A 268283-nucleotide genomic window follows, 5' to 3' on the forward strand; every position below is an offset into this window, starting at 1 on the left:
CACCCACCCCTGAAGTATTGATCAGCATTGATGAGATCCCCCTCAGGCTGCTCTTCTCCAGACTAAAAAGCACTTATTTTCTTTCCCATCACAGAGATGTTCCAGTCCCTCCAGCATCTTCCTAGCTCTTTTCTGCACCCTTTCCAGCAAGTCCTTCTTGAACTGGGGAGCCCACAACTGGACACAAGACTCCAGATGTGGCCTCACCAGGGCAGAGTAGAGGGGCAGAAGAGCCTCCCTCTGAGAGCACCAGGCTTCACAAAGAGCTGGTGCCCAGGGAGCAGGGCACCAAAGGAAATGAAAGCTGGGGAATTGTTCCAGGTGCTTCTGGCAGGGGGGGTTGGACTAGATGATCTCTTGAGGTCCCTTCCAGCCCCTAGCATTCTGTGATTCCCCTAACATGGCCTTCTGGCAAGCTTGTTCTGCTAAACCATGGAGCAGAGAACTGCCACTGGCTTTGGGCTGGGCTTCTCTTGGGTTAGTTGGTTGGAGCTCAGCACTGAGTTGTGGCTACGGAGAGGGAAAGCTGGGAAGTTGCTAGGGATGAGGCTTGTCAGCTTAGATGGCTGAGACAAAGCGTGTGGAGGTCCTGAGGATGGGGCTGGACTCTCTTCAGTGGTGCCCAGTGTCAGGTCAAGGGGCACTGGACACGAACAGGAGGTTTCATGCAGACAGCAGGACAAACTTCTTTGCTCTGAGGGTGGCAGAGCACTGAACCAGGCTGCCCAGAGGTGGTGTGAATCTCCTTCTCTGGAGGCAATCAAAACCTGCCTTGATGTGTTCCTGGGTGATTTACCTTGGGTGACCCTGCTCTACAGGGAGGTTGGACTGGATGATCTCCAGAGGGCCCTTCCCTAATACAGAATCAACCAGGTTGGAAAAGACCTTCGAGATCATCCAGTCCAACCTCTCACCCAGCACCATCTGATCAACTAACCCATGGCACCAAGTGCCTCAGCCAGGCAATCTTTAAATACTTCCTAATACCCCTTCCAGCCCTTCCCATCCTGTGAGACCAAAGGAGAAGGGGTCTGACTTGCTCTCCTTGACCCCTGTGGTACTGTTGCCACTGGGTGCTTTTCACAGAGCTTTTTTCTGCCCTGCCAGGTCTCCATCCTGGGTCTGCAGCATGCAGGGGTTTCATCTTCCCCATTCCCATCCTCAGAGGCAGAAGGAAGGTTCCTCCTTTTGTGAACACTCAGGTGATGTGGTGGTGGTGGGGAAGCATCTTCCCAGGTGCCTCCCTTAGAGCCATAGAGCGCCCTGGGCTGGGAGGGACCCTCAAAGGTCATCTTGTCCAAGCCCCCTGCAGTCAGCAGGGACATCTCCAACCACAGCAGGTTGCTCAGGGTCCCATCAAGTCTGACCTTGCTTGTCAGGGTGTGTTTTGGACATGACACCCAAGATAACATCTGAGGGAAGCTCAAAGCAGGTTTCTAAGGCTCTGTGCTTCTTGGGTTCACTTTCCTCTATCTCCCCAAGCTTTTCTCCTCTGCCCTTTCATCTGCCTCCCCACTTCCACCTGGCAGGTGAGAGCTTGCCTCCAGCTTTGAGCTCCTTTCTTTCACCCCCCCCAGACCTGAAGCAATGTTGGGTTGCCTTAGATGCCAGACAGCTCCTTTCAGTATCAATTCTCTTTGCTGCCCTTTGCAGAAGTTGGGCTTCAGGTTCTCCTTCTCTGCTGAGAGCATCTCCGGGGAGCTGCCTTGGCTCAGCAGCACTCACAAGGCTCTGATGGCCAAAGTGCTGAGTCAGGGGAGCTGGGTCCAAGTGCAGCAGTTGAGAAGGGGCTTTCCAGGCCTTGGGGGTCTGCTCATGCCCTCAGCAGAGACTGGTGCTGCAGCAATGTGGTTCCTTCTTGGTGGAGATCTGGGGTTCCTCTCCACACCCAGTGCACTTCTACTCACTGGTAGAGAACAGCTGCTCTTGTCTTGCTTTTTCCTTCCAATGCAACTCCTCTGGTGGCTTGGGGGTGAGGAAAGCATCTTCCCTAAGGACAAGAGGTGGGGAGCCAGCTGGCAGAAAGAGGGTAAAGGAAAGCCTTGAAGCATTAAGTGGACATTAATTCCTGGTGTGTCAGGGGATGAAGTACAACTGCCTCAGAGGAGGTTGCAGTGAGCTGGGGGTTGGCCTCTTCTCACATGCAGCAAGGGACAGGACAAGAGGAAACAGCCTCAGGCTGTGCCAGGGGAGCTTCAGGTTGGACATCCAGAACAATTTCTTCCCAGCAAGGGTTGCCAGGCACTGGAAGAGGCTGCCCAGGGAGGTGGTGGAGTCACCATGCCTGGAGGGGTTGAAAAGGGGTCTGGGTGGGGTGCTGTGGCTTGGTGGCAGTGTCTTAGCAGCAGTGGAGGGATTGTCAGTGCTAGAAGCAAGAGGTCTTCCTCCCAGGCAGCGGAGAACATCAGCCTGAAGTCCCACCAAGTACCCCCCAGGAGCAGCAAGGCCATGCCAGCAGGCAGGGCTTGCTTATAACACACCAGCTTGCAACTCCTTGGTTCCCAACTTCATTTTGACTCCTCATGGCCCTCCACCCACCCTGATGGGCCAAGCAGTCACCATTCAGGTCCCTATGCAAATGGCTAACGGTGCTCAGTGGCCCAGCAGCAGCTGCAGGTCTAGACTGGTTCCCTCATGCAAATGGGCTCCACAGCCAAGCCACCACCATCAGCACCCTCTCTGGGGGAGCCTTTGGGTTCTGTTCTTGCTTCACAGCCTCTGTGCCAAGCAGCATGGGTCTGGCTGCTGTTCCAGGAGGAGCAAAGCTGCTCCTCTGGCTCCACGCTGGGCTCATCTCGAAGCAACTCAGCTTTGAGGCAAGTGGAGACCTCCAGGGGAGGCAGAGTGAGGGCAGCAGGGTTTTTTCTCCAGCACCCTCCTCTGGCAGCAAGTGCAAATCACCAAAGCAGCCTGGGGCTTTTTCTCTTGGTGTCATTTGCATCTCTGGGGTGGATGGGATGGCTCAGAAACTGTCCCTGCTCTGGGGTCAAGCGGTGTGCCCTGATGTGCTGCCCAGTGTCTGCTGCTGCTCTCCCTTGACCTTGCTGAACTAGCCTGAGGCTTTCTGTAGCTTGATGCCACTGAATTCCATGGGTTTAGGAGGTTTGGTGGCTGCAGAAGCACCTCAAAGCACAGCTTTTGGGTTGCTCTCATGGCACTTGGGAGATATTTGGACCATGGTTTTGTAAGGCTTCTGGTTTAGGAACCATGGGAGGGACACCTGGAGGTGTTCAAGGCCAGGCTGGATGGAGCTTTGAGCTGCTTGATCTAGTGGAAGGTGTCTCTGCTGGTGGCTGTGGAGTTGACTAGATGACCTTTAAGGTCAGCAGCTGTCAGGATCTTTCTAACATGTTTCAATTGGCTTGGATGAGTCTGAAGCTCAATAGGTGAGGGACACTCTTCTGAATCAGTGGCACCCAGGAGGTGGTTAGCTGCAGTCTGAAGGCAGGCTGAGAGCCTCACCCTCCTTCTCTATTCCTAGAATCACCACTCAGCTTGCACAAATCTTAGCTGCCCACAAAGGCTCAAGCTCTTCCTTCCTGAGAAGACAGCAAAAGGCTCATCAGTGTCCACATCAGTCCCACGTCAAAACCACCCCCAGCAAGATGACTCAGGAGCCCTGGGATTACAGCAGCTCTCTCAGCTTCTCCTTCCTCACCCCATTTATGTTTATTTCACTTTTCCTACCCCAAAAAAAGCCACCTGGAGCACCTAAGTAACCTCATGTCTCCTGGGTTGAGGTGCTGGGGATTCACCAAACTGCCCCAGCAGCCTGGGGAAACCCAAGCTCCTTGCTTCAGAGATGGAGCCAGAGCTGGGCTTCTCTGTGAAATTCTGCCTCTAGAGATGAATCAGGGGGACACATCTGAAAGGGGACTTCTTCACTTTGAGGCTGGCAGAGCACTGAAGCCTGCTGCCCAGAGGTGGTGTGAGCCTCCATCTCTGGAGTCATTCCAAACCTGCCCGGATGTGTTCCTGTGTGACCTGCTCTAGGTGACACTGCTCTAGCAAGGAGCCTGGATGATCTCCAGTGGTCCCTTCCAACTCCTACCATTCTGTGAGATTAAAGGAGGAGGGGTTTGACTTGCCCTCCCAGCAAGCTGCTGCCTTCACCAGCACTTTGCAGGTGTTTCTTTTGACAAGACCCTGCTACAACCCAGCAGAACCAGTCCCAGGCTGCTCCTCTGCTGGTAACTCTCTGCAAGGAAATGGAAAACTTGGGAAGCAGTGAGCAAAGTGAGTGAGAGTGGGGAGATACTGGAACAGGTTGTCCAGGGAGGTTTGGGATATGCCCTCTCCAGAGGCTGGATGAGGCTGGGCTAGTGGGAGGTGTCCCTGCCCATGGCAGGGGGTTGGAACTGGATGAGCTTCAAGGTCCCTTCCAACCCAACCCATTTAAAACCCAGTTTTAAAGCTGCCTCCTTTCCCACTGCCATAGCAGCAAGACCCACAGCACTCTGGGAGCAGCCCTTGGAGATTGCCCCTGGCCTCTCTGTGCCCCTGATGTGCAGGGATTTGAACTCCTCACTCCTTGGTTTGTGTCCTTTTGGACTCCAGGAGAACATTTTCCCCCAGGAGAACCACTGGACACTGGAGCCATCTCCCAGAGCAAGCAGTGGATTGCCTTGCATTGGCCACTTGGAAGCCTCAGCTTGCCAGGCTGCTGGGCCAGCTCATTTCAACTACACCATCACCTAGAAAGGTTGGCTCAGATGGCCCTTGGGGTCCCTTCCAGGCTGGCACTCTGGGGTTCTGTGACCTTGATCTCTTGAACATTGTATTCACTTCTGGACTCATCTGAGAGGAAAACTAATATATACCTAAGTATTTCAGAGAAAGATGAGTAGCTGAGAGCTCAGTGGAAGGCTTTGGGGTTTTCTTTTCCAGTTTGCACTTTGTTGCTCTATAAAATGCTGATGTGATGTGATGCTCCTGCTCTCGTCCTCCCTCCTCATCTTGCTTTTTGTGGCTGCTTGTCCTCTTCCCCTTATGCTTCCCAGCTGGTGACTTTGCCTTATTCAGGGCAGCCCCTCTTTCACCCAGACCCAAAGAGCACTGAGTGCTGCTCCCATCCTTGCATATCTCATAGAATCATAGAGTTGTTTGGCTTGGAAAAGCCCTGTAAGATCATTGAGTCTAACCATTCTCTACCTCTGCCAAGTCTGGGGTTGAAACATGGCCCTCAGCACCACAGCTCTGCCTCTTGGGAGCACCTCCAGGGATGGGCATTCAACCACCTCTCTGGGCAGCCTGGGTCCAGTCTTTGAGAGCCCTTTCAGTGAATAAGTTTCTTCTAAAGTTCAACCAAAACCTCCCCTGGTGCAGCTTAATGCCATTTCCTCTCAGTCTGTCACTTCTTACTAGGGAGAAGAGACCAACCCCCACCTGGCTCCAGCCTCCTTTCAGGGAGCTGTAGAGATCAGTGAGGTCTCCCCTCAGCCTCCTCTTCTCCATGCTGAGCACCCCCAGTTCCCTCAGCTGCTCCTCACCAGCCCTCTTCCCCACAGCCTTCCCCAGCTTGGTTGCCCTTCTCATTCTTCAGCACCTCCTTCTTAGAGTGAGTGGCTCCAAACTGCCAGGTGTGGCCTCACCAGTGCCCAGCACAGGGAGACAATCACCCTTCAGTGAAGAAGTTTCTTCTAACCTCCAACCTAAACCTCCCCTGGCACAACTTCAGACCATTTCTGTTACTGAGGAGAAGCAACCAACCCCTACCCCACTGCAACCTCCTTTCAGGGAGCTATGAGGTGTCCCCTCAGCCTCCTTTTCTTGATTCTTGTCAAGCTCTGGATGTCTCAGTCTGCTTCCTCACCAAGGTAGCAAGGAAGTCACTGCTGGTAAGCGTGCAGAGGTGCAGGAATGGTTTTCTTTCTGCTGCTGCTGCCACAGGAGTCATCTCCTCTGTTTCCTGGGTCTTTAACAGCCAAGTGCTAGATCTGAAGGGTCTGAGTGGAAACCTCTAGCAGAGATCTTGGTTGTTTGGTCATGGTGTGGTGCTAGGCATGTTTGCAGATGCAAGAGACAGCAAAAATAGCCTGGGGGAATCAGAGCCCCAAGAAAGCAGTATGTAAATATCTGAGGGCATCAAACCGCCCCTGCTCGCCCAGGGGCTGGGCTCTGGGTTTATTCTGGGCTCTTGCTGTGGTTGAGAGCTAAATGCTAAAGGGACCACAAGGTGATGATTGTCCAGACCCAGCTGATCAGAAGCAAAGTGGTCAGGGGTTGGAGCAGGCTGCCCAGGGAGGTGGTGGTGGAGTCCCCATCCCTGGAGGTGTGCACGAAACCTGGGGCCACGGCGCTTGGGGCCATGGTTTAGTGGCCATGGCAGTGTTGGTCTGATGGTTGGACTGGATGACTTTAGAAGCCTTTGCAACTGAAACAATGCTCTGATGGTGTGGGGAACTCCACTGTGCCCCTGGCTTTTCATCCATAGTGTAAATTCAGGCCCTGGCCCAGCTGCGGCGAGCAGCCGAGAAATGACCTCACCCCCAGGCACGGTCTGCTGGTCAGCTGTGACAGCTGAAGTGCCAGTCTGGCTGCTTCTCTGACCCTCCTGAATAAATAAGGCTGCTCCTTCAGCCTGCTGCTCAGAGCTTCTCTGGAGCTGAGCCTGCTGAGAGGATGAGAGCGCTGGCAGGGATGGGCACAGGAGCCCTGCTGCTCCCTTGCCTGCTGCTGCTGCTGGTGATGGCCCACTCAGCCCACACAGGTGAGCTTCTGCTGTCTCTGGAGAGATAGCCCCAGCTGGCAGCTCCCAGCCCTTGTGGTGGGTGGGCATCACCTGCACCAAAAGGGACTGGAGCAGCTGGGGACTCCTCTGGGCTTGTTTAGCCCAGGGCTTTTCTCATGGGGTGACTCTTCATTGAGGAAATGGCCTCAAGTTGCACCAAGGGAGGTTCGGGTTGGATCTCAGGAAGAATTTCTTTGCTGAAAGAATTCCCAGGCCCTGGAACAGGCTGCTCAGGGAAATGGAGGAGTCCCCAGTCCCTGGAGGGATTTAAGAGTCATGTAGATGTGGTGCTGAGGGATGTGGTTTGGTCAAGCACTTGCCAGCGCTGGGCTCACGCTTGGACTCCATGAGCTTAGAGGGCTTTTCTCTGGTCCTCCTTTGCTAGGACCTGGTCCAGCTTTCAGGAGCTATGTGAGAGAAGGGTGCTGAGGTGAGGCACAGGTACCAGTTTCTCACCAAGGTCCCTAGAGTGCTGTCAGCAAAAGCAGGGAAGGGGGCACCTGTGGCTCGAAGAGGTTTGGAGCTGCTGTGTCTCTAAGTAACTCTGCCAGGTGCTGCCTTCTCTCTTTCTCAGCCATCCTGGAGGTGAATGGAAACCTGAACTGTAGGTGTGTGAAGACAACCTCAGACTACATCAGCCCAAAGAGATATGAAAGCATTGAGATAAGACCCGTGGGAAGCACCTGCAGGCGTACAGAGATCATGTAAGTGCCGTGGGTGGCTCGTGGGACAGAAAGCTGCTTTCTGCTCCAGCTCCTGCAGAGCAGCGGGGCCGGCACTGCCCCTTCCCCTCGGCTGCGGGGCCGGCACTGCCCCTTCCCCTCGGCTGCGGGGCCGGCACTGCCCCTTCCCCTCGGCTGCGGGGCCGGCACTGCCCCTTCCCCTCGGCTGCGGGGCCGGCACTGCCCCTTCCCCTCGGCTGCGGGGCCGGCACTGCCCCTTCCCCTCGGCTGCGGGGCCGGCACTGCCCCTTCCCCTCGGCTGCGGGGCCGGCACTGCCCCTTCCCCTCGGCTGCGGGGCCGGCACTGCCCCTTCCCCTCGGCTGCGGGGCCGGCACTGCCCCTTCCCCTCGGCTGCGGGGCCGGCACTGCCCCTTCCCCTCGGCTGCGGGGCCGGCACTGCCCCTTCCCCTCGGCTGCGGGGCCGGCACTGCCCCTTCCCCTCTGCAGCCCTCCCTCTGCTCTGCTCTCTGCCTGAGATGCAAAAAGCCTGGCAAGCTCTCTTGTGCTCTGGGGATGAGGAACACCAGGTCACCTCTGATGGGAGCAACACACCTGAGCTGGCCTTCCAGAAGTCCCAGAATAGAATCACAGTGTAGTTTTGGCTGGAAAAGCTCTAGAGTCCTCCAGTCCAACCATTCTCTGACTTTACAAAGTCTGGTGCTAAACTTCTCACCTCATCTCTGTCTTCTGAGCACCACCAGGGACAGGGGTTCCTCCCTGGGCACTCCTTTCCAGTCTCTGAGAATGCTTTCAGTCGAGAAGTTTAGGTTGGAGAGGAGAAGAAACCTGCCCAGGGAAATGGTGGTGGAGTCCCCATCCCTGGAGGGGTTCAAGGAATGTGTGGCCATGGCACCTGGGGCCATGGTGGTGCTGGGTTGATGGTTTGACTCAATTACCTTGGAAGACTTCTCCAGCCCAGACAATTCCAAGGTTCTTCTGCTTTCCCCTGGCTGTCCCTTGGCTTCCCTCTGTCATGAGCAGCTTTCGGCGGTCTGCTGGTGCTGTGGATGAAAGCTGAGCCTGGCAGGTCAGCCCTGCCTGCTCCAGTCCCTGCCGTTGGAGGGGAAGGTCCTGCTCAGGCTCTCCTTGTGTTCCAGAATTAAGCTGAAATCCCCAGGGAAGCTCTGTGTGAATCCCGAGGCCCCCTGGGTGAAGAAGCTGCTGAAGCGCATCGCCGGCGCGTGAGTCCCTCGGGCCGGAAAGCCTCTGGCTCGGGCGGCCCCCGGCACCCCCGGCCGTGGAGCCGGCTGCTGGGGGGGTGGTGGAGTCCCCAGCTCGGGGGGGGTTGAAAAGAGGCCTGGATGTGGTGCTGAGGGAGCTGCTTGGGTGGCAGTGGCTTAGCAGCGGTGCTGGGACCGCGAGCTCTGGGCGAGCAGTGGGGCTTGAGGACCTCCAAGGTCTCTTCCAACCTCAGCAGCTCTGTGCTCCCGAGGAGGCCTGGGGGCTGCGGAGGGGACTCGTTCCCAGGGTGATGGTGTAAAGCAGCAGCTGGCCCTTCCATGTGCCATGCTGCAGGTTCTGCTGGCTCGTGGCTGGGGCTGTGCCTCAGAACCCTTCTGATCAAAACAACCAAAGAGAATACTTTGGGGCTGGGGAGTGACAGGAGCAGGGGTTGCTCCTGGCAGCAGGGGTTGCTCCTGGCAGCAGGGGTTGCTCCTGGCAGCAGGGGTTGCTCCTGGCAGCAGGGGTTGCTCCTGGCAGCAGGGGTTGCTCCTGGCAGCAGGGGTTGCTCTTGCCAAGTGCAGGCAGGTGTCGATGCCTGGCTGGGAAAGCTGCTGTCCTTTGCTGGGTCTGGCCGGGTGGCACAATGTAAGAGCTGTTAGGAGCTGTCCCCACCAGCGATGCCTCTTCCTCCACTTGGGGCAGGTGCTTCCTCCCCCAGACCCTTCAGACGTTTCTCCTCCTTCTGCTTTTTGCAGGAAGAAAAAATAAGTTTCCTGCTAAGGAAGTGGATGCTCAGAGCCCTGAGATGGGCTGGCAGATGCTGCACAGCTGTGGAAACCTGGCTGCCCCTCGCTTGGCCATCGCTTCCCCCCTCCCAAAAGCCTCATGTCTGGCCCCAGTGGTGGCCCCAGCTTGGAGGGTGGTCTCAGCCCCCACAGCAGGTTCGTGGGAGTGTTTCACCCCCCCTGCATCACTGTGTCTGTGAACCTTCACTTCTTTCCTTGCCTGTAGACCATGAAGCCTTCCTCTGTCGGGGGTTGGTGCTGTAGGAACTTGGTGACTCCCTCTCTGTGAAGTGCTCACCAGTGGAGAGCCTGCCTGGGGGTTTATTGCACAGTGTGCTGTGTCCTGTCCTGAGAGCTCAAGCCAAATAAAATCCATGGTGGTTTGGTTTTTCTCTCCCCTTCTGTGATCATTTCCCAGCTTTGAAGGAGCTCAGCAGAGCTGTGGCAAGCCCCACCACCGTGGCCTTCCTGGAGGTGGGTCTGACACCCTTGGTTTCTGGTGCTCTTGTCCTGCTGCTCTTGCACAGGGATGCTGCAGCCATGCACAGCTGCACATCGCTGTCTGTGCCATGGAGCTGGGTGGATGGCACAGGGAATGCATGGCTGCTGGTGGGGGTTGGTCTCTTCTCCCAACTATCAGGTGACAGAGGGAGGGGAACTGGCCTGAAATCGTCCCAGGGGAGGGTTAGGTTGGAGAGGAGGAAAAATTTCTTTGCTGCCAGAGTGGTCAGGGGTTGGAAGAGGCTGCCCAGGGAGGTGGTGGAGTCCCCAGCCCTGGAGGTGTTCCAGAAACCCCTGGCACTTGGGGACATGGTTTGATGGCCATGGTGGGTTTGGGTTGAAGGTTGGACTCAGTGCTCTTAGAGACCTTTTCCAACCCAAACAATTCTATGATTCTTTTATTTCAAGTGAGCCTTGGCAGATGGGGATTATCCTTTGCTCCTCTTGTTGCAGCCACAGTAGCTTGCCCAGGATCATGATGTCCAGGGGTGGCTGGAATCTCTCTGGGGAAAGAGAGTCCACAGCCTCTCTGGGCAGCCTGCTCCAGGGCTTCAGCACCCTCACAGCACAGAATTGTCTCCTTGTGTTTAGGTGGACTCTCCTGTGCTCCACTTTGTGCCCACTGCCCCTTGTCCTGTCACTGGCACCACAGACATGAGTCTGGCTCCCTCCCCTTTCTCCCCTCCACCCTTTAGCTCTTGCTGAGCACTGAGAAGCTCCCTTCTCAGGCTGCTCTGCTCCAGGCTGAACAACCCCAGGTCTCTCCTCATAAGAGAGATTCTCCAGTCCCCTGGAGCACCAAAACTCTATCTGGGATGCCCCTTGCAGGGGGTAGGATCTGTTTGTAGGAGAATTGAGTGATGTTTGATAGAGAGAGGGGAGAGGAGAGAAGAGGTGAGGCTTGAGCAGCTGCCTGGGCTAAGAATAAGTGCTGGGGAAACAGCCAAGGTCTTGCCAAGACCCAGCTTTGCAGGAAGGGGAAAGCAGAGCTGGTTTCAGGAAGCCCAGGCCCCCCCTCAAGCCCCTGGCAGTGTCGTGAGCTCAGCCAGCACCGTCAGCAGGGAAGGAGATGGCTGAAAACCACCCCAGCCCCTGCCCCACCTCACTTCTGCTATTTTCCACCTCAAATAGGGGCTGCAGCTGGGGCTGCAGCTGGGGCTGGCATGGCTGCAAGGGTGACCCTGCTGCTGGGGGTGCTGCTGGTGACACTCCACCCTAGGGATGCAGGTGAGGGTCCTCATGTCCCCATGTGTGGTGCTGGGGGTGGGGAGTGAGAGGATTTTGGAGGTGGCAACTTGTTGCCATCTCCAGGGCTTCAGTAGCACCCCATGAGTGGAGCTGAAGGGTGCTAGGGGTAGGGGGGATGGGGGGTGAGGGTTTTGGAGGTGGCATCTTGCTGCCACCTCCAGGGCTTCAGCAGCACCAGGATGCTTTTGCAAGTGGGCACAGCAATCGTGATGGGGTGAGAGAGGTGGCAGGGGGGTTTGGGGTGATGTGTGAGCCGTGGCTGTGTGCCCCTCCAGCTCTCCTGGAAGCCAATGGCAACCTGAGCTGCCGCTGTGCCAAGACCACCAGGGCCTTCATCCCCCCACGCAAGTACAGCGGCATCGAGGTGTGGCCTGTGGGCAGCAGCTGCCGGCGCCTCGAGGTGGTGTAAGTGACTCTGGGGCAGGGGGGACAAACCCTCTGACCCCCCTCAGCCTCCCTGGGCTGTTTCAGCTTCTTGCTCTTTATGAGAAGCTCAAAGGGTCTGAGCTGCTCAAGCACCCTCCAGGGGAGCAGAGTGATGGTGCTGGACAACACACACACACTCCCCCAGGCTGTTTTGATGACCTCAGAGGTATTCTCTAACTGAAGCCATTCTGTGGTTCTAGGATTAAGCTAAAAAGCCAGGACAAGGTCTGCTTGGATCCTGACAGCCCCTGGGTGAAGAAGCTCCTGCAGGACCTCCCTAAGCTGTAAGCCCTCCTCCACCCCAAGCAAAAGGGGGTGCCGGCAGGAGCAGCCTCCCCACGGCTCTCCTCGCTTCTGCTTTTGGCAGGAGGAAGAAACAGGCTCCCCGCTGAGGAAGCTGCCCCCAGCAGGATGGCCAAATGTGCCTGGACCTCCCCCAGCCCCACTCTCACCATGCCCCAGTGCAGAGGGACCCAGGCTGCCCAGAGAGCTTTGGGAGTCCCCTTCTCTGGAGACTTTCAAGTCCCATCTGGATGTGTTCCTGTGTGATCTGCCCTGGGTGACCCTGCTCTGGCAGGGGGCTTGGACTGGGTGATCTGCAGAGGTCCCTTCCAACCCCTAACATTCTGTGGTTCTGTGCTGCTGAGTCCTGCCCTGAGCCCCTTCTTCTCTTTGCGTTTTATGCCTTGAAGCCTCCAGTCCCTGCTTCCCCACCCCATGGCCATGCACTGGGTGGCCTCACAGGTCCAATAAAGGTTGTAGCCCTCGGTCACCATCACTTGTGTCCCTTTCTGTGGCACACCAGGGTGTGTTCTGTCCCCATGGGGTGGGGGGTAGCATGGGGGCCACCAATGGTTTCTCTTTTCACAGTCGTTTCCCTTTTGTCCAAGCCCTGGGCAGACTGAGAGCAGGGCAAAGGGGAACCTAATGAGGTCCAACAAGAGTAAGTGTAGGCTCCTGCTCCTGGGGAGGAACAACCCCATGCACCTGTACAGGTGAGGGGTGACCTCCTGCAAAGCAGCTCCATGGACAGGGACCCAGGAGTAGGCAGTAGGTTACCCGAGGGACAGCAATGTGGTCAAGAAGGCCAATGGTCTTCTGGGGTAAGTGAAGAACAGTGGGGCCAGCAGGTCAAGGGAGGTCCTCCTGCCCCTCTACTCTGCCCTGGTGAGACCACCAGTCCAGTCCTGGGCTGCCCAGTTCAGGAGGGACAGGGAAATACTGCAGAGAGTTCAAAGGAGGCTATGAGGATGCTGAAGGGACTGGAACCTCTGTGTGATGAGGGGAGGCTGAGAGCCCTGGGGCTGGTTAGGCTGGAGAGCAGGAAACTGAGAGGGGATCTCAGCAGTGCTCATAAACCTCTGAGGGGTGGGTGTCAACAAGAAGGGCCCAGGCTCTTTTCTGTGATGTTCTGTGACAGGACAAGGGGCAACAGACACAAAGTGGAACACAGGAAGGTCCACCTCAGCTTGAGGAGAAACTTCTTTGGTGTGAAGGTGCTGGAGCCCTGGAGCAGGCTGCCCAGAGAGGTTGTGGAGTCTCCTTCTCTGGAGTCTTTCAAGACCTGTCTGGATGTGTTCCTGTGTGACCTGCCCTGGGTGACCCTGCTTTGGCAGGGGGGTTGGACTGGATCTCTGGAGGTCCCTCCCAACCCCCAGCACTCTGATTCTCCACCAAGAAACATGAGGTAAGCAGGTTTCAGGAGCTGGCCAGGGTGGCTTCTCCCTTTCTCAGCGGGGAGGTGGCCTGGGCCACGTGCGGCGGGGGGAAGCATCTGCTGGGAAGTCGAAGCGTGGGGCGCGTGGGGCACTTGGCTTCCCAGCCTGCAAAATCCCCCTGGGGGGTGGTTATAAAGAGCTCCCACCGCAGTCTGGGGTGGGCAAGGAGGATGCAGCTGTTGCCAGCGCTGGTGGTGGCCCTGGCCCTGCTCCTGAGCAACGTGGTGCCAGGGTATGGTGAGTGACCCTGGGGGTGTCCGTCCATCTCCCCCTCCAAGCCCCAGATGGGGCTGAGTGTGCGCTCCCCTAAGCTTCCAGATTTGACTTTTGCCTTTCTTTGAGCTTGAGCTGACCTTTCAAACCTGCTGGTTAAGCTGGAGGGGGGAATGCCTGGGACCAGGGAGGGTTTGCCTGCTGGGTTTAAGCTTCTTGCCTTCAAACCTCCCATGAAACTTGAGCTCCTGGTGGGTTTAGTTCCTAAAGCCTTGGTTGTTTTCAAACTCTGGAGGTGTGAGAAGAAAGCTTTGAGACTCTGCTGGGACAGTCATGGTTGGTCTTAGGCTGAAGGTTGGACTTGGATGATCTTAGAGGACTTTTCCAGCCAAAGCAATTCTATGATCAGGTTGGAAAGGACCCTTGAGGGTCATCTTGTCCAACCCCCCCTGCAGTGAGCAGGGCCATCATGCATCAGCCTTGTGCCAGCCTGGCTGCTCTCCACCGCAGACCCTACTAACACAAGCCCCCACCCCTGCAAATGGCCCTGTGGGTGCTGGGGAGGGGCTGGGATGGTGGCATGAGGATGGTGAGGGGCCAAGACCCGGGTGTGGGCTGCTGTTGGGTGCAGGTCTGTCCCTGGAGAGCCTGCTGATCAACATGAGGTGCAAGTGCATCAAATCGACCGCCCAGGCGATCAACCTGGGGCTGATCCTGGCCATCGACGTGACGCCGCCGGGGATCCACTGCAGGAGGCAGGAGATCATGTAAGTGGGAGAGGCTGCAAAGCAGAAGCTGCAAACCACTGGCTTGTGTGCCAGGGCAAAAACCCCTTCACCCCTCCAGCCCCCCTGTGACTCTTGCAAGGCACAGCGGGGCTGCTGACAGCTTGGATTGGGGATTAGCTCTGGTGTGGTCATGGAGCTGAGGTGGAAGCCCAAACAGTCCCCATCTGTCCCCTGGTGAGGGCTGCAGGGGTGTGCTGTGGAAAAAGAGGGGTTTCCTCTGCAGACAGTTAGAGATTGTTTGGGGCTGAGGGGCTCTTGTTGCCTTTTGCAGCCTCACCCTGAAGAAAAACAAGAAGGTGTGCGTGGCCCCCGAGGCACGCTGGATCCAGCTGCTCGTCCGCAAGCTGACACAGAGGTGGGCAGCACCCCCGAAGCAAGCAGCATCTCAAATGGGGCTGGCAGGAGGAGCCACTCCTCCTGACTGCTGGCATTGAGGTGCTGGGGCAGGTCCAGAGAAGGGCAACCAAGCTGGAGAAGGGTCTGGAGAACAGGGCTGGGGAGGAGCAGCTGAGGGAGCTGGGGGTGTTTGGCCTAGAGAAAAGGAAGCTGAGGGGAGACCTCATTGCTCTCTACAGCTCCCTGAGAGGAGGTTGTAGTGAGGTGGGGTTAAATCTGTCTAACCAAGTAATAAGTGATAGAACAAGAGGAAATGGCCTCAAGTTGTACCAAGGGAGGTTCAGGTTGGATATTAGGAAGAATCTCTTCACTGCAATGGTTCTCAGGGATTGGAACAGGCTGCCCAGGGAGGCGGTGGAGTCACTATCCCTGCGGGTGTTCAAGGAGTGTCTGGCTGTGGCACTTTGGGATGTGGTTTAGTGGCCATGGTGGGGGAGGGTTGGTGATTGGACTGGATGATCTTAAATTCCCAACCCTAATGATTCCCTGATTTCCATTTCTTGCCTCCCTCAAACCCTGCAGGAGTGTCACCAAAAGAGAAGCGGCCCCGCGGCGGCGGCGGCAAGCCGAGCAGTGGCCTGGGGGCGCACAGCAGTGGTGCTGGCCGGCTTGCAGACCTCTTACCCTGCTTCTCCCTCTCTCTGGGTACAGTAGCAAATAGCCAGCTGTGGTTATTTACTCCTCTGGGGGAGACATCTCCTCTGCAGGGATTCACCTTCCTCTGCTCTCCTCACAGAAAGGTTTTCCCTTTGGGGGCACCTTTTGGGTCCTGCACTCAAGAGCAGCCCGTCCTGAGTGCCATCAATAAAAGGATGAATGTGCTTCTTGCCCCTCAGCTGTGGCAGCTCTTTCTGCACAGATTTGTGTCCAAATTGGGATTTCTGGGGTGGGGGACTTGGACCAGATGATGGCACCACAGAGCCTTCAGCTGCTTTGCTGCTGGGTGCTTCCCCATGCGTTGCTTCTTCCTCTGTCCCAGCTCTTTGTGCCTTTTTCTGACACCTGGGGGCACTGGCAGCAGTAGGATGGGGCCTGACCTCTGGCTCGCAGGAGAAATGGGAGATACTGGGACACATTTTCCCAGTGACAGGCTGAGGTTCTCTCCATAGAGCCTCATTTTCCTGGTGGCACAGGGACATCCCAGGAGGTGGTGATACCTATGTTCATGCTATGGGGCACTGGCAGCAGTAGGACGGGGTCTGACCTCTGGCTCACAGAGAAATGGGAGATACTGAGATACAATTTCCCAGGGATGGGCTGAGGTTCTCTCTGTGGAGCCTCACTTCCCTGGGATGAATGCACACATCCCAGGTGTGGCACAGGGACATCCCAGCAGGTGGTGGAGACCCCATCCCCAGAGGTGTTCCGAGAATCTCATGGCCGTGGTGCTTGGGGAGATGGTCTGATGGCCACAGTGGTGCTGGGCTGAGGGTCGGACTCGATGATCTTGGAGGTCTTTTCCACCCCAAACAATTCCATGATTCTAAAGAGAGGACAAAAGGCTTAAAGAGGATCCTGGGGGGAGGAGAAGGAGCTGCTCCCAGGCCCCACTGCGCCCTGACTCGTGTGCACCACACCAATGGCCACGCTCCTGGGATGGAAAGAAGGAAACAACAACCCAGCTGCATTGTACAAAAGTCTCTTCTTTTTTTTATCATTTATATATCTATATACACACACAAAACCCTGGAGCTAACAGAGTCACCAGACTGAGGTTTAAAAAGTTGCTGGTAGAAGGGTGTTGGATTTTGTTTTCTCTGCGTGCTTTAGGCAGTGCTGCTGCTTCCAAGGTAGACACCAGGCACCATCTTTCGGAGAGCTAACCCAGGCAGTGAGGAGCAGTAAAGAGCTTTTGGGGGAGCTTTGTTTTTTTTGTCCAGGTGATGGCTGTGAGGGCACTGAGGTGTGCTAGGAATCCAGGGGCAGTGGCTCGAAGCTGGAAGAGGGGAGATTTAGACTGAGTAGTGGGAGGAGATTCTTTACAGTGAGATGTTGCAACAGGTTGCCCAAGGAGGTTGGGGATGCCCCCTCCCTGAAGGTGTTCAAGGCCAGGTTGGATAAGGCCTTGGGCAAGCTGCTCCAGTGGCAGAGGGTGCTGGAACTTGATGATCTTTAAGGTCCCTTCCAACCCAACCCAACCCATCCTGTGAATCTGTGAACCAAGGGGAGGTGAACGCTCAAGAGAGAACTGGGCAAGAGGTTGCCCAGAAATGTGGTTGAGGCCCCATCCCTAGAGACATTCAACATCAGACTTGATGTGGCTCTGGGCAGCCTGATCCAGCTGGACATCTCCCTGCTGACTGCAGTGGGGTTGGACAAGATGACCTTTGAGGGTCCCCTTCCAACCCAATGCAATCTGTGAACCGATGACTTCCCATCCACCTCTGCCTGGGGTTAGGGATAATCTGCTTCGTGTTACTCCCACTCCTCTAGAAAACAGCCCAGTGTCACCTTCCTTCTGGGTCAGGAGAAGATGAGGGTTGCCATCTGGACACTGCAGATGCTTTCCAGAAGGGATCTCAGCCCACCAAGGAGGCTGCTGCTGCCTGCTCCCTGCTCCCCCTCTTCCTGGGGCAGAGAATCACCGCACACAGCAGCACAGTGAAAAACAAAAACAAAGCTCCATCCCCTTTACTGCTCCTGCTGGGGAAGAAAAGCTCAATCCTGTTGCTGCTCCTGCTGGGAAGGGGATCAAACCAGAAGGTAAAGAGAGAGGGAGCCAGTGAAAGGCTGTGAAAGGAAGGTGAGTAAGCACATCCCCAGCTGTGTGCATTGACTGAAACACCACCAAGCCTCGCTGTGAGGTTTGGTGCAGCGTCAGTTCAACATCACTGTGGTGGTGGTTTGGTTGGGGGTGGTTGGGTGCTGGGTTTTTTTGGGGGGGTTCAAAATTGCCCAGCAGAAGGGACACTCGTGGAAGTGCATTTGGCAGCAGAGAAAATCCAATGGAACACCTTCCTGCAACGGCTTGGAAACCAAAGGAGAAGTCCAACTCGAGCAGGTTACAACATCTGCAGGGTTCGGTTTGTCTGTTGGGCTTTCCAGCATCCCCACCCCCAGTATCACAAAACATTGCTGTTGGGTTTTGCTTGCTTGACTTTTTTTGTGTGTGTCTTTGTGGGGTTTTTTGTTGTTTTTATTAACAAACTGGCTCCTCTGCAGTTCATACACAATCAGCAGTGAACTGGAAACTCCATTTTTGTACAAACAGCTCCAAAAAAATAGCGGGAGTGAAGTATGGTAGGGGGGGGAAACAAACAACAAACCACTGCTCACCCTGCCCAGTGACCATGCATGGTGGGATGAGAGGGGAGGGGGGGGGGGGAGAAAAGGAGGAGAAGGCTTTGTCAGTGCATACCTCCAGAGCACAGCACCCCACCTTTTTCCTCTTCCCCTCCCCTCCCCAACAAGAGAGACAGGAAGGTAATGTCCACACAGTTCAGTTTTTCATGCTATTCTACTTCCCAGTACTATGCTCTCCAATCCCTTTCGTGTGGCTAGGTGGTGACCACTGAGGTATATTTAAAAACCAGAACACCTGCACCTAGAAGGGAAAAAATAATCCATCTTCAGAAAGGGGCTTGGCCTTTGGTTTTGGTGCTTGCACAGGGATCCCACCCCAGCCACCCTCCTGGCTGCCCGTTTAGAGGTGGCAAGAGGTGACGCCTCCTTCATTTTCTTTTAGGCACTTCTTTTAACAGGGACTTGTCCTTTTCTGCACCCACTTTGGAGGTTCTGGTCCACACCACCTCTTCCCCAGCCCCCCAGCAAGACTCAGGGGATAGTTTAGGTCCAATTATGGTGTATTTTTTTCCCCTCCCCTCCTCCCCCCAAGGGATAACTTCCTACATAGAAAACAACCCAGAGTGTGTTTCATTAGGGGGAGAAGAGGTGGACTCGGCAGCTCTGCAGCACAGAAAATGGCTCTTTGCTTAGGATGTGACACTCCCTTCACCCTTTGAGATTTGTTTGCAGCAGCAGAGGAATGAAACTGGCTCCTTTTTGTTTTACTGTTTAAAACTAATCTCACCCATTTAAACTTTGTTTGCAGGAGCAGAGGAATGAAAATGGATTTTTTTTTGTTTCAGCGTTTAAAACTCCTTTCACTGCTTAAAATTTGTACTTTGCTTAAAGCATTTACAACTCCTTTCTCCACTTAAAATCCCTTTTTCAGCAGTAGAGGAATGAAATTGGCTTTTTAAAACTATTTTAAACTAATCTCACCACTTCAAACTTGCTTGCAGCAGCAGAGGAGTGAAAAAATGGCTCGCTATTTCCTCCCAAAACTCATTTGACCATCTTAAAACCTCTTTTCTTTTAGTATTTAACACTCATTTCCCCACTCAAACTTTGTTTGCAGCAGAGGAATAAAACTGGCTCTTGTTTCAGTCTTTAAAACTCATTTCACCATTTAAAATTTGGACTTGTATTTTTGAGTCTTTAAAACTCCTTTCACCATTGGGAGTTCGTTTGCAGCAGGAGAGGAATGAAACTGGCTCTGTTTGTACTCTTTAAACCAGATTCCACCATTTAAAATCCCTTTTCAGCAGGAGAGGAATGAAACTGGCTCTGCTTTTAGTATTCAACACTAATTTCACCACTTAAAATCTGTGTTTTCTTGAGTATTTAAAACTCATCTCACCATTTACAATTTGTTTGCAGCAGGAGGGGAATAAAATTGGCTCTGTTTTTTTACTAGTTAAAACGGATTCCACCATTTAAAATCCCTTTTCAGCAGTAGAGGAATGAAAATGGCTCTGGTTTTAGTATTCAAAACTAATCTCACCACTTAAAATTTGTATTTTCTTTGAGCCTTCAAAACTCCTTTCACCATTTGGAATTTGTTTGCAGCAGTAGAGGAATGAAATTGCTCCTTTTTTAACTAGTTAAAACTAATTTCACCACTTAAAACTGGTTTGCAGCAGGAGAGGAATGAAATTGCTCTTCTTTTAACTAGTTAAAACTCATTTCACCACTTAAAACCTGTTTGCAGCAGGAGAGGAATGAAATGGCTCCTTTTTTAACTAGTTAAAACTCATTTCACCACTTAAAACTTGTTTGCAGCAGTAGAGGAGTGAAACTGCTCCTTTTTTAACTAGTTAAAACTAATTTCACCACTTAAACCCTGTTTGCAGCAGTAGAGGAGTGAAACTGCTCCTTTTTTAACTAGTTAAAACTAATTTCACCACTTAAAACCTGTTTGCAGCAGGAGAGGAATGAAACTGCTCCTTTTTTAACTAGTTAAAACTAATTTCACCACTTAAAACTTGTTTGCAGCAGGAGAGGAGTGAAAATGGCTCTTTTTTTTTCCACCCCAGTGTTTAAAACTAATGGGACCACTGAAAATTTCTGTGGGTTTTTCAGTATTTAAAACTCATTTCACCACTTAAAACTTGTTTTCAGCAGAGGAATAAAATTGGCTCTTGTTTTAGCCTTTAAAACTCCTTTCACCATTTAGAATTTGTTTGCAGCAGCAGGGGAATGAAATTTGACTCTTTTTTTACTACTTAAAACTAATCTTACCATTTAAAATTCCCTTTTCAGCAGTGGAGGAATGAAAATGGCTCTGCTTTTAGTATTCAACACTAATTTCACCACTTGAAATTTGGATTTTCCTGAGTATTTAAAACTCATCTCACCATTTACAATTCCTTTTCAGCAGCAGAGGAAGGAAATTGGCTCTTTTTTTACTAGTTAAAACTAATCTTACCATTTACAATTCCTTTTCAGCAGCAGGGGAATGAAATTGGCTCTTTTTTTACTAGTTAAAACTGATTTCACCATTTAAAATCCCCTTTCAGCAGAGGAGGAATGAAAATGGCTCTGCTTTTAGTATTCAACACTAACTTCACCACTTAAAATTTGGATTTTCCTGAGTATTTAAAACTCATCTCACCATTTACAATTCCTTTTCAGCAGCAGAGGAAGGAAATTGGCTCTTTTTTTACTAGTTAAAACTAATCTTACCATTTACAATTCCTTTTCAGCAGCAGAGGAATGAAATTGGCTCTTTTTTTTTGACTAGTTAAAACTGATTTCACCATTTAAAATCCCTTTTCAGCAGAGGAGGAATGAAACTGGCTCTGGGTTTAGTATTCAACACTAATTTCACCACTTAAAATTTGGATTTTCCTGAGTATTTAAAACTCATCTCACCATTTACAATTCATTTTCAGCAGCAGAGGAAGGAAATTGGCTCTTTTTTTACTAGTTAAAACTAATCTTACCATTTACAATTCCTTTTCAGCAGCAGGGGAATGAAATTGGCTCTTTTTTTACTAGTTAAAACTGATTTCACCATTTAAAATCCCTTTTCAGCAGAGGAAGAATGAAACTGGCTCTGGGTTTAGTATTCAACACTAATTTAACCACTTAAAATTTGGATTTTCCTGAGTATTTAAAACTCATCTCACCATTTACAATTCCTTTTCAGCAGCAGAGGAAGGAAATTGGCTCTTTTTTTACTAGTTAAAACTGATTTCACCATTTAAAATCCCTTTTCAGCAGAGGAGGAATGAAAATGGCTCTGGTTTTAATATTCCACACTAATTTTACCACTTAAAATTTGGATTTTCCTGAGTATTTAAAACTCATCTCACCATTTACAATTCCTTTTCAGCAGCAGAGGAAGGAACTTGGCTCTTTTTTTACTAGTTAAAACTAATCTTACCATTTACAATTCCTTTTCAGCAGCAGGGGAATGAAATTGGCTCTTTTTTTACTAGTTAAAACTGATTTCACCATTTAAAATCCCTTTTCAGCAGAGGAGGAATGAAACTGGCTCTGGGTTTAGTATTCAACACTAATTTCACCACTTAAAATTTGGATTTTCCTGAGTATTTAAAACTCATCTCACCATTTACAATTCCTTTTCAGCAGCAGAGGAAGGAAATTGGCTCTTTTTTTACTAGTTAAAACTAATCTTACCATTTACAATTCCTTTTCAGCAGCAGGGGAATGAAATTGGCTCTTTTTTTACTAGTTAAAACTAATCTTACCATTTACAATTCCTTTTCAGCAGCAGAGGAATGAAATTGGCTCTTTTTTTTTTGACTAGTTAAAACTGATTTCACCATTTAAAATCCCTTTTCAGCAGAGAAGGAATGAAACTGGCTCTGGGTTTAGTATTCAACACTAATTTCACCACTTAAAATTTGGATTTTCCTGAGTATTTAAAACTCATCTCACCATTTACAATTCCTTTTCAGCAGCAGAGGAAGGAAATTGGCTCTTTTTTTACTAGTTAAAACTAATCTTACCATTTACAATTCGTTTTCAGCAGCAGAGGAATGAAATTGGCTCTTTTTTTTTTGACTAGTTAAAACTGATTTCACCATTTAAAATCCCTTTTCAGCAGAGGAGGAATGAAACTGGCTCTGCTTTTAGTATTCAACACTAATTTCACCACTTAAAATTTGGATTTTCTTGAGTATTTAACACTCATCTCACCATTTAGAACTGGTTTTCAGCAGCAGAGGAATGAAAATGGCTCTTCTTTTTTACTATTTAACATGAATCTCACCGTTTAGAACTGGTTTTCAGCAGTAGAATGAATGGAACTGGCTTTTTTTTTCCTCAGCATTTCAAATTCACATCCCCAATGAAAATTTCTCTTTTCTTTGGGGTTGGGTTTTGTTTTTTTTTTGAGTATTTAAAACTAATTTGCCCATTTCAACTCTTTTCAGCAGTAGAGCAATGAGACATCAAGCCAGGCTGGCAAGCTGGTTAAAAATTGCACCCAGGTAATGGAAAACTGTTGTCATTTATTAAAAATATCACTTTTTTTTTTCCTTTTTTTTCTTTTCTTTGTTATGAGACTAGAAACAGTAAAGTGCATGAAAAGTTTAAAATATAAATTCGAAGGGGGGGGAGGGAAATAGCAGCAAAAAAGCACAATAAAGGAAAACTTAAACCCACAGACACAACCTTTTCCTATCACTCTGCCTTTTGGGTGTTCTAAGCAGCCAACCAATTCTCTTTTTCTTCCCCTCCTCCCCTCAGAAAGTTGCATTATGCTTAATGCCTCCTGAGGCACAAAGTTGGGAAGTGGCCACCTGGAGCATAAAAAGAAAGGTGGTGGTGGGGGGGGGGGAGGAATAAAAAGGGGTTTCCAACACATCCAGAGAGTATTAACAGTTGGGAAGGAACCAGCAGCTTTTAAATCCAACCCTGACTGACAACAGAAAGATTGCTGAAGAAGAGCAATGGCTATTTGGCAACCAGGGGCAGGAAAAGTAATCCAAGGAATGACTACGTGGAACAGAAGCCTGTTGAGAGCTCTTCCACATGGCCTTTGGAGACAGAGGTAAGGTCATTTCCAGCAGCTTTTTCCTGTCCCCTATTTAAGCAGCTAATCCCAAAGTTTCCTTTTGGAAAAGGGAAACCTAGGATGGATTTGCAACCTCTTTACTCCCTCAAGCAGCTTGCTTCAAGTCCCATATCCTTGCTACTTCTCCCCCCTGCTCCCAAACTGGGTTGCTGAGCAGTGTGTGGCCCTGGCTGGCTGGAGCAGAGAGGCAGCTCTGTTTCCCAGAGCTCCTTCAGATCCCTGCATAGCTCCAAGTTATCCAAAGCCCTAGGAAAAAAGTCTCTGTGGAGTCTGAAGAGTGAGCATCAAACACTCACCTGCAGAGTCTCCAGGCAGAGCTTTGCTGGAAAAATTGTTGCAAAAATGGAATTACAGCAGAATTTAGACTTCAAATCTGATTGCAGCTCTTAAGATATCTTTGGTTTACTACTAGTAGTTAGAGAAGGGCAGGACCACACTGCTCATTGGTTATACTCAGGCATTAAGTGCTTCTCTAATGTGCAAAAGGAATTTTGGCTGCAGAGTTCAGGTTTTTGGGTTCCAACAAAGAGTGTTTCTACTATTTCTTCCTACAAAAGAAGCATCTCTGGGTTGGTTTGAATTTCTCCTGGAGGGGTCGGGGGGGGGGAAAAAAAGCTTGGCTCAGCATTTTGCCAAAGGATTCTCTCAGAAAGGTGTCAGGAAGTTGAAGTCTTGGATCTCATCTGCCCATTTCTAAGTGCAGCTCCCTACTTGCAAAGACAAAGCTTGCCAGTTAAACAAACAAACAAACAAACAAACCCCCAAACAAAGCAACAAACCACAATTAAATTAAACACCTGGGAAGGGATTGAGAATGCTTTGGTTCCAGCCCTAGTGCCAAATGATACCAATGTGCACCCAAAAGTGTGCAAAAAATCTCCTATCAAACACATAAGGAAAAGGAGCTTGAAGAAGCAGCTGAAGGTTGGCCATACTTCACTCCTAGAGACTTTGATTTACAACTGTACAGGTCCATAACAACAGGTCCGTGCCCTCCAAGGGGCAGGGCTCCACTACCTCCGGTTAGGCAAGTGCACGCCGTTGACGAGAGGCAGCAGAGGAGGATGGAGTTCTAGTTGTGTTAACAGTGAGAAGTGGTCTGAAGGGATGTGAGGGTGTGGACACCCAGTGATGTTGTTGTCAACCAGCCACTGAGGGTCCAAAGGCCCCAGGACACCAAGCACGTTCATGTGAGTGTTGGAATAGAAAATGTAGTCAATCACACCCTGGGGAGAAAGAGAAACAGGACAGTGAGAACAGAGCCGGCTCCTGCCACCCTGAGCTCCAGCAGCTCCCAGCAAGGGGCACAGTGCTGCAACAGGCTGCCCAGGGAGCTCATGGGTGTCTCCTCCCTGGAGGTGTTCAAGGCCAGGTTGGGTGAACTCTTCAGCAACCTGGACTAGTGGGGGGTGTCCTTGCCCGTGACAGGGGGTTGGAACTTGATGATGTTTAAGGTCACTTCCAACCCAAACCATTCTATGAATCTGAAGCCAGGCTGAAGGTGTTGGGGCTGCTCAGCCTGGAAGAGGCTCCAGGGAGACCTTAGAGCTGCATTTCAATATTTGAAAGGGAGCTACAGGAAGGCTGGGCAATCTCTCTTTCTGGGAAGAACTTCTTTCTAAGGTCAAGCCTAAACTTTCCCCTGCACAGCTTGAGACTGTATCCTCTTGTTCTGGTGCTGCTTGCCTGGGAGAACAGACTGACCCTCACCTGGCTACAACCTCCCTTCAGGTATCTGCAGACAGTAATAAGGTCTCCCCTGAGCCTCCTCCAGGCTAAACACCCCTAGCTCCCTCAGCCTCTCCTCACAGGGCTGTGTTCCTGACCCCTCCCCAGCTTTGTTGCCCTTCCCTGGCCACATTCCAGCATCTCAACATCTTAAACTGAGGGGCCCAGAACTGGACACAGGACTCCAGCTGTGGCCTGACCAGTGCTGAGCACAGGGCAGAATGACTTCCCTGCTCCTGCTGGCCACACTATTGCTGATCCAGACCAAGATGCTATTTGCCTTCTTGGCCACCTGGGCACACTGCTGGCTGATGTTCAGCCCGCTGTCAACCAGCGCCCCCAGGTCCCTTTCCGCCTGGCCGCTCTCGGGCGGCTCTGCCCCCAGCCTGCAGCGCTGCACGGGGGGTGCTGTGGCCAGTGTGCAGAGCCTGGCCCTGAGCTGCTTACTTTGAAATCAAAAGTGTAATTGGTGTAAGGCATCAGGTTGTTCTCGTAGGCGCTCTTCAGCCGGAAGCCGTGGGTGATCCGGCCCTCCGAGGCTCCGTTCTTGCCGCTGCCGCTGAAGTTCATCAGACACTCGTTGTACCGCAGCTCCTTGAAGTCCTTGTGGTTGTCAGCCACGATGCCGTTGCTTAAGTATTCCACCACCCCTGGGGGCAAAGGGAAAGGGGGTCAGGGAGGGGCTTGACAACACAACATCCTGCTCCTCTCTCCTCAGAGCCAGCCTGGAGAGCTATGGAGCCGCCCCCACCACAGCACAAGGACACGGCGCCGTTACAGCAGGTCCAGAGGCCACGGAGGTGATCTGAGGGCTGAAGCAGCTCTCCTGTGAGGACAGCATGGGAGAGTTGGGGTTGCTCAGCATGGAGAAGGCTCCAGAGAGACTTTAGTAGAAGGGTTTAGAATAGACATTAGGAAGAAATTCTCCACCCTGAGGGTGGAACAGGTTTCCCAGATGATGTTGCGGAGTCTCCATGCCTGTGTTCAAAGCCAGGCTGGATGGGGCCTTGAGTAACCTGCTGTCCCTGCCCATCTCAGGGGGTTGGAGCTTTAAGGATCTTTAAGGTCCCTTCCAACCCAAACCATCCTAGGATTCAGGGAACATTGGCTTGGAGTTCAAAACCAAGGCACCAGGAGATCAGAAAAGCACTTCTAAGTGCTTTTACATCTAAGAGGGAATCTACACAGCAGCTTCCTTGTCCATGCTTGAGGCTCTGCAGAGGTTCTGACACCATTTCTGGGGGGTCGCAATAAACCCATAGCACACAGACTACAGGAGGCACACAGCAGGGTGCTAGAGAGGCAGCTTTCATACATCTGCCTGACACTGGAGTATCAAATGTCAGGGTTACTACAGCAAACCCATCTCCTCAGAAACCTTTCATGCTCCATCACCAGCTCACATCTGCCCTGCTTCCTGCTCAAGCAGTGAGCATTTATTTAACCTTTTACTTAAGATCAACTTGTGCTTTTCTACATCTCTGTAGGAGCAATCAGCTCAACTGATCCAGGCGAGTTGAGAGGCGTCCCTGACCATGGCAAGGGAGTTGGAGGAGATGATCTCTCAGGTCCTTTCCAACCTGAGCCATTCTAGGATTCTATGATCCCAAAAAGCAGTTGACTGAGGTACAGGACTTGGATGCTCTTCAGCCAGACTTTGAAAGACAGTTGCTGAGAAGCTTTCATCCACACCAGCCCAGGGAAGTGCAAACCATCCAACACCCTTGGAGGAAAAAAGGACTCTCCAAAGGTTGAGTTAACAATGAAGCCCAAACCAGTCTCACCTGAATCAGGCAATGAGTTGAGATCTGCACACAGCACCAGAGGGATAGAATTAGGATCTGCTGTTGGGCTGCTGGGCCTGATGGAGGCTTTCTCAAGGATGTTCTTCAGCTCTGAGACAAACATCATGGTCTGGATGAGTTTGACATCTGAGTACTCAGGGTCCCAGTGCATGTGGGCGTTGGCCACGATGAGCAGCTGCTTGTCCACGTGAAGCGATTTCATACCTGGAGAAACAAACACACACATTTTAACAGGGAACAGCTGATGCTGGCAATGTGGCAGATCCTCCCTCTTTACATCCAGGCTCCTACTCACTTGCTCCAAATAATTCCTTGTGCACCTCCAACACCACGGCGACTCCGATGTTGTCCTTCGTCATCACTCTGTTCAGCATGGCCTCGGAACCTTCCGAGTTAGCCATGGCCACCTGGTTGAACTCCACAGTGTGCTTCTGCACCAGTGTGAACCTGATTCGACACAGAGAACAGCGTGAGGAGACCTGCTTTCCATCTCCACTCCACACACGTCCAAGGAGAGGGCCTGCAGGACAGGGTGAGGCAACTTTCTTTTGTCCTTGCAGTTTATAGAAGTAAATACAGGTCTGAGAACCACTCCCCCAGCCAGGAGAGAGCTCTGGGTCTGGCAAGCAAGATACTCCCAGGGCATACTTGGGGGTTTAGGAACCGTTGATTTGTCTCAGCGTGCACTTCTGAGGGGACTAGTCAAAGGTTATGACACTTCCTCAGAAGTGAGAGACAAAATCCTAGAATGATTTGGGTTGGAAGGGACCTCCAAAGCTCATCCAGTCCAACCCCCCTGAAGTCCACTGGAGCAGGTTGCTCAGAGCCTTCCCCAGCCTGACCCTGAAGATTTCCAGGAATGGAGCCTCAAGTACCTCCCTGGGCAAGGTGTTCCAGTCCAAGGGGGTTGGAATCTCTCCAGAGAAGGAGACTCCACAACCTCTCTGGGCAGCCTGCTCCAGGGCTCCAGCACACTCACAGCACAGAAGTTCCTCCTCAGGCTGAGGTGGAACCTCCCGGGTTCCAGCTTGTAGTTGTTCCTTGTTCTGTCCCCGGAGAGGCAGAGCCTGGGCCCTTCATCTTGACACCCACCCCTCAGGTATTTACAGACATTAAGAGAGGGAAGCTTTCAGCCCTAAACCACGCTGGGTTTCAGGGATTTTGACACAGCTGCTCCTGGCCCTTACTTCTCAGTTTTGAAGAATATTGCACAGCCATCCACGTGCTTCTTCTCCTGCTCAGACATGATTTTGGCACGAGACTTGGGAGAGAAGAACCCATCGTAGCCTCGCTCCTTCAGGGCTGGCAGAAAAAGGGTGAAGTATTGCTCTGTTTCCACTTCCTGCAAGGGAACACAAAGGCCTTAGGCTACCAAAGTCAAGCCAAACCAGCCTGGGCCTGCCTTGGCCTGCAGTCAGCAGCTCTCAGCAAAGCAAAAAAGCTTCTGTTTGCACAAATCCTCTCACTTCCTAGGTCAATGGGCTGCTGGCAGAGGGTCTGCATTCCTGGCTGTGCTGGAATGCCCCCACAAGGGAGGTGACAGCAATGGCTTACACCTGATGCATTTGACACCTGAACGTGGACACTGCCCTAGGCTAAAACTTCGGATATCCAGCAGCAATTAGTAGTTCCTCTAGAGAGCTCTTTCACACAAAGGTCTCTCAGTGCTCTCTAACAACACAGTTCCTTTGCAGTGACATTTGGACTCCAGGAGGATTTCAGAGGTTGATCTGTGGAGGTTTGCAGACCAAGGTAACTCCTCTCTTCCTATGGAAGACTTTTGCTTACCAAAAACTTGCTTAAACATGGAAAGCTCCCTTTAAAGGCAGGAGTGTTCTAAGCATCAGCAATGAACTTCTAATAGCACAGAAGGATACAGGTACCAATGACAAATGATGTTGAACTCTGAACAGTCCTTGTTTGCCAAAGAGAGTATTTTTGAGACTCTGACTGCTGTACCAAGCAGGAATGGAATAGGATCAGTGGCAGTTTGGTGACAGAGCATTTTATATTCTCCCCATACACCCAGAGGGGGACTATTTAGGATGCTTATCTGAGGGGGAAGAGACACAGATTCAGAGATTCAGAGATTCATAGAATGGTTTGGGTTAGAAGGGACCTTAAAGATCATCTAGTTCCAACCTCCTGCAGGTTGCTCAAGGCCTCATCCAGCCTGGCCTTGAACACCTCCAGGGAGGGGGCATCCACAGCCTCCCTGGGCAACCTGTCCAATGTTTCTCCACCCTCACTGGCAAGAATTTCTTCCTAAGCTCCAGTCTAAATCTCCCCTCCTCAAGCTTCAATCCTGATCTCCCAAGAGAGATTACCAACTGACTGAGCCAATTTTACCTCATTTAATTTGTCTCATTTCATGAAACACATGCCAAGATGTAAAGAAGGAGCTGGGCACACAGCTCGAGTTGGCAAACCCCAGGCTTTGTTAGCCAGCAGGTGGATGTGGTGCTCTCAGGGTTCCACTCCAGAGGAAGAACTTAACATTTTCTCTTTCTTATGAAGAAGAATGGGTTTCCAGTTACCTGAAGACTAATGATATCTGCATCACAGTTGACAATTTCTTCCATGATCCCCTTTTTCCTGTACTCCCAGTTGAGGGCCCAGGACGGGCAGTAGCCGTAGAGCTGCCGGGTGGCGTATTTGTCACACAGGACATTGTAACACATAACTGTGAATGAAGCTGGAAGGGCAGAAAGAAACAGAGGGAAAGGTGATCAGCCTCACAAAGTGACAAAAAATGACCTTGTTCAAGGTATGTTCTGAACCTGGTGTCCCTCAGGGGTCGCTGCTGGGACCAGTGCTGTTTAAGCTCTTTGTCAGCAGCATGGGCAGTGGGATTGAGGCACCCTCAGCAAGTTTGCAGGTGACACCAAGCTGCATGGTGCTGCTGACACACTAGAGGGAAGGATCTATCCAGAGGGGCTGCAGAGGTAGACCCAAGTCAACCTCTTGAAATTCAACAAGACCAAGTGCAAGGTTCTGCACCTGGGCCGGGGCAATCCCAAGCACACATCCAGGCTGGATGAGGAGCAGCTTCAGAGCAGCCCTCAGGAGAAGAGCTTGGGGGTGTCAGAAAGTGACAATCTCCCTGTGAGCCAGCAATGGTCACTGGCAGCCCAGCAGGCAGCTGCATGCTGAGCTGCATCCACAGCAGGGAGAGCAGCAGCACAGGGAGGGGATTCTGCTCCTCTGCTCTCCTGAGACCCCACCTGCAGCACTGCCTCCAGTTCTGGGGCCACCAGCATGAGAGGGACATGGAGCTGCTGGAGCAGGGCTGGAGAACCTCCCCTGTGGGGACAGGCTGAGGGAGCTGGGGTTGTTCAGCCTGGAGAAGAGAAGCCTTCAGGGAGACCTTAGAGCAACTTTCCAGTACCTGAAGGGGACTACAGGAGAGTCAAGGAGGGACTTTTTACAAGGGCTTGGAGTGATAGGACGAGGGACAATGGATTGAAGCTTGAGGAGGGCAGATTTAGGCTGGAGATTAGGAATAAATAACAACAGGAGCATTTTAGTTCTTTAGAGAAGCTTTTTGAGGGCTACAACCAGGCTGTGCAGAGGAGGAAGAGCCCCTAGATATGGAGAACTTGGAGAAACCCCTTGCACAACAAAGGGCATTAAGCTGACTTCAGAACCAGGCCCCTCCACCAGTTTAGTTGCAGAGGAAGACTTCTCCAAGTCTCACTTTGATCAGCCTGTGTGTGCAGACACAGCATTTGCCTACAGTTCTTTTACAGCTGTTGTTATTTCTGAGCAATGGACTGTTTAAAACAAGCTCTTCTGCTTGGGCATCAGGGGATGGAGCAGTTAGGAAAAAGCCTAAGAAGGCAAATTCAAAGGACAAAAGCTGAAGTGACAGCACAGCCAGGTGTTCATTGGTTTGCTACCTCTGGACACAAATTGCTGTTCTCAATCTGATCCACCTAAGGCTTCAGAAAATGAAGCCAAAGAGCAGTTTTTCAGTGCAGCATTGTGTGAAGAAAGGGGAAAAAGAATCAGAGATATTTGGGGTTTGTTACCTGAGGGCAGAATTTGGTCTCGTTCTTTTAAAGTGATCCATGGCCTTGGAGGCAGCTGCTCTGGATGAACTACAGAAAATGGAGAGCAGTGATTAACTCAAGGTCTGCTTTTGGGAGTTGCAGTTTCTAGGTCAAAATGATGAGGGAACAGTAATGTTTCATCCTGTGCTTTGCAACCACTGCTCCCCCAGGTCTGAGACTAAGAGAACTGGGGCTTTTTAGGCTGAGGAACAGCAGCCTGAGGAGGGATCTCATCAACACTGATCAATACTTCAAGGGTGGGTGGCAGGAGGATGGCACCAGCGATGCCCAGGGACAGGACAAGGGGCAATGGGCACAGACTTGAACATCAGAACTTCCATCTGAACATTAGGAGGAACTGCTTTAATTTAAGGGTGCTGGAGCCCTGGAGCAGGATGCCCAGAGAGGTGGTGGAGTTGTCTCTATCTCTGGAGGCATTCCAAACCCACTTGGAGGTGTTCCTATGTGACCTTCTCTATTGCAGCTTGGTTACAGAACTACAAAGCAGGATTTATGTCAAGTACTGGATGTTATTAATCACTTTGGTACTTCTAGATCTAAATTGGGCATTCTGTGTGAATTTGGAATATAATTTCCAGTGGAAAGTATCAAAATGGCTTCAGCAAGGAAGACTTTGCCCTTTGTTACTAGCAGCAGCCTTTCAGTACCTGAAGGGGGTACAAGAAGGCTGCAGAGGGACTGATCCCAAAGGCCTGCAGTGACAGGATGAGGGGCAATGGTTTGAAATGACAGAAGAGCAGACTGAGATTGGATGTGAGGAACAAGTTCTGCACCATGAGGCTGCTGGAACACTGCAACAGGTTGCCCAGGGAGGTGGTTGAGGTCCCATCCCTGGAGATATTGAAGGTCAGGCTTGAGAAGGCTCTGAGCAACCTGTTCTAGTGGAGAATGTCCCTGCTGACTGCAGTGGGGGTGTACTGGATGACCTTTGGCAGTCCCTTCCAACCCAAACCATTCTAGGATTCAAACAGCAGTGGGACCAAGTGGCTGCAAGGTGGGCAAAGCTTAGCCAGTGTGCCAGCCTCTTCCCACTGGGTGCCTGTGCGTGTGACTGGAACCACCTGACAGAAATGCAAAAGCAGTCAGAAACTACTCTCCCTTCAGGGGTTCAGCCTTTTGTTTGGGCAGGAAATGCTGTCAGAAATGGGCCAGTCAGGAGGGGAGGGGAGGGCTTTCACCTGCTAGATTGTCAAGCATGTAGTTCAGTAGCTTGCGAGTTCCGTCCGGATCCTGGTAGAGGCTGAGAATATCTTGTGATAAAGGATTGCCTGCCAACAGCAGAGAACAACAGAGGGGTGAAGAGCTGCTTGGCTTTCCTCAGGCTTTCCAAGCAAGGAAAATCTCTCTGAGAACAGACAGACTGACTCAGAAGGTATTCTGACTGGAAACTGGAGAACGCCACAGAACAGAGGCCTCCTTCCTTCAGCTCACCTCAGCCACTGACAGTAGGTTAAAGGCTGCAGGTTTGCAACTCGGAATTTAAGCCTCAGAAGGAGGTTTAGGAGCAGTAGAACCTGCAGCATTGTCTGCCCAGCTCAGTTTTACTACAAGTTTACTCTCTGGCATAAACTGTGAGGAAAGGCACACAGCTTCTGAGCCCAGCCCCCCCTGGCAAGTCAGGATTACTCCAAGGAAAAGTTACCTGTGAAGAACTACTCCAAGGAATAGTTAACCAGAAAGAACTACTCCAAGGAAGAGCTGACTGTAAGGAACTACTCTAAGGAGAAGTTAACTGCAAATAACTACTCCAAGGATTAGTTGCCTGTATATAACTACCCCAAGAAATAACTGACTGTAAGTAATAACTCCAAGGAAATGTTAACTAGAAAGAACTACTCCAAGTAAGAGTTGACTGTAAATAACTACTCCATGGAAATATGAACTGTGAATAACTACTCCAAGGAATAATTGACTATAAATAATTATTCCAAGGAAAAAATTGACTATAACTAACTACTCCAAGGAAAAGTTAGCTGGAAATAACTACTCCAAGGAAAAATTAACTGTATAGAGCTACTACAAGAAAAAGTTAACTGTAAATAACTCCTCCAAGGAATACCAGACTGTAACTAATTGGATTAACTGACTGTATATAACTGCTCCAAGAAATAATTGACTATAAATAGCTACTCCAAGGAACACTTAGCTGCAAATAACTACTCCAAGGGAAAAATAACTGTATAGAACTACTACAAGAAAAAAAGTTAACTGTAAATAACTACTCCAAGAAATAATTGACTACAAATAACTACTCCAAGGCAAAATTCATTGTGAATAGCTACTCCAAGGAAAAATTAACTACTCCAAGGAAAAATTAACTACTCCAAGGAATAGTTGACTGTGAATTAACTACCCCAAGGAGCAGTTGACTGTAAATAACTACCCCAAGGCAAAGTGAAGTGTAGAGAACTCACCTTTCAGACCTAGGGTTTGGAGCTGGAAGAGCCGTCCCAGTTCGTAAGGCAGAACCCGTAGCAGATTGTTATTTAAAAGCAATTCCCTGCAGCAAATGCAAAACCACTTTTGGTGAGGATCACTTCAGAAGCAAACTCCACAAGTGGTTCTCACCTTCCCCGCTCACACTTCTCACCCTGAGCTGCTGCTTGTTGTTGGTGTGTGCCAATCTCCCCCTTTCAAAGAACAGCAACAACACAAAAAGGCCTCAAAACCCCCAAACCATGAAAGTCAGTCAAGGAGAATTCAAAGAGCAGGCAATCACCAAGTCTCAAAAGAGTGTTTCAGAGCAGAAGAATCCATAGCTTACAGACCTGTGGAGGTGAGGAAAGGAGGGTAATGACCCCAAAAGACTACAACTGAGGCTTTGAATCGATCTGGAATTTCTCAGGATGGTTTTAGCCAGAAGAACTGAAACCGACAACCACAGCCTCCAGCCTAACCCCAGAGTGTAGAGTGCTGAGAGGTGAAGCAGATACCTTCTCTCACCTGAGAGACACCATGTTTCCTAGTTCTGCTGGTAAACTTCTGAGTTTGTTGGATGAGAGGTCCAGGTAAAGCAGGTTCTGGAGCTTGGCAATGTCAGGTGGAATGCGTGTGAGGTTGTTGTCGTTGAGGTGCAGGGCGGTCAGGTGCGTCAGCGACCACAGCGACGTGCTCAAGCTCCGCACCCTGCCTGAGAGAGAACAGCAAGGAAGCAGAGAGTCACAGAATGCCTCAGCTTGGAAGGGGCCTCACACATCATCTCGAGCACAAGCCCTACAAGGAGAGGCTGAGGGAGCTGGGGTTGCTTAGCCTGGAGGAGGCTCAGAGACCGTATTGCTGTCTACAACTCCCTGAAGGGAGGTTGTAGCCAGGAGGGGGCTGGTCTCTTCTCCCAGCAACCAGCAGCAGAACAAGAGGACACAGTCTCAAGCTGTGCCAGGGGAAGTTTAGGCTGGAGGTGAGGAGAAAGTTCTTCCCAGAGTTGTTAGCCACTGGAATGTGCTGCCCAGGGAGGTGGTGGAGTCACTGTCCCTGGAGGTGCTCAAGAGGGGATTGGACGTGGCACTTGGTGCCATGGTTTAGTAGTCATGAGGTGTTGGGTGACAGGTTGGACTTGATGATCTTTGAGGTCTTTTCCAACCTTATGGATTCTATGATCATCTACTCCAACCTCCCCACTGTGTGCCCTTTCAACTAGACTAGACTGCTCAAGGCCTTATCCAACCTGGCCTTTGAACATCTCCACAGCCCCCCTGAGCAACCTGTTCCACTGTCTCCCCACCCTCACTGGAAAGAATTTCTTCCTGATTCCCAGTCTAAGTCTGCCCCCCCAATCTCCCAGTTGAAAGGATAGAGACAGTTCTTGGGAAGCAGATGTGCTACCAAAAACTTCACCTCCAATCTGAGCTGGGCTTTTAAATCCACTGGGCTGCATGTGAGCCAGCCAAGCCTGAAGGCAATCAGGCAGAGTCACAGATAGGTTGCCAAGACAAGTTGTGGAGGCCCCCTCCATGAAGGTGGTTCAAGACCAGGCTGGATAAGACCTTGAGCAACCAAGCCTAGTTGAGAGGCATCCCTGCCTATGGCAGGGAGGTTGGAGTAGATGATCCCTAAGGCCCCTTTCACCCTGAGCCATTCTGTGATTCAACAAATGCCTCAGGTTGGAAGGGACCTTTAAAGGTCATCTTGTCCAACCACCTTGCAGCAAGCAGGGACATCTCCAACTAGATCAAGCTGCTCAGGGTCTGAGCTGTCCCTAAGCTCAGTCAACTGACTCCTCCTCCCCCAGCTTGGAAAAATCTGGTTTCACCAGAGGATCCTCAGCCTGAAAGTGTCTGGTGTGATGCTGGGGCACCAACTCTGCTAAGCCCAGACTCAAGCCCAGAACAACTCACCTGAGATCTCCAATTCAGCCCAGTGTGACTTCTTCCCGTTGGCTACCTCTTCTGCTGACATGATGGTGTAAAGTCTGCGAGGATCTGGAGGATCATATTTTTCCTTTGGCATCCCTGTTAGTCTGAAAGAGCAGAACAACCATCACTGTCTGCCACCCCACACCATTTCATCCTTTCCAGCCAGCCAGGAGATCTCCTTCCCCAGAGACACCACAACACCACACTTGTGGTCCAGAATATCATGCTGACAGCAGCCCAACTGCTGCCAGTGCCAGCAGGTGCTCAGACCTTTGCAGAACATGGGTTTGGAATGGAAAAGGACCTTTTTCCCTTCTGAAGTGGGGTTCCTGCAGTCAGCTGCTGTGCTACCCTGACCCAGACTTTCACAGAATCACAGCAAGTATCACTTTGGAAGGGACCCTCGAAGGTCATCTGGTCCAACCCCCTGCAGTCAGCAGAAACACTCCCAAGTAGATGAGGCTGCCCAGGGCTAATCTTGAATGTCTCCAAGGATGGGGTCTCAACCACATCCTTGGGCAACCTGTTCCAGTGTCTCACCACCCTCATTGTGCAGAACTTCCTCCTGATGTCCAACCTCAGTCTCCTCTGCTCCAGTTTCAAACCATTGCCCCTTGTCCTATCCCCACAGGCCCTTCTGAACAGTCCCTTCCCTGCCTTCCTGATGCATTCAGGCATTGCACAGGAGGGGCTGTCAGGGCTGCCCTGCCAAGGGTCTCAGTTACAGGTCTTGGGGCTTCTTTCCCTGCTGACCACCCCAGGAAATTCTATTCATGCTGAATTAAGGCTCCCTGTTGGAAGCACGGAGCAGATGTGAGCCCCAGGTCTAATTATAGCCAACTTCTATTTCCAGGTGCAGTCATACGGTGAGGAAAGCTACAGGGTAAGAGGATTCTGTGCCCATGCTGCTCAGCTGCAGCCACTCCCTTCAGGGTGCTGAACAAAAGAGAGGATTTAAGGACACAGGATTACACCTGCAATTCTTGCCTCAGAAACCCCCAATCAGGAAGGAGACTTCCCAACCCCATTGGAGTTCCAGGCTCTGCTTGGGGAGCGCTCAGCCTCCAGCACTTGGGCTTTGCTGGACTCATCCTCACTGCTACATGCTGCAGGTGCAGACCACAGAATGGTAGGAGGTGGAAGGGACCTCTGGAGATCATTGAGTCCAAACCCCCTGCCAAGGCAGGGTCACACAGGAACACATCCAGATGGGGCTTGAAAGTCTCCAGAGAAGGAGACTGCACAACCTCTGTGGGCAGCCTGCTCCAGGGCCCCAGCACCCTCACAGTCAAGTTGTCCCTTCTGTTTAGGTGGCACCTCCTGGGCACCCTTTCAAGCTGAGGCTTACAACTATCCAATGTAGGGCAATCCACTGCTTCCCTTGGGAGATGATGCCAATGTCTGATTGCTCTCATGGGGAAAAATGTTCTTCAGGAGTCCAGCTGGAATCTCCCCAGCAGTGACTTGTCCCCATCCCCTCTTGTCTTCTCCATGGGATTCCTTGTGAAAAGGGAGTCTCCATCCTCCTGGTAGCCACTCTTTATGTACTGGAATGTGGTGATAAGGTCTCCCCTAAGCCTTCTCTACTCCAGGCTGCACAAACCCAGCTCTCTCAGCCTTTCCAAGGAGTTTGGGTGCTGCAGCAAAAACTGTACTGTAGTGCTATGTGGTAGTAAGGTCTCCCCTGAGCTTCCTCATGTACTCCAAGGCCTGGTGATGAAGTCTTCCAAAGCATCCTGTTTAGACCATCTGAGTCACCCCACACTCATCCATACCTGCCCACAGGCCAAGTAGATGACCACTGTGTGGGTGACACCACCAAAAAGCTTTGGGATTCCAGCTTCCTCCTTGGCAAGGGGAACCCAATTAACTGATGTTGAAACCTGGCTAGTTAGGAGTAGTGCCCTGGCAACTGACAGCAATTTGAGGCAGTCAGAGGCTGTGCAGTGGGACAAGCCCTGAGCTGCCAGTCAGAGGCAGGCAAGTTTCTCAGATGTTAGTCACTTGGATGTTGTTCTGAAATGGTGGTGAGTCAAAGGAGCAGCAGAGTCAGTCCCAGAGTTACAGAAAAAGGAAAACAAACCTAAATCAAATATAGTTTGTTGGGGTTTTTTTTCCTTCTGCTGCATTAACAGCAACCTTGAGCAAGACTTAAAAGCCACCACATGTCCTTAAAAGCCACCACATGTCCTTATGCAAAAAAAAAAAGGGATTTCTTCCTGGGTTCCCAACTCCTATCATTCCCATCTCCCACCCACCCTCTGCTTGTCCTGGAACTAAACTAAGCCAAACCTCTCTTTGTTTGGTTTTCAGGGAGCTACACTGAGGGCCCTGCACCAGCTAACCCCCAAAGCAGAGATGCATTTGTGCTGTCACAAGGAACAAAGCAGGAAGACCAAGCCAGGGGTGTGGGAATTGAAGCAGCACCAATTTAGGTCAGCTTGAGCTGTTGTGAAGTTGCTGCCCTGGGGGATGGTTCAAGCAAGGCCTCTGCTAAATTCCAGCTAACAGAGGTGTGACACAAGCAGAGTCTTCTTTTCAGCTGGGACCACAAACCAGTACTTGCCAGCTTTTCTTCTAAGGAATTCCCCTGGGAATCTTTGGGAGCTACTAAAATTTGCTCTCCACTCCAAATCTAACCATGGAAACTTCAGTAGTGTGGCCCTGACACTGTGTAAATAAAAGACAACCTGGGTATGAGAAGAGCAGACCACTGAAGCTCTGAACAAGCTTTGCAGTGTGGGGGTTTCTGTCATGCTTACTGGCTACAAGTCCATCCTCAAGAGCCTAGAGATCACTCAGCTGAAACCCCAGCTATGGTCTCAGGTGAAGCTGAGCAGCTCCAGCTCAGCTGCATATAAAAAGGGCTCAGGGGAGAGTTTGCTTTGGAAGCTTTGTGAGCAGCAGGTCTGTGCCTGCCTTTGTTTTGTGCTTTTGTGTTCTTGTGCTGCTTTGTTTGCTGGCTTTTGTGTGCCAATTAAGGCCACAAAAAACCCCCAGGAGCACTGGAACAGTGCTGATGGTGTGAAGATTGTTAGGGAAGAAAGTTTTGAGCAGGCTTTGACTCTGAAGACACTTTTGTTGGACAACAGAGGATCTTCTGCACGCTTGGAGCTCCTAAACAGAAGGTAATCACAGAAAAGGGCACTGCTCTTCTGTACTTCACTATCTAAGGCCCTCTGAAGTTGTACAGAGGTGGAGAACCCGAGATAGGGAGGGCACAGGTAGCAGCAGAGCACTTGTGAAGACCAAGTCTTGTGGGAAATGGCTGAGGGAACTGGGGGTGTTGAATCTGCAGGAGAGGAGGCTGAGGGGAGACCTCATTGCCCTGAAAGGAGGTTGGAGTGAGGTGGGGCTTGGTCTCTTCATCCAGGGAACAAGACATAGGACAAGAGGAAGCAGCCTCAAGTTGCATCAGGGGAGTTTTAGGCTCCCCAGAAGGGCTATGGAGGCCTGGAACAGGCTGCCCAGGGTAGTGGTGCAGTCCCTATCCCTGCAGGGGTCTCCAAAGCAGTGCAGATGTGCTGAGGCACATGGCTTAGAGCTGACCTGGCAGTGCTGGCCTTGATGATCTCTTGCAATCAAACCAATGCTAGGATGCAGTATGAGCTACAAGCTCTGGCTCTTCTGAGGGAGAAGCTGAAGGCAGCCCTACAAATTGCATCAACACAAGAGAAAAAAGGGACTGAGGGATTGCTTCACTCAGTGTGTTATTATTTTGGGATGGGTGGGGGAAATCAACAGCAGCTGCAAAGAGATCTCCTCCATTACACAGCACATCCAAACTCACCAGAGAGACTAGCTCAGGGCTGCTATGAGACAGCAACTGCACCACCATGGTTTGTAATAAAGTCAGCCTGCCTTTTCCAAAGGCAAGCAGAGGGATTCACCTCTGTGCACTGGAAAGAGAAAGGCTGCTCCAAGCTGTCCAGATTATTTGGCATCTAGGTTGCAGGAGGACTTGGAAGTCAGATAGGTCAAAAATCCCTTAGAGCTCTGTGTTGCTGCAAAATTATGACCCCAGAGAGGTGAGAAGATGCATTTCTTACATGACAGTGACTCTAAGGTGGTAGTGTGTCCAAGTCCTTTCATCCCTCAGTGCATAAATGAAGGAGGCAGATGGCAAAGAGCTGCAGCACCTTGCCCTTGCTCCAGCCCTGTGCTCACAGAGGTGCTGGCACAGCTCAAACCCCTGGCCTCCAGCAGAGTCACATTCTTTGGGATTTGCTTTGATTTTCAGGCTCTGTATACAGCTGAGTCAAACTGCCAAAGCACTCTGAAAACTAGCCAGCAGCCAGCCCTCCATCACTCCTCTTTCCTCTGAGCAGCAGCAGCAGCTTGCTGTCCATCCACTTCCCAGATGGTGATTCCTCCCAGGAATGCAAACTCCTGCTGGCTGAGGAGGCCAGAGGGTGTGTGCACAGGGAAGCTGCAGCACCAGCTGCAAAAGAGCCATTGGTATCTGTGGGGTTTGTAAGTGGGATGAAATGGTGGCAAAGGGAGGAGAGGAAGGCTGCTGGTGTGCAAGAAGGGTGCCCTGGGTGTGCCAGCAAGGCTGCTGGTGTGCAAGAAGGGTGCTCTGTGTGTGCCAGCAAGGTGGGATCACAGAGGGCTTCATGTCATTGCTTCAACAAATCCCAGAGAAGCAGAGAAAAGTCTTAGGAAAAATATCCTGGAAGGGAAAAAAAACCAAAAAACAAACACCAAAAGGCAGCAAAAGCCAAGGGGAGGAGTGGGAAGGGAGGGAAAGAGCTGAGCTGTGTTTGATTAATTCTAGAGCCAACTGGCACCCATTTGATGGAAATGCTAATTGTCCTACTGCCATACACCCAGTAGTTATTTCCCCCTGTTCCCTCAGCTCCTCTAAATGAAGTCTAGAGGCTTGTCTTAAATCACAGGTGACACAAGAATCTCCCAGGTTGCCACCCTTCCTCTTCCTCCCTGTCACACCCCCACTTACAAGAAGGGCTGAACAATTCACTGCACGGCCAAGGCTGTGGAGCATTAAGGGGGTTATTTTTAACCTCTGTGCTTGGTTAACTCCTCAGTCCTTACTCCAAAGGAACAGTTTCTGCTCTGTTTGAGACAGTCTGGTTGTCTGTCTGCCAAGTCTTGAGTACCTGCCCCAAGTCAGAGTAACACCAGGCTTAGATTTACTGCTTCCAAAGGAGCTCTTAGGGGTGGTTTACTCACAGGGCAGGCAGCTCCTCAAAAGCTAAGCTCTGCTATGCAGAAATGCATACAAGGGGGCTGTTGTAGGGCAAGGAGCTTCACCAGCCAGCCTGTAAACAAATCCAGCCCCCAAAGGGATGGTTTCAATAGCACATTTAGTTATTTACATGAGTTGTTCCCCCCCTTGCTCAAAGAAATGACCCATTTGCAATGCTGCCCCAGCCCCTGGAGAGTGCTGGGCTTTTAATGAGATACAGGACAAAGTGGTTTAAAGGATTAAGACCTGAAGTCACTGGGAGTCTGGGGAAGGAGGCAGCCAGTGCTGGATCAGTAGTGAGCTTCAAGCCAAAATGCTGTCCTGAGCTGTGGGTACAGAAGAGAAGCAGCTGTACATGGCTGTAGTGCAAAGCAGGAGGTTCTCTCCTAGCACCAGTAAGACAGAAAACACCAAGGACTGAGCAAGCTTCAAGTGTGGTGCTGTCTGAGCATCCCTCCAGGGAGAGATGTTTTATTGACCAGCCTAATCCCACACCTCAGCTCATTCATGAGAGAGGCTCTGTTCAGCTTGTCCCTGAGCCAACCCCTGGTCTGATTCAGCTCCTCAGGATCAATAATTGGAGAGCAGTCACCTATTGGCCTGGTTTTGGAGCCAAAACTCCCCTAACATGATTCATTCATGCACACAGCCCCTGCAGCAGCCTGGAAGGGATCTCAGTGAGCATTTCTTCCTTTCTTTAAAACACAGCTCAAATCATCAATAACTTTCCATCGCTCAAAGGGGAGGTTTGTGCTTGGAGAGAAGAAGGAATGAGGTTTATTTCTGTGGCTATGATGGTTTCTTGCCCTTTAAGGGGGAGGCTGCCAGCACTTGGTCAAAATAAGCAAAGGCCAGCAGCACCCCAGCTCCACTCCCTGTGAGACAGAAAGCTAAGGGGCAGCTTATCACTCACAATCTGCTCTTTGCAGCAATGATTAACAACAGAGAGGAATTTGCCACCTTGCTCGAACAAAACTGACTTCAAACAGCTTCAAAGTTACAAGGCCTGCCCTGTTCAGCTACAGGTAGAGCCTGGATGAGTCAAAGCTCAAGACTTTAAAAGCAGAGGGGAGGGCAGAGAAAGGCAGGGGAAGAAAAGTCCAGGCTAATAGTGGAAATTGTTTTGAGTTGCTGGCACAGAAAATTAGCCTTTTGATAGCACAGCCCACAGGATACTGCACCAGCTCAAAGGACCTAGGCTGGAGGGGAAAGGAAAGGGAGCTCTTGACAATAAAGCAGTTTATAGGCAATAAATCTCTCTCTTGGTAGGATATATTTAATCAAAGCAGTAAACCAGCTCGCCTCATGGCCTGACAAAAGCATATCACTTGGGTATGGAAAGCCAGTTAGCTCTGCTGCCTCTCTATCTGCTTATCCAAATCCTTCCCCTGTGCATTTACACCAGACTTAAACTTCCAAATACCAGACTCAGCATGGAAAAAAAATCAATGTTGCTGAGTGACACAAACTCTCCTAGCTGCATTCCAGCAAGGTGGGAAATGAGAAATTACAGCAACAGCAGCCCAGGACAATCTCTGCAGGGAGCAGGAAATTAATATGCAGGCAGCTGAGACGTGAACTGAGCAGCTCCCTACAGCTGGTGCTTGCACAGGCTTCCTTGAGGTCTCCCCTCCCTGCCACACCAAGTTTTGGTCGTGGTCCTTCAGTGCAGAGTTAACTGGTGCAGAAGCCATCAGGCACTGGCAGCACTAAAGCTTTCAAGGCACCGAGGTGCTAGGAAGCCCAAGTGCTCACCACACCAAGTGCTGCACAAAAGATAATGATCTCTGATAGGAAGTTACAAAGGGAAACAGACTCCAACAGCCTGCTCCTAGCAAGCTGGGCTGCAAGCAAAGTGCTGCTTTACTGAAAGAGCCTAAAGCAAAAGCAGAGCCACTGGGGGCATGAGGAAGAGGTAGGTGTGGCTTCAGGAATGCTGCAGCCCTGTTGACAGCTCAAGGGTTTCAACCACATCGTTTTCCAGGTAGAAAATACTTCTGAGTTGTACTCATCTCCCTGCAAAGATGGCCAGGGTTGTTTTGTCCATGCCAGGCAAGAAATGGCCATCAATTTCAACCTGAGCACAAGGAGCTTGGATTGGCAGCACCCAGGGGTGATTACAGCTGGCAGAGAAACAGCTTGCTGCTCATCACAGCACTAGGGCAGCCTTCATCCACAACCTCCCTGGGCAACCTGTTCCAGTGTCTCCTCATACGGTTTGTATGTTTTCAGCTCTGTGGCCTGCAGCCCCTCCTGCTCCTGGTGCTTAACACTAAGATTTGATGGCCTAAAAAGGTGTTTGAGACCTGCTGATGGAATGGTCTCATTCAAACCCTCCAGATGCTTTTGTCTCTTTCGTGTTAAGCTGGGGAGGGGAATGGTGTGAAGTCACTCAGCGTCCTGGTGGCACAAGGGGATGCATCTCCCTTTACACATCAGGCATGGGGACAGGACACAAGAGGCAATGTCCTGAAATTGTGCCAGGGGAAGGTAAGGCTGGAGATGAAAAATTCCTTTGCTGCCAGAGTGGTCAGGGATTAGAACAGGCTGCCCAGGGAGGTGGTGGAGTCCCCATCTCTGGAGGTGCTCAAGAAGCCTGTGGCCATGGCACTTGGGGACATGGTTTAGTGGCCATGGTGGTCTTAGGTTGATGGTTGGACTTGGTGCTCTTGGAGGTCTCTTCCAACTGAAACAATTCCATGATTCTATGATTAAAGAAATGTCTTTTACCTCGAGTGAGCTTTGACACATGGAGAATATCCTTTGCTGCTCTTGTTGCTTCAGGCTGAGAGCTGGAGCAGAATTAACACAGAGCAAAGCAGAGAGTTGTCACCCAGACATCCCTGGGGAGAAACACAGACAGGAACCATGGGTAGCACATTGAAGCTGCCAGTGCTTGCTGGCCTTTCAGAAAGGGTTGATTCACTGCTTTGTGCCGGAGCATGTATCTGTGTGAGCTGCTCAAGCCCTTCACACACGACACAGGCTGCTTCCTGCAGATACAGGTAGGAAGCTTCAAACTGATCTGCAAGGGCTGTAAAAGCAGCACAGCTTTGGCTGTCTGTTTGCTGTCACAAACTGTGCTGCAGGTGAAAGGAAACTCTCTTTGCAGCGACTCATGGAACTTGTCAGCTCTGGGCAGGAAAAGGCCAGCTGGAGTAGCGCTGAATATGGCTCCAGAAAACTGGGCACTGCTTCCTCTGTGCCTTAAAACTCAAGTGATACTCATTCTGGTGGCTGAGCTGTCAGCTGGGCCTGGAAGTGGGGGTGAGCTAGCACAGGCTGAGCTCTGCAGCCAGCAGAAGTTTCCACTTGTGAACGCCTTTCCTCTAAGCCCTTCTTGTTTTGGAAAGTTCAGAAAGCAAAAGGAAAATGGGGCCAGGCAACTGCTCACACAGTCACAAGTGCCAGGCAGAGCTGGCTTCACACTGGGATTTTTGCCTCCAGCCAAATTAGATCTTGCTGTTGGGAGTAGCTCTGTCTCCAGGAACATTCTGGTACCTGTGCAATCGTTTTGCTCCTTCTCCTCCCTAATCTCAGTGAAAGATTGTGAAGGAGTGAGATGGCAAACAGGTTACTTTTATACACCAGATCTGTGGTGCAGGGCCCTGGAATGATCTGTAAGGTGATCAGGGGGCTGGAGCACCTCTCCTTTGAGGACAGGCTGAAAGAATTGGGGTTGTTCAGCCCGGAGAAGAGAAGGCTCTTAGGGAGACCTTAAAGCTGCATTTCAATATCTGAAGGAGATCTACATGAAGGCTGGGGAGGGACTGTTCAGAAGGGCCTGTGTGGACAGGATGAGGGGCAATGGTTTGAAACTGGAGCAGGGGAGATTTAGGTTGGACATCAGGAAGAAGTTCTGCACAATGAGAGTGGGGAGATACTGGAACAGGTTGCCCAGGGATGTGGTTGAAGCTCCATTCCTGGAGACATCCAAGATCAGACTCGATGTGGCCCTGAGCAGCCTGCTCTAGTTGGAGATGTCCCTGCAGCCTGCAGGGGGGTTGGACAAGATGACCTCTGAGGGTCCCTTCCAAGCCAATGCAAGCTGTGAGTGGAGTTCAGCAGTTGAATTAGGAACATTTTGAGTGGGTGAGAGAAGCACTTACATAGAGTATTTATGACCTGTGGATAGATGGAGAGGGTTGGGGTTTTATACAGCACTAAGATCTCTCTGGATGCCAAGATTACATCACATAGCAAAGCCTGAGCAAGGCTCTGACCCCAGGATTCCTGTTCACTCTTTGGTCAGGTTTTTGGTCTATGGTTTGACTTGAATGGGTTGAAGCTTGAGAAGGGCAGATTGAGACTGGAGGTTAGGGAGAAATTCTTGATAGTGAGGGTGGTGAGACACTGGAAGGCTGATCCTAAATTCTCCTCAGAACCTTCTCTTCTCCAGGCTGAACAGCCCCAACTCTCCCAGCCTGTCCCCACAGGGGAGGTCCTCCATGACAGGTGCAGGGCTAAGCAGAAAGCAATTCCCCTTGCTCCTCCCTTGCCTGTCCCAAATGGGGACAACAAAAACCCTCTCTGAAGCAACACAGAGTTAAACATTCCTCTCCTCTGCAAGCTGCAGAGCCACCCCAGCCCACCATTTGGGGGTTTTCCCTTTAAAAATCATTTGAGATCCTTTAATTGAATATTTAGTTTCAGGTCATTTTGAAGCAGGAGACTGGGGAGCTGCTGACTTGCAGTGGTTGCTGTGGAAGGAGTGGTGGCCAGGAGCTGTGTTTGTGGAGCTCTGGTTTGCTGTTCCCCTTTCCAACACAGACCCCAGGTGGGAGTCTAACTTGAGAGGGGCAAAGAATCTTTGGCTGCTTTGCCTGCAGTAGTTTCCCAGATGTAAAAATTCCTGCTGCTCCTAGCTGAGGGCACAATAGGTTCCCCTTTCTGTTTGGTTTAGGGTGAGGAATAATCCTGCCTCACATCAGCAGGGATGATGACTCTGAAGGATTAGCTGCCTCACGACTGTAAACAAGGATTTACCAATCCCCAAGCTGCCGATGGAGGAGGGGGAAGCCAAACCTAAAACCCCTTCTGAAGATCTACCACCCCACAGACTCAGAAAGTCCTTCCAGGGGATTTTGTCTTATTCTCAAGCTTTTCCTTCAAGTGAACCTCCATGAACTGGAGCCAGGCAGCAGTGCTGCTGTCTTCATCCCTTGCTTTCAGCAGCAAGGCACTGAACAAAACCCCCTCCTCTTCCTCTCTCCTCCAGCCCTACCCTCACTCTTGTGCTCAAAGTGGAAGTTTCCCTTTCCCCAACCTGTTTAGTTTTAACAAAAGGAGAGTGAAAATTTCTCTGCTGCTCTCCTAGGAAGGTGGAGTCCTGCAGCCCTTTTAATCTCACATTCGTGGATTCATACATTCATGGAATGGTTTAGGTTGGAACAGACCTTAAAGATCATCCAGCTGCAACCTCCCTGCCATGGGAGGTTCCTCAAGACCAGGTTGCTCAAGGCCTCTGTTGTCAGGTTCTCACCCTCCTGTAACTCTACTCCCAAACAAGAGGATCCCTACATGTGAGGGGCTCCTTTCTAACCCATCTCCTACCTCATTCCAACTGAACTAAGGAAAAGCTCTGGAGCAAGAATGCAGTGTCCCAACAATGTCCTTGCCCAGAAAGCCTAAGAGAAGCTGTGAAAAGGGAAATGCTTAAAAAAACCAAACCCAAGCAAATAAAAAAAGCCAAAACAAACCAACCAACCCCAAACCAAACCAAACCCCAAACAGAAACCCAAAAGCCCTACTCAAATAAACCAAAGTTCTGAATCAACATCCCTTTTTGACGCAACCTTTCCAGGGACCTCTTACTTGGGTTCCTTTCTTCTCTGAAGCACCTCTGCAAGTTGCACACCTTTCTCAAAGATAGTACAAAGCTCCCTCACAGGCAGACAACAAACCAAAGCACAACCAGCTAGGATGCCTTGCAATCACACAAAGCCATTAATCATTTGCATCAGGAAATGCCAAAGCAGAGGGTGAGCACACACAGCCTTATCTGCTCCTTGTGCACACACACAGAGGTTACAGGCTTTAGTAAAAGCACTCCCATGCATGGCAGAATCCTAGTCTTAGAATGGTTTGGGATGGAAGGGACCTCCTAAGGTCATCCAGTCCAACCCCCCTGCAGTCAGCAGGGACATCCTCCACTGGAGCAGGCTGCTCAGAGCCTTCTCCAGCCTCACTTTGACTTATATTCAGGGATGGAGCCTTAGCTACCTCCCTGGGCAACCTGTTGCAGTAGCCTCCTGGTGCAGAGCTTGTTCTTAACATCCAATCTCTATCTGCTCTTCTCTCATTTCAAAACACTGTCCCTTGTCCTGTCCCTACAGGCCTTTGCAAACAGTCTCTCTGCTGCCTTCTTGTAGCTGCCTTCAGGTAGTGGAAGGCTGCTCTAAGGTCTCCCTGAAGCCTTTTCTTCTCCAGGTTGAACAGCCCCAGCTCCCTCAGGCTTGTCCTCCTCAGCAGTAACTTGTGCCCATCACCCCTTGTCTTTTCCATGGGAATCCTTGTCAAAGGGGAGCCTCCATCCTCCTGGCATCCACTCTTTATGTACTGAAACATGGCAATAAGGTCTCCTCTGAGCCTTCTCTTCTCAAGGGTGAACAAATCCAGTTCTCTCACCCTCAGGATGGGGAGGGGAGAAAGTGAATTCCAGAAACATTGTCACCAGCTCAAGATACTGATGAAGAAATGTCATAAGACAGTTTCTTTATCATTGCAAGTGAGATAGAGAAGCTGTACAGACAAATCCCTGAAACCCAAAGAATTCATCAAAAGGTGAAGTTAAAACAGTGCTGGCACTGCCAATCACAGCATGGGAAGAAAGCTCAAAAGATCACCCAGTCCAAACCCCCTCTGCCAGAGCAGGGTCACCCAGGGCAGGTCACACAAGAACACATCCAGGTGGGGTTTGGAACCTCTCCAGAGAAGGAGACTCCACAACCTCTCTTGACAGCCTGCTCCAGGGCTCCAGCACCCTCAACAGTGAAAAACTTTTTCCTCATGTTCCTGTGAAACCTCTGAACACCCTGCAGCCTCCATCCACCTCCTGGTTTCTTTCTGTTTCCCATCAGGTTAGTGAGCAGAAGTGGCTCAGCGCAGGGACCGATGCGTGCCAGGGCTGGGAGCAAAGCGGCACCAGCGAAGTTCCAGCGGCTCTGCTGGCATGGCTGCAGCAGCACAGCAGCCTGCTGCATGTTTTGACACGTATGTTAACTGATAACCTCGTGGGATTTAGGCAGCATTCCTGCCCAGCTTTCCAGAGCTGACAGCTGGCAATGCTGAGCAAGGTAAGTGCAGCATTACATCCAGGCAGCTTGGTCCCCAAGCCTGAGCAGGAGCGGTGCAGAGGATGTGGAGAGCTGCAGAGGAGAGTTACAGCACCAACACATCTGCTCAAGAGGGGAGAAACACTTTGTCAGACTGAAGAAAATGAGTAACAAGCACCCAGGCCTTGATTACAGGCAATCATTAGGAGAACCACAGAATTTGGGGGGGGGTAGGGTGTAAAAAAAACTATTACAAGAGGCTTAGCAGTTAATGCTTTAAAGCAGTAAATCCACAGCAAATCCTCCTGAATCTAAATATGCCTAAGACATATTTTAACTTCTTTTTTTCTCAACTGCCATCTTCTGCTCCCAAACACCTCACCTCCACTGCTCCATTTGCTCTCCCAGTACTCTGCAAATCAGGTTACAGCCCTTGAGTGCACTTTCTGGCACCCCAGAGAAGCTCTCCTTCCAATAAATAGTAAGCAATGTGTTTATAGTTCTCTCCCTTTTTCAACTCCAGCAACCCTAAAAGTGTCCAAGAGGTTATAGGTGATCTAAGCAGTGGGGTGGGTTGGTTGGTTTGGGGGTTTTTTGGGCTGTTAAAGAAAGTTTGCTCTAAAATTAGGCACATTAGTGCTGCACCATTTTACCACTTGAAACCAGAGTGCCCTCTTTTAATAAGAAAAAATGAAATACACCTCCCTGTTTGTGCCCTTTGGACAAGGAATGACAGAGGCTCTGAACAACAAAAAAACCAAGACAGAGGCTGCAGCAATCTACCTAAAGCTAAGTTTTTCTTCTCAGTGTTTTAGATTTCAATTAAGTGTGCAAATTAATTTCATTTTTCTCCAGTGCTGCCTTTTAATTTCCCCACCAGAGCCCACACCCACCTTGGGATCACTTTCTGGCTTATTTCTTGTTAAGAATGGTGTGAAAACCAAGTATCATTGGTGCTTGGTCAAAAGCCTGCCCAAGCTTGTTAATGAAAACCAACCAAGAGCCCACATGGGGGGGAAAAAAAACAAGAAGAAAAGACCTGAAATCCCAGCTTATCCCAGGCAATGGGAAGTTTTCTAAACACCTTTGAATGGAAAGAAAACAAACACAGCCACAACATCACTTACTTCCACCAGAGAATTCCCACTGCACAGGTGAGCAAGCTCCTCCAGACCGTGGACGGTAAGAGGAGAGCCACGCAAAAGTAAAGCCACCCCGAGCTGTCCCCTTGCAAGCCCAGCAGCAGCTAAATGTGTGATCACACCAGGCCCCAGGACAGGGGGAAAACACCCTTTAAAAACGAAAACAAGCTCTATCAGTGAAAGTGCACTTCTGCAGATAACTGCTTCTGCAGCTGGGACTTCTGCTGGCACAGCGATGTCAGTCACGGGTCACGCTCCGTCACCGAGCTCGCAGACAGAGCTGTGCCAGCAGAAGTTGGTCGTGTGGACCTGGTGGGAAATTCAGCAGCCCCTGAAATGAATCGGTGGGTGGGTGGGTGGGTGGTTTGTTTGTCCCTCCCTGCTGCTGCCAAATGAAGTTTTTTCTGATGCTGGGTAAGCTTCCCCCCTGTGCTGCTGACACGTTAGGATCTCGGCTTCCGAGGACAGAGAAACCCTAAACTTAGCTTAAGGAGGTGGCAGTGCCTACTGGCCATTTACATTGCACTTGAGCCTTCAATTAAACACACTAACTAAATTAGCAGGAGGCCCTGTAGGAAGAAAAGATAAAACAGAATAAGTAAGTTCTGCTGTACTCCCAGCAGCCTGCCCTCCCTTTTCGAACAGCAGGAAAAGGAAACTGAAAGTGCTTAACGGGAGTCGTTCAGCAGGCAGCAAAGCTCTGCAATATTCCCACTCTTCAGTTAAACCACACAGGCAAAGTCTAACAGGGCTCCTGGCACCTTCCCTCAGCTCGGGAGGTGATTTAAGACCCAAGCTGGGGCTCGAAGGCTCAGTTCTGCGTGGATGAAGCGACACGATGCTGCCTGCCGTGCGTACGGCGATGCGCAGCAGCGTTCCCGAGCAGCCAGGTGTCAGAAGCGTGCTCTGCTCGTCTGCTCTGCAGCAGAATTACAACCTCCAGCTGTAAATATGCTCCCACCGCCCAGAAGGAAAGCTACAGGCAAGTGCTTCGGTGCCCCTGAACCTGCTGGTGCTCAGTAATGAATAAAGCTGTCCACTGTGCGGGGCTGTGGAAGGGAGAGGGGGGCAGGAAGAAGGAAAGGAGAGGGGCTGGAGGTGCAGGAAGAAGGAAAGGAGAAGGGCTGGAGGTGCAGGAAGAAGGAAAGGAGAGGGGCTGGAGGTGCAGGAAGAAAGAAGGGCTGGAGGTGCAGGAAGAAAGAAGGACTTGAGGTGTGGGAAGAAGGAAAGGAGAGGGGCTGGAGGTGTGGGAAGAAAGAAAGGAGAAGGGCTGGAGGAAGTCAGGTCAAGCTACAGCAGCACAAAGTAAACCTCAAATGTGAAGCCTGCCTGGATGTTTAGTGAGGGATCCCCAGCCCGTGGCTGGACCCAAAAGCAGGCTCTGCTTCAGAGATTGGGCAGCATCAATTTCTCATTTTGACAAGGAGGACACAGAACTAAAATCCCTGGCCAGGCTGTGCTTGCCCTCCACCTTCCTCGGAGCTTTCTGGCCCTCCAAATCGGGATCCAGCTTCTAGGGACTCCTCGGGCTGCATCACAGGGCAAAGCTTTGTCGTTAGAAATAACGTACTTTTGTTTGGGGGGTGGAAAAAACCAACACCCAAACGTCTCAGAGGAACTGTAGAGGCCAAAGCCAGACACCTTATCAGCACTTTCATTATCAGCCATATCTACACAGACAAGAAGTGTAAGCATGAGTGACTTCAGGATGAGGCATTGTCCCCTCCAGCGCAGATTTAGGTTGGTGGGGCAGCACTTTGTGAGCAGCAGAGCGTCGCAGAGAGGGGAGGGACAGACAGCACAGGTACGAATTTGGCTTTGACAGCTTCCCCCCTCAGCTCAAACAAGGCCATCTGCAATTCTTATCAGCACTAGAAGTCTGAACTCCCCAAAGCAAAGCCTATATTCAAAGTTTCAAAACCAGCCTGATAAAGGCTAACCAACGAAAGACTTCAGAGGCTCAGATAAGACTCGGTGTGGCAGAAGGCGACCAAGCCCTTTGCCTTCGCCGTATTCACCAGGAGGACCCAAGTTTAAAAAGCCAGCCCCAGACTGCTACCAAAACTCAGTGTCTGACGTGCATTCTTGTGTTTGCAAGCAGCAGTTTTCCTTGCAGGTGACGTTCCTGCCCTCTGCCTCACACAGGACCGCTGGGGACCACCGGGGGGAAAGTGGTGAGACCTGCAGCTCCCTAGAAACAGCCTGGGGTCAGCCCCAGCGCCAGGGGAAGGTCCCACCGCGGGACGCTGGCCAGCACTAAGGGCAGGATCGAGGCCAAGCGCTCACCCCACGGCCAGGGTCAGCCCGCAGCTGGGCTTTACCCCAGTTCACCCCACTGCTGGGGGCTGCAGGGCGAGCCTGCCAGCCTCGAAAGCAGCCCGGGCGAGCGGCTGCCGACGCGGCCCAGCTTCCAGGGACGATCCCCGGCCGCTGGCCCCAGGGCCAGGACCCCGGCGCCCTCCTCACTCCCCGGCCCCTCGCTGGGTGCCCTGACTCCCCTCCGGGGCCTCCCCTCGCCCGGGATATGCCCACAGCCGCCCTCCCGTGCACACGGCTGCGTGTGCCGGCGGCGGATGCGAGGCGGCCCAGGCCGCGGCGGCCGCTCCGGCTGCTGGCCCCGGTGCTGGCGGGGCGGCGGCGGCGGGGCCCGACCCGACATGGCGGCGCGGGGCCGTTCCCCCCCAGCCCCGGCCCCGCCAGGCCCCGTCGGGCCGCGGCGCTCACCTGCATCCGGCGCGGCGGGGCGGCGGGGCCGGCGGCGGCAGGGCGGCGGGGCGGCGGCGGCGGGCAGCAACGACATGCAGGCGGCGGCCCGCCGGGGAGCGGGGCCGGGCCGGGGACGGAGCCGCGGGGCCGGGGCGGCGGCGGCGGCGGCGGCGGGGAGGAGCGGGCCGGGGCTCGGGCGGCGCGGAGGGCGGAGGAGACGGAGGCGGGCGCGGGGAGGCGGGAGGCGGGCGGCGGGCGGCGGGCGGTGACGGAGCCGTCGTAGGGCGGAGGAGGCGGGGGGGCACCTCGGGCACACGGCGGGGCCGTGCCGCCGCTCACGCCGCGCCCTGTCACCCACCCCGCAGCTCCTGTCAGCGCCTGGCCGGGCGGGAACGGCGCACGGCGGCCGCGGGGGCACACCGGCGGGGCCCCCGAAGCCCGCGGAGGGGACGAGAGCCCACTTTTACCTCACGGTTTTGATGGCGGCCGCCGGGAGCCCTCTGCCGAGCGGGAGCCGAGGAGGAGGTTGCCATCAGGAGGGCCGGCGGCACCCTGGGGGACGTGGCGTGGTTTTGGGGGTGACTTCTGAGGGGCTGCTTGCCTCCAAATTATGGAGGGGGAGAGAGAAATGGCTGCCGGGGTGGGCAGGGCGCGGTGGGGTCTGAGGGTGCAGACGGCCACTTCATCATCGGTTGCTTTGGTTTCTCCTCAGGCAGCAGTTCCTCTCCTGGGAAAACTTTTTCAGCCCCCAACTTTCAGCTGTATGGACCTGAGTGAGGCTGGGAATGCCCTTCTGGGAAGCTGAAGCAAGGAAGCACAGGTAAATATCATCCAGCATTACAGCCTGTCTTCTCAGACACCCCAAAGTCCTTTTATTGCCAGTTACCATCATCTCAGACACCCCCAAATCATTTTATTCCCAGCTTCTGTCTTCTCAGGTGCCCCCAGATCCTTTTATTGCCAGTTTCCATCTTCTCAGACATCCCAAAATCCTTTTATTGCCAGTGTCTGTCTTCTCAGACACCCCCAAATCCTTTTATCCCCAGTTTCTGTCTTCTCAGATGCCCCAAAATCCTTTTATTGACAGTATCTGTCTTCTCAGACACCCCCAAATCCTTTTATTGCCACTTTCCATCTTCTCAGACACCCCCAAATCCTTTTATTGCCCCTTTCCACATTTGATGAGCTTACTGTGAGGGAAAGATGGGGTGAAAATTATAAGTAGAAGCCAGGGGGCAGGGAGGGATGTAGGTCTTTGCATGCCGACCTGTGGCACAGCTCAGGTAGGAAGGTGGTGATAGGGATAAAAACAAAGCTTTGGAGAGGTGCAGGGAGGTGTCTGAAGGAGCAGCAGATGGTTTGAGGGCTGTGGAGTGGGACAAGAGATCATGAGTTTGTATTCAAACTTACTTTCTACTGCAGCTGCCTGGACTCATTTATAGTCAGAGAGTGGGAAGGGCAGAAGGAGCCTCTACAACAGATCAAAGGCTTTTGAAAGGAAATATTTCTTAAGTAGTGCAAGGGTGAGTATCAAGAGGAGGGGAGCAGGCTTTTGTCAGTGGTGCCCAGCATCAGGACAAGAGGTAATAGGCACAAACTTGAATGTAGGAAGTCCCATCTAAACATGAGGGAGAAGTTCTTTATGTTGAGGGTGGTGAAGCACTGGAACAGGCTGTCCAGAGAGGTGATGGAGGCTCCATCTCTGGAGTCATTCCAAACCTGCATGGGCATCCTGCTCTGGGTGACCCTGCTCTGGCAGGGGGGGTGGACTGGATGATCTTCAGAGGTCCCTTCCAACTCCTGCCATTCTGTGATTCAGAGAAATGGGCTTCAGAGTGAGTAATTGGGAATGGGTGCACGTTGACTCTGACCCCTATTTCCCTCCCAGGGCCAAGCCCCATGACCCACAGCAGCAACATCATTTCTAACAAGTGGGAGGCTCACAGGGGAACTGAGGAGTCATGGAGGAAGACTGCAAAGGATGCAGGTTGTTACCTGATCACAAGTGCGTATTACACACATGGTGAGTCTTGTATTACATCTGCCACCACCACTGTAGGAGACATACATGCCTAAAGCCCATCCAAAAAGAATCCTTTCCTCCAAACCTCTGCTGCTTCTGTGTTTTAAATTCATGGTTTTTTTCACTCTCCACTGAAACTTTTTAACCAAGGAGGGTTTGGGTTTTTTCCCTCCTGTCAGTCTCACACCTGCCTGCCTCATCTTCTCTGGAGACACTGAGCATATAGTTAAACTGGAAGAACACAGAGTGGTTTGGTTGTGACTTGTTTTCCATATGCACATAGACCTGATTTTAAACCCAACCATTCCAGCTGAGGAATGCCAGGTGAGATGTAAACAGCCTGTGCTGTGCCCGTGCTCCCTTCAGAGACAAATGCTGCTGGAAAGTTTGAATCATCTCTGCACCACAAGAGAACACAGGGTGTCATTGCCTAGTCAGGTGTCCCTCAAAGATTTCCCAACAAACCAATAGACAAGGTGAGCCTGAGCTCCCAGCTGGGAGCAGAAAGGGCTTGACTGAATTTAGAGAATGTGCTTGGATGTGGATTTATCAGGGAGTGGAATGAAAGTGTGGGAATCAAGATGCTGCTTCTCAAAAGCACATCTTAGAATCCTAGAATGGTTTTGGTTGGAAGGGACCTCCAAAGGTCATCCAGTCCAACCTCCCCTGCAGGGACATCCTCCACTAGAGCAGGTTTCTCGGAGCCTTCTCCAGCCTCACCTTGAAGATCTCCAGGGATGGGGCCCCAGCCACCTCCCTGGGCAACCTCTTCCAGTCTTCCACCACCTTGATGGTATAGAACATGTTCCTAACCTCCAGTCTATATCGCCTCAAATTGCAAACCATTGCTGCTCGTCCTGTCCCTGCAGGCCTTTGCAAACAGTCCCTCTGCAGCCTTCTTGTAGCCCCTTTCAGGTACTGGAAGGCTGCTCTAAGGTCTCCCTGGAGCCTTCTCCTTTCCAGGCTGAAGAACCTCAGCTCCCAGTGTGGAATAAACAGGCTCCCATTAACATGCATATAGCAAGAGACAAGACTATAGTTATTTATATCTGAGCAGCTTAGGACCTGGTTAAACAAACTTCTATGTAGATGCTCCTCCATGGGTTGCTTTGTCAACCAAGAGGATCTTTTCCCAGCATGTTTGCAACTGAGCCAGTGGCAGCAGCGTGGAAATTCCCTTCTTACTTGGGACCTACAGCAAAAAATGTTGAGTGAAACGCCCAACGTTAACACAAAAATATGGGGGGGGTTGGGTTTTTTGAGGCAGAGTAATGCTTGTTCCTGAGGGAAGCAACTCCAGCTGCCTTCAACCCACCGGGGACACAGCCCTCGTGGGTCACACTGTCACAGGCTCTGCCTACGCGGTGCCCCCCGGCAGGGGTGGGGGTGGTGGTGTCAGCTTTGTTCTCAGTGGTGCAGGAACCAACCGCACGTTTTGTGCCGGTTAAGAACCGAAAGGCCCCGGTGATGCCCGTCTCACCGCCCGCCGGCGGGGATAGGGGGCCCTCGGAACGGCAGCGGCGGGTGAGGGGACCGGGGGAGAGCGACACCGCGGGGGGACGACACCGCGCGGCACTTCCGGGCAGCGCCGGAACAGGCCGGGGGAGGCTGTGGGCTCCGCCCCGCCGCGGTCTGCAAGATGGCGGCGCCCGCGGGTCGCTGCTGGTGGAGAGGTGAAGGGCTTTGGCTGTCTCGCCGTTGGGAAGGGGCAGGCGCCGGCCGCCGGCTCTCCTCTGTCTGCTGCTTGTGGTTTCTGCCTTGGCGGTGGGGCAGGGGACGGCCCCGAAAAGCGGCGGGGCCTGACCGGGCTGGGGTGGCCGCCGAGAAGGTGAGCGAGGCCGGGGCTCTTGCCTGAGCCGGTGTTTGTTTTTCTCTCCAGTGCTGGCTCCGAGTCGCGGATGGGTCTTCCACGGGCTGGACCAGCGCCTCGCCGCCGCCCCTGCCTTGGTGAGCGCCGCGCTGCCCGCCCGGTTCTACGCTGCGGCAGCGAAGTGAGTGCAGCCTCCCCTGGCGTGGGGGAGATAGAGGGGGGAAGTTTGCTGTGTTTTCGGTGTCCGCGGTGTTACCCTAACAGCCGAGCTGGCCTCGATGGCTTCCCGTAAGCTGTTGGCTCCTCAGTATTTCTTTCTTCGTTTTAGACCTTCAAAAGAAGGTTCACAAAGGACCAAGAAGGAACAAACAAAAAAGAAACCGGTAACTAGGAGGAGGCCGCTGATGAGCAAACCTGTGGATGATGTCTACTTGACGTGGCTTTACAAGAGGCCATCCTATGATTTGGAGGAGGCTGTGGGAATGCTAAAGAAGTTTCAGGAACTGGACTTCACTAACCCCAAACAATATGTCTATATTAATGTGTTCCTAGATATGGCACTAAAGAAGGTAGGTTGGAAGTGTGTGTACATTTTTGATACAAGTGTTGTGCTTGAAGTGCAGAGCAGGTGCTGCTGTTAGCCTTCTTGGCTGCCTCTTGCAGCTTCTCTGATGGTCAGAGGCTTTGTGCTTTTACACATCTGTTATTCAACATCCCTCACACTGCTGAGGTGAGGATAGCACCATGGAGGGTTTTGAAAACAGGCTGTTATGGGACTGAAATTCAGGACTGGTAAGAACTGGTCAAGCTCAGCTTTACAGTTGCTTAGGCTTTCTGCTGAAGCTGGAGAACAGGGCTGGTGAGGAGCAGCTGAGGCAACTGGGGGTGTTTAGTCTGGAGAAGAGGAGGCTGAGGGGAGAGCTCATTGCTCTCTGCAACTCCCTGAAAGGAGGTTGGAGTGAGGTGGGGGTTGATCTCTTCTCCCTAGTATCAGGGAATAGAAGGAGAGGCAATGGCCTGAAATTGTGCCAGGGGAGGTTCAGGTTGGAGATGAGGAAAAATTTCTTTGCTGCAAGAGTGGTCAGGGATTGGAAGAGGCTGCCCAGGGAGGTGGTGGAGTCCCCATCCCTGGAAGTGTTCAAGAAGCCTGTGGCCATGGCCCTTTGGGACATGATTTGATGGCCTTGGTTGCACTTGATGCTCTTCTCCAGCCCAATCAATTGTCTGATTCCATGAAATTAATGTGTGTATTTTGTTCTGGGGCAAAGTGTAAAGGCAAGCTTCTTCCACCCCTCTGCCCTTCTTGGTTTGTTTTATTTTTACATAATGTTCATTGAAAGTATGCTACCCTCTTGTTTGTCTCTGACCTTCTGAGTTAAAGATGTCCAGCCCAGTCTGTTCCTAAAACTCCTTCAGCTTCTCCCATTTGGAGAAAAGGCCACTTGAGAGTTGGTTTCTTTACACCTGTAACTAAATAGCCTTTGAAGGGTCCCTTAGAGCTAGAAAATCAATGGTTGAAGAAACACAGAGCTCCTGCTCCTCCTTCTGGAGGCTGTGTGGTGTTCTTAAGGCATGGAGAGAGACACACTCCTTGCTGGTTGCCCTTGCATCAGAAGCATCCTTTAGCTAAGCTGCATCTACAGCACCTCACTGGTTGTTGCTGGCTGGGCCCTGAGCCTGGCAGCAGTTCCACTCGAGTCACTCATCTCAGCCCCTTTCTCTTGGGCCAGCTGCAGCATAGTTAATTCAGGTTTCTTTCATTTAGACTTGAGCATATACTGGGCATAAAGCTGTCAGAACTTACACACCCTGCTCATTTATGACCTCTGGGCAAAGAAACTGAGGCTGAGGTTGGTGTTCAGGGGAGCAGCTCCACATGACTCTCTTGCCTTGCCTTTTAAGTCAGAGCGTCTGTTCTTTGTTGTTTGACTGTTTTCCTTCCTCACTAGAAAAAAGTGGAGCCATTTTCCAGCACTGTTCTCCTCCCACATCGCTTCACAGATGAAATCAACAAGGTCCTGGTTTTCACAGAGGTAGGTAAGCCTGAACCACTTGCTCCAGATGTTTTTACCTGGCCTGCTCTTAACCATACAGCTGCTTCACGTGCCACTGCTTTTGTTAAAAGCCAGACAAAGCTGGCAGGGGACAGGTTGGGTTTGTTTGAAGATGCATTTTGAAGCCAAAGAAGTTCAGCAGCCTTCTTTTACACTGGGCTTTGGTAGCAGGTTCTGTGCCTTTCTCTGAGGATGGTGGCTCCATCCAGTGGATGTTTCCTTACAGTTTCCAGGGGATGGAGATGAGAGGCAAAGGGCTTTTGATAGAGCTCTTCAGGAAATGGGATGGGCTTTTCTCCCTCTTCTCCTGTAGAATCAACTAAAGGTGAGGAGAGAGCTCTTCATAGAGAGAGTTGTTAGCCTTTGGAACGGGCTGCCCAGGGAGGTGGTGGAGTCCCCATCCCTGGAGGTGTTCAAGAGGGGATTGGATGTGCACTTGGAGCCATGGCTTAGTACTCATGAGGTGTTGGGTGACAGCTTGGACTTGATGATCTTGGAGGTCTTTTCCATCCTTATTGATTCTGTGAAAGACTTGGTTGTCACTTCTTAACTAGGCTCTGAAGTGGAGTTGCTGTGGTTTAATGGCCCTGGTGGTGTTAAGTCAGTGGTTGGACTCCATCATCCTGGAGATCTTTTTCCAACCAAAACAATTCTATATTAAATCATATTATCAGTCAGGGTTGGAAGGGGTATTTTTGGTCTTTGCCTTAAACCATTCTTAATCTGTCAATAGCTTGGGTTTCTACCCAGTTGTCCAGAATAAAGCACAAGGTATAGATGTTAATAATTGCTTGTCTTTGTTTCCCCTCTCTCAACAGAATGAGCAAGAAGCTGAAATAGCTCGAGAGCATGGAGCTGCTGTTGTGGGAGGAGTTGAATTAATTAAATGGGTATTTATTATCTATTTCCAAGAGTTCTGTAAATATCCTACATTAAACAGGGACTGAGGAAAGGGGAGAACCAAGAAAACCTCTGTCCAGGAAACTCTAGCCTGCGGTTGGCAGCCGAGAGTGAGAGATGGGTTTCTGTGCTCTGATGTGCTTGGAGGTCAGCTTGGGGGCTGAGGTGATTTAGTGCACTCCCAAATGCATCTGACTGATTTCTGTTGCAGATTTTGGAAGGTGAAATCCAAGTGGACTCCTATGTAGCTGTTCCTGAAATCATGCCTAAGCTGATACCACTGAGGGGCAAACTGAAACGAAAATACCCAAACACAAGGAAAAGTAAGAAGCAATTCTCTCCTCTCAGTCTCAAACTGACCAAGATCCCATCCCAGAGGTGACTGAAACTTTGATGAGGCTATATGATTAAATCACATTATATATAGGATTGGCTCACTGCTTCTGTCTTTGGTAAGAGTAGTTTTGGGTATCTAGAACAGAGTAAGAAGCAATTCTCTCTTCTCAGTCTCAAACTGAACAAGACCCCATCCCAGAGGTGGCTGAGCCAGCAGTGCCCTCATGCAGCCCTGCTGGGCTGCAGGCAGAGGAGTGTGAGCAGCAGGGTAAGAGAGGGGATTTTGCCCTTTGACTCTGCTCTGATGCTCTACTGCCTCCAGTTCTGGTGTCTCCAACAGAAGAAGGACACAGAGCTGTTGGAGTGAGTCCAGAGGTTCTGCAGAGAGCACTCCAGGGGGTCCTTAGAGCTGCCTTGCAATAGCTGAAGGGATCCTACAGGAAGGCTGCAGAGGGACTTCTCCTGAGGGTGTCTAGAGACAGGACAAGGGGGAGTGATTTGAAGCTGAGGCAGAGCAGGGTTGTTAGACTGGAGCTGAGGAAGAAGCTCTTCAGTATGAGGGTGGTGAGACTCTGGAGTAGGCTGCCCAGGGAGGCTGTGGCTGCCTTCTCCCTGGGGGTGTTCAAGGCCAGGTTGGATGAGGCCTTGAGCAGCTGAGTCTAGCTGAGAGGTGTCCCTGCCTCTCCCTGTCTTTCTGGCTTTCAGTTGCATGAGGGATTAAAACTTCTTATTAAAAAAATAAGACATGAACAGGTTCTTTGTTTGAAGAGAAGTCTTTGTTCCATTTCCTGCTCTGGAGGGAAGGGAGGAGGGAAGATGGGTACTATTGATGGAGTATGAGGACACCATTGGCTTGTCCATGAAGCACGTTTGATGGGAGTTTTAACTGCCTGAAGTGCAAGATTGAATTCTCTCTTTCTAACACATTTTGCTGTGCCAATAAGCACCACTCAGACCACTTCTGTGCCTTTTGTTCTTGGTGGTTTTCCAGATTCCCTTGGCCATGATATTCCCCAAATGCTGAAACTCTACAGAGAAGGCCTTCAGTACTCAGTACAAGATGAGGATGTCATCAAGACAAGGATAGCAAGAGTAAGTTCATAGAATTGGAGGGGAGCTCAGAGATCATCTCCAACTCCCCTGCCATGATCAGGGACACCTCTCAGCTAGACTCAGCTGCTGAAGGCCTCATCCAGCCTTGAACAGCCCCAGAGAAGAGGCATCCACAGCCTCCCTGGGCAGCCTGTTCCAGGAGGAGTTGCAGTCATAAGCAAAATAGGATGAGAAAGCTGCTACTGCTGGTAATCTCGTGACCTCACATCTTAACATGGGTTTCCCATTCCTCCTAGCTTCTTCTGAGAGTAAAGGGTAGATTCTCATGGATGAAGTCTTGATCTTGGGTCAGAAAGAGCCAGGTGAGGGCTCCCTAGGAGTTCACATGTGCTGAGTTGATGTCAGCTCTGTGGCAGAGGTGACTGCAGCACTGCACACACACAGAGTGGCACGCTCTGAGTTGTGTGCAGAGGGATGACTCAGTGGTTGTGGCTTGTGTAAGATGGCTCCACCCTCTCTACTACCCTGTGTACCTGACCTAGTTTCCCTCCTGTTTGTGCAGCAGAGCTGGGAGTAGTGCAGGCAAAGCTCTGGGAGGCTGAGAGCGCCTTGAGTGCATCTCTGCTCGGCACTGAGTCGCAGAGCTTTGTACACTGCAATCTCGTCCATGAGAAAGGAGTCCTTGCTGAATTGCACAGAAGCAGGAGGATCTGTTGCTGTGTTCCAAGCTGGAGTGTGGATGTTTCTGGGAGCCTGCCAAGCTGCCTTTCTCTAAGAGCTCTTTTCTCTTCAGTGCTGCTGTCTCATGTTGCCTCTCAGTTCAGTTCTGGCCAGTGGCCTGATGTAATGCTGTGCTCCCACACAAGTCAGCAGGCTCAGTGCTGCTTTCTTAGTAGTAATTGAGATGTCTTTGAAAAGCCCAGAAGTTGGCAGCAGTCAGGTTTGATTGGTAGATCTGAAGTTGGGAAGCTGGAAGGGTCAAATGTTCTTTTAAGACATGCAGCTTAAGGCGGAAGGGAGAGAAATGAGGACACTTGGGGTGTCTCTTTCAAAATCAAGTGATACGTGGAGGAGAGCTTCAAGTCATTTTCTTGAGGGTTCAGAGATTGCATTGGGTTGAAAGGGACCCTCAAAGGTCATCGTGTCCAACCCCTCTGCAGTCAGCTGGGACACCTCCAACTACATCAAGCTCTGATCTTGGATGACTCCAAGGATGGGGCCTCAACCTGTTCCAGTATTTCCCCACCCTCATTGTGCAGAACTTTCTCCTGATGTCCAACCTAAATCTCCCCTGCTCCAGTTTCAAACCATTGCCCCTCATCCTATCCCCACAGGCCTTTCTGAACAGTCCCTCCCCAGAGTTCCTGTAAGTCCCTTTCAGATATTGAAATGTAGCTCTAAGGTCTCCCTGGAGCCTTCTCTTCTCCAGGCTGAACAGCCCCAGATTTTTCAGCCTATCCTTGTAGCAGAGGCTCCAGCCCCCTGATTATCACTTGCTCTGTCAGGTCCATGTCTCTCTTGTGTTGGGAGCCCCATAGCTGGACACAGCACTCCAGGTGAGGCAGAATCACCTGCTGGCCACACTGCTTTTGGTGCAACCCAAGCTGAGAGCTGCTTGTTGGGAGGACAAAGTGCTATGAAGAGAAACCCAGGTGAACAAAAAGGGTAGATGCAGACCTAGTGCATGTTTAGAGCTCATTGCTCCCATGTGCTTCATGTAGAAGGCAGAAATTCCCTGGAATGTGTTAAAATGGGAAAGCAAAGAGGAAGAAACTGATTTTTAAAGTGGTTCATTTGGTTCTGTCCAAGCTCTTAATGGCTCCCATTTGAGGTGCTTTGGGGTTTTGAACTGGTTTGTGGTCTTTCAAAGCTTCTTTGCTCAGATACTGTAGTGTAATTTTTGAGGGAAAACACCTGTTTAGAGTGTGGTTTTTAAGGCTTTTTACCTTGTGTTGTTTCAGAGCTGTGGAAATGTAATCTCCTGGGTAGAAATAGGGAGGGTGATAATGAACACAGAAGTGTAACAAATCCTTTTTTACTCCCAGTCCGTTGGGTAAGGCTGCTAATGGGATTTGTAGCTCCTCAGCAGGGAGCACAGAGGAACAATCTATCCAAATGCAGCCTAAATATCTGCCCAGGGCTTGCAGATTGATTAGTCTGGGCTTTACATATCTCCATGGCTAACTTGGTTTTATCTTTCTGCAGCTGCATATGCCTGCTGAGCAGATCATTGCCAATCTGAAAACAGTCATCAATGATATCTGCACATTCAAGCCATCAACTTACGGTAAGCAGCTGCTCTTCTAATGTGGGAGCTGAAGGTACAGCAAACAAAATGAAGAGATGAGTGTGGGGTTGGCATTCAGTCACCTTTGTCTGCCTTGGGGCAGGGGGAGGAAGCTGTTTGGCAGCTCAGTAAATCAAGGTCTAAGAAGTGGCTGGCCTGGAAGGGCATAGTGCCTGCTCCTATTGATGTGAGTGCTGAATGCACTCTGGCACAACCACAGAGTCACAGAATGGTTTGGGTTGGAAGGGACCTTAAAGATCATCTAGTTCCAACACCCCTGCCACGGGCAGGGACACCTTCCACAGAACCACAGAAGATACCAAGTTTGAAGGAGCCCTCAAAGGTCTTGTCCAACCCCCCTGCTGTGAGCAAGGACATTTCCAGTCAGATAAGGTTGCTCAGGCCCCACCTCCAATCCTGCCTCCAGTTCTGGTGCCCCCAGCAGAAGGAGGACACACAGCTGCTAGAGTGAGTCCAGAGGAGGCCACAAAGATGATCCAAGGGCTGGAGCAGCTCTGCTGTGAGGACAGGCTGAGGGAGCTGAGGTTTAGAAGACTCCAGGGGGACCTGCCTTCCAGTACCTGAAGGGATCCTACAGGAAGGCTGCAGAGGGACTTTTCCTGAGGGTGTCTAGAGACAGGACAAGGGGGAATGATTTGAAGCTGAGGGAGTGCAGGGTCAGACTGGCTCTTAGGAAGAAGTTCTTCAGTACAAGGATGGTGGGACTCTGGAACAGGCTGCTCAGGGAAGTGGTGGCTACCTCCTCCCTGGGGGTGTTCAAGGCCAGGTTGGATGAGGCCTTCAGTAGCTGAGTCTAGTTGAGAAGTGACCCTGCCCATGGTGGGGAGGTTGGAGTAGATGATCTCTGAGGTCCCTTCCAACCTGAGCCATTCTGTGATCAACAAGAGACTGACAGCAGACATGCCCACAGGTATAATTCTGATTCTGGCTATGTGCTTCCACAGGATGGGTTGGGACCAAGATAAATCAGCCTGGAGACACAAGAAGTGACCAAAATCTTTGGTGGTTTTTGTTTTCTAGACCCTATTGTGCGGAAGTTGGTCATCAGATCTGCAACCAGTGAAGGTTTGATGTTGAAGCTTAATGGAATTCTACCTCAGGTGGAGAAAGGAGAAGGAGAAGTGGAGAAAGGAGAAGGAGAAGTGGAGAAAGAAGGAGAAATGGAAGAAGAAGAAGAAGAAGAAGAAGGAGTTGCAGAAGATGATGAAGAAAAACGTGCCCAGTAATCTGTTAGTACCTGGTGTGTTTCCTTGTAAATCTGAAGACCAACTTGGGAAGCAAATGGTGTCACTGAAATCTTTCTGGGAAGGGAAAGTAAATCTGAGTGGGGATTTATTTCTCCCCCCATGTAAATTCTGTGTAACAAGAAACATTGCCCCAGACAGGAGTCTGCTGTCAAAACTGAAGAGGCTTTAAGATTCCCTTTGTGGCTAGCTGACAGCTCCTGCTCTGTGTGGTTTGGCTTTTGGTGTTTTATGGGTTGGTTTTGTTTCTTTTTCTTTCTTTGCACATATTTCTTACTTTAATAAAAGTATTTCTGTAACTTCTGAGCTGTTGCCATCCAATTGCCACAGCTGAAGTTTAAAGACCAGCATATGGATGAGGCCTTGAGCAACCTGCTGTAGTGAAGGATGTCCCTGCCTGTGGCAGAGGGGATGAATTAGATCATCTTTAAGGTCCCTTCCAACTCATTCTGTGTTGTATCCCTAGTGCTGGGCTTTTGACTGTTGAAATTGCAGGATGCTCAGTGCTTTTGTTGTCTTGGCTGTCCCCACTGGGGAACAATACTTCATCTGTCTTTGTTCTCCTTCCTTCCTTTTTCCCTCCTCCTTTCCCCTTTCTCTTTTTTTTGTCCTCCTCCTTTTCCCCTCTCTTTCCCCCCTTTTTGTCCTCCTCCTTTTCCCCTCTCTTTCCCCCCTTTTTGTCCTCCTCCTTTTCCCCTCTCTTTCCCCCCTTTTTGTCCTCCTCCTTCCCCTGCCCTGCAGAAGTTGAAGTTGTAGAGTGAAGCTTTTTCAGCTCCCTAGCACCAATCTCTGTTAATTTCTGCCAAAAAAGGTAGATTTTGCCTCTGGAAGATGTCTGCCTTTTAAAAAAGGTGATGTTTAAGTGCAATATGAACTTAAACCAGAAGCTCTGACTGCTAGTTGTGCCTTCAAGGAAGCAAAGCGTGGAATAAGAAAGATTCCTGCAGAAAACTACCTGGGAAATGGTCAAGAGTGGGAATACTGCAAATCTGCACCTCCAGCAGTCAGGTGAGCAAAGGGAAGGAGAAGGAACTGATGGATTGAGCAGATTTTCAGCTGCATTTGTTCAGCTGTAATCCTACAGCTCTGAGGGCTTGTTTGGAGTGCCACTAATTGATCAAGGAGCCATTTGTAAACCCAGCATTACACAAACTCTGCTTTTCATCCTGGGATGCTCAGCTGGCACAGAGCAGAGATGAAAGGCAGGAAGACAACATGAGATTATTTCCCTTTTTAATAAGCTTAGTCCCCAGCCTTGCAGAGTGGCAGTTGTTGGATGTGTGCTGCTTGTGCCAACAGTTTAATTGGTAACGGAAAAGTGTAGCTAAAATGGCATTGCTGCCTGCTACAAATTAATCCTGCTGTACTAATTACACCCCCATGCTTTGTAATGCTTTACTGGTTTCTGGTTAGTCAGGGCAGAATATAAATAGGTTTTCTGTCCTGATTATTATGTCCTGCATGGTAAGAGGCACCCTTTGCACTGGAGTTTGCTGTTAATGACTGCTTGATACTCCTTTGGTAGGTAAATAGAGCACAGATCTTCTGTCAGAAGCAAAATGTCAGGAACCCAGGACCTGCTTCCCCAAATATGTGATGAGTTAAGAAAGGATGGGCATTAGCCAGTCCATGCCAATCCAGCCAGTCCATGCCAGCTGCTTTGGTGAGATTGTACCTGCAGGAAGTGGAAACAATCTGAAGGAGGTTTCTCCACAGTGAAAGGTACTGCAGGCAGACTCTGCACACACTTGGGGCATCAGAGCACACACTCTTGGTTACTGTAGAGCAGCTGACTAAAAGTTACCTCCTGTTAAACCTTTCTGTGCACTCTTACTCCTCAGCAAGAGGAGGGAGATGTTTGAGGGGTAGTGGACACCAACTGGAACCCAGGAAGTTCTGCCTCAACACGAGGAGAAAATTCTGTTCTGTGAGGGTGCTGGAGCCCTGGAGCAGGCTGCCCAGAGAGGTTGTGGAGTTTCCTTCCCTGGAGACTTCTGAGAATTATCTGGATGTGTTCCTGTGTGGCCTGCCCTGGGTGACCCTGCTTTGGCAGGGGGCTTGGACTCAAGCATCTCCAGAGGTCCCTTTCAACCTCCACTACTCCGTGGTTCTGTGTGATCTGTTGGGGGGTGGTTGGAAGGACAAGACCATCTTCTTTTAGACTGAATCAAAAGCAGTGTGGTCAAGGGCAAGGATTCTGCAGCTGTGCTCTGCTGAGACCTCACCTGGAGGACTGTGGCCAGCTCTGGCACCCTCAGCACAAGAAGGACATGGACCTGTTGGAGTGGGGCCAGAGGAGGCCACAGCAATGACAGGAAAGCTGGAACAGGCTGAGAGAGTTGGGGCTGTTCAGCCTGGAGACAACTCAGGGACAACTTCTGGTGACCTTTGAGTGTTTAAGAGGGCCAGAGAGAAGCTGGGAACAGACTTTTGAGCAGGGCCTGTTGTGACAGGACAAGGGCTATTGGTTTGAAGTTGCAAGAGGGAGATAAGAGAACTTATGCTGAAGGTGGTGAGAGCTTGGCCCAGAGTGGTGGGAGATGCTCCATCCCTGGAACCATTTCAGATCAGGTTGTTTGGGACTCTGAGCAGCCTGCTCTAGTTGCAGATGCCCCTGCTGAGTGCAGGGAGGTTGGACTGGATGAGCTTTGAAGACCTTTTCCAACCTAAAGTGTTCCCTGATTCCCACAGAGCACAGGGTGAGGCAGGCTGGTCAGTGTGCCCTAGTTCTCTGCCAAAGGGCTTTGTGTTTTTCAGTGCACTTTTACCCTTCATCCTCTCCTGGCTCATTTTTTAGCAGCACAGCCCCAGCCAGGGTGGATTTGGTTGACAGCTTCATTTCAACCCAAAATATTTCTGAGGGGAAGTATCAGGTTACAACATTCGAGGTCACAGCCTCTCTGCCTCTGAAAGCTGATGGTGAGAAAGCAGCAGCTGATGTCTGGGGCTTGGAATCCTTCACTGTTTATGAGTATTGGAGAAGTTCACTGATGGTTCTGGTGGGGCAAAGGGAGTGCTGCAATACATTTAGCAGCACAGATGATGTATGACTGCTCTGAACCTTGTCTTACATGAACCTGCTGTTAGTTTAACTAAGGAGAAGCAGGCAATGAACTTGGGATTCCCAGTCAGTGCAGGCAGAAATATTTGCCCAAACAAGGAAGAAATCACCAGGCCTTTGTGGGGAATGAAGGCTTTAAGCTGACACTCAGCCTAAACCTGGGCTTGCAGTCCAGGAAACCTTGACTCTCTGCAGGTCAAACTGAGTTCATGAGGCTTTTGCTGTAAATTCCAGCATGGAGGTAAAGATAGAAGAGCAGGACAGGGGTGTTCCAAAGGGATGCAAGAAAGGCTGAGCTCTCCCTGCCCACTGGGCTCTTTGATGGTGCAAGGAGTTAGAATTAGCACTGGTCCCACAGCCACGGCTCTGCTGTAGCTGAGCGTGGTCTTGGCAATGTCAAATCAAATCAGCCTTGGACATCTCTGGAAGTTAACTTGCTGGGCAGAGGCAACAATTTTCATGTTCCTGGGGACAGAGCTGCCAAGTTCTGCTGTGTCTCTGCAGTACCTCTGGTATTGTTAGCCTCCAACCTTTGAGTGAAACTGATACTGTAGCCTCAATTCTGTCCATGTGGGAACACTGGCATTGACTTAAATAGGATGGAGGGCAGGGCAAGGCTGTTAAGGCTGACTAAAAATATTGCTAGGAATAAACCTTGAGATTTCACAAGCAGACATTTCTGGCAGTACCTCAGCCTGCAGCTGACTGGAGGCACAAAGATGATCAGAGAGATGGAGAACCTTCCATATAGAGACAGGCTAAGAGATTTGGGGCTGTTCAGCCTGGAGAAGAGAAGGCTTCAGGGAGACCTTAGAGCAGCCTCCCCGTACCTAAAGGGGCTACAGGAGAGCTGGGAAGGGACTTTTGACAAGGGCTTGGAGTGATAGGACAAGAAGGAATGGATTGAAGCTTGAGGAGAGTTGATTGAAACTGGAGAGTAGGAAGAAATTCTGTACAGTGAGGGTGGGGAGACACTGGAACAGGTTGTCCAGGGAGGTTGTGGATGCCCCCTCCCTGGAGCTGTTCAAGGCCAGGTTGGCCTTGAACAACCTGGGCTGGTGGGAGGTGTCCCTGGCCATGGCAGGGGGTTGGAACTGGATGCTCTTTAAGGTCCCTTCCAACCCAAACCGGTTTTATGATTCTATGAGGAAAAAACCAACAACAAACCACTTTGTTCCCTGCTGACAGCTTCATCTCGCCAGCAGGAGGAGTGCTGCGACTTGCTTTGCTAGCAGCATGGACTCTCAGCCCCAAAGAGAAGAAGGGACTGGGGTAGGAATGAGGAGAGAAGTAAAGCAAAACTTGTTTTTTCCCCTGAAGATGTCTCCTGTAGTCAGGGAAGCTTCATTTCCCACCACTCAGCTGCCAGGGTTTGTTGGGGATGAGGAGTGGATTTTGGGGGCTGGGACAGTGATCTACAAGATCATCCTAGTTGTAGCAAAGAATAGTTGTGGAAAGAGTGAGGCTCCTGGAGCTGAAGCACGGAATAAAGAGAGCTGAAGTCATTCTGTACTGGGCACAAACCCCCAATGTTTGTGGAAGGGTCACTTTTCTGCTTCTCTAAGGCTTTCCCACAGGTTTGTGAGTGGATGGGTTGGCAGTGAAAGTTGAGTTGCCCCATCTTTCAAGAAAACTGGTTTTGATATCCTTATTATAAGGGCTTTCAAAATCCTTATGACCAACATAAATTCAAAGGGACCTTAAAAAATCATCCAGTTCCCTGGCATGGGCAGGGACACCTCCCACTAGACCAACTTGCTTGAGGCCTTGTCCAGCCTGGCCTTGAGCCAGGGAGGGGCATCCACAACTTCCCTGGGCAACCTGTTCCAGTGTCTCGCCACCCTCACTGTCAAGAATTTCTTCCTCATCTCCAGTCTCAAATCTCCCCTCTTCCAGCTCAAAGCCATTCCCTCTCATCCTGTCACTACAAACCCTTGTAAACAGTCCCTCCCCAACTCTCCTGTAGCCCCCTCAGGTACTGGAAGGCCATTGGGAAAAGACTGAACTTCCTTTATTCCAGCAGTGATTTGTGGTCTGGGATGTTCTCTGAAGGGATGAAATACCTTCTAGATGTAGAGCTTCCAGACTCCTCTTAAAGCATGTCAGAGTGGCCTTCAAGTCATCATTTCCTCTCCTAAGCCTTTGTAAGAAAGAAAAAGGTGGTGTAAGGGCTACCTGGCAAGCTGAAAACTTGAAACTAAACTCAAGGGCAGGTTTTGTGTGTACTGAGCTATAAGCACTTCAGTAGTTTAAAAGCAGTTTTTAATGTTGGTGAGGGACCAAGTGGGGAAAAGGTGAAATTAATAATCTTGGGAGGGTAACTTCAAGACATGCTTAACATAAAAACTGCTCATGCAGCCCAGCAGGCAGCTGTGTGCTGGGGTGCAGCCAGAGTGTGAGCAGCAGGGCAAGAGAGGGGATTCTGCCCCTTGACTCTGCTCTGCTGAGACTCCACCTCCAATCCTGCCTCCAGTTCTGGTGTCTCCAGCAGAAGGAGCACACAGAGCTTGTTGGAGTGAATCCAGAGGAGGCCACAAAGATGATCCAAGGGATGGAGCACCTCTGCTATGAGGATAGGCTGAGGGAGCTGGGGTTGTGCAGCATGGAGACGAGAAGACTCCATGGGGACCTTGAGGGATCCTAGAGGAGGGTTGCAGAGGGACTTTTCCTGAGGGTGTCTAGAGACAGGACAAGGGGGAATGGTTTGAAGCTGAGGGAGAGCAGGGTTAGACTGGAGCTGAGGAAGAATTCTTCAGTAGGAGGGTGCTGAGACTCTGGAGTAGGTTCCCCAGGAAAGCTGTGGCTGCCTCCTCCCTGGGGGTGTTCAAGGCCAGGCTGGATGAGGCCTTGAGCAGCTGAGTCTTGTTGAGAGGTGTCTCTGCCAGGGGGTTGGAGTAGATGATCTCTGAAGTTCCTTCCAACCTGAGCCATTCTGTGCTTCTATGACATCTAAAACACCTCTGTCCTCTCCAGTCACCTGTATTGGAAAATAAAGCATCTTTGCTCACAGAAGCCTGACTCAAATGCAACCAGAGGCAGTCGGAGTTGGTGTGAGAGAGAACTCCAGCTGCCAGCCTTATCGCAGCATCAGAATATTGCGGAAGGAAGCTGTTTTCTCTTTGCTCAGATAAGACCCATTCAGTGCTCAGTCTCACACTTAGATTAGAACAGAATCCTTTCTCCTTTTTAGAGAACTGAATCCTTCATCCTTCCAGGTAACAAAACCCTCTGTAAACAACCAGGGACCCATTAAAGTCAAGCCAAGCTTCCTGTCCATGACGGTGCCTTGACACGTTAGGGAATGAGTGTGATATCCTCTCCCCCAAAAAAGCCTTGTGCCATTTTATCCAGCATTTGTTGGCTTCTCCTAGGGGAGCTGGGAATGACTTAGGGCACAGTTATAGCCTCTGGCACATTACTGTTCCGTGCCAAGCAAAATAATCCAGCAGTAGAGATTCTTCATTCAGCTGTGACAGGGTTTGGCTGCTTGGAATTCAGCAAAGCAGGAATGGTTTTAGCTATTTAATATTGATTAGCAGCCTTGCCTCTGGTGTGTACTTTCTAACTCCAGGGAAGGGAAGAAGGCACAGAATCATTTTGTTCAGGGATTGTTTGTACCTGTAGCTATTTGCTTCCTTTGCTCTCAGGAAAGCTGTCTACTGCTTTGTCTTCCCAGACATGCAAGCACTGTGACTGCTACTCATTCAAGAAGATCACTTTGTTACACCACTCTCTAGATTTCAACAGGTCAGCTTCTGCTTAGAGAAGACAGAGCAGAAGCATAGAATCAGAGAATTTCGGGGCTGGAAAAGACCAAGATCATTGAGTCCAACCCAACATCACCATGGCCATATCAAACCATGGCCCCAAGAGCCGTGTCCACACATTTCTTGAACCCCTCCAGGGATGGGGACTCCACCACCGCCCGGGGCAGCCTGTTCCAATCCCTGACCACTCTTGCAGCAAAGACATTTTTCCTGATACCAATCTGACCTTCCCCTGGCACAATTTCAGGCCATTGCCTCTCCTGTCACCTACTAGAATTAGACCAAGAGGCCAGTAAAAATTAATCTCTGGTAAAATTCTTCTCCCAGGACAGGCTGAAAATGTTTAAAGAGCTGTGCAGAGGGTCGGTTCCCGCCGCACACAGACGGCAGGACACCCGACCGCCGCTGCGGTTCTCTCTGCAGCCCGGACAGGCTGAGGGATTCCCCCTGGGCTGCTGCTTCACCAGGTAGCAGCCGAGGAGGAAGAGGAGAGGCTCAGCTCCCCCCGCACCCAGCCCAGGGGCACGGCCCCGTGGAAGGAGGAGAAGGGGGAAAGCGCTGCCCGAGGCGGAGCCGGGCGGGGCGGAGGGCGGGCGAGCTCCGGCGCATTTCTTGCGGGGCCGCCGCGGCCGCCGCTGCTTTGTCTGAGGGGAAAGTTTGGCGGTGGGGCGGGGGTCGAGGCGCTGCCCCGGCACCTGCCGAGGGGGCGGCGGGACCATTCCTTCTTCCCCTGCCTCTCCTCCTCGCCCAGCGCCGCGGCCGTGCCTGGCTTCGCCCGCAGCCGCCGGAGGGGCAGCGCGGCGGGGCCATGGGCGCCTGGGCGACGCTGTGGCTGTGGCTGCTCCTCAGCGCGGCGCTGGCCGCCGCCGCCTCAGGTGAGTCCCGTCAGGTCCCGTCCCGTCCCGCGGGCGGCCGGTGCCGTGTGGGGAAGCTGAGCTCCCCGCGCCGAGGGGAAGTCCCCCGCTCCCCGGGGGTGCCCGGGGCACCTGGCTTCTCCCCGGCGCCGGGCGGGGGTCGGCCTCCTGCCCCCCGCCATTTTGGCTGCCTCTCCACAGGCAGGGCGAGGGGCACCGAGGCGAAGCCGTGCCCGGCCCTCCCCGCTTCTGCCCCTCAGCTTTTCCCGCTCGGGAGCGTTCGCGGGCTGGCGGGGGTGAGGAGCGTGTCCCGCTGCGGGCACGCAGGGCGGCAGGGGTCCCGGGGGTGCCGCCGGGCGGGCTGGGGCTGCGGCGCCATGCCCCTCACGCTCCGCACCTCACGGCGAGGAGGCAGCCCCGGGACAGCGCTGACCCCCTGCCAGCTGAGGAGGAGGGTACCCGAAACGGCTTTTCTGGCTTTTAGTTGCCCAGACCCCCACCCCGAGCACCCTCGAGCTGTCCCGGCACACTCTCCACGGGTGCCCGCGGCGCTGGCGAGGGCTGTGGTGGGGTGCGAGGGGCTGCCAGCCTGGGCAGAGGGGATGGGAGCTGTGGAATGGGTAGCAGGCATCCAGCTTGCCTTGTTTTAGCGGGAGAGGGCTGAGTTCGGCTTGGAGTGTGTGGATGTTGTAGTGAGGGTGCTCTCATAGCGCCTTAGCGTGGGGCTTGGGGTTCTGCCGGCCTTAAAGTGCTCTGCAACGACGTGAAGAAGTTCAAGGTTATGGTCTTGCAGTGCTGCGAGGCGGTGAAGTGTGGGAGCTCAGCCTCATGGCTGCGTTTGTGTTCTTGGGTTCTTTTCCGGCAGTGCAACTGTATCGCAGAACTGTTTCAGTTGGGAAAGACCTCTGAGATCAAGCCCAACCCAACCAACTTAGAGTTGGTTGAGGTGCTGGGGCATGTCCTGAGAAGGGAAGCCCAGCTGGGGAAGGGTCTGGAGAACTGGCTGGTGAGCAGCAGCTGTGAGGGACCTGGGGGTATTTAGTGTGGAGAAGAGGAGGCTGAGGGGAGAGCTTATTGCTTTATACAGCTCCCTGAAAGGAGGTTGCAATGAGGTGGGGGTTGGTCGCTTCTCTCTAGTATCAGAAGACAGAAGGCAAGGAAATGGCCTGAAACTGTAGCAGGGGAGATTCAGGTTGGAGATGAGGAACAATTTCTTTGCTGCAAGAGTGATCAGGCTTTGGAACAGGCTGCCCAGGGAGGAGGTGGAGTCCCCGTCCCTGGAGGTGTTCAAGAGAGATGTGAACATGGCGCTCTGGGACCTGTTTGGATGGCCATGGTGGTGTTGGGTTGATGGCTGCTCTTGATGATCTCCCTAAAATGTGTCACAGTGCCACTGAGGATTTAAAAACCTTACAGACAGGGAAAAATGTCACCAACAAAATAGCACCAACATTTCCTACTTCTGCTTCAGAAGCTGTAATTACATCTGGTACCCTTCGTGCCAGGCACTATAAACACATCGCGCAAGAGCAGTCGTGTGCCGAAGAGATCTTCAGGGGCCAGAGCACAGGGAGCAGCAAGGCAGCAGGCTGAGAGCTGCTGCCTCAAATAGTCCAGGCAGGCAACAGCAGGAATGAGGCAGACCCTCAGAAATGTCTCTCAGCTCTGCAGACTGCTCCTTGCACTGCACTCTGCAGAGACAGGCTCACTCCAGCCCATGTGGGGCTAGAAAGCAAACTCAGAGGCTGCTTTGATGGAGGGGCAGAGCCAAAGTCGAGATTGATCCCTTGCTGATTACCAAAGGGGGATGCTAGGAGATCATGGAATTGTTTGGGCTGGAAAAGACCTTTAAGATCATTGAGTTCAACCATCAGCCTAAGCCCACCATGGCCCCAAGTGCCATGGCCACACATTTCTTGAACACCTGCAGGGATAGGGACTCCACCACCTCCCTGGGCAGCCTCTTCCAATCCCTGTCCACGCTTGCAGCAAAGACCTTGTTCCTAATCTCCAATTTCTTTAGTGCCAGGTATGAGTTTGGGGGAAACATGGCTGGGCTCTTGTGGCTCAAGCTCTCAGCAGGGCACCTGCTGCACCCTCTTGTAGCTGAGCTGGAGACCAGATTTGAAGGAGGAGGTTTTGGCTGGAGGCAGTGTAGCTCCAAGCTTTGCTGGACAAATTTGTCTCACCTGCATTTTCTGGGAAGTACCACTCCTGAGTGAGGAAATCCTTGGTTCTCTGGAGGGGGGTGGGGGGTGTCATGAGGCAGCTTTTCCTATGTTCTCTTTTCATCTTGGAGTTTCTTGGGTTGGTTTTGATTTCCCAATCTTGTTAGGTTTTTCAGTGGACACTTGTTGGAAAGGCACTGTTTGTTTCCTAGAAAATCAATGGGGGGAAAAAAACCCAAACCACCCTCTCCAGAAACTTCTTCATGGGTTCACTTCCTACCCCCTTGGTTTGATTTCTTGAAGTGGAACAGGCACTCCAGCATCTCTCTGTACTTCAAACCAGAATGGGAGCTTCAGCTTTTCTCAGGTGGCATCACTGCCTGTACTGGGCACCGGTGAGGCCACACCCTGAGTACTGGGTTCAGTTTTGGGGCCTCTCACTACAAGATGGCCATTGAGGTGCTGAAGCTGCATCTCTGATTTGTCTGTGTCCTTGACTTTCATCTGGCAAAAAATGGGCACCAATGCTATGATGCTTCATCAGTGGTCAGCTGAGGTGCTCCAGAGATGTCCTAACTCCATTTGAAGACCATCTACATTATTGTGGCAGGTCTCTCTTTCTGTCTCTGCCTTGTTTGGGCTACACTCTGAGTTCTTGAGTCTGCCTTGGCCAGAGACCCTGACACTGCAGTCTGAAGCTTGCCCAGGGCTTGCTTTGCTGCACCAAAACTGCCTTTGTGCTGTGGCTGTCAAGTGCATGGCCAGAGGTGGTGGTGGTGTGAGGTTCACTGGAGATGCTGCTAATGGTGTTGCTCACTTCTAATCTATTTCATTTTCTCTTTTGTCCCATAGGTGCCTGTGTCTACCAAGGGTTGTTGTTTGAGGTAGGTGAGCTCCAATGTGTTATTCTGTGGGAAATGTTTGGGAAGCTGCTGTTGAACTCTAGCTCCTGGTTGCTGTGACCCCTGCCAGTGGGCTGGCTGATCCTTGCAGCAGGTGACAGAGCTGTGAGCCCTCAGCCTGCTGGCAAACAGCAGCTAAAGAGCTCTTGCCCTTGGAGAGGTCAGAACTTGGTAGCAATAGCTCTGTCCTCCTGATGTAAGGAGGTGCCATTGGTGGGATCCACAGCAGGGACAGCTGCTGTCTGCCCTCCTTTTCCACTTCCACTCTGCCTTTCATTGCTAAACCATTTTTCCCCATGGGAACAGCCAGAGACTGGAATCCTGTCCCAGGGGAAGCAGTGGAGTCTCCTGCACTGGTCAGATTCTGGGATCTTTTGGAAGATCTGCTTTTGTTTCTCTTTTGTCTGTCCTGCTTTGGTGTTGTGCAAGGTAGGGTTTCTCTTACGTATTTTAGCAACAGCCTGGCCCCATAAGGTTGCAGGCTCCTTTGCAGTGAGGTTCAGAAGGATCTTTTGACTGTGGAAGGGTGGTGAGACCTCTACATCCCCTCACACTGTGGAGGGGAGCGTGCTGGATTTACCACAGACACTTTCATCTCCTCTGACCTGCCCTTCTTGCAGTGCATAAATATCTTTTTGTGGGGGAAGATCTAAGCTCACAAGATGTGAGAGTGTCAATTCTCCTTCATGCTTCAGGCAGATAAATCTCTGTGAGATCAGAGGCAAGCCTCTTGAAATCCCCCAGGAGAAGGCATGATGTTCTGCATCCTAGGAGTGGGCTGTGCAGTGCATTCTGCTTGGTGCTGAGGTTCAGAGCATGCAAGGTGCAGGCAGCTCTGCTTTAGGAAGTGGACTCAGCCTGTCTGTTCTTTAGGTTTGTGCCACTTTAGCAGCTTAATAACTCTGATAGGTGAAGTGGGGTTTAGTTGACCATCCTCTGCCTCTGAAGTCTGGCACAGTGGACCACAGCACCCTCTTAATCCATGATCATTTCCCCTCCTTTTCAGTCTTGCATGGCAATAGACATTTTGTTCTGCAGGTACCAGCGAGGGGGCTGAGCTGATCTTCAAGGTCATATCTTTTCCTCAGCATCCTGTTTGCTCAGATCCCTGCCTTAGCCTCTGCAAGCAGCTGATAAATCCCCATATTCAGGCTGAGGAGATGATAATTTCTCCTCTGACAGCTTCAATAAGGAGCCTCCTTGTTAAAATCAGCAAGCAGTGCTAGGTGAGGGCTTCAATGAAGTCTCTACACTTCATATTTTCAGTGCCTTGTGGATGGTGCCAGCATGTTTTTAACCTGACTGAAGCCACTTCATGCCTCTCTAATTCATTGGCTTTTTTGGGTGTATTTATAGAAGGTCTTTTTTTCAAGCACTGCAGCAGGAGTGATGAGAGCATCTGGTTAAATCCATCACATCTTGCACAGCAGCCTCTGAGCAGTTATTCTCAGATGAAATAGGTTAAAAAATAACCTGGGTCATTGAGCCTTTCCCCCTCTGGATGGTTACAGCAATATTTTAAAGGCTTTAGCTATTTAATGCCATTAGAATGCCCCAAGTGTCACCACTGAGCTTTGCTGAGATGGAAAGCACCTAAGTTAGCTGTGAGAGCTGGGAAAAAAAGAGGCACCTTGCAGCTTGGTTCCAGGGAGCTCTGCCTGCAGCCTCTTGTTTTACTGCAACATCATAAAGAATGCATCTGGAGGCTTGAAGGTTCTAGAGGGAGTTTACTTTCTGTCCTGGGGTCACCTGCTTTCTGTGGTGTTCCACAGCAGTCTGTGCAAGCAAATCCACAAGTGGACTGAGTTCAGCAGCTCAGTGTGGCAGGATGATGGGAAAGGATCCTGGATTTGTATAGAATCCTAGAAAGGTCTGGGCTGGAAGGGACCTCCAAAGCTCGACCAGTCCAACCCCCTTGCAGTCAGCAGGGACATCCTCTACTAGAGCAGGTTGCTCAGAGCCTTCTCAAGCCTCCCTTTGCATAGCTCCAGGGGTTGGGCCTCAACCCCCTCCCTGGGCAACCTGTTGCAGTGCCTAGTTGAGAGGTGTCCCTGCTCATGGCATGGAGGTTGGAGTAGATGATCCCTGAGGTCCCTTCCAACCTGAGCCATTCTCTGAAGACCTTAACTTTCAGCTCTTGTTGGTCAGTATCAAATTTCAGTTAAAATGTCCCAGTTTTGGGTGTGCATCAAGTTCAGTTGGAGTCCCCATACACCAGGCAGGAAGCAGGTTAGGACACTTGTGAAGTTTGTTTGGTTTTGAGTAGTGAAACATCTGGCATAAAGTTGTTCAGATTAACACAGGAAGAAGTCACAGAATGAGGGGAGTTGGAAGTGACCTCTGGAGACCATTGAGCCAAACCCCTCTGCCCAAGCAGGGTCACCCAGGGCAGGTCACACAGGAACACATCCAGGTGGGTTTTGAAAGTCTCTGGAGAAGGAGACTCCACCACCTCTCTGGGCAGCCTGCTCCAGTGCTCTCCAGAGGTCCCTTCCATTCTGTGGCTCTGTGAACAGCAGTGACCCTTCCACTGCAAGCCTGCTGTGCCCGTTCCCTCTAGGAGCTATTTAATATGCACAGCAGAAATGCAGCCACCCCAGCACCATAAACTTCAGAGCATCCCAGCAGCATGTGGCTCTCCACAGCTGCTTTCAAGGCTGACAGACACTGAGCAGTGATATAAAATCAATGCACCCAGCTGGAGGAGCTTCAAGTTGAGGAGTTTTGTCCCAGCTATTCTTTGTCTTCCTGAAAGCACTGAGGAATATCTTGGGCTCTGTGTGAAATTCAGCAGCAGCTGGAGAGCTGATGTCTGCTGAGGAGGCTCAGAGGATGATTGATCTTGGACAGCTTGGAATCAATTAATTTTAACAAGCCTGTGCCACCACTGTGACAGTGAGGGGAGGAGCAGGCTGGCATTTCTGATGGGGACATGAGTCATTCAAGGGATAAAGGGAAAAAGGAGGTGGTCAGGGATTGGAATGGTTTCCCTGGGAGGTGGTGGAGTCTCCATCCCTGGAAGTAGTCAAGACATATGTGGCCATGGCACTTGGGGACGTGGTTTTGTGGCCATGGTGGTGTTGGTTTGATGATTAGACTTGATAATCTTAGAGGGTTTGTCCAACCAAAACAGTTCTGTGGTTCTATGAAACTTAAGCTGCAGGAGAAATTCCACAAGAGACTACTGTCATAGAACCACAGAACAGCAGGGGCTGGAAGGGACCTCTGGGGATCATCCAGTCCAGGCCCTCTGTCAAAGCAGGATCACCCAGGGCAGGTAACACAGGAACACAGCCAGGTGGGTTTGGGAGCTCTCCAGAGAAGGAGACTCCACAACCTCTCTGGGCAGCTTCCTCCAGCACCACAATTTTCTGCTGTCTTTTCCAACACAGAACAGGAACCACAAAGTCTCCTGACTGGGTTTTTTTTTTTGCTCCAGGCTTCTGTCCTGATTTTCTCTCTCCCAAAGCTCCTGCTGCACACACCATGGAAATACCACTTCTGTAAAGAGCTGTCTGGGGATCATTAAAGCCATATTGACTTTCTTGATCAGTTCAAAGACCTTTATGAGTCACCTGATGACCATGAAGGTTATGTTCCTGGGGTGTGATTACAGGTATTTGAGGAGCCCATAAAAGCAGTAAGATGCCCAGAACTGTGCCCCACTGGGTGATTTCTGCAGCTCTCAATTCCTCTGCTGAAGAGAGGGGAAAATCAGTTTTCAGCTGAGCTGTCATTTATGGCCTGCACAAGACAGACAAGCACAGGCTGATTGTTCAAATGTGAAAGTCAGGTCTGACACAGAAAGATGTAATGAAGTCCCTTCTGGAGAAAAACAGTCTGTGACTTCCAGTCCAAACATCATCTTGATGAGCTTCATACACACTCCACTGCTCCACAAACAGCAGTGTTGGCTTCTGCTTCCATCAACAGCAGTGGAAGAGAAAGAGTCCAGGTTTGATGAGGGCCATTCTCCACTTTTGCTTTTGTCTGATAACCCACTGCAGGCACAGCTCTTTGATTTCCTCATAGAGACATTAAGGTTGGAAAAGACCTCCAAGATCATCAACCTTCTTCTATCCAACACCTCTGGACCATGTCCCCAAGTGCCATGGCCACACCTTTCTTGAACACCTCCAGGGATGGGGACTCCACCACCTGCCTGGGCAGCCTCTTCCAATCCCTGACCACTCTTGCAGCAAAGAAACTTTTCCTCATACCCAGCCTAAACCTCCCCTGGTGCAGCTTGAGGCCATTGCCACTTGTCCTGTTGTTAGTTACTTGGGGGAAGAAGCCAGCACCAGCCTCACTCCAACCTCTTTCAGGGAGCTGCAGACAGCAACGAGCTCTCCCCTCAGCCTCCTCTTCCCCACACTAAACATCTCCACTTCCCTCAGCTGCTCCTCCCCAGCCCTGCTCTCCAGACCCTTTACCAGCTTGGTTGCCTTTCTCAGGACATGCTCCAGCACCTCAAGGTCTTATTACTTGTTTTTTGTCAGCTGTGGGACACTGCTTCCAGCTCCTAGGCTGCTACCTCTACTCCCAGCCCCAGAGCAGGGAAGTTTTCAGTGCAAGGCCCAGCTGAGGCACCCACCCCAGCATGACAGTGATTTGTTGGCCAGTTTCAGCCCAGGGGAGGTAAGTACCTTAGAGGCAGGTCCCCAGATGGTGTAAGCTGTCACCTTCCTCTAGCTGCACTACCTTTTGCTGCCCACAGGTCTCCTCATTTAAGCATTTTTAAAGCATTTGAGTTGTTTTTCTTTCTTCTGGCCAGACCTGATTCCTATAACTAAGCATCACAAGCCCTGCTCTAAAGAGAGCATGCAAATGGCAAACCTGATGGAGGCTGTGGCAGGCTCGAGGGGAGGGAGGGAATGAGGAAGTGACCTAGCAGAGGAAAAAGGATTTTGTTGTTACTTTTTTTCAGGCTGAGAACTTAAAAAGGGAGCAGTCAGTGACAGCCTACAAGATGCTGTTTCCTAAACAAGGTTGCTTCAGCTGCAGGCACAGGGCTGGGAGGCAGAATGACTTGTGAAGTGAGGAAGCCCTGGGTAATTGTTGTGGGGAATGAATCCATGAGAAACCCAACATCTCCTGCCAAGGCTCTGGCCAGGAGCTCCTCTAACTGGGTTAATCATCTACCTCAGTCAGAGTTTGTGGCTGAGCAGCTACCAGCCAGGAGGAGCAGTGGAATGGAAAATGTGGAACAGGGCAGCTCTTGTAAAGACCCTGATCTCCAAATAAAGCTGGTGCCAGGTGCCCTCCCACAGCACAGGGAGGAGGGGAAAGCCTGAGCCTTTCACCAGACAGGACACAGGATGGAGGGGAGAGACCTGTGGTGATAGGACAAGGGACAATGGTTTGAAAGTGGAGCAGAGTAGATTTAGGTTGGATGTGAGTCCCATGGAGGGCTCCCAGGATGCTGAAGGGACTGCAGCACTGCCCTATGAGGAAAGGCTGAAAGCCCTGGGGCTGGTTAGTCTGGGGAGGGGAAGACTGAGAGGGGATCTGATCAGTGTCTATCAATAGCTGAGGGCTGGGGGTCATGAGGGAAGGGCCAGGGCCAGGCTCTGCTCACTTGTGCCCTGGGATAGGACAAGGGGCAATAGATGGAAACTACAGCTCAGGAGGTTCTACCTCAACATGGGGAAGAACTTCTCTGCTGTGAGGGTCACAGAGCCCTGGAGCAGGCTGCCCAGAAAGGTTGTGGAGTCTCCTTCTCTGGAGTCTTTCCAGCCCCGTCTGGATGTGTTCCTGTGTGACCTGTGCTGGATTCTGTGGTCCTGCTCATGCAGTGGGGTTGGACTGGATGATCTCCAGAGAGCCCTTCCAACCCCTAACATCCTGTGAGCCTGTGATCAGGAGGAAGTTCTGCACCATGAGGGTTGCCCAGGGAGGTAGTTGAGGTCCCATCCCTGGAGATCTTCAAGGACAGGCTGGAGAAGGCTCTGAGCAACCTGCTCTAGTGGAGGATGTCCCTGCTGACTGCAGAGGGGGTTGGACTGGATGACCTTTGGAGGTCCTTTCCAACCCAAACCATTCTATGATTCTGTGCTGCTGTAAGCTAGAGTTGTATGGATGTTATAAATGCAGAGCTTTGTTCCCTGCCAGAGCTGAGGATGTACCCCCAGGCTAAGGAGCAACATTTAAATCACATTATTTAGCAAAGCAAAAACATTTGGAGCATTTGAGAGTCTGCAAGCAAAGCCTTCAACTGAAATCTTTAGTTCTGATCTCATCTTTTCTGCCTGTGGAGTTTTGCTCCCCTTCAGAAGCTGAAGTGGAGCTCATTTTCCATTGCTAATTTGAAGCATTCCCCAACCTGAAGCACTCTGCACCTGCTAACATTTATTTCTAGTAGTCACTCAATTTATTCAGAATAGAAGCTATCCAGAGTGGGAGACTTAAAATTCAGGGGAGGGAGGGGGGAAACCCAACAACAATCCAACAAGCTTTCCTATTTGTTATATTCCCTCTTCCATTTCTGACTCAGCACAAACTCCAAATGCAAAGAGAAAGCTGATTTTTAAAAGCACCAAATCAGGCTTGCTTTCAACTGCTGGCAAGGAAATGTAGGCATGGCACTGCAGGATGCTGTCAGGTTGATCAGGAGATGCTAAAGGCTGCTGGTTGCTTGGACAAAGAGCTGTTGTAGTCACAGCAGAGCATAGACTCACACTCAACCTGTGACAGGACAAGGGGGAATGGTTTGGAGCTGAGGGAGAGCAGGGTCAGACTGGATCTTAGGTGGAAGTTCTTCAGCATGAATCACAGAATCACCAAGGTTGGAAGAGACCTCAGAGATCATCAAGTCCAACCTGTCACCACAGACCTCATGACTAAACCATGGCACCAAGTGCCACATCCAGTCCTCTCTTGAACACTCCACCACCTCCCTGGGCAGCACATTCCAACGGCTAACCAACTCTCTCTGGGAAGAACTTTCTCCTCACCTCCAGCCTGAACCTCCCCTGGCACAGCTTGAGACTGTGTCCTCTTGTTCTGGTGCTGCTTGCCTGGGAGAAGAGACCAACCCCCTCCTGGCTACAACCTCCCTTCAGGGAGTTGTAGAGAGCAAGAAGGTCTCCCCTGAGCCTCCTCTTCTCCAGGCTCATCAACCCCAGCTCCCTCAGCCTCTCCTCACAGGGCTGTGCTCAAGGCCTCTCCCCAGCCTCGTTGCCCTTCTCTGGACACCTTCAAGAGTCTCAATGTCCTTCTTAAACTGAGGGGCCCAGAACTGGACACAGTACTCAAGGTGTGGAGGGTGGTGAGACTCTGGAACAGGCTGCCCAGGGAGGTTGTGGCTGCCTCCTCCCTGGGGGTGTTCAAGGCCGGGTTGGATGAGGCCTTGAGGGATCATTCCTGGTTGAGCATTGGCCATGGTGGGGAGGTTGGAGTAGATGATCTCTGAGGTCCCTTCCAACCTGAGCCATTCTGTGATTCTATGACTAAAACCATTTCCCCTCAAGAAAAGCTGCTTGGCTTGTTTGATGCTTTTTAGCCTTTAAAAAACAATCAGGGAACTTCCAAAGGGAGCTGCCAGTGCAGAAATTCATCCCTGCAGACACCACCAGCAGCTGTTGCTACAGCCAGCATCCGTGGTTTAGCAGAGCCAAAAGCAAACTGTCCTGGAGGCTGCCCAGCTGGGCTTGCCCTGCCTTAGTGCAGTGCCTCCCAGCCATGAAGTGTCATTTGTCAAGTCACACTTTCAGCCCAGCCAGCTCCCCCCTCAATTCACAGCTCCCAGAGCTGAAAACCCTGCTTGGCACAAAGCAGCTGGCAGGAAGATGCAGGCATGGACTTGATCAATACCTCCCACGTGCGTTTACATTCCCTGTGGTATGAATGCCTCCTCATCCCCACCTCCACTCCCCTCCAGCTAAGGGGAGGGGGGAAGGCATAGTAATTGGGTATTTTCTCTTTGTGAGGGAAAGGAGTGGCTGCACTGCTGGTGTGGATCTGAAACCTCCCTCAAAGGTGAGGACAGAGGGAGGAACACAAACCTGCTCAGCACAGTTGGCAGTCAGAGAAGGGTTTGTCCTCACAGGAGGCACTTGAGCAGAAGCTGACCCTGTGCTAAGTCAGGCAAGCAAGGTGCAGAACTTTTGTGGTGTTAGCAATTGGAGCAGCCCTGCAGTGCTTTGCATTCTCCATGCTTCAAGCTTCCCTTTCTGCACCAAGGGGTTTTCAGTTGACTTCAGAGTATGGATGTGCAGCAGGAGTGGGACAGCCACAGGTCACAGAGCAAGACTTGCAGCAAGCAGCATTCCTGTAACAACCCAGCAGCAGCTCACCTACAACCACTGGGGCAGGAAACACTGAGAAAAGCCCAGACTCACCCCCCAGAACCACAGCATGGTTGGAAAGGACTTCTAGAGATCATCCAGTCCAACCCCAGAGCAGGGTCACCTAGAGAGGGTCCCACAGGAACACAGCCAGGTGGGGCTGGAATGTCTCCAGAGATAGAGACCTCCCTCTATCTTCATGGTCTCCTCTGGACCCATTCTAACAGTTTGATGTCCTCCTCCTGTTGGTGGCACCATACCTGGCCCCAGTGCTGCAGGTGGGGTGTCATGAGTGAGCAGTAGAGGGGCAGCAGCACCTCTCTGTGGTGCTGGCCACGCTGCTTTGCTTGCAGCCCAGGACATGGTTGCCTTCTAGGCTGCAACCACAAGCAAGTCCAGGGGATGCTTTCTGGTGTTCACTCTCCCAGCAGTATGGATGTGAACTATTTTTGCTACAGGCTTGCCCTGACCCTTGGCTGCAAGATGATGAGAAAGCAAGACAGCTATGATTTGTTGCCATCCATGCCTGGAAACCTCCCTGAGACTGTGCTGACAGCAGCCTCTGTCTGGAGTGACAGAGCAGGCTTGTGTGAGGATTGCTGGGCAGGTTAGGAAGCCAATACCCACCCTGGGCTGACATGGAGAGCAGCAAAGCTGGGGAGGGGTCTGGAGCACAGCCCTGGGAGGAGAGGCTGAGGGAGCTGGGGTTGATGAGCCTGGAGGAGAGGAGGCTCAGGGGAGACCTCATTGCTCTCTGCAACTCCCTGAAGGGAGGCTGGAGCCAGGTGGGGGTTGGTCTCTTCTCCCAGGCAAGCAGCACCAGAACAAGAGGACACAGTCTCAAGCTGTGCAGGGGGAAGTTTAGGCTTGACCTTAGGAGAAAGTTCTTCCCAGCAAGAGAGATTGGCCATTGGGATGTGCTGCCCAGGGAGGTGGTGGAGTCACCATCCCTGGAGGTGCTTAAGAAGAGCCTGGCTGAGGCACTTGGTGCCATGGTCTGGTTGATTAGATAGGGTTGGGTGATTGGTTGCACTTGATGACCTTGGAGGGCTTTTCCAACCTGGCTGATTCTGTGATTCTGATCTCCTGCTTCATCTGCCCATCTCTGGAAGGGGATGCTGGAGTGTCTGTAGCCTTGCCAGTTTGCAGAGAGCCTGGAGGTGAGGCCAGAGTGGCTTAGAGAAACGTGGTCAGCACATTGCTATTTGGGGAGCCCACATTCCTCCTCTCCAGCTCTGGAGGGCTGGCTTCTCAGCTACTGTAAAGGGTTTCAGCTGCTTGGATGTCAGTGGAGCTGGGCGTTTTCCCAGCTGAGCACTTGACCCTGAGGCTGGCAGTCAGCCCTTGAGCCACTGAGCTGATTTAATACATGAAGCAAAGCTGCAAAGTGGCAACTGGCACCCAGTTGGTGTTGTCCTAAAGGGGGCATGGCTTTGGTTTTCCCTTCTGTCAGAGGTTTGCAGCAAGCCCAATCACTGCTTTGCCTCTGGTTCTTATCAGTACTCAGGGTGTCCTCAAGGTTGAGGTTAAGCCAGATGCTTAACCTCTGGCTCTGATGTGGCTCTGAGCAACCTGATCTAGTGTGAGGTGTCCCTGCCCATGGCAGGGGGGTTTGGAACTAGATGATCCTTGAACTCTCTTCCAACCCTGACAATTCTTTGATCCTATGCAGCAACATCAGCCCTGGTGTTAGGTGAAGGGTGTTGGGGACTGTGTGTAGATGGAGAGTTGTGAGCTGCATTCCCTCAAGAGGTGCTTCTGGTGTCACCTCACTGCTTTTTTTAGTATCATCAGTGAGCTACTGGTGTCTGCTGGGCCCTGAGTTACTCCATACTCTGCACACTCTGGGGAGGAAAAGGCTGAAGGAGGCTACAAGAAAGCTGGGGAGGGACTTCTGACAAGGGCTTGGAGTGACAGGATCAGGGGCAATGGATTGGAGCTGGAAGAGGGGAGATTGAGACTGAAGATTCAGGAGAAATTCTTGCCAGTGAGGGTGGGGAGACACTGGCACAGGTTGCCCAGGGAGGCTGTGGATGTCCCCTCCCTGGAGGTGTTCAAGGCCAGGCTGGATGAGGCCTTGAGAGACCTGGGCTGGTGGGAGGTGTCCCTGCCCATGGCAGGGGGGTGGACCTGGAGGATCTTGAAGGTCCTTTCCAATCCAGCCCATTCCCTGATGTACTCTGGAGGTGCTGGTGTGTCCTGGGCAGTGTGCTCTGGCATCCAGGCTGCAGTTGAGGCCCCCAGGGAGGAATGGTGTTGGGTGGTTTGTTGGACCCTCTCTTCACCCACTCTGGTGCCCTGATGCTGGGTGCAGCCCATGTGCTGCTGGGGGCTGTGTGGCTGTGGCAGCAAGGGCTGTGTCTGGAGCTCTGCTCATGTTTCTGCAGCACTGTCTGTGGGGTTACTGCAATGAAAGCTCCTTGCCAGGCCCTCTGAGGGCTGGAAATCCATCCCTGCTTTACCTCTGGCTTCCCTGGGAGCAGCTCCTGGCTCTGCTTTGTGCTCCTCTCTCTGTTTCCTGGCACAGCAGTTGCTGTGACTGCTGAGAAGTCAACTGAGGTCTTTCTGCTGTGGTTTCTTTTTCTCTTGGCACAGTTTGGTGGCTGGGAGGTGACCATCCCCTCCTGTCTGAAGGAATTAGATGCTGCTGGTTTAGCATCCAAAGGAGCTGCATCTGGCTCCTCTCCCCTTCATTTCCCCTTTCTCTTAATCACCATTTGATACAGACTTCCAGAGGGTTTCCTGAGGAGCTCTTGGCCTCCTTGTGTTCCAGTTGCTGGTTTATTGACTACCTGCTCCATATGGTGACCTTGAGATGAAGGCAGTGCAGCTTAACTGGTGTGCTGGAGTCTTTTGCTCTCCTTAAAACACAGGAGACACTAAAAATGTATCAGTGACAAGGCTTTGGTGTAGGGAAGTCCCTGGGATCTTTCCCTTCTCCCATTCTCTTTCTCCTGGTGTTGTCCTGGGCTTTTTATTACCTGCATGTTTATGCATCAATAGAAGTTCCTGTGGGCTCCCTGCCTTTCTGCACAGCACCTTTGCAGAGCTGTGTTTGCATGAGCCTGGCTGCAAATCGTGGCAGCTCTCAGAGTCCCAGCATGGTGGGGCTTGGAAGGGACCTCTGCAGATCATCCAGTCCAACTTCCTCACCAGAGCAGGGTCACCCAGAGCAGGTTGCACAGGGTCACAGTGCCCAGGTGGGCTTTGAATCACTCTAGAGAAGGAGACTCCACCACCTCTCTGGGCAGCCTGCTGCAGGGCTCCAGCACCCATAAAGAAGCTCCTCCTCATGTTTAGATGGAACTTCTGATGGTCAAGTTTGTGACCATTGCCCCTTGTCCCATTATTGGACACCACTGAACAAAGCCTGGTGCCATCCTCCTGCCACCCACCCTTGCAGTATTGATCAGCACTGATGAGCTCTCCCCTCAGGCTGCCCTTCTCTCTGGAGTCCCTCAGCCTTTCTTCATAAGAGATGTTTCAGCCCCTTCAGCATCTTCAGAGCCCTTTGCTGTGCCCTCTCAAGCAGCTCCCTGCCCTTCTTGAGCTGGACACAGTTGTTGTATCAGATGCTGGAGATGGAGGAAAATGTCTTTGCTGCAAGAGTGGTCAGGGGTTGGAAGAGGCTGCCCAGGGAGGTGGTGGAGTCCCCAGCCCTGGAGGGGTTCAGGAGATGTGTGGCCATGGCACTTGGGGACGTGGTGTGATGGCCATGGTGGGGTTGGGTTGCTGGTTGGAGTGGATGACCTTAGAGGTCTTTTCCAACCCAAACAGTTCTATGAGTCTATGAAATTGTGGTGAAGATGAATCCTGGAATGGTCTGGGGTTGCAAGGGACCTCCAAAGATGATCTAGTGCCACCCCCTCTGCTGTCAGGAGAGACCTGCTCAGCTGGATCAGGTGAACCTCAGCCCTGTGTGTCACACAGGTCCTGAGCCCTGCCCTGCAGATGTGAAGGAGACTCCAAGGTTTCTCATCCTCCAGGCTCCCAGCGTGGCTCCCAGCTGGGTGGCTCTGCTGTGAGCTCCACCCAGGGCACAGGGGTACCCACAGCAGCTGCCCTGTAGGGGTAAAGCTCATACCCTGAAGCTTTCAACTCTCAGAAGCAGCTATGGACATCACCTGCCAGGTCTGTGGAGGAGAAACAGCCCCCCAGCCCCCAGCCTGGGAGCAGATGAAGAGGGAAGGCAGCTGATTGGATCTTGGTTGTGTGCCCTGGGCTTTACTGGAGATTTGTTTGCTGCCAGCTGTTTTGCTGAGCTGATTTTGTCCCTGCAGTTTTGTGTGCCCTGAGGTCTCCTGGAGATTTGGTTGCTGCCAGCTGTTCCTCTGCTGTGCTGAGCTGATTTTTGTGTGCTCCAGAGGGACCCTTGGTAAACGCAGGGCTTTGAGGTTACAAGAGCCCCAAACCCAAACCTGGGCAGAGTTGAGCAGCCCAAACAAAAGGGCTGCTGCAGAAAAGCTTGTGTCTGGTTTCTGAAATGCTTTTGCTTTGTAAGTCTTTGGTTCAGGATGTAGCCCAGCTCTGCTGAATTCAGGGGAGACCTCATTGCTCTCTACAACTACCTGGAGGGAGGTGGTAGCCAGGTGGGGGTTGGTCTCTTCTCCCAGGCAACCAGCAGCAGAACAAGAGGACACAGTCTCAAGCTGTGCCAGGGGAGGTTCAGGCTGGATGGTAGGAAGAAGTTCTTCCCAGCAAGAGAGATTGGCCATGGGGATGTGCTGCCCAGGGAGGTGGTGGAGTCACCATCCCTGGAGGTGTTTAGGAAGAGACTGGATGAGGCACTTGGTGCCATGTCTGGTTGATTAGATGGGGTTGGGTGAGAGGTTGGACTTGATGATCTCAAAGGTCTTTTCCAACCTGGCCTGGTCTGGTCTATTCCATTCTTGGATGAGGCACTTGGTGCCATGGTCTGGTTGATTAGATGGGGTTGGGTGATTGGTTGCACTAGATGATCTTGGAGGTCTCTTCCAACCTGGTTGATTCATGATTCTATGGTAATGTGTCCCCTTGGCTGGGGCTGGAGGTGAAGGTGCTCCAGAGAGAAGCAAACACTTCTGCTGTCACCTTGGCCCTGTCACTGACACCCTCAGCTAAGTCCCTGCTCCTCTGCCAGCTTTTGTTTCCCTCTCAGCTTGAGGTTATCTCTGCAGTCCTCCTATCAGCTGGCACTTGCTGTTTGTGCAGAGCACTTGGGCTGGGGGGACCCTGAGCTTGTCAGGGCCTCCCAAACTCTGTAACACACACACACACACACACACACACACACACACACACACACACACACACACACAGGAGTTAGCAGTGAAAGTTGGCCAGCATCACAGTGAGCAGAGGTGCTTCAGTTTGTTAGTCTCACTTGGAATGTTTTGTCAGACCTGAGGGCTTCTTGCACCTCTCTTTTTACCCCTGTCTTCATTTTGTCTTCTTCCTCAGTCTCTTCCTGTATCCCCTTTGAATCTTTTGCTTTTGCTCCTGTCCCTCTGTGACAGACATGACCAAAGTACTGCTCTGGCAAAGCCCCAGAGATCTCTGTCAGTGTTTCAGGGTCCTGCTGTGGCCTCAGAGAACAGAAGGCTACAGCCAGACCTAACAGCAGCCTTCCAGTCCCTGAAGGGGGCTACAAGAAGGCTGCAGAGGGACTAGTTGCAAAGGCCTGCAGGGATAGGACCAGGGACAATGGTTTGACATTAGAGAAGAGCAGATTTAGATTGGATGTGAGGAACAAGTTCTGCACCATGAGGCTGCTGGAACAGTGGAAGAGGTTGCCCAGGGAGGTGGCTGGGGCTCCATCCCTGGAGATCTTCAAGGTGAGGCTGGAGAAGGCTCTGAGCAACCTGCTCCAGTGGAGGATGTCCCTGCTGACTGCAGAGGGGTTGGACTGGCTGAGCTTTGGAGGTCCCAAACCATTGTGTGATTTATTAAGGAGTCCAAGTATGCTGCTGCAGAAGGGTGTCTGTGAAGGTGGCTTGGAGAAGGCTGTCCATGAACCCCAGGAGAAGGCAGGTTTGTAGTTAGTTCAGCTGGTGAGCTGTGAGTGCCTTGCTGCTGCCTTGGCAGAGGGCTGCCTGATGGGTATTTGAGGAGGCACAGCAGGGTGGCTGCAGGCAGGCTGGAAGGTGTGCAGGGCATGGCCAGAGGCAAGGTAATGCATTTAGGAAGAGCCAGCAGGGACCCTGCTGATCTGCTGGGGATTTGATTTTGTAAATCAAACTCTTCTGTCCCTGAGCAAATGGCTCCAGCAGCAAAGGAAAGGCAGCTACATTCAGCTGAGGAATTAAAGAGCCTTTCCTTGTCAAGAGGGAGAATCATTGAACAATTTCCTGAGGGGTGCTAGGAATTATTCTGGATCACTGGCAATCTTTAAATCAGTCTTGGCTTCTTTTTTTCCCCCCCCTTAAAGTTATGCTGTGCCTAAATTGCAGCTTTTGGACCAGAGTCAGGAATTCATTTCTTCACAGAATTCAGCTGGCACAGGGGCTGCTGGTGTTGAAAGCCAAGCAAGCTCCATGTCAGGATGGAAGCCTCTCAAAGCACAGCAGCACACAGACAGTGGCAGGGAGGGGCAGTATTCAGCTCACCTACTTTTTAATGTCACACTGAAGAGGAGGCTGCAGTGCCAGAGTTTGGTGTCTTCACTGATACTCCTGTGTGTGTTAGCAGAAGATAAATCCCAGATCTGTTCCAACATCCAGCTCTGGAGCCCTCAGCAGAGGAAGCACAGGGAGCTGGTGGAGCAGGTCCAGAGAAGGCCACAAGAATGATCCAAGGGCTGGAGCACCTCTGCTGTGACCCCAGGCTGGGAGAGTTGGGGCTGTTCAGCTTGGAGAAGAGCATGCTCCAGGGAGACCTTCTGGGGGCCTGTCAGTGTCTAAAGGGGCTGGTCAGAAAGCTGGGGACAGACCTTGGAGCAGGGCCTGTTGTGACAGGGCAAGGGGTGATGGTTGGAACTCAAAGAGGGAGATTCAGACTGGAGAGAAGGAAGAGATTTTTTTTACACTGAGGGTGTTGAGAGCCTGGCCCAGGGTGCCCAGAGAGGTGGTGGATGCCCCATCCTTGAAGCCATTGCAGGTCAGGTTGTGTGGGACTGTGAGCAGCCTGCTGTAGTTGCAGATCTCCCTGCTGACTGCAGGAGAGTTGGACAAGGTGACCTTTAAAGGCCTCTTCCAACCCAACCCATTCCATGATTCTATGATGCTATGATTGAAGGCTGTGTCTTGACTGCAGCTAAGTCTTGCTGAGGAAGCCCTGTGCAAAATGCTCTAGTTGGAAGGGTCCCTTCTGAGTGCAGGGGGATGGACAAAATGCCCTTTGAAGGCCCCTTCCAACCCAGGGCAATCTGTGAAACTACACAGAAAAGATCTGCAGCCATGGATGGTTGAATCATTTGTGTGCCTCAGTCCTTGCTCTGGGGAAGGGGAAAGGAAAGAGGGGAAAGGGGAAAGGAAAGAGGGGAAAGGGGAAAGGAAAGAGGGGAAAGGGGAAAGGGGAAAGGAAAGAGGGGAAAGGGGAAAGGAGAGAGGGGAAAGGAAAGAGGGGAAAGGGGAAAGGAGAGAGGGGAAAGGAAAGAGGGGAAAGGGGAAAGGAGAGAGGGGAAAGGAAAGAGGGGAAAGGGGAAAGGAGAGAGGGGAAAGGAAAGAGGGGAAAGGGGAAAGGAGAAAGGGGAAAGGAGAGAGGGGAAAGGAAAGAGGGGAAAGGGGAAAGGAGAGAGGGGAAAGGAAAGAGGGGAAAGGGGAAAGGAGAGAGGGGAAAGGAAAGAGGGGAAAGGGGAAAGGAGAGAGGGGAAAGGAAAGAGGGGAAAGGGGAAAGGAGAGAGGGGAAAGGAAAGAGGGGAAAGGGGAAAGGAGAAAGGGGAAAGGAGAGAGGGGAAAGGAAAGAGGGGAAAGGGGAAAGGAGAGAGGGGAAAGGAAAGAGGGGAAAGGGGAAAGGAGAGAGGGGAAAGGAAAGAGGGGAAAGGGGAAAGGAGAAAGGGGAAAGGAAAGAGGGGAAAGGGGAAAGGAAAGAGGGGAAAGGGGAAAGGAAAGAGGGGAAAGGAAAGAGGGGAAAGGGGAAAGGAAAGAGGGGAAAGGGGAAAGGAAAGAGGGGAAAGGGGAAAGGAAAGAAGGAGAGGACTCATTCCTGCCTGCCTTAACTGACAACATCCAGCTTATTTACAGCCTCTCCCTGTGGGTCATGTTCTCCACTGGCTGCTGGGACTGGCCAGCTGAATGCAGAGGAATGATGATGGCATAAACCTGCCTGGAGCTGGGAATTATGGAGGGTGGAAGCTTGTAGTGCATTAGAAACACAGCTTGCAGTAACAAGCTGTGCAGTGTTCCAGCTCCTGGGAGGATTAATTACAGATGGTAGCTGTGACAGCTAAATCAAGGACCTCTCATCTTATGTAAACTTCATTAACCAAATCTGGGAGAGCTGGGCTGGGCTGGTGAGGGGAGGAAAGGAAAAGACTCTGTAGGAAGTTAATAAAACAACCCCACAGCCTTTCAGTGTCTACAGCCACTGGGAAAAACCTTTCTTGAATGGGAGAATTTTAAACCACACATTTTTGACCATAAGCCCTGGTGGCCTGAGTGAAGGACAACCTGCTGCTGGTGTCTGCTGAGCTCCTCACAGCCAGCAAGTCCTCTTTTATGGGATGTGCTAAATCCTTCCTGATGTCCTGCAGCCACCTCTGTTTGATCAGCTCCTGCTTGGTGGTGGAGATTCACAGATTGCATCAGGTTGGAAGGGAGCCTCAAAGGTCATCTTGTCCAGGTGCCCTGCAGGGAGCAAGGACACCTCCAGCTAGAGCAGGCCACATCAAGTCTGATCTTGAATGTCTCCAGGGATGATCTGAGATGAGATCTGAGAGGAAAAAGCACAGTGTGTCCTGAGAAAGGCAAGAGAGCTGGGCAAGGCTCTGGAGAGCAGGGCTGGGGAGGAGCAGCTGAGGGAGCTGGGGGTGTTTAGTGTGGAGAAGAGGAGGCTGAGGCCAGACCTCATTCTCTCTACAGCTCCCTGAAAGGAGGCTGCAGTAAGGTGGGGGTTAGTCTCTTCCCCATAGTATCAGGTGATAGAAGGAGAGGCAATGGCCTGGAATTGTGCTAGGGGAGGGTTAAGTTGGAGATGAGGAAAAGTTTCTTTGCTGCAAGAGTGGTCAGGGGTTGGAAGAGGCTGCCCAGGGAGGTGGTGGAGTCCCCAGCCCTGGAGGGGCTCCAGAAATGTGTGGCCATGGTTTGATGGCCATGGTGGTGCTGGTTGAAGGTTGCACTCAATGACCCTGGAGATCTTTTCCAACCCAAACAGTTCTGTGAGTCTAGGATCAGTTTCATTGTTGGTGTTAAGGTTGATTATGGTTCAGGGTTTCTGGGAGGCTTTGATTCTAACTTTGGCTGCATGCTCATGTTTAAAAGTGAAGCCTTTCTGTATGCTGATAGCAGAAGAGGTATTTTCTGGCTCCAAGAAGAATCCAGCAGATGCAGGCTTGCCATCTGAGGCTGTCATTCAACACTGCACTGAGTCACAGGCAGCTGGCTGCTGCTGCTGAAGGGGGTGGGCACCTTCCCCCTGCCTCCTGCAGAGGCAGAAGCCTGAATCAGGGGGAAGTGGAGAAAACCTCTTTGCTGAGTTAGCAAAGTGGATCTGCCCAGCACAGGGTCCTGTGAATGGCAGTGCTGGAGCTGGGAAGCAGAGGAGCAGGAGAGGTCAGGGGAGAGAGTTCACAGGAGAGGCCACAGGGGGATTAGTTGATCTGTAACTCCTCATTTCACCCTTAACTTGCTCATTGCAGGAGTGAAGCACTGAAAAGCCAATTGAATTAACTGAGCTTTTACTTCCCAGGCAGGAAGAATTAACCCAGCAGGAAAAGCTAAGCTGCTGCTTTGGAGCAGTTCTGCTTTCAGTGTGCTGTGTCTTGATGGCCAGAGCCAAATGTTTGTGTTCTAGTTTAATTCAGTTGTTCCTTTGGAGCTGGGGTTGTTCAGCCTGGAGAAGAGAAGGCTCCAGCAAGGCCTGATAGTGACCTTCCAGTATCTGAAGGGGGCTACAAGAAGGCTGCAGAGGGACTGTTTGCAAAGGCCTGCAGGGACAGGAGAGGGGGCAGTGGTTTGAAATGAGAGCAGAGCAGACTGAGATTGGATGTGAGGAACAAGCTCTGCACCAGGAGGCTGCTGCAGCACTGCAACAGGTTGCCCAGGGAGGTAGCTGAGGCCCCAACCCTGGAGATACTCAAGGTGAGGCTGGAGAAGTCTCTGAGCAACCTGCTCCAGTGGAGGATGTCCCTGCTGAGTGCAGGGGGTTGGACTGGATGAGCTTTGGAGGTCTCTTGCAACCTCAAAGCATTCTATGAACTGACTGTTTCCCATCACCTCTCCATCCTCTCCCCAGCCCCTCTCCATGGGCAGTGCTTTACTAGTGAGTTGTGGAGCTCTTGCAGGATCACAGAGTGGTAGGGCTTGGAAGGGACCTCCAGAGATCATCCAGTCCAACCCCCCCTGTCAGAGCAGGATCACACAGGGATGGATCCAGGTGGGTTGTGAGAGTCTCCAGAGAAGGAGGGGGGAGGCTAAAGCCAGGCTGTGAATTTAGCAATTCTGGTTGTGTTTTGCTTCTTTTCTCTGCTCTTTTAGCTGTAGAGGGACTCCCCTTGACTGGCAAAAGGTCAGCTGGATACAGGGTTCTGGGAGAATGGGACTGAACATTTTAATGCATAAATTGAGGCCTTGGAGCTTGACTTTCCTGCCCTGGTCTGGAAAATGTTGACTTTAGAAAATTCCATCTTTCACTTGTAATTTAGGAGGGCTTAGGAGAGAAACCACTCCTGCCTAGAGGTTCTTTTTTGAGGTAGGAAGCTCATACCTGCTGTACTCTTGAAACACAGCAAAATGTCAAGCAATGACATCATTTCAGCTGTTGTATTGCCATTCAGTCTGGGATATCAAGGGCAGTTTTGTCCTTGAAGTGTTCTTTAAGGAAGCCAGGACTAGAAGGAGGACCCTGCCCTAGCCTGTAGCTAGGTGCTCCTAGGAATTGCTGCTGGTTCCCCATGGTTTAGATGCAGCTGAAGGCCTTTGGGCCTCATCAGATAACATGATCTAGGCTCTGTGTGGCAGGAAGAGTAGGAACCTTTATAACTGGTCATAAATTGCTGCAGAATTCCTTTTTCTTCTCCTGTCAAAGCTACTCCCCTAAAGGGAATCCTCAGTCCTGCTCTAGAAATGTTTTGTGGCTGCTCCTTGCAAGTAAGGAAATACAACACAACAGCTACAGAATCATAAAGGTTGGAAAGGACCTCTAGGGTGATGGAAGCCTAGAATGGTTTGGGATGGCAGGCACCTCCAAAGCTCATCCAGTCCAACCCCCCTGCAGTCAGCAGGGACATCCTCCACCACAGCAGGCTGCTCTGAGCCTTGATCATCAGGTCCAACCTTCTACCCAACATGTCCATGACCAAGCAATGCCTGTCCCTTCTCTCCCTCACTCTCCTCAAATCCAAATCTGTCCCAGCTGCAAATGACTTGGAATGGTCCTGAGCTGTAGCCAGAGTGAAGATGGATTCCTGTAGTGACAGGAGGAGAGGCAATGACTTTGAGCTGGGAGAGGGCAGACTGAGACTGGAGATGAGGAAGAAATTCTGTACAGTGAGGGTGGAGAGACACTGGCACAGGCTGCCCAGGGAGGCTGTGGATGTCCTGAGGTTCAAGGCCAGGCTGGATGAGGCCTTGAGCAAGCTGGGCTGGTGGGAGGTGTCCCTGCCCATGGCAGGGGGCTGGACCTGGCTGATCTTGAAGGTCCCTTCCAACCCAACCCATTCTATTATTCATTTTTTCAGCTTTTGTCACTTTTTTCCCCCCATGGCCTATTGCTGGGACACCTCTTGCTGTCTACAGACCCTGGCTGGGGAAAGGTTTTCACAGGATCATGGAATGGTCTGGGTTGGAAAGGACCTCCAAAGCTGACCTAGTGCAACCCTGCTGCAGTCAGAGTTGGCAGCAAGCCTTTTCTGTTGGACTGGACAGGCAGACAGACCAGGCATCCTGGGGGACCAGAGCCTAGTGCCATATTTGCCCTTCTTAGAGAACCAGGCAGCCCTGTGATCTGGATCCACTTTGCCATCATGGGAGGAAGGCAGCACTCATCCTGCTTCCAGATGTCACTGGGAGACTCTAAACCTGTTGCCCCCCCATGGGCACTAAACCAATGCCACTTCTGGAGTCTGTGACAGAGCTGAAAATCTCTCTTCTAACTCCAGGTCCCCTCTGCAGCCTTCACCCTGACTCCCTCCAACTTTGCCACTCAGCCTTTTGCTGGCTGTGTGGCTGCTGTGCATGCAGGAAATGAGGAGGAACTGGTTTGTGGCTCTTTCCCCAAGGGGCTGAGGGGGAAAAGCCTTCTCTCTGCTTTTTTTTTCCAGCAGTGGTGTTCTGCAGCCTGAGTGGTGTGGTCTCAAAGCACATCCAGAGGATAGAGTGCTCTTAACCAAGGCTCTTGCCTGGTGGGGATTGTCCCTGTGCAATCATCACTTCTTCTAAAGCTGGCACAAGCTAATAGTGTCTGAGGTTACCAAACAATAAAATCCTTGTTTGCAAGTGCAGGAGATGCTAATGGTTTGAACTGCTGTCTCTTCCCTGTGAGCACCAGGCAGTGCTTGACTTCAATAAGCATCAAGGGCAGAGGCTGTTTCATGTGAGAAAATACAATTTGAAGCCCCAAATTACAGGAGCTTGCAAGCTTTCAGGGCAAGACTCCTGCTGAAGCAAATACTTCTTAACCTGTGGATATCTGAGCAGGGACATCCTCCACTGGAGCAGGTTGCTCAGAGCCTTCTCCAGCCTCACCTTGAAGATCTCCAGGGATGGAGCCTCAGTCACCTCCCTGGGCAGCCTGTTGCAGTGTTCCAGCAGCCTCATGGTGCAGAGCTTGTTCCTAACATCCAATCTAGATCTCAAACCATTGCCCCTCATCCTGTCACTCTAAGCCCTTCCTAACAGTCCCTCTGCAGCCTTCTTGCAGCCCCCTTCAGGTACTGGCAGGCTGCTCTAAGGTCTCCCTGGAGCCTCCTCTTCTCCAGGATGAAGAAGCCCAGCTCCCTCAGCCTGTCCCATAGCCCCCTGATCATTTTCTTGGCCCTCCTCTGGACCCCCTCCATCAGGTCCATGTCCTTCCTGTGCTGAGGGCTCCAGAGCTGTTCACCTCCAGGTGAGGTCTCAGCAGAGCAGGCTGCTGGAATCCCCTCTCTTTACCTGCTGTCCACTCTGCTTCTGATGCAGCTCAGGCTGCCATTTGCCTTCTTGTCCTAACCTCCAACTTAACCCTCCCCTGGCACACTTTCAGGCCATTTCCCTCATTCTGTCACCTGATACTAGGGAGAAGAGACCAACCCCCACCTCTCTCCAACCTCCTTTCAGGGAGCTGCAGAGAGCAATGAGCTCTGCCCTCAGCCTCCTCTTCTCCAGGCTGAGCACCCCCAGTTCCCTCAGCTGCTCCTCCCCAGCCCTGTTCTCCAGAGCCTTCCCCAGCTTCATTGCTCCTCTAAACGAAGCTGTTTCCTCTGAGGGAGCACTGCCACCTGGTACATGGGGCTGTGTGTCTGCTCTGCTTGCTAAACACCATGACTAGAAGTCCCAGCCTTAGTCACGGTGGTTGTGTAGCTGCTAAGTGATGTTCAGCCAGGCTGGGAAGGTTGTGTTTGGCTCCTGTCTGCTGTCAGCTCAGCAGATTTTCCACCCTTGCCTGCATCTTGTGAAGCTGTGCTTCAATCTCAGCCCTCTTGCATAATTTATTTTGTGACTGGGGAAATTTTCTCTCTGCATGTGACTGCTGGAGGGGAAAAAAAAGCCCTGCACTGTGCTGGCTGGAAGCAGCTGAGGGGTTAGTAGCTGTAACAACTGGCAAGGAAGTGAAGCCTTCCACAGCTGTCAGCCTGAAAGCAAAAGAGATGCCCTGGAGCAGGCTTTTTGGTATTCAGGACTTCAGAGCATCTGTCTCCTACCTGATCCAGCACCCAGCTGTGCATTTGGCCTCTTTCTCTCTTTCTGAGCTTCCTGCTGCTAGGAATTTATGAACCAGGAATGGGCACAGTGCAGGCTTCCTAGCAAAGGAAGAGTTGTGCCTAGAGCAGAAGGACCTGGGGGGCCTGGTGGAGAAGTTCAGCATGAGCCAGCAATGTGCTCTCATGGTCAAGCAGGCCAATAGCATCCTGGGATGTGTTAGGGAGAGTGTTGCCAGCAGGTCAAGGGAGCTTCTCCTCCCTCTCTGAGGCCACATCTGCAGTACTGTGTCCAGCTCAGGGCTCCCTGATCCACCTTCTCCTTGCTGTACCTTGGAGTTCTCTGTACCTCTGCCAGCTGTGCTTGCTCAGGGAAGAGCTGTTCCAAGAAGAGCATTTTCTTGTTCTGAAGTGAATTATTCACCAGATCTGCAGAGCTGCTTCTACCTTTTTGTTCTCCTCTCAGGGGTGCTTGTGGGAATAGACAAACCCTTGTGTAGCCCTCACTTAGCTTTGTGCCAGCTCAGTGTGGTCTGTTTCCTCAAACTGGGAAGTAGCTGTGTCTTGGGCAACAGGAGAAGGCCCTCTGGTGTGTGTTGAGAACTGTTCCTCTGATTAGGAAACAAGAGCAGTGCCCAGCTGAGGGAAAGCTCCTCAGGAGCCAGCAGTGGTCACTGGCAGCCTGGAGGGCAGCTGAGTGCTGAGCTGCATCCACAGCAGGGAGAGCAGCAGCACAGGGAGGGGACTCTGCCCCTCTGCTCTGCTGAGACCCCACCTGCAGCACTGCCTCCAGTTCTGGGGCCCCCAGCACAAGAGGGACATAGAACTGCTGGAGAGGGTCCAGAGGAGGCCACAAAGATGATCAGAGGGCTGTGGAGCCTCCCCTATGGGGCCAGGCTGAGAGAGTTGGGGCTGTTCAGCCTGGAGAAGAGGAGACCTTAGAGAGGCTTTCCAGTATCTGAAGGAGAGCTGGGGAGGGACTTTTGACAAGGGCTGGAAATGACAGGGTGAGGGGCAATTGATTGAAGCTTGAGGAGGGGGAGACTTAAATTGGAGATTAGGAAGAAATCCTTCCCAGGGAGGGTGCTGAGACACTGGAACTGCCTCCTCCCTGGAGGTGTTCAAGGCCAGGTTGGATGAGGCCTGGAGCAGCCTGGGCTGGTGGGAGGTGTCCCTGCCCGTGGCAGGGGGTTGGAGCTGGATGATCTTGAAGTTCCCTTCCAACTCAGACCATTCCTGGATTCTATGACTAGCAGCAAGTGACTTTTGCAGACTCCTCTCTTGTGCAGAGCCCTCCTGGCTCATAACCCCTCTGGCTGCATGGGCTTTGTGAAGGTGCTTTGTGTGTCCAGCAGGCAGCACAACTGAGAGATGAGAGAATGCAATGGTGGGTGTAGGGTCAGCTTACAGCTGTTGGCTTCTCTTCAAGGGAAAGCTGAGACATAAATCACCACCTGGGTCAGCCTACAGCCTGCTCTTGTTAAGAGCCATGACTGGGCTCCCAGGTGGAGCTTCTCCCCTGCAGGCAGACACAGGCAGCAGGGCAGGCTGCAGTGCAGGCTGCAGTGCAGAGCTGAGCTCAGGGAGGCAGCCAGGCAGAGCCTGCCTGGCCTTTTTTTTGTCCCCTGTGTCTACCCAGGGTTGTTGTTTGAGGTAGGTGAGCTCCAATGTGTTATTCTGTGGGAAATGTTTGGGAAGCTGCTGTTGAACTCTAGCTCCTGGTTGCTGTGACCCCTGCCAGTGGGCTGGCTGATCCTTGCAGCAGGTGACAGAGCTGTGAGCCCTCAGCCTGCTGGCAAACAGCAGCTAAAGAGCTCTTGCCCTTGGAGAGGTCAGAACTTGGTAGCAATAGCTCTGTCCTCCTGATGTAAGGAGGTGCCATTGGTGGGATCCACAGCAGGGACAGCTGCTGTCTGCCCTCCTTTTCCACTTCCACTCTGCCTTTCATTGCTAAACCATTTTTCCCCATGGGAACAGCCAGAGACTGGAATCCTGTCCCAGGGGAAGCAGTGGAGTCTCCTGCACTGGTCAGGTTTATCTTCTGCAGGCCTGACTTAGCACAGTCCCTTCTGAAAGAGACCCCTCTGAGAATCAGAGAGAAAAAAATCCTAGCTCAAAGCAGGGATTTTCCTGCTTGTGAAGTGCAGTATCTGCTGCTGCTCTTCTTTGCATAAAGGGAAGGCTGATTTTAGGTGCCTGGAGACCAGGTCAGACCTAGTGCAATCAGGAGGAGCCTTTTTGCTTAGAATCACCTCATGCTGTCTTGTGCTTTGAGACTTCTCATGGATATAGTTAAGAGTCAGGAGTTCTCCTTTGGAGCTATTATTAAGAAGCAAGAAAGTGTCTGTGAGAGAGCTGCTCTATTTCACAGCCATCAGCTCTAGAGATCAGCTGCACAAACTCAAGGAGGTTTTGATTCATTCTGCCTGTTGGCACTGAGGTGCTGGAGAGTGGCCAGAGAAGGGCAACCAAGCTGGGGGGAAGGGTCTGGAGAGCAGGGCTGGTGAGGAGCATCTGAGGGAGCTGGGGGTGTTCAGCCTGGAGGAGGCTGAGGGAGACCTCACTGCTCTCTGCAGCTCCCTCAAAGGAGGTTGCAGTGAGGTTGGTTTCTCCTCCCTACTCTCAGGTGCTAGAATGAGAGGAAATGGCCTGAAATTGTGCCAGGGGAGGCTTAGGTTGGAGAGGAGGAGAAATTTCTTTACTGCAGGGATTGGAGCAGGGGGGTGGTGGAGTCCCCATCCCTGGAGGTGTTCAAGAAATGTGTGGCCATGGCACTTGGGGCCATGGTGGTGCTGGGTTGATGGTTGGGCTGGATGATCTTGGAGGTATCTTCCAACCCAGACAGTTCTCTGATTCTATGATTGATCATCCTGTTTGTTCACCTGGCTCCTGCTGGGCAGCTTTCTCTTGGGCAGAGCTCCCACTGGAGGATCAGCTGGCCATTAGCAGCTGATGACAATGAACTCTCCCTTTGTTGTCCCTCATCTTTGTCCCCCACCTTGGTTTGTTAGCAGACCCTGCACCTACTTGCTTCTGAGGTACCTTTCACATTGGGGTTTTGAAAGCAGCTTTGTCATCTGTTTGAGGTGTCAGCTAATTGCCCTGTTTGGGGGGGTTCATGGTTTGGTCTATGTTTTCAGAGCAGATGGTCCTGTTGTGGGGCACTGCTGGGACCTGGCTTTCTCCTTGGAGCTCCTTTGGGTTCCCAGTGGAAGTGAGACTGCTGTTAGGAGCAGACTGCAGTTGCAGGGTTGAGTTCCAGCAGGGTTGGCCACCTATTTTTGGCTCCTCTTCTGCTGGAAGTTTGAGATCCAAGCCAGGACAAAATGCTCCCAACCTCACCACCCCTGGGAAACTGTAAAGCTTGGGAACCTTTGGGAGACTTTCCCAAAATCCTCTTGTCCAAAAGAGGACAAGAGGACAGGACAGTTGGGTATTTCTTCTTTCTTCCTTTAAGAAGTCTAAAGTAGGTTTCTGGTCTTCTGGGTAAACCTTGCCTTAATTTGCATCCCCTCTTCCCTGCCTTTAACTATGGCAAGCTTCAAAATGTCTCTAATTAGGGAAAAGCAATTAAAAAAAGAGGGTTGTTTCTGAGGAGGGTTTGACACTGGCAGCTTAGAGGAGGAGGGTTTGACACTGGCAGCTTAGAGGAGGAGGGTTTGACACTGGCAGCTTAGAGGAGGAGTATTTGACACTGGCAGCTTAAAGGGGGAGGGTTTGACACTGGCAGCTTAGAGCAGGAGGGTGCTGTATGTGTGCTCCATGAGGCTGAAGGGTCTGATGCATCTGGGCAGCCACTGGAACACTGTTTAGAAGCTTTGGGCAAGGGTGAAATTGCTGCTGGCTCAGCCTTCCACTTTCACAGCTGCAGGGTAGGAGGTTACAAGCCAGCTCTGCTGCACATGAATGGAGGCCAAACAGCCTCAGAGGCCTGGGAATTGCCACTTGACTGAGAATAAAGCACTGGCTGCAAGGCAACAGCCCATCAGCTTCATCCACCGTGGATGAAAAGCTGGGCATGAGCTGGCAGTGTGCTCAGATGAAGATCTGAGGGCCTGTTTGAGCTCTGCCAAAGCAGGCTGGTAATGAATGTTACAACTCCTCCAAGTGTGCTTGATGTGCTGCATTTAATTGCATGTTCCTGCAAGTAAATGGCTCTTAGATCTCATGTAAAGGAATTAAATCCTAATGGCCTGACCAGAGAACACAAAGCCCTGTGACAGTTGGATGGATGATAATGGTTCCCTCAGTGCTGGAGATGTAAACAGACACTTCACACACCATTTTCCATGCAACCCTGCTTTAACTCTGCCTGTGACTTGAAGCATTGGTTACCACCGAGGTTATGGAAGGGGCTGAACGCCTCAATGACTTTGGGGCTTCAGTTGTCACTGGTAAGCTCTTGAGGCACACCACCCAAGTCACAGAGGGCAATGGCTGGGGCTGGGAGGGTGAAGAACCACCCACAGGAGGAGCAGTTCCCACCGCTGGGAACACCTGGAGAACCTGGATGTGCACGAGTCCATGGGGCTGGGTGAGATACATCCACGGGTCCTGAAGGAGCTGATTTGTCTAGGACAAGGGGGGATGGTTGGAAGCTGAGGGAGAGCAGGGTTAGACTGGAGCTTAGGAAGAAGTTCTTCAGCATGAGGGTGGTGAGACTCTGGAACGGGCTGCCCAGGGAGGCTGTGGCTGCCTCCTGCCTGGGGGTGTTCATGGCCAGGCTGGATTGAGCCCAGCTGTGGGGCATCCCTGCCCATGCAGGGGAGGTTGGAGTAGGTGATCTCTCAGATCCCTTCCAGCCTGAGCCATGCTGTGAGTGATTGTCCTGAATTTAACCAGCTATGAAGAGGGAAGGAGAGAAGAAGAAGAAGAAGGGAGGAAGGCTGTGCTTGCTGTCTGTAAAGTGCTGAGCACACAAAGATCAAGTCATTGAGACAAGCCAAATGTTTACCCAAGGGCACTGCTGGTGCCCCCATCCTTGGCAGGACTGAAGTTCAGCTTGCCTGGAGGTTAGGATGAAATGAGGAGATTGTGGATCAGAGGCTTTTCAGTTCTTGTTTATCTGCTGGAGGATCAAAGCAGGGCAAGGTGCAGCTTTGATGCAGGGTCAGACAGGGGGGTTGTTAAGTGCAGCTTTTGATTCATTAGCTGGGAGGAGAGGGAGGAGAGCTTGAGTGAGGGAGCACCAGGAGGAGTCACTGTTTTGCTGGGAGTAAAGGCTGTGCTTCTGCTGGCTTTGCTGGGCTGCAGCATTTCAGAAGTGAGGAATGATGCCTTTGTTTCTGGGTTGCTGGCTGACAGATGCTAAAGTGACCTTCAGAAGGGCAGCTGTCTGCCATCACCCTCAGGATTTGTGTGAAGCACCTTCTCTGGTTCCTCTTTGCAGCCTTGCTCAAAGGCTTGCTCTGAACTGGCATAATGGAGATCCCCATAGGGGGAAGGTGCTTTGCTCACTGCTGGAAGTTGCCTCCTGTCTATTAACACATAGAATGGTAGAGGTTGGAAGGGACCTCCAAAGATTATCCAGTCTAACCCCCCTGCCAGAGCAGGGTCACCCAGGGCAGCTCACAGAGGAACACATCCAGGTGGGTTTGGAATGTCTCCAGAGAAGGAGACTCCACAACCTCTCTGGGCAGCCTGCTCCAGGGCTTCTGTTCCTGTGGCACCTCCTGCTCCAGCTTGTCCCCTTTGCCTCCTGTCCTGTCACAGCCTGGCTCTGTCCTCCCCACACTGCCCTACACTGCTTCTGTCTCCTTCCTTTGAATCTGTGCCATTTGCTGTTCAGTGGGAGCAATGGGTGAGGCAGGAATCCTGTGTGTGACAGGCTGCTCCTCCTAGAACTTCCACCTTGCATCAGCCACTTTTCCTCTGCCTCTCTAGGAAATTTCAGTGCCATCTGGAAGGAAGGGACTTGCCAGACCCATCCATCTGAAACACTAAAGTTGGTTAGCCTTGCTCAGATCCAAAGCTCAGCTCCTGGGATCAGATGTGTGACCAGTTGAAAATGAGGGCTCAGCATCCAAGGGGACACATTCTGGAGAGAAGAGGTGGTGTAGCCAGCAGGTCAAGGGAGGTGATTCTCCCCCTCTACTCCACTCTGGTGAGACCCCACCTGGAGCACTGCATCCAGTTTTGGAGTCCCTGGTACAGGAAGGATCTGGAGGTGCTGGAAGGTGTCCAGAGATGTTACAGCAGGTAGCAGAGGTGGCCAACAAAACAAAACCAGATGAGTGCAGGGGCAAGTGGGGAAGGGAGGGTAGGTGAAGTCAGATGGCCTGAATATTCCAAACTGAATGTATGATGGCAATGGGAAGTGGGAGGGTAGCAGGGAGGAGAAAGGAGAAATGCCAGAAAAGAAGGACACCTGAGGAAGATGTGGAACCTGCTTCCCTCCCCCCACATCCAAAGCCTGTTTTCCAAAGCAGGGCCTTGGCAGGCAGCTGAGTTTCAGTTCCTTGAGTGCACGTAGCAGGGCTTAGTGGGTCACAGAGTGAGGCTGGATTAACATTCTTCCCAGGATCTCAGTTTTAGGTGGACTCTCTGATCTTTTCTTATCCCCTGCTCCACTGCCCCCTGTGCTATCACCACAGACTGGCATTAGTGGTACAAAAGGCCACACTGAAAAGGATCAGGGGGCTGGAGCACCTCTGCTATGAGGACAGGCTGAGGGAGCTGGGGGTGTTCAAGCCTGGAGAAGAGAAGGCTCCACAAGACCTTAGAGCAGCCTGCCAGTGCCTGAAGGGGGCTATGAGAAGGCTGCAGAGGGACTACTTGCAAAGGCCTGCAGTGATAGGAGAAGGGACAATGGTTTGAAATGAGAGCAGAGCAGGTTTAGGCTGGGTCTTAGGAACAGGTTCTTCACCATGAGGGTGCTGGAGCATTGCAACAGGTTGCCCAGGGAGCTGATTGAGGCCCCATCCCTGGAGATCTTCAAGGCCAGGCTGGAGAAGGCTCTGAGCAACCTGCCCCAGTGAAGGATGTCCCTGCTGAGTGCAGGGGAGTGGGACTGGATGACCTTTGGAGATCCCTTCCAACCCAACCCATTCTGTGAGTCTATGCAATGTGTGAGGAGGCAGCAGGTCTTGCTGGCCAAGCATGAAGCAGCTCACAGCATGGCAGTGAGCAATCTACAGGGCTGGCAGATATCCATGGCAGTGCTGAGAGGGATGTGATGAAAGCTCCCTGCTAGTCTCCTGTCTCTGACCACGTGTGGACAGTGAATGCCTGAGGCTCTGTGCACCCAGGAGATGTGCTTGGAGAAAACACATTAGCAAGCCCTCAGTTCAGCTTCTTAAGCAACCAGAATGACAAGAGTTAACAAAAGCAAGTTCTCAGGTGGTGTTTCAGTAACATTCAGCCCATTCTTGCATGCCTGAGGGTGGAGGGGAGATGCTTCTGCACCCTGAGCTTATGGGATGCATCTGTTATGCCTCTGCTGAAGATTCCAGAGAGCAGCTTCTGTAGATTAAGACAGCACCACAGTGAAGGAGAGCAGTGTTTTGGTATAAAACTGTCCCTTTTTTAAACCATCAGCATCACAGAGATTTAAGGACCACCCAGTCTGCTTTCAGGAGTCTAAGGAAGTGCTCCTGCATCTGCTCTCTCTTCCCCTTACTGCTCCTGTCACCGTTGCAGGCTCACCATGTAAATTGTTCCCAAGCTTCTTGCCCTGGGCTGCTTCTGAGCAAGCTGTTGAGTACTGAGATAGGGGTGAGAGAGAGAAATCCCTGTGCATGAGCTGCAGAGGTTGTGGTGATCCTTGTCCCTTAGCTGCCTTCTAGTCTGGGCAGTCAAATATGCCAGAATTGCTTTGGGTCTTTTTTCTGGGGAAGGCAAAATCCTTTCCTGATGGCTGCTGCCACTTCTCCAAGGGTTATTTGATTTGTTAATGACTGATGGCCAGGCCTGCTAATTAACACCATGGTGCTCCTCCTGCTGAGACCAACCCTGCCCTGCTCTTTTCCTTTCTTATCTATCTCACAGAGGGAGTTTAAATGCCTCAAGCAACTGTTTCTTATCCCTGCCTCCCTGAAGAGCAATGCTTCATGAGTCATCTCACCACCCTTTCCAGCCCTGCAGTTATTTTTTATCTCCACTGCATCCACTGGCAAAGCAATCTCTGTTTGTGCTCCCTCCTCTTGAACCTTTGTTGCACTGTCTGATGCCAGCCCCCTGGTGCCAAGCTGCAGCTGAGGGTGTAAACCAGATCTGCCTGATCTTGGGGAGACACTGGCACAGGTTGCCCAGGGAGTTTGTGGATGCCCCCCTCAACAAAGCTGAAAGCCACACAGTGCCAAAGCACCCATCCAGGATCTTCCCTCACAGAGATCAGGGAGGCTGACCCATGGCACTGACCACCCTGACAAGATCATAGATTCACAGAATGGGTTGGGTTGGAAAGGAACCTGGAAGATGATCCAGTTCCACCCCCCTGCCATGGGCTGGGACCCCCCCCACCAGCCCAGGCTGCCTGGCCTTGGACACCTCCAGGGAGAGGGCATCCAGAGCCTCCCTGGGCAACCTGGGCCAGTGTCTCCCCACCCTCATTTCTTATCTATCACAAAAGGTCACAAAGACCTTCTCAGAAGCACACACAGAATCTTTGCCCTTTCCAGGATGTTTTCAGCCTAATTCTGTTTTCCAGCCTGTGGTTCCTGTGTGCCAAAGCCAATTAATGGAATCATTTGTAACAGAAGGCAGCACTGAGCCTGCCTCTTTGAGTAAACTCCTAAGCTGTTACCAGCCTTTTGCTGCCATTCATTTCAATTTGTTTGGGCATAAAATTATCACTTGTTAAATCCTGAGAGCCACCACTGAACCAGGAGCTCTTGAAGCAGTGCTGGAGGACTAGGCTGCTGTGAGGACAGGCTGAGGGAACTGGGGTTGTTCAGCCTGGAGAAGAGAAGGCTTCAGGGAGACCTTAGAGCAGACTTCCTGGACCTGAAGGGGGTACAAGAAGGCTGCAGAGGGACTGTTTGCAAGGGCCTGCAGGGATAGGAGGAGGAGCAATGGTTTGAAATGAGAGGAGGTTTAGATTGGATGTTAGGAACAAGTTCTGCACCATGAGGCTGCTGGAACACTGCAACAGGTTGCCCAGGGAGGGAGTTGAGGCCCCATGCCTGGAAGTGTTCAAGGTGAGGCTGGAGAAGGCTCTGAGCAGCCTGCTCCAGTGGAGGATGTCCCTGCTGACTGCAGGGGGGTTGGACTGGCTGAGCTTTGGAGGTCCCTTCCAACCCAGCCCACTGTGTGATTCTCTGCCAGGGAGACAGCCTGCACAATCCCTTCTTCCACAGCCTCCTCCTCTCCAGGCTGCTCCTCACCATTTCTTGTGTGCAGTGACAAAGTCTTTGTTCCCGAAGATGAATGACTGTTGCAGGGGGCCAATTCCCCCTTTGAAGGAGAGAGAGAAGCAGCTTATTGATCTGCTGTTGGGGGCAGCAGAGATGGAAGATAAGGACATAAAGGGCTGTATTTTCTGGGAGCTGTGTGAGGGATTGCTGTGCTTGGATCCAGGCTCACAGTGGTGGGGTTTGAGGTGTATAATTCCTGGCTTTGCCCTTTGAAAGGATGTCTCCTAAATAGCCAGCTTGGAGCTGGAGGTACCAATATATTTGTTCAAGTGGCTTGTAAAAGGGCTTTGGAGTGTATTGGTGCCTTCAAGAAGCAGCAGCAGAGTTATGTTTCACCCAGTGCAGGGCTTTGAGGGCCTATTGCAGCTGACTTCAGCTGAAGAGCATTTCCTTTCCTTGCTGAGTCAGCTGCCTGAGCTGCAGTGATTTTCATGCCCTGATCTTTTGGGGAGAAATGGGAGAAAAAGCTCAGCCTGTTCTGTTCACTCTGCCCCAGCCAGATGCACTTCATCTTGAAGCATCTGACCCAGCACAGCTTCTGTTTCACAGAGTTCTGGGATGCTTTGGGTTGGAAGGGACCTTGAAGATTCACAGGTTCATTGAATGGTTTAGGTTGGAAGGGACCTTGAAAGATCATCCAGTTCAACCCCCCTGCCATGGGCAGGGACATCTCCCAGCAGCCCAGGTTGCTCAGGGCCTCATCCAACCTGGCCTTGAACACCTCCAGGGAGGGGACATCCACAACCTCCCTGGGCAACCTGTGCCAGAGTCTCCCTACCCTCACTGTACAGAATTTCTTCCTCCTCTCCAGTCTTGATTTCCCCCCCTGAAGCTCAAAGCCATTGCCCCTCACCCCATCACCCCAAGCCCTCCCTCCCTCCTTTTCAGCAGCTGTTCAGTCAAGCACCCTGGGGCTGATACCCATTCAGGGCTCATTGAGGGGTGGATGTTTGAAGTGTACCAGGTGGCAGGTTAGGGGAACAAAGCAGCAGGGAGACCTCAAATGTTCTTCTGGCTGCTAAGGGGAATTGCTGGTGTGTGCACTTCATCAAACCTCACACTCCATTTGGCATGGATAAGATTTGCAGCAGAAGAAACTGGAAGGAGAAAAAAAAAACCCAAACACCTTTCTTGTTTAATGATCATCTCCCTGGGAGCCCTTTCTAAGTGCACTGCAGCAAAGGCAGCTGCACCAAGGGCTTCCTCATGGCCAGATGGCATCAATCAGAGTCAGAGATTTGGGTTGGTTGGAAGATACCTTCAAGATCATCCAGTCCAACCATCAGCCTAAGCCCACCATGGCCACTAAACCATGGCCCCAAGTGCCATGGCCACACATTTCTTGAACACCTCCAGAGGTGGGGACTCCACCACCTCCCTGAGCAGCCTCTTCCAACCCCTGACCACTCTTGCAGCAAAGGAATTTTTCCTCCTCTCCAGCCTAACCCTCCCCTGGCACAATTTCAGGCCATTGCCTCTCCTTCTATCTCCTGAGACTAGGCAGGAGATGCCTCTGAATGGCTTTCATCTCTTCATCACTCCATTACTGGGCATCCCCACAGAGCCTCCTTTACCTTTGGGTTTATTCTGCCAACTGCTGTTGTCAGCTAATTGGAGTGGAACTGCTCAATGCAAGCAGAGCTCCTGCTGTGCCAGGTCTCCTCACTTGGCTGCTGCTGGGTGATGCTGGTAGTTGTCACCCAAAGAGCCATTGCTCTGGGCTCTGCCCACCATTGCAGCAGGGCAGCTTGGTGTTCCTCCTGCCTAGACACCTGATAGCTGCCCTCCCTCAGCTGTCCCTGGCAGAAGAGGACTTGTAGAGTCACAAAATTGCCTGGATGGGGGAAGACCTTTAAGGTCAAGTGTTAGCCTGACACTGAGAAGTCCTTGACTAAACCATATCCCTTAGCTGGAGTGGGTCCAGAGGAGGCCATGATCATGATCAGAGGGCTGGAGAACCTCACCTATGGGCACAGGCTGAGACAGTTTGGGGCTGTTCAGCCTGGAAAAGGGAAGGCTGCAGGGAAAACTCAGAGCAGCCTTCCAGTACCTGAAGGGAGCTACAGGAGAGCTGGGGAGGGACTTCTGGCAAGGGCTGGGAGTGCCAGGATGAGGGACAAGGGCTTTGGGCTTGGAGAGGGGAGATTGAGACTGGACATTAGGATGAAATTCTTGACACTGAGGCTGGTGAGACTCTGGCACAGGTTGCCCAGGGAGGCTGTGGATGTCCCCTGCCTGGAGGTGTTCAAGTAGAGGTTGGATGAGGCCTTGAGCAACCTGGGCTGCTGGGAGGTGTCCCTGCCCAGGGCAGGGGTTTGGACCTGGCTGATCTTGAATGTCCCTTCCAACCCAACCCATTCTATGTGATTCCTGGCTGACATCAAGGCTTTAGCTGTAGGCTGCTGTGCTCACCCTGCTTGGTAACTGCAGCAACAGCAGTGAGCAGCTCCACCAGCCTGGCATGCTCCAGGGGACAGGGCAGCATCCAGCAGCATTTGAGGGATTGGTTGAATATTTCCATCAAGCTGTAAGAAACAGAAAGGGAGCTGGGGGGGAGGACAGAAACCAGCTGTTGGATGCTTTTTCCTTCCACAGCCACTGCCCCAGAACAGAGCCTGGGTTGCTGTCTGGTGTGCTGAGCCCCTGTGCTAAGCAGAGGCTGATCATGTTACAGAGGCTTTTGGCTTATTAATAGCAGACTCCACTTATTTTTGATTTGTTGGGTGGGATTTTTGCTGAGGCAGAGGAGGAACAGGTGCAGCTCCCTGGGGTTATGACAGCAAGTCAAAAAGCTGTGCTTGGAGACATTTAGAATCCTGGAGCAGTTTGGGTTGGAAAAGCTCTTTCAGCTCATCAAGTCCACCCAGTCTCTAACTCTACCAAGGCTGGGGCTAAACCATGGCCCTCAGCATCACATCTCAGCCTCTTGGAAACACCTCCAGGGATGGGGACTCCACCACCTCCCTGGGCAGCCTGTTCCAGACTCTGAGAAGCCTTTCAGGGAAGCAATTTCTTCTGATGTCCAACCTAAACCACCCCTGGTGCCACTTGAGGCCATTTCCTCACATCCCCTGATACTAGGGAGAAGAGACCAGCTCCCACCTCACTCCAACCTCCTTTCAGGGATCCATAGAGAGCAATGAGCTCTCCCCTCAGCTTTCTTCTCTCCAGGCTGAACACCCCCAGTTCCTCCAGCTGCTCCTCACCAGCCCTGCTCTCCAGACCCTTCCCCAGCTTTGCTGCCTTCTCTGGACCTGCTGCAGCACATCAAGGTCTTTCTTTTAGTGAAGTCTCCAACTCCATTTAGGTCTTTCTGTGCTCTGGTAAATGTGACAGGAGAAGGGGCAATAGACACACACTGGAACCCAGGAAGTTCTACCTCAACATGAGTTAAAACTGTTAGGGTGGCAGAGCCCTGGAACAGGCTGCCCAGAGGGGTTGTGGAGTCTCCTTCTCTAGAGACTCTCAAGAGATCTGGATGTGTCTCTGTGCAACCTGCCCAAGGTGATCCTGCTTTAGCAGGGGGGTTGGACTTGATGACCTCCAGGGGTCCCTTCCAACCCCCTCCACTCTCTGATTCTATAAGCAGCAAACCATGAGTGCTCACAGCTGCTCTGGGCTCCCACTTCCAACTCTGTCTGCTCTGTCTCTTCAGCTTATTCCTTGCTTCAACCCTCCTTTGCTTTTACTGCTGGTTGCTTTCTTGCCTCCTTCTCCTCTTAGCCTTTTCTCCACGTGCAGCCTCTCCTGGTTGCTTTCTTGCCTCCTTCTCTTAGCCTTTTCTCCATGTGCAGCCTCTCCTGGTTGCTTTCTTGCCTCCTTCTCTTAGCCTTTTCTCCATGTGCAGCCTCTCCTGGTTGCTTTCTTGCCTCCTCCTCCTCTTAGCCTTTTCTCCATGTGCAGCCTCTCCTGGTTGCTTTCTTGCCTCCTTCTCCTCTTAGCCTTTTCTCCATGTGCAGCCTCTCCTGGTTGCTTTCTTGCCTCCTTCTCTTAGCCTTTTCTCCATGTGCAGCCTCTCCTGGTTGCTTTCTTGCCTCCTCCTCCTCTTAGCCTTTTCTCCATGTGCAGCCTCTCCTGGTTGCTTTCTTGCCTCCTTCTCCTCTTAGCCTTTTCTCCATGTGCAGCCTCTCCTGGTTGCTTTCTTGCCTCCTTCTCCTCTTAGCCTTTTCTCCACGTGCAGCCTCTCCTGGTTGCTTTCTTGCCTCCTTCACTTAGCCTTTTCTCCATGTGCAGCCTCTCCTGGTTGCTTTCTTGCCTCCTTCACTTAGCCTTTTCTCCATGTGCAGCCTCTCCTGGTTGCTTTCTTGCCTCCTTCTCTTAGCCTTTTCTCCACGTGCAGCCTCTCCTGGTTGCTTTCTTGCCTCCTTCTCTTAGCCTTTTCTCCACGTGCAGCTCTTTTGCTGTCTCCCTTGCCTCGCTCATCAGTATTCTCCAAACCCTGCACTGTGCTCCCTGTGTCTTGGGGTTTTATTGTATTTCATCTTGTGTTTGCCTGCCTGTGAGCTCTGAAGGTCTGTGAGCAGATCTTGCTCTCTCTTTGGCTCCTGTTCTGCACAGCAGCCAAGTGCTGTAGAGATCTCCTCCTGCAGCGTTTCCAATCAGGGTTTCCTTTCTTCTTCTTCTTCTTCTTCTTCTTCTTCTTTTTTTTCTGCTGTAGGGAAATCCAAAGAATGAATAAATGAGAGTGGCACTGCTTGGTGCTTTAAGGAGTGCTTTCCAACTTCAAAGTGCTCAGTGCAGAGCAGTTCATTATTTATCCTGTTAATTATATTAGCACTCAGAAGGGAAAAGCTCCTTCAGCTGGCGTTGATAAACACGTCCTTAACAGGACAGGAATTCAATGCTGAGCTTGGAGGAGGTAATTTGTCCACTGAGCTACTGTGCCTTGGGGAAGATGTAAGGTAGATACACAGCAGCTCTTCCAAGTGTCTACCAAAAAGGTAGGCATTGGTAAGGGCAAAACTTGTATCCTGGGTTCAGTTTTGGGCTCCTCGCTCCAAGAAGGACATTGAAGGGCTGAAGTGGGTCCAGAAAAGGGAAACCAAGCTGGGGAAGGGTCTGGAGAACAGGGCTGGGGAGGAGCAGCTGAAGAAACTGGGGTGGTTTAATGTGGAGAAGAGGAGGTTGAGGGGAGGCCTTCTGGCTCTTTACAGCTCCCTGATGGGAGGTTGGATCATCTCTGTCAGCCTCTCGTGGACCCCTGGCTCTAAGGTCGCCCTGGAGCCTTCCCTTCTCCAGGCTGAACAACCCCAGCCTGTCCTCACAGCAGAGGTGCTCCAGCCCCCTGATCACTTTCATGGCCCTCCTCTGGACCCACCCCATCAGGTCCATGTCCTTCCTGTGTTGAGGGTTTCAGGGGTGGAGGATGGTAGGGAAGGCATAAAGGTGCAATTAGATTGATTTAGTGCAAACTGCTGAATGTGTGGCCAGGTATGGGCAGGCTCTACCTGGGCATGCTTACTCCAAAACACCCCACAGGGGACTCTGAGCAAGCTGCCAGGCAGATTTGGAAGTAGCTGTCACCACCATTCCATCAGTGCACCCAGCTGGAACAGCCACAGCTAATTCACAAGGATTTCCACCACCCCTGCTTGACCTCTTTTCCATTCCCTTCATGCTGAGGTCATGATCTCACGCTGCCAGAATGCTTTCATAAGGCAGCTCAGACCCTCAGCCACTTGCTTCGACACTTGCCAGACTTCTCCTTCCCTCCTGCCAGCTGCTCCAAGGTCTGAGCAGCCACTTGGGACTCACTGCCTTCAGTAGGGTGCTTGGAGACCAAAGCCTTCTTTCTGTCTCCTTCTGAACACTGACTTCCAGCCATCCTGATCCCAAAGAGCAGCAGCAGCCCAGAGGAGCAGCCAGGTCTGCCTGTCACCCCCTCCCCAGGCTAACATCTTGCTCCTCTTCACTGTCCCTTCACCCACACCAAGTGCCCTTTCTCTGGCAGCTTAGGGAAGCAACCAGTAACTACATACTGGGTCTGAGTGAGACAATCACTATGCTTCTATTTAATTACCTGGGTATAAAAGCCTTCAGTTACATCCCTTGTGCTCTGTGGGTCTAACTCAATCCTGCTGTCTCTTTGCAGAATGATACCATTTGGAAGCCAGATTCTTGCCAGAGCTGCCACTGCCACAGCAATATTGTCACCTGTGAAGCCACTGTCTGCAAGCACCCTCAGTGTGACTTTCAGAAGGTAAGGTAGAGCCTGCATGTGTCCCAGTGACAGCTGTCCTGTTCTGGCTGGCTGGGCAATTGGCAGATCACTCTGAAGCTCCCAGCTTTCCCCCTGCTTTACACCCCTAGCACAGTCAAAATGCTTGTGTGGGTGCACCACACTGTTACACACAAAGGTATGATGGGAGCATGGGGGTAGCTGGTCCTATAGCCCCTGTGGCAGCAAAGCTCCTCTTGAATTAAGAGGGACACCCCAAGAGAGTGCAGCTTGAGGTTTTTCCCTGGAGGACCTGGCAGAGAGTTGCTGCTTGCATATCTTTGTGCCTCATGGTGACAGCTGCTGGCTCAACCTTCTGGGCTCAGCTGCCTCCCTGCAGCTCCCTTTGGAAAGTCTGATGGCAGCAGGATTTGGGGGAAGCAAGAGGGAGCAGTGGGAGCCTGTTGGGTCTCCCAGGGTTTGTTAGAGAGCCCAGAGTCAGGCACAGCCACTTCTCCTTCTCACAGGCTTGTGTGAGCAGCACACAAACCAAACCCAGCAGGTGAAGCCTTTGTCTCCTTCACCACTCCACAGCCAGAGGCTTGCTGTTGGACCAGGTTGTGACCAACATGATGTGGTCCCCTAGAGGAAGCCTCTGAGCTGGGTTCAGACCTCCCAGCATGAGCCCAGCTTCCAGTCAGCCTTCATGGGAAGGTGGAGCTGGGACTGCCTCAGCCGTGCAGATGAAGACTTTCCACTTGCATGAGCAACAACAGAGCTGAGCTTGTCTGGCTTCCAGGTTCCTCTGCCTGGTGATTGTCACTGAGCTTTCATTGTCTCCTGTTTGCCTCTTTCTATCTGAGCCTTCATTACTGGTTCCAGTTAATTGGCCATGGAATTGGGCTTGCATTAACATCTGGATTCCTGGGGTAGCACGCACGGCTGACAGTGGAAATCAGTGTTTGGAGAGGCACTGCCAATAGCATCAGAGGGCTGGAGGAAGCAGGTGAAAACTCTTCACCAATGTGACAGCATCACCAGGGAGAGAATTCTGATTCTGCCTGGGTTTTCCCCCCATTATTATCCCTGTGTATTGATAGAAGCAAGGCTGACATAGTAGGAAGTTTGGTGCTAAAGAGGAAAGGAATAATACTAACAAGAGAGTGGCACAGCTGATGATGGTAATGAGGTACTAATAGTAATGAGATAATAATGGTAATAAGAAGTAGAGATAAGAAGAATAATAGGAGGGGGTTGAGAGTAGCCCTGAAGAAAAAGCCTTGGGGGTGCTGATTGATTGAGCAGCTCCCCAGGAGCCAGCAGTGCCCTCATGCAGCCCAGCAGGCAGCTGGGTGCTGGGCTGCAGCCAGAGGAGTGTGGCCAGCAGGGCAGGAGAGGGGATTCTGCCCCTTGACTCTGCTCTGCTGAGACCTCCACTACTGCCTCCAGTTCTGGTGTCCCCAGCAGAAGGACACAGAGCTGCTGGAGTGAGTCCAGAGGAGGCCACAAAGATGATCCAAGGGCTGGAGCAGCTCTGCTGTGAGCACAGGCTGAGGGTGGTGAGGGTGGTGAGGGTGTTCAGCCTGGAGAAGAGAAGACTCCAGGGGACCTTAGAGCTGCCTTCCAATAGCTGAAGGGATCCTGCAGGAAGGCTGCAGAGGGAGTTTCCTGAGGGTGTCCAGAGACAGGACAAGGGGGAATGGTTTGAAGCTGAGGCAGAGCAGGGTTAGACTGGAGCTGAGGAAGAAGTTCTTCAGTGTGAGGGTGCTGAGACTCTGGCACAGGCTGCTCAGGGAGGTTGTGGCTGCCTCCTCCCTGGGGGTGTTCAAGGCCAGGTTGGATGAGGCCTTGAGCCTAGTGGAGAGGTGTCCCTGCCCAAGGCAGGGGGTTGGAGTTGATCTCAGAGGTCCCTTCCAACCTGAGCCATTCAACTCCATTATCACCTTGAAAGGTTGGAACAGATGATCCTGAGGGTCCCTTCCAACCTGGCACCCTGATTCTGTAGTTGTCTGATTTCCTGTCAGCTGCTCATTGGATTCTTCTGTCTTTGCAGGGTGAAGTGCTCCAAATAGCCCCCAACAAGTGCTGCCCACACTGTGCCTCCCGAGCTGAAGGGCTGTGCCAGCATGAGGGACAGGTCCACAGCGTGAGTGCTCCCTCACCTTCCTCAGCAGTTCTTAGCTGTTTGGTTCCCATCAGTGCAGGATGCTTAGCTGCTGTGCAGGACAGGTCATGGAGCTTATCTTCTGTCACTGTCAAGTGGGGTAAAGTCTAATGAAGAGTGTAGAAGTGGAATGCAATTCCACGTGGGCAGGTGTAAAGGCCTGAATGTGGGGACAGCCCCATGGTGTGGGGGCTGATGTGTTGGACACTGAGGAAAAGGATCTGGGAGTCTGGTGGACAATAGGATGACCATGAGCCAGCAATGTGCCCTTATGGCCAAGAAGGTCAATGGCATGCTGTGGTGCATCTAGAAGGGTGACCAGCAGGTCAAGAGAGGTTCTCCTTCCCTTCTACTCTGCCCTGGTGAGGCCACATCTGGAGTCCTGGGTCCAGTTCTGGGCCCCTGTCGTAGTTTGGGCTGGGTGCCCTCTGCTACAGGGGTGTTTCCTGTTTCCAGCTCAAGAAGGGCAGGGACTTGCTGGAGAGGGGACATCAAAGGGCTGCAGAGATGCTGAGGGGACTGGAACAGCTCTGTGATGAGAGACTGAGAGAACTGAGGCTTCTTAGTCTGGAGAAGAGCAGCCTGAGAGGGAATTTCATCAAGGCTGATTAATACTTCAAGGGTGGGTGGCAGGAGGATGGCAGCAGGCTTTGTTCAGTGGTGCCCAGTGACAGGAGAAGGGGCAGTGGGCACAAATGTGGACATCAGAAGTTCCATCTAAACATGAGGAAAAACTTCACTTTAAAGGTGCTGGGGCCTTGGAGCAGGCTGCCCAGAGAGGTGGTGGAGTCTCCATCTCTGGAGTCATTCAGAACCTGCCTGGATGTGTTCCTGTGTGGCCTTCTCTTGCTGCCCCTGCCTTGGCTTGGTACTCTCCAGAGGTCCCTTCCAACCCCTACCATTCTGAGCCTGTGAAAATCAACAGGAATTTGGCCAGCAGGGTTTGCAAGCAGGGAGTGCAGCTGAGGGAGTGTCCTGCTTGGCTTGAGAGAAGCTTCCCCCTCCTTGGTTCCCTTTGCTGGTGCTGTGGATGGCTGAGAGAACAAAGCCCTGCTAGGAGGGGAGTGAAGCAGAGTGCACTTGACACAGCAGCTGTCCTGAGAAGGCTTTTCCCTCAGCAGCCATCCATGCTGGGAGAGATTGATTGCTGTGGTGTGACCTGGGTTATGTCTTTTGGAATCCTGAATTATTCAAGAAGGAAGTTCCAAGATGTGGCTTCACCTAGGGGTGCTGAAAGGCCAAAACAGTAAGAAAAAGTGGCTGCAGATAAGGGAGGGAAAGAGAAGATTCCTTGGGCAGCAGTCAATGAATCATGCCGAAGATGAGGCCAGCAGGGCCGAGTGGCTTAGCAGTGAAGCCAAGTCCTGTGTCTGGTCTGTTTGACAAGAGGCAGCTCAGGTTCACACCTTAAGAAATGAGCTGAGATGCCCAGAAATTAAGAATAGATGAGGCCAGCTCTGAGCAATCAACACAGGAAGGACATGGACATGATGGAGTGGCTCTAAAGAGGGCCATGAAGATGATCAAGGGGCTGCAGCCTCTCCCCAGGGGGTTTAGGCATGGCTGTACCTAGGGCCATAGCTCACAGCCCAGGTCCACTCTGAGGTGCTTGTGAAACAACTCTTTTTTCTCTTTTTGTGAGTGCAGAGTCTCATCCTGATGGCTGGCACAGATTGCATTGGGTTGGAAGGGATCCTCCAAGGCTATCTGGTCCCCCCCCTGCAGTCAGCAGGGACATTTCCAGCTCCATCAGGTTGCTCAGGGCCACGCTGAGGCTGCTCTTGAATGTCTCCAGGGATGGTGATTCTCCCACAGTCCTGGGCAGCCTGTTGCAGTGTTTCCCCACTCTCCTTGTGAAGGGAGGCTCTGCCCCCCAGCAGCTGTGCAGCTGGCCTGATGCCTGTGTTTTCTCTGCCTGTGGCTGTGTTGTGCCCTGCAGCATGGCAGCCAGTGGGCCAGCTCGGGATGCGCCTGGTGCTCCTGCGCCCGGGGGAAGGTGAGCTGCACCCCCACCACCTGCCCAGCCCTCGCCTGTGGACCAGGAGAGCTGCAGTACACTGCTGAGGGATCCTGCTGCCCCAAATGTGTGGGGCCTGGAAGTGAGTATGGGGTGGGAGTGGGGCACTGGTGGTCATCCCAGCTGTAGGGCACTGCAGATCTCCTTTTGGTCTCAACGCTGGGAAGATTTTCTCTTTGTGTCCGGCTGTGTGGGGATGACCCTGGTGGCCAGGGTGTCTCTTCATTCTGTCCTGCTGCCATGCTTACCTCTTTGCTGGCTTCACCTGTAGGCCAGGAGGAAGTGATCATTTTTAAGCAGTGAGCAGATGTGCCCAATGTGTCCTTGTTTTGGAAATTAAAAGCTGGGGGGAAATAGATTCAGCCATTTCCTGTGTGCTGAGGCACCTGTGGCACTTACAGACTCCCACCTCCAAGTTCCAGTAGTGCCTGAGCTCTTGGCTGCCTTTTCTTCTAGAAGTCCAGTGGGAGAAGTGCATCCAGAGCTCTTCATTCACAAGTCCAGTTCTGGTGGTCCACAGAAATGAGCAAGTCCAGAGGAGGCCACAAAAATGCTCCAAGGGCTGGAGCAGCTCTGCTATGAGGACAGGCTGAGGGAGCTGGGGTTGTGCAGCCTGGAGAACAGAAGGCTTCAGGGAGACCTTAGAGCAGCCTGCCACTACCTGAGGGGATCCTACAGGAAGGCTGCAGAGGGACTTCTCATCTAGGTGTCCAGAGACAGGACAAGGGGGAATGGTTTGAAGCTGAGGGAGGGCAGGGTTAGACTGGAGCTGAGGAAGAAGTTCTTCAGTATGAGGGTGGTGAGACTCTGGAGCAGGCTGTCCAGGGAGGTTGTGGCTGCCTCCTCCCTGGGGGTGTTTAAGGGTGGGTTGGATGAGGCCTGGTTGAAAGGTATCCCTGCCCATGGCAGGGAGGTTGGAGTAGATGGTCTCTGGGGTCCCTTCCAACCATTGTAGGATTCTCTGAAGCCTGAAGGCCTTGAGAGCTGGTGGGGGTTGTTGCTTTGGCAAACCAGGGTGCTGAATGCTGAGAGGCACAAAATCTGTGCTTTAGTGACGGGTGAGGGAAAGGGGGTGGTGAAAAAAACCCTTGGGAAAGAAAATGACCTGTTGTTTCCCTGTCTCTTAGAGCCCTGCTCCTTTGATGGACACTTGTTCCAAGATGGTGAGGACTGGCACCTTGGTGCATGCTCCAAATGCATCTGCAGGGACGGCAGGACCCAGTGCTTCACAGCTTCCTGCCAGCCTCTGCTGTGCAGCCAGGTCAGGACACATCAGCCTCTGGGAACTACTCATGGCTGGCTGCTTGCCCTTGGCAAGGTCCCTCTCTCATGTAGCTGTTCAAAACAGCAGCACACCTTCTGGGTGAGCAGCCTGGGAGAGAGGTGCCTGATGTGTGGAGGTGATGTGGAGTGACTGGGGGTCAGTCTGGGGCCTCTTGCTCCAGGGACATTGAGGTGCTGGAGTGTGTCCAGAGAAGGGCAGCAAAGCTGGTGAAGGGCCTTGGTGTCCTCCTTCCCAGCCCCACACTGCTAAGGAAATGCAGGCAGCAGCTCCCTGGAAAGCCCTCTCTCTGACCTTGAATTTGTGGTTTAGAGGCTGCCATATCCCAAACATTTTTGAATCTGTTTACCACGCTCCAATTACCAATGCAGGAGCTCCCTTGCAGTGTGTCCTGGCTGAGCAGACTTCTCTGTGGCACTGAGAAAGAGCAAAAGCACTACTCAGAAACTGTTTTCCTCCTGATCCTTGCCCAGCTTTCTGTTACTCCCCCAGGTGTTAGTGCAATTCACTCTTTTTGGCCAGAAGGAAATCCCACCTGTTCCTCTGCCTCCTAATTGTGTTTTGCTTTGTCCTGAGATCCTCAATTAGTATCCCTTGGCTAAGTACTGCTCATTAAAACCAAATTTGTTCCTCCTTTCCCACTCCAAATGGCCTGGTGCTACCTGCTGACTGCTTGCACTGGTGGTTAACCAGCCAGTCATTAGGATTTCGGTTGTGGAAGCGGCAGCAGCAGTGGTGCTGCTGTGATGCAGGTGAGAATGATTGGCTGAGAGCTTCCAAGTTAATGCAGCAGAAAGCCAATCCTGGTGGTGTTCCAGATAGTTCATAGAATCATGGAATTGCTTCAGTTGGAAAAGACCTCCAAGATCACCCAGTCCAGCCATCAACCCAACACCACCATGTCCCCAGGCTCATACCTTTCTTGAACACCTCCAGGGGTGGCTCCTCCACCACCTCCCTGGGCAGCCTCTTCCAATCCTTGATCACTCTTGCAGCAAAGAAATCTTCCCTGGTATCTAACCTAACCCTCCCCTGGCAAGGTGCCTGGTGGAAGAGCCATTAGCAGGGTGTGCAGGGATCCTGTTCTGCTCTCACCATACCCAAACATCTTCTTGGCTTGTGCCTTTGTCACTTCATTCACTCCCTGTAAACAGCAGTGGGTGGAGGGAGGTGCTGCTGAGCTACACTGCTCCACATTGTTGGGTGGAGGGGAAATTGTAGCAGGGGAATTGTAGCCATGTTTTGGATGGATGGAGTTGAGACATGCAGGAAGTGATTTAAATCAGTCATGGAAATGTTTGGGTTAGGATAGTCTGGCTTTAAGTGTGTGAGCACCTGCACAGACAGGTCTGCTCTGTGGATTAAACTGAAGCACTGCAAATGTCTCAGAGGTGGTGAGGAGGAAGCAGACCTTCAAAGCTTTAAAATGGGGCAGAACCAGGGGGGAAAAAAAAAATCTCTTCTTCCCTCCATCTCCTGCTTTAGTGTGCTTCTCTATCCCTGAATGTATGCACTTTAGCTTCTCTAGGGGTCTTCAGGCTGCACCTCAAATCCTAGGTATGGGGTCCCTCACTCCAAGAAAGACACTGAGGTGCTGGAGCAGGTCCAGAGGAGGGCAACCAAGCTGGTGAAGGGTCTGGAGAACAGGGCTGGGGAGGGAACTGGGGGTGTCTAGTGTGGAGAACAGGAGGCTGAGGGGAGACCTCATTGCTCTCTACAGCTCCCTGAAAGGAGGTTGCAGTGAGGTGGGGGTTGGTCTCTTCTCTGTGGTATCAGGTGATAGAAGGAGAGGAGAGGAGAGGCCTGAAACTGTGCCAGGGGAGGGTCGAGTTGGACATTAGGAAAAGTTTCTTTGCTGCCAGAGTGGTCAGGGATTGGAAGAGGCTGCCCAGGGAGGTGGTGGAGTCCCCATCTCTGGAGGGGTTCAAGGAATGTGTGGCCATGGCACTTGGGGCCATGGCTTAATGGCCATGGTGGTGTTGGGTTGATGGTTGGACTCAAGGACCTTAGAGAGCTTCTTCATTTCTATGACCTGCATCCTTAGACCTGCCTATATATCTGCACCTCATCTGCTGTCCCAGCAAGCTAAGAAAATCAGATGAAGGAAAAATCTTTGTAGCTTCCTCCACTGCTCCCATGCTGTGAAGCCTGCATCAGATCCTGAGCCAAAAATGAAGCCTTGAGTGACTTGGGGCTATCACAGAGATACTGAAACCCTGGGCTTGCAGGCAGTGCTGCTGAGCCCCACAAGAGCTCTTCCTGCTCTGATTTCGCTTTGTCTCTCCTGCTTTCTCTTTAGGATGAAGTTATGGTTATGCCTCCTGGCAAATGCTGCCCAGAGTGTGTCCCAAAGCCCTGCTCAGTGTCAGGAAGAGTGCACCAGGTAAGCTTTGGCCAGCCAGACCCAAAGGCACACAAGTGCTGGCACATCACCTCCCCACGTGCTGACTCTCTGCCAGCACTGACAGCTTAGTGCTCCCTTTGCTTCATTTATTTTTTTCCCATCCTTGGAAGCCAGAAGAGTTGAAAGGAATGAGGCCTAGATAAGAATTTGCTGGCAAGCACAGCAGGGAAGTCTGCAAGGTGAAGCAGATGAGGCCCTTTCTTTTCACACTTTCTTTGAGGGAGGAGAGCAGAAAGCAGTGGTGAAGGTTGAAGTATTTATAGCTTTGCTGGTGTCATCTGGAGTGAGTGTAATGCATTATTTAATGAATGGGGGGATGTGGGAATTCCTGCTAATGAGAAGGGGGTTTTGCTAATAATAGTAGCTAAGGCCTTGCCAATGTCCCCAGCTTGCAGCTAAGGAGAAATGCACACCACAGGCTCAGCTGCACCTTGGATCAGCTGTGGTGTGGCCAGCAGGACTAGGCAGCTTATTGGCCCCCTGGACTCAGCACCTTGAATACTGAGGTTAATTGTGGGTCACTCACTCCAAGAAGGACATTGAGTTGCTGGAGTGGGTCCAGAGAAGGGCAACCAAGCTGGGGAAGGGTCTAGAGAGCAGGGCTGGTGAGGAGCAGCTGGGGGAACTGGGGGTGTTCAGCCTGGAGAAAAAGAGGCTGAGGGGAGAGCTCATTGATCTCTACAGCTCCCTGAAAGGAGGCTGCAGTGAGGTGGGGGTTGGGCTCTTCTCTCTCGTAACAAATGCTAGAATGGGAGGAAATGGCCTCAAATTACTGTGTCCAGTTCTGGGCCCCTCAGGTTAGGAAAGAGGTTGAGGTGCTGGAAGGTGTCCAGAGAAGGGCAACAAAGCTGGGGAGGGGTCTGGAGCACAGCCCTGGGAGGAGAGGCTGAGGGAGCTGGGGTTGCTTAGCCTGCAGAAGAGGAGGCTCAGGGGAGACCTTCTTGCTCTCTACAACTCTCTGAAGGGAGGTTGTAGCCAGGTGGGGGTTGGTCTCTTCTGCCAGGCACCCAGCACCAGAACAAGAGGACACAGTCTCAAGCTGTGCCAGGGGAGGTTCAGGCTGGATGTTAGGAAGAATTTCTTCATGGAAAGAGTTATTTGCCATTGGGATGTGCTGCCCAGGGAGGTGGTGGAGTCCCCATCCCTGGAGGGATCTAAAGCACCTGTAGCTGTGGAGCTGAGGGACAGGGTTTAGGAGCAGATTTGGAAGCATTAGGTTGATGGTGGGACTCGATGGTCTGAAAGGTCTTTCCCAAGCAAAATCTTTCTGTGGTTCTAAGCAGCACCAATTGCTGGAAAGAGTTTGGTCATTCATGAGAAGTGTTTACCAGCTGTCTGCATGTCCTTTTTGACCAGCATGGTGAGCAGTGGAAGAAGAACAGCTGCAGTGTGTGTGCGTGTCACAGGGGGGAAGTCAGATGCCTGAGAGAGACCTGCGAGCCTCTCACCTGTGAGAAGGTAGCTCAAAGCCATTCCCCTCTTGCACCCTGACTGGCAGCACCTCTTGCTGTGCTTCCCACAGCTTCAGGCAGTCCTGCTGCATGGTTTGCTGCTGGTTTTTTGTAGGGGCAGAGCAGAGTGCAGCGGCCTGGGAAGTGCTGTGAGGAGTGTGTGTCCTCCAGGAGAAGCTGCTTCTCCGGTGGCACCGCCAGGTACCACGGGGAGCTGTGGAATAGCTCTCACTGCCACTTCTGCCTGTGTGATGAAGGCCAGGTCACTTGCCAGAAAGCAGAGTGTGCCAAAGTGGAGTGTGCCAAGGTAAGGAAGGTTTTCTTCTTTCAAGATGTGGCTTTAAAAGTCTTGTGGTCGTTTCCCCCTCTCCCCTCCCCGTTTTTTTTCTTGACTGACATCTTGAGACACTCAAAGGACCTGCTCTTCTCTCAGAGCTTCTTGAAAACACTTCAGAGGACAGAGAGCAAACTCTGACTGCTCAGTGAGCTCACACTGTGTGAATCAGTGATCAGTTCAGCTTGGATTCCCTCCCACACTGCTGCCTGCCTGCTGTTACAGAGGGTCAGACACCCAGAGGAGGCAGTGCCTACCAGCTTTACCAGAAGCTGAACATGAGGAGAAAGATCCAGGTCAGGGAGAGTTAAAAGGTTAAGAAATGCTCCTGTGACCTCCATTCTGAGGGCTTCACTAAGGTAGTTGGGTATGGAAGTCAGTGTTCTGCTTTGCTCCATTTCCCCCCTGTCATTCTTGGCATGGAAGTGAAAAGAGTAAATTAATCTCTTCCCAGTGCTATTTACTCCCAAACCAGCACCCTCCCTGCTCCAGTTCTGGGATAATTGCTTCAGAGAGGATGTGCAAAATGCATTAGGTAGGGCTGAGTGCTTCACACACAGACACACACACACACACACAGAGGTGTTCAGTGGCCTTTCTGCAGCGGGGTAGAATCCTAGAATGGTTTGGGTTGGAAGGGACCTCCAAAGCTCATCCAGCCCAAACCCCCTACATTCAGCAGGGACATCCTCTACTAGAGCAGATTGCTCAGAGCCTTGTGCAGCCTCACCTTGAAGATCTCCAGGGATGGGGGCCTCATCCACCTCCCTGGGCAACCTGTTGCAATGTTCCAGCAGCCTCATGCTGCAGAACTTGTTCCTCACATCCAATCTCAATCTGCTCTTCCCTGGGCAACCTTCCTCAAGTCATCTTCAGTTCCAGTTTCCCTTAACAACAGTGCACAATAATTAATTACAGTCAGATGTTCACAGTCAAATATTTATAAATATTCCCAATCAAATGGTTCCTATCAAATATTCACAATTATTTCCAATCCAATATTCCCATCCAAATATTTCCTCCAGGAGCGAATGAACTCTTTTTCTTCTCCTTTTGCTTTGCCCCTCTTTGAGTTGCAGGCCTGCTTTTTCTTTTTCAGGCACCTGCATCAATAAATCAGAGCTGCTGTGAAGCTGGGAGCTTTGGGCTTCATCTCTTCATTACAGCACTCTTAATTTTCTGGTCACATCGTGCTGTTTGATGTGTAATGAGGCCACAGATAGGAACTGCAAATCCTAGCCAGCTGCACAGAGTGCAGCAGCGTTAGGTGAGAGCAGGGGAGAGCTTTACTTCCTAAACCCTTTCAAACAAACCTGCCCAGCAGCTGCCAAATGATTCTGACCCTAATCTTCCAAAAGCCATTTTCAGCAGGTTGGTGATGAGCTCAGAATGCAAGTTCTGTGGTAGGGCAGATATGGAGGTGCTCAACCAAAACCACTCAGACTGTCAGAGCAGCAAATAATCCTGCTGGAGCGTTTGCCAGCCCCCCAGCTAAGTAAGCCCACTTGTGATGATGTCCAGCTGGCTCACAGAATCAGAGTAACAGAGAATTGTTTCAGCTGGAGAAGACCTCCAGGATCATGCAGTTCAACCTTCAACCCAGCACCACCATGGCCACTAAACCATGGCCCCAAGTGCCATGGCCACACATTTCTTGAACACCTCCAGGGATGGGGACTCCACCACCTCCCTGGGCAGCCTCTTCCAGTGTCTCCCCACCCTCACTGCCAAGGATTTCTTCCTAATCTCCAGTCTAAATCTCCCCTTCTCCAGCTTCAATCCATTCCCATCCTATGACTCCAAGCCCTTGTAAAAAGCCCCTTCCCAGCATTCATGCAGCCCTCTTTCAGGTCTGGAAGGCTGCTCCAAGGTCTCCCCAGAGCCTTCTTTTGTAAACCTTCAGCTACCACACAGGCACAAAAAGTTGTGATGGATTAGGGCAGTTGGCTCCATTCTGCTGCTGCTAAATTCTTCTCTTCCAACCCAAGTTATTTCAGTGGACTCTGTGGAGCTGTAACAAAGAGCAGGCTTTTTCCAGCTCTTGGGGAGGGGAAAAACCAATCAAGGTAGAACACTGGACATGAAGGCAAGCTTCTCAGCAGTGACATCTCAACAGTGGTGCAGTGCTGTGCCTGTGATCCACAGTGACAATGTGACATTTCCTCCTCTCCCTGCTTGCAGAGGGCTGTCTTTCCCTGCAGGATTTAGGGGTAAGGTAATGACCTTATCACTGAATTCCCTGCCTTTTGCTGAGCTCTTGTTCTGCAGCTGCAGCATTCAGCCAGCTGTGCCTGGAGAGATGAAGCAGGATGGAGAGAAGATAAGGTGCAATGAGATAGTGAAGATTGCATTCCAGGGCAGGAGCTCTGCTGCCTCTGCATTCCATGGTGGTGCTGATTCCCTTTGAATTGCTGCAACCTTTCTCTTCACAGGGTGAAGAATTAATTCACCTCGATGGGAAGTGCTGTCCTGAGTGTGTCTCAAGGAATGGGTCCTGTGTTTACAAAGAACATACCAAGGCTGTGAGTATCCTGCTGCTTTGGAGCACATACAGTGAGTTCTGCTGGCACAGCTTTGCAGGAAGAGCTGGGCCAGTGGATACCTTTCTGCCAATGTTTCCCAGGGATTCTCATTTCTTTCCTGCAAGTCCATTATTTTGTGGATATTTTCAAGGAGCTTTCCTTCTGGGGCCAAATGGAAAGGAAACATCAAACCTCTTGATTTAAAGACAGCAGTAATGGACTTTTCATTGCTCTGACAGAGGAGGACTGCAGCTAATAGCTGCTGTTTGCCAGCAGATGTGAGAAATGGGAAGTTTAATAGTGGCTTGGGTTTTTGGTGGGGGCTTTTTTAATGCTAATCTTTCCCTTTCCTTCCTCAGATCTCTCTTTTCTCTGACCTAAGTGAGGTAAAACATATTAAGGTGTCAGGTTTATTTCAGTTTGTGCTTTATCCCTTCTAAGAGAGGAGCTGGCAGGGAAGCTTCATGGGCATTTAAAGTGCTCACTGCCTCTTTTCTGCTTGTTGGGATCCTCATGTGGTGCCAGCAGAGCCTCAGCCACTGAGGACAGCTTCAGTGATCCCTTCTGAGCAGAGCCAGGGCTGCAGATCACAGGAGGGGAACAGGGGTTCAAGATCTCTCCCCTCCATGCACTGCTAAAAGTAGCCAAGTGTCAGGTGCATGAGTTGAAGACTCTTCCACCAGATCTTCATCTCTGTGGGGTTTTGGCCAGTGATGGAAAATCAGGCAGTAGAAGAGAGCAGAAGACATAAAATGCTGTGAAGATTTCAAGTGTGACAAAGAGATTCATGGAATTGTTTCATGGAAAAGATCTCCAAGGTCACTGAGTCCAATCTTCAACCTAAGATCACCATGACCATTAAACCATGTCCTGAAGTGCCATGGCCACACAGATTCAAGAGGAAGGGCAGATCCAGATATCCCTGGGCCAAGGGCTCCCCTCAATAAGCACTTTGCAGGCAGCTTTATGCTGGAAGCAAAGGGAGCAAGAGGGTTGAGGGTGCAGATGCAGACAGCCCCAGAAGGGTTTCATTTACTCCTGGCACTGATGCAGCCTCATGACTGAGCCAAAGGTTTGCATGCATGGCAAACCCACTTTGTGCAGAGCTCTCCTTCCCTGCTGATGCTGCCCATTGCCTCTTTCCTGTGCAGGATGGAGAGCACTGGGAAGAAGGTCCCTGCAGGGAGTGTGAATGCCAGGACAGGAGGGTGACCTGCTTCCGGCGCTCCTGCCCGCCCTGCCCGCCCGGCAGCCTGGCCCTGGAGGTGCAGGGAGACTGCTGCCCACGCTGCCAGCCAGGTATGCACCAGGGCAGGGCACTCCCCTTGGGTGGCAGCCTGTCACAACCCCCTCAGACTCTCACTTCAGATACCAACCTGATACCTGTGTTGAAGTCTAGAATCACAGAATCACAGAATGCCCTGGGTTGGAAGGGACCTCTGATGGTCACCTGGTCCAACCCTCCTGCAGTCAACAGGAATCAGGTTGCTCAGAGTTCCAGCAAGCCTGACCTTGAATGTCTCCAGGGATGGGACCCCCACCACTTCTCTGGACAACCTGTTCCAGTTTTCCACCACCCTCATAGTAAAGAATTTCTTCCTAATTTCCAGTCTAAATCCCCCCTGCTCCAGGTTCAAACCACTGCCCCTCGTCCTGTCACTCTATGCCCTTCCAAACAGTCCCTCCCCAGCTCTGCTGTAGTCCCCTTCAGCTACTGGAAGGCTGCTCTAAGGTCTCCCTGGAGCCTTCTCCAGGCTGAACACTCCCAGCTCCCTCAGCCTGTCCTCATAGCAGAGGTGCTCCAACCCCCTGATCATTTTTGTGGCACTCCTGTGGACCCTTTCCATCAGGTCCATGTCCTTCTTGTGTTGAGAGCTCCAGAGCTGGACACAGTATTCCAGGTAAGGCCTCAGCAGAGCAGAGGGGCAGAATCACTTCTCAAACTTAACTTGCATTCCATTATTTTGCTCACTGGTTTTCCTACAAAAAGGTCTTGGTTGTAAGGGAGATCATCTAGTTCCAACCTCCCTTCCTTGGGCAGGGACACCCAGGTTGCTCAAGGCCTCATCCAAGCTGGCTTTGAACACTTCCAGGCTTGGAGCCTCCACAATCTCCCTGGGCAACCTGCTCCAGTGGCTCACCACCCTCAGGGGGGAGAATTTCTTCCTTAACATCTAATCTAAATGGAGCTGGAACAGGTGGTCCAAGGAGGTGGGGGAGGTCCCATCCCTGGAGACATTCAATGCCAGGCACAACAGGGTCCTGAGCAACCTGATCTAGTTTGGGATGTCCCTGCTGACTGCAGGGACTTTTTTTGGAGGTCCCTTCCACCCCAGTTTGAAATGATGAAGTTTGAGTTCTTGGTGAGATTTAGGGCTCCCACTGACCTCAAATGGCAACTTCCATTTGGCAATGAACTTCTCCTTGGCTTGGGGTTTGGAAAATACTTTATTTCCCCCCTCTTTTTTTTCTTCAGCATGAATACAGAATTAACCAGGTTGGAAAAGACCTCAGAGATCATCCAGTCCAACCTCTCACCCAACACCATCTAAGCAACTAAACCATGGCACCAAGTGCCTCAGCCAGGCTCTTTTTAAACACTTCCAGTGCTGGTGACTCCACCACCTCCCTGGGCAGCACATCCCTTGGGCCAATCTCTCTTGCTGGGAAGAACCTCCTCCTTACATCCAGCCTAAACCTCCCCTGGCACAGCTTGAGACTGTGTCCTCTTGTTATGGTGCTGCTTGCCTGGGAGAAGAGACCAAGCCCCACCTGGCTACAACCTCCCTGCAGGGAGTTGTAGAGAGCAATGAGGTCTCCCCTGAGCCTCCTCTTCTGCAGGCTAAGCAACCCCAGCTCCCTCAGCCTCTCCTCCCAGGGCTGTGCTCCAGACCCCTCCCCAGCTTTGTTGCCCTTCTCTGGACACCTTCCAGCACCTCAACCTCTTTCCTAACCTGAGGGGCCCAGAACTGGACACAGGACTCCAGGTGTGGCCTGACCAGTGCTGAGCACAGGGCAGAATGACCTCCCTGCTCTTGCTGGCCACACTGTTCCTGATGCAGGCCAGGATGCCCTTGGCCTTCTTGTCCCCCTGGGCACACTGCTGGCTCATGTTCAGCCTACTGAAGACAGGGAACTGCTCCTTTGGGATTCCTAACACGAGGTTTGGCCTTTATGGACTGCCAAGAACTAAAGAACCTGCTTATGAGCTGTTATGTCCCCAGCTCACATGGGGCTCGGTGCCTGCCACTGAATAATTGTTTGGAGAGATGAGAACAGCCTCAGCTTCTCTGTTTATTTTGCAGAGAAATCCATTTTCCTCCAGGATATTGTCACCCTTCCCTGATTTACATTCCAGAGCTGCTAGGCTTTAGCTGTGGCCTGATGATTTTTCATGTTGCTTGCTCCTCTTGTAGTCTTCACAGAACTCCTTTTTTCCCTCCTTCTTCTTTTTTCTCTCTATCAGAGTGCTCCAGTTCATGTTTTATCTCAGTCAAAAGCAAATAGCTTCCCAGTTTAATTATGCTGTCATTTGCAGGAGGGCCCTGCCACATTCATGCTTTAAAGCTGGTTATTTACTGCATGCTAGTAAAAATGCAAAGCACTCCAAATTGAAAAGGGAGGAAAATGGGCTTTGGACACTTCAGATAACATTGCCCTGCACTTTCAAAAGGGAGCAGCATCTACACAGGCTCCCAAGGAGGGGACAGAGCATAAATGCTCTCAGCACCTCTCTGTTCTTCTAAGCAAGAAGTGCCTCTCTGCTGCCTACCCTTGCAGATCTGGCCTCTTGATTTAGCTTCCATGATGGAAAATGGATTTCCCATGTTGGAAAACCATAGAATGGAATCCTAGAATGGTTTGGGTTGGAAGGGACCTTCAAGATCATCCAATTCCAACCCCCCTGCTATTGCAGGGACACCTCCCACTCATCCAACCTGGCCTTGAACACCTCCAGGCAAGGGACATCCACAGCCTCCCTGGGCAGCCTGTGCCAGTGTCTCCCCACCCTCACTGGCAAGAGTTTCTTCCTCATCTCCAGTCTCAATCTCCTCTCTTCCATCTTCAATCCATTCCCTCCAAAACCCCAACCCAGCAAAGCCCACTCCCAAAACCCCAACCCAGCAAAGCCCACACCAAGAGAAAGAAGTGAGGAGATTCACTTGGGTTTGGAGTTTGTGTTGCTTTGTGCCTTCCTGGTTAAAACCACTGCTGGTTTTCTCACCTTGGTGTCTTTCCTTTGTGCCAGCTGAGTGCCACCCAGAGTGCCTGACCTGCTCTCAGGCCTTCGATCGCTGCACTGCCTGCCGAGATGCCAGGAGGTGGCTGCAGGATGGGCGCTGCGTGGAGGCCTGTGGCTTGGGCTTCTACCAGGATGGGGGCACCTGCTCAGGTAAGTTCTGCAGGAGGTCACACCCTGTGTGAAGACATGTGAAGACATGCTTGCCTTCTCTGTGGCTTCCTGGGCCAAGCTTTTAGTTGGAAGCCCCTGAAAAATGCAGATCCTCCAAGTGCCTGTCCAAAATCCTGGACTCATGGAATGGTTCAAATTGGAAGGGACCTTGAAGATCATCCAGTTCCAACCCCCTGCCATGGGTTGGGACCAGGTGGCTCCCACCAGCCCAGGTTGCTCAAGGCCTCATCCAACTTGGTCATGAACATCTCCAGGGAGGGGGCATCCACAGCTTCCCTGGGGAACCTGTTCCAGTGTCTCACCACTCTCACTCTCAAGAATTTCTTCTTAGTCTCCAGTCTAAATCTGCCCTCCTCAAGCTTCAATCCATTGCCCCTCATCCTGTCACTCCCAGCCCTTGTCAAAAGTCCCTCCCCAGCTTTCCTCTAGTCCCTTCAGGTACTGGAAGGCTGCTCCAAGTTTCCCCTGGAGTTTCAGTTGGAAGTGCCCTCTAAGATCATCCAGTCCAACCTTCAACCCAACACCACATCCATCAAACCACATCCTCAAGTGCCATGGCCACAGGTTTCTTGAACACCTCCAGGGATGGGGACTCCACCACCCCCCTGGGCAGCCTGCTCCAATCCTTGACCACTCTTGCAGCCAAGAAATTTTTCCCTAATCTCCAACCTAACCCTCCCCTGGCACAATTTCAGGCCTGAAAAATGAAGTTTTCTCCTTTTATCAGCCTGCAGCTCAAGACTCCTGGGACTAACACATCTTTCTTCTCTGTTCTTCCTCTTGGAAGCCTGCAATGAAACCTGCTCAGCCTGCAGCAATGGATTTGAGTGCTCCTCCTGCCAGCCACCCCTGTTAATGAAGAATGGGCAGTGTGTGGCTTCCTGTGGGAAGGGATACTTCCAGCATCAGCTTCTCTGCACAGGTAACTCAAACCAGATAAATAACTGCAACCCAGCAGAGAAAAGCTGTCCCCAGGCTGTTAGATGCACTCATGTTGAGGGACCTGCTGTTGACATAGGTGTTAATGTTCACCCTAGAGCAAAGGAAGGAGTGAGCAGGGGAACTGAAGTCACACAGTGTAAAAGTGATTACTCCTTGGGGAAGTACTCATTACATTCTGCTGGAGTAAAACCCTCTGCTTTGAAACCCTCTGCTTCTCTCCCTTCCTCTTTCCACTCAGAAATGTCTGTTGGAAATGTGGTTTCTGTGGTGTTCAGGGCAGACAGAAGCAGGTGGACCCTGATTGAACTGAGGATCTAACACCTTGATCTGTTCAGAAGGGCCTGTGGGGATAGGGCAAGGGGCAATGGTTTGACACTGGAGCAGGGCAGAGTTGGGTTGGACATCAGGAGGAAGTTCTGCACTGTGAGAGTGGGGAAATCCTGGAACAGGTTGCCCTGGGATGTAGTGGAGGCACAGTCCCTGAAGACATTCCATATCAGACTTGGTGTGGCCCTGGGCAGCCTGCTCTTGTCAGAGGTGTCCCTGCTGACTGCAGGGGGGTCGGACAAGATGCCCTCTGAGGGTCCCTTCCAAGCCAATGCAGTCTGTGAAGCTGTGTAAACATGAATTGATTGTGGAGTGCTTCAAACAACAGGATGGAGCCAGAAGCCTGGTCTGAAAGGTCTTTTTCATCTCCAGCCTGAATTCCTCAAGAGGGAGTTTAGTGGAACTTAGGTCAATTAAACCCAGCCTAGTTCACCCTTCCTGTGCTGTTGGAGCATCCTTCTTGCAGATGTGCAAACCACTAGGAGGAAAAACATAACTATCATTCTGGGCAATCAGGTGAGAGCCTGGTAAAACTGCAAAAATAAAGGAGTGGATGGCAATGAATGCTGGACCCCACCTCTGAAATTTTAGACTGGCTCCACTGGTTTGGCTTTGTGCAGAAGGGGCAGCCAGGCAGAACTAAAGCAAATTGCTTTAATTCCCTTGAGGAAACAAGAACAAATTTTCCCAAGCAACTCTCAGCTGCAGGCATGCATGACTGCAAATCTGGATGGAGGGGGCCAGTCAGTGAGCCACACACCAGCACTAAAAATGAACCATTAGCTCTGCCCTCCTGCCTCAGCAGCACATGGGCACTGCCACTTGAAACCCTGGCAGCAGGTGGGAAGGAAATGGTCAAATACAACCAAATGAAGGAGGAGATTATTTGGTGTTGAAGTCCATAGATCCTTCTGCACTGGGTCTCTCTTCTAATCATAGAATGGTCTGGATTGGAAAGGGTCTCCAAAGATCATCTGGTCCAACCCCCTCTATAATAAGGAGGGACATCCTCAATTAGATCAGGTTGCCCAGAGCCCTGTTGAGCCTCACCTTGAATATCTCCAGGGATGGGGCCCCAGCTGCCTCCTTGGGCAACCTGTTCCAGTGTTCTACATGGTAAAGAACCTGTTCCTAACATCCAGTCTGTATCTGCTCTTCCCTAATTTGAAGCCATTGCCCCCTGTCCATCACTAAAGGCCTTTGGAACAGTCTCTTCCAGCCTTCTCATAGGCCCTTTTCATGGACTGGAAGGCTGTTATTAAGGGTAACAGCAGCCTTCCAGTCCATGAAAAGGACTCTTTAGACATGGACAACAGGGCCCTGGGCTACAGACAGGGGGGGTTCAGCCCTGAAGCAAATGGTCAGCAAGCTCAAATGTCTCCAGGGCTTCTACCACATCCCTGTCCCTGTTCCTCCACCTGCTTCTGTGAAGTATTAAAGCTACTATGAGAGCAAAGTTGAGCCCAAGACAGTGACAGGCTTGGATCTGCAGCAGTGTATTTAAAGCTGGTGGATCAGTTTGTGCCAGGCTTAGAGCAGAGTGGTTAGATGAAGTTTTCCTAGGCAGAAACAGGCTGTGGAGATTGCCCCCAGTGAAGGCAAAGGGAAGCAAAACTAAGAGCTGTCTGCCTGGTAGGACAGAAGGGCTTGAAGGACTTGCAGTGCTCAGTGCTCTCAGTGCATTTTTCTGCCTTAATTATTTATGTTTGCAGGATTATTCACAAGGCCCAGGCAGAGCTGGGGTGGTTCTGCTTTGATCTCCCCAGCTGCAGATGCTGAGGTGTGTAACATGACACTAACAGAGCAGCTCAGCCCCTAGCAGGGCTTGGATTTCTAGTCACAGCCTGCTGGGTTTTGCTGGCTGCTGAGGCTCACCTTGAGCACGACCAGCTGAGCACACCAGGCTGAGCTTGGCCAGCTCGTGGGGAGGAGGGCAGCTTAGAGGTGGTAGAGTGGTAGGACCCTATCAGTGCTTCCTCAAAGCCAAGCAGTGCTCTCTTCCTGTGTCCTTGCTGGGATGCCATCTGCCTTAGCCCTGCTGCTGTCACCAAACCTGGGTGTGTTGTGTGTGCCCTGATGCAGAAAAGAGAGACTTGGTTGAGTGGATCTTTAGCTGATTGATTCTCTGACTTCTGGGCAGTCAGGAAAGAAGAGAAACCAAAAGAGCAGGACTCTCATCTTAGGAACATAGAATTGTTTTGGTTGGAAAAGACCTCCAAGGTCATTGAGTCCAACCTTCAACCCAACACACCCATGGCCACTAAAGCATGTCCCCAAGTGCCATGGCCACATATTTCTTGAACACCTCCAGGAATGGGGATTCCACCATGCCTCTGGGCAGCCTGTTGCAGTGTTCCAGCACCCTCATGGTGCAGAACTTCATCCTAACATCCAATCTCAATCTGCTCTGCTCTCATTTCAAGCCATTGCCCCTCATCCTGTCACTGCAGGCCTTTGGGATCAGTCCCTTTGCAGCCTTCTTGTAGGCCCCTTCAGATCTCCCTGGAGTCTTCTCAACTCTAGGCTGAACACCCCCAGCTCCCTCAGCCTGACCCATAGCAGAGGTGCTCCAAACCCCTGATCATTTCCTTGGCCCTCCTCTGGACCCACTCCATCAGGTCCACATCCTTTCTGTATTGAGGGATCCAGAGCTGGATGGGATCTCTTCCCATTTTCCTTTGTGCTTGTACAGCCTCTAACACCAGGATGAACAGGACTTAGGCTTGCCAACCTTCATCCTGGGCTGGCTGCAGCTCCAGAAGCTGCTCTGATGTGTCCTGCATGTCCTACCGCAACTACAAAATACAGCTGGAAGCTGCCCCCCTGCAGCAGCTCAGACAGAAGCTACCAGCACAAGAGCAGCAGTGGTTTGGTCAACAAAGCTGGGGAGGGAGCCCTGTGAGGAGGGCCTGAGGGAGCTGGGGTTGCTTAGCCTGGAGAAGAGGAGGCTCAGGGGAGACCTTACTGCCCTCTACAACTACCTGAAGGGAGGTTGGAGCCAGGTGGGGGTTGGTCTCTTCTCCCAGGCACCCAGCACCAGAACAAGAGGACACAGTCTCAAGCTGTGCCAGGGCAGGTTCAGGCTGGATGTAAGGAAGAATTTCTTCCCAGAGAGATTTGCCATTGGGATGTGCTGCCCAGGGAGGTGGTGGAGTCACCATCCCTGGAGGTGTTCAGGAAGAGCCTGGATATGGGGTGCTTGGTGCCATGGCTTAGTTGTTCAGATGGTGTTGGGTGAGAAGTTGGACTTGATGATCTCCAAGGTCTTTTCCAACCTGGTCTGGTCTGGTCTATTCCATTCTAGTCTAGTCCAGTCCTGTCCTGTCCTATTCAATTCTATTCTAAAACCGCTAGGGGAGAAAAAAGAGAAAGGAAACCAAAAGAAGGGCAAAGAATTGCTGCAAAGCCTTCATTTTTGAAGAGCTGCTTGGAAGCTGATTGTTAACCCTGCTCTTTTCCCTCCTGCAGCTTGTCATGAGTCCTGCTCCTCCTGCTGGGGTGCTGCTGAGAACAATTGCTTGTCCTGCAGAGACCCAGCACACCTGCTTCAAGAGGGGCTCTGCGTGGCCAGCTGTGGCCAGGGATTTTACAGCAAGGATGGAATCTGCAGTGGTAAACATCTCTTTTTCTTCCTCCCACTGCCAGAACTTTGAGAAATGTTCTGGGGGGGAAAAAAAAAAAGCAAGGAGGAGAACAAGGAATCAATATTTCATTTAGCCAGGCAGCAGCTGGGATTTTATTCATGCCCAAGCAGCCAGATGCACCTTGTGCATAAATAGCAGCTGAGGAAAGCTGCTGTTTACTTGTAAGGTTATTAATTCATTTAAGCTAATCAGATGCTGAAAGGTTTAAGGCTGTGGGTTTGTTGGGTTGGGGTTTTTTCCTCTCCCCCCACCTCACTGAACAGCTGGAAAACCCCAACTGAGTTGTTTCTGAGGGCTTGACAAATCTATTTGTCTGCAGGAAGACAAATGGCCTTTGCCAGCAGGTTTCTCTAAATTTGATCATAATTCAGCATCACAGCAACTAATACTTGCACCACAGAGGAGGCTGGGGAGCTGGGAAGGTGTGCTGAGGGAAGGGGAGGAGAGGACTGGAGGGAATTAGAAGACCTGAGTCAAACAGATCATGAAGCAGGGGGACAAGAAATAATCTCAACTCAATAGTCTAAAATTTGCTGCAAGCATTCAGGTGAAGTCTGGGCCTGTGCTGGCAGCCACCTCCAGCTGCTTTGAAGGGCTGGCCAGCAGAGTCAGCAGAAATGACACAGGGCCTTTGTGTCTTCAGGCAGCTCTGTCTGAGCCACAGCTGGCTACAGCCAGCCTAGGTGATTCTGATTCCATGATCTAAGGCATGGCTTCCCTTACTTCCTGTTCTCTCTGGGGCTGGCTTGATGACCCTGCTGTTTGTTGCCCATTGGGTGCATGTCACTAATGAGCTGTCCTCCTTGGCAGCTTGTGACCAGTTCTGTGCCACCTGCTATGCAGACCAGCCCAGGTGCTTGACCTGTGCTCCAGGGAAGCTGCTTCTCGATGGGAGATGTGTCTCTGAGTGCCCAGCTGCCTACTTCCCCAGCACCAATGGAAGATGCAGAGGTAAGAGGAATGTCTGCATCACCTCCTCTAAAGCTCTCAAAGAGCCCTCCAGATGTTGTTGCCTCTTTCCCCAGATGTTTACCTGTGGGGAGGGAAAGTGGAAAGCACAGAAAGGGGATGGGGAATGAGATCTTTTGTTTTCTCTGGCTCTCCTGTGATAGTTTTAAATCACCTCTGTGCCTTGTGGAGCACATTAAGGCAGGCTGAGATACACCTTCACAACACTGAGTTGTGAGTTACCCCTGTTAGCAGTCATTCACACATGTGCAGTTCTGCTCTCATTAGTTCACAGAGCTGAGTATTCTGCCACTGGGAGTTGTCACTGTTGGCTGGAGGAGGCTGTAGTCAGCAACACCACTCCCAAGGAGGACAAATGTGATCTTTCAGCTCCTCTGTGCTCTCTTTCTTTATCAGCTTGTCATGATTCGTGCTCCAGATGTGAGGGACCTCTGGCCACTCACTGCACCTCCTGCTCCTTTCCTCTGGTGCTGCACCAGGGCCAGTGCCTGCAGGGCTGTGGAGAAGGCTTTTACCAGGATCATGATGTCTGCAAGGGTAAGTTCTGCACTTCCAGGTTCTCCAGCTGCTGGCTTTTGCTGGGCTGTGCTCTGAGCACCCAGCTGTGACACTGATCCTTTATGCTGCCCAGTGCTCAATGAGTTATCCCTGGGGTTGTTTCCCTGCTGATTGTTTTCTACTTGGAGAAAAAAGGAGATTTTCTCAAATGCTCTGTGCTCACCTCCTCAGGATTTGGTGATCTTGATTCTATGGTCCTGCTCTGGCAGGGGGTTGGACTCAATGATCTTCAGAGGTTCTTTCCAACCCCTGACATCCTCTGATCCTGTGATCTTGGGGACTTGATTTTCCTCTGTGCTGTTGAAAGAAACACAGATGGCTTCCAGGTACTCCTGACACAAGTGCAGAGCTGGCTGAATTCTCCACACCCCTAGCAGCTGTGCTGAGACTGAGGTCATTTCTGCAGCAGTGGAAAGGCTGAAAATTTGGAAGAGGAATTTCTGCTTCCCATGAAGCCTTTGGACTGTCACTTTGTGCTGCCTCCACTAGGGAGGTTGTGTTTGCTCTTGCAGCTCCAGAAAGTAAAGGAGAATTGACTGCCTGTGGCACAGTGCTGCAGGCTTTGCCTGCAGGTCACTGCAGACTGTGCTCCTCACTTAGCTCCTTGAGGCCAGGCTGAGTATGGCAACACACAGCTGGAAAGAGAGATCATAGAATCATGGAATGGTAGGACAGGAAGGGACCTCTGGAGAGCATTGAGTCCAACCCTCCTGCCAAAGCAAGATCACCCAGGGCGGGTCACCCAGGAACACATCCAGGTGGATCTTGAAAGTCTCCAGAGAAAGAGACTTCACAAGCTCTCTAGAGCCTGCTCCAGGGCTCCAGCAGCTGCTGGTCACTCTCTTCTTAATGCACCCCAGGAGACCATTGGCCTTCTTGGCCACAAGTGCACACTGCTGTCCCATGGACAACTCATTGCCCACCAGCACTCCAAGGTCCTTCTCCATGGAGCTGCTTTGCAGCAGGTCAACCTCTCACCTGTACTGATGCATGGGGTTGTGCCTCCACAGAAGGAAGAAGACCCAAACCAGTGTGTTCTCCCCTTTGTCTCTCACATTTATGACTTGACACTCAGACTGTTGGGCTCTGAGGCCAGAAAGTTGTCCTCAGAGCTGAGTCTCTGACTGCTCTCTTGCCCTCTGCACAGGTTGCCACCCGTCCTGTGGTGCCTGCGTGGGCCCGGGGGCCTCTCGCTGCCTGAGCTGCAGGGCCCTGGGGGATGTGCTGCAGCCTCAGCAGCCCATGGAAGGAGCTGTGCATGGCCTCTGCCTCTCTCACTGCCAAGCTGGGTTCTACATGGACAGCAGAGGCATCTGCAAACGTGAGTAGATGGTGGAAGAGCTGTTCAAAGCACCAGGCTGTGCTGCACTGGGGGCATTCAGGGTGATCTTGTACCACCTTTGATTCTTACATGCTTTGAGCTCCTCTGCTTGCCTTGGGACAGTCAGGAATGTTTAAGCTCAGTGACTTTCAGGATGGCATCTGAAGGAAATACATTCTGCATTTGATCTGGGACCAGAGAACTCAGGTACTCACATTAATAAAACAGCTGTGCTCAGGTCTGCACAGCTCAGCTTTCTTCTCATTGAAGCTCAGCCATGTTGGCTTTTACCATTGAAGGAGGGGCAGTCCTTAAGCCCTTTTCACAAAAGACTGAGCTGTCTCCTTATTAACCCTGGAAGACCATAAGATGAGGTACTTGTACAAATCATTTCATTGCATTCCTTCCCTCCAGCCTGTCTTGTCTCCCTGGAGGGCAGGAAGCCTCTCTTGGTGTTCAACAGAGTCTCACACAGCAGAACCTGTGGCTTCCAGTCACTCCTCTACTAAATACTAGGGGTTTAGTTGAGGAGTTAATATCTTTGTTTAACCACATTACTTAGTTTAAGGTGGCTTGGTTTAGGGTCAGGTACCAGGTGAAGAAGTCTCACTTCTTAACTGCACTCATTTATAGAATCAGAGAATTAGTTAGGTTGGAAGAGACCTCTAAGATAATGCAGTCCAACCTTCAATCCAGTGGCCACTAAACCATGTTCCCAAGTGCCATGGCCACACGTTTCTGGTGTACCTCAAGGGATTGGGACTCCACCACCTCCCTGGCAGCCTCTTCCACTCCCTGACCACCCTTGTGGCAAAGACTTTGTTCCTAATCTCCAATCTCAGCGCAGTTTCAGGCTGGAAATTCTCTCCTTCCCTCCCTCCCCCTTCCAAGCAGTTCAGTTTCATTCCTGCTGAATCATCTTCTCATGATCAGACTTGGTGTGGCCCTGGGCAGCCTGATCTAACTGGAGGTCTCCCTGCTGAGTGCAGGGGGTTTGGACAAGATGACCTTCGAGGGACCCTTCCAACCCAGTGCAATCTGTCAAGCTGTGAGAGTTCCAACTAAGATACACCAAAATTAATCCCAGAATTAACTGGGCCCTCTCTTTTCTCTCTTTTCTTCCCTGCAGAGTGCCACTCCTCCTGTGCCAGCTGTGTGGGGAACACTCCCCAGGACTGCACAGCCTGCCCCTCGCCCCACGTCCTGCTTGAAGGCAGATGCCTCTCAGAGTGCCCAGAGGGACTCTTCAGCCACCAAGATCACTGCTCCTGTGAGTGCCCCATGCAGGCCCCTGCAGCTCATGCTGCTGAGTTCCATCACTTCCCCCATCTGTGATGCATTTCTGGGTGTAATTAGAGATGCTGGCAGGTTTAGAGAAGGCTGTTGAAGTGTGGGGGTGGTGTTTTTGTCAGGGGAGACTAAGACAGTCCCATTGCAGGAGAGGGAATCTGCTCCTAATGGGAGAGAGGTGTGCACATGGACTCCTAAATTCTAATCAGCTTTGCTCCTCTGCATTGTTTCCCTGAAGATGCTTTGTGGTTTGTTTCAGCCAGCAGAACACTGGACAACACTGAGCAGTGCTCTGCTTTTATTAGGCTGGATAAGCACAGTGTCCATATCAATGAGCTTTGTTTGTAATCCACTCCTGCCTACAGGGCTGAGTTTAGGAGGAAAGACCTGGATCAGGGCAACCCCAAGCACAAATCCAGGCTGGGCAAGGGGTGGCTTGAGAGCAGCCTTCAGGAGGAGGACTTGTGATCCTGTGACCTTTGTGGAATAGGGTCAGTGGTTGGCCTTGGTGATCCTGAGGGTCTTTTCCAACCTGAATGTTTCTGTGATGTCTGTGATCTCCCCAGGAGCCAGCAATGGTCACTGGCAGCCCAGCAGGCAGCTGTGTGCTGGGCTGCATCCAAAGCAGGGAGAGCAGCAGCAGCACAGGGAGAGGATTCTGCCTCACTGGCAAGAATTTCTTCCTAATCCTCAGTCTAAATCTGCCATCCTCAAACTTCAATCCATTGCCTCTCAGCCTGTCAGAAGTCCCTCCCCAGCTCTCCTGTAGCTCCTTCAGGTACTGGAAGGCTGCTCTAAAGTGTCCCTGGAGCCTTCTCTTCTTCAGGCTGAGCAGCCCCAGCCTGTCTCCACAGGAGAGGTTCTCCAGCCCTCTGTGATCATCTTGGTGGCCTCTTCTGGACCCCCTCCAGCAGCTCCCTGCCCCTCTTAGCTGTGATGAGTTCTTTTACAGCTCATCACTCACAGTCTTCCTGTCCTGCAGATCTGTAGCATGGGAACCATGGAAATATGGCATCTGCCTTTAAAGGTGGAAGCTACAAGAGCAGCCTGAAGTATCTTTGAGCAATCTTAACCACTGTGCCTGCAATGCTTTTGTTGAGCTTTTAGCAGAGAAGAGCTGCTGAGCTGGCTTGGCATTCAGGGCTTGTTGCTTTCAGGTGGGGAGGGCTTTGTGCAGTGCTCATTCCTGGCTTTTCCACTCATGAATATCAAACTCCTGTCACTGTGATGCTCCTACAATCCCAAGATGCTTCCTTTGTCTCCCCTGTGCATCCCACTCCCTTTCTTCTGTGCACAAACCTCTGCTGGAGGGGAGGACTCAAAGGGCCCATCTCTTTATGTTGGCTGGGCTGTAGAGAGCTGCAGCTTGATTCATGCAGAGAGCTAATCACATTTTTTTTTCCCCAGCTGACAACTCATTTCTCATCTTGTTTATTCAAAATGAGGATGTAAGAAGCCTTCCAAGCCCCAGCTCTGTGCTCACTGATGCTATTAGATCATTTTATGTCCCTGCTTTGCAGGAGTAAATGATTATGGCAGAGAATGACTTCCTGGGGAGGGTGGCAGGTGGCCTACACCAAGAGCATAACAAGTGTTGGCTTTCCCACCCAGCCTGTCATCCATCCTGCAAGACCTGCCATGGCCCTTCTGATCTGGAGTGCTCAACCTGCCACCCCCATGCCACTCTAGCTGGTGGAAGGTGCAGGACCAGCTGCAAGGAAGAGCAGTACCTCAACCTGGTGGGATATTGCTTGGGTAAGTAAGAGGAGATGATGTGAGTTGATCTGTAGGAAAGCAGCTCCAAGGAGAAGGACCTTGGAGTGCTGGTGGGCAATGAGTTATCCATGGGACAGCAATGTGCCCTTGTGGCCAAGAAGGCCAATGGTCTCCTGGGGTGCATTAAGAAGAGAGTGACCAGCAGGTCAAGGGAGGTTCTCCTCCCCTTCTATTCTGCCCTGGTGAGGCCATATCTGGAGTAGTGTACCCAGTTCTGGGACAGGGATCTACTGGAGAGAGTCCCAACAGAGGCAATGAGGATGCTGAAGGGAGTGGAACCTCTGTGTGATGAGGAAAGGCTGAGAGACCTGGGGCTGGTTAGGCTGGAGAGGAGAAAACTGAGAGGGGATCTCATCAGTGTTCACAAATATCTGAGTGGTGGTGTCAAGAAGAGGGGGCCAGGCTCTGTTTGGTGGTGTCCTGTGACAGGACAAGGGGCACTGGACACAAAGGGGAACTCAGGAAGCTCCACTTCAACATGAGGAGAAACTTTTGTGCTGTGAGGCTGCTGGAGCCCTGGAGCAGGCTGCCCATGGACATTGTGAAGTCTCCTTCTCTGGAGACTTTCAAGATCCACCTGGATGTGTTCCTGGGTGACCTGCCCTGGGTGACCCTGCTTTGGCAGGGGGTTTGGATTCAGTGCTCTCCAGAGGTTCCTCTCCAGCCTTCACCATTCCATGACACAATGTGATGATCTTTCTGTGACCTCCTCCAGCTACTGGAGCACACAGCATGAAACACTCCCAAGTGCCTGTAAGGAGCAGAATGCCACCCAGGTGGAAATGCCATGGGGACACTCTCCAGTGTGCACAGCCACCAGCTGCTCCTCTTGGGCATGACTCCACTTGGGTTGCATGATGTCCATGAACAGTAGGTAAGGCAATTAGCAGGGAGAGGGGCACAAGGTTCTTACTGCTGCCTGGTTTGGTGCCAAGGCTTGAGATGAGCACTATGGACCAGTATGTCTGGAAATCATCAGAGCATTGCTATTAATATCTGGAAGGCTGCTTAGGTCCTGCACAGAGCTTCAGGTGAAGTGAGTTAAGGAAACATTTGTGAAGGAGAGGAGCAGTTCATGGGACCCTAAAGCAAGATGTCCTCAGCTGGCATTGCTCTGTGTGTATGTTCTGGGGACCACAGGAGTGCTCTGACAGACTGAGGGAGTTGGGGCTGTTCAGTCTGGAGAAGAGAAGGCTCTGAGGAGACCTAATTGTGGCCTTGCAGGATCTGCAGGGGGCTCCAAGAAAGCTGGGGAGGGACTTTTGAGGGTGTCAGGGAGTGATAGGACTGAAGGGGATGGAACAAAACTAGAAGTGGGGAGATTCAGATTGGATGTGAGGAAGAAGTTGTTCCCCATGAGGGTGGTGAGAGCCTGGCACAGGTTGCCCAGGGAGGTGGTGGCAGCCTCATCCCTGGAGGTGTTTGCAGCCAGGCTGGAGGTGGCTGTGAGCAACCTGCTGCAGTGTGAGGTGTTCCTGCCTATGGCAGGGGGGTTGGAACTGGCTGAGCCTTGAGGTCCCTTCCAACCCTGAGACTTCTGTGAGTCTTGGAGGGGTTGTACTTTGGGGGGAGAGGAGGTGGTGCTGTGGTGCCTGTGCTTAAGCCTCTCATTAGAAGCCACTGATTGCATTTTTCTGTCTAACAAGAAAAATCACTTTTCATCCATCACACAGACATGTGTAAACATATCCTGGGACCAGCTCCAAACATTGCTGAGCTTTATCAAGCCAGGGTTGGGTTTTTTTTTTCCCTTATCAAAAAAAAAAGGCTGTGTGTGAGGCTTTATCTGGGCCAAATGAAATAAGGAATCCTAAGAAAAAGGAAAGATGCCTTAGACATAAGAAATAAATCCAGTGAGAGGTGGCTGTGCTCAGTTTGAACTAGATGATTCCCCTCCACAGAGACTTTTTTTGTTCACTTCTTTTTGTTCACTTCTTTTTTATGGTGTTGGCTTAGTTTGGTTCTTTGCTCTCCACAGAGTCATTTTCTGAACCACTTCTTTGTCTTCCTTTTAAACAACAGATATTGCTTTGTCTGCAGAAACTGAGTATCTGAGGAGTGGGAAAGGCTCTTACAAGTATTGCAGAGCTCCTTAAGTATACAAGAAATGAGGCTGGGGAAGTAAGAGGAGCAGGTGTGGGGCATGGGGGGGAGCAGGTGTGGGGCATGGGGGGGAGCAGGTGTGGGGCATGGGGGGGAGCAGGTGTGGGGCATGGGGGGGAGCAGGTGTGGGGCATGGAGGGGAGCAGGTTTGGGGCATGGGGGGGAGCAGGTGTGGACTGACCTGCTGGAAAACAGCTCCATGAAGAAGGACCTTGGAGTCCTGCTGGACAGTCTGCACCATGAGGCTGCTGGAACACTGCAACAGGTTGCCCAGGGAGGGAGTTGAGTCCCATCCCTGGAGATCTTCAAGGTCAGGCTGGAGAAGGCTCTGAGCAGCCTGCTCTAGTGGAGGATGTCCCTGCTGAGTGCAGGGGCACTGGACTGGATGAGCTTGGGAGGTCCCTTCCAACCCAAACCCCTCTGGGATTCTGTGATTCTTGCCAAATTTCTGGCTGATGCTGGAGCACAGGAGGTGTGTTGCCAGTTCTGCTGGAGATAAAGAGCCCCTCAGCCAGGCTGCTAAATTTTCCTCATGCTTCTCATTCAGCACTGACTCAACTGCTCCATCTGCCCTTGCAGGTTATTAATTACCAGCTAAAGAGCAGCTGTCCCATAAAGGAGAGCATTAAACCCCCTGACACTTGCAGGATATTTATGATTTCCATCAGAATCTACCAAAGCTTTTTCCTTTGCTTCCCCAAGCAATCTTTTTGTCCAATTATCTTCCCATTTATCTCCAGTTCCCCACCCTCCAGGCAGAGCTGTGTCACCATTTACAGGGACTGCTGTGCATTATAGCTTCATGCACCTGCAGGGGACAATCCTTCATCCAGCATGGAGAAAGCCAACTGTCACTTGACACCATTGCCTCTGAGTTAATGTTGTTGTGGTACATGGTACCTGAGTGGGGATTGGAACATTTGCCTTGTTGGTAGGAAATGGGATCTTGTTTCCAGAAGTTTATCAAATGTAAGCAGAAGAAAGACAAAAATGGCCTCAGGTTTCAAAATGAGCTTCTAAGCTCTGCTTTGGGCATGCTGAGTTTGTGCTCAGGCTCTCAGAGTGCTCAGTTGATTGCTTTTTGGTTTATACATGAAGAGCAGCCCTGAGGAGAAGGACTTGGGGGTGTCAGTTGGTGACAAGCTCCCCAGGAGCCAGCAGTGGTCACTGGCAGCCCAGCAGGCAGCTGTGTGCTGGGCTGCATCCAAAGCAGGGAGAGCAGCAGCACAGGGAGGGGATTCTGCCCCTCTGCTCTGCTGAGATCCCACCTGCAGCACTGCCTCCAGCTCTGCTGCCCCCAGCACAAGAGTGACACAGGTCTAGAGGAGGCCATGGAATGATCAGAGGCTGGAGAACCTCCCTGTGGGGACAGGCTGAGAGAGTTAGGGCTGCTCAGCCTGGAGAAGAGAAGGCTCCAGGGAGACCTTGAGCAGCCTTTCAGTACCTGGAGGGGACTACAGGAGAGCTGGGAAGGGACTTTGACAAGGGCTTGGAGTGATAGGATGAGAGGGAATGGATTGAAGGTTGAGGAGGAGAGATTGAGACTGGAGATGAGGAAGAAATTCTTGCCAGTGAGGGTGGGGAGACACAGGAACAGCTTGCCCAGGGAGGCTGTGGCTGCCTCCTCCCTGGAGGTGTTGAAGGCCAGGTTGGATGAGGCCTTGAGCAAGCTGGGCTAGTGGGAGGTGTCCTTGCCCGTGGCAGGGGGTTGGAACTAGATGATCTTGAATCTCCCTTCCAACCCAAACCATTCTAGGACTCTCTGAATGTGTTTGAGCTTTAGCAGTTCCCTTGTAAGTGGCTGAAGCAAGGAACTCGGAGCCTGAGTTCTGCTGAGTGCTCAGCTAAGGTGTAAAAGGATGCAGAGGAGTAGAATTAGTAGCTGGCATGGAATGAAACACAAAACACCCTCTGAGAGAGCATCTCCAAGGTCCTACCTTAACTTGCAGCTGCATCTTCCTTGGCAGGGAGCTACCAGTCCCCACCCTCTGCTGCTCAGGCCCTTGCTTTTGTGGGCATGTTCAAAGGCAAAGCAGAGGAGCTCCCTCAGGAGGATGCCTCTACCAAGCCTTTCTGCTTTGCTCTTCACATTGCAGCAGGGACACTCTGACAACCCCAAATATGTTCAGCTCCTTGTAAAATTAATGAGCTGGTGCTGTGCTGTGCTGTTAGCAAGACACTGAGCTCATCACCAAGAGCTGGAGCTGGGCTGAGCAGAGCAAGAGGGAAAGTGGGGGCTCTGCTCCATTTAGTCACTGCTGTGCAACCTCCTACAGAATTTAACAGCTGAGTTGCCAGAGAAGGAGAGCAGAAGATCTCCTCCAGGCTTATTTGTTCCAGGCACTCTGCAGCTGGATTTTTTCACCTTGTATTGCCTAGAGAATCATAGATGCACAAAATAGTTTGGGTTGGAAGGGGCCTTAAGGATCATCCAGGTCCAACCCCCTGCCATGGGCAGGGACACCTCCCTCCAGCCCAGGTTGCTCGAGGCTTCATCCAAACTGGTCTTCAACACCTCCAGGGAGGAGACATCCAAACCTCCCTGGGCAGCCTGTTCCAGAGTCCCACCACCCTTGTACTGAGGACCTTCCTGAGATCCAGTCTAAACCTACTCCACAGCCTCCCTGGGCAACCTGTTCCACTGTCTCCCTACCCTCACTGGCAAGAATTTCTTCCTCATCTCCAGTCTCAATCTCCCCTCTTCCAGCTTCCAGCCATTTCTCCTAGTGCTATCACTTCAAGCCCTTGTCAAAGTGAGCAGCTGTGACCCTTTGCAGGAGCTGTGGCCAGGTCCCTGCCAGTGTGGTTGCCCTGCACTAGGACTCCACCTCGGGCGCTCGTGTGACAAATTCCCTTTCAGCTCTTCGAAAGGAGAAGCAAAAAGGCTCATCCATGACCAAACCCAACCAAAACTCCTCCTCAGTGCTAGCTGTCAACCATACTTAAAGGCTTCCCAGCCACTGGAACAGGCTGCCCAGGGAGGTGGTGGAGTCACCGTCCTGGAGGGGTGTAAAAGAGGGCTGGATGTGGTGCTGAGGGATGTGAGTTGGTGGCTGTGGCTCAGCAGCAGTGCTGGGACTGTGAGCTCTGGGGGAGTGGTTGGTTTCAGGCTCAGGAGGGTGGTGGAGTCCCCATCTCTGGTGGTGTTCAGGAAACCTGTGGCCATGGTTTGATGGCCATGGTGGGGTTGGGTTGATGGCTGGACTGGATGACCTTAGAGGGCTTCTCCAACTCAACCATTTCATGATTCTATGACTCAATGATCTCCAAAGTCTCTTCCAACCTCAGCAGTTCTAGGATTTTCTCTCTGGGTTTGCTGCAAGGTTCTGAAGAACATTTGCCTGCTGCCATGTCTGTAGCTTGCATGGTGGTTTCAGAGCTGCTGTGAACCTCACATCTTACTTGAGAGTACAGAAAGAAACTTGCCTCAGGAAATATTTTGTCTGAAGAGCCCTCAGGAGGGGGAGGTTTTATTTAAACAACCCAGGTCACTGATTGCTTAGCAAATGGTGGAACTGAGAGGTAGAAATGCCTCTGGTTTCCTTTAGGAGTATCCACAAGCACTTGAGAGGTGATTTTTGTCTCCACAAGCAGCCTTCTTCCTCTTGACAGGCAAGGGAATGCTGTGGAATTGGTGCTTTCCATCTAGCAAGGGCACCATTGCCTCTGTTTGCTTTGCTTGCTAAGAGAGAGCTGAGGAGGGTGTGGGAATAAAGTGACTCTGCAAATGGACATCTCTGTGAGGAATTCTAGCACACTTTAGCCCAAAACCTGCTCTGTAGGAAGGTCAGATGGTTTGGGGGGGTTTGTCATAGGATCATTTTTGTTGACCTCTAAGATCACTGAGCCCAACCATCATCAATCTCTCCCAAGTCTGGTGCTAAACCCTGTCCCACAGCACCACATCTACTGAGAAACCTTCACAGAGGGTGATTCAGCCACCTTCATGGTGGGGTTTTTGGCATAGAGAGTACTAGAAATTAGAGCAAACTGAAAGGGTAGCAGGAAAAAAAGGTTGTTGGGCAATGGGAGGAAGGTCTGCAGCCTCAAAAAGATGAGCAGAGAGGCGCTGGGACTGTGAGCAAGGTGGTGTGGTGCTGCCCTGAGAATCCAGTTTGGATACTGGAGGAAATAAAAGGGCTCCAAGGGCTCCCTTCCAACCTAAACCATCCTGTGGATCTGTGAACTGTGCTGCACTGACCTGCAACATGAAGCCTCCAACAATCCAAAGCCCACAGGCAGTAACTTGTCTGCCAGCAGAGCTGGAGTGAGGATTCCTAGAATGGGTTGGGTTGGAAGAGACCTTAAAGATCAGCCAGCTCCAACCCCCTGCCATGGGCAGGGACACCTCCCACCAGCACAGGTTGCTCCAGTTCTCATCCAACCTGGCCTTGAACACCTCCACAGCCACCCTGGCAACCTCTTCCAGTGTCTCCTCACCCTCACTGGGAAGGATTGACAGGGAGAAGGTAGAGGCAGGAGACAGAAGGAGCTGCTTGCTGTTCCTGAGAAGCATAAAGTAAACAGCTCTGCTTCTGTCAGGCCTCGCTTCAAAGGCAGCCTGCTGTGAAACAGAGAAATCATCTTCTCCAAAACAAAGTTGCCCCCATGCCCCTCAAGGTCACCACCAGCACCAGCTCTGGGGGCTTTATTTGCTGTTGTCTGCTCTTTGATCTCCAGGCTTGCAAAGGAAGGAGAGAGTGATGGAGCTGCTTTCTCCTGAAACAGCAGCTGAGGAAAAGAGCTCCTTCCTCACGTGGAGGGGAGCAAACAGAGAGGCTGCAGAGAGGAAACTGCTGCAACACCACCTGCTTTGTACACATTAGGTTGGGACAGTGAAGCTATTTGCAGCAGATACTGGAAGCTGAATCTCATGAGGTTCAGTAAGGCAAAGTGCAAGGTCCTGCACCTAGCTCAGGGCAATCCTAGATATCAGTCCAGGCTGGGGGGTGAAGAGATTGAGAGCAGAGGAGGACTTGGGGGTGCTGGTGTGTGAGAAGCTGGACAGGAGCCAGCAATGGGCACTGGCAGCACAGGCTGCCATTGGCCTTCTGGGCTGCAGCCAAAGCAGTGTGACCAGAGATGGAGAGAGGGGATCCTGCCCCTCTGCTCTGGGGAGACCTCACCTGCAGTGCTGTGAACAGCTCTGGAGGCCTTAACACAGGAAGAACATGGACCTGATGGACAGGGTCCAGAGGATACCATGAAAATGATCAGGGGATGGAGCACCTCTGCTATGAGGACAGGCTAAGGGAACTGGGGTTGTTCAGTCTGGAGAAGAGAAGGCTCCAGGGAGACCTTAGAGCAGCCTTTCAGTAGCTGACAGGGACCTGCTTTCAGGACCTTGACTCCCTGCATGCAATCAGAGCTGCATTCACTGCTGACTGCATCCTTGCTTCTCCAGCAGTGTTTGGTGACAATCCTGTATGTGTGGAGTCTAGGAGCACACAGGCTGGGGTTAGCCTCCAGTCAGGTATGGCTGCAGAATTCTCCCCGTGTCAGCCTGTCTTCAGCTTGTAAAATCAAATTGCCTGCCCCTCTGTAGCAGTGCTGTCAGCAGAGACAAAAGGCAGAAAGCTGAGCCTCGGGTGGAGAGCTGACAAGGGGCCAGGTACTCCAATCAAGCCTCATTATCCCCTTTCTTTCAAGGCACTCTTCATTTCCTTTATCATTTTCTGATTTCCCATAATGGGGATTAATTTGGCTTCCAGGCTGCCTTACACCACGCTGCTGTGTGGACAAAGGGCTCCTTGTAAAAGCTTCTGAAGCACCTAAGTTCAGGCAGAGGTCAGGAGACACAAACTGGGGGGAGGAAAGGGAAAAGGTTTGGAGGCACTCTCAGGCAACACCAAATGCTTGGCTTGGCTTTGAGGCTGCCTCAGGGTATGGCTGCCTGGTTTGGGTGGGAAAATTTGAGCAGTGAGAAGAGGACCTGGAGCTGCTGGAGAGGGAGCAGAGGAGGCCCCCAAGATGATCAGAGAGGGCTGGAGAACCTCCCCTGTGGGGACAGCCTGGGAGAGTTGGGGCTATTCAGCCTGGAGAAGAGAAGGCTCCAGGGAGGCCTTAGCGCAGCCTCACAGTACCTGAAGGGGCTACAAGCAAGTCAGGAAGGGACTTCTGACAAGGGCTTGGACTGGCAGGATGAGAGGGAATGGATTGAAGCTTGAGGAGGGCAGATTTGGACAGGAGATTAGGAAGAAATTCTTGACAGTGAGGGTGGGGAGACACTGGAACAGAGAGGCTGTGGATGTCCCCTCCCTGGAGGTGTTGAAGGCCAGGCTGGATGAGGCCTTGAGTGACCCGGGCAAGTGGGAGGTGTCCCTGCCCATGGCAGGGGGTTGGAACTGGATGAGCTTTCAGGTCCCTTCCATCCCAAGCTATTCTATGACTCTATAAACTGGTCAGGGGTTGGAACAGGCTGCTCAGGGAGGTGCTGGAGTCTCCATCCCTCAGGGTGTTCAAGAAATGTGTGGCCATGGTACTTGGGGCTGTGGTTTAGTGGCCATGGTGGTGTTGGGTTGATGGTTGGACTGGATGATCTTGGAGCTCTTTCCCAACCCAAACAATTCTCTGATTCTAACTGCAGGAGAAGGTCACAGAGCTCCACAGGTTGTGGTCTCGGTTTTTCAGCAGTGGGAGCAGAGGGAGGTGAATTCCTGGGGCCACCAGCGTGGTTTGTTAAAGATAAACCTGCAGGTAGAGCACCTAAAAGCAGAGAAAGGTTTGGGGAGAGCAAAGAGCTTTGAACTGGCTTTGAACAAAGCTCACTTTAGAATGGGAAAGAAGATTGCTTGGATGGAGCAGGAGAATGTCATTGCTGAGGGCAAAGTGAAACCCTTGTGACGATGAGGAAGAGCAGAAGAAGGGAATGAGGGCAAGAAGAAAGGAGTGCTCCAGGAATGCTGCTCTTTCTGCTCATCTCTCTAGCCTTTAGCATCTGATCCTTGTGCACCACACAGGAGGGGCTCTGGAAGTTACATCCCAGAGAGGTTGTGGAATCTCCTGGGGCTGTTCAGTCTGGAGAAGAATGAAAGGGGAGCTCATGAATGTTTACCGGAGGGGTGGATGTCAAGAAGAAGGGGCCAGGCTCTTTTCAGTGGTGTTCTGTGGTAGGATGAGGAGCAGTGGACACAAACTGGAACCTAGGAGGTTGCAGTTGAACATCAGGAAAAACTTCTTTACCATGAGGGTGCTGGAGCCCTGGAGCAGGCTGCCCAGAGAGTCTCCTCCTCTGGAGACGTTCAAGCCCCATCTGGATGCGTTCCTGGGTGACCCTGCTTTGGTTGCGGGGGTTGGACTCAATGATCTCTGGAGACCCCTTCTAACTCCTACCATTCTGTGATTCCTTGAGTTCCCAGCAATGTTTTGTCCCTCAGCAGCTGTCCCTCTGTGCTCACAGTGTCCATCATTCCCTTCTCCTTCAGAGTGCCACCCTTCGTGCCGCCGGTGCGTGGCCAACCTGCACGACACCGGCAGCGTCTGCCTGGAGTGCCACGACTCCAGACTCCTGCTCCTGGGGGACCTCTGCCTTCCCCACTGCCCACTGGGATTCTACCTGGACAAGGGGGCCTGCAAACGTGAGTAGGCCCTGCATATGCCTCAGGGACCTGGAGCCTTGCAAGGTGTTACACAGGAGGAGGAAATTCTTCTCCAGCAGGGTGGTGAGGCGCTGGAATGGGAGGCTCCAAGCCTCGAGGGGTTCAAAGCCAGGTTGGATGGAGCCTTGAGCAAGCTGGGCTGGGAGGAGGTGCCTCTGACCATGGCAGAGGAGCTGGAACCAGGTTGGTCTAGAAGGGCAACAGCATCCTGGGCTGCATCAAATGAAGTGTGGCCAGCAGGTCAAGAGAGGTGGTTCTGACCCTCTGCTCTGGTGAGACCTCACACAGAGTACTGCAGCCAGGTTGAGAGAGGTGATTCTGGCCATGAGGATGGTGAGACACTGGAACAGGTTGCTCAGGCAGGTGGTAGAAGCCTCTCCATCCTCTCATCCAGCCAGGCTGGATGTGGCTCTGAGCAACCTGCTGTAGTGTGAGGTGTCCTGCCTATGGCAGTGGGGTTGGAGCTGGCTGAGCCTTGAAGTCCCTTCCAGCCCTGACAAATCTGATTCAATAGCCCTCTGCTCTGGTGAGACCTCACCTGGAGTGCTGCATTCAGCTCTGGGGTCCTCAACACAGGAGGACATGGACCTGCTGGAGAGGGTCCAGAGGAGGGCCACAACGATGTGTTGAAGCCCAGTCTGTCTGGTATTGCAGTTCAGGAGGAATAAACCAAGACAAGAAGTTAGAATGAAGATGCAGAGCTCCTTTTGCAGGATGTGGCCTTTCCTCACCCAGCCCAAGTGCTGGCTCACACTGCAGAGCTGCTCTGGGGGAGCTGTGTGTTTGCTTACCTGGCTTGGAGCAATCTCAGAGCCACCTGAAATAGTCTCTGTGTCATTTAACTGGGAAGACCCCTGAGAGAGAGATTTTGCCTGCCAGGAAACATAAGCCTAGGGATAACATTTCCTCCCTTTGGTCCAAAGGTTTCATTTCAAAGAAGTTCTGCCTTCCTCAGCCTGTGCCAAGCTCATTTTGTGTTGGGGGCTGCCTTTGAAGATCTCCAGCGCAGCGTGAGGCAGTCACAGCTCTGATTTCTTTGCCTCCTCTCACTCATGATTAATTTGCCCTGACAGGTGTAATGATGGCATCAGTCTTTAGGTAAAGACCTGTCTAGGCATAAACCAGACTAATAATTTTGTGTGCACCCTTTGGAGAAATTAATAGGGATGCATTGGCCTCCTCCACTGTGGTGGTTTAGATCTCTGCAGTCAGGCTGAGAAGCACAAGAAGTGGGACACAAGGGGATGGATGTAAAACTCCAGGGATGTGTGGGGCTGTCAGAAGAGCACCAGGTGGTTCCTAAACAGACCAGGAGCACCAAGATAAGGAGGATCTGACCTAAAGATAGTTGGGGGAAAGCATGCAAGGGAAGTACTGATACATCCTTACCTGATAGACAGGGCTTGGCCAGAGCTCTCTAGGGTTCTTCAGGGGAAGGGAAGGTTGAGGAGAAGAGGAATGGGTAAAAAAAGAGAGGAGAGGGGCAGGGGAGAGTTCAAGAGGAGGAAAGAGGGAGAGGAGGGGGAAAAGAGAAAAGAGAGGGAAAAGAGTAAAGAGAGGGAGAGGAGGGGGAAAAGAGTGAAGAGAGGGAAAAGAGAGAAGAGAGGGAGAGGAGGGGGAAAGGAGAGGAAGAGAAGAGGAAAGAGAAGAGAGGGAAAAGAGAGGGAGAGGAGGGGGAAAGGAGAGGAAGAGGAGAGAGCTGATGTGCATGGCACCCCCAGCAGAAATAAACCCATGGAGGCTGAGCTCTGTGCACCACTAAGGGCTTTGTAAGAACTTTTGGTGCTTGTCCCAGCACACTCAGTCTCTGAGAGTGCTCCTGCTGAACCTTGTGAAAGTTGCTGGGAGATTAGCTTTCCCTTGGACACAAACTCCTGTTCTTGCTGTCCCTGCAGGGTGTCACCCCTCCTGTCAGACCTGCACCGGCGAGGGGCCTTCCTCCTGCTCCTCCTGCAACAGCAGCCTGGTCCTGTCCCACAGCAGCATGTGTGTGCCAGCCTGTTCCCCAGGCTACTACAGGGACCACAGGCAGACCTGCAAACGTGAGTGCCTCCCTCCAAGCCACCTCTCCTTTCCAGGGTGCATTCACCAGCGTGTCCTGTCTTGTTCCTTTGCTTGCTGTGCCTCTTGCCAGCAAAAGAAAGACCTCGAGGGCCTGAGGATTGGATGTGAGCTGACAGAGGTGATTAGCTGCCTTAGAAACAGAGCCTACAGCCTGCTTTTAAATTGGAGCACAGTTGCACTTTTGTTACTGACTTCAAAGACAAAGAGGCTTTGGGTCTCTAGGAAATGTCTGCAGGAGGGTTTGTGCAGGCTTCCTTGTTGTCTGGATGAAGTGGCCAAAAGTACTGATGGATAAAACTTGACAAGCAGAGGGGAACTTTCATCATTTCTTCCTAAAGCAAACCCTCTCCCCACTGCACAAGCTGCCATTCAGGCTGGAGCATTTATGCTGCATTTTGCCACATGAGAAACCACAAATGATCAAGGGGCAGCTTGGTAGGTACAGACCACAGCTGATCAAGGGGCAGCTTGGTAGGCACAGACCACAGCTGATCAAGGGGCAGCTTGGTAGGTACAGACCACAGCTGATCAAGGGGCAGCTTGGTAGGCACAGACCACAGCTGATCAAGGGGCAGCTTGGTAGGCACAGCCCCCACTTCTGTGAGCTCTGATATCTTTACCTCCTAATGATCTGCTGCAATTGATCTGGTGTTGAGTCCAGCAGTGTTTTGTTTGATCATATTCCTGCTGTCCCTGAATCTCCCAGAGCCTTTCTTTTCATGCAGTCCCACAGTGGTTTGGGTTGGAAGGGACCTCCAAAGCTCATCCAGTCCAACCCCCCTGCAGTCAGCAGGGACATCCTCCACTAGAGCAGGTTGCTCAGGGCCTTGTCCAGCCTCACCTTGAAGATCTCCAGGGTTGGGGCCTCAGCTACCTCCCTGGGCAACCTGTTGCAGTGTTCCAGCACCCTCCAGCCTCCTCTTCTCCAGGCTGAACAACCCCAGCTCCCTCAGCCTGTCCTCATAGCTCTCTGATCATTTCCTCTTGTTCTTCTCTGTTCACTCAGGCCCTGACATCAGTTGCTTTATTGATCACATTAGTCTTTGACTCAGTGTGCAAAATTATATGTCCCAGAGACATAAGGAAAAGGGGAGGGGGAAACCCAGTTTGAACTGACCCAGTGTAACATCCCCCCCAAAAAAGAGAGTGAGTTTGGTGGCTGTGCACCTGAGCACTCAGAGCTTTGTGAAGGCCTGAATTAGTCTGATTTAAATTACCCTGATGTATGCTTAGATAACTCTGCTGCACTGCACTGAGGACAGGTGTCAGTGCCACCCTATCTGGGCCAAAATGCCTTTCCTGATGAGATGCTGGAGGAGGAAGCTGCTGTGCTTGTCAGCTTCACCTGCTTTTGGTTGATGTATTTGCTTCTCTGATTTCCATCTTCTCAGCAGAAATGGAGGCACCTTGCATGAGTTCAAAGAAATAGGTGGAAGGCTTTGTACCCTTCCAGCATCTGCAGGAAAAGAAAAGAAGAAAGCCTATTAAGTCACAAAAAAGAAGGAAAGGAATAAAAAAAAAGAGGAATAGATATTAACAGCAAAGAAAAGGCAATCATGGGATTCTTGCTCTCCTGGCTGGTTTCCAACAGGCTCCTCAAGATGTTCACTGCTGTGTCCTGCAGGCTGGATTCTCTCATTGCTGACTACACCACAGTCCCTCCCTTCCTAATGAAAATGCCCTTCTCCAGTGAAACCTTTGCTGTTTCTAGCTCCTGGACATCATGGTCCAAGTGGAATGTTCCTGAGGACTGTACCTCCCTGGGAAACCTCTTCCTGTGTCACACCCCCCCCCACTGTAAATGTGAATGTGACCTCTGCTGGGCCTGCTCACTTAAACTCTTCTCCCTCTTTCTGGGCTATTTATGGACAGACTCACAGAGTGCATCAGGTTGGGAGGGGACCTCAAAGGGCCTCTTCAGGCTGGAACAGGTTGCCCAGAGAGGTTGTGGAGGTGTTGAAGGCCAGGCTGGGTGAGGCCTTGAGCAACCTGGGCTAGTGGAAGATGTCCCTGCCCATGGCAGGAGGGTTGGAACTGGAGGATCTTTAAGGTCCCTTCCAACCCAAGCCATTCTGTGATTTTGGTTTGGTAGCTCAAATGCTTTTTGCAAGCAAATCCAGCTGTCCAAATGGTCATGGCAGGGGGTTGGAACTGGATGATTTATAACATCCCTTCCAACCTTAACCACTCTATGAAGCTATGAAATAAAACCACAGAATGCCCTGCTTGGAAAAGACCTCAAGATCATCAAGTCCAACTACAACAACTTTAATCTCCTTATTGCAAAGAGCTCTTGAAGAAAGCTTAATGTTTAAGAAAGCTTCATTTGTACTCCTTGTGGCAGGAGGCTCAAGGCCAAGTGTGCTAGTGAATTGGATGTTTGTCATTCCAAGTGTCACTTGTGCCTTCTCAAGTGAAGTGCTGCTGCTAAGCCACCTAGATAGAAACTCTCCCAGGCTGCTGGAAAACCACCACTTAGAGGTAATGAAGTTTGAGCTGTGAGGCTGACAAAATTGGTCTCACTTCAACCTTTATTTGAGTCCCATTGCACTTTTGAGGAACTCAGGGATTGGAGTGGAGTTCAGAGAGATGCTGAGTGCTTGCTGTAGGCTCTTAGAGATAGTTTTAACACTGGCTGAGGAGCAGTGCAAAGCTTCACAAGTTCTTCATGGCATTAAAAATGCATCTGTAGAGCCAGGCTGCTAACCCAAGCAGACTGCAAAATTGATTGCAGATCCAGCTTTTGCCTTCCTGCTCTGGCCTGCCTCCAGGAGTAACCTGATTTCTATGGATTCAGACCTCACATGGAGTCATAGAATGGGTTGGGTTGCAAGGGACCCTCTGAGTTCATCTTGTCCTGCAGCAGGGCTGGAGCACCTCTGCTATGAGGACAGGCTGAAGGAGCTGGGGTTGTTCAGCCTGGAGAAGAGAAGGCTCCAGGGAGACCTTAGAACATCCTTCCAGTACCTGAAGGGGGCTACAGGAAGGCTGCAGAGGGACTGTTTGCAAAGGCCTGCAGTGACAGGACATGGGGCAATGGTTTGAAATGAGAGCAGAGCAGATTGAGATTGGATGTGAGGAACAAGTTCTGCACCAGGAGAGTGCTGGAGCACTGCAACAGGCTGCCCAGGGAGCTGGTTGAGGCCCCATCCCTGGAGATCTTCAAGGTGAGGCTGGAGAAGGCTCTGAGCAACCTGCTCTAGTGGAGGATGTCCCTGCTGACTGCAGGAGGACTGGACTGGATGACCTTTGGAGGTCTCTTCCAACCCAATGCAATCTCTGACTCTGTTAATTTATCCTAAGTACAGAATTGACCTTGGGCAAAGATTCTGACTCCATGTGGATGTAGTGACACTCAGGAGTGGCTGGCATTTAGCCTTTGCCATCACTGTCCTTGCTAGCAGGGCAGTTGCAGCTGTTTGGAGAAAGCAAAATGAGTTTCCTGCATTATTCCTGTGCTGCTTCATCTCCCCAGAATCAGAGCTTCTCAGTGCATAGCAAAAGGGCTGGCAAATATTTCTCAGTCTTTCCTAGCACATTGCCATGAAACCTTGCTGTGAATTAGCCAAGAGCTCTGCCATCACCACTGAGCACTCTTGGCTGTTAGCACAGCCTCCTCAGAATTTTAGGACCTGGGCATCAAAGAGGTGAGTTTAAATACTCTGCCCCTCTGGGCTTTGATTCAGTAAATCCCCAGAGGACTTGGTGGTTGTTGCTGTTTCTTGGCATCTTGATTTGCTCCCTACAGCTCCAAAATGTCACAGGGTGTGGAAACACAAAGGTGGAAACACTGAAGGGAAGTGAAATGGTCCCTTTGGTCCCACCAAGGTTTGCTGGCTGGATTGCAGCAGCCTGCTGTGGGCTCCAGGTTTGTGGTGTTATGGATTAAATCAGGAAGCAAGAAATAGTGTGAAGAAATAGCAGGAACAGTGTGGCCAGCAGGAGCAGGGAGGTCATTCTGCCCTGTACTCAGCACTGCTCAGGCCACACCTGGAGTCCTGTGTCCAGTTCTGGGCCCCTCAGGTTAGGAAGGATGTTGAGGTGCTGGAAGGTGTCCAGAGAAGGGCAGCAAAGCTGGGGAGGGGTCTGGAGCACAGCCCTGTGAGGAGAGGCTGAGGGAGCTGGGGTTGCTTAGCCTGCAGAAGAGGAGGCTCAGGGGAGACCTTCTTGCTGTCTACAACTCCCTGGAGGGAGGTTGTAGCCAGGTGGGGGTTGGTCTCTTCTCCCAGGCACCCAGCACCAGAACAAGAGGACACAGTCTCAAGCTGTGCCAGGGGAGGTTTAGGCTGGAGGTGAGGGAAAAGCTCTTCACAGAAATAGTAATTGGCCACTGGGATGTGTTGCACAGGGAGGTGGTGGAGTCCCCACCCCTGGAGGTGTTCAAAAAAGGACTGGATGTGGCACTTGGAGCCATGGTTTGGTTAGTCAGGAGGTGTTGGGTGAGAGGTTGGACTTGATGATCTCTGAGGTCTTTTCCAACCTTATTGCTTCTATGAAAACCAGAGGCAGGGAAAGCTCTTACTTGCTTTCCTTGGGGGTTGGATTCAAGGTCAAGCAGTGTGAGGAGACTTACCAGTCTGTTCCAGTTGGGAGAAGGAAGCTTTTTACAGTCTGGAGGCTGTGAAGAGGAACATCAGAAGCAAAAACCTCTGAAATCCCCACAGGTGTCCCTCTCAAAGAGGAGAAGAGGAGTAGCCAGGCTACAGCCTAATACAGTTTGTACTTGTCCAGGCTAATTGCAGTCATTTGCTTTGTCTTCATCTTCCCACAGCTTGCAACAGGCAGTGCCTGAGCTGTGAGTCAGCCACCAGCTGCACGTCCTGCAGAGACCCAGCTAAGGTCCTGTTGTTTGGAGAGTGCCAGGATGAGACCTGCACTCAGCAGTACTACCTGGAGCTCTCCAGCAAGACTTGCAGAGGTAAATAAATACTTGGGTGGCTTAAAGAGAGAAAACAAAACAGCATTGCAGGTGCCTTGCCAGCAGGATCTGTGCTAAAAAGTCTGTAGCCAGGGGGGAAAGGGGTGGCAGTTGCTCAGCTCCAGCTCCCCCACCCCCCTTGGGAGGCTTTCACAGTTAGGGAGGCTTTTAGAGTTGGTTTCTCTGGGGTTTTTTCCCAGCAGTCTGCTGTCCCAGACTTGAGCCTCTCAGTGAAACAAGATTATTGCAAATCCTTCCCTTGTAAATGATTTAGTGAGTGAGCCAGCAAACTTTGCAGGGGTCAGGGCCAGCAATTCATTTAGTCATGGGTCAGCTGAATAAGGAGAGAACTTACTCAGCTCAGGCTTTTCTGGAGTGCTTGCAGGGCCTTGTGTATTTTACCTGCTTCTCTCTGGCTTGTGAAGCCCTGCAGCACTGGATGGCTGCAGAAACAGCACTTTGGAGGCATTTCAAAGACACATGCCTTGAAAGATTGCCAGAACTCTCAAGGAGAGTGTTCCAGCTTGGAAAGAAGTGAGGATAAGGTGGTGAGATGCTGCAACAGGCTGTGGATGCCCCCTCTCTGGAGGTGTTCAGGGCCAGGTTGGATGAGGCCTTCAGCAATGTGGGCTGGTGGGAGGTGTCCCTGCCCGTGGCAGGGCTTGGAAGTAGGTGACCTTGAAGGTCTCTTCCAACCCAAACCAAGCTGGCTTTATTGCATCTAAGACCAGGATGTAACACCAAGCCTTGTAGCTCAGTGTTCATTTCTAGCTGCCTCTCTCAGTACTTGGCTCAGCTGAGCACCTTCTGTCCCCTTAACGTTGCACTTCCTCAGAGAGGTGACACTGGCTGGTGTTTAGGGTGTTGGAATGAGGCAAGACTCTTGTCCTGGCTTTGTCTGGGACCTGCTGCATGGACTGAAGCAGTTCAGCTCACCTCAGTGAGTTCTTGTTCCCCCCTGTCTTGCTCTTGCCCATTTGTCTGCCTCATCAGCCAAGTCTGGCTGTCACTAATTGCTGATATGGACCCCCCACCAAGTGCCACCAGGAAACAAACAGGAGTGTTGGCAGCCTGAGAAGTCCTTGGGCATGGTTGGGACCCTTCTGAAGACTGGAGAGGAGATAGTACAAGGGCATGTGAGGGCAGATCTGCTGCCATCTATACCTGGTGTGTTCCTGGGCAGGGGGCATTGCAGAGGGACCTTTGGGCTGTGAGGGACAACGAGTTCATAGCATCATAGAATGACTTGAGCTGGAATGGACCTTCAAGGTCATCCAGTTCCAACACCTCCCACTAGCCCAGGCTGCTCAAGGCCTCATCCAGCCTGGTCTTGAACTCTTCTAGGGACAAGGTGTCCACAACTCATTTCAGTGTCTCACTACTCTCATAGTAAAGAACTTGAGTTTCAAGAACTTAAACTTCCATCTCCTCTCCTTTTGGCCAGGGCCCTTTGAAAGCATGAGGCTGACAAAGTGAGGGGGCTGGTTGCTAGTGAGCAAGGAGCTCAGTGCTGGCAGAAAAGGAGCAGGGCTCTTTGTGGGGCCAAGTCAGGCTTTAGGGGCAACAAAACTCTGCCAGGGGTAGCAGGTCTGAACACTGAACACAGAGCCAAGCCTGCTCAAACTTGACATGATTAGAACATGTTAAATCCAAGAGGGGTTAAAATAACCCCCACCCAACCCATGTCTGGGGTGAGTCACCCTGCACAAATTGTCCTTCATTTATTGCAGTGCCTTTTTACAGTTTGTACTCTTTGCTCCCAGGGTTTATATTCCAGAGCTTGTAGAGCCCCCCCTTGTCTAGGGTGAGCACCCCAGAAACATCTGCCCTGCACTGACTTTTTCTCTTTCCCTTCAAGAGTGTGACTGGAGCTGTAATGCCTGTAAAGGCCCCAAGAGCACTGACTGCCTGCAGTGCATGGAGGGCTATGTGCTCCATGAAGGGGCTTGTGTGGAGCAGTGCCCTGCAGCTTTCTACAAGGAAGCAGACATGTGCCAGAGTGAGTAGTTCATCAGTTTTTTCTCCTAAGCACTGCTGCCCAGGGCTTTCCCTGCTTCTGTGCAGTTTGTGCACACATCTTGGTGGAAGGGACCTTGAAGGTCATCCAGTTCCAACCCCCTCAACCAAGGGCAGGGACACCTCCCACCAGCCCAGGTTGCTCAAGGTCTCATCCAACCTGGCCTTGAACACCTCCAGGGAGGGGGCAGCCACAACCTCCCTGTCCCAGTGTCTCCCCACCCTCACTGTCAAGAATTTCTTCCTAATCTCCAATCTGCCCTCTTCCAGCTCAAAGCCACTGCCCCTCATCCTGGCACTACAATCCTTTGCAAAAAGTCCCTCCCTAGCTCTCCTGCAGCTCCCTTTATGTGCTGGAAGGCTGCTCTAAGGTCTCCTTGGAGCCTTCTCTTCTCCAGTGTGAACAACCCCAACTCTCTCAGCCTGTCCTTGTAGTAGAGGTGCTGCAGCCCCTTGGTTGTCTTTGTGGCCTCCTCTGGACCCCCTCCAACAAATCCCTTTCCTTCCCATGTTGGCTCCAAAATGGGTGCAGTGCTCCAAGTGGGGGTCTCACAAGGGCAGAGTAGAGGAGCAGAATCCCCTCCCTTGCCCTACTGGGCACACATCTGCAATCCCACCACTACCACATCTTCAGCTACATCAGGTTGCCTCCAACAACCTGACCTTGAAAGCAGGGTGGAGCTGAACTCTTTCCTTCTGGCTTTCAGGGTGTGATGAGCACTGCCTGCGGTGCCAGCAAGCAGCTGAGTGCAGCCTGTGTGAAGCCTCCTTTTTCCTCTTGGACACTCACTGTGTGCAGCAGTGTGGGAAGAGATTTTATGCAGACCAGGCCCAGAGGAAGTGCAGAGGTAAGCAAAGGGAGTGCAGGGTGGTGGAGAAGGGACCAGAGTTGTCCATGTTCTGTGCCCTGCTTTGTCTCTCTAAGGCTGGGCTGAAGGAGGACTCACTTGGATGCTGGCTTTAAACTGCTGAGGTGATGCAGCAAACTGAGAATTAGCTGCCAGGCTCTGTCTGCATTTAGACCTGCCTAGTTCATAGGTTATATGGAATGGTTTGGGCTGGAAGGGACCTTGAGGATCATCCAGTTCCAATCCCTGTGCCGTGGGCAGGGACACCCCACACTAGCCCAGGTTGCTCAAAGCCTCAACCAACCTGGCCTTGAACACTCCCAGGGAGGGGGCAGTTCAGGAGGAGTGAGATTCAGGGTGGATGGCTGCTGATGTGATATTACATAAACAGATACTAACCCCACACTTTCAGAAAGGTTTCAGTTGTATTTGTGGCATGCCAAGCAGGGTAGGACAAGTCCTGTGTAGGACCTGAGGCCTTGAGCAGCCTGGGCTAGTGGAAGGAGTCCCATGGCAGGGGGCTTGGGACTAGATGATCTTTAAGGTCCCTTCCAACTGAAACTGTTCTATGAATCTGTGAATTTGGAGTATTTTTGGTTATAACAGCTCCATAAAACCATTTTCTTCCAATTGGAATCTCAGGTCCTCTGTAGCCTTTGGGAAGCTGATTAACTGAGGAAGGAACTTCTTGACCCTTGTATCTCAACTCTTTGCCCCTTCTTTTTGATCACTTCTGGACACAAATAGCAGTGGTGGTTCTGTTCTGAGCCAGGGGGACAGCTCTGCACACCAGGGGGTTTGCAGTGTCTCAGGGGGGATCTTATCAATGTCTATGACTATCTGAAGGGTGGCTGTCAAGATGAAGGTGCCAGGCTATTTTTGGTGGTGCCCAGTGGCAGGACAAGGAACAACAGGTACAAGGTGGAACACAGGAGGTTCCACCTTGACATGAGGAGAAACTTTCAGTGTGAGGGTGCTGGAGACCTGGAGCAGGCTGCCCTGAGAGGTTGTGGAGTCTCCTTCTCTGGAGACTTTCAAGACCCACCTGGATGCATTCCTGTGTGGCAGTGCCCTAGGTGATCCTGCTCAGGCAGGGGGGTTGGACTGGATGACTTCTACATGTCCTTTCCAGCCCCTCCCATTGTGTGATTCTGTGCTTTCCATCCAATTCAGCTTGTCCCCCGGGGTGCTTGGAGTGTGACAGTGGCAGCCAGTGCCACCTCTGTGACAGCACCACCTTTCTGAAGGAGAAGAGCTGTGTTGCTGCTTGTGGCCAGGGTTTCTATGGCAATCCTTGGACCAGGGAGTGTGAAGAAGGTGAGTGTCTCATGATAAAGCAGCCAAGCTGGCAGGCTTGCAGCAGATTCTCAGGCCAGAGGGAGCATCCATTCAGCAGCATGTTTGGAAGGCAGGTTTGTGCTGGCTGTTGAAAGGTGGCAGCTCTTGTTCTCCAACTCTTTTTTTCTCATGCATGTCCATGGTTTTCCAGGTGAAGTTACCTGGATGGGTGTGTTTACACACCTTCCCAGTGCCAGCATAGTCTATCACATTCTGGGGCAAAGAGATTTCTTGCCCTTCACCAAGCTTGCAAGATGTTGATTACTCCTGCAGCTGCACTTCTCATTCCTTTCTTCCACGTGAAGATTTGCCGGTCCCATCCGCTGGGCAGGCCAGTGTGGCTTGGCTTTGAGCTTTGTGATGGGGGAACTCAGCATGGGAAGTGTCTTTCCCAAACCTCTCAAAATCAGAGTGGGCATTGGGATGGGTTGAAAAATCTTCTGGAGATGGTGGCTGCCCACCTGGGTCAGCAGTGGCCTGCGGGGATCCGCTCTGTTACCCAAAGCATGACGGCGGCAGGCGAGAGGCCGGCACAGCCCGTGGCTGCCCCTCATGTAGTGATGCTTTTCCCTTCTCCAGCCACACATCCCTTGAGCACCCCCTCCAACAGGACCCTCAGAGTAGGGATTGGTGGGGTGAAGCCCCTGGAGCCCTCCCTGCTGAGCGTGTGCGGTCCGGCCGGCGCCAGAGGCCGGCTCCGGCTGGGCATCGAGAGCGCCCCCTCCAACGGCAGGCTGCTGATGCTGCTGGCTGGCAAGGAGCTGCAGCTGCTCAAAGGGGACCACTTCAGCTGCCAGGATGTGAAGGAGAAGAGGATTCGCTTTGTGCACAGCAAGGAGAAACCCAGGTGACTGTGGGCAGGCTTCCTGTCACAGCCCTTCCTTTGCAACAGCTGTCCCCACCAGAGCAGGCAGCTCCCTGGGCCTCAGAAGCATCCTTACACCAAGGGTGGCTACCAGGGGGAGGGAGGCTCACAAGGAGTCCCATGGGAAGGACAAGGGGTGATGGGGACAAGTTACTGCTGGGGAGATTGCCACTGGACTCCAGAAGAGCATTTGTCACCATGAGCACAGTCAGACACTGGAACCATCTCCCAGGGGAAGCAGTGGAGTCCCCTGAATTGGTCTGTTTGAAGCCTCAGCTCGACAGGCTGCTGGGCCAGCTCATTTCAACTACACCACCACCTAGAAAGGTTGGACCAGATGATCCTTGGGGTCCCTTCCAACCTGGCACACTCCTCACTGCTGTGAAATCAGTTAGCAACCGCTCTAGGTGATCCTGCTCTGGCAGGGGGGTTGGAATCAATGATCCTTCAAGGTCCCTTCCAACTCCTAACATTCTGTGATTTCTGTATCTTCAGGAGGCTTCTCTTCAGGGATGCAGATGCTGAAGCCATTCAGGAGGCCTTGCTCCTGGCTTCCTCCTGATTTGTTCTACTCTGAATTAATGGTATTCAGGGATTATTGACAAGAAGGCTGAGAAGGGAATCAAAGAATATGCTTTCCACCACAGTGCCAGAGCAGTACAGCCTGGAGCCCAGCAGACTTGGAAGTGCATGGAGTGTTCAGTGAAAAGAAAGGGTCCTGCATAAAAGAGGTGCAGAGGTAGTGCTGAGGAACATGGTTCAACAGTGGACAGCCACTGGAAGAGAGTCTCATGCTCTGGTGCCCACAGCGTAAGAAAGACCTGGAGCTGCTGGAGCAAGTCCACAGGAGGGCCACAAAGATGATCAGAGGGCTGGAGAAACAACCCATGGGGACAGGCTGGGAGAGTTGGTGGCTGTTCTGAGTGGAGGAAAGAAGGCTCTGGAGGTGGCACTTGGTGGCATGGTTTAGCTGATGTCATGTTGTTAGGTCATAGGCTGGACTTGATGATCTTAGAGGTCTTCTCCAGCCTCAAGAATTCTGTGGTTCTGTGAGCCAGGGAGGTGGTGGAGTTAGCACCCCTGGAGGTGTTCAAGCAATGTGTGGATGTGGCACTCTGGGACATGGTTCAATGGCCATGGTGGACTCAGGTTGAACTCAATGATCTCAGAGGGCTTTTCCAACCAAAACAAGTCTGTGTTAGCTCAAGGGTTGGACTTGATGTTCTTGCAGGTCTTTTCCAGCCTAAACTATGCTGTGATGTCACTTGTATGCCCTGCAGCATGTGCTGCATTCAGCCTCTTTCCCTGCAGGATGAGCTTTGTTAGTGTTCTGGGGTAATTAGTGGTGACTGGTAGCTGGCAGTGCTCACACTGCAAGCCTGTTGCAAGGAAGCAGATTTTTCCCTGCTGCCAGGCAGTCAGGAGCCATCCTGCCAAATTCCACACTTGATTTACATCACCAGAAAGCCTTGGGACTAGGCTGAGACCGGTGGAACTCTTCTACAGCTCTGCCTGCCTATTTCAAGGGGTTCTTTGGTCCATCAGTAGGACCTTGAGGGTGTCCTTCAGATGCCAAGGGTTAGCTCATGTGTTTCTGTATTGTGCTTCTGGGGGTTGTCTGCCTGGCAGTCACAGGGAAGTGGCAGCATCTTGAGAATCAGAACTACTTTGTGGTTAGGGTCTGTGAAAAGCCACAGAATGTCAGCTTGGAAGGGATCCCAAGGGCTTGAGGGGGGCAGACTGAGACTGGAGGTTAGGAAGAAATTCTTGCCAGTGGGGATGGAGAGACACTGGCACAGGTTGCCCAGGGAGGCTGTGGATGCCCCCTCCCTGGAGGTGTTCAAGGCCAGGTTGGATGAGGCCTTGAGCAACCTGGGCTGGTGGGAGGTGTCCCTGCCCATGGCAGGGGAGTTGGAACTGGATCTTCTTCAAAGTCCCTTCCAACCCAACCCACTCTGTCAATCTCTGAATCATCTGGTCCAACCTTTAGTCAGCAGGAAACAAAACTGGTGAGGAGTGGGAGCTTCTGTTCCCCAGCCAGAAAAGTGACATTTTCCTTGGAGCAGAGAAGAGCTGACATTTAGAACTGGTTCTTTATCTTGGAGGTGCCATCCTGTGTGGGCAGCATTAATTAAAGGGAAATGAGGGGCCATTATTACCTAGTGAAAGGGCTTTTATTTCATCAGAGACTGTTGGGAAGCTTCAGAAAGCAAAATGCTGTAAAAATGTAATTGAAAAACCCTTGAGCTAAAGCTTCTGGCACTGAGCTGCTCAGTTTTGACTGAATCCATCAGATTTTTATCATGATTGAGTGCTGCAGGAGCACTTCATTAAATTCTCTTCTCCTGTGTTTTTGGCTTGGTGGGGACTTGTTTAGGAAAGGACAATTTGCCTTGAAGGTCAGCGATCAACACTTCTTCTCCCACCCTGAGGTGATCAATGTGGAAGCCTTTTCCACACAGGTAATGTACCAAGGCCTGGGAGCAACCACAAATGGTCTGCCATGGGGAGCCCTGGTTCCTTGCAGTGGGAACAAAGGAGCTGGGCAGAGCTTGAGCTGGAGTTCAGGTCAGGCAAATTAGGCTCAGCTCTCAGGTGAGAGGCAGCCAAGAGTCATGTGGAAGGACTGACCTTGAGGGAAGTGAACCATGCTGCCCAGGGAGGCTGTGGATGCCCCCTCCATAGAGATGTTCGAGGCTGGATGAGGCCTTGAGCAACCTGGGCTGGTGGGAAATGTCCTGCCCATGGCAGGGTTGGAACTAGATGATCTTCAAGGTCCCTTCCAACCTAAGCCATGCTGTGGTGGTGAGGTGCTTGTGTTCCAGCTGGCCCTGCCAGCATGCCTGCACCACACACACCTTCCAGAGTAGTTGAGGCTCCATGTCTCTGCTTGGATCTCCAGGTCTGACTGCTAGAGATTCTTAGATCTGCCCACTTGGGGGAGAGAGTGTGCTGCTCACAAACAGGAGGCTCCCAGGCATGAAATGAGCTGGTTGCCTTCACCTCACATTTTTAATCCCAGACTTTGCTCATGGCCAACTTGCAGAGGTTTAGCAACCACCTAAGAGCTGCCTTTGCCTTTCAGGCCCCCTACGTGTTCAGGAACGAGCCTCTCCTTGTCCACAGAGGGGAAAGTGGAGCTATAACAGAGCTGCTGCTTGGTGTGAGAGACAGTGACAACCCTCAGGACGTTGTGCTGGTGGTTTTAGAGCCTCCAAGGCACGGGCAGCTGAGCAAACCTCCTAGGGAGTCAGCTTCTGGAGCCCAGATATTCCGCCTGGGTGACCTTGCCGGCGGACTGCTGCGTTACGCCCACGACGGCTCTGACACCCGGGATGATGCAGTTCTCTTGCAAGTGACTGATGGTTACCACTTCCAGAACGTCCTGCTCCACATTAAGATTGCTCCCAAGGTAGGTGCTGGGACATAAACCCTTGCAGGCAGATTAGAAGGCTGGAGAAATATCCCTGTGTCCCTGAGGCGTCACTAATCCTGAGCTAGTGACAGGCTGTGGTCAGAGAGAGGAGAAAGCAGAGGATTGATGGAGCTTTGGAGGGCACCTGCATTTCTGGGGGCTGTGACAGGAGTTGTGCAGCTCAAATCAGGCAGCTTTGACAATTCAAAGTCCACAGCTGTGTGATGGCAAGGGTTTGCTGGAGTTGCAGGTGGCAGTTTTACAAAGCAAGGATGTGAGGAGCAAGTTGTGCACTGTGAGGGTGCTGCCACAGCACTGCCACAGGTTGCCCAGGGAGGGAGTTGAGGCTCCATTCCTGGGGATCTCCAAGGTGTGGCTGGACAGGGTCTGAGCAACCTGGTCTAGTGGAGGATGTTGGACTGGATGACCAGGTTGGGTGAGACCTTGAGCAACCTGCTCTAGTGGGAGCCATGGCAGGGAGGTTGGAACTAGATGATCTTGAAGGTCCCTTCCAACCCAAAGGAAGAATCCACAAGAACCTCAGTTCCACAGGGTGAGAACTGGGCCCAAGGGATATGGGTGGAGGACATACAACCATTCTGTGGGTCTGTAAGGGGCAGTGGGTGGAAGCTGAAGCACAGGAGGAAGTTCCATGGAAACAGGAGGAAAATTTTTTTCATTGTGAGGGTGACAGAACCCTGGAGCAGGCTGCCCAGGGGGGTTGTGGAGTCTCCCTCTCTGGAGGTGTTCAAGACCTGCCTGGATGAGTTCCTGTGTGATCTGGTGTAGGTGATCCTGCTCTGGCAGGGGGGTTGGACTGGATGAGCTTTTGAGGTCCCTTCCAGCCCCTAACATTGTGTGAAACATTTCTGGAAGCAGACAGCCAGGGCTGGCTTCAGAAGGAATCCCAGAACACTCTGCTTGACCCTTTTCACTGCAAAGTGTTTCCAGCAGTGCAGCATTGCTTCAGTTCAGCCTTTTTCTGCTGTCCCCCTGCATGCAGAATGACAGAAGCCCTCAGCTGGTGACAAACTCCCTGGTCTGGGTGCCCCAGGGAGGCATGCTACAGATCTCCAAGACAATTCTTCATGCCAAGCTACCTGGTGCCCGTGACTCTGAGATAACCTTCACCATCACCAAGGACCAGCCAAGACATGGTAAAGTTCTTCAGGGGTTTTGTGGCCAAAACTCAACTCTAGGCCATTGCTTTGCACCCCACATGCCCCAAGGTGTCCATCTACTAAAGAAAAGTGCAAGATTCTGGGTTCTGGGGGGTTCAGAGGGAAAAGGGTGTTCTTCACAGACCTAAGGGGGTTCTTCCATGGTCTGTTGCCCACAACAAGCAGCACATGGGGGAATTGCTTGAGGAACTGAAGGAAGCACTTCAGAGAATGAAGGTGGTGGAAAAAGACAAAATGAAGGAGAAAGGCTGAGGTCAAGAAGGTTTAAGGTCAGTGATAGGAACTTAGAGACACTGGGGAGACCTTTCAGTACCCAAAAGGGGCCTACAAGCAATCCAGGAAAGGACTTTCTACAAGGGCTTGCAGTGATAGGACAAGGGACAGTGGATTGAAGCTTGAGGAGGGCAGATGGAGACTGGAGATGAGGAAGAAATTCTTGCCAGGGAGGGTGGGGAGACACTGGGAGCTCAGGGAGGCTGTGGATGCCCCCTCCCTGGAGGTGTTCAAGGCCAGGCTGGATGAGGCCTTGAGCAGCCTGGGCTGGTGGGAGGTGTCCTTGCCCTTGGCTGGAGGGGTTGGAACTGGATGAGCTTTAAGGTCCCTTCCAACCCAACCCATGCTGTGCTTGTATGGATTTGCTGAGCCAGGCAAAATCAGAGGATCCCTCTAGCAACCCCAGTGCTGGTTTTGTCCCTTTTGCTGTGAGAGCAGACTGCTTTCCACAAGAGCTTCCAGAGCCTGCTGGATCCACAGCCACTGTTATTTCTGCAATCTAGAAGAGAACTCATTAATCTGGTCCCCCCCCTCTCCTTTGGTTTTCTGCAGATGAAGAGCTGCCTGCTCCTTTTTAATAAGCATTTACACATTGTTGGTTTGGGTTTTGTTTTCTCCCCCTGAGGAGCTTCTCTCCTAGTGCCTAACCCAGAGCAGGATGTATCATCCTGTGTTTGTATCTCTGTAATTATCTCTGCTGTAATTAATTGCACTAACACAAGCAGCTTCGTGGCTGCAGGTCAGGAAGCAGCAGCAGAAAGAGCTTCAACATTTTTATCTCAAAGGCAATTTCATTTAAAGGGAGGTTGGGGAAAAAAAGAGGGGGGGGGGGGAGGGGGGAATGTAGAAAATGAGGCCTGAATCCAGGTGGTTCTTATCTGCCCATCTTGGTGGTTGAGTAATGGAGAAGATATTTAGGCCTGCACTGAAAAAAAGGAGCACTGGGGGTTTGGCTAGGAGAGAAAACCACCTGAGAATCAGCTGCCACATTTCTGCAGCACCAGGGCAGGGGCAAAGAAAGCTTCTTGCCCTTCATTTCTAGACTCTGAAAGCAACCACGAGGGAAGGAAGATCTCTGTCCAGGGCACCTCCCCCTGCAGGGCTTGGTTGCATAGAATCATTAAAGTTGGATAAGACCTCCAAGAACATTGAGACCAACTAGCAACCCAACACCACCATGGCCACTAAGCCATGGCCACAGGTTTCCTGAACACCTCCAGGGATGGGGACTCCACCACCTTCCTGGGCAGCCTCTTCCACTCCCTGACCACTCTCGAATCAAAGACATTTTTCCTCATCTCCAACCTAACTCTCCCCTGGCACAATTTCAGGCCATTTCCTCTTGTCCTATCACTTCTGCTTGGGACAAGAGACCAACCCCCACCTCACTCCAGCCTCCTCTCAGGGAGCTGTAGAGAGCAATGAGGTCTCCCTTCAGCCTCCCCTTCTTCAGGCTAAGCAACCCCAGATCCCAGCCCAGTAATGATGGGAGCAGCTTTTCCTCCTTGTCTTCTCACAAGCTGTGCCCTGGCTGTTCATCTTTGCTTTGCTTAGGTGAAGTGGTGCTTCTGGTCCCAATGCCAGCAGATGGCCCAGCACACTCCTGGCAGCTTTTGCCTGATGGAAGAGCAGCCTCCCCTACAACCTCTTTTACCCAGCAGGACATCAACGAGGGCATCGTGTGGTACAGGCACTCTGGAGCTGAAGTGGAGAGTGACTCCTTCCAATTCCAGGTACTCCTCAGCATGTGCACAAGGAGGGGCCCTCAGCAGCTCTGCTGCCATTTTGCTCACCTCCTCCCAGCCCAGGTTGCTCAAGGCCTCATCCAGCCTGGCCTTGAACTCCTCCAGGGAGGGGGCAGCCACAACCTCCCTGGGCAACCTGTGCCAGTGTCTCCCCAGCCTTCTTTGAGATGAGGCTGCTCCCAGGGGACAAGGCAAAAGTGGGTCCAGGTAGCCACACATTTGGCTGTCCTAGTGATCATCCAGCTGGGTGCCAAATCTCTGTGAGGGGAGGTCCTAAGACTCTCCTAAGGCACCCCTGCAACCCAGACCTCTGTGGCAGGACTGCCAGGTGTGTTACTGCAGTTCAGATCTTGGCCCTTTTTGCAGTTAGAATCAGTTGGATGGGACCTTAATCATCATCTAGTTCCAGCCCCCTGGTCATTGAGCCCTTGATACTGCCCATGGCAAATCCACCCCCCTCAGAATACCTGCAGCTCTTAACCCCCCCAGGCACTCAGAACACTTTGGGGTAATCTAGTTTGTCTTGCAAGCCCCCAAAGCCAGCAACTCTCCTCTGCAGCCCCTCAGCTAATCATTTCATTTGGGCTGTAGAGTGCTTCTTGCAAGCAGACAATGCACATGCAAGACTCCACCACATCTCCCCTCCCCCAGGCTGCAAGAGCCAGCAGAGCCCTCAGACAGGCCCTTGCTGTTTGCTTGGGAGGTTTAACAGCCTCCCTCAGAATGCAAAGGACTTGCAGGCAGGATTTGTTACAGCTGCTTTACAAGGCAGGAGCTGGGGCTGGAGTGCCAGAGAGGCAATTAAGGTAATTTCTAAAGTAATTAACAGAAGTGCTAATGAGGAATTTGTGAGCATCAGCGTTGAACAAGCTGATCTTTAGCTTAATTGCTGCATTCCTCTTACACAGCAAGCATTTTGGATGGGTTCAATGTTTGGGTTTAGTAGCTTGGAGTGGCAGCAATGATTGTGTGGAGGACCCTAGTGAGAAAGGAAGCCATGGCTGCCTGGGTCACATCAGGACACCACAACACGTAGGTCTGAGGCCTGAACCCTGAACTGGAGCATCCCAGCAAGGGCCAGCACGTTTTCAGCAGTATTTTGGCAGCCAGAGTTCAGATGACAGCAACTCAGAGCAGCTCCAGCAAATGGCTAAAATCATTTCATTTGTTTCAGCAGAGCAAGCATCAAAGCTGGTGGAGGGGCTGGAGAGCAGGGCTGGAGAGGAGCAGCTGAGGGAACTGGGGGTGTTCAGTGTGGAGAAGAGGAAGCTAAGGGTCACCTCATTGCTCTCAACAGCTCCCTGAGAGGAAGTTGGAGTGAGGTGAGGGCCCATCCCTGGAGATCTTCAGGGTCAGGCTGGAGAAGGCTCTGAGCAACCTGCTCTAGTGGAGGATGTCCCTGCTGACTGCAAGGGGTTTGAAGTGGATGACCTTTGGAGGTCCTTTCCAACACAAACCATTCTGGAATTCCATGATTTAAAGGTCCTAGTTCCCATCAACTGCCAACCTTCTATGCTTTGGGTTGGTGCCTGCTGCCAAGGTCTTTGCCTTGCCAGGCCAGGAGGAGAGAAGAGGCAAAGTATGAAACTGGTCTAGAATTGCAGTGGTGCCCTCTGTCAGGTATCCATCCATGTGCTCTTTCCTTGCCAGGTGTCCAGCTCTTCCAGACCACAAACCAGCTTGGAAAGCCATGTGTTCAACGTTGCTGTTCTCCCCCAGACACCCAGAGCACCTCAGCTTTCCCTTGGCTCCTCTCTGCACATGGCTGTAAGTGTGAACCAACCCCACTGCCTGATGGCTTCTACATTCCCACAGCAACCAGAGCCTCCCACAGGCTGTTGGTTCTTCTGCTTGCTGGTGTCCATGCTGCTGTGCTTGATACCAAGGCTGAGCTACATCTATGGAACAGGGTTTCTGCACCTGATAGCTGGAGCAGAAGTGTGTGGGGAAGGAGAGGTTGGAAGAGTCAGTGGTCTGTGTAATGTAGCTGCCTCCCTGCTGGTGCTGATTAACAAGGTGACCTCAAAGTTTAATTTTGTGAGCTCTCTGGCTTTGCCTTCTCACATATGTGGGTGAAGTCCAGCTTTCATCTCTGCTTCTGCTGTCTCCTCTTCTTTGATTCTACAGAGAGGGATCCCAAGTGCCTGAGCTAGAGGAGAAACTCACAGCTCTGCACCCAGGTCACCCACTGGGACACAAAGAGAGCCAGGCCCTTAGAGCAGGGAGTTTGATTTTGACATCTCCTTGGCCTTCAAAGCTTTGTGGGGCTTTCAGAGGGGAAGCAGGCTCATAATCCACTGGGCAGCAGTCCAGGGCAGGCTGTGATGAGAAGGCAGAGATGAGGACTTGCAAGATATGTGAATGGAGCTGAAGCTCCTGCCTGCAGGGAGAAGGAGAGCTGGGTCTCCAAAGCTGAAGGCAGCACACAGTCATCTTTGGGATTACTCATTCCTGAGGATTTGTCTGGGGCATGTGAGGTGCCAGCAGTCTGCTCAGCATCACCAAACAGAAATCCTGTGCCCTTGGGCACGCTCTGGCAGACAAAAGCAGGCTGAGAAGCCATGCGGGGCAGGAGAGCAGATGTGGCAGACCTCCCAGGGTAATGGGTCCTCAGGAGGAGCCTCCTAAGGTGAGGTGAAGAACTTCTAAGCCAGCACAGCCTGCCAGGCATGAGAGCAGGGAAATCCAAAGGAAGCAGTGGGAGAGGGATTAGTGAAAAGTCCCTGACACAAGAGCCTTGGCAGGGTTGAAACCAGCAGTGGCCTCTCCCAGGCCATAATAAAGCACTCGCAGGTCGCTACTTGGAGCAGCAGCCAGCCATGAGTCTTTCTGCTCCTGACTTGCTGTTGTTGCCACTCCTGACAAGATTGATGGCACAGATGCCTGGCTGAGCTGTGCAGGGCTGGGTTTTATAGCTAATTACACACCACAAAATTCAATAGAGCCATAAAACACCTTTTACTGAGGGGTGCCTCACAACCTGCGAGTCCTACCTTTGGGAGAGACAAATAGGCCTTGGAGGCAACTCTGAGGCAGCCATAACCTTAAATCTTTTCATCATAAAATTGCACTTCCTTGCATCAAGGTGATTGAGTTCTGTTCAGCTGTCTGCCAAGTCCTTCAGAATTAGACTGGCTTCTCAGCTGAAAAGCAAGCACAGAGTGTGAAGGCTTCCCAGACCTCTGGCCTTGTCTTTGTGTGTCGGGCTGTGGAAGGTCAGAGGAAGTTTGGTGGTTAAACAGGACCAAACAAGTCAAAGTGCAAGGTCCTGCATTTGGGTCAGGCCAACCCCAGGCCCAAATCCAGCCTGGGTGCAGAGTGGGTTGAGAGTAGCTCTGAAGAAAGAGACTTGGGGGTGTTGATTGATGAGAAGCTCCCCAGGAGCCAGCAGTGCCCTCATGCAGCACAGCAGGCAGCTGGGTGCTGGGCTGCAGCCAGAGGAGTGTGAGCAGCAGGGCAGGAGAGGGGATTCTGCCCCTTGACTCTGCTCTACTGAGACTTCACCTCCAATCCTGCCTCCAGTTCTGGTGTCCCCAGCAGAAGGACACAGAGCTGCTGGAGTGAGTCCAGAGGAGGCCACAAAGGTGATCCAAGGGCTGGAGCAGCTCTGCTGTGAGGCTGAGCTGGGGTTGTGCAGCCTGGAGAAGACTCCAGGGGGACCTTAGAGCTGCCTTCCAATAGCTGAAGGGATCTTACAGGAAGGCTGCAGAGAGACTTTTCCTGAGGGTGTCTAGAGCCAGGCCAAGGGGGAATGGTTTGAAGCTGAGGCAGAGCAGGGTCAGACTGGAGCTGAGGAAGAAGTTCTTCAGTGTGAGGGTGCTGAGACTCTGGAATAAGGCTGCACAGGGAGGCTGTGGCTGCCTCCTCCCTGGGGGTGTTCAAGGCCAGGTTGGATGAGACCTTGAGCAGCTGAGTCTGGTTGAGAGGTGTCCCTGCCCACGGTGGGGAGGTTGGAGTTGATGATCTCTGAGGTCCCTTCCAACCTGAGCCATTCTCTGATCCGGACTGGTGGGGTTTGGGCAGCCAAGTTCCCTGCCGAAAGGAAGCCTGAGCCTCACTCTAGCTGAATGCAAACTGTTTTACTCCAAAAGCAACCCCTGTGTCACTGCATTTTGTGGGTGAGTCTTCCCACGTTTTTGAGCTGGATGCTGATGGTCTGATGTGTCTATTGAGGTGCTGGAGGACCGTGTGACAGTGATTGAGCCTCATCACCTCTCCTTTGTAGACCCGGAGATCCCCAGCCAGAAAATCCTCTTCAACATCACCGTCCCTCTGCTTCCTGGCCAAGGCAAGTGTCCCTCTCCAGAGCATGCTGCTGGATTCACTGCCATCCTTTCTGAGCACATCTCATTTTCTCCTCAGGGTATCATTCCCTGGAGGCATCTGTTAATCTCTTTCAGCCTCCTTCCTTAGCTTTCAGGCACCTTGTGTCTTAACCCAGTCTGTAGTCATGCTTAGCAGCGAGCTGCAGAGCTCAGTTTTCTTACCACTGTCTGGGATGTGGTGGTGGTGATTAGACCAGTGGGATTAGTTAGACCTTATCAGTATTTCCCCTTTTATAGCCAGTGCTAATTAATTTACATTCTACCACTTTCTACTCAATCTGTGGAAAACCTTCCTAGGCACAGCCTAAAACTGCCACAGGTGTGTGGAATGATCTACCCCCATAGCTTGCTGCTTTCCACCTCCCTGCTGAAAGCTGTTTGTTGAAATGACTAAGTGAAGGATCTCTGTTGAATTGCTCATGCCCCAAGAACCCATCCTTGATGCAGTTACAGCTGTGTTGGCACCCAAGATGTGGCTCCATCTTCCACACAGGGATGAGTGGAACCACACAGGGATGAGTGGAACCACACAAAGAAGTACCTGGGAGAGAGAAGAAGCTGTGGCCTTTGGGGTTGCTCCTCTGAATGTTGAGTTCTGTGCCTCTGTAGGTATCGTGGAGCACCGAGACCGACCTCTCTCCCCAGTCAGGTCCTTCAGCCAAGCAGATATAAACCAGGGCAAGATTGCTTATCGACCACCAGCTGCAGCTCCTCACCTGAGAGAGATCATTGCCTTCTCCTTTGCAGGTAAGGACCTGACTGTTCTTCACAGGGCTGTGTTGGGTGGAGAAGTAGTACTCAGCACTGCTTAGGCCACACCTGGAGTCCTGTGTCCAGTTCTGGGCCCCTCAGGTTAGGAAAGAGGTTGAGGTGCTGGAAGGTGTCCAGAGAAGGGCAACAAAGCTGGGGAGGGGTCTGGAGCACAGCCCTGGGAGGAGAGGCTGAGGGAGCTGGGGTTGCTTAGCCTGCAGAAGAGGAGGTTCAGGGGAGACCTTATTGCCCTCTACAACTACCTGAATGGAGGTTGTAGCCAGGTGGGGGTTGGTCTCTTCTGCCAGGCACCCAGCACCAGAACAAGAGGACACAGTCTCAAGCTGTGCCAGGGGAGGTCTAGGCTGGATGTGAGGAAGAAGTTCTTCCCAGCAAGAGAGATTGGCCACTGGAATGTGCTGCCCAGGGAGGTGGTGGAGTCTGGCTGAGGCACTTGGTGCCATGGGTTAGTTGCTTAGATGGTGTTGGGTGAGAGGTTGGACCCTATGATCTCTGAGGTCTTTTCCAACCTGATCTGATCTACTCTACTCTACTCTACTGACTATACAGACTGATAGAGGTACCTGGTCTTCTCCAGTCCTGGAATGACTTCCTGGTGGTGTCCATACTCATGAGGATGTTCCTCTCCTGAGGGTTTAGTTCTGGAGACTGAGACTAGAATTGATCAAATGAATCTGTTTAGTCAGGATATGAGAGGGATTCTGCCATCAGAGGAGAAACAATCTAGAGCAGGAGGGTAGAGGGTAAAACCAGGACAAAGCTCAAGTGTGTTTGGCCAGTTGGTGCACAGAATGCTAGAGGGTACTGCAGGAGAGCTGGAGAGGGGCTTTGGACAAAGGCATAGAGTGACAGGGTCAGGTGGGATGGCTTCAAACTGGAAGAAGCTTGACTGAGAGTAGACATTAGAAAGAAATTCTTCCCCCTGAGGGTGGTGAGGCACTGGAAAAGGTTGCCCAGAGAAGATGTAGAGGCTCCCAAGCCTGGAAGTGTTCCAAGCCAGGCTGAGTGAGGCCTTGAGCAACTTGGGCTAGAGGAAGGTGTCCCTGCCCATAGGAGGGAGGGGTGGAACTGCATGATCTGTAAGGTCCCTTCCAACCCAAAGCATCCTGTGATTCTCTGGGAGCTGTGTGCTGGGGGACAGGCTGTGTATCACCATGCTCTCCACTTTGGAGGAGGGGGAGGGCATGGTCATGGAATCATAGACTGTTTGGGGTTGGAAGGGTCCTCCAAAGGCCACCCAGTCCAACTCCCTGCAGTCAGCAGGGACATCCTCCACTAGAGCAGGTTGCTCAGAGCCTTTTCCAGCCAGACCTTGAAGATCTCCAGGGACAGGGCCTCAACCTGTTCCTCTGTCATTCCCTGGAGTGCTTTGCTTGGGGAGGGAAGGCTCCAGCCTGGCTCAGTGTCAGCTCTTGCTTCCTCCAGACATCGTTCAAAGCCACAGCAGTGAGTGCTCTGCTCTCCTGACCACAACTCCTCTGTGCTTGTGTTTGTCCCTGCAGGTCTCCCAGAGTCAGTGAGCTTCCGATTCACAGGTAGGAGGACCCTCTGCTCTTCCCTGGCCAAGACAGTTCCTCTCCTGGTGCCCCACATATTGGCCTTGTTCTCCTCACCCTGTCTTCTGCTGCAGACACACCTGTGGGTGCTCAGCAGGAATTCCTGGCTGTGCATGTGCTTGGGGAATATGAATTCACCTGTTGCCCAGCAGTGATTTATGGCAGCCAAGCTGCAGCTCAGCAGAAACATCTTTCCAGTAGCTGCCTGGCACCTGTCCTGAGAGCCTGATTCATTCCTGGCTTCCCCCAGTGTGACATCAGAATTTTAGGCTGGTTGGTTTTCATACAGCATGGAAACACTTCCACAATCCAGCTGCTGCTGCTGAGCTGAGCAGCCCTTTGCTTTCATCCTTCCACTGGCTCTTCCCAACCCCTGCAGTAGGAAACAACATTCCTACAGATGGGAGAAGAGAAGTCTGGGGAGAAATGATGACCCAAGAAGGGTTGGACCAGATGATCCTTCAGGTCCCTTCCAACCTGTGTTCAAGGATTCAATGCTTTTGACACAGCTTTCCCTTTGCATGTGCTTTGTAGCATGCAGAAGTGATCCACCAGCCAGGAGAAGTCCATGTTCTGGCTTAGGAGCACACCTGAGGGATGTATAGGAGATGGTGTGCACATGTGCACACACAGACACCTTCAGGAGCTATGGGTGTCTTGCTAGGAGCTGAGTCAGGCTCTGAGCAAACTCATCTAGTTGGAAATGTCTCTGCACACTGCAGAGGTCATTGCTAGATGACCTTTGTGTCTTGATGATGACCTTTATATCTGGAGGGGCCCTACAGGAAGGCTGGGAAGGGACTGTTCAGAAGAGCCTGTGGTGATGAGAGGAAATGGTTTGAAACTGGAGCAGGGCAGATTTAGGTTAGACATGAGGAGGAAGTTCTGCTCAATGAGGGTGGTGAGACACTGAAGCAGGTTGCCCAGGGATGTGGTGGAGGCCATATCCCTAGAGACATTCAAGGAGACATTAATGGGGCCCTGAGCAACCTGATCTAGTTAGAGATGTCCTTAATGACTGCACTGAGGATGACCTTTGGAGTTGCCCTCTCACCCTGACCATTCTGTGATTCGAAGTTGAGTATATCCACAGCCAAAGCTGGGAGAGGAGTCAGGGATGTGGGGTGGGGGTTTGGTAGAGAAAGGTGAGCTCCCCAGGTGGGGCCCTGCACACACTGAGGTGTGGTTCTTGTCTGTGTCTAGTGTCTGGTGGAGAGCACACAACCCCCGAGATGGTGTTCGTCATTCATCTGCTCTCTGCAGAGCAGCAGCCTCCAGTCTTCCAGATCACAGCTCCCTTCCTGGAGGTCAGCCAGGGGGGCAAAGCCACCATTGGTGAGTTGGGTGCAAGGGATGGGGGGCAGAGCTCAGCCTGAGACCCTGGGGGTGGAACAGAAGAGAGTTTTGGTCTCCCCCTCTGCTGTCCACGTAGCTAAGGAGCTCTGGTTGTGCAGTTGTAGCAGCAACCACTGACAAAGCTGTGTGGTGGTGCCTCACAAAAGTATCTGGAGACACCCAGTGCCCCTCCAGCCTCTGGCAGGTCTGAGCAGTGGCTGAGGCAAGGTGAACAGGATCGGGGACCTGCTGCTCCTCTGCTTTTTCGCTCTCAGGCTGCTCTGCTGTTGTTGAGCCCTGGGTTAGTGATGTGACCTGCTAGCCTGGCTTGGGTAGGGTGAGCCACTTCCTGCTTGTGGTGGGGTTGGTGCAGATATGCCCCTGCTGTCCTCCTCCTCTGAGGGTTTGCACAGCTGTCATCTGTGAGCCACAGTGGCTCTCAACAGCTCTCCTTCTCTGGAGACTTTCCAGAACCTCATGGATGTGTTCCTGTGTGACCTGCTCTAGGGGACCCTGCTTTGGCAGGGGGATTGGACCCAGAGGTCCTTCCCAGCCCCTAACATTCTCTGATTCTGTGAAGTTCTCTACTAACCTCTGATCTCAGCATCATCAGGGGACTAATTACTGCCAGGAATCCACCAGGCTCTGGGGCTAGGGCAGCTCCAGAATTCTTTTACCCATCACACACTTGGCTGAGTTTCAGCTTTTAGGCTCCGTTCCCAAAACCTCAGGGTCATTCCCAGTGTGCTGTCTGAGGGTGCTGAAGCCATGTTCTCTTTGCCTGGCACAGGGGTCCAGCTAGCTGTGAGTGACACAGACACAGCTCCTGAGGGCCTTTTCTTTGAGCTGGTGAAACCTCCCCATCATGGCCTTGTGCTGAAGTCCAGTGCTGGCGTGCAGGAGCGCATGAGAGCAGGTGAGTCCTGCAGAAGTCTTCCTCAGAGAGGGGAGGGCTTGGCACATGCCTGTCCAAGCAGCTGGTTTAGTTGACCAGGCGGAGATAGAACCATAGATTATAGAATCATTAAGGCTGGAAAAGATCTCTAAGATCAAGTCCAACCTTCTATGCTCCACGGCCTCTAAGCCATGTCCCCAGGTGCCATGGCCACACATTTCTTGAACCCCTCCAGGGATGGGGACTCCACCACCTCCCTGGGCAGCCTCTTCCAATCCCTGACCACTCTTGCAGCAAAGAAATTGTGCCTAATATCCAACCTAATTGTTCTCAGTATCTTAATATAGATGCCTGTGGTAGATAGGGTTGGACCTAGTATGTGTGGCTGGTGGACAACCACTGTCTTGTGATAACTACAACCAGCTGCTGACCAAAAGGGGTGGTTTGGTTTACATGGTGAGTTGTATCCCTAGTATCAGGTGATGGAACAAGAAGAAATGGCCTAAAATTGTGCTAGGGGATGTTTAGGATGGAGATTTGGTCTCAGCAGTTTCCAGTGTGTGATCAGATGGACAAATATCTGCAGGGGAGTAGTGGAAGCAGAAGACATGGAGAGAGAAGCCTCTTTCTAGCTATGACAGGCAGAAGCTTCCAAAGCACCTGGGAAGAAAGGAGGACCTGAACCCTCCCCTGAGGTTCATGAAGAGCTGCTGCCTCTGTGAAGCTGTGAAGGCTGCAGCACCTCCCCTGCCCTGCATAGATGCTAGCTCCTTAATTAATGCCTTCAGAACTCACATCCCTGGAGGCGTGGTACCAAACACCAGCTTAGGAAAGGTTGAGCTTGGCTTGGCTTGCTGCTCTGAGCAGAGTCCTCCTGACTTTAGGAAGAAGCTCTTCCCCATGAGGGTGGTGAGAGCCTGGCACAGGCTGCCCAGGGAGGTGGTGGAAGCCTCCTGCCTGGAGGTGTTTGCAGCCAGGCTGGATGTGGCTGTGAGCAACCTGCTGCAGTGTGAGGTGTCCCTGCCCATGGCAGGGGGGTTGGAGCTGGCTGATCCTTGGGGTGCCTTCCAACCCTGCCCATTCTGTGATTGCTGAGTTGTGCCTTTTCTCTTTGGGAAGGTGATGCCTTCACCTACGAGGACGTCACTCGAAACGCCCTGCAGTACCTGCATGATGGCTCAGCAGCAGCAGAGGACAGCATGGAAATCTCTGTCACCGACGGTGTCACCACTGTGACCACAGTGCTGAGGGTGGAAGTGGCCTTGCTGGATAGCAATGGGCCACAGCTGGCCCCAGGCTGCTTGCTGGCCGTCACTGTGGCCAGTAAAAGCTCCGTCACTCTCTCTCGACTGCACCTCGCTTACGTTGTAAGCTTCCATCTCTTTATAAGCCCAGGCAATGCTGCCAGCCCTCCCCTTCCTCATCCCCCCAGAGACCCTTCCCCACACCAGCAGTGTGGATTCTTGCTTGAGAGCTCGAGTTGTGCCTCTGTCCTGGCTAGAGCTGCCAAAAAGGGGATAAGAGAGTCTTTAATCCAAGGAGGGAGTTAATGCTGTCCCTGTGTGACTGCAGCAGAGGTGAGCTGCCATGCTGAGCACCAGGATTGAGTTAATCCCAGATTGTTCCATCAAACAGACCTGAAGCAAAGCTCAAGGATTTGCTGAGTGATAATCCCTTGAAAATTTCAAGCCCCCCTCACCCCCCTTCCCAAACTGCCTGGTTCTTTTGGGGGACATACTGGAAGAGGGGGGAGGTTTAAGCGACCCAATGACCCTCGAGCAACCTGGCCTGGTACGAGGTGTCCCTGTCCACGTGAGGCGGGGTGGAACTAGATGATGTTTAAGGTCCCTTCCAACTCAAGCCATCCTGTGATTCTGTGATGCTATGATTTGGTTCCTTTCCTCATGTTTAGGACAGCAATTCTCCTGACTCAGAGATAAGAATCCAGTTAATATCCCTGCCTGCATACGGCAGCCTCCTGCGGCTGTCAGGCTCTCGTGGTGAGGAGCTTTCCAAGGTTTATAATTTCACCATGGAGGACATCAACAGCCAGAGGATCAGGTATCAAGGAGCTGTTCTTCTTCAAGCCAGGCCAGTTACAGTCTCAGTGGACTTCCCACAGGGATCTCTGGGCTATGCATCAAAGACATTTTTTCCCCTTTCTTGTCCTCTTGTATCCTGTGAGAGGGTTTGGTGGGGGTGGGGGTGTTGGGGTTCATGATCTTAGAGGCCTTTTCCAACCTAAACAGTCCTATGCTGATGGCTGGGGTTCTGTGGTGACTGGGAGTGTTTCCTGGGTGCAGTTAGGTGTTTTTGCATGGCTGAAATGCCAACAGTTGATGTAGCTGCACATCATACCCATTTATTGTGGCCACAATGGCGTGGTGATGCTTTAGGTAAGCAACACCTAAACCTGTGATTGAAAAGAACTCAGAGAGTGAACATGAAGGAGAGCTGGGAACTGGGCTCCCCAGTTTAAGAGGGACAGGGATCTGCTGGAGAGAGTCCAATGGAAGCTATGGGGATGATAAAGGGACTGGAACATCTGTGTGATGAGGAAAGGCTGAGAGACCTGGGGCTGGTTAGCCTGGAGAGGAGAAGGCTGAGAGGAGCTGAGTCTAGTTGAGAGGTGTCTGTGTCTGTGCCCATGGGAGGGAGGTTGGAGGAGATGATCTCAAAGGTCCCTCTCAACCTGAGCCATTCTATGATGATTGAATATCTGCAGGGTGGGTGTCAAGAAGAAGTGGCCAGTCTCTTTTCAGTTGTGTCCTGTGACAGGACAAGGGGCAATGGACACAGACTGGAACCCAGGAAGTTCCACCTCAAGATAAGGAAAACAGTTTTTACTGTGAGGGTGCTGGAGCCCTGGAGCAGGCTGCCCAGAGAGGTTGTGGAGTCTCCTTCTCTGGAGACTTTCAAGACCTGTCTGGATGAGTTCCTGTGTGAGCTGCCCTGGGTGATTCTGCTTTGGTGGGGGGGTTACACTTGATCTCTGGAGGTCCCTTCCAACCCTTACCATTCTATTGTCCTATGAAACACCTCCCCCCTTTCAAGAGGAGTGCACCAGCCTCTAAATGTATTTCCTTCCCTGTGTTGGACTTCCACAGCTACTCCACCACGTTTGAGACCAGCAACCAGCCAGTCACAGACCTCTTCCACTTTGTTGTTTTCGATGCTGACAACAACCGGCTCGACAGGCAGATGTTCACCATCACCATCGTGCCTGCCCAGACCATGCCACTGCTCCTTGCCTTTGCTGACCACATCACTGTAAGTGGCTCCCCAGGATGCTGGGAACAGGGACAAGGATGTCTTAGATGTGAGGGATTGAACACTGGGATCACTGAAGAAGCCTGGTGCTGCACATGCAATCCTGGGAGTGCAAAGGGTCATCAAATGACTTGAAGGCCAGGGGAGGCTGATCTGCATCACTGAATCTCTTCAGCTTACACCTGGGCTAGTCAGGAGCTGGGTTCTCCCAGGGTGTCCAGTTGAGCCCAGTGGAACAAGTGTGACTTCTATCTGTTGAGTATTTCATCCCCCATTGCACCAGCTTGTGGGGAAAAGGTGAGCAGAAGACAATTCTGCCAACACCTGGTGCCCTGGACTGATACACAGCATGTCAGACTGCTTAGCAGAGCCTTCTGAAGTCATCTCCTTCCTTCCCAGCTTTACATTCCCCCTCCATAGCTTCACAAGGTTCTCCTCAACCTCCAGTACAGATCTCGCTTTCCAAGAGGTCATCATGACCTTGCCAGTTCTCACAGGCTCTTCTTGGGGACCAGGCAAGATTTGTTCTTCCCATCCCACCTCACCTCTCAGCTGGTTTCCTGGTTAACAGGTCTAGGGGAGGATGAGACAGGAGTTCAGAGGCTGGATAGGCCTCTTCCTTAGCAGCAGGGCAGCAGTGGGAGTGCTGCTGCCTGTGGTGAGCACTGCTGGCAGTTTTCTCACGTTGCTTTTGCTTTCCAGGTGGATGAAGGGGGCAAGGTCCCACTGCTGGCTCATCACCACTTAGCTGCTGATTATGATACTGCTGCCAAGGAGGACCTGAGGGTCACAATTATCACTCTACCCATGTATGGCTACCTTGAAAACACTAAGACAGGTAACATGCTTGGCTGTGTCTCTTCCTGCTGGCTGATGAAAGGAACATGGGCATTGCCCTGCTGGAACACACTCTGTCTCGCTGCAGTTCCTCAGTGTGGTGCTGGAAGAGCTTACAAGAGCTTGTAAAGCCACCATGATGAGATAAGCTGTCTCTGGGGAGTGTTTCCTCCTGATTCTCAGCTGTTGGAGGTTGGTCTGTGCTGTGGGACCAGAGCAGTAGGAGCCTTTTCAAGCCCACTGTTGCATTTTCATCAGGCTTTATGATGGCTGTTACACACAACACACTTGGCTAAGTTTCTCCAAATGTCCCAGCTGAGGCAGAGCTTGGCTGGGAACTCTCTTATCTCATTGTGTTATAAGGAAAAGATAGGATTTAGACCAGTTTGTGTCAGTTTGGCAATGGTGAGCCCCTCCTTGAACAATGTTTGGGTGATTTTCTTGCCTGTGAGACTTGGTTTTGCAAGGTGAAGCTTGATGCAGAGGTTGTATTGAGGCTGGAAGTCACATGAGTCACTGTCTCATCTCTGAAGAATGCTTAATAACCCTGAGCTGAGGGACTGCTTCCCCTGCAGCTTCCCCAGTGGTGCTGTAATGCTTTCCACACAGGTCAGAGGATGTGTGAAAGCCACGGTGCAGGATGGAGCATCCTCCTGCACCCTTCACCACCTCCCATTCTTCTAAGCTTTTGGCTTTGGGGAATGACACATCCCTTCACTGCTGCTGTTCTGGTTTGCAGGTGAGACTTTTGGCCCACAGAGTGAGTCTGCTGTGCCCACAGACACGTCCTTTGCCCTTCAAGACCTCCTGGAGGGCAGCATTTACTACTTCCAGAGCGTGCACGAAAGCATCGAGCCAAGGAGCGACAGCTTCAGCTGCTACGTGAGCGACGGCTTCAGCCACTCTGAGCTGCAGAGCATCAACATCACCATCCAGGTACCTCCTGCTCTCTGGCTGCTGGAGCCCTCTCCTGTCACACAGACACATGGCTTCTGAGGTGCAGGCTTTGCTCACTGCTTTGGGATGCCTGGGAAGGGGATTGGGAGGAGCTTCCTTCCTCCTCTGTGCTTCCGTCCCCTAGCACAGGCAGGTGTTCATCTATGACAGCAGAGAGAGTTCTGGGTCACAGCCTCAGGGAAGGGAGAGGCTGGGTGAGGGCACTCATGGCTCTGCTGGAGAGAAGTGAATCAGATCCCAGGTGGGGAACACTGAAAAGCAGTGATGGGGCTGGGAGGCACCAAATGAAAAAGTTTTATTCCATCTCTCCCAACATGCACCCACCTACATCCACAGGCACCATCCCTGGCTCCCAACACCTAAGCTCCATGTGGAGCCAGCAGCTCAAGAGAGGGGATTCTGCCCCTCTGCTCTGCTCTGGTGTGACCTCACCTGGAGCTGTGTCCAGCTCTGGGGCACTCAACACAAGAAGGACATGGACCTGCTGGAGAGAGTCCAAAGGAAGATAGCAAAAGTTAGCAGAGGGCTGGATCACCTCTCCTACAAAGACAGGCTGAGGGAGTTGGGGTTGTTCAGCCTGGAGAGAAGAGGACTCTGGGAAGACCTTGGAGCTACATTCCAATATCTGAAGGGAACCTGCAGGCAGGCTGGGGAGGGACTGTTTGGAAGGGCTTAGAGTGACAGAACAAGGGGAAACTGGAGCAGGGGAGATTTAGGTTGAACATCATGAGGAAGCTCTCCACAGAGAGGGTGGGGAAATACTGGAACAGGTTGCCCAGGGATGTGGTTGAGACCCCATCCCTGCAGACATTCAAGGTCAGACTTGATGTGGCCCTGGGCAGCCTGATCTGGTTGAGGATGTCTCTGCTGACTGGTGGGGGGATTTGGACAAGATGTCCTGCAGAGATCCCTTCCAACCCAGTTGATTCCATGGTTCCACAATCTGGGAGCTTGTATTTCATTCAGTGGTGTCTTCTCCCTCAGTCCTTTCCCCTTTCTGACTGTGTGCTTTGGGACCTGTGCAGAGGCAGAACGATGAGCCCCCAGAGATGGTGCTGGAGCCTGTCAGAGTGAGTGAGGGCTCAGCTGTGGTCATCACCAACAGCTCCCTCAACCTGCAGGACTTGGACACCCAGAACAGTGAGCTTGTCATCGTGGTTACCAGAAGTCCTGAGCATGGTAAGTCCTGACGAGGTGGGGGTGGTGGCAGGGAGTGTCTTTGTGCATGTGAAAGCTGGGCAGGGACCTTTGAGGCTGTCAGGGACTGATAGGACTGGGGGGAATGGAACAAGAAGAAGAAGTTCTTCCCCATGAGGGTGGTGAGAGACTGGCACAGGTTGCCCAGGGAGCTGGTGGAAGCCTCATCCCTGGAGGTTTTTAAGGCCAGGCTGGATGTGGCTCTGAGCAACCTGATCTAGTGCGAGGTGTCCCTGATCATGGCAGGGGGGTTGGAACTGAGCCTTGAGGTCCCTTCCAGCCCTGCCAGCTGTGTGGTTCTGTGTCACCCATCAGGGGAGCTGCGCAGGAGGCAGAGTGCTGCGGAGCCCCCGGCGCAGGGCCGCGTGCTGGGCCTGGGCTCCTCCTTCACCTACCAGGAGCTGCTGGAGGGGCTGATCGCCTACACCCGCGGCGCCGCCGCCCAGGCCGACGCCTTCGGCTTCTCCGTCTCAGATGGACTCCACACCCGGGCTGGGAGGCTGCAGTTCTTCACCCAGCTGCCAAAGAAGCAGCCACCCACCGTAGCTGTCAACAGAGGCCTGCAGCTCCCAGCTGGTACGGGGGGAGGCAGCAGAATAGCCTTGCTAGATGGTCCAGGCTAATCCGGTCCCTTAGCTGGCTTGGCTGAAGCTCTCTGGGGGCTTTCTCTCTCTGCTGCAGGCTCTGCAGCACGCCTCACAGACCAGCACTTGAAAGCAGCAGCCATTTATTCAGATGACACGACCCTTAGATTTGTCATGAGGAGGGATCCCAGCGTGGGCCACCTGCAGTTGACCAAAACTCATCCTCCAGCCCAGATCTCTGTCAAGGGACCTGTCAAAAGTTTCACCCAGGCTGATATAAACCAAGGTAAGTCTTTGGGTTTAGGGAGTCACAGCAGGTTACTTGTGGCCACTTTAGGTACTCCTGTGAAGAGCAGGGAGCTGGGCTGAGAGGAGAGCTTCTTAATGTTCATAAATGCCTGCAGGGTAGGGGGAAAGAAGAAGGGGCCAAGCTCTTCTCAATGGTGTCCTGTGATAGGACAAGGGGCAATGGACACAAACTGGGACCCAGGAGGTTCCACCTCAACATGAGGAGAAACTTCTTTGGTGTGAGGTTGCTGGAGCAGGCTGCCCAGAGAGGTTGTGGAGTCTCCTTCTCTGGAGTCTTTCAAGCCCCACTTGGATGTGTTCCTGTGTAACCTGCCCTGGGTGTCCTTGCTTTGCAGTGGGGTTGGACTCAATGATTGTGGTACAATGATTGTGGACTCAGTGACTGTGGAACAATGACAATGATCTCTGTGATCCTTATGGGTCTCTTCCAGCTTGGGATATTCTGTGATTCCATGACCTTTATGAGAGCAGGAAGATGACTTGAAACAGGGAAAGGAGAGGGAAAGATGATAAGGTTTGGTGTGTTAGAGCAGAAACATGGATCAATAAGCCAAAGTTTAAAAGGCTCTCTCAGCAGGAGACAAAGAACACAAAGTGATAAACTCTGAGTCCAAGACAAGTCCCAAAGCCCTCAGCTTCTAGAACAGACTCAGTGCATTGTGTAGGTTGGGAAGGGCCTTGAAGGTCATGGAGTCCAGCCTGGTTCCAAACTAAGAGCTCAGTGATGCAGCCTGTACTAAACCACCTCTTCTCTCCTCCTCTGCAGGCCATGTCCTGTACAGCCACAGGAAAGGGGATCCTGGTGGAAATTTTGCCTTCACCTTCGATGTGATGGATGCAGAGGGCAGCAAGCTGACAGAGCAGGTTTTTGATATCAGTGTGTTAGGTAAGAGCTGGGGCTGAAGTGATGTTTGCTTTGCTGCAGAGCTCAGGTTCCCCATCCCACTTGAGGGATGCAGCTCTTGAGATGCAGTTTTTCTTGGCTCTTAACTCAAAAGACCTTTGAAGTTTGGACCATACCTCCTAGGTTTGCCTTTGAGATGTTAAGAAAGGGTTGGAAGTGCCAGTCTGGGAGGTGTTTGTGTGCACGTTGTCTTTTGCTTGGGCACAAGTGTTTAATAACAGCAAGGGAAGCAAGGTGAGTGTCTCCTGACACAGCTGTGTCTGTTAACCCTTTCAGAGAACAGATTTCCCCCTTCCATCATTGCCAACAAAGGGCTGGTCTTGGATGAGAACTCGGCAAAGACCATCACCACCCTCCAGCTCTCTGCCACTGATGAGGACACTGAGCCCCCCCAGCTCCACTACAGGCTCACCAAGCAGCCCCAGCTGGGGCACCTGGAGCATGTGGCCTCCCCAGGTTAGCAGGGGGTGTTTTGGGGTGGTACTCCCAGCAGCAGAGCACTGAAGAGCTTCTGAGCCTTAGGAATTGACTGCGGGGAAGCTTGGAGGCAGCAGCACAAAGTTATGTTTCCTGTTAGAAACCCAAAGATCATTAAAGCCCTCAGCTTATAAATATCTGAGGGCTGGGTGTCAAGAGGGACAGTTGTGCCCTGGGACAGGACAAGGGGCAGTGGGTATAAACTACAACACAGGAGGTTCCACCTCAACATGAGGAGGAGCTTCTTCTCTGTGAGGGTCACAGAGCCCTGGAGCAGGCTGCCCAGAGAGGCTGTGGAGTCTTCTTCTCTGGAGACTTTCAAGACCCATCTGGATGTGTTCCTGTGTGACCTGTGCTGGATTCTGTGGTCCTGCTCTGGCAGTGGGGTTGGACTTGATGATCTTCAGAGGTCCCTTCCAACCCCTAACATCCTGTGAGCCTGTGATTAGCCCAGAGGGGTGGAGAATGGGGAGAGTGGAGGGAGGCAAGGCAACCTGCTAATCACAGGGCAGGATTTATTCAGCCTCTGGGTGGGCTTATCCTTCATGGGAACCTTGTCTTGCTTGCCACTGCTGCAAACCCCCTGCTGAGAGGAAATTGTCATATCTTGTCATATCTTTTATTTGTGTGGTCTGAGTTACAAAGTGGAGTGACTCCTGTGCCTTGGAGACCTGAGAGAGCTGGATTAAGGGTTTCAGTAAAATGTGATGATGCTGTGATTTAAATGACCTAAGCCTGAGGAAGAGAGCAGTGGAGTGTTCAAAAGAGATCACAAAGCTGATGAGCCCCGAGGAATCCTTGGCTAATCAGCCAGCTCGGGCTCATTTCTTTCTATCAGGTCTTTTGTAGCATGGCCAATAGCTGTCAGTAGCCATTTAAGGTGAGAAACCAGGGAGAAACTTTTTTTGTCAGGGTTTTGTTGTTAAGAGCAGTGAAACTGTCAAGCTCAAGTGCTTTTTAAAGTGCTTGTCAGGTACCTTCTTGTGTCTGTGTCACACTTAATGACCTGTAAAGATGTCACTGTGAGGCAGTGCTGAAAATGGGGCTTTGTCTCTTCTAAATGCAAGGGCACCAGGAGGGGAAAAGAGAGCAGAGACTCTGCAAAGCTTTTTGAAAGGTGGTGTGAGGCCAGGACAGCTTCTGCTCACCCTCAGTGATGCCCTGGTTAGATCAGTCCAGCCCAGCAGTGAAAATCAAAGTGTTGTATCCACCATTCCTCTCCTCACCTTCTGCTCTGGGAGGCTCATCCCCAGCAGGGTGTCCTGGCTGTGTGAGAGGCCATCACTCAAGTGTCAGTCTTTGTGCAAAAAGGGGGCCACCAGGTGAACCTCAAAGTTGTTGAGCAGAGTTTTTAGGAGGCCCCATGCCAGTTAAGGCCCTGGCTCAGCTGAGGTTCATGGTACAGCCTGAGCTGGAGCAGAACAAGCCAAGACTCTGCTTACAGCTGGATATCTCAGACCCATTAAGGTTGGAAGAGACATCTAAGATCAAGTTCACCCTTCAACCCAACACCACCCTGCCCCTAAACCATGTCCCCAAAGTGCCATGGCCACACATTTCTTGAACCCCTCCAGAGATGGGGACTCCACCACCTCCCTGGGCAGCCTCTTCCATCCCCTAACCACTCTTGCGGCAAAGGGATTCTTCCTCATCTCCAGCCTAAACCTCCCCTGGCGCAGCTTGAGGCCATTTCCTCTTGCCCTATCACTTGTAGCTTAAGATACCAACCCCTGCTTCACTCCAGCCTCCTTTCAGGTAGCTCTAGGGAGCAATGAGGTCTCCACTCAGCCTCTTCCTCTCCAGGCTGACCAAGCCCAGCTCCCTCAGCTGCTCCTCACCAGCCCTGCTTTCCAGACTCTTCTCCAGTTTGGTTGCCCTTCTCTGAAGCTGCTCCAGCCCCTCAATGTTCTTCTTGGAGTGAGTGGCCCAAAACTGAACCCAGAATGTAAGGTGTGGCCTCCCCAGTGCTGAGTCCAGGGGGACAATCCCTGCCCTGGTCCTGCTGGTCACACCATTCCTGATTCAGGCCAGGATACTGTCAGCCTTGCTGGCTACCAGGGCACATGCTGGCCAGCTGTCCACCAGCCCCTCCAGATCCCTTTCCAGCCACTCCCCACCAAAGCCTGGAGCATTGCCTGGGCTGTCCAGCTGCCTGCCTCACCTTTCTGTGGTACATTTTCCCCTCTTGTTCTTTTCTCTAGGGAAGAGGATTAGTTCCTTCAGCCAGGCAGACCTGGCCTCTCGTAGCATCCGGTACGTCCACACCAGTGACATTGAGAAGCACTCAGATGCCTTCACCTTCTCTGTGTCTGATGGCACCAATGAGGTAGGTCCCATGGATTTTTTGCTTCTGAGACACAGTTGCACACATCAAAGAAAATGAAACAAGCCACTGCCACTGCTGAGAGAGATCTTCTGTACCCCAGGGAAGGAGCAAGGCTAAGGAGGAGCCACCTGTGATGGAGCCTTCTGAGACCAGTTTACCAAGACTTCAGTGTCTGGTTTTCATCTGGTTACCAGTTGCTCCTGGAGCTCAGCTTTGATCCAGTGCACTCATAATGTACCCAGAAGCACAGGCAGACCCTTGAGAAATGTCTCCTTCCTACTATCTGAAAGAGAAAAATCCTAGCTGCAGATAGAGGGAGAGGGATAAAGTAGGGAGGGAAAAGTGGATGTCTTGGGCGGCCTGATCTAGTTGCTCACTGCATGGGGGTAGGACAGGATGGCCTTTGAGGGTCCCTTCTAACCTGAAGCAATCTGTTGAATCTGTCCATAAGTAAAACAGAAAGAGGGAGAATAACTTGGTGAGCAGGACTAGAAGAGGTCAAGTTCACATTTACAGTGAGGGTGGTGAGACACTGGAACAGGCTGCCCAGGGAGGCTGTGGATGCCTCCCCCCTGGAGGTGTTCAGGGGAAGCTCATACAAGGCCTTGAGCACCCTGGGCTGGTGGGAGGTGACCCTGCCCATGGCAGGGGGGTTGGAACTGGATGATCTTGAAGGTCCTTTCCAAGCCAACCCATTTCATGACTCTGTGATCTTAGAAGCTCAAATTACTCACAAGACAAGGCCAGAATGGAATCATCCAAACTCTGGATCACTGTGGTCACCTTAAAGCATTCCTGTTGCACTGGACTTGCACTCTTGACAGACTGATTGTTCCAGAGAGGCTTTTCCTCCTGTTGCAGGTGAGCCAGACATTTGACATCACCATCAACCCCGTGGATGATTCCTTACCTGTAGTGCAAAGCCTGGGGATGACAGTTCAGGAAGGTGTGAGAAAAACCATCACAGAGTTCGAGCTGAAAGCAACAGATGCTGACACAGAGGTAAGGCAGGACACCTCCATTCTTCTCCCCCCTCTGCTGCTGCACATCTGGGCTACCAGCAAAATGGGCTTGTGTTCAGAGAGAGAGATCACAGCCAGTGTCATCTCCCCCTGTCTGATCACAACATCAAAGAGCAGCTTGTGGGAGGCCCAGTTTGCGTCTCAATAGATGAGTGTTTGAGCAAAGCCAAGCCCTAGCTTGCAGGGCGGCTCTGTCTGGGATGTCTCTCAGGCACAGGAGCAACAAAGCTGTGTGGAGAACATCTGGAAGCTGTGATCAGAGCTAATCCTCACCCTGTCACCTTCTATCTGATTACTGTGGGTGTGAACTGAGCTAATGCTCAACCCTGACTCTGAGTTTCCACCTAGCACAGTTGAAAAGCACATTTCCTCTTCCTCCTCCTGGGGTTGGCCAGAGCCTAAGTGGTCTCACGTTGGCTCTGCCTCACTGCTCTGCAGTTTCCCTGTGGCGAGAGAGCTCCTGGCTGCCTCTCACTGCCCTGACCCAAAAGTCCTGCCCCAAAGGTTGTCACTGCTTCTACCCTGACAGAAGTGACAAGGGGCACATTGCTTAGACTGGCTGCAGAGCATGGGACTGCTCCCGTGCCCAAGGGGTTGTCTTAAAGGTGGGAGCTGTCTCAGACCAGCCACACCACATTTGCTGTGATGTATCCTGAGGTGCATTAAGAAGAGTGTGGCCAGCAGGTCAAGAGAGGCTCTCCTGCCCCTCTGCTCTACTGAGACCACATCTGGAGCATCGTGTCCAGTTCTGGGCTCCCCAGTTAAAGGACAGGGATCCACTGGAGAGAGTCCAGCAGAAACTATGATAATGCTGAAGGGAGTGAAACATCTCTGCTGAGGAAAGGCTGAGAGACCTGGGGCTGGTTAGTCTGGAGAGGAGAAAACTGAGAGGGGACCTCATCAGTGTTTATAAATAGCTGCAGGGTGGGTCAGGCTCTTCTCAGTGGTGTCCTGTGATAGGACAAGGGGCAGTAGACACAAACTGGCACCCAGGACGTTCCACCTCAGCATGAAACTTCTTTGGTGTGAGGCTGCTGGAGCCCTGGAGCAGGTTGTCCAGAGGGGTTGTGGAGTCTCCTCTGGAGTCCTTCAAGACCCATCTGGATGTGTTCCTGTGTGACCTGCCCTGGGTGGCCCTCCTTTGGCAGGGGGCTTGGACTGGATGAGTCCATAGGTCTGTTGCAAGCCCTACCATTCTATGACTCTTGGTTCTCCCTGCCTGGGCTTGTTTGGTAGATACCAACCTGAGAAGAGAAGCAAAGACAGGGCAGGGCTGAGCGCCTGAGCTGAGCGTGCGGCACTGCGTGCCGGCCCCTGGTCTCACACACTGCCAGGAGAGCTGTCTGGGCAGGGAGGCCCTCTGCAGGCACCTTGGGCTGGAAGGTGCTGGGCTCAGCATCAGCTCTGCCCCTCTGTGCTCCCGGGGCAGGCCGAGAGGATCACGTTCAGGGTGGTGCAGGCGCCGCGGCACGGCCTGCTGGAGCGCAGCGGCGGCAGTGGGCAGCAGCCCCTGCCCGCCACCACCTTCACCATGGCTGACATCTACCAGAGCCGCCTCAGCTACAGCCACCGGGGCAGCAGCTCCCTCAGGGACCGCTTCACCTTCACCGTCTCGGATGGCACCAACCCCTTCTTCATCGTGGAGGAGGGGGGAAAGAAGGTAAGGGGAGGAGGGGGGGTGGGAGGAAGGCCTATAGCTAGTAGAAGGAGAGGAGGCTTAGCTCCTGTCACTCCACCAGAGAGAAGGGCTGGATGTTCTCACACAGAATCATTGGACCATCAAGTCCAACCATTAACCCTGCTCTACAAAGTTCACCCCTAAACCATAGCCCCAAGCACCACAGCTGAACAACCTTGAAAGACCTCCACCAGCTCCCTGGGCAGCCTGTTCCCGTGCCTGACCACTCTTGCTGTTGAAGAATTTTTCCTAATGTCCAGTCTAAGTTTACCCTGTTGTACTTTGAGGCCATTCCCTCTTGTTCTGTCCTTCATTACCTGTGAGAAGAGCCCAGCACCAACCTCTCCACAACCTCCCTTCAGGTAGTTGTAGAGAGCAATGAGGTCTCCCTTCAGCCTCCTCTTCTTCAAACTTAACAGCCCCGGCTCCTTCAGTTGTCTCAGTTAGGTGATGCCATTTGCCTCTTCCCTGGTGTTCCAGCCCCTGTGTGTCCCTCACCCCAGCAGCTGGTGGTGTGGTGGGTGAAGCTCTGACTCTGTCTCTGAACCTTTGTCAGGTGGTGACAGCAGCCCCGCAGCGCTTCCGAGTGGACGTTCTCCCTGTGGACGACGGGACACCCAGGGTGGTCACCAACCTGGGTCTGCAGTGGCTGGAGTACACAGATGGCAAGGTAACAGCCTGCCTGGCTTCTGCTTAGGTTGTTTCTCAGGCTGTTCCAGCAGGAAGAACTTTGCAGGAGAGCATCCTGATCCTTCAGCACCTTGACAGAGAACAAAGTGTCCCTCTGTGCCCAGCAGGTGTCTTGGGGGATGCCTGCCCCTGCAGCTCCATTAGCTACAAAGCAGCTGTGAGGCAGGATTTGAATCCTTCCTGTGCTGTCAAGCACCTCATGGGGGCATCTGGCAGTTCAAGTCTGCTTTGTGTGCTCTGTGCTTTTGCAGCCTCTAGTTGGTGTCCCTCATGGAGCACAGGGGGATGGTTGGGCTGTTTCAGGCTATTTATTTTTAGGTTGAGCAGTCAATCAGATTTGCACTGCTGGATCTCCAGAGCTTTCATCCCTTTTGGTTTGGCTTTCATCCAGGCAACCAACCTTATCACCAAGAAGGAATTGCTGAGCACAGATCCTGACACAGAGGACAAGCAGCTGATCTATGAGATAACAACTGGCCCCAGAAATGGTTATGTGGAGAACAAGCTGAACCCAGGGACAGCTGTGGCCACCTTTACACAGGGTATGGAGTTGGGCTGCTGCTTATTGCCTGTTTTGGTTTGGGTTTTTGGGGGGGGGGGGGTGTTTGTTTTGGGTTTTTTCCTTCAGTTGCTTCAATTTGTAAGGAAAACTTGTAGGGGTGGGAATAAAGAAAGGTGGGAGAGGAGAGGACAAGGGGCAAACCTCAAAGGTGTCTCAAAAGCAAGGAGTGAGCTTTGGCCTGGTTGCAGCAGTCCTCTGCTGTGCCACACCCAGGTTCTTCCTAGAGCTGGGGACATGACATGGGACAGCAAAGAGGGCTTGTAGACATTGCTTGTGGATCTAATCCTCACAAGGTCTGGTAGATGTTTAGCCAGCAGGGCAGAGTCAGCATCCTGTGGGAAGTTCACTTCTTGCAGGGCAGGTGAGGGAGTAACTGCCTGTTAGAAAGAGGGGCAATAAGGAAAAATAAAGGAAGAGTCCCATTTTAGGGCTGAAGCTTGGGAGATGTGTGTTCTCGAGCAGAAGGTCACAGAACCATCTCAGCAGTGAGGAGGAGCTCTCCCAGGACACAGCAGGTCACGGAGCAGAGCTGAAATGTGCTCCTCAGGCAAATTCCTGGGTCTTGCATTTCATCACAGCTACTTTAAATTGGCCTTATTGCAAAGTGTGAGCCACCCTGGGTGGACACTAGGCAAGGGAAGGTCTTGTCACAGCTTGAGGGCTGGCTTCCACCACAGGTGAGACCAAGGAAGGTGGAAAAGCTGCTGTAACATAAAGGGTGTGTGGAGAACCCAACCCTGAAATCATGAGGATCATAGGATCACAGAATAGGTTGGGTTGGAAGGGACCTTAAAGCTCATCCAGGTCCACCCTCCTGCCATGGGCAGGGACACCTCCTACCAGCCCAGCTTGCTCAAGGCCTCATCCAACCTGGCCTTGAACACCTCTAGGGAGGGGACATCCACAACCTTCATGAGCAACCTGTGCCAGTGTCTCCCCACCCTCACTGTCAGCAATGTCATCCTGATCTCCAGTCTCAATGTCCCCTCTCCCAGCTTAAAGCTGGTCTATCACACTGCCATGGAATGCCTGAGTTGTCTCACTGGGTGTCTCCTCCTGCAGAGGATGTGAACCAGGGCCTCATCCGGTATGTGATGCATGAGGAGAAGGTCCAGGAGACCAGGGACAGCTTTCAGTTCCTAGTGAAGGACAGCAAGCCCAATGTGGTCAGTGGCAACACCTTCCATGTCCAGTGGTCTCTCCTCAGCTTTACACACACCAGGTAAATGGCATGGGGTTTACAGCACTCTTCTGGCAGGTGGGGTCTCCAGAGAAGGAGACTCCACAACCTCTCTGGGCAGCCTGGCCCAGTGCTCCTTCACTCTCAAAGAGCCCCTTAGGTTCAAGTGAAAACTCCTGGGTTCTAGTTTGTTCTCATTGCCCCTTGTCCTATCACTGGCCACCACTGAAAAGTTTGGCCCCATCCTCATGACCTCCACCCTTCAGATATTTTGTGCATTGAGAAGATCCCCTCCCAGTCTTCTCCAGAGTAAACAGCCCCAGGTCTCTCAGCCTCTCTTTGTAAGAGAGATGCTTCTGTCCCTTCATCATCTTCATGGCCCTTCTTTGGACTCTCTCCAGCAGTGCCCTGTCCCTCTTGAACTGGGGACCCAGAGCTGGAGCCAGTACTCCAGGTGTGGCCTCAACCAGAGCAGAGTAGAGGGGAAGGAGAGCCTCCCTTGACCTGCTGGCCACACTCCATGAAGCCCAGGATCCCATTTGCCTTCTTGGCCACAAGAGCAGCTTGCTGGCTCCCGGGGAAGGTGTTATCCACCAGCACTGCCAGCTGCTCCTCCACAGAGCTGCCTTCCAGCAGCTCAAGCCCTCACCTGTACCGGTCAGCCCGGGGCTGTGGTGCTGAGGACCAACCCAAAACACCCTGAGCTTGCTCCTCAGGCTCTTGTTTGTCTGTGCCTGCTGCGTTCCCAGCTACAGCGTGCAGGAGAGCGCGGGGTCGGTGAGCCTGGCCGTCCGGCGCCTGGGCAACCTCAACCAGTACAGCATCGTCCTGTGCCGCACCCAGGCGGGCACCGCCAGCGCCGGCCCGCCGCCGGCGGAGCGCGACTACCTCGAGTATGCGGGGCAGGTAGGTCGGCAGCGGTGCGGGGCGGGCCGGGGGCTGGACAAGGGGACCTCTGAAGGTCCCTTCCCATATGATGCATTCTGTCATCTGGGGTTCTTCAGCCTGGAGAAGCACAGCACAGCACAGCACAGCACAGCATAGCATGCAATAGAATGGAGTTAACCAGGTTGGAAAAGACCTCAGAGATCATCCAGTCCAACCTCTCACCCAGCACCATCTGATCAACTCAACCATGGCACCAAGTGCCTCATCCAGGCTCTTTTCAAACACCTCCAGGGATGGGGACTCCACCACCTCCCTGGGCAGCACATCCCCATGGCCAATCTCTCTTTCTGTGAAGAACCTCCTCCTTACATCCAGCCTAAACCTCCCCTGGCACAGCTTCAGACTGTGTCCTCTTGTTCTGGTGCTGCTTGCCTGGGAGAAGAGACCAACTCCCACCTGGCTACAGCCTCCCTTCAGGTAGTTGTAGAGGGCAATAAGGTCTCCCCTGAGCCTCCTCTTCTGCAGGCTAAGCAACCCCAGCTCCCTCAGCCTCTCCTCCCAGGGCTGTGCTCCAGACCCCTCCCCAGCTTTGTTGCCCTTCTCTGGACACCTTCAAGAGTCTCAATGTCCTTCTTAAATTGAGGGGCCCAGAACTGGACACAGGACTCAAGGTGTGGCCTAACCAGTGCTGAGCACAGGGCAGAATGACTTCCCTGCTCCTGCTGGCCACACTGTTCCTGATGCAGGCCAGGATGCCACTGGCCTTCTTGGCCACCTGGGTACACTGCTGACTCATGTTCAGCCTACTATCAGCCAGTACCCCCAGGTCCCTTTCTGCCCGGCTGCTCTCAGCCACTCTGACCCCAGCCTGTAGCACTGCATGGGGTTGTTGAAGGATCCAGGGAGACCTTAGAGCAGCCTTCCAGTACCTGAAGGGAGCTATGAGAAGGCTGCAGAGGGACTGTTTGCAAAGGCCTGCAAGGGGCAACAGCTTCAAACTAGAGAAGGGCAGGTTTAGATTGGATGTGAGGGACAGGTTCTGCACCATGAGGCTGCTGGAACACTGCAACAGGTTGCCCAGGGAGGTGGCTGAGGCCCCATCCCCAGAGATATTCAAGGTGAGGCTCAGCAAAGCTCTGAGCAACCTGCTCCAGTTGAGGATGCTCTTGCTTACTGTAGGGGGGGTTAGACTGGATGACCTTTGGAGGTCCATTCCAACCCAGACCCTTCTATGATTCTACCATGCATGGCATCAAGGCTGGGTGAAGGACCTGATCAAAGCTGGGGAAACACAAGGGGGTTTCCTTTCTGAAAGATGTGGGTTAGCTGCCTTCAGAAGAGGGCCTCCCACTGATCTTTGACTGAGGTTGGGGTCTGATGTTTCCCCCTGCCCTGGTGGGGATGGCTGGGGGTCATTGTCTGCAGTAGACTGCTGGGTGCAGGAGCGGTGCTGGGGGGAGCAGGACATGCTGAGGGGGCATGATGCTCTTTTCAGCGGTGTCCTGTGACAGGACAAGGGGCAGTGGACACAAATTGGAACCCAGGAAGTTCTGCCTCAACATGAGGAGAAAATTCTTTGGTGTGAGGGTGCTGGAGCCCTGGGGCAGGCTGCCCAGAGAGGTTGTGGAGTCTTCTCTGGAGTCTTTCAAGCCCCACCTGGATGTGTTCCTGTGTGACCTGCCCTGGGTGACCCTGCTCTGGCAGGGGGGTTGGACTCAGTGATCTCCAGAGGTCCCTTCCAGCCCCTAGCATTCTATGATTCTGTGATCAGCCCACTTGCTGCCTTCCAGGTGCAGTTTGAGGAGAGGGAAGAGACCAAGGCCTGCACCATCACCATCAATGATGACAACATCTTTGAGAGCAGGGAGAGCTTCACGGTGGAGCTGAGCATGCCAGCCTACGCCCTGCTGGGGAACGTCAGCCGGGCCACCGTCACCATCACCGACAGGGAGGACGAGCCCACCCTGCAGTTTGACAGGAAGACCTTCCATGTCAGCGAGAGCACTGGCCTCCTCTCTGCTCCTGTGGAGAGGCAAGGTGGGCTGGAGGGGGCAGAACAATGCCCTGTCCTTTGTGGGGGAGGCAGAGCTGCAGGAACCGAGGGGAGCCCTTCTCGCCATCTCCAGCTCCCTGAAAGGAGGTTGGAGCGAGGTAGGGCTGGTCTCCTAGAATCATAGAATCAGTAAGGTTGGAAAAGACCTCAGAGATCATCAAGTCCAACCTCTCACCCAACACCTCCTGACTAAGTAAACCATGGCTCCAAGTGCCACATCCAGTCCTTTTTTGAACACCTCCAGGGATGGTGACTCCACCACCTGCCTGGGCAGCACATCCCAAGGGCCAATGACACTTGCTGGGAAGAACTTTCTCCTCACCTCCAGCCTAAACCTCCCCTGGCACAGCTTGAGACTGTGTCCTCTTGTTCTGGTGCTGGGTGCCTGGGAGAAGAGACCAACCCCCACCTGGCTACAGCCTCCCTTCAGGTAGCTGTAGAGAGCAGGAAGGTGTCCCCTGAGCCTCCTCTTCTGTTGGCTGCTGTGTTTCAGGGGACACCAGCAGCACAGTGTCTGCCATCTGCTACACCGTCCCCAAGTCAGCCAAGGGGAGCAGCCTGTCCGTGCTGGAATCCGGCTCCGACTTCAAGTCCCGGGGGCTGGCGGAGGACAGCCGCATCGTGCTGGGCCCGGGTGTCACCAGGGCCACCTGTGACGTGCTGCTGGTGGATGACAGTGAATATGAGGAGGAGGAGGAGTTTGAGGTGGTGCTGGCCGACCCCTCGGCCAACGCCCGCGTCGGCAGCCGCGCCTCCGCCAGCGTCTTCATCGCCGGCCCCAACGACGCCTCCCTGGTGTTCCTGGGCAATGCCACCCTCACCGTCAGCGAGGCTGCAGGTGAGCAGCAGCAGGGCCCTCCCCAGGGCCGCTCTGGGGCGCTCACCGTGACAGCCGATGGCCTTTCACCGAGCGCAGCGCCGGAAGGAGCGAGGTGGGGCACAGCAGCAGGCCTGCAGAGGGCTTTTGTTGTTGCCTCTGCCCCTGTAGGGAAGGCTGGGGGCTGGTTCTCCCCCTGTGCTGGGTGCAGGAGGGGTGGAGAGGGCAGGGAGAGTGGTGGGTTGGTGGTTTGTGGCTGCTTTCTCATCTTGGTCCTCTCTCCTCTGCGACTGGCGACGCAGGAACCATTGAGATTCCGGTGCTGCGGCAAGGCCCTGACCTCTCCAGCCCCACCTCGGTGTGGTGTGCCACTCGCACCTCAGACCCTCCATCTGCCAGCCCAGGGGTTGACTATGTCCCCAGCTCCAGGAAGATAGAGTTCAGGCCAGGCAAAACAGAGGAGGTGAGGAGCCACTTTGCCCCCTGATGAGTCTGCTGTGTCTGGAGACGCTTCTCTCTCTTCCTTGGGGGCACTCTCTGTGCTTGCCAGCTCTCTGTTTTGAAGACCCTCTGAGGGCCATCTGAGGATTGCTGATGGGTGTGGTAGGCACTGACTGACATCTGACCAGCACTGCAGCCACAGAAGATTGGGTCAGTCCCCCTCTCCCAGGATGAGGATGGCTGCCTGCTCTCTGAAGTGATACTTTGGCTTTCTCTAGAATGTGGTTTCCATGGATTAAGGAAATAAGAAGAGGCCTGACAGAAGGACTTCCCATTAGCCTCCCCAGATGGGAGTGCAGGGAAGGAAGGATGACAGCTCTGAAAGCGGGACTTCTGCTCTCCTTCCAGGTGTGCACCCTGACCATCCTGGATGATGCACAGTACCCAGTGATAGAAGGGCTGGAGACCTTTGTGGTTTACCTCAGCTCACCCCAAGGAGCGGAGCTGGCCAAGCCCTTCCAGGCAATCGTGGCCATTAATGACATCTTCCAAGACGGTAAGTTGGCCCTGCTCATGGCAGCAGGACTGGGAGTCCCTGCCAACCCAACCCATTCTAGGATTCTAAACTATCCATGGCAGCTCTCTCCAGTCCATCCTAGCCTCTTCCCTAGCACTTCCACACAGCAGAAGGCTAATCCGAGCTGGGTTCATTTCTAGGTTGGGTTTAACCTCTTTTCCTGGGCTCTGCTGGGGTTGGAAAAGGCCTTTGAGGTTGTCAAGCCCAACCACTTGCCTGTAGCTCCCACCACTGCTGCTAAGTCACTGCCACCAAACCAGGTCCCTCAGCACAACTCTTTGAAATCCCTCCAGGCATGGGGACTCCACCACCTCCCTGGGCAGCCTCTTCCAGTGCCTGAGAACCCTTGCTGGGAAGGAAATTTTCCTCATACCCAACCTGAACCTCCTCTGGTGCAATTTCCTCTTGTCCTGCTACTTGTTGCAGGGGTGAAGAGACCAACCCCCACCTCACTCCAAGCTCAGATCCTCCCATCCTGCACTGTTTCATTCCATCCTTCACTGTCCCCAAGAGCTTGGAGTCTTCAGAAGTGCAGAATGAATTTCCCTCACTTGCAGCCTTGCTCTGCTCACAGCTCAGTTTCATGCTGTGAGCTGAAGCCCCCCATACCACATGAGAAGGTCTCCCTCCATCTTTGCTTTCTCTTGTGTTTTCATGTCTCTCCTGTTGGTTTGCCTGAGGAGAACTCATGCTGTGTCATCTAACCCTGGAGGGGTTGCTCCCTTTGTTCTGTGCCTGTCCACAGACAGGAGGACAAAGCTTTGGCTCATAGCTTCCACTTCAGTGCCAAGTCCTGATCTAATCTCCTCCTGACAGTACCACCAGCCCCATCTTGTTCACCAGCACTTTGCAAGGGCACCAAAATGAGAGGGAAGGAATAGGTTTCATCAGCTCTTGGGCTTAGGTGACAGAGAGATGCCTTCTCACCAGGTGCTGCAGGGTCTGCTGATCCTGTGCTCTGCAGAGGGTTGATGGTCACTTGTTTGAACCAGCAGAGTGACACTGCTGGTGTCCTCCCTGGCTGCTGGACTCATGCAGCAGTTCTCTCTGGCTGCAAGCAACTTGGGTAATGGCCTCGAGCTGAGCCAAGGGGAGGTTTAGGTTGGATAGCACAAACAATTTCTGCACCAAAAAGATTGTGAGACACTGAACTCCAGCACAGGAGGCTCCACCACAACCTGAGGAGGAACTTCTTCACTGTGGGGGTCACAGAGCACTGGAGCAGCTGCCCAGAGAGGTTGTGGAGTCTCCTTCTCTGGAGATTTTCAAGCCCCATCTGGATGTGTTCCTGTGTGACCTGTGCTGGATTCTATGGTCCTGCTGAGGCAGGGGGTGTTGGACTTGATGATCTCCAGAGGTCCCTTCCAATCCTTAGCATCCTCTGATCCTGTGGACCAGGCTGTCCAGGGCAGTGGTGGAGTCCCCATCCCTGGAGGGATTTAAAAGCTGTGGAGATGTGGTGCTGAAGGTTGTGGTTTGGTGGTGACCTGGCAGTGCTGCACTCAATGGTCTTGAAGACTTCTTCCAAGCACAGTGATTCTGTGATTCTCCCTGTGGAGCTTCAACACTGCTGGACTCTTCTTATTCCCCCTGCAGTCCCAAGCATGCAGTTCACCAGGGACACATACAGGGTGAAGGAGAAGGAGGGCACTCTGCACATCCCCATCTCCCGCACCGGGGACCTGAGCTATGAGTCCTCCGTCAGGTGCTACACCCAGAGCCAGACAGCGGAGGTCATGGAAGACTTTGAGGAGAGGAGGAATGCAGAAGAGTCTCGAATCACCTTCTTGAAAGGGGAGAAGGTGAGCTGGACATGGATATGGGGAGAAGGAAGAACCACTGAGGGAGAGGTTTGGAGCTCCTCCTTGACTCTGCCTTGTCAGAGGCTGCCCAAAGAGGTTTCAGAGCTGCTTAATGTCACAGATTCTTCTGGTCCTGGAAATAGGACTCTGAAGGGATTGTTTGTATCCTGTGGATAAGGCACTTTGGGACATGGTTTAATGGCCATGGTGGTCTTAGGTTGAGGACTGGACTCAATGGTCTTAGAAGGCTTTTCCAACCCAAACCATTCTATGTTCCTGTGACAAAACTGGTTCAGACATGAAATGCAAATCCTCTGGCAGCAGGATTCAGGGTTGGAGCAGGGAGCTCTTGGTTTGGTGAAGCAGATGTCTCTGGTCATGAAGCTGTGTGGTTTGTCCACACTGAAGTAGAACTGAATTGAATTGAATTGAATTGAATTGAATTGAATTGAATTGAATTGAATTGAATTGAATTGAATTGAATTGACTTGACCAGGTTGGAAAAGACCTTTGAGATCATCCAGTCCAACCTCTCACCCAACACCATCTGATCAACTAAACCATGGCACCAAGTGCCTCACCCAGTGTCTTCCTAAACACCTCCAGGGATGGTGTCTCCACCACCTCCCTGGGCAGCACATTCCAATGGCCAATCTCTCTTGCTCTGAAGAACTTCTTCCTAGCATCCTTGAAACCAGAAGGGTTTCCTCCAGGGTGGACAATACTCAGCTGTTAAGCTCCAGGTAGTGAAGTGCCCTGTTGCCCTTAGTGGGTACATTGGGTTGATGAACTCTTGCTGGTTTCTCCTGCTTCCTTGGCTTTAGGTGAAGAACTGCAGTGTTTATATCAGTGATGACTCTGCCTTTGAGCCAGAAGAGCACTTCCAGGTCTACCTTGGTAGCCCACTTGGAAACCATTGGAGTGGAGCTAGGATTGGGAAGATGGACGTGGCAACCATAACTGTCACCAACGATGAGGATGGTAAGAGAGGATGCTCAGCAAGGATGTGGTTGTGGCATGGGATGTAGTTCCAAGGTAGCCACCACCATCTCACTAAGTCTGCAGTTTAATTCAGCACACACTGAATGGTCCCAGCTCCATGGGGCAGGTCACTGATGTGGTGCAGGCTGATCTTAAGTGGGAGGGATTGAGTAACAGTGGCCTGAACTCACCACTTGTCCCATTTCCCACTCTCCTGCAGTTGCACAGGGAGTTGCTGTGCTTCCCTTGGGAGATGTTGGCTTCCCTTCACTGTGCCACAGCCTGGAGAGAGCTGTGGGGAAGAAGAGGAGTGCCAGGTCTCCCTGGTGTGACCAATGGGGGCTGTAGCACCCTCACATGGGTTTGAAGCTGTGGTGATGAGTGGGAAACAGGAGGTGGGAGAATCATTTCCAGTTCTCTGCAACCCCAAAACACAAGCTGGGTTTTGCTCCACCTCTTGCCCTAACTCACATCCAACCCTCAGAGCTGCCTCCTGCTTTGAGGAGCTCCTTGCTCTGAAGATGTGCAGGTAGAGGCTACACGGAGGGGAGCTTAGCTGAAGGGCTGCAAGCTCTTGCCCTGCACCCAGGCAGCTGGTGTGCAAAGCTGGGCCTCTTTTCCTCACTCTCTCCAGCGCCCACCATTGAGTTTGAAGAAGCAGCCTACCAAGTGCGGGAGCCGGCCGGCCCCGAGGGCGTCGCAGTGTTAAACATGAGGGTGGTCAGGAGAGGAGACCAGAACAGGACCTCCAAAGTGCGCTGCAGCACCCGCGACGGCTCCGCCCAGGCTGGCCTGGACTACTACCCCAAGAGCAGGATGCTCAAGTTCAGCCCAGGTAAAGGGGCCTTGGAGGGGAAGGGTGGAGGTGGTGGCATGACCACAGAATGGTAGGGGTTGGGAAGGGACCTCTGGAGGTCATCCAGTCCAACCCCCTTGCCAGAGCAGGATCACCTAGGGCAGGTCACAAAGGAACATGTCTAGACAGGTTTGGAATGTCTCCAGAGATGGAGGCTCCACCACCTCTCTGGGCAGCCTGCTCCAGGGCTCCAGCACCCTTAAAGAAGTTCCTCTCAAGCTTAGATGGAACTTCTTATGGTCATGTTTGTGCCCACTGCCCCTTGTCCTGTCACTGGGCACACTGAACAAAGCCTGCTGCCATCCTCCTGCCACCCACCCTGGAAGTATCCAAGAAAGGAGCACTGGCACCTGGCAGGTGAGAGTGAGGCCACTTGGTCTTCAGAAGATGTGAGGCTCAGCAAAGAGCTTTCAGGATGCAGTGCCACAGCTCAGACCACGTTACTGGACCAAGATGCCCTCACCAAGCAGTTGTGCAGACTGGTCTGAGAGAACAAGCAGGGGTAGGGATGACCTTTGAAGGATGGATTTAGGCCACAGACAGCTGGTAGACAACAGCCATTTGCTCAGGTGGCCTCTGCTAGCAAATCTGTCACCTGCCCAGCTGGATCAGTTGTCAGAGCTGGAGCTTTGTGGAGAGCAAACTCCTGTGTGGATGAGGCTAAGCTCTTAGCAGCAATGAGTGGAAACGAAATTATTATGGTGCTTCAGTGGCCAGACCCTGGACCAGCTGTGCAGGGCTCTTAGGAGAAGTTCAGAGCAACATCTGATGAGGCATGGAGTTCTCTCTGCTTCTCTTGCATCTCCTCTCACAGGTGTGAACCACATCATATTCAAGGTGGAGATCATGTCCAATGAAGACCGCGAGTGGCACGAGTCCTTTTCTGTGGTGCTGGGTCCTGATGACCCTGTGGAAGCTGTTCTTGGAGACACCAGCACTGCCACAGTGACTATTTTGGACCAGGAGGCTGCAGGGAGCCTGATTCTACCAGCACCACCTGTGGTAAGTTGCCTGTGGCAGGGGATGAGGTTGGTGCCCATCGAGTACAGGCTGGAGGCCTCAGGGGGGCTTCAGAAATGAAGAGTTGGAGTGAGGGAGGCTGTGGGAAGGACTGGGAGGAAGTTCTTCACAATGAGCACAGTGGAATACTGGCACAGCTTGCCCAGAGATGGTGGGGCATTGGAACAGGCTACCCAGGGAGGTGGTGGAGTCACCATCCTTGGAGGTGTTCAGAAAGCAGAGTGTGGCACTTTGGGACATGGTGATGGAGATGTTGGGTTGGACCTGATGGTCTTAGAGGTCTTTTCCAACCCTAATGATTCTGTGAGATGAGGTGGAGGCCCCACCCCCCAAGGCATTCAAGGTCAAACTTGATGTGGCCCTCAGCAACCTGGTGTAGTTGGAGATGTCCCTGCTGAGTGCAGGGTGGTTGGACAAGATGACCTTTGAGGGTCCTTCCCAGCCAGCTGCATCCTGTGATTCCATCCTGTGATTGCCCTTGCTGCTCCTTCCCTCAGCCCCAGGTGAACGCTGCTCTCTCCCACCCATGCAGGTTGTCACCCTGGCTGATTACGACCGGGTGGAAGAAGTGACCAAGGATGGTGCTAAGAAATCCCCCTCCCCAGGCTACCCACTCATCTGTGTGACTCCCTGTGACCCTCACTTCCCCAAGTACCCGGTGATGAGGGAGCGCTGCAGCGAGGCTGGCATCAACCAGTCCTCCATACAGTTCAGCTGGGAAGTAGCAGCCCCCACGGACGGCAGCGGAGCCAGGTCCCCTTTTGAAACCATCACTGACAGCACTCCCTTCACCAGTGTCAACCACAAGGTACAACCAGCACAGCAGAGCTGCAGGAGCACCTGCTGCCAGTCAGAGAGGGCTTGGGGCAGCTCTGGCAGGCTGTGATCACCCACATCTGACATTTGGTTGTGTCCCTCCACCTGGAAAAAGTGGCTGTGGCTGGACAGGAGCTCAGCACGTTGGTGGGGCCTGTGTGAGCAGGGGCTGGCTGCCTGCTTCCATTCCATCCTGTCCACGCTGCAGGAAGGAGATGCAGCTCAAGTTCTGCACTGCTGTTCCTTCAGGCAGTCCTGAAGGATGAGAGGAAATGGCCTCAAGTTGCACCAGGGGAGGTTTAGGTTGGATATGAGCAGAAAATTCTTCCCTGAGAAGGTTCTCAGAGACTGACACAGGCTGCCCAGGGAGGGGCTTGAATCCCCATCCCTGGAGGTGTTTGAAAGAGGCAGAGATGTGCTGCTGAGGGCCATGGTTTAGCCCCAGCCTTGGTAGAGTTAGAGTTCTATGATTCTGTGATTGCTTTTGCTGCACTGCTCCATGTGTGGCCTGAGACCTCTCTGTCCCTGGGCTTTTCACATCCTGCCCCACAGACAGGATGTTTTCCTCTGGGGGCTTTTCCAGGTGCTCCCAGCCATCACATCTCAGCCTTTCTCAGGCATCCAGGTGTGACTTTTAGACCATGCCTACTCAGATGAGACATTTGTGGTGGGTAGTGCACTCTGGAGTTTCACAGAGATTGAAACCTAAAAGCCTCCTCAGCTTTGGGATCTGCCCTGAGACATCTGGGTGCTTCTTGGGAGGGGATTGAGCTTCAGCAAACAGCCCTGTTCATCTGGAGCCTCCTGAAAGCACCCCTGCTGATGGGGGAAGTAGCTGTGAACACTCAGACACTTCAGTAAAGGCTGGTGGCAGGAGACAGATGGAGCCTGGCAGATCAGACCAGCTTGGGCTGCCTCTTCTCCTCCCTTCATTATGTGGGCAGAGTATGGAAGCTCTAAAGCACCAACAAGCATCTCCTGCAGCTTAGGGAACCAAGAAGTCAACCAAGAGGTCAATCACAGCTTCATGGCCCATGCCCCTGGTGTGCATTTTGGTGTTCCCCCCCCGCTGCTGCCCCAGAACAGGAGGGCAAAGTGATGTTGCTGCCTGGGCACTGCCACAGCAGCGCTGCTCTTGTCCCTGCTGGCTCCCCGCAGGTGCTGGACAGCATTTACTTCAGCCGCCGCTTCCACCTGCGCTGCGTGGCCAAGGCTGTGGACAAGGCTGGCCACGTGGGGACCCCCCTGAGGAGCAATGTGGTTACCATAGGCACAGACAGTGCCATCTGTCACACCCCCGTGGTGGCAGGGACGGCCCGAGGCTTCCAGGCACAGTCCTTCATCGCCACGCTGAAGTACTTGGATGTCAAGCACAAGGAGCATCCCAACAGGTATGGGCTGGCAGAAGGAACCCTGCAGTGGCTTGGGCTGGAAGGGACCTTCAAGATCACCCAGTTCCAACCCCCCTGCCATGGGCAGGGACACCTCCCACCAGCCCAGCTTGCTCAAGGCCTCATCCAGCCTGGCCTTGAACACCTCCAGGGAGGGGACATCCACAACCTTCATGAGCAACCTGTGCCAGTGCCTCCCCACCCTCACTCAGGACTTTTCTCCCCAGTCTCCACTCTCCCAGCTCAAAGCCACTGCCCCTCATCCTGTCACTACAAGCCCTTGCCAAAAGTCCTTCCTTGGAGCTACAGAGCTGGCTCAGCACAAGAGGAGAACTTGTGCCTGAAAGCACATCCTTCCAGGCAGTGTCCACTCTTGAGCAATGCAGAGTGCTCAGGGCAGTGCTCCCAAACTCCTCACACCCTGCTCTGCTGAGGGGCTGCCCTTCCCCTCAGGAAAGCTCTCCTGGTGGAGAGCTTTCACAGCTCAAGATGTGTAGATGGAGACATCTGGTGGAAACTAAAGATCAGGCTGCCCCTGGCAGGCTCACCCAGGCTGGGCTGTGGAGTGCTGCCTGAGGCTCTCCTGGCTGCCAGGGCTGCTTGTTGCTGCTGTCTGAAGGCAGTCTCTGTTCCAGAATCCACATCTCGGTGCAGATCCCCCATCAGGACGGAATGCTGCCGCTCATCTCCACCCTGCCCCTGCACAACCTGCACTTCCTCCTCTCAGAGTCCATCTACAGGCACCAGCATGTCTGCTCAAACCTGGTCACCAGCAGGGACCTCAGAGGCATCTCAGGTAACCTTCAGAGGCAGCCTTTGCTCCTTGGCCTCGGTGGTAGGGAGAAGCCAGGAAAGAAATGCAGAGTAGGAGGCTCTGGGCTCTTAACATAGAATCATGAAGATTGGAAAAGCCCTCCCAAGATCATCAGTCCAACCAGCAACCCAGCACCCACTGTGGCCATCAAACCTTCACCCAAAGTGCCATGGCCACACCTTTCTTGAACACCTCCAGGGTGGCTCCACCACCCCCCTGGGCATCCTCTTCCAACGCCTGACCCCTCTCGTGCTCCATGCTCATTCCATGGTGGGCAGGGGATTGTGGTACTTCATTGTCCAACAGCTCTTCAGGTGCTGGAATTCTGTTCACTTCATACTCAAACTGTTCTGTGCTTCTGAAAGTGGAACTTCAGCCTTTAATCAATAGGTTCAACATTTGCTTTGTAGGATCCTTGCCCCATGCCTGTAACATTTTTCCCTGTGCAGCCCTCTGTATGTTGAGTTTGACCTTTAGGACAGAGGAGGGAGAGGAGCACAGTGGGTAGGTGGAGATGGGGAAGGTAGAGGAGCACAGTGGGTAGGTGGAGATGGGGAAGGTAGAGGAGCACAGTGGGTAGGTGGAGATGGGGAAGGTAGAGGAGCACAGTGGGTAGGTGGAGATGGGGAAGGTAGAGGAGCAGCACATTGGATAGGTGGAGATAGGAAGGTAGAGGAGCAGCACAGTGGGTAGGTGGAGATAGGAAGGTAGAGGAGCAGCACAGTGGGTAGGTGGAGATAGAGAAGGTAGAGGAGCAGCACAGTGGGTAGGTGGAGATGGGGAAGGTAGAGGAGCAGCACAGTGGATAGGTGGAGATAGGAAGGTAGAGGAGCAGCACAGTGGGTAGGTGGAGATAGGAAGGTAGAGGAGCAGCACAGTGGGTAGGTGGAGATAGGAAGGTAGAGGAGCAGCACAGTGGGTAGGTGGAGATAGGAAGGTAGAGGAGCAGCACATTGGGTAGGTGGAGATAGGAAGGTAGAGGAGCAGCACATTGGGTAGGTGGAGATAGGAAGGTAGAGGAGCAGCACAGTGGGTAGGTGGAGATAGGAAGGTAGAGGAGCAGCACAGTGGGTAGGTGGAGATGGGGAAGGTAGAGGAGCAGCACAGTGGATAGGTGGAGATAGGAAGGTAGAGGAGCAGCACAGTGGGTAGGTGGAGATAGGAAGGTAGAGGAGCAGCACAGTGGGTAGGTGGAGATAGAGAAGGTAGAGGAGCAGCACAGTGGGTAGGTGGAGATAGAGAAGGTAGAGGAGCAGCACAGTGGGTAGGTGGAGATGGGGAAGGTAGAGGAGCAGCACAGTGGGTAGGTGGAGATGGGGAAGGTAGAGGAGCAGCACAGTGGATAGGTGGAGATAGGAAGGTAGAGGAGCAGCACAATGGGTAGGTGGAGATAGGAAGGTAGAGGAGCAGCACAGTGGGTAGGTGGAGATAGGAAGGTAGAGGAGCAGCACAGTGGGTAGGTGGAGATAGGAAGGTAGAGGAGCAGCACAGTGGGTAGGTGGAGATGGGGAAGATAGAGGAGCAGCACAGTGGGTAGGTGGAGATAGGAAGGTAGAGGAGCAGCACAGTGGGTAGGTGGAGATAGGAAGGTAGAGGAGCAGCACAGTGGGTAGGTGGAGATGGGGAAGGTAGAGGAGCAGCACAGTGGGTAGGTGGAGATGGGGAAGGTAGAGGAGCAGCACATTGGGTAGGTGGAGATAGGAAGGTAGAGGAGCCTGTTGGGTCCCTAATAGAGTAAAAGTCTCTTAGGTGAGTGAAGATGGGACCTCACTCCTTGGCCTCAAGCTGTTTGAGCTCTGGAGTGCCCCATGTCCTGCTGTCTCTCACCCCAGAGGGAGGCTTTCTGGGGGAGGTGACCTACGAGGGCATCACCCTGGGCCCTGGCTACGACCGCCCCTACCAGTTCGACGCGGCGGTGAGGGAGCCCAAGACCATCCAGCTCTACAGACATCTCAACCTGAAGAGCTGCATTTGGACTTTTGATGCTTATTATGACATGACTGAGCTGATTGATGTCTGTGGAGGCTCTGTCACTGCTGACTTCCAGGTGAGACTCCACCCCAACGGTCCGCTTTGTGTCCCTCTGGACAGCTGAGGGGGGATTGTCCCCTTTGACCCAGCAGAGAGCTGTGCTTTGTGCAGTGCTTTGGTTTTCCTTGGGTAGGGTTTATCATGGAATGGCTCAGGTTGGAAAGGACCTCCAAGATCACCTACTCCAACCCTGCCTGCCCTGGGCAGGGACCTTGCACTTTGACTTGTTGAACCTCTCACCCACATCTCAAGCCTGTCAAGATCCTCTGAGCCTTCAGGGCAGCAATGAAGTATCTTCCTTAAAGAGGTGGCTGCACTGGCAGTACAAGATGTTGCCACCTCTGCTCTTGGACCATGCTGACTTGATTCTTAGCCACTAGGCATTGGCCACGTGCAGAGCAGAGGCACAGCAGGTCCTGCTCCACATCATGGGCACTTGTAAGCAATTTCCTAAGTGCCTGGCAGAGCAAAAATTGTTCTGCTAGACAACAGTGGCTCCTGCAGTGTCCCACTGCCCCCTCATGGATGGATCATTCACCTACATCCCACCCAAGTGAGCATCTCACAGGATCACAGCATGGCTTGGGTTGATAGGGACATCTAATCCCAACCCCCCTGCCTAGGCAGGGACACCTCCTCCCAGAGCAGCTTGCTCAAGGCCTCATTCAACCTGGCCTTTGAACACTTCCAGGCTTGGAGCCTCCACAACTTCCCTGGGCAACCTGCTCCAGTGCCTCACCAGCGTCGTGGTGAAGACTTTCCTCCTTATGTCTAAACTAAATCCAGCTTCTTCCAGTTTGAATCCCAGCCAGTAATGCTCAGCCTTGATGGAGCAGTGACATTAGATTGCTTTAGAAATACTTTGTCCCCACATGTCCCTGTGCTTGGGACATCCATGGCCCAGAACCAGAGAGTTGTCTCTTGTTGCAGGCTTTTCTCTGCTTTTCTAGTGACAGGACAAGGGGGGAATGGTTTGAAGCAGAGAGGGAGCAGGGTTAGGCTGGAGCTGAAGTTCTTCAGTGTGAGGGTGGTGAGACTCAGGAATAGGTTGTCCAGAGAGGTTGTGGCTGCCTCCTCCCTGGTGGTGCTGAAGGCCAGGTTGGATGGGGCCTTGAGCAGCTGAGTCTGGTTGAGAGGTGTCCCTGCCCGTGGCAGGGGGGTCGGAGTAGATGATCTCTGAGTTCCCTTCCAACCTGAGCCACTCTATGATTTTCCCCTCACTGGCAGAGCAGAGGATGGATGCAGCAGGTGCTGTGAGCCTGGGGCTGTGGCTCACCTTTGGATGCTGCATAAGTCCCCTTCTGGGGCTCTGTTGGCAGGTCAGGGACTCTGCTCAGTCCTTCCTGACGGTCCACGTCCCCCTCTACGTGTCCTACATCTACGTGACAGCACCCAGGGGCTGGGCTTCTCTGGAGCATCACACAGAGATGGAGTTCTCCTTCTTCTATGACACTGTCCTCTGGAGGACAGGTAGGTCTGAGGCATTTGATGGGGTACAGGAGATCTGCTTTGTTCTTGGCTCTTCCTTTGTCTCTGTTTCTGCACTGCCTCTGCAGTCCTGAGCATGGAGGACCTCTCAAGGGTTGTGACCCACCACAAGGGTGAAGGCCAGGAGCAGCCAGAAGCACTTCTCTACAGCCTGTGGTGTAAAACAAGTGACATTCACAGGCCAGTCAGAGAATCATTTGGGTTGGAAAAGATCTTCAAGATCATCAACTCCAACCATTATCCCTACTCTACCAAGTCCACCACTAAGCCCCCAAGCACCACATCTGCACAGCTTTTCAACACCTCAAGGGATGGTGACTCCACCACCTCCCTGAGCAGCCTGTTCCAGTCCCTGACAGCCCTTCCAGTGGAAAGACTTTTCCTGATGTCCAACCTAAACCCCACTTGGTGCAGCTTGAGGCCATTCCCTCTTATTTATCACTACTTTCTTGGGACACCACCCCCTACCTCACTGCAGTCTCCATTCAGGGAGCTGCAGAGAGCAATGAGGTCTCCCCTCAGCCTCCTCCACACTAAACACTCCCAGCTGCTGGAGCTCAGCTGCTCCTCACCAGCCCTGTTCTCCAGACCCTTCCCCAGCGTGGCTGCCTTTCTCTGGGCCTGCTCCAGCCCCTCACTGTCCTCCATGGAGCGAGGTGGCCAGAACTGAGCCCAGGACTCAATGCAGGGTATAGTTTCTTGCCTCAAGCTTGAGCAAGCCTTAGGTGACCCTGGTGGCTAAGGGAGGAGGTGCAGAGCTGACTCCCTGGAAGACCATCCTGCTCAAGCTGTGCCCTTCTGGAGCTGGGTGGTGCTGGCAGAGCCCAGGCAAGGAGCAGGAGTGCCGTGTGGGCTCTGCAGTGAGCGTGTTGCCGCTGCCCTGCAGGGATTCAGACGGACAGTGTCCTCTCGGCGCGCCTGCAGATCATCAGGATCTACATCCGCGAGGACGGGCGGCTGGTCATCGAGTTCAAGACACAGGCCAAGTTCAGAGGTGAGCCTGGGCTCTGCTAGGGGGGGACACAGTCACAGAATGCTAGGGGATGGAAGGGACCTCGAGAGATCATCCAGTCCAACCCCCTGCCAGGGCAGGATCACCTAGGGCAGGTCACACAGGAACTCATCCAGGCAGGTCTTGAATATCTCCAGAGAGGGAGAGTCCACAACCCCCCTGGGCAGCCTGCTCCAGGGTTCTGTTACCCTCACAGGCAAATAATTCTTCCTATGCCTCAGCTTCCAGCCATTGCCCCTTGTGCTGTCACTGGGCATTGCTGAGCAGAGCCTGGCTCCATCCTCCTGGCACTCAGCCTTTACATCTTTGTAACCACGAATGAACCAACCTGCAAACGTGCTCCACAGTGACAGGGGTGGAACACTGCAACAGCTTGCCCAGGGGCGTGGTGGAGGCCCCAGCCCTGGGGACATTCAAGGTCAAACTTGATGGGGCCCTGAGCAGCCTGCTGTAGTTGGAGGTGCAGGGGGAAGTTTAGGCTTGATCTTAGAAAGTTCTTCCCAGCAAGAGAGATTGGCCATTGGGATGTGCTGCCCAGGGAGGTGGTGGGGTCCACGTCCCTGGAAGTGTTTAAGAAGAGCCTGAATGAGGCACTTAGTGCCATGGTCTGGTTGATTAGATGGGGTTGGGTGATCAGTTGGATTTGATGATCTTGGAGGTCTCTTCCAGCCTGGCTGATCCTGTGTGATTCTGTGTCCCTGCTGACTGCAGGGCTGGTTGGACAAGATGACCTTTTGGGCTCCCTTCCAAGCTGGTGCAGGCTCTGAATGTGTGAAATGATCCCTGAGAAATGGGCTGCAGAACAGGGCCCCAGGAGGAGGCCCTAGCCTGGGCATCTCCCATGCTGACTACTTGGTAGAGTCAAGTACTCAGCTCCTCTGTCTTTTCTGCCATCTCCCTCCTTGTCCTCCCCCCAGGGCTTTTTGTGATGGAGCACCACAGCCTGCCAGATGTGAAGTCTTTCCTGATGACTCCAGACCACCTGGGAGGCATCGAATTCGACCTGCAGCTGCTTTGGAGCGCTCAGACTTTCGACTCTCCCTACCAGCTCTGGAGAGCCACCAGCTCCTATAACAGGTGAGGAGTCACCTTCAGCAGCAGCCCACAGCACAACGTTCTTCTTAAGCAAGGAACTCGCCTGGAGTTAAGAGCAGCAGCAGAGCAATTTCAAATGCAGGTCCAGGAGAGCAATCCCTGTTCCCTGCCAGCTGCCACGGAGCAGCCAGGAGCCAGCCTTCTTCAGGGGCTCGGAGCTAGAGCAGGGAGCTGCTGTGAGAGCTGAAAATGCTCCCCTCCTGGTGCTGCTGGTAGAGGGAAACTCAGCTCATGTCCTGGTTAGATGCACCTGTCTAGCAGTTAAACCAGTGGGCAGGTAGCTGCCAGAGGAGACCAGGTACTCAAGACTGGGTTGCAGCCTGCAGGGTTTCACGTGCACTGCTAGATGGACACTTCCAGGGTGAAGGAGAGGTCCTGCTGTGAACTTTGTCTCACCTGCTTCCACTCTTTAGAAAGTGGTGGATGTCAGCTGAGCACAGCAGCTGGGTGAGCAGCTCAGAGTCTGCTTTGGTGACCACAGCACCTGCTGTCTCCTCCCAGGAAGGACTACTCTGGGGAGTACACCATCTTCTTAATCCCCTGTACGGTGCAGCCCACGCAGCCCTGGGCAGAGCCTGGAGACAAGCCCCTGCCCTGCACAGCTCACGCTCCCGAGCGGTAAGGAGCCTTCACCGCCCTGGCCACGGCACAGCTGGCTCGTCTCTGTGCTCCCAGCAGCCATGTGGCACACCACAACCTCCACCTCTCCTTTTTTCTCCTTTCCCCTCCCACCTGCAGGTTTTTGATCCCCATTGCCTTCCAGCAGACCAACCGCCCTGTTCCTGTCGTCTACTCCCTCAACACCGAGTTCCAGCTCTGCAACAACGAGAAGGTCTTCCTGATGGACCCCACCAAAGCTGAAATGTCTCTGGCAGAAATGGATTACAAAGGAGCTTTCTCAAAGGGTAGGATTGAGAGCTGCCTTCTTGCCTCTCCTGCTGGTACCTGCTCACTGCAGGGGCATTCTTGCCAGTGAGGGTGGGGAGGCACTGCCCAGGGAAGCTGTGGATGCTCCCTCCCTGGAGGTGTTCAAGGCCAGGCTGGATGAGCCCTTGAGCAGCCTGGGCTGGTGGGAGGTGTCCCTGCCCATGGCAGGGGATTGGAACTGGATGATCTTTAAGGTCCCTTCCAACCCAAACCATTCTGCTACCTGAAGGGAGGCTGCAGTGAGGTGAGGTTGGTCTCTTCTCCCTAGTCTCAGGTGACAGGAGGAGAAAAAATGGCCTGAAATTGTGCCAGGGCAGGCTTAGGTTGGATCCTAGGACAAATGTCCTTGCTGCAAGAGTGGCCAGGGGTTGGAAGAGGCTGCCCAGGGAGGTGGTGGAGTCCCCAGCCCTGGAGGGGTTCAAGCAACGCGTGGCCATGGCACTGTGGGACATGGTTTAGTGGCCATGGCGGTGTTGGACTGGATGACCTTAGAGATCTCTTCCAACCAAACAGTTCTGATTTTACCTAAGGCTTCTGTCCCCACAGCTTGCCCTCCTCTGAAAGGGGAAGCCCAGGTTTGGCTTTGCCTTACAGCCACAAGTGGCATTTTGCAGGTGCCACAGCAGAGGCCACGCTGTGTGGTCACCTGCACACCCCAAGCAAGACCCTTTGCAGCCCTGAGGCACGGGCAGCTGGGTGAGCTTGGCTCTAACAAAGGGTCTCTTGCTGACTTGGGAGGGCTTACCTGGCTTGTCTCCCCCTCCTCAGGGCAAGTCCTGTACGGCCGCGTGCTCTGGAACCCCGAGCAGAACCTAAATGCTGCTTACAAGCTGCAGCTGGAGAAGGTCTACCTGTGCACAGGCAAGGATGGCTACGTGCCCTTCTTTGACCCCACAGGCACTGTCTACAACGAGGGGCCCCAGTATGGCTGCATCCAGCCCAACAAGCACCTGAAGCACCGATTTCTCCTCTTGGTAAGCCTCCTGCTGTGGACAAACTCATCATGTCCACTGTGTGAGCCTGTCTGGAGAGGCCTGCTTGCTCAGCCCCTTGGTGGCCTGGGAACCAGATGGTCCTCCTACTTGTGAGGAGGGGTTGCACATACTGATGATGATGATCAGAGGGCTGGAGAACTTCCCCTGTGGGGATGGGCTGGGAGAGTTGGGCTGTTGAGCCTGGAGAAGAGAAGGCTCCACGGAGACCGTAGAGCAGCCTTCCTGTACCTGAAGGGGCTCCAGGAGAGCTGGGGAGGGACTTTTGACAAGGGCTTGGAGTGGTAGAATAGGAGGGAATGGATTGAAGCTGGAAGAGAGGAGATTTAGACTGGAGATGAGGAAAAAATTCATGACAGTGAGGTGGGGGAGACACTGGAACAGGTTGACCAGGAAGGCTGTGAATGCCTCCTCCCTGGAAGTGTTCAGGGCCAGGTTGGATGAGGCCTTGAGTAACATGGGCTAGGGGGAGGTGTCCCTGGCAGGGGGTTGGGACTAGATGATCTGGAAGGTCTCTCCCAACCCAAGGCATTCTGTGCTAACACCTCTGTGACTCCCAGGACAGGAACCAGCCAGAGGTGACTGATAAGTACTTCCAGGATGTGCCTTTCGATGCCCACTTTGCCTCTGAGCTGTCCGAGTTCCACTCTGTCAGCAGCATGCCCGGAGTCGATGGCTTCACTCTCAAGGTGGATGCACTCTACAAGGTTGGTACCAACTGACACCAGCAGCCCAAAACTCAACAGCTCCAAACAGAATCACAGCATTGTTTTGGCTGGAAAAGTCCAACCATCAACCTAACCCCATAACCACCAAACCATGGCCCCAAGTGCCATGGCCACACATTTCTTGAACCCCTCCAGGGCTGGGGACTCCACCACCTCCCTGGGCAGCCTCTTCCAATCCCTGACCACTCCTGCAGCAAGGAAATTTTCCCTGTAATCCAACCTAAACCTCTCCTGGCAGGTTTATGCTTGGAGAGTTGTTGGCTCTGGGTGCAGAGGTTGGTGAGGGAGACCTTAGAGCAGCCTTCCAGTACCTGAAGGGGGCTACAAGAAGGCTGCAGAGGGACTGTTTGCAAAGGCCTGCAGGGACAGGACGAGGGGCAACGGTTTGAAATGAGAGGAGATTGAGAGAGAATGTGAGGAACAAGTTCTGCACCATGAGGGTGGTGGAATGCTGCAACTGGTTGCCCAGGGAGGAGGTTGAGGCTCCATCCCTGGAGATATTCAAGAAGAAGCTCAACAAGGCTCTGAGCAACCTGATCTAATGGAGGATGTCCCTGCTGACCACAGAGAGGGTTGGACTGGATGAGCTTTGGAGGTCCCTTCCAACCCAAACTGTTCTGTGATTCTGTGATTTTTAAGGTCCCTTCCAACCCCTCCCTTTCCATGAAGCTAAAAGCCACAGTTAAAAATTTCCCCTGTCTGTGTCCTCCCATAAAGGTGGAAGCTGGACACCAGTGGTACCTTCAAGTCATCTATGTCATCGGCCCTGAGGGCAGGGCCGGGCCCCGCGTTCAGCGCTCCCTCGCTCGCCGCTGGGCGCGCAGCCGCAGGGACCTGGCCGACAGCAGCGGGAGGCCGATGCTGGATGACTCCTTGATCTACGACAACGAAGGTGACCAGGTCAAGAACGGCACCAACATGAAGTCCCTGATCCTGGAGAGGGAGGAAGCCGCCCTGGCAGCCTCCTTGTCCCAAACGGGAGCCTCCCTGGGCAGCGCTTTCGCCGCCGTCACCCTCCTGCTGCTGCTGCTCTCCGGAGTCTGCCTCCTCGCCAGGAAGTGTCGCAAGCTGAGGAGGAAGAGGGAAGCCGCCAGAGCTGCTCCTGAGGAGCATCCCCTGAACACCAAGGTGGAGCTCCCCAGGGGCATGGAGAGGAGCCTGGACAGCAGGTACTGCACGGTGAGGAACATTAATGTACTGAGAGAAGGCGGGAGCGCCTGCGAGGGGAAAGGCAGGAAGGTGAAGCAGGTGAACTTGGAAGTCAAAGTGCACAGCAATTTGCAGGACGGGACAGAAGTTTAGCAGAGCAGCACTGGGGGCTGGGAAGAGCTTTTCATCAATTGTGAACAAAAATGAAATCCTATCATCCAGAAGAAGAGAGAAGCTAAGAGAAGTCACACTGGTATTTTTCTACTCTGGGGAGGAGGAGGAGGAGGAGGAGTGGCTGCAGGTCACCTCTGCTCCTGGCTGAGCTGCTGGTGCAAAGTCCTCCATCTGCTTCTCCACCGTGCTCCCCTGGCTCAGCTGCACCCCTGAGGGCAGCCCGGGGAGCCCAACACCTCCTTCAGCAGCACAGCGAGGAGATCCAGGCCTGTCCCCACACTGTGGGGGTATCACCCACCCCTCCTGACAGGGAGGCCTGGCTCTGTGTCAGCTGGGGTGGGAACAGTGGGGACCATCTTCCCCTGGCCTGCAGGGCTTGGGGTCAGTTCCCCACCTTGCTGTGGAGCAAATCAGGAAAAGCAACATCTCCATGTTTACTACCCAAGGCAAGAGGCCTTGGTTTGCCTCTTAAAAAGAGGCAAAACCTGCAGCAAACCAAACTGCAACCCTGGTGCTCAGTATTGGGGGGTGGGGGGGACATTATGGGGCGGTGCTGGCTGTGGGGAGGGGGTGGCAGGGACACGGATCGTCACCCAAGGTGTTAACTGTCCTGTCTTGCCATGCAGCAGAGTAAAGCTTGACTACAAACCCAACACAGTGTGACTGGAGTGTCCTTTCCCTGCGTCCCCCCACAGCTTCCCTGAGGGGTGGGAGCCCCACAGGGAGGGGAGACAGGGCGCTGCTGGGAGTTCTCACTCCCGTGGGCTTGGGGTGAGCGAGGAGCGGGTCTTATGCCGCCTCCTGTGGTGCCAGCGTGCGCCTTACGCGGCAGCACTTACCGGGAGAACGGCCCCGGTTCCGGCAGCGGGGCGGAGGGAGCTGCAGTACCACCGAATGCCCACGAGACGGCGCCGCGCTCATCAATGCTGCTCTTGTCCGCCAGAGGGCGCTGCAGCCAGAGGCTGGTGCCGGGGGGGCAGTGCTGAGCCCGCGTGGCTGCTGCGCCGCAGCGCAGGGACGGCAGGGGGCAGCCTGCGGCCCTCCTGCCTCCACTGCCGGCGCAAGGCCCGCGGCCACGCCGCCTCCGCCGCCAGCAGCGGGCACCGGCGCTTGCCAGCCCAGCCCTGCCCCGACACTTCTCCTTCCCTCTCCCCTGCCCCAGCCCCGCGCCGCTGGCCCCGCCAGGAGAGCCTGGCCCGGCCGCTGCCGTCCCGGAGCCGCGGGCGGCGTTACCGGGAGAGAACGAATAGAGGGAGACGGGGGGCGACGGCGGCCGAGAAGGCCCATAAAGCCCCCGGCCCGCGGTGAGTGCGGCCTAGCAGCGCCCGCTCGGCGGTGAACGAGGGAAAAGCGGGACAGCGAAACGGTGGCCGAAAGGGGCCAAAACTCCTCCGGCACTGCCAGCGGTAACGTTGGAGCTTTCCCCCAGCCCCTGTGGAGGGACCATGGCACCACTCTCCCTGGCTGGGTATGGCAGGCCCCATAAAGCACATAGGCGAGACTTGCCAGCAGCACTGTGTTTATTTCCTAGCCTAATGCACACCACAACCATGTTCCAGACCTTCCCCAGGCAACCCCCTCACATTAAGGCACTTCCAAAGCCCTGTAACAGACCTTTGCCCCAGCTGCAGCTGCCTCTGCCCCCTGCCTCAGCGCAGTGTTACCAGCTCCTCGGCAGAAGTGGGGTGAATGGCAACAGTGTTGTCCAGGTCGGCCTTGGTGGCCCCCATTTTGATGGCCACAGCAAAGCCCTGCAGCATTTCATCACAGCCCACCCCTTGCATGTGCAATCCCACCACCTGTGGGGAAGAACAAGACATGGGTGGCACCCAGCACCCTTAAAACCCAGGCTGAACACCAGGCTTGGTGCTGGGGGAGCTGGAACCCAGCCCAAGACTAGGTCTAAGCAGGTCAAAGCCAATTGGGGTGGGGAGACAAGAGGACAACCAGCCAAGCAGCCAAGGACCCCACCCACCCCCCCCGCAGTCCCCTCCACTCACCTTCTCCTCCTTGCCAGCACACACCACCTTCATGACGCACTTCACCTTCCTCTGGGTGACAGCATAATACATGGGGGTGAAGGACGTGCTGTAGATCTTCACATTCTCCCTGCCATGCATGGCCACAGCCTCATCTGCAGTAGAACACACAGCAGGCGTGTCAAGGGCATGCACCACACACAGGTGGCATTTATAGAGGCAGCCAAAGCTCATCCTGCAAGGCTCACAGCACCTGCTGGAGATCAGACCAGAGCCACACCGTCCCCACCCCAGGCCCGGCCTGCCCCCACCTTCCGTGAGGCCCACGGTGCCGATGGGCGGGTGGCTGAAGACGACGGTGGGGATGTTGTGGTAGTCCAGGCGGGAGTCCTGCTTGCCCTCGAAGAGCCTGTGGGCCAGCTTCCTGCCGGCCGCGATGGCCACTGCGGGGACAGAGCCGAGCCTGAGCCACGGCACGGCGCCGGGGGGCTGGGGCTGGGGGCACCGCCGTGGTACCTGGCGTCAGGAGGGCTCGCCCACAGACATCCCCAACGGCATAGACTCCTCTCCTGCTGGTGTTCTGGTACTCATCCACCACCACGTGGCCCTGGGAGTCCACCTGCACACCCTGCAGGGGCAAACAGCGGCCACCTCAGCACCTGCCCCGGGAGATGGGACAAGCAGTGCCCACAAAGGGCCCCTGCTGGCGGTCACTGCAGTCCCAGCTGGTTGGGGCCATGGCAGGAGCGCAATCCTGCAGCAGGCTCTGGAGATCGATGGGACCCCTGGAGTCCCATTGGACTCCTGGAGATCTGTGGGACCTCCCGAGGATCATATGACCTCTGGAGACCTGTGGGACTGCCAGAGGACACCCTCACACCAGAGCAGGGAAGGGACATGCTGTCATCTCACCACTAGGTCCAGCCCCAGGTCCTTGGTGTTGGGCACCCTCCCCACAGCCCACAGCAGGCAGTCAACATCCTGGATGATTCCCTCTGCTGGCTTATGGCCGGGCACTGAGGAGGTCACTGTCACATCCAGCAACCCACAAGGGGACTTGGTAACCGTCTTGACCTGTGGGGAACAACAGAAGCCACAGAGGCAGAAGGTGCTGATGGCTCCTGCCCTGCAAGAGGTGATGGCAGCCCAACTGTGGAGCCAGGGATGCCACCAAAGCATCACCCAGGACAGCTTTCCCCAGGGATGGGACAAGCTGCTGGGCACAGCCATACCTTTGTGTGCTTCCAAACGTCCACCCCGATGTTCTCCAGCTCCTGGGTGCAGTTTGAGCTGATCATGGAGTCAAAGGTCCTCAGCACCTGGGCCGGGACACACCAGGCCCATCAGATGAGAGTCCACAGGTGAAAGCACCACCTGGCAGCCCTCTCCACCAGCACTTCCCTGTGCCCATGCCCCATCCAGGCTCAGGTGGGTTTGGGATGCTTCATGCTGAAGCTCTCCTGTTTGCTTCTCCTCTGTTTTTAATTTCATGTCACAACTTGAAGTGCAGCCCAAGGAGGACACGGGGGCGGTGCAGGCGAGGCTGCCAGGATACCAAGCACCTGAGTTGCTGCTGCCAAAATCCTCCTGGCGCCACACCTGCACTCCTCCTCTTGCCTCATCTGCCACCCCCAGGCCATCCTTACAGCCAACAGCTCGATGCTACCATCCTCTGCATTACCATTTCCACCCTCCTGAGCCTGCACTGACTTGGGAGTGCTGGTACACAAGAAGCAATGTGCCAAGGCAGCAAATGGTCCCCTGGGGTGCATTAAGAGGAATGTGGCCAGCATGTCAAGGGAGGTTCTCCTTCCCCTCTGCTCTGACCGGGTGAGACCACATCTGGAAGACTGAGTCCAGTTCTGGGCTCCCCAGTTCAAGAGGGATAGGGAACTGAGAAGAGAGTCCAACAGAGGCCACAAGGAAGATAAAGGGACTGGAAACTGTGTGAGGAGGCTGAGAGACCTGGGGCAGGAGGGTTGGCCTCAATGATCTCCATAGGTCCCTTCCAACCCCCGCTCTTCTATCAGTCTATGCTTTACCAGCTCACAGGGGCTGATAACCAGCAGCCCATGGTGGGCTGTGACGTGGCTGGGGAGAGCTGTGGGCACTACCTTGTCCCTGCGGATCAGCAGGGATGCCTTGGAGCCCAGCGTGGACAGGATCCCAACCATTTCCACCGCGATGTAGCCGGCGCCCACGACGACGCTGCGCCTGCCGGGGAGTCACCAAGCTGTGTGCAGGTACCTGAGCTGGCACTGGTGGTGCCATCTTCAGATGCCACTGGTGCTGAGACACTGGAACAGGCTGCCCAGGGAGGGTGTGGATCCCCCCTCCCTTGAGCCATTCAAGGCCGGCTTGGATGAGGCCTTGAGCAACCTGGGCTGGCAGGAGGTGTCCCTGCCCATGGCAGGGGGGTGGAACTGGATGATTTTTAAGGTCCCTTCCTACCCAACCCATTCTATGGTTCTACAATGTGGGGGCTGAGTCTCACTTTACCTGGGCAGCTCCTCCAGTTCAAAGAAACCATCACTGGTTATCCCCAGGCTGGCACCTGCAAAGCAAAACCCTTTTCACAGCCCTCACCAGCCCCTTGCTTCCTGCCTTCACCTCCCAACACCCACTGTGCTTTCCCTCTGGGGAATTCCCCCTGGGAATTTCGTGAGGCTCACCAGGAATTTCGCTGTCAGGAGGGAGAGCTGGTTGCCCACCCGTGGCTATAAGGATGTGAGGAGCTGTGAACTTCTTCCCATCCACCTCGATGGTGGGCTGAGGGTCGGCAGTGAACTTGCCATAGCCCCGGATGATGTCGATGTTGGCCTTGGAGAGGTGACAGGAGGAGGTGAGCCAGCGGAGCCAGGGCTCCCACACTTAGAGGACACCTGTTAAGGCTGGGAAGGTGTCCAGAAATCCAGCAGGAGCTGCTTCCCTGCTTGGCTGATGGGATGAAAGGTCCTCACCTTCTTCAGGTTGCTCTCATAGATCTCGTTCAGGCGCCTCACGTAGGCGTCGCGCTTCTCCTTAATCGTCCTGGAACACAGCAGGGGCCTCCTGTTGCCTGCAGAGCTCAGCCAGAGCCAGCTCATTCCCTTTGGCACCTGATGCCCACACCACAAAATAAAGCAGCCCCAGAGCCTTCCTCACTGACAGGAAGTTTTCCAAACCTGCCTGGCCACGCTGCTCCTGTGTGAGCTTCTCTAGGTGACCCTGCCTGGGCAGCAGGGCTGGACTCAACGTTCTCCAGAGGCCCCTTCCTACCATCCTGTGACCCTGGGCCTGCCTTCCCTGCGTCCCCTTCCCACCGCCAGTTTTGTCACCCAGACCTTCCAAATCTCAGCGGGAATCCCAGCTGGGAAACCAGCCCAGCATCCATCCGTGGGAAGCCTCAAAGTGGGCAGGGTGCCTTTTGGGGTGAGCAACAAACCACAGGGCCAGGGCTCCGACCTGCTGCCGCTTCCCGCGGGACGCCCAGCGGGAGAGGCTCCTTTCCGCGCTTACCTCCAGCTGAACTTAACGGCGGGCGTCTCGAAGCCGTAGTCGGCGTGATCGTGGATGTACTCTGCGTGGACAGCTGCATTCCACATCACCTGTGTGCAAACCACACTCAGCCTGGCAAGAGCAGACTGATCTGGGGAGAGCCCTGCCACGCCTCTGCCCATGGCACACAGCTCAGAGGGCTTCATGGCATCTCTAGCTGAAGCTTTCGCTGCTGACTGCAGAGGGGTTGGACTGGGTGCCCTGTAAAGTTTCCTTCCAACCCAAACCAATCCATGATCCTTGGACCCAAGTGAGTGTTTCTGTGATCCTGATGGCTCAATGCACTTGAAGCTTCCACCCCACTCCTTTCTCCCTGTGCCCCATGCCAGCACCTCCCCATAATTTGGCAGCCACCCACAGCAGACCCAACCCATGGCCGAGGCGAGGCTGGAGCAGCAGTGGAAGCAGCCTTACCTTCTTTGGCACACACCCAACATTGACCTAGAGGGAAACAAGAGCGAAGGTCAGCATGAAGGCTTTGTTTTCTCAAGGGTGACGCTCTGGTGAGCGTCCCATGTCAGGCTGATACCAAATCCCAGCTCCCTGCCCAGGAAAACAAAGGCAGGATTACGGGTTTCTGGTAAAAGGGGTTGGTTGGAACCTGCCTTTGGTGCCTCAACGTCTTGTGGTTTTGTTTCACTTCCTTGAAGGAGAGCACGGAAGGTGCATGCACTTCAAATGCAAGGGGTTTGTCCACTGATCGTTTAAGAGGGGCTTAAGAGAAGGGTGTTTGTCGCCCCTTTCCTGCACTGCCGGCCCTGGGAAGGCAGCTCTTCCAGAACACACTTACAGCATGAAACTACAGCCTGTCCCTGGCTTGTTTGGGGAACGAGTTTGGGTTTATCTATTTGTTCCCACCTCCCTGTGCCCTGCTCTGCTGCCTTCCAGGGGTAACTGCCTTCGTGGTTGTGCTTCACAGACCCAGGACCTGGCCCCATCCCTTCATCGGCCTGAAAACAGCCAGAAAAACCCAGGAAAAAGGGCAATATCCGACCTCTCTGCTCCCAGCTACTCAGCATGGCAAGGCAGGTCATTGCACAACCCTACGGCTCCTGCCCTCCGCCTTCCCGCGCTGAGGGGCCAGCACCAGCCTCAGGGGAGCCGGGGCCGGCCCAAGGAGACCGGGACCAGCTCCGAGGAGAAACCAGGACGAGCCCCGGGACAAGCGAGACCAGCTCCGGAGGGAGCAGGGATTAGTCCCGCGGAACCAGGACTACCCCCGGACCAGCGGGACCTCTCCCAGAGTGAACCGAGAGCTGCCCTGGGGGAGCCGGGGCCAGCCCCCACAGTGCCGCGGCCTGCATCGGGGCCGGAGGGAACCGAGACCAGCGCCGGGGGGGACCGGGGGCCAGCCCCGGAGAACCGGGACCTGTCCCGAGGTGAACCAAGACCTTCCCCGAAGCAATCAGGACTAGACCGTGGAGAGCCAGGACCTGCCCCGGGGGGGGGACCAGGAAGCGCCGTGGGGGAGCCCAGACCAGCCCTGGTGCACTGGGGACCAGCTGCGGGGGGGAGCGGGGCCCGCCTAAGCCATCCCCGCTGCCGCCCCGGGACAGGACCTCCCCTCCCCTGGGTGCCCCCGGGACTCACGCAGGTACCACCGAAGCGATGCGGCTCCACCAGGGCGACCCGAGCTCCCAGCTCGGCCGCCCGCCGGGCCCCCGCCAGCCCGCCGGACCCACCGCCCAGCACCAGCAGCTCGTACGCAGCGGCCGCCATAGCTGCGGGGCTCGGCAGGCCCCGCCCCGCCCCGCCCCGCCCCGCGGCTGCCCCGCCCCGCGCCCGGGCCCGCCCCCATCGCCACACGCCGGGCTGGGGCAGACAATGGCAAGTTTATTGGTTCGGGTACAGCGAGGAGGATCTGCAAGCACTTCCAGGACAAATATACAGAGGGGAGAGGGCGGAGGGGGGCGGAGGGGGAGGGGAGTTGGGGCGGGAACAACAACAACAACAACCAAAGAAAAAGAAATAAAACGACACAACAACAACAACCAAAAAAGAAAAGCAGGATCAACACAGAACGGGAATGGAGCTAAAGAGGGGAAGGCTTTTTTCTCTGTGTTATGACAACGTACTCCCAAGCAGGAATTGCTTCCTTTCTCCAGTTAAGTCACTTGGGCTTTCAATGAAATAAAAGAGTGGAGTGGGGGGGGAAAGAAGTTAGTGTGCATTTCCCTCAAAAATAAACTCTAAAGTCATGCCAGTTAACCACTAGAACTGAAAATGTACAAAGAAAGGAAAGGAGATGGAGGTGCTGTTACATGAGTTACCTCATCCTCTCTGAGCAGTCCAGAAGAAAACAAAACAAACCGAAAAAACAACCCAGAAACCAACCAAAACCAAACCAACCAAACCCAAACCCAACGACTACGAATACAGCAGGCAAACCGACTGTGTTGGGCTGATGGGATAGGGCAGAGAGACAGAGAGAGAAAGAGAGTGGTGGAAGGAATTCAGTCTCAAGTTGTGCTGAGCGCTCTTCGTCCTCGGTATGGCACATTTTGGTCCATGATGGGGCTTCTGCAGCTGAGACGAACCCTGATTTCTCACAGAAAGGTGTTCAGATTGTTGCTCTTTTCAGATGCCAGGCTGTCCTTCCTTCTGCTAAGGTCAGGAGAGGTTTATAGGAAGTAGTCTGGGGTGCGACGGGTAACATGGGGCTCTCCACGACGAGGTGCTGGGTCGAACTGGAGGCTGTGGGGGAGAACAAAGCGTGGTTTGCCCTCCTCCACGAGCTGCTTTTCAGGGCCGTGATAAATACTAAGCTCTCCTGCTGCTGTCACAGAATCACAGAGTGGTAGGGGTTGGGAGGGACCTCAAAAGATCATCAAGTCCAATCTCCCTGCCACAGCGAGATCATCTAGGAGTAGGTCACACAGGAATGCATCCAGGTGGGTTTTGAATGTCCCCAGAAAAGAGTTTCATTCTCACTGTATTCATCCCAGATGCTTCCACATAAAGCTTTCCAGGTCCCAAAACAAGCCTCTGTGGGAGTGAAAACTCAGCAGCTGGTGGAAATGCTGCTTACCATAGAAGCATTGAATGTTAGTTGGAAGGGACCTCCAGAGATCATCAATTCCAACTTCCCTGCCAAAGCAGGGTCACCTAGGGCAGGCCACATAGGAGTGCATCCAGGCAGGAAAGTCTCCAGAGAAGGAGACTGCACAACTGCTCTGGGCAGAACATCACCCAGCAGTCAGCACCTCAGAGAATCACAGAATTGTCTGGTTGGAAAAGACCTTAAGATCATTGAGTCCAACCCTGACCTGACATCTCCCTGTACACACCTGTTACAGCCTGTCCCTAAGCTCCTCATCCAAACACCTCCAGGGATGGTGACTCCACCACCTCCCTGGGCAGCCTGTTCAGTGCCTGGCAGCTCATGGGAGCTGAATGCGCAGTTCAGACTCTTCCACCCACCTTTAAAAAGCTGTGCTACCAAAACCGAAAAGAAACCAATCTGGTTTGAGTCTTTCTATCCAGCCTGGGCCACAGAAGGGGTAAGAAAACAGAAAGGCTCCAACTCTGCAGACAGGCAGAAAATGCTGCACCCCAGAGGAGCTATTCAGAGCTTAACTCCCTGCTTCTTTTCACATGTTCCTGCAGGTAGAGCACGCAGCGGTAATTCCAGGGTGGTTTGAGCTGGCTTTTCAGGAAAGAATCCCTTTGGAAAGGGATCAGACATTCCTCAAAACACAGAATGGGTAGGAAGAGAGCTTACAGAAGGAATTACTCACAAGGAATATTTTAAAGTGTCATCTAGTTCCATGATAGCAGCCTGGTTCCCACAGCGGTAACAGTAATTGGGCGCGCTGAAGATGGTCACCACGTTTCGGTCGTGGCACCAGTTATAACCCTGCCAGAGAAAAGAGGAAAGGAGAAAAGGTCTTTGTTAAACCCCAAACCTCAGCCTGCCTCAAGTTCCTCAACTTGTGAAACACTAGATTTCTCGTAACTATTGCCAAACGACTTCCTCTGAGGAGCCCTCTGTCACAAGAGCAAGAGGTAGCCACACACCAAAGCCATCTTCAACCACCTAGAGATCAGCTCTTTGTACTTTTGTGTTTCATAGACACACAGAATGGTTTGGGCTGGAAGGGACCTTCAAGATCATCCAGTTCCAACCCCATGCCATGGGCAAGGGACACCTCCCACCAGCCCAGGTTGCTCAAGGCCTCATCCAATCTGGCCTTGAACACCGCCAGGGAGGTTGTTCCCTGGGCACCCTGTTCCAGTGTCTCCCCACCCTCACTGGCAAGAATTTCTTCCTCATCTCCAGTCTGAACCTCCACTCCTCGAGCTTCAGTCCATTCCTCCTCATCCTACCACTACAAGCCCTTGTAAAAAGTCCCTCCCCAGCTTTCTTGTAGCCTCATTCAGGCCATTCATCCATTTTTAGTACAAATTATGGATTGCAACCCAAGGAACCCCCCAGATTTTCAGGCATGCCCTCAGGGTTTCATCCAGCACCGTGAGAACTTGCCTGCTGGATGCCAGAGGCTTGTGACACACAGTGCTACTTATGGGATCTACTTGGACTGGATTTTAAAAATGCATCTGCTCCACTGACCCAGCTGGCTTTTCTCCAGCAAGATGAACCAGAAGAGTCCATCCCCAGCCCAAACGGTGGCTTAATCCTCATCACAGCTGACTGCTGAGCATTACAGGATAGCCTGATTAATGCAGCAGCAGCCTAAGCAGAGCAGTCAGGGTGTAAGGAGATTATTGCTTCCACAAATGGGCTGTGACAGGGACCTTTTGGTGATTTCCTTGGAGAGGGAGGGGGGAAAAGGGGAGAATGTGCCCTGATTTACATCATGGATCAAAGCACAGCTTTTTTTCCACGTAATTGAAGTCCTTCTTTCGTATCACAGAATGGTAAGGGTTGGGAAGGACCTCCAGAGATCATCCAACCCCTCTGCCAAAGCAGCATCATTTAGGGCAGGTCACACAGGAACACAACCAGATGGGTTTTGAATGTCTCCAGAGAAGGAGACTCCACAACTTCTCTGGGCAGCCTGCTCCAGAAACCTCACACTGAAGAAGTTTCTCCTCATGTTGAGGTAGAACTTCCTGGGTTCCAGTTTGTGTCCATTGCTCCTCATCCTACCACAGACCACCACTGAAAAGAGCCTGGCCCCTTCTTCTTGACATCCATCCTTCAGATAAACATTCATGAGATCCCCTCTCATTCTTCTCCAGACCAAACAGCCCCAGGCCTCAGCCTTTGCCTGCACAACACTTAGGTGTCAGCTTATGCAAGGTCTCACAGAGGTGACACCAATCAGCATCTACATTTTGCTACCCCCACCAAGAAGAACCCTTGCCCTACCTCCATGACAAGTTGGTGAGCACGGGAGACCAGTGTGAGACCATTGGCATGGTTAAATGTTTCAGAAATGTCTTGCCCAAAGGTGTAGCCAGCACCACGTGGAGATATCCCCCAGCCGCCGCGATCGTCCGGGTCCGACCACAACAGATCACACATGGGACCCTTTCAAGACATCAAGTTCAGCATGAGGTCACTTGCAGGACAGCCACAAAAAGCCCACCTCCCCTGTCCCCACCTCCCCTTCCACACACACTGGTTACCACTTCAACCAGCCAGAGGTGCAAAGACACAGAAAGCAGAGCCACACTCTTCCCCCTGACTTTCATGGCGTAGCTAAAAAAGGCCAGGTGAGGTTTGGAGGTCCAAGATTTGGGTTCATTGGTGCCAGCCCAGCTGCAGTAAATTAAAGAAAGAACCAACCCAGAGGAGCTGAACTCACTGCTCCAGAGATTGATGTAAAGCCCTTCTGGCAGGGTGTTAATCATTTAATCTCCTCTCCTAAACAGTCTGGTGTTGGACTTGACATACTAAAATCCATCCTGGTGTAGCTCTAACAGTCACAGATGAAGCTCAGCAGCTTTTCTTGCTGAGCAGTAAAGACACTCCACTATTCATCCAGGCCTGCTGCTCTTTCCTACCCACTGATCTGGCCTCTGTGGGAGGGACCACACTGACTGCACTTGGAGGTGCTCAGGACAGAGTCCAGCACACACAGGACTGGAAAAACCCCAGAGCAAAAATACAATCATTATACCTAACTACAGGCAGATGTCACAGCAGGTAGCTCCCCAGCTCTGGGAGTCATTTACACAGCTCACTTCAGGTTTTTGGGAGGTCTGGGCAGACCTTGCTGCACTGTTCTTGTTCCACCAAAGATTTTGTAGGACAAGCAGTTTGTTTAATCAGGGACCATTCAAACCCATTTGTAAGCCCCAACCACACCCAGAACAGCCATTTGTCACCCTGGGAGCTCAGAAAGTGGTGGGTTTTTTTATCACCAGAAAGTAATGAACAAGGTGAAACAGCCCAGACTAGCTGAGAAGAAAGGATGGTGACACAACACAGCCTCGTGTGTGGGCTGCCTGCTCACAAGCAAACACCTTCCCCTGGCAAACACTGCTCTTTGAGTCAGCCTGACAGCCAAAACATCTCATGATTGTGTGAAAAACAGCTGTGAGAACCCCCCAGTTCTGCTTCTGTGGACTGCTGCCATCACGACACCCTGACCTGGTGTGTGTTTTGCCCACATGCATGCTCATCTGCTCCAGCTCTCAGAAAGGCAATAACCTGCTGTGTGACCGCGTGTCTCACCGTTTCAGTGGGTTCCAGTGGGTTTGTGGTTTCCACCAATAGCTATCTGAGTGTGAGCCTGGTGGTTAACTGCACTTCCTTTCCTCTTACCTCGTGTGGAACTTCTTGCAGGCGGTCCAGAGCCCTGATATGATCCAGTGTGTCTATGGATGGAGAGAGGCCACCATGGAGACAGAATATCTGGTAGGGGGAGAAATACAAGAGCAATCTGTTCAGTGCACACTCTTCTGGGAAGACTGAGCTCAGAAAAGGGTTTGGTTTCACTCTGTTATCATTCTTTTACAGCTACAGTCATCTCACCTTCATAGCAGAGAAACCAAACTGAATTTGTGCAGAAGGAAATAAAAAGACTGCACTTTGCACACAGAGTGACAGCAAAGGCACAAAGCCTTCTGTTTTGAGGAGATCTTGCCTCAAGGGATGAGAGGAAATGGCCTCACTTTGCACCAGAGGAGGTTTAGATTGGATATTAGGAAACATTTCTTCACCAAGAGGATCATTAGGCACTGGAATAGGCTGCCCAGGGAGGTGGTGGAGTCACCATCCCGGGAGGTGCCTAAAAGATGTTTGGATGAGGAGCCTGGGGACACGGTCTAATAGTTGTGTGCAAGCAGATGTTGGGTTACGGTTGGACTTGACGACCTTAAGGTCTTTTCCAACCAGGCGATTTCATGATTCTATCAACTCAGCTTGCACCTACTGGGTCATGAGGGGATCATTTGAAATGAACCACACAGGCAACAGCCTGCCCATTCCTTTGGTGGCAGAGTCAAAAACCTTCCACGCCGTCAACACCTCTCTAAATCCTCCCCCAGATCCACCAGAAGCGCAGAGTCGCAAGTTAAGGGAGCTTGTCTGAGACTGTTCATGGGGAGGTCAGGCAACACAGAGCTGTGCAGCTTCCTTCCTCAGGGCTTACCTGGCCATCTACTAGAGCTGTGAGTGGAAGGTAATCGAAGAGATCTGTGAAGTACTTCCAGACGTTGGCGTTGCCGTACTTGCGCAGGCACTCGTCGTAGAAGCCGTACACCTGCGTGATCTGCCTGCTCTCGTGGTTGCCCCTCAGGATGGTGATGCGCTCTGGGTAACGCACCTGTGGGCACACAGACCCCTCTTGAACACCACCCCTCTCTAACACCACTCCCACCAGCATGGGAAGAAACCATGACAGGTATTTCAGGCAGCACCTATCCATTACTGCGTTTTCATTTGCATCTGTGAGCTCAAGCCAACGGTGGCATCGACACAAGCAGCAATTCCTGAACACCTCCCCACAAATGCAGTTCTGTCCATAGCTGCATGGAATGGATTGGGTTGGAAGAGACCTTCAAGATCATCCAGCTCCAACCTCCCTGCCACAGGCAGGGACACCTCCCAGCAGCCCAGGTTGCTCAAAGCCTCACCCAGCTTGCCCTTGAACACCTCCAGGGAGGGAGCATCCATAATCTCCCTGGGCAAGCTGTGCCAGTGTCTCCCCACCCTCACTGTAAAAAATTTCCTACTAATCTCCAGTCTAAACCTCCCCTCTTCCAGCTCAAAGCCACTGCCCCTCATCCTGTCACTACAAAGCCCTTGTCAAAGTCCCTCCCCAGCTCTCCTGTAGCCCCCTTCAGGTAGTGGAAAGCAGCTCTGAGGTCTCAAGACCAAACAGCCCCAACTCTCACGGCCTGTCCCCACAGGGCAGGTGCTCCAGCCCTCTGGCCACCATGCTGCAGAGGAACTGCCAACCCCTACCTTCAATGCTACTAGGAGGGTCACCGTCTCCACCGAGTAGTAGCCTCTGTCCACGTAGTCGCCCATGAACAGGTAATTCGTGTCTGGAGACTTGCCACCGATCCTGAAGAGCTCCATAAGGTCGTGGAACTGGCCGTGGACATCTCCACAGACGGTGACGGGGCAACGTACCTCCTGCACGTTGGATTCCTTAGTGAGGATTTCCTTAGCCTAGCAAGAGGGAAAAAACACCAAGCCAAAAGTTAGGAAGCTCCCCTGTGAGCAGGCGAGGATGTGACTCAAGTGCATTCATGCTGGGAACACCGTTCCGCTGACCACCGTTCCACTGGCCAACCAGTCCTAGAATCAATAAGGTTGGAAAAGACCTCGGAGATCATCAAGTCCAACCTGTCACCCAACACCTCAGGACTACTAAACCATGGCTCCAAGTGCCACATCCAGTCCCCTCTTGAACACCTCCAGGGATGAGGACTCCACCACCTCCCTGGGCAGCACATCCCAATGGCTAACAACTCTCTCTGGGAAGAACTTTCTCCTCACCTCGAGCCTAAACTTCCCCTGGCACAGCTTGAGACTGTGTCCTCTTGTTCTGCTGCTGGTTGCCTGGGAGAAGAGATCAACCCCCTCCTGGCTGCAACCGCACTTCAGGTAGTTGTAGAGAGCAATAAGGTCTCCCCTGAGCCTCCTCTTCTCCAGGCTAAACAACCCCAGCTCCCTCAGCCTCTCCTCACAGGGCTGTGCTCAAGGCCTCCCAGCAGCCTCGCTGCCCTTTTCTGGACATGTTCAACTGTCTCAATATCCTTAAATTGTCTTTTGGGTGAGCAAAGACAAAGTGTGTAGTACAGAGCCCTGTGTACCATGACCACAAGGTTTGCCACTGTGAGGCCAAGGCACAAAGAGCTGATTGTACCTCAAGCACTGCCACACAGATTCAAAGAAGGAACTAAACAAATTCATTTCCAGCTCCCCCCCAAAATGAAGCAGCAGGAGCCTGCACTGGATGTATGACTTCCACCATCCTGAGCTTCTTCCAAACATTTCTGAAGAGCAGAAAGGATGAAGTGCTGCTCTGGTGAGCATCATGGGTAGATGTCAGCTTCTTAAGCAGAGCTGATTTTTTCCTGAGCACAGAGAGTCTGACAGATTTCTCCATCTACGTGTTCCACACTGCTCAGCTCCGTCAGCTAAGGCAGCACCTGGCACTCTGCCTGCCACAGCCAAGTGCTCTTCATGATGATACCTAGAAGCTTGCACCTGGAGAACCACTGCTGTCCCCTCAGCACTGCACGTCCTGTCAGAATGAGTTCAGTGTGGAACTGCAACAGACAGAGGTAAGTCAACACTCTTGCTGCCTGCTGTCAGCAAGACAGAGGAGTTACTGCTGACCCCTCACAAAACTGTTAGGGCTTGCTGGACAACTTGCTTCACCAAAGCATACATCAAGGGAGATGTTATTTGATACTTCCACAAGTAGGACAGAACAAGAAGAGCATTACAGTGCTGGAGAGTCTCCAGAGAAGGGCAACAAAGCTGGGGAAGGGTCTGGAGAACAGGGCTGGGGAGGAGCAGCTGAGAGAACTGGGAGCGTTTAGCCTGGAGAAAAGGAGGCTGAGGGGAGAGCTCCTTGCTCTCTACAGCTCCCTGAAAGGAGGCTGCAGTGAGGTGGGGGTTGGTCTCTTCTCCCTAGCATCAGGTGACAGAATGAGAAGTGGCCTGAAAGTCTGCCAGGGGAGGGTTAGGTTGGAGATTGCTGCAAGAGTGGTCAGGGATTGGAACAGGCTGCCCAGGCAGGTGGTGGAGTCCCCATCCCTGGAGGTGTTCAAGAAATGTGTGGCCATGGCACCTGGGGACATGGTTTAGTGGCCATGGTGGTCTTGATAGCTGGATTCAGAGATCTCAAAGGTCTTTTCCAACCCAAGCAATTCTGTGATTTTCTAAAGTCACCTGACTTGCAATGCTGCCATTACACACAGGCTCCCCCCTGCTATGTTTTGGTCTGACAACATCTCAGCTGCTTGGTGGCTTGCTCTCCATCCCACATAGCCATGTGGACCCACTAGCGTTGCCACCTTCCTCGGCAACACAGCAGCAGGCTGGAACAGCTCTTCTGCCAGCACTGACAGCTGCTCCTCACTGCCTTCCTCTCCTGGGATCCCTCAGGCTTCCCTCTCTGTTGCTGCACACCCATAAAGCCCATGCTGAGCTCCCCCAAGCCTGGTATCTGGCAGCAGCAGGTCCATGCCATGGAAACGGCACCACCGACGCTGTGTTGGTGGCACAGCAGAGCCAGCTCCTGGTGTGGTGGCTGAGCAGAGATGATGCCAAGGGAAGGCTGCACATGACCAAGTGGCTTCTCTGCAGAAATTCTGGGCAACCACTACAGCACCAGATGAGCTGAGCTGGGTTTCTCTGCCAAAAAAAGGACCAAGGCAAGCACCAGTGCCAAAGGTTAACAGGACTGCCCCAGCTCTGCGCCTTCAGATTGCATCATAGGAATCACAGAGTGGTAGGAGCTGGAAGAGACCTATGGAGATCATCCATCCCATCCCCCCTGCCAGAGCAGGATCACAGGAACACACCCAGGTGGGCTTTGAAAGTCTCCAGAGAAGGAGACTCCACAACCTCTCTGGACAGCCTGCTCCAGGGCTCCAGTACCCTCCCCAGTAAAGAATTTTCCCTTCATGTTGAGGTGGAGCCTCCTGTGTTCCAGCCTGCACCCACTGCTCCTTGTGCTGTTACTGGGCACCACCACAAAGAGCCTGGCACCTTCACCTTGACAGCCACCCCTCAGATATTTACAGGCATTGATAAGATCCCCTCCCAGCCTTCTCTTTTCAAGACTAAACAGCCCCTGGTCTCTCAGTCTTTCTGCAAGTCCCTTCATCATCCTCATCTTGGTCACTGCAAGATGACTGGAGACATGTGTCAGGGAAGGGAACCGCCTCCACAGGTCCCCAGAACACATGGGAACTGTTTCCCTCACACTGGGGTAGGTTTCATCTTACTCTTGCCTAAGCTACCAAGAAGCACAAATATCCCTGAGCTGCCCCTTCACTAACCTGGCCCAGCACACCCTGCATATGGAGGTGGCACTTCTCTCACCCAGGGCACCTTTTGCCTGCCAGATTCCCCATCCTTCTCCAAGCACAACAGTTTACCAACTTCGCAAGGCAGGTCACATACAACTGCAAAAGCAGTGTCAGAGGCAGTTTAAACATATGGAGCCACAACCAGCTTCCCTGGCTGTACCCAGCTGGCATCAAAATGACCACAGATGGAGGGATGGCATCCCTGGCTTTAGTCAGCTCTTCCTCTACACCCAACAGTTCCTCTGCTAATTACAGCCATGTAATGGAGCCTATCTGCAAATAACATGTTTGGTTTGCTGCTTCCAGCTCATGAAGTGATGCAGATCAGCGCTCCAGGCACATCTGAGGCACAGAGAACACCCACAGACAGGCTCAGCCCGCTCTGAACAAAAGGGATGAAGGATCACCAGTGCTGAACAGTCACCAGCAGGCAATGATCTGGCTATTCATCAGCAGCTCCCTCAGCTCACTACCATGCAGCTCCCACCCGCTGCTACCAGGAAGAGGCTGCTTGCTGAGGATGCCCTCGGTGGGCTCCAAAATACTCACATTCAAACTCTCCAGTTCAAGAAAGACAGAGACTGGCCAGAGAGGGTGCAGCAAAGGGCTACAAATATGCTGAGGGGACTGGAACATCTCTCTGATGAGGAAAGACTGAGAGAATTGGGGCTGCTTAGTCTGGAGAACAGACTGGAGGGGGAGGGGGGGAGGACTTCATCAATGATGATCAGTGCTTAAAGGGTGGGTGGCAGGAGGATGGCACCAGGCTTTGTTCAGTGGTGCCCAGTGACAGGACAAGGGCTAAGGGGCATGAACATGACCATAAGAAGTTCCATCTAAGCATGAGGGGAAACTTCTCTAAGGGTGACAGAGCCTGGGAGCAGGCTGCCCAGAGAGGTGGTGGAGTCTTCATCTCTGGAGACATTCAAAGCCTACCTGGATGCATTCCTGCACAACCTGCTCTGGGTGACCCTGCCTTGGCAGGGGGGGGGTGGACTGGATGATCTCCAGAGGTCCTTTCCAACCCCTACCACAGTGTGGCTCTGTCTCAGTTGACTTTGCCTCTTTTAGGGAAAGTACATTTTGGGAAAGAATAACTAAAACCCGAGGGGTGTGACCCTGGTCCTCAAGGACACATCCTGCATGTGGGCTTCACCCTGTGGGATCTAAACTGACTAGCAACTGTTCAATGTGCTGCATCCCCCAAGTGGAACAGCAGTACTCTAATTCTGTTCAAGTGTCTTTAAAAGCATCTATAGCACCTTTAAAGAGCTTCTGCCCTCTGGGAGAGACAAATATAAAACACAGTCACAAAACAGCTGCTCGATGTGTTCTGAGTGTTGCACAAAGCAACAGATGGAGTCTTGCTGTAACCTGGAGCTAACTGAGCCACAAAAGCTGTGAGGTGCTTCCTGCCTTCTCTTGTCATGTATACTGCTCCCCTCCCAGATGTGTAGAAAGAAACAACACCTACTGCAAGCCCCTGGGGATGAGATACAGGACACTGTACAGGCACTTCAACCACATCACCACTCCCCACCTCTCTGCCCAGAAAACCCATCCTGAAGAGCTCCTTTTGTGCAATGAGAGGACAAACATACTCCTGTTAAATGCATCCCAACGAGGTGGGCCAGCCTGAGTCCTGAAATGTTGGTACTAGGAGAATCTAGAAGTTTCCCTCCAGGAGAGAGGAGGAGCTAGCAGCTGAGAAGCAGCAGCTTCTGAAGCTGGCTGCCAGCTGTTACTGCACAGCCTATTTTGGGTTACTATGTAGACAAACATATATGCACAGTAATAGACTCAGGCTGTTATTTTAACACTGCAGAGCTGGTTCACATCAGGCTGGGGAGCTGAGCTCAGCTGCCCACTGAAGTTTGCCTTGGCCTCATGTGACTTTCTAATGCAGAATTAAACCTCTAAAACCTTCAGCATCATTAAAAACACCCCAGAAATGCAGCAGCTAACTGGTGCACTGATTGCAGATTCCACTGTGCAGAGCTAATACTAAAGGCAAATGACTTAAAGAAAAACAGTGATAAAAAACTCAGATGCAAGCAAGCTGCCTTGCATTACCATCATTAAGAAGGCTGTTAAATAACTATGATTTAAAGTCATGTTTTAGCTACCTTTGCTTTAGAAAGTGGTGACTGACATTGATCAGCTTCCTGAACATGTGTCCCAGCTGTTGTGGATGGAAACCTTACCCAGGTCAGAACAAAAAGCAGCATTTTGGGGGTATTTTTATGACATAAAACCTCCACTAAGCACAGCAGCTGCCACATCTGTGCTCCAAATTGCTACTTGTCCACTGTAAGCTTGCTCATCACCCCAACCCCTCTGTCATTCCCAGTTCCAGACTGTGGAGATGACCTTTGTAGGCTGGAATACAAACTGCTGTCCAATCCTCAATCCATGTGGAGAGAGGCTGGAGCATGCATGTCCCAGTCATGCACTGTGGTGTCCCCACAGGAGCAATCTGAATGGCCTCAGGGCTTGAAGACAACCCATGAACACGCTGCTCTGAACCCTGAGCTCTGAGACCACTGTCAGGATCAGCAGGGGCCTACACCCCTGTGAGGCACTCAACAACCAAATCCCCATCAGCTATCCTACTGTTCCCCCACTGTTCCAGCCAGGAGGCAGAAGTTCACCACTGTGCTTTCCCTAGAGGAAAGACCCCAAGTACCTGCTCTGCACACAAGATCCTCTGAGCACAGAAATTCAGCTCCTGTGAGATTCATTTGCTGCACCACAAGCTCAGTTTGACCCACAGAGGCTCAGAGAAGCCAGCCATGGAGTTTCTGATCAAAATCCAACAGAACTGTCCTTCCTTCAGATCAAACTACTATGTCAACAAGTGTGCTGAGGATATCAAACCTCAAGGAGCCTGGTCTGAACAAGAACAAGCCAGATTCTACCCAAATGAAATGAAATCCAGAGGGACAGAGCTGTCCTGCCCTTCAGCACAAGGCAGCAGAGGACACCCTGGAACCTCAGGAGTGACTGGGACCATCAAGGTGCACGTGTGCTCCTGGAGATACCTGTGCCAGCATATCCCAGGATGTCACTGCTGGAGAGATGAAATATTGCTGGCCATGACTCAACACCACACTTGGAATTTCATGGTTTGAACTACGTCCAGGATGCCACTTGGCTCCATCACTCACACTAATTTCCCCAATTAGTGCAGAGGAGCTTGCTAACTCATTCTCCTAACATTAATCTTGGGTGAAATGATCTCAGAGGGCAGAAGCATCACAGGTTCATGCCAGCAGGAGCAAAGCTCCCTACAGCAGCAACTGTCTCCTGCTAGAATCAGTTGACAAGGACCATTCAATAACTGTACAAGAAATGCAAGCCTTCATTAGCCATTAGAATCTTCTCCTCCCACCACTTCACAACACAAAGCTCTCAAGCTGCTCACAGCAACCAGACTGTAACCTTTCTTACATATCCAAAGAACAAGGACTGAAAAAAGAAGCTACAAAGAGAGAGATGGTTATGGATGGCTGCTTGCCTGGGTTTAATTTAAAGAGACAGCATTTTCCTTGCCCTTTTTCATAGCCCTTTTTATTACCTTGGTGAAAAACTCTTTCCCCTGGAATAAGCAGGATGGCTCTGAACTCCCTCACCTGCAGAATTCATTTGCTGACCTGACTTGAACTTTAAAACATAAGCACTCAGAGATTTCCACATCCAATGTTGGGAGCACTTCCTATTAAATCAATCCAACTTCTTGGCCTTTTAAGCCTGACTTTAGATGTCCAAAATACAGGTTGGAAATACAGTGGGGGAAAAAAGGGTTCTAACAACCTTCTGCCACAAAAAGAATCCAAACCCATGATATTAAGAGAAGTAGTATGAGATGGAAGACGTCCTAGGCACGTTTCCCCAACATGCTGGAACATTTCTTGTGCCTACAAGCTCCAGCAGTGATCATAACTGGTTGTCCTTTTGTTACCCTTTAAATGTCTTCAGGATTTTAGACAGGTTTCATTTTACTTGAGATGACATCTTGATTTAACTTGCATGAAGAACACAAGACTGATTAGCTGCCAAAATGATGTCGTAACAGGGCAGGTGAAGACAGAATGGGATTGTTACAGGTGCACATTTCAAGCCCTTTCAGAGTGCAGAGCAATTTAGCTATGCACAATCTTTCTCTCATTACTGCCAGCAATTAAAATCAAGAATGGCCCACAGAGGCAAGTCTGGGATTTCTTCCTTTGGGGTTTCCCCACTCCTTGATTTAAACCTTTTTATTACTTCACTACCAAACTCTTCCACAAATTTAAACCTGAGGCAAGAGGTACTGTTGTGCTTGGCCTCTCACAAAAGGCAGTGCTGGGAAGCAAGACAAGGTTGGTGAGGGTTTCTCCAAATATTATTTCAAGGAAACAAACTAAACCAGCTTTCTGGTAGGGCTGCTTCACACCAAGAGCAAGCCTGCACACCCAGAAGTTTTTGTATCACCAGCTGCCTGACACCACCACTCCCCAAAAGCTTAGGAAGAAGCCAAGTAAGAGCACCACCGAGCCTTTACTTCACACCCAAGCTGTTTCCATCAGTTAGCAGCAGCCCTGAAGAGCAAGGTGCTCTGACAGGACATGCCTTTCATGTCACACACCACAGGCTCGGGGTTCCTGTTACCAGATGACAAACACTCTCTCCAACTCCAGCTGCGGTGTGGTGGCTGAGCTGCCACTCTCCCTATTTACTGTGCCAGCCCTGATGTACAGCCACAGACTGCTGGCATTGTCCTCCAGCTTCTCTAAACACAGCAGCCACAGCTCCTTAATTAACAACACAGCCAGAGAAGAAGGGAAATGGCTTTCTGCAACAGATTGCTGGTTAGAACAGCAGTTCCCAACCAGCAATGCTTGAAGCAGGGCATGGATCACACTAATAAATTCTTTCAGGCTTGTTAGCTGGGCCTCATGAATGAGACAGGAGAAACACAGTAAGCTCTTACTCACTCTTCAAGATACATCTACTCTTCAAGCCACTGTTGTTGCTCCCTGCTGCAGCACCAGCCCCTCTCACCATGCTCCCTCTGAACTAATGGAGCTCTGGAGAAAAAGTTGTAACACAAATGGACAACCCCATGATGGGCTAAAAACAGGAAAGGGGGAAAGAAAACAGAGGCTGGGTGGGGGCTAGCTAGATGTCAGGACCACTGGTGAAAGCATCTACCAGGATACCAGTGCCTGGAGTCTTGTATGGCTTCTGCTTGTGGCATTAACACAAGCAGCTCCTACCTTTCTGATGAGCACCCTTGGCATGTTATGAGCACAGACCCTCTCTACTCTTCAGATCCACCAAAGATCTGACAGAAGGAAATATCTGCACCTTCTGAAGCTGGCCCTGAGATGGTCAGCCACTGGCCAAAACGTGTTGCCACGAACAGGCATCAGAAAATATGTTCCTCTTCTGAGGGAAGCAAGTGACAGACACAGGTAATAACATGACATCTCCAACTTCACCACCAGCAATATGACATTGAAGGTAACACCAACCTAACTACTCTACCCTCTGTCCTTGATAACTATCAGTCCAACCAGCAAAGGAAGCTGAGAGCTCCTCTGGACCCCCTGGTCCACAGCAAAGAAGGTAATCTTTGTTACCAAATCAGTTACATTCTTTAACCTTCACATCTTGCCTAGTCCAATGAAAATCCTAACACAGATGTCAGTGCTGAGGGAATGCTCACACAGAGGTATTTAACTTCTCAGATAAAATCCAACACAAGCTTAAAGATCACTTTCCTTATGAGGGGAAAAAAAATCCAAACCAACCAACCAACCAGGCTCTTGACAGCCTGCACTAAACAAGTCCAAACGGGAACCTGCCAAAGGACTGTGCAAACCACAGTCCAAAATAGCAGAGAGTGGTGCCCTTGATCCAACCACTTCTTGTTCTATTTCTGTCTCCCTCAGCAGCTTGTAACCTCTGCTTAGGTCGGTATTACAGCTTATCTCTTCCCCCCCCCCCCCCGCTTTCCTAGATTACACATCACATGTCAGAAGGTTTCCTCTTTGATCAAGGGTTGACTTTTTAGTTATGTGGCTACTACACGCGACAAGATGCGAGAGAGAAGCGCGACGTGAAGCCCCTGAACGAGAGAGGGAGGACACGTTCCTCCCTGCAAACACCACCCCTCTGCAATCCAAACCCAAAAGGTAAAAATCGCACTGCTGAGGAGCTACGTCTGAAAAAAATCCTGCGGCGGTGGTATCTTTTACGGCAGAAACGTCCTGCCAAGAGGACTCCCGATGCCGGGTATGTGACAGGCAGCACCAGGGTCTCACAGCGAGGAGAAGCAACCCTGCTGTCCCCGTCACAGTCCCCGCCGTGCTCACACTGCCATTGCCCCCCACACTCCCACTGCCGCCTTCGGCTCGCTCTGCCCTCAGCTCCCCAGCGGCAGGGCCGGAGGATCGCAACCCCCACGCAGGGAGTCAGCTGCTGTCAGCAGCAGGCCCCAGGGCCGAGGGCGGGCCCAGGCCAGCGCGGCCCCCCTGCGCTGCTCGCTCACCTTCTCGCAGAGGCTGCGGACCTGGCTCTCGCTCAGCTGCCGGCACTCGTTCAGCTGCTCGATCCACTGATCCAGCTCCTTGGCGAAGCCCTTCTCCTCCATGGCGGCGGGGGCCGGGCCGGGCCCCGCCGCTCTCGCAGGCCCGCGACTCCCAGGCCCGCTAAACGGTAGCGGCGCAACAAGCGGGAGGCGAGGCCTGCTCCGCTCCGCGTAATGGCGACCCCCCCCCCGCGGCCTCCCTCCCGCTCCCCGTCCTGCGCACTTCCGGTCACACCCACCCCACGTGCCCGGCGCGCACTTCCGGCCGGCCGCCGGCATGCGCAGGACACGCCTCCCGGGCGCGCCCCCTGCCGGTGAGAGCTGCCCTGGCTGCCCGGAGAGGCGGGGGATGCCCCTTCCCCGCCTGGCGCCGCTCCAAGGCAGCCTGTTTGGGGCTGCGAGCGACCTGCTCGAGTTGCAGATGTCCCTGCTGACTGCAGGCGTTGGACTCGATGAGCTTCAAAGGTCCCTTCCAGCCCACGCCAGTCTGTGGTTCTGTAATTCAGCTCTGCTGCACGCATGTCCATTATCACATTTCACAGCATCACAGAATGGTTGAGGGTTGGAAGGGACCTGTGGAGACCGAGTCCAACTTCCCTGCTAGAGAAGGGTCACCCAGAGCAGGTTCAGCAGATGGTATTCAGATGGGGTTGGAATGACTCCAGGGAGAGAGACTCCACCACCTCCCTGGGCAAGCTGGTCCAGTGCTCCACCACCATCAAAGTAAAGATGATCTTCATTGTGGTTAGATGGAACTTCTTATGTTCAACTTTGTGCCCTTTTACCTCTTGTCCTGTCACTGGGCACCACTCAAGCTGTGCCAGGGGAGGCTTAGGCTGGATATTAGGAAGAAGTTGTTCACAGAAAGAGAGATTGGCCATTGGAATGTGCTGCCCAGGGAGGTGGTGGAGTCACCATCACTGGAAGTGTTTAAGAAGAGACTGGATGAGGTGCTTGGTGCCATGGTTTAGTTGATTAGATGGTGTTGGGTGACAGGTTGGACTTGATGATCTCAAAGGTCTTTTCCAACCTGGTTAATTCTATTTCTATTCTATTCTATTCTACTCCATTCTATTCCATTCTATTCTATTCCATTCCATTCCATTCCATTCCATTCCATTCTATTCTATTCTATTCTATTCTATTCTATTCTATTCTATTCTATTCTATTCTATTTCTATTTCTATTTCTATTTCTATTTCTATTTCTAGTCTATTTCTATTCTATTCTACTAGCCCTTCTGACACCCAGTAAGACTGAAATGTAAATTTCAACTTCCATCCATTGAGCTCAAACCCATGGTGGTGCAGTTCTTCCACAACTCCCTGAAAACACAGCTTTGTCCAAGGCTGCTGCAGAAAAGCCACCAAACCAGACCTGGCTCCCTGTGGCAGTCCCTGTGGTTTGGGGGTTGTTGGGCACTAACTCCTGGGGAGGCTGGAGCCACCTGGCAGACAGTGGCCTGGAGAGGAGCAGCAGACAGCCCCTGACCTTGCCTCTGCATACCCACAGGAGGCTGCTTCTGTTGTCATTTGGATTTATGGTCACACATATTTATGGGACACAGCGTCTCGCTGCTGCTGTGTGACAGGAGATGGTCGCTGTGTTCCACCCAAAGTGATTGAAACATCTTCTGGTATAAACAGAGATAAATCATGGAAAGCAGGTGCTTCCCCATGAGGGTGGTGAGGCCCTAGAACAGGTTGCCTGGAGAAGCTGTGGAGGCTCCAAGCCTAGAAGTGTTCAAAGCCACCTTCGATGAGGCCTTGAGCAACCTGGTCTGGAAGGAGGTGTCCCTGCCCATGGAACGGGGTTGGAATTGGATGATCTTGAAGGTCCCTTACAACCCAACACCCATTCTATGAATCTAGGAACCCACTGTGGTGTTGGAAGAAGGAGCTCTTGGGAAGAGGAGAGGATTTCCCTGCAAAAGAGTGGCAGGGCCAGAGGCTGCTGGATGGGCAGGGAGTGAGGGGGGATGCTGAGCACCTTCCTGGCAGGGCCAGAGGCTGCTGGATGAGCAGGCAGCAAGCAAGGATGCTGAGCAGCCTCCCTCACAGGGAGAGCTGAGAAGCCTTGCTGAGAGAAAATTAATGAAGGCAGGAGCCTGCCGCCCCACACCAAGCTCTGGATGTTGGCTGTGAGCCTGGAGGAGAGGAAACCCACCTGGGCATGCTGTGGGTGCCCTGCAGCACATCCTCTGCTGTCCCAAACCCAAGGGGGTGTTGGAAATTTGAAGGGTACCTGCAGGGTCTCCCCTGGGTCATGCTGTGAGCACTGCTGGCCACGACTTGCAAGGTCTCAGGGTGAGCTGAGAGGGAGGATATGGTTCAGAAATGGGTGTCAGGATGCACAGCTCACACTGGATGTGGCTTTGCTGTGATGGCTGAAATGAGTAAAGCTGGTTTGGACTCACTGGCCCAGAGATAACTTCAAGTGACAGCCCCTGGTGTTTTTTGAGCAGGTTTTCCACCACCTCCTCTAAAATCCAATCATTTTGGTGCTAAAACCTTCTGAACAGGCAACATTGGGGAAAGTGTCATGAAAGGCCAGGAGAAAATAAGTAAGTGCTGGCTCTGTAACATTAAACCACTCATTGAGTACCTTTGTTTCCTTACTTTTGTGCTTTTCCCACTGAAACTTGGGGCTTTTGGGGGTGTGACAGGAGCCCAAACCAGAAACTGCCACCCTGGAAGGCATTGCCTGGGCTTATCCACTGCTTCCCAAGGAGCTGTGTATTCCTAACACTACACCTGCAGTTTGGAGAGGGGGAAAAAATTAATCCAAACAGTGAAAAATTCAGTAACTTAGTAAATTCCTTTCCTCTGTCAGCAGCTGGGAGTGCACAAACTTGGACACATCCTTGGACTACAGTCACCATGTGGCTTCTAGTAGCTGCCCTCTCTGAGGGGGGGAGGATAAAAGCCATAAAGGAAAAAGGAGCTACTTGAATTTGATTTTACTTTTTTTCTCACTTGGGACAATTTGCACCCCTCTGTCACCCCACACAACTCTTCCACAGCCCCCAGTGCTTTCATGGGAGCAGTGGCATGGCTGTGGGAGAGGCAGCTCCAACAAAATTACCCCAAGGAAGGGTGCACCCACCCAAAAAACAGCTGGGGAAGCAAAGCTGCAAAATTTAGGGTGATGCGCTGATGCTCAGTGCACCTGGGGACAAAGCAGAGCCCCCCCAGCCCCCCAGCTGGAGGCTAGAAGATAGGAAAGGAGACTTTTGGGGTGCAGACACTGTGGTTTTGCTGAGGATGGAAGGCAAGGCATACCTGACAGCACCTTCCACAAAGTCAAGATCCTTGTTCCCAGCTTTCTCCCCACTGGATTCATCTCTGCTCCCTTCTTCCTGTGCTGGCCTCCGTCACCATAAGCAGCATTGCTTGTGCTGTGAGAATCAGCAGGAAACATCTGCAAAATCTTGATAAACTGGGGAAAAAATGCTGGAGAGAGGTCAGAGGGGAGGAAAAAGGCAAAGAAAAGGGGGCCAGTGTCTTGAGAGGGGGATGAAGCATGGAAAATGGACTCCGTGGGCATCACACAGGGGGCTGTAGCAATAGGACGAGGAGCAATGGTTTGAAACTGGAGCAGGGCAGATTCAGGTTGGACACCAGGAGGAAGTTCTGCACAATGAGGGTGGGGAAATACTGGGACAGGCAGCCCAGGGATGTGGTTGAGGCCCTGTCCCTGGAGACATTCCAGATCAGACTCAGTGTGGCCCTGGGCAGCCTGACCTAGTGGAGATGCAGGTGGGTCAGGCAAGATGACCTTTGAGGGTCCCCTTCCAACCCAGTGCAATCTGTGAATCTGTTTGTGATAGGAAGGGAGGGTGACAGCCCAAACCCTCACATGGACTCTCCCAAAACATTCCTCTTAGGTGCAGATTCATCTTTAAGGGAACATAACCCACCCTGTTGCTCCTGAAGCAGCCTGCAACAATCCAAATCCCCAAAATAGCTTTTTTGGGAAGGGGAAAAAGAAGAAAAAGAAAAAAGAAAAAGAAAAAAAGACGAAAGAGAAAAGGGAAGGGGAAAGGGAAAGGGAAGGGGAAAGGGAAAGGGAAAGGGAAAGGGAAAGGGAAAGGGAAAGGGAAAGGGAAAGGGAAAGGGAAAGGGAAGGGGAAGGGGAAAGGGAAAGGGAAAGGGAAAAAAAGAAAAAGAGAAAGAAAAAGGAAAAAGAGAAAGAAAAAGAGAAAGAAAAAGAGGAAGAAAAAGAGAAAGAAAAAGAGAAAGAAAAAGAGAAAGAAAAAGAAAAAGAAAAAGAGAAAGAAAAAGGAAAAAGAGAAAGAAAAAGAGAAAGAAAAAGAGAAAGAGAAAGAAAAAGAGAAAGAAAAAGAAAAAGAAAAAGAAAAAGAGAAAGAAAAAAAGAAAAAGGAAAAGGAAAAGGAAAAGGGAAAAATAGAAAGAAAAAATATAAAAGAAAAGGAAAAGATAAAATAAAAATAAAAATATAAAAAGAGAAAGAAAAAGAGGAAAAGGAAAAGAGAGAAAGAAAAAGATAAAGAAAGAAAAAGAAAAGAAGAAAAAGAAGGAAAAAGAAAAAGAGAACAAGAAAGCAAAACAGAAAAATAAAATCCAACCCTGGAGACTCTTGCAACAGGTTCTGTTTGCTAAGGCAGGCAGATGTGGAATATTTGCTTATTCCTCTTATTGAACCCGCTGGCTGATTTGATTACGGCCCTGGAAACCGCATGTGCAAATCAGGTTTGCAGCCTTCTGAGGGCACTGCCTTCCGCCGCGACGTCTCCGGTGACTGATGCCAGCTCCTCGCTAATGCAATGTGCTGGGGCGAAGCGAGCCGCCCGCCGCTGGATGCCGATGCTCACAACGAGCTTTTCAGCCCCTCGTCGCTTTCCAGGGCCATAAATCCTTTCCTTCTCAAATGCAAAACGCTGCCATCAGAAATGATTTACACCCCAGAAAGGCGTTGGCAACAATTTAATCTCCTAAACGAAACCAGGCTGAAGCGTGGCTGTTCCTCTGCCGTGCACTTACCGGGGAGAAGGGGCTGCTGCTGAAAGGCTTGGGGGGTGGGGGGGCTGGGAAAAAAAAGGGGGTGTCATATTGAAAAGCCCCGGGGGGATGAATGAGTGATAACCAAGAGAGAAACATTTATAGAGTCTGAGGCTTGGCTGCAATGATTGCACAGAACTGCAGAATCTCAGACTGGTAGGGGTTGGAAGGGACCTCTGGGGGTCATCGAGTCCAAAGCCCCTGCCTAGGCAGCTTTACCCAGAGGAGGTTGCACAGGAACACGGCCAGGTGGGATGTGAATGTCTCCAGAGATGGAGACTCCACCACCTCTCTCAGCAGCCTGCTCCAGCACCCTTACATTAAAGCAGCTCCTCCTCATATTTAGATGGAACCTCTTAGGGTCACGTTTGTGCCCATTCCCCTTGTCCCATCACTGGGCACCTCTGAACAAAGCCTGCTCATATCCTCCTGCCACCCACCCTTGAAGTATTGATCAGCATTGATGAGATACCCCCTCAGGCTGCTATTTTCCAGACTAAAAAGCCCCAATTCTCTCAGTCTCTCCTCATCACAGAGCTGTCCCAGTCCCCTCAGCATCTGTGTAGCCATCTGCTGTCCCCTCTCCACCAAGCCCTTGTCCTTCCTGAATTGGGGAGCCCAGCACTGACTCCAGATGTGGCCTCACCAGGGCAGAGGGGTAGAAGAACCTCCCTTGATCTGCTGGCCACACTCTTCTTGATGCAGCCCAGGGTGCCATTGGCCTTCTTGGCCACGAGGGCACATTGCTGGCTCATGCTCACCCTGCTATCCTCTCCTGGGCAGACAGATTACCTTCTCACCTTCCTGGGGAGCACCCAAAGGAGGAGTGCCATGCAGGCAGGTGGGAGAAGCACAGGATCCAAGGGTAAGGAGCAGAGCAGACAGTTAAGACTACACAAGTAAGCAAATTTATTTGAAGACAGAACAAATATCGTGGCAAACAACAATATGCAAAGTCGGTTGAGAACAGGGGTAAATCTCAGACTTCTGTTTTCAGATTGATATAAAATATAGTCAGATTTGATTTTGTCCAAAAAGCAGCTCGCTCTGGGAATGGGGGTAGGGAGGGGATGGGTCTGTTCACGCCATCTGAGCTCTGTGTCACCTCCACAACCTCAGGCTCGGGAGGTGGCTCCTCTGCCAGAGGAGATGAGCAACGCTGGGAGGAGACGGAGGTGCCTTTGGGAGATCTGGCTCCTCTTGACTCCAATTTGCTGTCTCCTTATTCCAATTTCCTCATAAAAAGCCAACTCTTGTCGCAAAGCAAGGGGCAGGACCACCTCCTCTGCCACCCTTGGTGCCCCTCTGCGTACAGATGGGGTGGTGATGAGGACGCTGGCTGCTTTTTAGCCATCTCTGAAGGCACCTGCATCTCCTCACCCTCACTGGCTCCTCATGGAGCAATCTCCCACAGCCAGGCCTGAAAAGCCAGCGAGGGAGCAGCTCACCTTGGGTGGCAGGGGAGCCCCCAAGGGCGTGAATGAGACGGAATCCCCTCCTGGCGTGAAGGTGCTGGCGTGCTGCTTTCCAGAAAAGCCATCCCAAAGAAAAAGCAGACATAGAAAACATTAGATTGTCAATGAGGCTTTGAAACAAATTCAAGTTTATCATTTCTTTTTTTCATGAGCACGAATGTGTGTGTGTGTGTGTGTGTGTGTGTGTGTGTGTGGACTTCATACAAAGAAGACAAGAAAGAGGTGGTGAACTTCAAGCTCTGGATGGGCATGTCCTCAGTTAGCGTCCGCAGAAGCACCATCGGATACGGAAGAGTTAGCACCAGAGAGTTTGGGAGGGACCTAACTGATAACATGCATCCTTTGGAAAAAAAAACCCTAGGGGATAGGTTGGGGATGGGGGTGGTGGTGTTGGGTGGCTGGGGGGGGGATGACATGGTACAGTCCATTAGAAACAAGACAAGGCAATTCATGAGTTTTCATACAGTACAATACAGTCACTGATCAATTAACCCTTTCAGTACAGTACATGACAAGTAACACTTTGCACCCTGTTAACACTAGGAATGGAGGTTTGGGGGTGGAAGGGAGGTGGCTGGTACATGAACCCTTCTGGCTTTTCATTTCAGGGCCTGCAGATTGCTTTGGCTGCTGTTTTTTCTCTTTTTGTTTTGGATGTGCCTCCATCCCACCCCAGCTCAGACAGCCTGGCTCGTGGGGTGGATGCACTGTGGGGGGACTGAGATGCCACCAGTCCATGTGCCCACAGTGAGGTCTTTACTCAAATTATCCTGGTTTGGCCAGGGAAATGGAGAACCATAGAATTGGAGAAACAGAGAGTTATAGAATCAGAGAATTGTAGAATCAGAGAATCATCAAATTGCAGAGTCATAGAACTGTAGAATCAGAGAATTATAGAATCATGGAGTTGTAGAGTCGTAGAACTGCAGAGTCATGAAAGTGTAGAATCCTCAAATTGCAAAATCCTCAAATTGTAGAATCATAGAATTATAGACTCATAAAATTGTAGAACCATTCATTTGCTGAATCATAGAATTACAGAATTACAAAATGGGATGGACTGGGAGGGACCTTAAAGACCATCTCATTCCAAGTCCCCTGCCATGGGCAGGGACACCCCCCACTAGACCAAATTTCTCAAGGCCTCATCCAGCCTGGCCACCACCCCTCTGCCCCATGCCAAACAGATGAGCAAACCTCCAATCTGAGTCTACTCCTGGCCAATCCTGGTGCCCAGACACACAGAAAGGGTTCAGAGGTTGAGTTCAGATGCCTCCAAAAAGCCAAACCCACTTCTTCCCTTGGGAGTAGTGAGAACAGGGTCCACTGGAAAAGTGCTAAATTACAGTACATTGGCATTTCCATTATGTCAACTATTGAACAGCAAGAAACAGATTTGTTTGCAAAACAGAATCAGCATCATACAGTTAAGTTCACACTTAATTCTTCACCGTTTCTACACTTGTAACACATGCAGGGTTGTTTTTTTCTTGGTTTTTTTTTTTTTTTCATTATTTCCATTAGTTTAATGCCAGTAGGACCAACATCCTCCAGAACAAGGAGCTAACATGAAACAAAACATCCTAAGGAAAAAATGTGAAGCATCACATAAAATTGCCAGGAAAAAAACCCAAACCAAACCAAACCAACCAACAAACAAACAAACAAACCCAAACAAACCAACAAAACCCAACCTGTTAATTAGCATCACAAGGTACTCAAGAGTTACATTTAGGAGTTTTCATGCCATGACTTTAAAACACCTTTTGGTTAATTATCTTGGGGTGGGTGTAGGGAATGAACCTAAAAAAAAAACCAAAGCAACCCAGACAGAAAAAGGGGGGGGGGGGGGAAGGAAGAGTTGGGGGGGATAAGAAAAAGGAAGAGTTGGGGGAATAAGGAAAAGGAAGAGTTGAGGGAATAAGGAAAAGGAAGGGTTGGGGGAATAAGGAAAAGGAAGGGTTGGGGGAATAAGAAAAAGGAAGGGTTGGGGGAATAAGGAAAAGGAAGGGTTGGGGGAATAAGGAAAAGGAAGGGTTGGGGGAATAAGGAAAAGGAAGGGTTGGGGGGAATATGGAACAGGGAGAGTTGGGGGATAAGAAAAAGGAAGAGTTGGGGGAATAAGGAAAAGGAAGGGTTGGGGGGGTAAGAAAAAGGAAAAGTTGGGGGGATAAGAAAAAGGAAGAATTGGGGGAATAAGAAAAAGGAAGAGTTGGGGGGAATATGAAACAGGGAGAGTTGGGAGATAAGAAAAAGGAAGAGTTAGGGGGGTAAGAAAAAGGCAAAGTTGGGGAGAAGAAGGAAAATGAAGAGCTGGGGGAATAAGAAAAAGGCAGAATTGGGGGGAGTAAGAAAATGGGTGAGTTGGGGGGGAATCATCTATCTATAAATACTATAAATATGGGTTTGCACACCCATGCAGGAGCACAGGGGTAGCTGCCTGGGTGTGCATTTGGAGACTGCGTCCTGCAGTGCACAAATTGCTTTTGATAAACTTGACTCATTTCAAGGGTGTTTGCATGGGTCAAAAACCAAACCAAACCAAAACACAAACCCAAGACTTTTCAAGGAAAACACACTCAAAACTATCAAGAGCAAATGGGGGAAAAAAAGATCTCCCATGGAGCAACAGAAAAAAGCTCAAGACAAAAAGCTCAGTCAAACATGGCCTGTGTGCCATTACCAACATGCTTCCCAGGAGCTATCTTGGAACCCAAACAACTCAAAATCCCTACAGCAGCTTTTGGATTTTTTACCACCTGGAAGGTCCTTCCAAAGGGAGAAGTGCTGTGCCAGGCTTTGCATTCAGGCCTCATGTGTGCCAGGCAGGAGAAAAAGCTTACTGTTACCTTCCTGAAGGATGAGATGCCAACTCCAAGGGGGAGGGGGAATAACTAGAAGAAAAAAAAGAGACCTGTTCCATGTCCCCTTTTCTCTCTAGCTTCATCTCCAAGGGCTCAAGGAGAGCTTGCTGCAGGGGGTGGGTTTTCCAAAGGGTTGGCCTATGTCCTCGTGACAGCGAGCGGGATGTAGGCTCTGAGCCACTGAGGTGCTCTCTGGAGAGGTTGCCCCCTTGGTCTCTATCATCTGGGGGCAAGGGGATGAGCTCAGATATAGCAGCAACATTGCCAGGTCTTATTTCTTTAAAGCTAGATTTGAAGGGTTAGTTTTGCTGGGGGAAGAAAGGAAAGAAAAGGGGCGGGGGGGAGGGAATCAGAATAAAAACCTGGATTCTATTTACATTTCCACCTTTAAACCCAACCATAGAGAATCTAGGAGCATAACACATGGGGCTGCTCAAGGCTTGTGTTTTCTCACCACTTTCAGTTCCCACTGGCTACCCAAACCCATGAAGGACTACTGAAGAAGGAAGCTTGAACTGAGCTCAGGCAAAAACCAGAGCCACCAAAAGTGGACAAGGCCAGCAAAGCTACTTCATCTGCTGCAGCAAGCAAAGCCAATACACTCTGATGTTGTTGCTGCTGAAGGTTTGTTTCCACCATGGCTGCTTGCTAGCTGTGAAGGAGAAGATCTAATTTGTTTCTCTCCATTCAAACTGATCATGCTGTCACAGTGGGGTTTATCCTTCAAGTATCACTGGGGAGAAACCTTCATCACAGAGCATTGCCAGAAAAGGACTTGGATTGACTATCAGCTCATCAATGAGGATGAGCAGGAGACCCAAGCGTGGGCACCCCAGAGTGAAGGAAACGCAGCTCTTTCATGGCCACCATGATTTGCTGCTGGGGAAAACCCACAAGGGCTTGGAAAGAAGCAAAACCCCCTCAGCTGGTTGGGAGAGGATGGTTTGGGACATCAGCATCCAGATTATTCTGCATCCCAGGGATCACCATCTCATTTCAAATCCTGGAGATTTATGACTGTGTTTACTGCAAAACTCTACCCTACTGATTTCTTGCTGGCAAGGGAGCTCTGGTCCCCGACCATCTGCACTGAACTACCACAGGAATTGAACAAGAGCAGTGACGTGCATGTGAATTGCCTCCTAACACAAGACCTGATCAGCTCCTAACTCCCCTTTTCATATTCAGCAGCAAAGCCCACGGTGATTATGCTCCATCTTCTAAATCAGCTCCCAGTCCTTTTTACTTAAAAACACCTTTTGTAGTTTAAGCCACAATCAATCTCCACAGCACTTTGAGTACAGGCACAGTGATGGCTTTTATTGCAACGGCTTGAGCACAGCCTTTATTGATACCAGCAGCTCAAACTGGTTTTAACTTCTCAGGGACTCACCCTGCTAAGGCAGACTGGGGGGCCTGGACCAAATCCAAGAGCATCCCTACTCACTCCAAGTCTGCTTTGCATCCTGTGGTCCACTCAACTCCAAGTTAAATCAGATGATCCTGCACCAGCCCAATCCCTTTTGAGACTTCTTTGGCATCTTTGGTGTCTCTAAAAGCCATGTGCTCGGGTCTCCAGGTGACCTCAAAGTTTACACCAACCACATCTGGGGCTCTCCAACTGACCTCAAAGAGTACAATTACGACTGTAGGTCTCCGGGTGACCTCAAAGTTTACACCAACCACATCTGGGGCCCTCCAGATGACTTCAGAGTTTACAATGGCCATGTCTGAGGGTCCCCAGATGACCTCAAAGTTGAAAACCACATCTCAGAGTCTCCAGAAGACCTCAGAATTTACGACAACCATGTCTGCAGGTCTCCAGATGACCTCAAAGTTACAACCACATCTGTGGGTCTCCAGATGACCTCAGAGTTTACAACAACCACACCTGCCAGGATGGGTGTGATTTCAGATGTTTGCTGTGTACAATGAGCTTGGATGGGTTCAGTTCCCTAATTTTTAAGATTGCTAAGGGCTAGGTAATGAAAGTCAGGCACCAGACAGCAGTCACACACACCTCAAAATGATCTTCTGATGGCCCCTAAGTAATTCACACCGTGCCTAAGGGGCTAACTAGACTGGGGAAAAGAAAAGAGTTCCAAACTCAGTGCTAAAATAGTACTTACAAAAGTGCAGTGCTCAATATAGTCAGAAGCAAAGTGACTACTAGTACTTAAAGTGCTAGTTTCGGTTTGGTTCATGGGCAGAACACTGGGAGGTGGGGAAGGGGGTGGGGGGGGATAGCTGGGGAGGCTGAAATGAAAACCAAGACAGCACTGCAACTGCACATGCCACACACACCAAAGAAAAAAGTGCTTCAGACCACACCATTGCAGAGAGATGCATAATGCTACGGCTCAGCTCGTGAACACACACCAGCAAACGACTTGACACCTTTTAGGTCACAATAAAGAACAGCTCCACCAACTCCATCACTACAAAACCCACTCTGAAAGCAAGTGGTCACAGCTTACCAAACAAACAAACAAAAAAAGCCCCCAACAACCAAACCCCAACCAAACCAAAACAAACCCCCCAAAACCCCAACCCAAACCGAAGAACCATCCCCCAAACCAAGTCTTTCAGAAACACTTACGAGTCTTTGCAACTATGATACTCAACTAGCAAAAGCAACCCTGGAAAGCCTGCCCCAGTGTCTGCAACAAGCTTCACCACTGCTTATCATGCACTTGAGGGAGGAGTCGTGCAGCAGACTGCCTCCTGTTACACATTATCTTACACTTAGCCTATTTACCTACTTAGTTGTGGTTTGCTTTTGTTTTCTTAGCTTTCTGACTATGCTTCTTTTTTTTTTTTTCTCCTATTTTTCATCTTTTTTTTTAATCTTCTTCTTTTTCTTCTCCTATTTTCTTCTTCTATTTTTTCTTCTATTTTTCTTCTATTTTTTCTTCTTCTATTTTTCTTCTATTTTTTCTTCATTTTTTCTTCTATTTTTTCTTCTTCTAATTTTTCTTCTTCTATTTTTTCTTCTATTTTTTCTTTATTTTTTATTCTATTTTTTCTTCTTCTAGTTTTTCTTCTATTTTTCTTCTATTTTTTCTTCTTCTATTTTTTATTCTATTTTTTCTTCTTCTATTTTTTCTTCTATTTTTTCTCCTTCTATTTTTTCCTCTATTTTTTCTTCTTCTATTTTTTCTTCTTCTTCTATTTTTTTTCCTTTTTTTTTCCTTTTTTGTTGTTTTTTTTTTTTTAATCTTAACCACCCTACCAGTCAAAGGACAATCAATGCAAGACCAAGACAATGAAGTAACACTGAACGCTCCTGACGTCCCCTCTTCAGTTTTTCATGAAGGAAAACGCTCTGGAGAAGGACTTGGGATTAAGCATGTGTAGTGGGTGTAGTGCAGTATGGTCCCAGAAAGACTGGAAAAGGAGGATTCCTCCCAATGGCCATCAGACACTTCCCTTCTCTTTTCAAGCACGTGCTTCCCACTGACTGAAGATGCTCTCAGTATCCGAAGGGGCCTACAGGAAAGCTGGGAACTGTTTGGAAGGGCCTGTGGTGATAAGATGAAATGAAGTGGTTTGAAACTGGAGCAGGGGAGATTTAGGTTGGACACCAGGAGGAAGTTCTCCACAGTGAAGTTGGGGAAATACTGGAACAGGTTGCTCAGGGATGTGGTTGAGATGATGAAGGGCCTCCTCATCTCTGAGGAATAAGGGCTGAGAGCTCTGGGGCTGTTGAGCCCACCAAAGAGCAGCCTGAGAGGGGATCTGATCACTGCTCAGCAGGAGCTGAAGGGTGGGGGACAAGAGGATGGGGCCAGACTCCTGTCAGTGGTGCCCAGTTACAGGACAAGGTTCCATCTAAACATGAGGAGAAACTCCTTTGCCGTGAGGGTGCTGGAGCCCTGGAGCAGGCTGCCCAGAGAGGTTGTGAAGTCTCCTTCTCCAAACCCACCTGGACATTGTGATCCTGGGCAACCTGCTCTGGGCCTCCCTGCTTTAGCAGGGGGGTTGGACTGGATGATCTCCAGAGCTCCCTTCCAACCCCCACCATGCTGGGATTCTGTTTCCTGGGAGAAAAGGCTGCATGCTAGCCCATGACCTCACATTCAACCCGAGCTCTGGATTTTAAAGATGTCTGTCCATTCCTACTCCAGCCAGTGTGATAGATTTCCACCTAAATATTCTTGGCAACTTTTCCAGGCTCTGGAAACAAACTGATTTGAAAGTTTATTAGAAGCAACGTTTTCACTCTTGGAGGCAGAGGCTTGCACGATGTCAAAGCCTGCAGATCATCCGTGGGCCACCGTTAAAATGCTGATTTTTGTGGGGGTGAATGAAGTGGCTCCCAGGGCCAGCCTGTGCTGAGCAAAAGGCATTCCCAGCTTGCTCAGAGGCATAATGGGAAATGAAGGAGTAGGGGCATCTTTAATTCTATGCTAATCATCAGAACAGAAAACAGATCCTGCAGCGGAAGAGCCATTCCGGGAAGAAATAATCATCCATCTTTTGTAGCCCTGGCTGTGCTGCTGGAGAAGCTTCCTTACAAAATGGCATTCTCCAGCAAGAGGTGGTGGTGTGAAAAAAAGCCAGAAAAGCAACTCAGAAACCCACTGCTCCCATTCTGGGGAGTTCCTCCCAGTGTCTGCCTGGGAAATGCTGCTTTGAAACACAACACCAGCAAGTATTGGGAATCACGTCCTGCACAACAAATATCAGCTGCAGGAGTGATGCAAGCCACTGGAAAGATGCTTGGAGATCCCTGCTTTGGAATTCATGCTTTTGGGGTTGAGAAGGAAAAATCCCACAACCTTTAAATCATTTGTATGTGGAAAGACGCTGTCAATAAAGTCAGCAATGATGTGGGAACCAAAATGAAATTCCAAACGCAGGTTTCACAGAACCACAGAAGGGTTGGAAAGGACCCTGCCTGCATTTTGATCTTGGAGGTCTTTTCCAATCAAAACAACTCCATGATCCTACAAATTCCTGCATTTTGTATCATCCCTTAAACGTGGATGAGAAGCATCTCTTTCCTACAGGCACAAAACCAGCCAGCATGGCCTTCTCTTTTTTTTTGTATGCAGGGAAGAAAAACCCAAAGTAGAATCCCAAGAACCTGCTGAGTAGTTGTAAAAGGGATGAATAAAACCTCTGGGTAGCAGGCATGCAATTTATTTCTGCTGCCCCATGTGCCACAAGGTTGCACTGTGAGACTGTCTCCTGGAGATGTGAACTTGCACCTTTGGGACACAGCCAAGCAAGACATTAAGGGCCTTGGCAAGTTCATAGATTCATAGAATCATAGAATGGTTTGGGGTGGAAGGGACCTTCAAGATCATCTAGTTCCAACCCCTCCTGCCATGGGCAGGGACACCCTCCACTAGCCCAGGCTGCTCAAGGCCCTGTCCCAGCCTGGCCTTGAACACCTCCAGGGAGGGAGCATCTATGATCTCACCACCCTCACTGTAAAGAATTTCTTTCTAATATCTAGTACAAATTTCCCCTCCTCAAGCTTCAACCCATTCCCTGTCATTCCTTGGCCATCAAGGCACACCATCAAAGAGCCAACGTGTCCAGGGGGATCACCCTTGGGCTACAAATTGATTCATGAGCTCGCTGCAACCACGGCTGCTGCTGCTTCTAGCTAGGGATGCCACCACCACCAGCAGCAGCAACTGGCTGCCACAGCAAGGGCTCTGCTTGATGTTCTCTCAAGCTTCAACCCATACCCTCTCATCCTATCTTCCTTGGCCATCAAGGCACACCATCAAAGAGCCAGTATGTCCAGAGGGATCATCCTGTAGGCAACAAATTGATTCATGAGCTCTCTGCAACCATGGCTGCTGCTTCTACCTGGGGATGCGGCCACCACCAGCAGCAAGTGGCTGCTACAGCAAGGGCTCTGCTTGATGTTTTCCACCTCTGCTCACTGGGTATCTCCACACACACTGCTGGGAGTCGATGCCAGCTGTGTCCAGCATTGAGAGCCACGCTCCTGAGGTGCAGCAGAATGACTCCAATCCCTGGCCCTGCTGTAACGCCGGGGCCTGAAGACGGGAACATTGGGCCACAGGGACCACATGTTGAAAGCAAAACATTTTATTACCTTCAGTTAAGCTTCATAATGCACACTTAGGAGTAAGAGAGAGGTTATATGGAGATCACTTTGCTTGCTGCCGACTGCAGCTTCTGGGATTAAAATGCAGCAGCTGTTGAGCGGAGCGGAACAGGACCAGTGGAAAGAAAAAGAGAATAATGTGCAGCTGAAGCAGTGGGAGGGGGGGAAGCTTGGCAGGGAATGGTCTCCTAACTTGAAATTCAACCAGAAATCAATTTCTTCTTTTTTTTTTCCCCTGCTCTGCATAAAGCCACAGCCTCCCAGACAACAGCTGGTGACCATGTACTGCGCTCGGAATGCACCCCTCCAGCTCGCCACCCACCCCAGCACCTACCACCTTCTCTGGGTGCTGCAGCACTGACACAACCCAGGAAGATTGGAGGGGGCTGCTTTTGGGTTTGGAAGGGGGGATGACACCTCTACAGACAATGGATCAAGCCTAGTTGCAAAGAAAGCAGGATGCTGCCCACACAGGAGCTCCTTGCTCCTCTCAGCACAACCTTTTCTTGTGGCACAGAGGCTTGTAGCAGAAATTTTGTGCCACTATGAAGGCAGAAAGGTGGATTTCAACTCCTAAAACCCTAAATTCAGCATGGTTGGCTAGCACAGAGACAAAGCTCTGCAGCCACCTGCCCTGCATCCTGAACTCTACCAGGAACAGTGTGACCAGCAGCACTAGGGAAACAAATGTCTCCCATTAGTACTCAGCCAGAGTATGCCAAGAGGGCAGTTGACCAAGAGGGATGACAACATCCTGGCTTAGATAGGAATAGTGTGGCCAGCAGGACTAGGGATGTGATTGTCCATTTGTGGTGGGCTGAAATTCCCCCCAACACAGAACTGCCACACCTCTTGTACTGGGCACTGGTGAGGGCACACCTTGAGTACTGAGTTCACTTTTGGGCCCCTAACTATGAGAAGGACATTGAGATGTTAGAGCATGTCCAGAGAAGGGCAACCAAGCTGGTGAAGGGTTTGGAGAACAGGGCTGGTGAGGAACAGCTGAGGGAACTGGGGGTGTTTAGTCTGGAGAAGAGAAGGCTGAGGGGAGACATCATTGCTTTCTACAGCTCCCTGAAAGGAGGTTGGAGCCAGATGAGTGTTGGTCTCTTCTCCCTCATAACAAGTGATAAGAGAGGAAACAGCCTTAAGTTGCAGCAGAGGAGGTTTAGGTTGGACATTAGAAGAAACTTCTTCACTGAAAGGGTTCTCAAAGACTGGAATAGGCTGCCCAGGGAGGTGGTTGAATCCCCAGCCCTGGCGGTGTTTAAAAGACAGAGAGATACGGTGCTGAGGGACGTGATTTAACACCAGGCTTGGTAGAGTCAGTGAATGGTTGGACTCTTAAAGGTCTTTTCCAGCCAAAATGATTCTGTGATTCTCTGGTGTTGATTCAGATGTGTGACTGTGGGGTTGTTTTCCTGAAGTTTCCATGCAATGCTTCTGAAGGGAAATGCCATGGTTGCTAAAGAACTTCAGTTTCTCCCAGCGTGAATTGCACCTTCAATCTAAGGATCAAATATACTCTTCTCTTCCCTAGGGGTCAGAGGTCATGAAAAAGCTATTTTAGACCATCTACTGAAGAATCACTAACAGAGTTTAACAGCACCAGCTGCTTTAGCCCAAATCAGTTTACCTTCCAGCCAGTCTTCCACAACAGCTTCAAATCGCATCAAACCCTGTCCAGAGAAACACTCTGTTCTCGTCTTCCCTTGGCTGATGTTACAGCTCCTGCTTCACCTTCTGCACTCATACAAAATCCAAAGGAGAGGGAGAAGATACCTTCACTAGAAAAAGAACTCCAGCTATTGCTAGCACAAAAGTACCCATTCTTCTTCTTCAGCAAAACAAACCGCCAGGCTCCAAAGGTGGGAAGCTCTTGGGAGACTGAAAGCCTGGAGGCTGGTGTCTAGGTTGAGGCAAGTGAAAAATACCCATGTCTTAGCCTCTTGCTTGTTCTCTTTTGCACAGCACCTTCAGCCTCACTGAGACTTAGAGGTTGACAGAGGTTTTAAACAACCAGAGCGAGCAGATGTGGGGCTGACTGCAGCAGCTCAGGGGGTGCAGTATGGAGGAGGAGGATAAATCCCACATGGAGAGCCTGAGAAGGTGAGGGAGTTAAGATGATCTTCCAGTTAACACTTTCTCTTTCTCCTCCTGTGGCACAGAAAGCTTTAGAAGGCTTTATTTCTCTGCAGGAGAGCACTTCAAGGCCTACTACATGATGCTTGAAGTCCCTTCCAAACTGGTACTCTATGAATTTATGAATCTATCTCAGGAGAAGGCTTGAACAGGGGTGGTAGACCAGTTCACCTCAAAGAGCCTGCAAAATGCAAGCCATGGCTCACTCTTGCCTCTTGGCTCATGTCTCAAGAGCTTGCTCCTCTAGCTTTCTGCTCCTCTTTATGAGGCTTGCAGAAATACTTTGGGGTGACATCTTCTCCTCTATGGGTTTGCCAGCAAAAGCAGCTGCACCTTTACCAGGTTTGGAGGTGCGGTCCCTTCCCATTCTTGGATCCTCTCAGGAATGGCAAGAAGCTTTCAGAAACTGTGGGCTGCTGGTGGGAGTTGGAACCCACAGGTGGAACCAGAGGTGTTCTCTGTAATGGGATAAGCACATTTAGGGAAGTCACCCCTACTGTAGAGGGTTTCTCCTAAGAGCAGAAAAGAGAAGAGGAACAGGTTTGCTGCTGCAGGGAGGAGTAAGTGGACACCACCTCTGCTTCACACTCTGGCTTGCAGGCTCTCTTGGGGAGGCCACCTATCAGCACCAAACAGGCAGTGCCACACAAACAGACAATTTTAAGCTGTTTTATACAAGTCTCTGTAACATGCCTTCACCAAGGTAACTCCCAGCCAAAAGCTGGCAACATCTGTGGAAATGCTCATCAGGTGGCTGCAGCACATCCCTCCTTTTCCCCCCTTCTTCTTCTGATCTTTTTTTTTAATGAGCAAGGTAGAAGGAACTCATCACTTGCTAACTCAAAGGGTCACCTCTGCCAGCACTGAGGGATGGCTGCTGGTGTAAGCAGAAAATGCTGTCACTGAGCAGAGGGGCTGGCACGCAGCAAGCTCATGTGCAGACTGCAAGCTGGCACGTATCAATCCCAGGACAGAAATGTCCCTGTGTTCCCCAGAGCTCTGCCTTCCTTGAGCATCAGGCGAGAGCTACAAGTCCCCCGAGGTCAAAACAAACAAAAGAACAGAAGGATAAAATAGTTAGGGTCCTGTGGCATCCAGGATAAAGCTGCTTGTACCTTCCCTTTGTGGGTGCACCGTGATAGACAAGATATGTGGGTGGTGGTCCCTTGCCTAGTTCAGGTCTCTGTGACCGCTTTGACCCAGGGTGTGCAGGCTCTGACGCTTCCTAGTCCTGGTGGCTCCTTGCATAGTCACCCACTGCAACAACCAGAGCCAGGGCAGGACTGAGAGAGAGCAGACAGCTGACTGGCAGAGGCACAGCTCTTATCTCAACATCTCCAGCCTCACTTTGCTGAGGGTTTGCTCATCCCATGTACCTGAATTTCCTAACCCACATCAAACCCTTGGGTCGCTTCCCAAACGGATGTGGAAGCTCCTTGCTGTAAAGCAGGCAGCAGAAAGAAATGACTCTAATTGCTCTGCAAGCAATTTCAATGTCCCAGGGAGGATGAAATGCTGGCAACGCTTTGCTCCAGACACGTACTTCCAGACTGCAGCCTACTTCTGTGCTCAGGGAAACAAAATTAAGGTTACACCTAACAAAGGACCCAGGCACAGCACTGGGCTGTGGCCAGAAGCAAGAGACTAAGCTCAGAGCAATACCTAGAGCAGAAGCAGTAAAGCTCATCCCTGGGGAAGCTGTCATAGGTTGTCTAGATGTTGCACACTCGCTGCATGGAGGAAGCAGCTAAGCTAGGATGAGTGCATGATCACATCTGCCCCAGCTTTGTGCAGCCCTACTTGCCAGGAGACTGATTGCAGAGGGAATGAAGGGCTGTAGGGCAGGGGACTGGAAGACTTGCAGGGGACTGGCAGAGCTGTCCTGTGAGGAAAGGCTGAGAGCAGAGTTTGTGCAGCCTGGAGAAGAGAAGGCCTAAGGGACACCATATTACCGTGGAGCAGTACATAAAGGGTGACTACTGGGAGGATGCAGACTCCCTCTTCACAAGGAGTCCCATGGAGAAGACAAGGGGGGATGGGGACAAGTCACTGCTGGGGAGGCTCCCATTGGAATCCAGAAGAAAATGTTTCCCCATGAGAACAGCTGGAGATTGAAATCATCTCCCAAGGGAAGCAGTGGATCGGCCTATATTGGGCAGGTTTAACACCCAGCTTGACAGGGTGCTGGCCCATCTCATTTCAGCTACACTGTCACCAAGAAAGGGTGGATCAGATGATCCTTGGGGTCCCTTCCAATCTGGCCTTCTGTGATTCTGGGAATGGCTGCATGGTTAAATAACTGCTCCTTTGCTGGAAAAGGAACAGCACAACCAGAACTGGGCCCCGTGAGCAAAGCAAGAGAAAAACATCCCTCCACACTGAGCCACATAAACATCTACAGGGGTTGCTCCTCATGCTGCTTTAGTGACCTTGATGTTTTGCAAGCAGATGAAGCAAGAAATAAAATGCCAGGGCATGCTCTGAGACAGGAGACATGAGGACTGGTTCACCTCATGGAACACGGGTCCTATCCCCAGCTTTCTAAGGAAGCATTGGAGCCAAAAAGCTCTTTCTATCATTTTACCAGGATGCATGTGGGATTATTAAAATGCTTCAATTAAAAAAAAACCAAACCCTTCACCACTAATCACAATGATGTGCACACAACCCTTGGGAAGGGTCCAACAAAACCTTTTTATATCTCAGAGAGAAAGAAACACGATCGCATCGCCGGGAGACGCGCTACAGCTTGAGAAGGGCTTCAAAGGAGAATAATTTTTGATGATTGGGGGTGAAATGGGAGCTGGCCATGTTACATTGACACCAGCTGATACAATCCCCTCGCTGGAGAGATGGTAGAAGCTGGGAACATAAAAATGGGTTAGTCAAACAAAGCTGTAGGGCTGGCCCTTGGGTTTAGTTCTTCTCCCGGTATTTACCGTTGTGAATGTGCAAAACCATCGGGGCTCAGAGGAGCAGCATTTTGCCCCCCCCCAAATCCCTCCTGGATCACAGGACTAACTACTAGACATGTGCACAGGAGTGCAGTCCTGCACTTGCCATGGAAGATGAGGGGAGCTGCTCAGCATGTGTTAACTGAGTTATGGGATCTAGGATAAATGCTGAAATCAATGCCTTGCCCTCTGCTGTCAGCTGCCAGCGGCCCCTGCTCATCCCTTCTGCCATGCTTAGCTGGGAGAAAGCCCTTTTAGAAGTGGCACCAGCACAATGCTACAGCTCACAAACCTTTCTCAGAGTTTACTGGTGTCTCTGCAAAGAGACTGTCCTCAGTTCCCAGTACAAGGTAGTTCCCAATACCAGGTAGTTCCCAAACCATGCAGCAGCACAGCAAACCTCTCCACAATGTGCAAAGCAGAATGCTCAAAGGGGAACTTCCAGAGCCGAACCAGCTCCTATATCCCAGCAGCAGTTACTGAGGGAAGTGGTGGGAGCAATGTAAACGGGACTTTGCCCCCCCCCAGCCCTCTGGGTTTGCTCCTGTGCTGTGAAGCTGTGGGGGTCTGCTGCTGCCAGCACACGTCGTGCCTCAGCTCACCCTTTGCAGCATTAACGGCGAGCAGCAGGGATAATTAATTTCTGTTAAAAATACCAGGGCTGCATTGGCACATTCAGCCTTTCCCCTAGGAAGAGGAGGGAAGAAAGAGCAACTGCTGTTTGACAGATGTTAGTCATATGCTTAAATGCACTTCTGGAAGGCGCCTGGATATCCGTGTTGAGTGATTATGGAACAGTGTGAGAACCTGCATGGAGCAGGAGGGACTTCTCCACATCACACGTACACACAACCCTCAGATCTCCTCCTAATAAAAACGTTACCAAGGAAAATCCAATTAAATTGCAGTGTGGCCAAGCTTCTAGGAGCTGGAAAAAGCCCAAACTCCAGGGTTCTACAGACAGTTATCTGGCATGGATGGGTGGGCACTGCTTGTAGCACGGCCAGGAAGGGGATGGCGACATGACCACGTCAAGCTGGAAGGCTTTCTAAGTGGCATAATGTGTAGCTCCCCACCCAGGAAATCAATATAGGGGCTTAAAACTTCTCTGAAGGAAGAAGGAACATCCCCCAGGAAGACCTGGGACTGGGCCACGAGGATGATCAGAGGGCTGGAGCACCTCTCCTATGAGGACAGACTGAAGGAGTTGGGCTGTTCAGTCTGGAGAAGGCTCCAAGGTGACCTAATTGTGGCCTTCCAGTATCTGAAGGGGGCTCCAAGAAGGCTGGGGAGGGACGTCTCAGGATGTCAGGTAGTGATAGGACTAGGGGGAATGGAATGAAGCTGGAAGTGGGGAGATTCAGGCTGGATGTGAGGAGGAAGTTCTTCACCATGAGAGTGGTGAAGCCCTGGAATGGGTTGTCCAGGGAGGTGGTTGGGGCCCCGTCCCTGGAGGTGTTTAAGACCAGGCTGGACGAGGCTCTGGCCAGCCTGATCTAGTGTGGGGTGTCCCTGCCCCTGGCAGGGGGGTTGGAACTAGATGATCCTTGTGGTCCCTTCCAACCCTGACTGATACTATGATACTATCATACTATGAATGCCAGTGCTGAATGTCTTGCTCACTTGGGCTGCTGGGTTTTTTCCAGGTCCTGATTAATGGCCTGATGCTCTGACTCTGTTCAAAGCACAATGAGCTCTTCCTCTGTGGAGTGTTTACTGCTGGAAAGATCATGAAATTCAAGAGCTGGCCAGTTTTGCTTTGAGATCCCAGTTTGGAAGAGATGAGTAACAGCAATGTCTGCAGAAAATCAGAAAGCCCAGAGATATTAGAGAGAAAGATGGAGAACAAATAATGATGGTAGGAGAGGAAATGGGAGAGGCAGAATGAGCAAAGAGTGCAAATTCAGCCCAAAACCTTGAAGTTAGGAAAGTTAATGAAGATATTCTGGTGAACATTCACATTGAAAAGACAGTCTTTGGAGATTTGGAATCACAAGGGAATGCCTCTGCTTCCAAACAACTAAACAATACACTGATACAGCTTCATAGGAAACAAGGGAGGAAAAGGAAGTTGGAAACCCAAGCAATCAAAGGTCAGGATGTGCCAGAAGTAAGGATTAAGGACTGACCTGAATTCTGACTGCTTTGGACATATGCATAGAGAGCTTAATTATGCAATCTCTTAGAACTTGCCATCCTCCTCTAGCATGGAGGTTTCTTTTTCATTCATCCTTCTGTATGGAATCCAAGCCTTAGCTACACACACCTTCCAAACACTGCATACATTAGCTACTCAGGATGTTTCACACTGAATTTCTTCTTGTTTTGCTTCCAGAGATCATCAGCATCATGGATACCAGACCATCACAAAAGCTCTAACAGCAAATGAGCTCAGCTTTGTCACACCCCGTTGAGGTAGGGAGGTATCATTCACCCTGTTTGTTCGGTGGGGAGCATAGGCACTGGCAAAATATAGCCCAAGTGATCCTGTCTCCATTGTCAGGAGTCCCAACAGCTTTTCCAGAGTCCTCACAATGACTACAGCACTTCAGTGGCTCAAAGCACAGCTTTCAACAGCTCTTAACATCGACCACTTCTGCCCATCAGACCTCAGAGCACAAACGCTGGCAGCCAGGAAAACAAAGATGATCCAAGTGGTGATCAGCTGCAAAAGGTCTTGTTAAAAGTGACCCAAACCCCTCTGCAAAGGCAGGCAGTGAGTTTGGTTCTTGAAAGCTGCTTTTTTCCCCCCTCTGAACTACTCCAGTCTTCTTTGACACCCTTCATAGAATCACTGAATCACAGAATGGTAGGGGTTGGAAGGGACCTCATCGAGTTCAACCCCACTGCCAAGACAGGATCACCTAGGGCAGGTCACACAGGAATATGTCCAGAACTCCTTTCTTCTGCAATGGAAAAGAGCAGCTACCCCATGGATTACCAAACCCATCATCACACAGCTCTGGAGCAGGAGACAGCCAGAGCATCATGCAGAGCAAGGCTCTGGTGAAAACCACATGTAAACATCCATACATTAGCATGGCAAGAGGAAACTTTTCAGGCCATCACCACTTGGATGCTCCCTTAAGCTTCTGCAGGTACTCCTGGGTAAGCCTCCCAGCACAGTAAGAGTCAAGCCACTCCAGTCTTAAAAAGCAAGCTGCAAAGGCAGGAACTCCACCTACACGGCCCTGAAGGGTTTGCTGGCAAGACTCTTGGGGAGTGTGTTACTGCTGGCTAGATGTACCTCAAAGAGGAAGGAGAGCCAGACAAAAAGACCTGCTGTAGTCCCCAAGAGGGGCATTAGGATCCAGGCTCTCTGCCTCCTTCCCTGGCTCTGCAGGACTCCAGCACTGATGGTGCCATCTATTCCTTGTACCGCAGACAAAACCATCCTCATGCCCTGCGATTCCCTGGAGCACAACTCTTGTCCTCACTTCCCTCCAACCCCTTCTGCCTCTTCCTTCCTTTGCTACAGTGGGAATTACTTAGCTCTTACTCCCCCTTCTCCCTCCTCATCCTGCCAACACCATGTGCTGGGAACAAGGGCCAGATGGGAATACTTGTAAGAGCCCAAGGTTAACCTGTGGCTTTTATCCCACGTGGGACAGAAACCAGACTCGCTGGTTCGAAACGCAGAGTCTATTGCATCAAGAGTCTAGCAGGTTGATATTGCTTTTGATAAGGTCTCCCTGCTTGTATGTCACGGTGACCATCTCTGGTATGGAGAACAGGAAAGATGACAGCTAACATTTTAACACCTCAAAAGGGAAGGATCTATTGGAAACAGGCAAACTGATCAGACTCAGTGGCCTCAGAGGTCTTTTCCAACCAAAACGATGCTGTGATTCTATAAAAGAGTACCGTTTTTAATATGTATATACATTCCTCTCTCCCTTCTCTCCATGTCAAGTTGTGCATCCCACATAGATTCACTGATGTTGTATCAACACTGTGCTTAGCAGGGCTGGGCAGAGAGCCTTAGCTCTAGCTGTCTTCCAGCAACCAACACCAAGGGCGAGCTTCTCCTCCAATTAATCTCTGCATGGCAAATGATCAAGACAGAGGAAGAGTTACACACACACTTCTCCTGCCTGTGGGATGGATTTCCCCTACTGTGGCCAAGAAACTCATCTGGCCAACTAACAACTCCAAGGAAAGAGGAATTGAATCACAGAACTGTGGAGACTGGAAGAGACCTGCGAGATCATCAATTCTAACTGCTTGCTCACAGCCCACAGTCCCAAGGCGTTATCCTGCCCTGTTGAATACTAGGATGTAAGATGGGTCTGAAACACCTAAAAGATCGTCCAGCAAGCATGAAAAGGCCAGAAGATACATCCAGCCTATAGCTCACTAGAAGTTAATGTACCTAAGAGAGCCTTGAGGCTGTGAGTTCACATTTCACATGATGCCTCAGCATGAGGAAGGAACAATCTAATTACATCCATCACAGCAACGCCAAAACAACGTTCACCTTCTAAAACCTCAATTTATGCTTTGACATTTCTGGAAAACCAATTTTAAATCCATGTCATCTATCAGAGGTTCCTGATATTTTAGCCTACCTCAATGCTTTAAAATATTGTTGCCTTTATGGGGGTACAAGGGAGGAACTGAACGCGGGTGTGACAAAATGCAAGGAAGAAAAATCGGTGTCAGACCTTGCAATCTTCTGCAGGTGTTGGAGAAAGAGAGCAGGGAAAGATCTCATTTTAGCTTTTCCAGAAGCTAAATGACCATGTCCTGTGGTCAGGACAGAATTCAGCCATTTTTTAGGCAAAACATCCTAGATCACCCAAAACATCCTCAGCTGTGATTTCACAGCTCCAACAGGCCAAGTGAAAATGAAGCACAAGTCTGTTGGGCACAGAGACTCTTCTCATGAACCACAGGTTTTCCCTTCTACAGAGAAGAAAAACAAACAAACAAACAAAAAAGGCCCAGAGGGTGAATCCTGCTTCTCCAGATGCTCCAATTTGCTTTGTTTTGCATCTACACAATGAAAGTTTCATGATTCCAGATGAGAGTGAAAGGACAGGAGGCTCAACAGAAGACATCACCAAGCTAACATTGTAAGCAGTTACAAGGAGGATGGTTTAAACCTGCTGCCACGTCAAGCCACCACCACTGTGTCCATCCAAAAGGACCAGGATGATCTCAGCTTGATGGGCTTCTATAGGGATGCATCCTGCTTTCCTAGGACATTTTGGATATGCTGGACAAGCTTTGCCCCCCAGGGATCAAGAGCAGAAGGATGATTTGTTTTGGTGAAGGCTATGGGGTGACCACCTCGCTTGGGTTTATGCTAGGATATGTTAAGTGTAGCCTAGATTTCCACTCTCACTTGGATAAGCCATTTCAAATCCAACTTTTACTTGTAAGGAATGGAGAGAAAGAAGAGGAAAGGTGAAGTTTTAGACATCAGAACACACTAGGCAAACAAAAATAAAGGGCATTCCTAGTTTTGGAGGGGGCAGCATGGAAAATTAAATGGAAGGTTTACTCTTCCTGAAGAATTCTTTTATCAATTGCATGTACATAGAGCAAAATATTGGACTACCATGGAACTAAAATCACTTATTTTGACCTGCTGTAAAATCTGCCTAATAAAAATATTACACAAATAATAAACCTTTTTCTGCTATAAAAACTCCTAAGCCTGGCTCAAAGGGCTGCAAGTGAAGCAAGCAGTTGGCTTCCTAACCACTACCAACTCCCTTCCCTCTGAGTTGAGGTCGCTTCAATAAGCTGTAGGGGGAAAAAAAGTGATGCAATCATTAGACTACAACATCTTTAGCAGGCAGAAAAAACCTGTCCTGACATTGATTTGGGTCATTGCCTGCCCTTTTTTTTTTTTTAAATAGAGAGCAGGTTTTGTAATGCATCTGCTTGGGATTTTATGAACATGGCAGCACAGATTTGCAGAGCCAGGGGTCGTAAAATGGCAGTGAAACACAATGTGGCCAGCAGTACCTGCAGCTGCCTCTTCCTTACAGCTCTCACCACACCAATACCTCCAAGGAAGAGTTTTGCCTTCTTTTGACTCCCTTTTCCTTTACAGCCTTGCTGAAAACCTAAGAGATGAGAGCTTTCAGAAGCAGGAATCCTACAAGGGGCTGTGACAAACAGCACGCGACCAGCTCTTGGTGACAGATCGCGTTTATCCAGACTGGTAGCAGGAGAAAACTGCCCCTTCTTTAGACTGGGTACTTCAGATAAGTAAGATTATTTTGCTATGAGCTACTACAGGCTACAATATACCCACATAAATATATTAATGCATATATGTGAATATGAATTTGTATATATTGGATACAGATAAGAAACACTTACGACGACAAGTAGATTACCAATAACCGCTGCAGCTTCTTGCTGGGTAAAGTCCATCATCATGACAAACCCACACTGGTGGGTTTTGCCATCCACTCTGGAGAGCCCAATGGGCTGCCCCTCGCTGCACCAGTGCAAAACACTTCTTTAGCACGCCCCTACGTCCATACTTCGCCAAGAGAGCCAGCTCGATGGGCTGGACTCAACACAACCCACCCCATCTGTGAGGCAGAGGACGCCCCCACAGCCTCTTCAACCTGGGTTAAGGTTTTGGGGACTACTCCAACTTCTGGGCCAACAGCAGGGAAAGCCAAGTAGGAAGGAGCTGCTGGACTTGGCTTTGTCAAGACTATAAGCTTGGCTTTAAGCCTTGGCAGCAACATCGGGGGCATGATTTGCAGAAGGGGAGATGCCACCAGGCAGAGCTGAGGATGCTCAGCAGCTCTGCAACTCACTACTTAAAAAAACCCAAATCATCCCACTCTTGGTGGTTTGAGAGGAACCTCAATATAGAGCCTGTCCTCCTCTTAACATACAGGCAGAGCTGGACCAAGCAAGTACAATAGGTCTCTAACAGACAGGTGCATGCAGGAGACAGCTTCTCTCAGCACTAGACTACGTAACCGAAGCATCCCCGTAGCAGAGCGGGAGCAGAACGGCGCTCCGACGATTTATTTACACAATATAAAGTGCATCAGGGTTTCATTATTGAACTGACAGACTTTCTGCCGGGACCATTTTTGAAACAGAGGTGAGGGCTGGAATAGGAAATTCTCTCAGAAGAAAAAGAGGTTCAGAATGGTGCTCTTCACCCTGCCCTCCTTAAGGATTCGGTTTTGTTTTGTGGGGGTTTTTTTTGGCCGTTCGTTCTAGTGCAAATAAGCTTGTGTGTTTCCTCAAGTTTAAGGGACATGGCAGTTTCAGGGCACCAGGAACAAACACTTAATATGCATTAGGGATTGGGTGTTCCCCAGGATCTTGCTGGGCCCTTCTGTGGGTGAGCAGCCCACCTTATCACCACTCTTGGGGCTGCCAAAAGTAACATGGAACCCACTTCCCAATCTCACCGTTCAAGTCTTGCGATGCTACATCCCGAGCCAGTCTGTGCTACCCTCCCAACAACAACATGGATGCTTTCCATCATGGTGGAAACCCATGGTTGGTGGTTTATCCATGGGGGATCAGCTCTGGACATGTAGATCCTGATCCAGTTTGGATACTAAGGTGCATCCCATGCTGAGGGAGTAAATGCATTACTGGATCCTAAGAGATAACACAACATGGGTGCTCTCCATCATGGTGGAAACCCACGGCTGGTGGTTTATCCATGGGGATCAGCTATAAACATGTAGATCCTGGTGCAATTTGGATAATAAGGTGCATCCCATGCTGGGGAGAGCAAATGCATTAGTGGATCCTATGGGATAAGAACCAAGCCCAACCCAGTAGCCAGCAGATGCTGAATTCCAAGGTGATATTCACAACAAATATTCCAGGGTGATATTCACCACTACTGCCATCAGAAGGCCAAGTCCTTACCAAAAGGGGTTTAGAAAATAAAAAATAATAATAATAAATTTTAAAAAGGGGGGGAGGGGAGAGGGCAGCAATCAGGAAACCATTTCACATCTTTTTGTCTTTGCAAACAGTGAAGAAAATCTCCCTCCCCAGTCGCTTTGCCCGTCGCAAGCATTTTCCTCACCACTGCCACAGGAACACAGGGGGAAGGCATGAACACTTAGAAGACAACGTGGTCACTCAGGGGTTAATTCCAAACTAGGAGCTTTTTATGATCCCTTGAGGCAAAGGTAAGGTGGGAAGGGGAGATGGTAAGCTTGTAGGGGAGGAACACCGTGTGGAAACAGGATGGGGGTAAGGGAGGAACACAGCGGTACAAACAGGATGGGGAGATAACAAGCTCATAGAGGAGGAACACTACATAGAACGGGGACGGGGAGAAGTCAAGCTCATAGGGGAGGGACAGAACATCAAAATGAGAGGGGAAGGAGAGTGTAAAAAGTTTGTACATTCATAGCTCCAGTTTGTTGGAATAGAAGTTAATTTTTTGTTTTTTAAACTCCAGGCACTGTGATGGGCAGCAGCAGTCAGCGATACGCTGAGGTTACGCCTCAAGGACTCATTCACTAAAGTCTGGTTTCACACCAATAAGAGGACATAGGGCTATTTTCACATTGGGTTTGTTTTGTTTTGAAACTGACCTGTTAAAAACCATTGGGACCAAAGCCCTAAGAGCAGAGATGAACCAGTAACCCCTTCCACCTCCCGCTGATTCATCACGGTCCGCTAGCTGTTTGGAGTGGTGGAGCGAGAACGTCTCTCCAAGAGTTGAAAAAGTACCTGAAAGAGCCAACTAGGCAGAGAAGGACAGGAGTTTCTGACATGAAGCCAAAGGCTTGGTGGTTGTAACTGCTAATGTGTGGTTTGACCTAAAGGGGGAATCACCTAAAACAGTGAAATTAACTTTCTTACTTCTTGTCACAACAGTAACATTTTCCTAAAGGTTCTTTGGTGACTTTGGTGCAAGCTTCAATTTTTTTTTTCTTTTTTTTTTTTTTCTTTTTTTTTTTTTAAGTTAAAACAAATCAAGGAGGTGTAGTACCCAAACTTCAGTCCAGATTATCCTCTTGGTTCCCACCCTTGCCTCCCCCAACTTTTCTCGTTCTGGTTAATGACGTTAACAGGTAATAGCGTTCGGACCGAGCGTGGCCGTGCGGCGTGCAGGTGGGTCCAGGCTAAGAGCGATGAACGGTCTGGGTGGAGAGTAAAAATACATTCCTCAACAGATTAAAAAGGCCAAAACAATGGAATGGTTGGATTGGGAAAATATCTGGTCCACATGCACACTAGGCCACTCTGTACAAAAGAAGAATAAAAAAGGGATTCAAAGGATTATAAATATCTGATTAGACACAGCAGTGCCTACTGCAAAAACAATCTTAAAGGTGAGCAACACGTTCTTGGAAGTACCTGGAGCTCAACCAAACTCCCACGGGTTTCAGAGGGGAAGGACTCAGTCACCCAAGGGCTGGAAAAGGCCCTTGTGTTGTTAAGTGTTCATGTTTTAAGAAATAATCAAGAATTCTCAACCTCTTCACCAAGTAATTGTAGACATTCTCCCTCCACGCAGAGAGTTTATGTTGCGAGATGTAAAATTTACGTGAGGGACACTTCGGTGGGACAAAGCTGAAACCTGGGGGAGGGCAACCAGGAATCAAATTGGGTGATGCCAGCCCCAGCTGTGAGCAGGTGGGAAGGGGATGATGGCAGGGCACTGATATTATTTCCTAACAATAAATCAACAGGACAGAAAACCCAACGCAGCATTAAACCACAGCTTCCAAACCATGCCTCGGGTAAGCATGAGAGAGAGGCCTTTTGATACCAATCTAATGGTGCACCAAACCCCCCAAAGGTCTTCCTCAAGTGGGAGGAGAAAAACACCTGGGTGTTTTTCTCACGTGGGTAGCATCACAACCACATTAAGCATAGATCATATGAATCATAGAATGGTTTGGGTTGGAAGGGAGGTCTAGTTCCAACCCCCCTGCCATGGGCAGGGACACCTC

At 51.9% G+C, this 268283-nt stretch overlaps 8 protein-coding genes across 11 annotated transcripts; 5 read left to right on the top strand and 3 right to left on the bottom strand.

Moving 5' to 3' along the window:
• The first annotated feature begins 6621 nt into the window (after positions 1-6621).
• Positions 6622-8638, top strand: LOC104296186 (interleukin-8). Its single transcript, XM_009895972.2, has 3 exons — positions 6622-6709; positions 7305-7434; positions 8551-8638. The coding sequence occupies exons 1-3, from the start codon at positions 6622-6624 to the stop codon at positions 8636-8638; spliced, it is 306 nt and encodes a 101-aa protein (XP_009894274.1).
• A 2428-nt stretch (positions 8639-11066) lies between these two features.
• On the top strand, positions 11067-11969 carry LOC104310329 (alveolar macrophage chemotactic factor). The gene is made up of 4 exons (XM_009911748.1): positions 11067-11130; positions 11427-11556; positions 11778-11861; positions 11945-11969. Exons 1-4 carry the CDS (start codon positions 11067-11069, stop codon positions 11967-11969), a joined length of 303 nt encoding a protein of 100 aa, XP_009910050.1.
• Positions 11970-13465: 1496 nt separating this feature from the next.
• LOC128898464 (interleukin-8-like) lies at positions 13466-14730 on the top strand. Its single transcript, XM_054172502.1, has 3 exons — positions 13466-13532; positions 14140-14275; positions 14568-14730. Exons 1-3 carry the CDS (start codon positions 13466-13468, stop codon positions 14728-14730), a joined length of 366 nt encoding a protein of 121 aa, XP_054028477.1.
• Positions 14731-23621: 8891 nt separating this feature from the next.
• On the bottom strand, positions 23622-51439 carry CNOT6L (CCR4-NOT transcription complex subunit 6 like). Of its 4 annotated transcripts, none has more exons than XM_054172690.1 (12): positions 51329-51439; positions 34962-35083; positions 33571-33757; positions 33042-33127; positions 31806-31895; positions 30586-30654; positions 29092-29249; positions 27742-27896; positions 26850-27001; positions 26534-26758; positions 25197-25399; positions 23622-24247 (listed from the first exon to the last, which is right to left on the bottom strand). In XM_054172690.1, exons 2-12 carry the CDS (start codon positions 35071-35073, stop codon positions 24035-24037), a joined length of 1650 nt encoding a protein of 549 aa, XP_054028665.1. In that variant the 5' UTR covers positions 35074-35083; positions 51329-51439; the 3' UTR covers positions 23622-24034. The 4 variants fall into 4 exon arrangements, with proteins under 4 accessions (XP_054028665.1, XP_054028666.1, XP_054028664.1 ...); XM_054172691.1 differs by lacking the exon at positions 51329-51439 and adding an exon at positions 48590-48689; XM_054172689.1 differs by lacking the exon at positions 51329-51439 and adding an exon at positions 42919-42941.
• A 3361-nt stretch (positions 51440-54800) lies between these two features.
• On the top strand, positions 54801-63050 carry MRPL1 (mitochondrial ribosomal protein L1). The gene is given in 9 exon segments (XM_054172503.1): positions 54801-54930; positions 55213-55324; positions 55472-55712; positions 57093-57176; positions 58016-58087; positions 58309-58420; positions 59425-59525; positions 61692-61773; positions 62815-63050. Coding segments are annotated over 9 exon segments (1170 nt in total).
• Positions 63051-70674: 7624 nt separating this feature from the next.
• FRAS1 (Fraser extracellular matrix complex subunit 1) lies at positions 70675-214245 on the top strand. Its single transcript, XM_054172504.1, has 75 exons — positions 70675-70741; positions 70981-71175; positions 71470-71532; positions 73741-73772; positions 111489-111596; positions 113608-113700; positions 115658-115817; positions 116863-116996; positions 119317-119400; positions 120778-120879; positions 120988-121179; positions 123639-123728; positions 124880-125027; positions 127978-128121; positions 128930-129064; positions 132880-133023; positions 133866-134006; positions 134421-134561; positions 135730-135903; positions 137033-137173; positions 138805-138948; positions 148497-148649; positions 150566-150712; positions 155506-155652; positions 157511-157651; positions 158376-158516; positions 159690-159833; positions 160434-160701; positions 163097-163181; positions 163805-164131; positions 165138-165291; positions 167143-167321; positions 168984-169100; positions 171507-171621; positions 172268-172405; positions 173932-173964; positions 175189-175320; positions 176111-176236; positions 177335-177582; positions 178128-178276; positions 179323-179485; positions 180188-180323; positions 181062-181258; positions 182305-182458; positions 182792-183052; positions 183158-183346; positions 184136-184255; positions 184550-184729; positions 186952-187076; positions 187938-188078; positions 189528-189758; positions 190333-190446; positions 190858-191008; positions 192091-192250; positions 192958-193114; positions 194887-195133; positions 195643-195987; positions 196269-196429; positions 196816-196963; positions 198581-198786; positions 199611-199767; positions 200402-200602; positions 201438-201625; positions 202176-202451; positions 203618-203850; positions 204486-204646; positions 206497-206711; positions 208015-208165; positions 209070-209177; positions 210113-210272; positions 210792-210908; positions 211029-211195; positions 211986-212191; positions 212770-212916; positions 213655-214245. Exons 1-75 carry the CDS (start codon positions 70675-70677, stop codon positions 214237-214239), a joined length of 12234 nt encoding a protein of 4077 aa, XP_054028479.1. The 3' UTR covers positions 214240-214245.
• A 1529-nt stretch (positions 214246-215774) lies between these two features.
• Positions 215775-221507, bottom strand: GSR (glutathione-disulfide reductase). The gene is made up of 13 exons (XM_054172736.1): positions 221367-221507; positions 220191-220217; positions 219738-219826; positions 219200-219269; positions 218912-219059; positions 218739-218793; positions 218354-218453; positions 217472-217558; positions 217152-217313; positions 216756-216867; positions 216551-216682; positions 216261-216394; positions 215775-216059 (listed from the first exon to the last, which is right to left on the bottom strand). Exons 1-13 carry the CDS (start codon positions 221493-221495, stop codon positions 215910-215912), a joined length of 1395 nt encoding a protein of 464 aa, XP_054028711.1. The 5' UTR covers positions 221496-221507; the 3' UTR covers positions 215775-215909.
• A 537-nt stretch (positions 221508-222044) lies between these two features.
• On the bottom strand, positions 222045-238040 carry PPP2CB (protein phosphatase 2 catalytic subunit beta). The gene is made up of 7 exons (XM_054172656.1): positions 237778-238040; positions 228154-228363; positions 227339-227512; positions 226510-226599; positions 225109-225270; positions 223514-223632; positions 222045-222470 (listed from the first exon to the last, which is right to left on the bottom strand). The coding sequence occupies exons 1-7, from the start codon at positions 237877-237879 to the stop codon at positions 222398-222400; spliced, it is 930 nt and encodes a 309-aa protein (XP_054028631.1). The 5' UTR covers positions 237880-238040; the 3' UTR covers positions 222045-222397.
• Positions 238041-268283: the final 30243 nt, after the last annotated feature.

The sequence above is a fragment of the Dryobates pubescens genome, chromosome 24 (genome assembly GCF_014839835.1).
Source record: "Dryobates pubescens isolate bDryPub1 chromosome 24, bDryPub1.pri, whole genome shotgun sequence".
In the NCBI taxonomy this organism is placed as follows: domain Eukaryota; kingdom Metazoa; phylum Chordata; class Aves; order Piciformes; family Picidae; genus Dryobates; species Dryobates pubescens.

Bases quoted from the DNA above. Each gene is read 5' to 3' on its own strand.
- PPP2CB (XM_054172656.1), bottom strand. From the start codon at position 237,879: ATGGAGGAGAAGGGCTTCGCCAAGGAGCTGGATCAGTGGATCGAGCAG. The intron at 228,364-237,777 runs GTGAGCGAGCAG...CCCTCTTGCTAG, and splicing joins TCCGCAGCCTCTGCGAGAAG to GCTAAGGAAATCCTCACTAA. The intron at 223,633-225,108 runs GTAGGGCAAGGG...TTTCTCTGGCAG, and splicing joins CTCACCAACTTGTCATGGAG to GGTTATAACTGGTGCCACGA.
- LOC104296186 (XM_009895972.2), top strand. From the start codon at position 6,622: ATGAGAGCGCTGGCAGGGATGGGCACAGGAGCCCTGCTGCTCCCTTGC. The intron at 6,710-7,304 runs GTGAGCTTCTGC...TCTCTTTCTCAG, and splicing joins GGCCCACTCAGCCCACACAG to CCATCCTGGAGGTGAATGGA. The intron at 7,435-8,550 runs GTAAGTGCCGTG...CTTGTGTTCCAG, and splicing joins TGCAGGCGTACAGAGATCAT to AATTAAGCTGAAATCCCCAG.
- GSR (XM_054172736.1), bottom strand. From the start codon at position 221,495: ATGGCGGCCGCTGCGTACGAGCTGCTGGTGCTGGGCGGTGGGTCCGGC. The intron at 216,395-216,550 runs GTGGGGGCAGGC...GTTCTACTGCAG, and splicing joins CACCGTGGGCCTCACGGAAG to ATGAGGCTGTGGCCATGCAT. The intron at 216,060-216,260 runs GTGAGTGGAGGG...TCTTCCCCACAG, and splicing joins GTGCTGGCAAGGAGGAGAAG to GTGGTGGGATTGCACATGCA.
- LOC128898464 (XM_054172502.1), top strand. From the start codon at position 13,466: ATGCAGCTGTTGCCAGCGCTGGTGGTGGCCCTGGCCCTGCTCCTGAGC. The intron at 13,533-14,139 runs GTGAGTGACCCT...TGTTGGGTGCAG, and splicing joins CAACGTGGTGCCAGGGTATG to GTCTGTCCCTGGAGAGCCTG. The intron at 14,276-14,567 runs GTAAGTGGGAGA...TGCCTTTTGCAG, and splicing joins TGCAGGAGGCAGGAGATCAT to CCTCACCCTGAAGAAAAACA.
- CNOT6L (XM_054172690.1), bottom strand. From the start codon at position 35,073: ATGCCAAAGGAAAAATATGATCCTCCAGATCCTCGCAGACTTTACACC. The intron at 33,758-34,961 runs GTGAGTTGTTCT...GTTCTCTCTCAG, and splicing joins GGCTGAATTGGAGATCTCAG to GCAGGGTGCGGAGCTTGAGC. The intron at 31,896-33,041 runs GTGAGTTCTCTA...TGCTGTTGGCAG, and splicing joins CCAAACCCTAGGTCTGAAAG to GCAATCCTTTATCACAAGAT.
- LOC104310329 (XM_009911748.1), top strand. From the start codon at position 11,067: ATGGCTGCAAGGGTGACCCTGCTGCTGGGGGTGCTGCTGGTGACACTC. The intron at 11,131-11,426 runs GTGAGGGTCCTC...GTGCCCCTCCAG, and splicing joins ACTCCACCCTAGGGATGCAG to CTCTCCTGGAAGCCAATGGC. The intron at 11,557-11,777 runs GTAAGTGACTCT...CTGTGGTTCTAG, and splicing joins TGCCGGCGCCTCGAGGTGGT to GATTAAGCTAAAAAGCCAGG.
- FRAS1 (XM_054172504.1), top strand. From the start codon at position 70,675: ATGGGCGCCTGGGCGACGCTGTGGCTGTGGCTGCTCCTCAGCGCGGCG. The intron at 113,701-115,657 runs GTGAGTGCTCCC...TGTGCCCTGCAG, and splicing joins ATGAGGGACAGGTCCACAGC to CATGGCAGCCAGTGGGCCAG. The intron at 196,430-196,815 runs GTGAGGAGCCAC...CTCTCCTTCCAG, and splicing joins GGCCAGGCAAAACAGAGGAG to GTGTGCACCCTGACCATCCT.